Genomic DNA, 243793 nt, shown 5'->3' with positions numbered 1-243793 from the left:
ATGTAGTGCCAAAGGAAAGAGGACTATTCTTTTATCAATAGATCACCCTAGTTGTATGTGAAAGAATCGCTTGTAATAAAGGCACCTGTTGAGGATTATCCCCTGACTCTGCAGTTCCTTGAAGCTCTATGAAGCCTTTTAGCATCTTTCAGCTCATTGTTTCGGTTGTCCAGTCTGCAGTTTCAGGCGAATATCCGCACGGATTATTCTCGCGGAAAAATATAAAAGTTGATTTCATGGAAGTTAAAAAAGTTTCCGTCCAGACTTTGACCCCCACGGAATTTGCCAGCGGAACTACACAGCTGGGCCAATGAAATTGTTTGTTTAAAGTCGCGCAGACCCGGGAGAGTCCGAAATCCAGTCAGGCAGGACAGTATGGGAGAAAGGATGATAATTTCACAGCACCCTGTCCTTTTTGATAAAAGGCGGGATGATTTTATGAACAATGAATTAAAGGACAACGTCCGGCAGTCCATTGTCCAGCTTGGTGGCTGCGGTGAGAGTGGTAAGTGCTAAAGAAGGTTGATGTTGACACTTGTTAAACGTTAGCTTGCTAGCTCGCTGCTGCTGCTGCTGCTGCTGCTACTCTTGTCCATGTTCACCCACACCCATTCACGCAGCGCAGACTTGGGACACAACAACGCGAAATTCTGCACCAGATCCGTACCGTGCCTGTGTGTATGGTTTAAATGTGGAAAAGCGCTGCGCGAATATTACGCAAATCTGTCCCGCATTTCTGCATCGCGGCAGTGAGAATGAACACTGCTCTCTTCATCGTCAAAAGCTCTAAACCCACTGTAGTACTACTACTACTACTACTACTACTACTACTGTGCTACTTACCGAGCAACAAACAGCAGACAGACCTTCAGGAGTTGGAGGAGACCAAAAACAGAGCTAGAAGAGAGTGATTATTGGCCTTACATTGGTAAAGTGCATAGAAACACAACTTCAAATAAATCAAATTGTTGCTCCGTATCTGTAGAATATGTAGGAAACTATTTGGTCTTTCTTATAATAGATACTCCACTCAACTCAGAAACAATTTAGCTCCCTACCTGGCTGTTTTCCAACTTGATTAAATTTGGCTTTCAAAACACACACTACCAGCGGTAAGAGGGTCAGAGGTACAATGATCGTCTCTTCACCTTTTAAGTAGGATCATACGTCTTAGTGGATTGCCAGCTCAGTCCTTATGTCTACTCCTACATAAACACAACCTGAAAAAGTTTGTGGGAGCAGAACTATGAGCAGGGCTGCTCAGCAGTTTTACACCCAGAATCACCAACGTCAGCTATCCTGTAGACTCACTGACCAACAACAACCCACATCACTCAAGTTACCTCACACAACAATATGAAACTTGTAGCTACAGTTTGTTTTTTGTTTTTTTTTAATGGGAACAGTGGGTAGAGCCTGATGAAGGAATATCCTGTCGCGACATAACATCGCCCAGCCACACTGACCCTGACCAGCCAAAGGTTAGTCACTGCAACCCACCACTCATTATTAGTGTCATTATCAGCAACGTCGCCACAGTGAAGAAGTATTAGGACCTCCGCGGAGTCCGTTCCGCATACGTTCCGCCCGAGTATGTTCGGGCCTTGACAGACACACATCACATGTGTGGAGATACTTCACTTTCCTCTCCCGTGTCAATGTAATGACGTCATTAAATGACTTGTCGACTCGACTCGACTCGACTTTATTGACAGATAAGTCGACCTGAAAAAAATCAAAGTCGTTAATGCCCTACCAGGTAGTATGCAGCTGAACCAGGTAGAGCCATGACCTAACCCTTGCAGGGGTCAAAAGACAAGCATTAAACACCCTGCACACCAAATTTCCCAGGTCATTAAAGAGCAAGGGAATATGTCAGTGTATCATGCCCAGACAGGAGTCTGGTATAACACAACTGATACACACCCAACCCTTTTCACCAGTCTTCTCCTCAGACCCCATAAAGGAGCCCTGCTTTGCCACAGACTGAGGAAAGTAGATGCAATTTTGCATCACTGTCCTTCGCATGATGTGGAAGACAAAAAGCATCTCACTGTATAACTCTTAAGCCCAGTTCACACTAAAGATTCATGACGAGATGAAACCATTTAGGTATGTTGCACGGAGAAGTTGCAGTAGTGTGAACTGGCCCGTCTCAGCTTGACTCAAGTCGACTGATGGTGTCACCTCAGCTTGCCAAATCGCCAGTTATAGAATATAGGCCACGTCACCTGTTTCAACAGCCAATCAGCTTGTAGCAAAGTTAGCTGGCCAAGTCAGTTACAAACTGTCAGCAGATGGCATGTTCACTTGTTGAGCATTCTCTGACAATAGCCCTCTGTCCCCCCAGAGCCCAAGTCTCATTTACATCCCCATGGCTGTTGACACATGTTGGTCTCCATCCTCATGGTGTGTTGGTGTTGGACATTATTTCTGCTGCTGATCACTGTATGTGATGTCATACTAACACATACTCACTGACTGATTAATTAGCACTGGTATTGAAATTATTGTATGTTTATTTTGAAGCTCAGGTCATTTAGTGTTTTTGTCGTTTCATCACTGCTAGAAATGCAACTGTAGTAAGGATCTCACTAACACTATCCTCATTCATATTTTAGGGTGCCACAAATTACATTCAGACTGAAAATAAGCCTGAAAAGCTGGGAAATCAGAAAGGAAATACAGAGTTGTTATGTAGACGACACACCATTTTATCTAGTTAGACTGGTGCGAACTAGCAGGTTTTTGCAACATTGCAGACCAGCGCATTGCAAGTTCTATCTCATCTTGAATATTTGGTCTGAGCTGGACTTTACAGTCTAGTAGAGGGCTCTCTGCATGTGTTAATAAACCACATCACAATGTTTATTCGCAATAACTTCTGGGTAGAAAACCCCTGCATCACGTACATAACATCAAATGGTGCAGAGCACACCCTGTCTCAACTGATTCGTTTTTAGTCATCTAAAAAAGTTCCACCTAAAAATAATCAATAGTGGTTTAAGTGTACTCTTATTTAGAATATCTGCAGTAATTTTACTTAGCAGAACACTGGAGTTGCTGGTCTACCACAGCCTTGATTGAACAGTGTGTAAGATAAAGAAGACAAAATATTCAGACAAAGGTCACAAAGTACTTTACAAGATTAAACGACTACCCCGATCCACGTAGTTAAAAGTGCAAAACTGTTTGCGCAATACATAATGAAAGATTACAGTACACAACAAAAATATACAAAATAAAAAAAATACAGAGCTAGTGTGTACAAGTTACCAAAATGCCTGTCTAAACAGGCGCATATTTAGATGGCTTTTAAGCAGACCGTTAAGGGTGCAGGCAGAGCATCCCAGAATTTAGGCGCTGTTACTTCAAAAGCTCGATCACCACGGGTCTCGAGGTAATTGCGTGGGACATACAACAAATTTAATGCATTTGACCTAAGAGAGCGAGATGAGTAATACAGGTGAAGTAGTCCAGCCAGATAGGCAGGAGCCTGACCATGTAATGCTCTGTAAGTAAGAATGAGAATTTTGAACTGGATCGTATATGCAACAGGAAGCCAGTTAGGAGATTTTAGTATAGGGGTAATACGAGACCGTCTGTTTGACCGCTTAAGTAGTCTTGCAGCAGCATTCCGGATTGCTTGCAGACAATTAGGAGCAGAAATACTTAGTGAGGAGAAAAGTGCATTAAAGTTGTCAATGCAAGATGAGATGAAGTTGAAACTACAGCTCTCAGTTTAGGTGGCTAAAATATGTGTGTCCACAGCAGTAACAGTTATATTGCTTAGCTTAAATGCCGGTAGATTTGGTTAATCAAAGATGATAACAAAGCAACACATAACATAAAATAAGCACAGCAAAGACTTCAGATAGGTCGGACCAGAGTTTTTAACTATATAGTTACAGCTGAAAATGACAACAGAAATCAACAAGTGTGTCAATTTTACATATCTCCGCAGTTAAATCAGTTGCTAGTTGTCTACCTGGAATGATTGTTGTTGTTAGTGTGATGTTGAGGTGATTTGGTCCATAGAACTAGGGTTACAATATAATAACCTTCGATGCAGAATGTGTATGATGTTTCTGTAAAGAGAAAAGATGCCTTTTTCACATGAAATTGCTGCCATTTTATTTTTCATAATACATAAATAATGGCTGCATTTGCTATGTTTGCCCATTTGTCTTAGGTGAGAGGCACTGAGGCCACTGTCAATACCTGTGAGACCATCTTGTGTGTGTGTCCTTGTGCAGACAGGTTGACCTCCTTTATAGCTGCCAGCAGCCACGACACAGTGTGATCTACCTTTTCTCTCCAATTATCACTTCAAGCTTGAGTGATGTGACTGCTATGTCTAAATGGAGGGTGGATAATTTTAACTCGTGCTGTGAAAGCCAATGTCCATTCCAATCACCATCGCTGACCCCTGATTGCTGAATAAAGAAAAGAAGAAAATCAATAGTCTTTTAATAACCAGGGTAAAAAAAATCGTCTTCATTACTGCCTCTGAGGGGGTAATATAAAAACTGTTGACAAACTGGAGTGTGCATGGGCATTTCTTAAATGGAAACTTGGATATGCAACATTTAATAGTTTTTGCATTATGTTTACTGAGTCATTCATGCAATCAGCCACTTCATGAATTATTCCAATAATTGATTACAACCAAATAGAATTCTGAGTGAGATTCAGTTGTGTGAGTAATGCTTCTCTAGAAAACTACTTCTCAGCACCATGAATGGTTTCCTTCATCCCCATCTATTTCTTTTTCGTTCCTTTTTTCTTTTCCTTTCAAGGACAACTGTCTACAGTAGGTGTGAAGTGTTTGCCTTGGTTTCTAAGATACTGTGTGTGAACGTGTGTGAGTGTGTGTGTGTGTGTGTGCTTGTGTGCGCCGCTTGTGTGTGCTGCCAAGTTTCATTTTCAATTTTGCCGTGTTTATCCAGCAGATTCTCTGCAATCTGTTGACAAAGAGCCGGCCATGACAGCTAGGGCAAATGTGGCAGAATTACTAGAGAGGCTGAAACTGATGGCTGTCAACCCTGAACAACTCTTTATAAGCAGACAGATCTATAGAGACAGTATGGCTGAGTGCTGCTCTGCAAATGACAATGTTTCCGTTGACCCACCAGCTGAACCGCACCACGTGTCGTCTAGGTGTTCAGTTTCCTCCCATTACCCCACAGCAACTGTCTTAATCCAAAATATTATCCTGCATTGTTGAGGAAGTCACTCGAGGTTTTGGGAGAACTGGCACACTTTGGCCTCTTAAACAGGTACATGTAATCATTATGGCAACAGGATTTTCTACATAATGAGGTTTATTGGGGATGAGCAGGAGGTGCTGTTGCAGGAGAGAAGTCTGGAGGTGATGAGGACATTGATTAGCTTCACAGCAATGAAACAAACAGGTGGTGTCAGAGATAGGCAGCATTTCTCAGCCCTGAGAGGAAGTGTTTTTCCTGTGTCATTGACATACTTGGAGGCAGGGGGGTGAGGTGACACCGGTGTTGAGTAAGAAGTTATGAGCAGAGGGGGTGCAGGAGTAATGAAGTGCAAATTTATGATTTCGAAATTTATCGCAGTTGTGTTTGAGGGAGATTACTTTCTCTTAAAGCAGACAGTTGGTGAGGAATTAGGAGGTGTCGGAGATAATGAATCTGGTGGTGAGGTGGAGCTCGATCCAGCAGTGGTAAATTCAGATTTGTTTATGGAGATATATCACTGTCTGTCACCATAAAAGTTGACTGCGAACGCGGGGGGGGTCCTGCGACGCCAAGAGGGGACTTACTGCGGCAGATGAGAAGGGAATGCTAAGTTGTCAGAACCTGCACTCCAGGCTGAGAGGGTGATGACACGGCCTTATCTGGCAGCAGGAGAGTGGGTTAGTTAAACAATTTAGATATAAATATACATGTTCTAGCACAATGAGAGACAGAGGGCTGTAGACAGCAACATGAGCCCTTCACAAGTACATAATGCAACACAATGAAATATAAGATAGCTTAACAACATGTTTTAGGATTTGCAGAGAGTACTTTCCAACCACGCATTTTAAAAAGGGACAAAATGTGGATCATTTTACGAGTTGGAATACTGTGTCACATAAATACAACCAATAAAATCCACCATGCCTTCAATGTGTGGTTTGTCTGTAGACCTGTGTTTAAAGATCCCCTCCAGACATGTTTTGAAGACATATAAATATGACACGCTTCGAATAATAATGTATGTCTGATCGGCCAAATCCCTGAAAGCTTTAAACCCTGAACCCTCAGGGACTTAACTGGCATCACCTGGTAAATGTTTAAGTGCAAGAGGCTGCAAATGTTCACAATGGCATAAAAAGGAATAGGACAGCACATTATCTTGACGACAGTAAAACACATTACATGTGATAATTGTGGGTTTGGGATTTGTTATTGTATGTTTTCCACCTTCTTCACAGCCGAGGCACCTCAGGGGTTGGTCTGTGATTTGAATGTCTTCCAGGCTCTTACCTTACAGTGTGGATGAGAAGCTACCGTCAAATACTCAATTTGCTTGTTTTCGTCAAAACAGCATCATTAGGCAAAATCAAAAGAAGGGACTTATGTTTATACCAGGTGTGTAATGTAGCCTATGGTTGCAGTACTCAGATTTAATGTGTTTTATGGAACATCTGAAATCGTTTGTGTATTTTGTGTGTAAATTTAATATGCCAGGCCGAACACCCATGTGCCAGTCTGCCTTGTTTACTGTTTTTTTGTTTTTGAAAACACTTTTCTTGACAACCCTGTAATTTAAACAAGCGGCAACCTCAGAGGCTGAAAAATTAAGCCAGCAAACTGTAGTTTAGTGAATTACCACTTGAGTCTGGGTCCAAAACTGTCAATCCCCATAGACTCCCATGTTAAAATGTCCAACTTTAAAGCACAAATAAATATGTTTACAGCCTGGTACAAAAATGTTTTTGGCCTCAATAGCTAATTTCAACATTCATGACAACTGAACAGGTGGTGAATGTCTTTATAACTCAACCGTTTACATTTCCTAAGGCTTAAAGTTATACATATTTAAGGGCAGGGCCGCCTGATTGACAGCTGTCTGTGAGGTGTTGATGCACACTGTGAGTCAGATTGACACCTTGCTCCTCCACAATTCTACCCTCTAATACAAATGTGGTCACTTCCAAACAAATAAGATGGCAGTGGCAGAAATGCTAAAGTCGAGGCTTCAAAATGGCAGTGCAGAAATCAGTGGATGACATTATTTATACATCATCCACAGATGTATAAAGAGAACTGGACTGTTGTCCGTGGTATGAAATTACCCAGATTCTCCATATTGTGCGCTAGGACTTTAGGCAACCGAGTGGCTAATTCCGGTTTAGCTCTCTGTTAACTTGAATGGACCTAAAATAATTTAATTGTGCAGCTCTTCAAGACCTTCCAAATCTCATTGGACCAAATGGATCATATCCTGATCATGAAACTAGTCATTTTGCGGGGGCTGTGAAGCTCAAAAAAATGTATCCACTGATTTACAGACATCTCTTTCATAATGTAAGTCTATGGTAAAAAGTCTTTTGGGGCTCCGCAGCATTACTTGATGGATCTTAATATTGTAATTCCATGTTTGGCTACAATGCTATAAATTGTGGGTGGTTCCCTCAGGCAAAGTCTGCAGTAATGTGGCCTTACAGGAAGTATGCATAAATGACTCAAAAGGTCTGTAGAGGGCTGTCATGCACTTGACGATTTGACACTGGGACAGGTCTAAACCCTCACGCACTTTGTGGGAATTCGCCTCAAAGTCTGTGAGTCTGTAAATGTGGAGACAGGGATTGGGCCATGTGTTTTTTTCCACAAAAATGTTCCCCTACCTTGTAAAAAATTTCCCTAATTTCAAATCCAGAAATTATTTTCCATCTAAGAAAATGTAACTACTGTAGAAAAGATGTCTCTTTCTTCACTGAGAAGTCACCAGATAAGCAAATTACATTTTTGAGAGGAGGGGGACTCAAAGAAAAACATGGCTGGCAGGTGTTGTTGTCTCTAATTTGAATTAAGTGTGAGGTATTTTCGTAACCTAAAAACTGGATGGAAAATGCACTGACTGTTATTTTACTTTGAAATGTTTTCTGATCAACTTTAGAGATCTTGCCCTGGCTCAAGGAGAGTCCCATGACAACACTGGCAAACAAATTCTGAGTCAAGACTGTTGAAGTTAACTTTTTGGGCAATAGTGCAGAGACAATCTGTCCTAACCAGAAAGGCTAAACTACAAGCGTGTCACTTCAGTCTCCAGAGGAGCTTCCAGCAACTAGAGCTGGGTCTTGGTTCCAGGATTAAACAGCAGAGTGGGTCTCAGCTGAAATTTAAAGACTGTGTCTTGATCTGTGAGCCAGTGAGAGCAGGTTATAGAGAAAGATAAACATACTAATATCCTTTTTGTATTTACTTAAATGCCCTCTATCAGAGACCTCCAGGAAAGCCTCACTGCTTCATGTCAGCGGCACAATGTGAAGTGGCAACATAAAAGAAGCAGACGAACCATCAGGGTGAACAAGATGAAAATAAATTGGTCACTGAGGGAGCTAAAGGCCAGGAGACCACTGGCCTTTGGCTTACCCTCAGGGTAGCTGTGCCTCAGAGCGGGGCCTGCAGTCTCAGGTGGGGCGCATGTAAACCACCACACTGTTAGAATGATGCAATTAGCCAAATGTCATGGGTCACAAATCAGCCTTTCAAGGCGAAATTACATATACTCATACTGAAAAGGTTGCTCACCACATGGTGAAAGCATTACATGAAATGATGCAGCTCTCAAAAATGAAAGTGAGTAGTTCCCTTTATCTTCCCTTAAAGCAGCAATAATGAATATTTAAGTAAGATATTACAGCATCTAGCTTCCTGGATACTGGATATATAGTCTGGCTGTTATGTACAGAATTATAATGCAAAATACCAGTATAGTGAATGCAGTAGGGTCTCTTGTCTGAACATCATACTGGGAAATATAACAACCTACTCTGTGATTCATAATGTTGTTTCAAAACATACAGTGGAGCTGTACAAGCTCTGTAATCACACTGTCTACATTTCCTTTGAAAATGTATGATTCTGACATTTCTTGGGTCTAAAATTAGCTCTTCAGCGGGATGGTGGCATTACAGATATGAATATCCTGTGTGTAAATATGCTAATAATTGTTTTAGATCTTGAATAAATATGTCTACTGTCTGAACTGTGTGAAGCCGATTTTGTTCATGTAAACTACAGTCTGTCATTATTATTCATTTATGTTCACCTAGATAAGAGGGTGGTTTACCCAGAGGATTCTTTCTTTTGTTCCCATCCACCATCAGAGAGTCTCCCTTGCAGGGAACACTGACTGATTTTGTGTAAATTTCTTTAATTTTGATATCTTCATATGGCTATTTTGGGGTGGCAAATGCTCCGACATAATTACAAAAAACACAAGTTTGAAGTAGGTTATAATTTCTATAGATGTATTATGTCATTTTGTCAGTGTCAAAAATAAACAACTCTTAAATATAAACACATTGTATTTTTAGACAGTTGATTACTTACAGATGATAAAGGAAATTAAATATAGCCATTTATTCACACTTGTTTAAGTGTTCTTGCTGTCAAACCATCATCTTAATGCTAAAATTAATGCTCGTAATGTGCTGTATGAAATATTCTCCGTTAAATAGTAATCAAAAAATCACTAGTTAAATTAATATGACTGTCTGTGCTTTACTGCCATCATTACTACTAGTGCTTTCCAGAGAAAAAAAGGAGCCCCATTATAAATATTTCTTTGAAGCCATGTCCAAAGAAGTGGAGCAGTTTGAGGCCAAATTGTTCCCCTGAGTGCTGAAAAAAATAACACAGCAGTAAATAACAATTACAGTAAACTGCTTCTTTATCCAACCAAAACCACAACACCCCTAAAGTGACCGCACCAAAGCCAGTGTATTAAACTATGTCTTTATAGGATGGAGCCGTAACTCTGTGAATGCAGGTGGAGCCTTGTAATTGGGCCCTGTGGGCTCAGCTTGGGTAAATTAGGAGAAGCCTATGCAGGACTTGGTGGTGGGATTGTGTGGAGGGAGAGGTGTGTGTGTAGGGGGGCTGGTCCCTGTAATAGGGTGGCCAAATTGTGTCAAAGTAAGTATAGAATTGACTACACGATACCAATTCTTCTGTCCCCGCAGCACCTCTGGAAACCCAACCAGCTGGATTTAAAGCTTAAACGGTGGATTGCACGTGGTGCCCTGTCTGCACAGTATCTGCAGACAATCCTAATCCCTGTCTATCTGTCTCAAGATACAAATATTGACAGGCTGTCCCACACTGTGCATAGCACATATTGCACCATTGCCTGAAGCTATCCTCCCCTCTGCTGTCCGGAGGAGCTGTCATTCACAGATAACTGAATGACTTTCAGTCTCTCCTGCTTCTTCCATGATGGAGTAAAGTTGAATCTGAAACTTGTTCAAACTATGGCTAAGGCTAAATATGTTTTAAGACTTCACCATATATTTAAGCAGTGCACAGTATAGGAGTTCTCTGCTCTGCAGCGACATTGGTCAACCTTATGGATCACTATTTAAGTTTGACAGATTTCATAAACTGTCTTTATCAAATAGAGTAGGTTATGAATAGAGTAGAGTACACATAGATGGATTACTGAACAGGCCTATCTGGCGCAGGTCCAGGGGCTTTAAGTGTCAGAGCAACCCCTTGGCATAATCTGTAAAATTAATATGTAGTGATAAGAAAGAAACTCAAAATAACCACAAATGGATGCAAAGCAACTGCAAAGAGACACAGAATAACTACAAATCAAGCAAAACAACCACGAAGAGACACAAAGCAACCAAAATGCAACATAAAATGACTACAAAGATTAACAAAAATGACCATAAAAAGACACAAAATTACCCTTGAGAGACATAAGATGGCTTCATTGACACAAAATGATCTCAAAGAGAACCAAAATGACCACAGGGACACAAAGTTATCCTAATAGAGACACAAAACTGGCTCAAAAAGACACAAAACAACCCTAGGAGACACGAAATGACAACAATGAGACACAAAACAACCCCAACATTACCTCAAGAGGACACAAAATTACCTTTAAAAGACATTTAATGACCCAAAAGAGACACAAAATAATTACACAGAGACACACAAAATGACCAAAAAGAAGCAAAATTACCTCAGAAAGGCATTTCATGACCACAGGGACACAAAATTACCTGACAGAGACACAAAATGACGACAGGGACACAAAATTACCTGAAACAGATATAAAACTGGCTCAAAAAGACACAAAACAACCCAAGCAGACAGAGACACAAAACGACAGACAAAGAGACATTCAGTCACCTCAAGGAGACACAAACAAACTCAAAGAAACACAAAAGGGAACGGAAAAACAAAATGACATCAAAAAGACACAGCAGGAACACAAGTACACAAAATTATGTGACAGAGACACAAAATTGCCTGAGAGACACAAAGCCACAAAAAGATGCAGAACGACATCATGTCTTGCTCCTGTGTGGGAGAGGTGGTGGGGCGTCATGCCTATCTGTACCCAGGGGCCCATTGTCTCTTAATCCCCCGATGAGGATACACACCTCCAAAAAATATCCACAGGTGCTGAATCACAAAAAACAAACTGAGTGCAAGAGTCAGATGAATTTAATTCAGCAGAGCGACTTTGCAATCTAACAGAGATCTTCATCAGGTGTTGTCAAATAACCATGACAAAGCAGAACAAGCAACATGGACACAAACACATTCATCACTGAGGTGGTTGTGATCTACATGATTAAGGATCTACTGTCAGAATGGACCAATCAGAGCAGAGCTGGATAACACTGATACACAGGGGAAAAAGCAAAGAAAAAGAAAAAAATGTTTTATAAGAAAATACATAAAAAATGCTGTCAAGTGAACAGTAGTGCATGGAGCACATTAATCATTCAGAGCACCTCCTGAAAGGAGAGACATCCTTTATCTTTATCTTGTTCTGCTTTGTGATGGTTATTTGACAACATCTGATGAAGATCAGTGTTAGATCGAAATGTTTCTCTGTTAAATTACATTTACTGGGAGCTATGAGTACAGTGTGCAGATCTTTTATCTGACTTTTGCCATGAGCTGCGTTTGAGAAATAGAATCACATGAGATCAATAGAGTCAGAACAACCCAACAAAACAATCCATCATTTAACTGTGAAGCACCTGTGAGAGCAACTTAAACCAAAAATGCTCATGTTTTCTCAAAACCACAGATATCTGCTGTTAATAATAATAGTAGTATTTATAGAATCCCTGGAAAAACTGAATAAAAGGAGGGCACTGTTTAGATGCAGGTGACAATGGTATGGACTAGAGTATGATGCCCCCCCCCCCAGTAAGAAGCATGTACACCATCATCCCACACAATAGCTAGCAACATTTGCTAGTCAGTTTGAATCCCTTGCGATTATCTTCAGGTTTGATCATCTGTTTTCACTTGCATGCTTTTTTCTTTACTGTATTTGTTGTCAGTTATTTAAATATAACGTTAATAAAGGTTTGATTTCTTAAACAAATCTTTTCAATTGTGATTTGTCATTTAGGCCCATCAAGTTGAAATTAGAAACAAAAATAATGTCTGTATTTGTCATGTAAGATTTTTATGTTGCAATTTAAGTTAACCTTATGCAAAAACACTAGGTCTGTATAAATCAAAAGGACCCCTGAGGTACAGTAAGATACCCCCTGGGGGCTTCTTGCCCCAGTAGTGGTGGCATCATCCACAGGTCGTAGGGGAAGTTGCTCCTTTACAAGATTTTACATCTAGTTTTAGTTTTTAGTCCATTCTGATTTAATTACCCACTAAACATGTTTACTTCAGCAATCTTCTTGTGTACATATTCAATTGTTACTCAAATGATGTGTATTTTATAAAAAAAAAAAAGTAGTCATTCTTTTGGAGGGCGTCTTACCCTGGTTTAGCCTATTAGTTTTATATGTTCTGAAAAAAAGTAAACCTATTATATATATATTTACCTGTGTGTCTGTGTTCAAAGATACGATCTTACTATATCTTAACTTACTATATGACAGAAACTCTGTCTGTGGGTGTGTCTGTTCCACATTTTTCTCCTCACTGACTTGGTCAATCCATGTGAAATTTGGTACAGTGGTAGAGGGTGATGGGAGGACGCGAATGAAGCAATATTACATCAATTGGCCAAAGGGGGGGGCTATAGCAACCGATTGAAATTGCAAACTTTGAATGGGCATATCTCATGCCCCGTATGTCGTAGAGACATGAAACTTTGCACAGAGATGTGTCATGAGGAACACATTTTCCTCAAGAACCCATAACTTAGGGTTATATAGATTTTCTGGCATCCTAGGAAGTTTGACCCATCTGTATGAAACTCGGGTGAACATAATGTAGGGACCAATATCTAAAGTTCCCTCTTGGCAAAAGTTGGAAAACTCACAAAAACTGAGCTTCTATAAGGCAATGAATATTGCAGAGGGCGTGGCTCATCACATGACTGGTGACTGGAGAAATTTAACTCTAATTGGCAACTGGGTGGCCCTATAACAACAGAAAAATGCTTAAAAATGGCTAAAATGCGACCGATCGCTGTGGCTCCCCCTGTGGCCGAATGTTTGTTTTTTTTCTTAATTTTTGGTATGACTAAGTCATGGTATGGTATGCTGTACATAATCACAGAAAGTGTCAGTGTGTCATTCTGTCAGTCAGTCATTCTGTCTGTCCCACGTTTTTCTACACACTGTCATGGTCAATCTATGTGAAACTATACATAGGCATTGAGGATTGGCATAGGTAGGTGACAAAGCTACCAATGGGTATGGACTAGTTTTGTATATTATGAAGAAGGAAAAATAAGATGTTAAGCGACCTACATTGTCATGTCAGTGTTTGGTAAATGCAGTGTGTCAGACTCATTGCAAGGAGAAATCTGGTTCGTTGTCACATACACATTTTATTTTGCATCAAAGGATTGAAAAACGGCCCAACTGTATGTGGCTGCGTATTCCTGAGGGCAAACCAATCTGGCAGGTAAAGATTCTTCAAAGGGAGAGCCATTACCAGAACAATGATCAGAACAAAATCATCCAAACGAGTGGAAAGACATGGCGTCGTGAATCTCATTGGCAGAAAAAATGCTAATTGGCTGCATTTTCAAACTGGAAAAGGTTTTCAAAAGATCAAATTTGGCAGTTGGTCAAGTCTATACATCTTCGTACGGTGATTGTGTAAATCCATAAGCATTCAACAGTGTAATACATATGAACAAATCTAGTATAGTTTCTTTGATGTTTAACATCATATATCATACTGTCGTTTAAACTCTGCATCTCATTTGTTTTCAGGTGACATCAGGACATTTTGGCCTGAACATTTCCCTTCACTTTCATAGTCCTGTCAATATTGCACTGTCACTATGTCACTGTATGTAATTGGAAAAGTATTACCAAAGCAAATATATATATATATTTTTTATTAACATACTCTTTTGGGGAAATGGCAGGGAAGTGACACCTATTTTCCTACGTCTTTGCTTTGGATATCACAACTGATGTGTTGCTTTGTTACCATAAACAATGTTCTGGTAACCATTTTGCTGAGACCCATTGTTAGTATAATGCATAATAGGATTCCCAGCAAGTCGTGTGAAACACAGTTTGTTATATTGGCTTATTATTTCCAAGTATTTTCCTGTGTTTTTTCCTTGTAGATCTCAATATACGAGTGTTTCTCAAGACAATTATAACACAGCCAAGTATATATCTTCTGTTTAGGTTCTGTTTAACATAGACATCCCTCTTTGCCATTATGATTCTCCTCCTCAGCTCAGCTGACAATGGGTTTGTGCTTATTTTCACCAAAAACGCTCTGTGCAAAGTACATCGATACAGTAGCTTCATCAAAATAAGCTAACAGTTTGAGCATTAATGAAAAATCATTCACAGTAATAAATCACAAAAGAGACAACATTGGGTTTGGCTTGCATAGCAAAGCAAAAGGAAGAGAAAAACATTAAAAAATATATTTACAAATTATGCAAGTCCCTTTTTCACTTTAGTTGGTCATTTTGTTGTGATTTTTCTTCTTCGTCTTCACCGTGTGAATCTTTGTACACCATGTGACAGAAAAAAGAAGCAGACATATAACATACTGTTTACTCTTTTGAAGAGGGGGGGATGAAAATAACACTGTGAGACTGGTGCCTGTGTCTGTACATGACATTTACAGCTCTGCATTTTTATCGTGCACACTGTTCCTTTGTCTTCGTTCTGTCTCCTCTCCGTCTTCCGAACATCATTCTGTGTCACTCGCAGAGAGAAAAATCTCATAGCGCTTACAAACAAGGTGTCCTGGGACAGGCAGCAACTGCAGGGAATGATGCTTCACAAAGACTCTGGAAGAGCAGACACACCAAAAAACAGCCATGTAAAATCTGGGTGACATCGAATACTTGACTCTCAATATCTACATCTCCATTTCCCAATCCCATGATGTATCTCAGTCTGCATGCAAGATAAAAACTGGTGGGATTCAACAACTTTCCTGCTTATTGAAAATGGTGGAGCACAGTTCTTTCAAATCTACAATTTCCTGATCATTGTATTTATCTCTATCTAGATATATACATTATATAACTGTATTGTGAGGCTGTCACAGCTGACTAGAAGAGGCACATCTGTGTTGTCTGCCTCTCTTTACAAATTGTTAAAGAAGTGACAGCCACGATTTACAGTTTGCTCTGTAATTATTAAATTGCATGGCTTCTCTGGTATTCTTTGTCAATCAGCGTAAGGCAAAATTAAACTACAAAATGTCAAGTGTAAAACCTGCATGTTATTTCTCTCTGCAGATTGAAGTGATATCGGCTTGCTTTGGATTACACCACTATGTGTAATGAGCACACAAATACGTCCTTATGAGGATTAACACCTACAGTGTTCCCTTTTCTCTGTGCTGTTTGTTGCAGGATGCCCGTTGTGGGAGGGATCTGTGCCAGGTCTCTTGTGGGAACCCCTACTCAGGGTGGCCCTGTTGGATGTTGTTGTGCCGCTCCAGGAAGCCATATGCTGCCGCTCCAGCGTCGACACGGTCACCATGCACTCCTCAGAGGGGTCTGAGGCCGCAGCTGCCCACGAGCTGTGCATGCGGGAACCCACGCTGTGCAGGGACTTCATGGCCGGTGTGTGGGCTGTTGAGTGGATGGTAGATGAGAGTATTTGGCAAAGGATACAAATGAGACATCATGATAGAGACACTCCTGGCTGAATTTACTATAATAGAGGATTCTCTGGCAAATAAAAGCAGGCTGAGAGCGTAAAAGACTTAACTCACCGTCTGTGTTGGTGTCTCTTCGTCTGGGCAGAGTCCCGACCTTGCCCGTCTGTGGTTTGAGGCCAGTCAGTGGTGCCCTCTTGTGGCCGAGGCTATGTGAGCCCTGTTCACCATGGTCTGCTGAGCCAGAGCTGTCTGAGCGGCACTGCTGTGAGCTCTTACCTACAGAGAGAGAGATTGAGGAAGATAAAGATTTGGCTAAGTGTGTTGGAACAAGTAGGGGAGACATTGATGACTTTTAGACTGCTGTGTTAGCCCACACATGGCACCTGTGTTGATCCTCCTTCTCTGAGGTTTTGAAATTTCTTGCAGTGTCTGCTAAATGGCATGTGGCAGATTCTTTGGGGACTGACCTAACTGGGACCTTACTGACCTTTACCTGCTGGTTTTAACAGGCATGCAAGCAAACCCCTATCAGTTTTTCACACCAGCTGTCTTGGAACGCTGAAAAAAGGGAGTAGGATAGATAATGATGTGTTGAGTTGTCACTGCTGGTTACAGCTGATGTGGAGTTGTGCGTAGGCTCTATGCAGAGCCTGGTGGTGTGTCAATGTTGCTCTAAAATTACACTGCCAAAAAGCTAGTGAGCAGTAGGACCTCTATACCACTGTGCCAAATTTCTGTAAAGTGCTGTCATGTTTGATTGATTAAAAACACACATAAAACATGCTAATAGGGACAATACTAAACATAAGTACAAAATTTGGCTCAGTTAGTCTATAGCTTCCAAAGTTCACAGACAAAACACCTCAGTAACATGCTAACATTCTTAGCATCAGCTTAGGACATTTTACATAAATTAGCCTAGCAACTAGCGGACTTTTCTCCTACCAATATGAAGCTGAGAATAGCAACATTTAACAAAGATAATGTTACAACATTTGGCTCCAGTACAACTCACAAGGTTCACAGACAAAAAAAGTCTTATATTAGGTACATCCCCACATATACAACAAGCTATTACTGTTACCATGAGCCTATGACATTTAACATGGCGTAAATTAGCCTAAGGGCTAGCAGACTTTCTGCTACTCATATGAAGCCAGGATGAATCACACACAACACTTGCAAAATGCAATTTTGTGCACAAGTTCTTATTTGTCATATAAAAGTGAATGAAAGCCTTGTTTCCACTGAGGGAAATAGTTTTCATTTTACAAAAATAAGCAGGAGATCTGCATCACCACCATAGTTACGATTCTGGGGAGGTGCACGTCAGACTATAGTGTAGGGTACATGTCTACACAGAGCCTATGTAGTGTTACAACCATCCCTACATCCTACCCCTGTCAGCCATTGTTTAGCTAGCTGTAACAACATGTTTGTTTGAAATGAGGAAAGATGAAATGCCTCACATTTTACCAAAGAGATTACTCTAATCTAACACAAGTTACATAATTCTAACCTCAGCAGTATTAGTACTAATCAAAACTTGTTTTACTTCTAAAACTTAACATTTTGGCCGTAAAATCTGCACGATTCTTCACATAGGTATTAAACTTCACATGCAAGGTCAGGAAGGAAGTGGTCATACAGTAGCTAAATGTACTACATGACTTGTAGGTCATTCCTTCTTGAAGTGGTGCTGTTACAACCATCCAATTGTTACAACCATACCCGGTCTCCCCTGTTTTGCTTACACGCAATGGATTGAGCTAAACACTGAAACCAGTAGAAACTGTGTCAAAAGTAAAATCCACAAAACTAAAGAAATCAGATTCATAACCTGATAACGTGTCAAAGTTGTGTTACACATACAAGTCTGTGGCATCTTGAAAAGGAAATTAAAGTTGATTTACACACTGTTTCCATCATGAAGGATATTTGTGGAACAACTAACACCTTCATACTGCTTAGTGGACATCCTTTGAGAATAGCATTACTGAATGCTTTATCTACATAAGAAATCATCAAAATTTGTATCAACAAACAAGCCATTTATAAATCTACAAGTGCAATATGGCACCCCCTGTGGAAATACTACCACCACACTGCCTTTGTTCATGATTTGTTTCACTGAAGATATTTTCTCAGTGTGCCCATAAGCACTTCCAATACAACTTACAATATGTGACAGCTAAACGTGACACGATAAAATGTTTGCATTGCTAATGTTTGCAAATATTTTTAGTCTTGCTGACCTGTATTTTGCCCTGCAATGGGTTATTAAAAGTGCTGAAAACACATATTCTCAATGCACAAGTCAATCTCTTAACTTATCAAACAATGTGAGTCTAAAAATGGTACAGTTCTGTCCCTGTGGGAGAAGCCTTCAAGTTTCTCTCTAAAGAAATGCCTTCAGACAGAACCCTATTTATAAATGCATCAAATCTTAAATGTAAGACGTGTGACTTTTCAAAAGAGCACTACTAAAGTTTTAAGATATTCTATGTTATGGTTTTGATGTCTGTGCAAGAGTGGCTTCAAGTAACTTTACACAGACGTTCTGAATATGTCTTTGACAAAGAATACTTGGAGAGAAAAAAGGGTTCCTATGACAAGGATGTCTGAATAATTTTGAGCCTATACATCAACTGTGGCTTCTACATTACCTTTGAGGGTCAGTCACTGGTCCTGCCTGGTAAATAAACATGTTCCTGGTCTACTATGTAATATCCTGAGTGTGTGTGGGGGCTTGTGTGTGTGTGTGATTAAACGAGCTATTGTATGCCTCGGTCTTTGTTTTATGCAGTGTGTTCGTAGGTGATAGTTCAGCCAGCCAACAGACTGCACAGTGTTTGCTGCCTCAGTTGTCCAAACCCTAATGACAGACAGAATGTTGACATTGGACAATTCTGCAAAGCCCTGGATTATGTTAAAAGATGACGTTATTGAACAATCAGTACCTTTTTTTTTTTTTCTTTTTTTTTTTACATTAATTTACTCCTGCAATGCACCACCTAAAAGGCTTTGTGAGAGAAGGCTTGTAGTTAAAAAAGCCAACATTTTTGGTCAGACACATGCAACCACCACCCTGACCTCCACACATGTACTTTGCCTTGCTACATTAAGAACACATTTCTTTCTGCACTGGCACTGAACATTGTCATGGGAGATAACTTGTGCACCGCAAAATCCTCTAATTTTAATTCAATTTCTTAGGCCAAGTGGCTGCAGCCTCTTCAGCTACTTGTGGGGAAAAAATTGTCTGTGCTTCTAAAATGATTTGACTACACCTGATTTACAGCTGCATAATAACACATTTTTAGATACGAACATGGTTTAATTGTGTTGCATTATTTCATCTGTATTTTTGGACGTAGGTTATTAATGTATACTCAATTTATAAGTGATTAATTATAAGATAAGGTGCAAAGGAATAAATGATGGCTTCCATTATCATTTTCAGTCACACTGACCCTGACACATATTTTGAGTTAAATACACTGTTGGAAAGAGAGGATTCTAAGCTTCCTAATGATATCAGTATTGTTTTTGTATACGCTTTTGTACATCACATGACATCACAACTGTGACATGCCCTAATAGTTGGCAGCACTGTGGTCGTAAAGATACATGACAGAGCCTACTGGCCTCCCGAAGTGGGAGTGCATGCTGTACTTGGGTCCCCGGGTGAAAAATACACAGGAAAGCTTCGAGACACTTTTTTTGTGGCTAGCAAGGTAACGAAAAGAAGCATTGCCAACAAAACTGTGCAGGAAGACGAGAAAATATTGTTTATATTGGAAGAACAATGTCAACAACAAGTCAATGGATTGTCATAGACTGGCTCATATGATATCCCACAAAAAATGCATGCACAACAGTTTGTATGATATCCTACTTATGGACTTAAGCTCACTTGGTTCCGAACATATGTCTCCAGGAGAAAGTCCTGGGTGAAAGTCCTGTTTTTGTGACCCATCCACCACCCCAGCCTGCCTACTTACAAGCGCCTGTGACAGCTTTTTTATTTACTGCCAACAGCGCATTGGTCACATGATCGCAGGCTTTCAATATACGTGGGATATGTACGAATTTGGGTGCATTGCTTTCCCACGAAAACATACGAATAATTTGTGAGAACAAACTTCTGACAAAGTTAGCATACAGGCAGCAATGGACTTCACATGACAATATTCACGACTGGATTCATTTTATGAAAACCCTTTTCATTTTTTTGATCAGTGGACCATTATGGACTAAAGAGGTAGAAAGTCAGCACTTTTTTCCCCATCTCTCGTGTTTAACATGCTGTAAAACTGGAATGAATTATTTTTGGTGCTCACTGTTTCCTTAAATTGAACTTACTGATTGAATTGTGGAGAATCTAACCGGGCTAACGATGTGCAACATGTCCGTATAAACAAAAGTTTAAAAACTGAACCTTGTATTTTGATGCACGATGCTAAGGCTAGCAAAGACTTGACTTATTTGAAATCAAACGAAAACCCACTGTTCTGGACCCTGCTTTGTTACTAAAACGTTATGCCTTTTTATTCAGAATTTCTGGAATACAGAGGGAGAGCAGTGCTGAATAGGACCAGAATGCGGTTTGCAAAGTGTTTGCTGCTAGCGTCCTGGGGACTGCTGGTCCTGCTGCCTCTCTCCATGGGGTTTTTGTTGTGTTGTTTGCTTGTTTTAATTCTAATAAATCCCATGGATTTGAGTGTTTTAAAAGTGTTTATGTGGTTATTATTGGGTCGGTGATAGAGTTTTGTTCGCCCCATAGGGCCGCCTAAGGGTGGGGCGTAACATTCTCGTCATGCCTTGACCAACTACAAAATTGTATCTCTCGTCTGAGTTGGCGATATTTGGCGATGCAGTATCCTTTTAATAATAATGATTCAAACAGCTGTTACTTGGAAATATCATATTTTACATAAAATGTACTTCTGTCACCAAAAACATTTTCTATACTTTTATATACTTAAAATGTATATATTCTATTGTTGAAATGTATGTATTGGCATATTTTTGAACATAATATGTACAATTGCTTATATCTGGTATGTTTGCTCCATCATGTCATATTTGGACCTATTACTGTATGTATCTACCTGCAGCTGCATTGGCCACATTTCTAAAGGTTTCATCATATTTTGTGCAGCAGAAATGATGTGATGAAGCCAGTCAATTGTGAGCCTGCCTTTCCTACCCTCAATGCCCCAGTGGTCTACTTATTTAAAAGCAATGACTTCAGTCAAATTCGTTTTACCACATTTAAAACATACCTGAGCCCTCAAGGTTATCCATGCTGTGACCAGGAGTGTATTCAAAGCCACACAAATTCTTTGACACCACAGCGTATCTCTCCTCCTCCTCCACATCCTCGTCTTCTTCAGAAAGGAGAGTTGCTCCCAAATCAGAGCCCAGTGTACTGGACATGAAGTCCATTGGAGGGATGGGGGTGCTGGACACGTTTGGACTGCCCTTCATGTGCCTAATTAATTGTGGGGGAAATACTGTATATTAATGAACAAAATATGTAAAAATAAAGCACAGGAGGTCAGATAATGAGCGAAAATACAGCATAACAAGTTCCAGAATGCAGAATTAGTACATATTCATAAAGGTAGAGATGCAATGTGCAGAGACTATGAATGCCTGCAGTGATTTCACTGATTACTTTCTCAGTACTGGTGTGTGTTGTGCTAACACAATGGAGTTGTAATTGGGCTGGATAAAGGATATCTGGATGGGCAGGGCTGTCACCAACATGCCTGTTATCTCCCCCACAGCTGTCCTCCATGATGGCTCACATCCCGCCATAGAGGAGATGCATGCATAATTACCAACTCTATTTACTGATGTCAGAACAGCATGTTAGACTAAACCCAGTCATTACCCTCCAACACGTGTCGCCCCTGACTTGTCAAGTTTTCCAGAGCTCCATCAAAGGTGCAATCAATGCAGAGCTGTTTTTATCGCTCGCAAGAAACACGGACTGTGGGTTTGGGCTGACACATGTAAATACCAGTATTATAAGATGCTCAGACATCGGCCATTGATATGCAAAACCCAAACTTTCAGCAGAATAAAATGAATAAAATTACAGGTATTGCTCCTGCTGTGCAAAGCAAATGTATTTGAACAAAACTGCGATGCATGCACACAGTATAAAGCTTTCAAATGATCTAACAGTCACATGGGTCTTTTTTTATACCAAAAAAATGAAATAAATACAAATTATAGAAGGAAGGTAGTCTCAGAATGTAGTTGACTTGAGCTTTACAAAGAACCTTACCACGCCTGCTTGGCCACCTCGTATTGGTAGGCTCTGGTCAACTCATCCAAGTGCGCCTGCAAAATGGACTGCATCTCCTCGTGGTGGGCTGAGCTGAGAGAGGAAGATGAGGGCTGGCTGAAGGAAGCTGTTGCCGGCGAGGAGGATCTTCCTCTCAGGGGAGGAGTAGGACCTCTCTCCTCCTCTACCTCATTGTCCAAATTCTGGTGGCGGTAGGTCTGGACAGAGATGGGTGGGGCCCAGCTGTTGTTGTCATATCTAGCATGTGGACAAAATGTTTTATGTAGTCATCATCACAGTGACTTTGCTGAACAGCTGACTGCATATAGTTGAAGAAGATGGGAAATATGAAAACTTTTATTCAAACCAGATTTTGTGTGTTTGCATGTTTCATGTGAATCATATCGTAACGTAATAAGCTGACTTTGTCATCCGGAGGTACAGGAGAAGGTGGATGGTGTGACACCTAAGGTAGCAAGCTGCAGACCACAGTCGAGACCAACAATCAGCAAAATCGGTTGTTAATATAGCAAGTCATTCCTGTGTTTCCAGCAGCTTTTACGGCACTAAATATGGGTGGTTTAGTAGCTACCCATTACTATGTTTCCAGCAGCTTTTAAGGTATTAAATGTGTGTTTTCTCGTGTACTGTCACCTTCCTTTCCAGCGGCCTCGTAGGCACTAAACATAGGTGTTTTGCAGTGACCCAACACTGTTTCTAGTGGCTTTTTAGGCACTTAATGTGAGTGTTTTCTAGCAACACTTTGCTGTTTTTCTAGCAGCTTTTTAGGCAACAAATGTGGGTGTTTTGTAACAACCCAACTGTCTTTCCAGCAACTGTTAGGCATCAAACATGGGTTTTGTAGTGACATGTCACAAGTTTTTTTTTAGGCACCAAACTTGTTCTGTATGGGACACGATGCAATGTGTACAGCAGCTGTTTAGGCACCAAATCTAAGTCTTTTGTGTTGACCTGATGCTATGTTTCCCACAGTGTATTACGCACCAGATGTAGGAGTTTTTAGTGACCTGTGGCTATTTATCAGGTGGGTATGGTGCCACAAAAGGCTTTTTTTTTTTAAACTGAGACATGAGTGCTTTTCTCGCTGAGGCTGTGCCTGAAAAAGAAGATATTTTCTGCTAAAAATATCCTCTTTTTTTCAACCAAAAACAAGTGATTTTTGTATCCATACCAAACCACACGTTATCCACAGCATTGTTAAAACCCACAGTTTCAGTGTGTCCGCTACAGCATTAAAATGCAAGTATCTGTGGTATGCATAAACGCACAATGCCAACATTTTCTGCTGGCAAATGGGTTGTAACAATGTAAAGCTCTTGTCCAAGATCACACACACGCACACACACATTCTGGGCACAGGTGCAGGATATTGTGACCTCTGTCTTTGCATGCGTTTCTTCTGTCGGCGTGTGTTTTTGTGTTTGTGTGCATCTGTTCCAGGGCAGAGATTGATGAGATATGAATGTAACTTTACCCTCCTCCGTGGTTTTCCTGGGGGTAACGGTCAAGGTCAACCTCGGTACCAGGGAGAGGGTGCATGGGTGGTGGAGGCAGGGGCATGTTAGCCCAGCACGTCCCATTTGATTTAGAGGCCTTTGTTCCACCCTTCACCTTCTTTTTCTTCCCAACCTTTGCACCTGGAGGGAGACGAAGAGGGTAGGAAGTTTTGTCTTCTCCACACAATGCTAAGAAATCCCTGTACACTCTACTCATTATTCTACACTGATTTCACACACATACAGCTCCACCTTCAAAGCTATGTTCTATCTTTCTCTTCTTTTTCAAACCTGTCTCCCACCTGGTGTTCATTGTTTCTCTTATTTCGTGTGTGCCGACAGCACATTAGGACTTTTTCTAAGTGTTGACATTTCTTAAAGAGGCACCGAAACCTGCGGCAAACCACTTTATGTTGCTTTTATACAGCTTCCCCACTCGCTCTACATTATCTCTGGTAAGCCTGACATTTAGCTGAGCACACAGGCTATTGTGCAAAGCTACAAAAGTACAGACAAAAAAAATGCCTCCATGACTTGACTAAATGTATATACACTGCATAAATAACTCAGAACACTGAGGGATTTTCCGCCATCGCTAATCAAGTTAACCCAAAGAAATGCGTCATGATTGGGTGACATTTCTGGGCTAGATGAGCTCCCGGGGTAGAATTGTGATGAAGACAGAAGAGTAATTAAGAACATTATCCTAGGGGTCCATTTTCAGTGAATATGTAAATAAATTCCCTCCTCTTCATTTTGCTCTTTCCCTGGTTTAGTTTGCCAATTCCCTTGTAGTAACTTCACAGAAAAAAATCTACTACCTGTCATTTTATTACAAAATGTTGCTTTAATTGGGCGCCCAAACACTGCTGCAGTCTACAGAGACCCAAGATACATACACAAGAGGGCAAACAACACACCACATAAAAAAACAGTTTATCTTCAACGTGGCTCATACCGCTGCCAGGGCGTCTGTCAGTTAGCGAGTAGCCCAGGTTTGCGATTTCCTGCTGGGCTTGGAGAGACGCCTTCCAGCGGGGATCTGGCCTGTCCACAGCCAGCTCGTGGAAGCTGCTGGACTGGAGAATCTGAGTGGTGGCGTAGGGGGTGGGCTGACTGCCTCGCGCCGGGCTGCTGTAGCCTGCTTTCCCCATGAAGTCAATACTGCTGTAGATGGCACCATCAGACAGCATGGTGCCCGTCTTTTCCACCGCTGCGGACGGTAAAACATCTGAGACAAAAGAGGAGCGTGACAGAGTGAGGAGGAAAGGGGGAAAGGGATCATGGAGAGATAAGTTGACATGAAGTTAACGATCTTTAAGGTCATTAACACTCCCTGCTGTGCTGGCACTCTGTATTAGTTAAATACAGGTCTCGAATGGACTTGATATAAATGAAAGTGATTATCTACTACCACAATTAGCATGCAACACGCTGTGGGAGCCCGGTGGAGTGTTCACAAGAGGGATATTCAAACAGTGCTAACCTTCAGATCTACAGTCTCGCACATATAAAGCCTGCAGCTCACCAGGGCTCCAATGAGCTGATGCAAACACACGAACACACGAATACACAAAAAACACGCATACTTGAACTATCAATCTCACACAACCTAGAAAAATACACAGTGGCATGGCATTAGAAAGAACGTCAGGCAAAAAGTAGATGCCAACTAAAGCCAAATATCAGGCTTGTCAAATCAAATTAGTAAAGTATAGCCCTCAAAGGCTCTTTTAATTTGTGTGTGCATGTTTGTTTGTGTGTGCATGCTTATGTGTGACGCTCTGTCACTGCACTTCCCAATGGATGAGCATCAAAATTGTCTGACCAGGCATTGCTAAAACTGTATTTTTCCAACACCCCAGCCTGTTTATGTTTCTTACCTCCTCGGCCAAAGTTGCTGCCTCCCTTCGGACTCCCCAAGCCTCCATTAGCTGGGAGGCTCGTTGAGGGCCAGGAGTCAGCTAACCAGGGGAGGCCAGGGTCACCAGCTTTCAACAGCCCTGGACGGCTATAAGAGGATGTTTGTAGAGAGAGAGACAAAGAGAGGAGGCAGAGAACCAGTGACATGGTTAAATATCCAGCCTACACCGTAACACTATTGCTCATTTTCTTCCTGCTGCATCAACAACAAATTGATGTGAAAACTCATTCAGCATATTCTCGCCTGTGGAGCAGCCCGCCGCACAGGCGACAATAAACAACAGAGAGACATAAAATGGCAAGTCTATAAATCAGACTTCTTTCTCCCCTTAACTCCACCGCCCCTAACTCTCCCCGGAGAAACAAGGCAGGCCTAAATACACACTAAATCCACTTTAGAGCCTTAGCACAACAGAAATTTACATTTTAAATTGAGAATCATGGACAGCCCCTGGCAGATCGGCTACACTGGTGCACCGTCTCCATAGCAACAGAGACAGCAAAAGCCCATTAGGTGGTTTAGGAAAGCTACCGTGTCATTTTGTTTTAGTGAAATACAACGGTCATGAATACAGGCTTTGACTTCAAGGTAGGAAAGTTGTGGGCGGCAATTCAGGGAGAAAAAAAAAAGACAATTTACAACCACTTCGTATCAGCTGCTGTAAAAAAGGCAAAACATTCACATGCCTCGTGCATCCTGCTCACATATGTTTGCTTAATGTGCAGCTACACAGTGAATTTTCCACTGAGGCTGATTCACCAAGTGCCAAGGGAATTGTTCACAGCTGACTTGGTTGATGGCTCAAAGGTGTTCAAACAATTACATCAATAATTTCCATTTTAGAATACACAACCATACATACATTTACATACATTTGCCTCGAAACGCATGCCAACACCAACACATACGTAATGTGGAGAAGCACACATGCACACAAAAGGCAAGAAACTGTTTATTTTTAGTCCATTATTTGCAACATTTGCTCTAGCTCTGGGCTTATCTGCTTGCTTAGGTGTGACAAAATGGAAAGAGGGAACAGGGAGGAATGAAAAAAGACAAGGACCTTCATTCTTTCTCTTCCTGCAAAGCAAATTTGCCCCCTTCTCTCGCACAATTTGATATTCAGTGGATGCAAAGGTAAGCTCCACTTTGGGCATTCTGAGCTGGCAGGAAATTTTCATGGCTGCCGAGTGGAGTCTCAAGGTCCAACACTTTGTTGTTCCATCCCCACATACGACCCATCGCAGTGTACTGTACGCCAAGTTTTTTCAAACAGCACATTCATCACCTCTCGCCTCCTCCTGCGACCTCTCGCTCTGCCAACAACCTCAGATGAACTGAGAGAGAGCCAGCGAATAAACCCCTCACCTGCATTAATTGGTAGCACTCACTTCAAAGGAGTGATTAATGATTTCATCAAGTGTACATCAGTGCAAATCATACAGTGAAATGAGTAAGCAGCTGGAATATTGGAACATGTATGCAAATTCCCTTCAGCGTGAAAGAACTCTTCATTACAGGTGTTACAATGGGCTCTTGTCAATGAGAAAGCAGACCGAGCATTACACTGCATGGTACTGAAATGTCAGTGGGAGCTCAAGCTCTAGGTGAGAGGTTTCTTGGTCTTTATAAGTTCATTTAGATTCTTACCTTCCATTTCCGATCAGGCCTCTGTCTCTTTGGAATGTAACTTGCAGAGAAAAGAGGGAGGGCAGAGAAAAGTAATTGCAATAATTTTGTCTAAAATATGCACGACCTTCATTAATTTGAATGACTGATACATTATTGTTGTCAAGAAATTGGGCAGCTAAATTACTGTGATATTTTAATATATAATTCACAATGTAAAGACGTACCTGCACGAGTAAAAGTGAAGGACTGAACTGCAATTCAAACAAAAGATAAAGCATCATGAATCATACACATTGATATCAGAAAGATGCAGCTATATCTCATGCATGCAAACATTGATGAAAGCAGGTGCAGCCCTTTCATCTTTGGTTTGCTTCTCCATTTATCACTGATGGTATGTCAGCGCTGATCACATTTTGATGACACTTGGGGAGCTAATGCATCTAACCACTGCATAATCCAATCGTCAGAAATAATGTTGGCATTGTATGTTTCTTACATTTGCACTTTATTATGTAGCAGATAAGTTGAAACTTTAAAGTTTAGACAACGCTGTGTTTAATGTGTGGTTAGGTTTAGGCACAAAAAGCACTGGTCATATTTTGGCTTAAAATTCCTGGTATTCGGGGGCACAAACCTCGCTAGAAACACAGTGTTATCTCAGTAAGAAACAAATACTTTTCATGTCACCTTCCCTGCTAGAGAAACAGTGACCGGTCGCTAAAAAACACCCACATTCGGTGCCTAAAAAGCTGCTGGAAACAAAGCAATGACTCACTAAATCACAACCAGTTTTGTTGTTTGTTCATCCTTAACAGTGGTCTGCAGCTTGGCAGGGGTCTCCCCTAGGTGACACACCATCCATCATCCCCTGCACCCTCTGATGACACAGGCTCAATCTCAATACACCCCTTGCCCCCACCACTTAGCCCTTACCCCTCTGTTTTGCCTGTTCATGTCTAGGGGTAGGGTGTCTTGGTTCATATTGGGATAGAGGGGTATGGTGAAGTGTTAGATCTGGAAATGTGTTTTCTATTGATAACAACTGAAAATTTTGATAGTTTAATGTTTCAGTGTATTTGGATCCTTTTCTTTTTTACAAGCATAACAAATAACCGCTAGTATTATGCTGATGTCTCTGTGGCTAATTAGCTAGCTAGCTAAAGTAACATTGTTATTGCTGATTTGAAGATGACAATCCCACATTTTGACATATTTCTATGTTGCATTAACCCCCCTTTGATGGCATATGACGCCTGAAATTTAATTAAAGTCTAAAGAACTCTTCCAGTATCAGTGCAGACTGTCAGGGTAGGAGCACAGGTTACTAACATTAGCCTACAGAGCACTGGTAATGGCCTATTTTGGCTTATTTAATGACTTGTTTGATCGAGAGATAGTGTGAAACTTAAGGTGTGAACGAACTGTGAGTGTCCATGCTATTCTATCTCCGTAAGATAAATGGCAAATGTCTGTCATGATATCATTATTACCACAGTTGCATCTGTTAACTTAATGCCAAGACGACTATTGATCATGTATCAGGATCATGAAGGGCCTTCCCATTTCATAGGAAAGATAGAAACAATATCCCCCTGTAACTCTGTTCCAAGGGGCAAAGGGTTACTCAAAAACAAGGAGTAGGAGTAAAAATAAGAAATAGGACTGGGCCAAAGTCAGCTCATATACTATGTCACTTTAGAAATGTTGATATGATACATATGAAACGTGCAAATGTAATGCATTTGTGGTTTGCAGAATCGTACAATGCCAGCATTTTCTGCTGGTGGCTGGGCTGTGCATTCAGGCATTTGAATGACACTGATTGTCCCGAGGGACAAAGTTCAGATGAAGGTGACACATTTGACCCCCTCTGTTCAGGGACATCTGCATCATCGTTATTTTTTTTTTTTATTCCAAAATAGAAACTGGAGCAGGGATGTAGTCTGCTACATTTAAGTATCTAATACCAATATGACTGATGTTGGTTAACAAATATTTAAACATACAACATATACATGTGTATTTAACATTTCAATAAATCATAGAATATTTTTTATCTTAACCATCCCTGTAAAAAACGCCATATTTCGTCTAAAATGAAAATGTGGTGTTTGGAATTAAACCCCTCAATTTGTTTTGAGAGAAGGGATCAGAGATGCAGCACTCAATCATGTAAATCCCTGCTGAATTAGGAAATCACGGCGCTCTCTCCCCAAGTCACTACAATAAAAGCTGCAATACACATTATGGTAATGGCACACAGCTATATATGCTTGACTCACGGAGGGATAAAGGAATATTTCATACGTAAACCTAGACGCGCCTCGTGTTAATGTGCAAACAACACCAGCCATGGTCTGATAATGGAAGGGGATGTTAAATTACTTATCTTGCATGAATGTATTAGACTGTTGAGGTGCGGTGCTGATGGAACTCAGCACAGTTGATGCACATCAGTGCACAGTGAATTAAAGTAAATAGGGCCTATTTCCATCTGTGCCGCATATATTTCCTTTGTTCTGCATTTTAGCCAGCTCAAATGGAGTCACATCTGTGATGACATCAGCTTTCGTTGGAGAGAGAGACCCCGGTGTGCTTTGAGATTCTGTGTTGGTGCAGAACCATTTAAATTGATTTTTTTTTACCTGCATAGTTGCTGAGTCCCTTCCTCTTTTTTCTCCTCCAGTACAGCCAGGCACTGAAGCCCATGAGGACAATCCAGCAGGCCCCTCCCAAACCGGCGATGAAGGCCGGCTGCTTCACCACGTCTGAGATGCTATTGTTGCCCTCTGATCCCGTCATCACGTCCCTCAGTTCTGCACCTGCACCCACGCAGAGAAGAGACAAATGAACAAATAATTGTATTTTGGTAGTTGCTGTGCGTGGAAATCATTTGGGATAAAAATGAAATCAATTTCGTTTTCACTGTGCTCCGACACAACACCTACAAAAACAACAACAACAACAACAACAACAACAACAAATGTAAACAAAAATGAATAAATATCTGACAGAAGAGGACAATGTGAATGAAAGACAAACTAACAATAACAAGTACCTTTATTATTTGTGTAATTGTGTATATGGGTTCTTTTTCTTTTTTTTTTGGCTCACTAGGAAACTCAATTACAGAAAAAACAAATTTTCAATAAAAGCCAGAGATCCATTGTTCAGGTCATATTATGCACTTTAGAAAGAAAATCAAGAGAGCGTGTATTAAAGACACATGGAGCACAGGAACAGCTAAAAGATGAGACCATGAATAAATGACAAAAAAAAAATAAAAATACACAGGGGGCAAGTGTGGAAAAAGCAAAAAACAAAAAAACAAAACAAAAACAAAAACACAGCATCAGTGCATCCAATATGTAGGCAGAGTAAATCAATTCAGCAGAGCACTTATCAACTTGAGCTGCAAGACACGAGATTGACAGAGCAGCTCTGACAGAGTTTGATTTTCTGTTGCAGCTACTGTGCTGTGAAATTAGATTCACAGTCTCCAGCAGGAAACTCCCCCCTCCCCATCATTAAGCTTCAGTCCACAGGCCTGTGTTTCCCTTTCTCTGTGTGTTAAGGGTGTTATTATATATCAGTCAAAAGTCACAGATGAAGAGCATCTGGCCTGGGCTGCGATATTGATTCTGGGCTTATATACTCTGGGCATCCTTTAGCCATTTGATAAGATGTGATAGGCTGATAAGCTCCTACAAAAACACTGTCTACTTTGTTAGCGCCAGCTGCCCACATATTGAAGAGGATTATTGATATGGCTAACAGTACTTGGCACAGTGTTACCAGACACTACTCTTAATGAATCGCAATTGATTTCTCAGTAGACGTCTGTGTTGTAAAGCGCAATCTTCTTTCTTCAAGTGCAATAAATTGACAAATCATTTCTTCAGACCCCCAGTCTGTGATGGAGACCTCGGTGCCCCCATTATGAGGTCATTTTATTTGACTCCAGGTTTGGTGTGAGTGTGTGTGAGTGGATTACCCAAGATGATGAGCTGGGGTTTGCTCTTGACCCCCACCCCTGCGCTTGTGCCTGCAGCCACCTCCACATGGTACTGCACTCCGGTCTGCAGCCCCCCAACGACCACTGAACGGATGGTTGCATCCACAGATTTATTGACGTGAAAGCGGGTTTCGTTGGCCAGACACCAGATCTGACAAAGACAGACACGCCAGACAGACTTTATTGTAAGGTGCAGTGCATTACTAAAATATTCCATTTGCGACAGTGTATCCGGCGCACAGTTTGATCCCACCTTGTACTCCTGAATGATACCATTCTGTTGGTCAGAGGGAGGAGGGTCCCATGATACGCTGATGGATGTGCTGTTGTGGCTCCCCACTGTCAACACTGTGACTTGCTGCGGAGGTGCCCCAGGTGCTGATGGGTAAGAGAAAAAAATGATTTAGCATATTGTTTTTTAAGAGAAAAGTCAAAGAAGGATTTGTCTCACCCACTACCTCAACTCATATTCATACAGCAAGTCACACAACAAGGTATTCTCTAAGCCAGCATGGCAGATGGCTACCAGAGCACTTTATCTCAATTTCATTTCCTAATGATAGTTTTTTTTTCTTTTCGGGATGCACTGGGACCTTTAAAATGCACCATTCTTTCATTATACTGAGTTTAAGATTCTATTATCTTACTGGCATCAGAAGTTTTACACACCAAGCATTTAAGGTCCAAATTGCACTTTACTAATTGCACATTTGATAACCATTCCAAGCAGAGCAGCAACTTTAAAAATGAGTGGAATTTCAGCAGCCAAGAAAAAATGGCTGAGCCCATAGCTAACATCATTCCCATAATGGATTAGAACCATTATGACCACATGTAAATGCATTCAAAGTCGCTGTATTCAATTTTGCATATCTTATCTGACTGGAAATGGTCAGTCTCCATGTCCTGTAATGAGGATTCTGAGATGGCTTGTCAACAGAAATGTGGCATTATGCCTCACGGTGCCAAATTCAAACTTCCTCTTTAATGGGCCATTTTTAAAAAATGTACCAAACTGGCCTGATAACCTGCTTGGACAGATTGGCAATTTAAAGAGACTGCAGGCAGCAGGAGGCAAACACCATGTCTATGCAACTGTGCAAATCATCATCTCTCACTGAACGGACTCCACAACCGCTCTCGGCACACAGTTTCTCATGATTCCCATTAAAACTATCATTATGTTCTGACTGAGTGGATGAAATAACTACTCTGCACCCAATTAAGGAGCTGCAAAAAAGAATGCTATCTGCAGTGGATCCATGTAAGCAAGCCACTGAATGCCACGGAAGCACAGAGAAGCCAAAGCAGGTGGGCCATGACGGGACTGTCTTGTTTGCCACCTGGCCAGAGAGCAACATGGTTACTGTGACTTCTCCAGATGGGATTGGTATTGTAAATGAATGAATTGAAAAATACAATGAATATGTGCACAGTGTCTCAGCAAGGAAACAGGGAAGAGTGATTCTATTGCTAGACCAGAGTGTTAAAACCAGGCCATATTAGAAGTACAAAGATTGTCTGCATCAGTGTTGAGACTGACCTCTGCAAGTCTTTTTACATCTGGAAAGCTCTCTGGCTCAGTTAACTTATAAAGTAAATAATGGCTAAACAATAGATTTTTTTTAAGCTGAAAAGATGAAACAAATCTCCCTGAATGCGCTTAAAAGAGAGGCTCTAAACAGATATGGCATGTCGGCAAAATATTTGACAGCCTGGCAGTACAAAGGAATTAAATCTGCCATATGAAAGGCACTTTATTTCTATTACGTTTAACAAATTGACTCAGCCCAGTTTGAGGATATCTATATTCAGCCATTTGGACTGTATTGACTTTCTAAAGCAATTACTGTTAAACCAACTCGCACAGATCTGCACTGTCACAATATAGTGATGATTCCACTGCTCAGAAAGCAAAATGGCTGTAAATTTAAAACTCTGACATTATGATATAGTATTTATGCTGGGATACCATCTGGCATGGACACAAATAATCTTGCTTAAGATTAAACAGTCATTACCCAGTATAAATGCAGGTAGACTGTATGGAAGGAATGCCTACCGGCATTCTGAAAAAAATAAATAAATAAATAAAAATAAAAATCAATACTTTCTCTGTGGCTCTCCAGCTCCTAATTTCTAAAGCAATTCATCATCTTTGTCGGCCAAATTTCACAAAATCAAATCACAATCATAAATCTATTGAGGGAAAAACAAGCAATCAAAAGCTTCCAATGGAGCGCAATATGCCACCAGTATTGGAACATTGTTGAGTTTGCAACACTTCAGCCAGGAACTGTTAGCATATTATTTCTCTTTTGGATCTGATTTTCTGGAGGAAAAAAAAAAAAAAAAAACATATTATACAAAGCTGCTCAGTAGCCAGAGGTTGGACTTTTACACTACCACATGAGCACAAAATAATAGCTATAACCACTGGCTAAAATATGCACCCAGTTTCACATAGTTATTTGCGCTACGATCATGTCAAAGATTTGACTGTCAGAGATTTAACTTAAAGCTACAGTTGGTCATTTCTGTAAAAAATAACTTTCCATCATATTTGCTCAAACTGTCACTATATCTGCACAAAAGTACATATGACAGATAGTCATCATCCTCCCACTTCCTGTGCTTCTAATTGCATTAGCGAGAATCCACTCTGCCTGAAGGAAAACATCCAATCAGAGCCGAGGAGTCTCTAACGCAGCTGTCAATCATGTCAATCACTGCTTGCGAATTGCAGTCAAACTGTCAAACTAGGCAGCGCTGATCAAATATGAATATGTGCAGTCAGCAGCGTAAGGATGTTATCATGAGCCCCAGTGCCTGCTATTATGAGAGAACCTAGTGCCAGGTTTGTGCCAAAACTAGCTACCATGTATCATCTCGTCTTGTCACATGATCAAAAAGAGACTTAAAACTGGACGACATCAACATACATGTTACCCAGTGATCATGACTTCATATCTGTATATGACAAAAATACCACAGACAATAATATTTTTTTAATGTTACCAACTACAGCTTTAACTTAAAACTATGTATGTATATGCATTTTGAGTAAATTAATGTGAGTGCACCATCAAGCAAGTAAGCTCCAGTTTTCCAAATGTCATTCCAGTCGTGCTGTTTCAGCAAACTGATGGAGCTTGCCCGCTCAGTCAAAGGTTTACATTAAGAGAAGACAGGAACCATTAAGTGTAGTTCTGCAATTTCCGTACGTACGAGAACAATCCCTGAGGATGAATTATGGCTACACTACCAGTAATGACTCAGGATAACATTACAATAAATGGTCACAACAGCGGAAAAGGTCAAAGAGTATGCTCTTAATAATGTGACTAATACTGATATTAAGACTGATGAACACAGCAGCTAGAGAGTAATTTCAAGCAATTAAGGCTTCCAATGTCTGAGGGAACATTTCAGTTTTTATTCACAGCTGTGCAATTGAACAAAAGGCACTTAAGCTGCTTAATGTTCTGCTATACAGGGTATAAAGTGGTAAACATAACCTGGTATGCAAATGAGTGCATCAATTAAGCTAATTAGTTCATGAATTAGCAAACATTTCTTTGTCAACATACCTGTCCACATATAACTTGCAATGTAAAATAAACTCTATCAAGCAGGATCAGGGAGATCTCCACATAGGATGACCTCTTTTCTCTTCACTGCCCCTCTTGTCATGGTCTCATAGTATCAGTACATCTTCTTCTGAACAGCTATATCTGCCTTGGACTTAAGCACACCATAGCATTTTCTGTTGTTTGCCATTGGCTTTGGTGGAAAGTCTGAGGATGGCAATGATGACGGTGACGTCACAGAGCCTTCTGCCTTTGGCCACATTGCTCTCACCAACAACTCATCGAAAGGATGTGAGGATCATTAATCTTCGTTCACAATTTCCCCTGCATGCAGTGGGAGACACCAGCTGTTTTGACCTCAGAGACCCTTAAGATGCCCTCTGCTACGGTTTCTTAAAGGCAGCAGCACATTCCCAGTCTGCCTTTGATGGATAGAGACTGTTTTTTCCCCCATAATTCTGCAGAGCAGCACATTTCATGGCTCTAGAGTATCAGTAGATCAAGCCAATTTTTCTTCTACCATGATGCCTCATAATATCCAGGATCCTAAGTAACTAGAGCTTATGCCCCAGTCCACAAAGACCTCTATTGAGCCTTTGTGGCCATTTTAATTGGGCTACAGTGAGGTGAATTTCTCTTTGTATGCCCGACTGTGGGGAAGATGCATTAATGGCCTCATCATGATTTGCTCTCACGGCAAGCCATGTTCCACACAGTCCAGCTGGTGCAGCACCTGAACACAATAAAGTACATGAAGAGGTCCCCATGCCCAGCCAGTGGGCACAACACAGTGTGAGCTTCTAACCTTATGACATGACTGCCATGTGTGAACAGAGTTTGCTCAGTTGATATAGAGTTGGTTCTGTTGTCATGAAAGTTGTTACGATGTCCAAAGCTGGACTTTAAGGAAAAAGCTATCGAGGGAATCTTTTGTCCTATGTTTATCTAAAGGCAAATTTGTGCCCCTTTTGTTTTTGTTTTTTTCAAACAATATTTGTTTACATTTTGGCAAACCTGTGCCAAAACAGGTATGCTGAAATAACATTTACCAGTTTCTCTTTCTAATGTACCTGTGATCCTCAGGCAAGTTCTGGAGTTAGAAGGAGCATCTTTTTTCTATGACATTTAAGTGAATTTCTGGGCATTTGTTTGTCAAGGGTATCAGAGATACTGATATCCTTGGAAAGTCTAAGTCCCCCTAAATGTAAAAAATTACATATCATGTATGTATGTTGAGATTTGTTTCAACAATTTAAAGGAGTGCAATGTCTTTAAGAAAAACTACATCCCTCTGTGACAAGGGATTGGGACTATAATTGATTAACTGAATAATACTGCAAATTTCAATTTTATAAATAAATTATGCAACATGTTTTGTTACACTCAACTGTGCTACAAATAGTAAAATGTACAATATGTAATTTTCTGCAGCTAGGCGTCTCTGAATCAAACAGCAACAAAAGATGAACCATCATTGTTCAAGAGGTTTTTCAAGGGAGCAGCATTATCCACACAAGTCTTTTCCTGAAACAAATGGACCAGGTGATTTGAACAACTAAAAACACTGCATAGAGCAGTTTCTTGTTAAAAATCTGTGTTTCTGCAAAGCTGTTTGGCTCATAGTGGAGGGGTTGCTAGTCCAGCTCGTGCTAATGTGTGCTCACATTTTTTCTCTAATAATTTAAGATCCAGAAGTTAAGGAGGTTTTTACTGGGGGCTGAATATCAACTGAGGTCTCCTCTTCCCACAAAACAAATGGAGCCACTGCTTTAAACCAGTAAAAACACTAAATTTAGTGTATATACACTTTCTCCAATGCTGTTTGGCACAGCAGGGACTGTAGCCCAGTTTTCTCTGATTACTTGAGATCCTTCATCCTGTTAAAGCATGTAGTTAAAAACAACCAAAATCTAAAAAAAGTACCATAAAAATGTAGCTTAAAACTGTATAAAAATTCAAAGTATGACAGCTTCAGGTGACATACATGGTCTGCGTCTTTCATTAAAATTACAGATTTCTCTGGTTTTGAAAACTATTGCAAAAATTTGCGTAATATTATAAATACTATACACAACTCAACAAAATATACAACATTGGTCTAGTCTTTTTTGACATTTTAATGGGGGAAAAGTTACAAATTATATTTTTAACCTAAGAAGAATCAGTAGCTAATTGTTTGACCTGCATAATAGGAGGGCAAGAACAACACCAAGAAGTGTTAACTCCAATAAATTGGAGATTGGAACTGTGTGTGTGCGTGTTGGTAGATGGGTGGTCATATCACGCAGATCTGGTTGGTGTGTGACGAACACATGGCAGCAGGGGTCCACAGAGGAGTAGAGAGAGAGTTGAGCTTATGCCAAAGGAGACAGTTTCTGCCCCCCCCCTCTGCCCACCAACCCACTGAGGCCCAGGCTTGTCACAGACCCCCACTGCGCTGTCTGGGAAACCTGTTTTTGCACACAGGGGACATGGCACTGCAGCAGCATGCATGTGTGGGCGGGTGTACTTGAAATGCCATTATCCGTTACTATCTAGCCATGAAGCCATTACTAGCAGCAACTAAACATAAATGTAGGTAGAACCATTTACACAAGAGCATTTCTCTCATGCGTAAGTAACTAAATCTTACATTCCTTGCAACATAAAGTTAGCAGAGAAATTGACTTTTGTCAGAAATGTGAATTAATTTGTCGCTTACCTTCTTCCATGGTGCGTGCTGTCATGGATTCACTGTCTGCACCCTGGAACTCATTGAAGTATGGCCGCACTTTAATCTCATAGACTATGCCTTTCTTCAGACCGGCGAGAGTTATGTCCCTCTCCGAGGCGACCTTCAAGTCCTCTATCTGCCATGGCCCTGGGGAGGGCAGCCCTGACGTCTGCCGGTACAGAACGCGGTAGCCTTGAATAAACTGGGATGGATTCTCCACCTGCAAGGAGAGGAGAAGGAGAGAGAGTGGGATGAAGACATGCTGTACGGTAATGATGTGGGAGGTGGCGTACATCTGTGTGTAAACTGCTTTGGAGCTGTGGATCAGCATTCACTTTGTGTCCTCTGTCAGTGACAATGCACGCTTAGTTAATCATACAGTTTAATTAGCAGCAGAGAGGCAAGAAACCACATGAAGAGAGCTGTAGTGTATTTGCCAAAGCTGAACAGCACCCCCGAGTCAGACCTTCAGCACAATTTGGACTCAAAACACTGGATCAAAATAGCCAGATTTTTTTTTCTTCTTTGCTGGTGCATTTCAGGGGAAGAGTAAAATATGTAACACATACAAGTCATAGTAATGGCTTGTTAACAAGCGCAGAAGCAAGAGAAGGCTTTTACAAGTGATATAAAGCAGCTGTTTATCATCACACCAGTCAAAATAGGTTGAATCTCTTTCCTTCCCCTACACTCCTCTCTCTCTTTGTGTCCTCACTCCAACTTTATTAACAAAATGATTTTTGACTCTAAAAGCCCTATAAACACACAACGTAGAGCCACTCATGTTTTTGTTTTCCTATGTTACTTGAACATAGAATTTGAATTTACATGGTTGAGGCCATGGATCAAAACAAATTACCCTTGTCTGTGTCCACTTTCCTATTGTCTTCGAAGACAGTCCCAGAACTGATAAAGGGGACAATAATAATGAATCTGAACTGTACTGGACCTTGGGAACACAGGCCCTCAGGAACATAGGACCTTGGGAATATATGACCTTAGGAACATAGGTTCTTGGAGACATAGAACCCTTGGAACATAGAGCCTTGGGTACACAGGACCCTGGGAACATAGGACTTGGAAATATAGGAACTTAGGAACATAGGACCATGGAAATATACGACCCTGAGAATACAGAACCTTGGGATTATAGAAATTTAGGAAAATATGACAGTGGAAAGACTGAACCCTGGAATCCCAGGACCTGGGAAACATAAGACCTTCGGAACATGGGATCCTGGTAGCAAAGCACAGTGGGAACATAGGACCCTGGAAACACAGGACCCTGGTAACATAGAACCTTGGAAACATAGGACCCTGGGAACATAGGACCTTGGAAACATAGGACCCTGGGAACATAGGACCTTGGGAACATAAAGCTTTGGCAACATAGAACCCTGGGAACATACTAGGCTCCTGTTAGAACTAAGTGAGGGACACTTTGTTGAGTAACTCTGTTTGGACACCTGACATTTAGCAAAGTAGCAGATTGTCCAATTAAACTTTACTGAGATATGAAACTCCAAACTGGAAATAGACATACGTGCAGCTGTTCCCATGGGACATGAACAGGGCAACAAAGACTTCAGACAAAATCCAATAGTGCACACAAACCACTTTAATACAGACACTTTTGCTTGACATTGGGTAATGAATGAGTGTTTTTCGCACAAATGGAGCCTGGTGAAATAACGTCCATGTAGCCATTCAGATCGTCCACAAACATAGGTTTATCCTGTCACTGTGTCAGGCTGCAAGCAGCATTACAGTATATGGTTGTCGTACAGACGAGCATGAAATAGCAGACTAGAGTATGCCCATCCTAGGTGTGTCATTAACCTACAGCAGCAGGCAATGGGGACACCTTGCCAACAGACAGGACATTTCCCAGATAAAGGACTGACTGTAAACTGCCTCCAGAAGTGACACATGTAGCACTTAATGGTGATGTATTTGTCCTGAATAGAAACATTAGTCTTGATTCCTGCATCACCTCAAACCATTCGAAATTGATGGAGCACCAGCTGCTCAGACTATGAATGTGTAGCCATCCGTCAATGTTTACTCCGTCTGTGCGCCAGCTAATCCAAAACATAGTGACATGCCAAGTATAAAGTTCCCAAACAAGCTTAGGAAAGATCTGCTTTTCTGCTCTGATGGTAAAACTACTATAAATCACCATACATTATAAAATGTTATATAAGCACTCACAGTCCATGTGACCTGCACTGAAGTGGAGCTGAGGACCACAGGGTTATGCATGCTGACCACCACATCCCCCAGCTCCTTCTGCACGCGACGATGGTCTACTCCCTGTGCTGTGGGACTAATGTCTGGAAGAGGGAGAGAGAGAGAGAGAGAGAGAGAGAGAGAGAGAGAAATGTAGACATGTGACATGGAATATTGATACCTATCACAAAAAAATCATTATAATACATTCTTATTTCTGTACCTTGGGTCCTGACAGGCTCAGACATAGGGCTGGGGTCCCCAAGCCCTTGAGCATTGACTGCCCTGATGATGAACAGGTAGACAGTATTGGGTCGTAGGTCCTTGACTGTGAACTCTGTGGACTTCACATGGTCTGCCACTGTCTGCCAGCTGTTACTCACCGACTGACTGTAGAGAGAGGATGATTAAATCGAATTAATTAGGATAATCTTTTCATTTCTATAGAGGTAATTTAGACAGTTTATTTGGGGCAACACTAGTAGACCGAGCTGTAAAAGACTGGAAGCAAAATCACGCAGCAATGACATGCCATACACACTTATGAAATCTTTAGAAATACTTCCTGTCATCGTCAAAAAGACTAATCAGGGTAACAGTCACTCTACGCCTTTGTAGTCCTTTCTTTTAGTCTATTTGGTGAGAAAAGAAAAAAAGCTAATTCTCACATGCCAGTCATTTCCTGCATGAAGTGGGCTTTTACTTGCCAAATAATTAGCATTCAAATTTAAATACTAAAATGGTTTTCACTCTTGTAAAATGAAATGTATAACTATAAGAGATGGGCCATCCAGAATATTCAGCATGAAACTGCCCTGAGTTGATTCAATGCCCACAGAATCACCCACAACTGCCATGAAAGTTTGGGGTCACTAAATGTAGCTGGAAGCCATAGGTCACAGACATACCCAAAAGCCTCGATGACATAGGAGGACACTGGAGAGCCTGCCTCTGGCCCTGGTTCCCATGACAACGAGATACTGCTCTTGGTAACATCAGTGACCTCTGGCTTGGAGGGGGGCCCTGGGAGAGCTGTGGCGTTGTGAGACATGAAGTCTACGAGGTCAGTGGAGTCTGACAAAGGAGGAAACGTAGAGAGACAAAATGAATACCTGCAAACACGAAAAATTGCAAACAATGTTGTGCTTAATATGCATGAAATTATATTAATGTTTCATATTAATTATTTCTACTGAGGCAGACCTCTAACATCCAAGTAGGCACTCCATGACGTTTCTCCACTGGAGCTGGTGGCAACACAGGTGTACAACCCCACATCAGACATCTGAGGAGGACAGATCATTGTAATTTCATTAAAGGGATACTTTACCATTGTTCAACCAGCTTTGTACTGTAACAATGTGGGTTGTATATGTAAATGAACTATGGTAAAACTCTGTTTATCTTACCAGCACCCATATCCCCCTGCTACTTTCTTTTTTGCATTTTTTTTGAAAAAAATCTCCCTCCTCATCTTGAAGCTCAAATCCTCCAGATGACATATTTCAAGCAGATTTTCACTGGGTTTTTGGGCTGTTGCTCAAACTACAGAGTGTGTAACCCCATTTTCCTGTGCCCCCCACTACGGAGGAACATTATACAAGCGGATTAAGCGAGTGAGCCACCCTGATCTGTCCTTCTCTCAAAATCAGACCAAACATAATTCGAGACATATGTCACCAGCCGGCTGCCATACTGTTTCCTGTGTAAAGCAAAGGCATAACCTGGAAATCCAGATGCCCCGCCCCTAGCAAATTCGAATTTGCTCTGCATGGGGATCTGGCCCCGACGAGCAGAGCTCGTTGAATGGCCATCGGACCAATCAGATCAGTCTATCTGACAGAGTCGGGCTCTGGGCGGGTGTAACATGATGAGGAAAGCACTACGCTGTAGAAAAGAGTCGAAAAAAGTAAACAGCCAAGATGGCAGCTGCCAAAGGACCGCATCCATTCAATTTAGCTTTGGAAGAAACGCTAAGCCAACTACACTTATCTTTTTCCTTGAGAGAGGAAGAGAAGACTGCCCTAGAAGCCTTCACTTCCACGTTTTTGCCGTTTTGCTGACAGGATATGGCAAAATCATAATATATCAGTTAGTCCCACTATTCGGCAAACCAATGGGGCTTACTGCAATGAATACATCACCTTATGTTTTGCTCTGATTGGCTATCATGCTATCCAATTGTGTGCGGTGGCTTTTAATATGCCTCAGTTAGTGCCGCCCTTTGGGTACGTAGGGTGTATCAGTGAGGGCCAGACTCAAAATCTTTCTAGATTTGAGTCTGGATTTCCAGGCTAGCGAAGGCATGTATAGTTACGGCCACATTCCATTTGAAGGCTACATGACACACCCATAAAAAATGTGCCCACCACCATTACAAGACAAAAGCACCTAAACCATGGACCGCGGAACACATCTGAACAAGGGGGGGCTATAATTTCAAGTCACGCGGAGGGGGTCGGGGGGGGGGCATATGCATTGAAACAATATATTACTGATGTATTAAATAACATTGCGGAGCACTTTTTTTATTCCAACGCCACACAGTCACATCTACAGTACACACATGAACACGAACACAGGCTTGCTTAGATTAACCCCTCTGATCCCACTCTAACATTCACACACAACAGGCCAAGCCTATTTACACATAAACGCACAGATGAAACTATAGCAAACAACAAAGTACATCCAGTCCACAACCACAACTCATCTTTCTGCCTTGAATCTAAATCAACATCATATTCATTATCATCACAAGTCAGCACTCATATCAGACTGATGTGCAGAGCCGCACACACACACACACACACACACACACCCAACAACAAAACAAATGCAGCTGCGCAGTTACTGAAAAGTAACCAGAACGCTGAATTTCTGACCATTACCGCCCGCAATGTGTATGTCCACTCCCGCCCGCTCCCGCAAAACTCTGAGAATTTATGCCCGCACAATAATAGAGATGCATTGATTTTGTGTCTTCTCCCATCCCGCAGGAGAAAAAACATCATTTTATAGGCTATTAATAAAGAGATTCATGGGGTTGTTTGTTTCGTTTCCCCGGCCTGCATGTCTTTTGATGCACTGGTCAGGAATAGCGCTCCTATTTCGTTGTTTTCATTTAGTTTTTAATGAAATAAAGGCTGTTTCATATTCTATTCTCCTCCTCTGTATTTATTTATTTTTCTACCTTTATATAATCACACAGTGATTGAGGTTAAGCCAAGCCCGGCGCCAGGATGAAGTTACTGAGGGAGCGGTTAAAAATTACGAGGGGGCAAATCTTTATTATGCAACATAGGTTCACACAGTGAGTTATAAAGAGCGTGCAGATGTGCGTAATAGTCGCTCGTAATGACAGCTCGTCGCCGCTGAAACACAATAAACTGCATGTTTCATGTTTGCCTCATGACAGATGGAGCTGACAGACAGACAGACAGACTCACACACAGACACACAGACAGACAGACAGACAGACAGACAGACAGGTGGAGCAAGCGGCAAATTGGTATGAAAGCTGGTTCAGGGCATATTCGTCCATTTATGAATAAATATGGAGTGGAAACGCTCATGCATGTGCACCAAGTTCCTGTGTTGACATCCTGTCGCTAGGCTACATCTTCTTCTTCTTCTTCTTCTTTTTCTTCTTCTTCTACTGTTTAATGGGGACCCGCGGGACCCAATCCCAATGCAGCCCTCTATGTCAGAGTACAAAAGTTACCCGGGCCATGGCCTCCCTGGCCCCCCTGGTTCCGCGGTCTATGACTTACACAATGGTTAATCAAACCCTGCTTCAACATGACATTGAGGCCAAATGTAGCCATTATCCACTGTATTCATTTAATTTATTAATCATAAGTAAAAACGTGATCCACCTTATAGGTGGCTAAATGAAACCCTTACTCTTACCCTAGCTGTCTTTCTTTTAAGCTAACAGTTCATAGCTAGCTATGTGCTAACTTAGCATTTTCTTCAGGGCTTCTGCATCTGGACCAAGGAGTGAAGGGGGCTGATCAGGGGGCGAAAAAATGTATCCACTAATTTACAGGTGACTCTTTTCCAATATAAGTCTATGGGCAGAGGGCATCACGTGACAGACTCCAGAGTTGTGATTTCACTATTTGGTCGCTTCGAATATTGTCTCTGAAGCCTGGTGCACTTCATGGGGGCCTGCTCCAGCCACAGCTATACCTACATGGTGAAAATAGCCATGCTTGCATTATGTCACCCACCAGTTGGAGCATTTATTGGTCCAGTGCATTCTGGTACTTGTAGGTTTTTTTCACCTTTTGAGAGAAAGTAAATGGCACAGTCCTTTTCATCTGTTTTATCTGGTCATGTAGCACCAGCTTCAAAACTATTTGTGACTTTCTACTGCATAGACAGCTTGGGTTTTATGAAAAGACCATCTTTCCAGCAGTTAAAGACTTCTTTAAGGCTCAAACAAGCTCCCATTTAATCTGCAGCATGACAACTTTAACAGGCTGGTTAGAGTTAGGTGAAGCTGTCTGTATGAAACTGACCCATAAAGATTTTCTCTGTAATACAGATAATACAGTTTTCAGGCTGTGCTCTGATGCTGTGTTCGACTGAATCTAGTAGTCTTTGTAACTCTGATCCCAGATGGTTTCTACAAGCTCTTACGTCACTCTGGGCTTTAGAAGGAGGTTCACAGCTAGTAGTACAGTAAAAATGCATTAACCTCCACTGGCCTGCATTTGGCTGGAGAAAAGCCGGAGAGTGGATGAGGAAACTTTAACACCAGCCAGTGAAAAAAAAGATCCCAGTAAGAGCTTACATTCATTTTCTTAATTGATTTGCTCCAATAATAGTCACCCCCTCTTTCCAGAGCCATCAACATTATCATCATCAGTGCTGACACAGGGAATAAGAGATATGACAATCTATTTTATATTGGCAATGCCTTTGGAGCCGCTCACAACTATGCTATCTCTCAAGAGAGAGTAGAAGAAAGTGACACAGGAAAAGCACTTTGACACTGTGACAGGACACTGTATATTGCACTTCCTCCATTATATTACCCCTTTTAGACTCCTCTCACTTGTCCCTGTCCTTGAAACCTTGAGTCTAACTGCTGCCTCAGAGATTCAGACTAAATAGCAGCGTTTAACAGCTCATAAAAATCAATACTCGCCATTCATCTTTTAAAAGCAACCCGACTGCATTTGTCCATTTGAATTACATTCAGCTGAAATCAGCTGGCAGATGAGAGAATTTCTCTTTCCTCTTTCACATGCAATGGAGAAGTACAAACACAAAAACATTACTAGACATGTGGGTTTTAAGGTTCTGCGTTTCATGTGGATGAATGAATGTGCGATACATGTAGATTCAATCAAAAATAATAAAATACAGACAAATAGGATCCTTTCCCACTGAAGAGAAACACCACATTGCACTGTATAGACTACATGTAAGTAGAATGCAAAATGTGTGCATAGTGTGATTTTTTGCAGGCACCCATCATAGGGAGATTCAACTGATTTGGTGCTGCAGAAAATGACTATTTTCATTTTGGGGTAAAACATTCTCTCAAAGACTAATTAACAATCCTTTGTTTTTATTAATTAATCCTCAGGTCCTGATAGAACCATCGCCAGTAAAACTTGATTGCTACGAGTTCCATTTCAGGTACAGAAAATAGGAAGAGAAATTTGGTAAAAGCTTTAACTCCCCCTCCAGACATGATTTAAAGTACGTAAAAACACAAATTCATTTATTAATATTTTGTTCAACACAGCTTTCCAACATAATAGTTTTAAAAAATATCTGAAAAGGGACTGGTAGCAGATCTTCTCCGTCATTAAGTAATTCTGAATCTGGCCTCCGCCACTTTCTCACGGTGCTAGTAGGGCTAGATTGATGACCGCTTGACCCATGACTAGTGTTAGCGCTAGAGGAAACATCAGAGAGATTCAGCCATACATGTTTGAGCCTCTGTCAGACCCACACTCAGATGAGGAATGTGTTGTGCACCAAAAACAGCAACCAGCAGACACAGGCCTAGCAGAAGTTGGTCGTGCTTATTGTAGTAAAAAAGGTTGCAATGGTACGAGATTTTCACAGTAACACAACCGTCTCAGAAAATATAGTGGTTGCATGGTATCTCATATAACAGAATTATTATTATCAGTCAGACTGATGCTTAAGAGACTGAAAACAGCAGGGTTATTTTTGGTTGAACAAATGTTTTATTACTACAACTGAAACTGGAAACAATTTTTTTTCTTTTAAAATGGAAGTATGTGTAAAAGTCTCTCTTTTGAAAATAAGTGAAAGAAAGGTGAGCTTCTCCATCCAGTTGCATTTTTTGGCCAATATCCTAGATAAGAAAATGTATGCTGTGGGATAACCATCAATTTTCATATCATGGTATACCTTGAAAGCGGTATACTGCTGCAACCCTAGTAGTAAACATCCTTTATTCGTTTATGATGTTTGTTAGATTGCAACTGGCAGAGACTGACTGAGCTTTAGTGGTTGTCAAAACACACAATATTATCTGCTATGATGGGTTTTTGGTAGATAGTTGAAGGAAGCTCTAGAGTCCAATGTACACCTACCCCATGTTTGCTGTCAAAACTAACGCTAACTCTTGCTCTCTGTACTGATAAGTCCCTTCTGCGCTTATGTCTTATGTAAATGTTAAACATCTAAGTCTGTTCCCTTATCCATATGTGCTTTTTTGTATTAATAAGTGATTAGCTTTCGTATTTTTGGCGTACCTAATCTAAGCTTGTCCGGGGACGTTTGAATCTCAGATTTTAGGGAAGTGCAACAATATTGGCCAAGGCCCCACAGAAGGCAGTTCAGCCTTGCTTCTAATCTTTTCTAGTGTCCACTTCCAGTACTGCACTGAAAAAAATCCCTTGCTACCCAAAAAGGATTCTCCCCATCAACCTAGCCTGGTTCCAGACCGTAGACCCTGCCCACTCAACTGAGTAGGCTTGCATCTCTGGTCTGGCATACTGCAATGAATTTGCGATTTATCTCGTCCAAACGATGGAAGGACCAATGAACGCCGGGGGTGGGGGCGCGTCTAGCAATTAACCAATCAGCGCCACGCTAATGGCGACCGCTACAGATCCTACAGACCACATTAACGATGCTATCGAGGTATTTTCGCCACTACTCGCGTTAATGGAGGACCAAATTAAGGAAGCTGCTAAACTGGATTTAACAGCGATGCACGAAGACAGAGACATTTTAAACGGGCAATGCTCGCTTGTTTTCGGCACCCCAGAGGCATGGATACTAATGACGTCAGATTCTGGGTGAGTCGTTGATCTCTACTAATTGGTTAGGGAAAAATCAAATTCCCTCCCCCTTGTAAATCGCCTTCAATGGAGGCGATGTCAGACTGAAGGTTCTGCAAGCTTCAGTCTGACACTCAGGCTACCATCGACCACCACTGTTAGGCTGTGCGCAGTTACTTTAGTGAGCACAATGTAGAGTTGATGGCCAAATTTATAAAAGTAAGACCCAAGTTGCAAAAGAAAAAAAAAATCCTTTAATTCTATACAGTACATAACCAGTAGGTCATTGTGCCATCTAATGCTACATGTGCAATTCTACATTCTAACTCACATGTGCATCTCTCTCTAATCAACTTTAACCCACCTTGGTATTCTGGATTTGAAGGCTGCCATGCTCCAGCAGGGAAAATCGCGGGTCCTTTCCAAGCAGACTGGCCCCATTCTTTCGCCAGGTGACTGTAGGCTCTGGGTCCCCTGATGCCTGACACCTAAGTAGGGACACACCTCCCAGTGCCTGCGTTTGGTTGGAAGGGCCCTGCCGGATAATGGGTGGAGGGCGGTCCTTCAGGGCTAGAGATAAGAATCAAGGAATAGGTGTTATTTTTGAACATATGTTTTTAGCACTGTAATTTTGATGTCATCATCTTGGCATGTAGCAATGACTCTCTCTTTAACTGGTTAGATTTTGCCTGATTTAGAAAGAAAAAACACATGACCTTATCACAAGGTGTTAATTTGTGATTGCAGTAATTGCATTAGTGACTGCAGGCCCAAGATGTTAGGGTTCAATCTGATGGATTTGTTGTGAGAGAAAGTGACTGTTTTGTGAGCTTTCTCCACAGTCAGGCAGTGTGCTCATGGCACTGCATCACACCTTTGAGCTTTAATTACTAGGTGAGGATTAACGATGCTTCACCCGTGGTGCTAATTACCATACCTTCTTTGTAACACCTCTCAACACATTCATGCCCGTCTTTTCTCTTCCTACTCTGACTCATGGCCGTACCTCCTCCTTCTGCCCCCCCCCCACCCCAAAACACCTACCCATCCCCGCACACACACACAAAACTAAATTCTGAATTAGCATGCCAAGCAGAACAACAATACATCTCTTTTAAAGCTTTTTAAAGCATGTTATATCACCCAGAAAACAGCCTCTGCACTCCGCAACAGTAATTTCTGGAGTGTTGAAGCTCTCTAGGCCATGTAACTAGCCCCCGCTTCCAATTTCCTCACTGCTGCTCTCCACTGTTATCAGGTCTGTCTCCATTTGTACAAGTGTTTACAGCAGGTTTCCCCTGCCTTATCTTCCATCGTACCTCCTTCAGCACAATGAGGAACATGGCAACTCAAGCAGAATAGCGGAGAAATCGAGTACAACTAGGGTGCAGGTAAAGAAAGCAGAACCATGTGTGATATATGCCAGTGATTACAGAGGCTGAACGGTTTGCATTTATGCTGCAATATAAATGTCATCTACACTATGTTGCTGACATGCCTTTACGAGGATTTCACTATTGTATGTGAAACTGTTATGAACATGAAATAAAAGCTTCAGTAATCAGTCTTTTTTGGGGAACCTCAGTTGTACATATAATGTCTTCATATTGGCTAAAGACATACAGTACTGCATTTTCAGGAAAGCACTACATCCACTGTATAGCAAGCTAGCATTACCCCAGGCGATTAGAGAGTCAACGACAACATCATATTGCTGTTCCTAATTTAGCTGTAGTCCTGCAAGGAATGCAATACAGCTTTAGTGACAAGGGTAATAATAAATGTTGCTTTTCGAGACTGTTTATCACATATCACTGCCACTGGCTGCTGAGGCTGCAAAATAAACGGAATTATTTTACAGTAGGTTTGCGCATAAAGTGATGTTGGGAGACCTAAATACTAGTTGTATGCCTGTTACTGAGCGTATGTTGATTACTGAAACATTGATTCAATCAGCGTATCTAATCTAAGCATCTATCTCTGCAAATACCACTACAAGACTTGAGTTAAAAGGTAACTCTTGAGGTTCTGGTTTGTACACTTTAATCCAGCATCACGCCGGTATCCACTTAAGCCTCCAGGCCTCCTCAGTGTCCGTAGAAAGTCTGTTGAAGCGATAGTACACACAAAATCTATCTAGTATCAAACCCCCTGCAGGCTTGAAATATGGCTTTGAAAAGAGTCTATCTTGCTTCAGCTTGGAGTCCCAGCAGTTACGATGGATTCTAATGGTGACCCAGTTTCAAATCCACTGAAGATTGTCAAACCACAATCTGCTGCATCTTACTGTAAGTGTCTATCAGTATGTTTGGGTTACAAATAACCTTCAGCTAAAACTGGCTAAATACAATACCTCTGTTTCAATCCTCACAATCAACCTTTCTCAGCTTGCAAGACTAATGCGCACACACAGTAGTGTGTGTGCATTAGAGTGCAATACCCGTGTTCTTACAGTGGTCAGGAGAACTGCCCTGTGCTCTCTAATTCTGCCCAAGAATCACTAGCTTCATCTTTAAGTTGGAGCACGTACCATTCTCTCAAGTCTAACTGGATAATTAAAAAGCCTGTCAGTCATACATCTGATGCAACACCCAGGCTGAAGCAATGGTCCATATGTGGGCTTTCAGAAAGTTCAGTGCAGGATCCTCTTGGTCCCCCCTAATCTGAAGTAATGGCACAAACATCATGCCAAGCTTCCAAAACTTCACTTGGTATCACAACAACTCTTCATTTACAGTCATCAATCAACTGCATTTCTGCCATCCCTCCTGCTCTGCACCATACATTTTGATATTGATCCATCTCTTCTGAGTGACAGAACAGGAGTCATTTCCTCTCCAGAAACACTTCAACAGATGTTAATTTAATAATGTGTGGGAGAAAAAGCTAAGAAACAAATGGAGAGAAGGGCATAAACAGCTCCCAGCTGGCAGCGGCTCAGCACTTAATGTTGACATTAAAGCTTCGTCAAAAAAAAAAGAAAAAAGAAAAAAGTTTAAGTGTCTATCCATCTTGGAGACAGTTTTATTTTACACAGTTTCAGTCTTTTCAGACCATTCAAATGTAACACAGTGAGGTGATAATGAAACGGATGATTGCGGGTGACTGGCTTTTAAAACATACAGATGCATCTTTGCAACTATAATTGTGGGTAGATGAAAAGCCTCTGATGTACCAATATTCACTGTTTTACTGGGCAATGCTACAAGCTTATGTGTGTGTTTAAAGCCCAGTATGCATCAAAATAAAAATGCATCAAATACAAACACAGAAAGCTATGACAAGGCTATCAAAATCTAATGCATGTTATTAGTATGCTACCCTGACAACACTGCTTAAACAAACCTGTGGCTTCAGGAAGCTAAGTGAAATACATTTGACGGTTTCAGAGCCTAAGGTCTGAAAAATGTCATGACAGGAGCATGAAGAAGAAACTGGCTGTTGAAAGCAGTTGTTGGTGCAAACTGCTGTCACTGCAATAGTATACTTTGTCTATAATTCTAGGAAATCAATATATAAAGCAGTGGAGCTTCTGCTACAAGCAGCTATTTGGAGAAATCCCTCCAGATAATACATGTGAGGAAAAGTAATGGTTTCATTCTGGTGAAATTACCTGTGTATTGAGCCATGCAATCATGCAATAATGTTTTGTATTAACTAATACTGTGCATGTGCTTCTTTGAGGCATACAGTAATTAACCTAACAGGACATAACAATAGAATGTAGTTTTAAAATGCTTAAAGATAATTACCATTAGTGCATGGTGGTGCTGGTGAATCACATACTGTAACAAAACAACACCAACAACAAAAAGCATAGGTCTCATATTCTAGTATGTGTGTGTCCAGCCTTACCGTCTGCTACCTCCAGCTGAGCCTTGGCCATGATGCTGCCTGCAACAGTGAGGGCTTGGCAGATATAATACCCAGCATCAGAGCGCTGCACAGATAAAATGGTCAACTCCCCATTCACAGACACAGAAACGCGGCTATCTCCCTGCGTTGGCTGGTTGGGAAACAGAAGATCCTACAGGGAGCGAAAGTGGGAAGTAATGTTAATAAAATGGGATAGCATACTTGCTTGGTAGCCCGAAGGTATAAAATCTCGGCACTGGAACCTCCTGTATAGAAGATATTGATTTTTGTCTTTTCTTTCATGTTTCAGGCTTATCTTCCATCTGAATATGAGAAATTTCTGTAAAAATTCAGTATTGAATTGTTTTGAGCAGATACTGTATTTTGACAAACTCTCATAAGCTTGATATTATATCCAACATTAATTTCTCCAGTGCGTTAATAGGTTAATGGGACTATTGTTGCACATATTCTTCACTCTCTTAGTAGAACTAATATGCACTTTACCAACCCAAGTCCCAAACCCCTTAGTTACCTCTTGCTAGGTCAGGCAAGCATGACAAAATGAAACATGCCATTTCCATTTAAGCTTGGTGCTCCAGCATGTATTAGATATCTGGGCTTCAGGCTTCAAGAAGCCGAAAGCAAGGACCACAGTGTGTGATGGAAGTAAATATTTAAAATAATGTTGTGTATATCCAAATAAATAACACCAAAATGACTTGTGGGTGGCATGTAGCCTTACAGCAATAGGCTAATATAAAGAAAAGAAGTTAGCCTTTATCTTTTATGGGCTAGCGACAGTTCATAATCTTAAACATGTCAGCAACCAATCTGTCCTTTTCTATATCACAGAAATAAGGAGGAAGCTAACCTGACGTTGATAATCTGGCATTAGGCTGACTCCTTTCAATGTAGCTATACATTAGTTAGCTAGCATTTTGCAAACATTAGCTAACTTAAGGTGTGATTATTTACAATGTAATGTGTCCATGAAGCTGTGACAATGTATGAGGCTAAGCCTCGCTTTTACAAGTCCCTCAACCACATCTGTCTGCCGTCTTCATAATTTGTTTTCGATGAGGAGCTGAGCACATAAATAGAACAAAAAAAGAAACTTCTGTTGGGCACCAAGCTTGCTCAATTGTTATTGGAGCACAGAACGGAAAGGGGTGGGACATAGGAAGGCTAATTGGTTGGCTCTTGAGTAGCTTAAATCACATCTTTCTGACGGGGCTCTACTTAACTTGTCAGCCTTTGACTCTTGGAATTTTGAGACCCATGTTTGTCTTTAATTATATGCTCACCCTGGGTCACATAATAAAAAAGGACATTTCCATTATTAATTTTATGCAGATGATACTCTCTTATTTCGTCCTGCCACTAATGGTGACTTAAACTATACTACTGAATTAATTAACCAAATGAAGTGTTGATTGTCTTAAACTGTTTCGATAGGGAAAGAGTTAATTTATTGTATTTTTTTATTGTACTTTACAAATTTGGCCATGACAGCTGACTTTAAAGGAATTACTGCTTTGTTCAAGACATGTCTTATATTTACAAACACATTCCAACAATTATATACAATTCCGTTACAAAAGTGGGTCATTGTCTCTTTCCTACTAGGTCTCAATGGCAGTTTACCCCCAGAGTTATAATCCTGCTGTAATAACCTGTAATCACGGTCATGAAATTGAGGAATCAGCAATGTCCGTTTCTGCACCCCAAGCAGACAAGCTGATGGGCAGGAAAGGACATTAGCCTGCTTTCATTATGTCTAATGACTCTAATGCTGCACATGACATTGTTTCTTGCTAAGTGAATTGTCCGGTCAGACTGGTGTAGATGGGTGATAAATGAGCACTTCATTATCTGCCTTTGAAACAGAACCACATTGTGCTGTCCCCTGGTTTGATACTATTAGTCAAATTTTAAGCTTTTTTTTTTTTTTTTTTTTAATATTTTAGATAATCTACTCATGACGCTGCCGCAGACTTTTATTTGTAGAGCAAGATGGGCCTTAAGAGAAATTCCCCATAGTGCACAGATACATACATTACATACATCCTCAAAAGCGCTTTATAAATCCAATGTATTATTATTATTATTACATTACATAAATTTTGTCAAAATCAGTGTCCTCACCTGGCTACCCTCTCTTTGCCAGAAGACAGTGGGCTGAGGCTTGCCCCTGGTCTCGCAAGGAAAGGTAGCTGTTCGTCCTTGTGCCACAATCTGATCACGGGGTCGCACCACAAACTGGGGCGCCTCTGAGGTTAAAGGGTAAAATAAATAAAAACAAAATGGCAACACATTTGCACAGACTTCCAAAGTGTGTACTACAAAAAGCCTAGTATACCTGGACTTAAAGTCCAGCTGCAAGCTAAAAGGTTCATGCATTGTTGCTACTTCTTTAAGAACTATTCCTTGACTATGCCAATCACACAAGCCATTCATCCGGCTGCAAGAACATCAGAATGAATGATATTAAATTTTCAATTTTGGCTACTCAGTTTAGGTTTCTGAACTATGGCGTATCAACCATATAGTACCTGTACCCCCATTTTGAAAAGAAAGTGAGGTGGTAAATTCAAACTGCCAGGGGAAGTCAGGGGTTGATAGTAACGATGTAGATATGCATGTCCAAAATTAGTTAGATGAATGTGTTTGTGAAATGCCACAACAGTACATGCATGCATGTGTGTGATCAAAAAAAGAAAGAGAGCAACGCATGCACAATGGGATCAGCTCTTACTTACCAACGGGGCGAGCTGGTGACACAACAATGGTGTGGGTGAGATTAACACAGAGAGAAGGAGAGCAGAGGAGTAGAACAGAGGGACAGAAAAAAAGAATGAAAATCAGAAATGAATGAGATGGAGTTGGGTTTCCATCCATGAAGTTAAGGGGGGAAGGAGGGTGGAGCTCAGTCACCAAAAGCAGGTGATGGCATGGGCCTCAAGGAAATAGCACCTTGGCAACATTAGGGGGATGGGTAAGCATTGCCAACATCCTCTTTTTGTATGTCAAGAATAACACATTCACACTGTCACCAGATGTGTTTGTATATCAGCTGTCTTGTGTAAATGAATCACACCTTTGACAAGGGCAGGCTCAGAATAAATTAATTAAATTGATTAAATAGCAAATTACAATTACATAATGTCATCATTGACATTTGACTGACTGTCATGTATTACTTTTGTAGTACCTATCTTGTCTCACCATCAGGCCAATAAGAACTTCAATCAATGAAAATACAACATAAACACCTCAAAGGAAACATTCAGTTATTGTTCTTGTTAACATTCTCATGTCTTTTTGAAAAATTGTGCACTGTTTGCTGCCTTAGTGCAGCTACATTCTTATGATCTGTGCTAACTCACTGCACGTCTTTATAATATTTTACCCAAGCACACACACAAATGTGTCTTTAAGTAAGAGATACATCACTTAGTATGTCCTATTTGACTGCAGCACAAATCTAAAAAGATAAGTTAGGTATTTTTTGACTGGACCCTATTTTCCCATGACTTTGTGTCTAAGTGACCAATGGGAGCAACAATTTCTGAAATGAGGCCAGTATTGAAGGATACTGCTGCAGAAGGCAGTGGTGAAACAGGCTGCAATTTAGCCGTTTTAATCATGTTCATACCATCAATTTACATTAACTTTAAGTGATAACTGAAATGTCCAGATCATTATTTCAAGTGTCTGGTAACTTTTGGAAAGTAACCCTACAGGGACAGACCTTTTAGTTCAAGAGTAAGATCCTTTTTTTTTTAACCAGAAACAGCCTTGAAATTGCTATCGCCAAACCAACCAGACTCCATTAAAATTAACAGTAATTTAATCACCACAACATACACTTCATTTAAAGTCAACTGAAACAAAATTAAACCTGCAAAAATGTCTTAATTTGTCTCTCCACTGTTCCAACAATAATCAACTGTGGTTTGGTTTAAATAAACCCTTAATTTACCCAGTTAGGGTAAACCAAAACCAAAAGCATCTTACTCTTTCACAAGAAGGTCTATCTCTGTGTGGATCCTTTCCATAGTTGCCAGATACTTATAATAATCTGAACATGTCAGTGGCAAAAACAAGCACTTGTAGTGGTTATAAATTGACGGTGCATATTGCCTTGAGTGGTTATATTGCAACCTGTTGTGCCACTGCTGGCTGCGGTGCTCTCGCTCAATACTAGACCAATTTAAAAAATTGTTGTTCCCATTAGCCACTTACACAAAAAACATGAGGAAATAGGGTAAAGGTTGAAAAATATCAAACTTAGCCTTTCAGCTTGGGTTAGGACATCTTTTCAGGGTATAAACAAGTCATGCATGAGTAATTGGAACAGGAATCCAATTTAGAAAGCACAAAGTAATACACGAGGAATAAAATGTTAATGTTATGAGATTTGTGATGTACAGTATGTATGATGATGTATGATATACTTATTCAGGTGTTAAGAATGTGTTATGAATAGATTGTAAGCCAGGTTTTACTTATATTAAATTGTAAGAACAATATTTTCCAACTCTCCAGTTTGAAAGCAGAGGGGATCTGATTTGCAAATAACAATATATGTATTTTTTGTTTATACAACCTTTACTATGAAATAACTTCCTCATTTGATATGGTGTTAATATGGAGTGAGTGGGCTGGATGGAGAATGAGCCCCCACGGAGAAGTCATAACAGTTCACTTAAAGCTGGTTAGATTGTTCATATGTGGAGCCTGGCTGGAGATCTGGAACAATCAAGTGCATCAGCCCTGCTATATGAAAGAAAAGCTGAGGCTGGGCCCAGCCTTTCAGCAGGGGGGCAATAACGCTCGTAAAGTGGGCAATAAAGGACTGATTGTCCTGTGGCCTGCTTTGGGAGATATAAAAAAAATATCAGGGATGGGTTATGAGCTTTGCCATGACTGAGTCCACAAGCAGTTACCCACCTCTGATAGTCAGGTAGGCAGAGGCCTCCAGTTTACCCACACGGTTCTCTGCGACGCAGGTGAAGGTTCCCTGATCACTGAGTGATGCTTTCTTTATCCTCAGCAGGAAGTCTTCTTTTTCATATCTGATGTCATACCTGAAGACGAAGAAGAACAGTGACATCAAGTCGAATGATGTCTGGTTTGATTTCATAAAACGGGGAGATCAATAACAATTACGGATATCAAAATGCTTATTTTAATAAAGAAAATACAATCAACAAACACTGAAATTGATTCAAGGGTTGCGTAAACTTGTGTGATGTTTTCCATGGAAGCTTTTATAAAGGTTGTGTCATTTTTGATAGAATAAAGACAGACTTTCGAAGACAATTAAGACTCCCTGCTGCACACACTCTGCCACAGAGGCAGAAAAAGGGGAGCAATTATGCTGAGATGAAGGCATGGCAAAATGAAAGGTGCTTTCAGCTGGAACCCTGACTGTTCCACTATTTCAATATTTATAAAGACGAGCCACCCACTGTGGTATGGGCTGTGCAGTATGATATACTATATGTGTGTGAGTGTATCTGTGTGGGAGAGGGCATGCAAAAGAGAGAGAGATGGAGACAGAGGGGGGAGATAGACAAACAGTCTGAGAGTAAGGGAGTGGCACAGTCTGAAAAACTGAATTTGATGAATGAGCCTAGCAGTGAGAAATGACTAATTCATAGACATGTTCCATGCATCAGTGTGCATCCACCAGTGCAGCGTTCTGTACTGTACGGCAGCAGTGGCGCAGTCAGAGTGAGAGAAACATCTCAGCTACCAGAGTTTAGATAAGCGCCTCAGAGGGGCTACAGACAGAAAGAGTCGAAGAGCAAGAAGTCAGACTCTCGCTCTCTGGGGTCCCTTTTGGCGTGAGAGATCTTGTGAAATTGTCTAGCCAGCCATACTGATTCAGAGATGGAAGGCAAGTCAGGCAGAGAAATGGCACAAGGGGTGAGAAAAAGTCACATTTGAAAATAGATGTTCCAAAGGGTGTGGGCAGAATATCGATGGGGGGTTGTGGGGTCTGTCCAGAGTCTGCTGAGGACTCCATTCACAGCACATCTCTGACCCAGATACAGCCTTCCCAGGAGGCTGGCGGGTTTACGGAAAGAATGAAACAAGTGGAAGGGGGAAGTGAGGCGAGGCAGGTCTGAAAGTAGGACATGTTTCTGGAGTCAAGGGGTACCAAGGTAGAGGGCACAGCACAGGTGGGCAGACAGACTGGCAGACAGAGAGACAGACAATTATTATAGTTTACCTCACAATATATTCTGACACGCCAGAGAGGGTACTATTCTGTGTCCACATAGCAGTCATGACTTGTAACAGGTGTTTGTTAACTTGTAGCACAAGTAAATGTACCTCTGTTTTAGGGGATGACATTTTTATGATCTTTTTGAAACTAAATAATCAATTTAACACATCTGACTAGGTCAACTGGGTTTTGAGCATCACAGGCCTCACGTTTACTCATATTCTATCTGTTGATGCCTAACTTTAATTGTGATTCTAGTAGTAATTGAATACATACCTCAGAACATACTCGTTTTTAATCATCAATACATCATTACATAATTATGTGTATATTGTATGTACTTAGTTTTAGCTGAAAAATGTCCATTTATCAAAAGCAGGAGAAAAGTTCAAAGCTACAAGGAAATGCAATGCTACAGTGCAGTACCAAGTAGTGTACGAATAACCCTATGCAAGTCATGTATCTTAAAGGGGAACAATGGCCATTTTCTTTTTTTTAAGATATTTTTTGGGGCATTTTAGCCTTTAATTGACAGGACAGACAAGTGTGAAAGGGGGAGAGAGAGGGGGAGTGACATGCAGGAAATGGCCACAGGCTGGAGTCGAACCCAGGCCCCTGCGGCAGCAGCCTTGTACATGGGGCGCCTGCTCTACCACTAAGCCACCAACGCCCCAGTGCCCATTTTCAATTCATTCAAATTCATACATGTTACTCCTGTGGTCTGAGACAGTCAAAAAATATTGGTAAACTTGAACAATTCTCTCCCAAAGCCAAAAGCTACAGTGCTAAAACTCAAATTAATGATGTCATATGGTATACAGTCTGGAGCTGGTCCACAAACAATGAGTCAGGGAAGATGTTAGATGATAGTCCTTTTTACACAGACACTGCACTATAGGGCTGCTGCCAAGTCCCGTCTTTATGCGACCTTAGATAGGGTTGGATATCGTTTGGGTTTTTTCCGCTACCAGTGCCCAAATGATTCTTTTAAAATGGTACCAGTGCCTAAACGATTCCTAAACCAATATTTTTTTCCAAAAATAAAGTAAAAAACAATGGTCAACGACATGAAAGAATGTTTTTTTTTGTATTGCAAAGGCAAATTTGAACTTGAAATTCAATATATTACCACTTCAGAGTTTAAAAGACACCTACATATATACATATGAATTCACTATTAACAAATTCACATAACACATTTAAATTTGGGTAATCAATAAAACCTAACCCAACACTAGTAATTTAACATGATATAACAGTTACAGTAATAATAACAGCAGACATATTTTGAGTTGGGATCAATACCTGTCTCTCTAAGTTAGGAGAGACTCAACAGCCAGACGTTTCTCCATTATGTGTTTAGAAGTGGCCGAGATTGTCACTACAATGAGAATAACTGGCCCACCTTAACAGTCCACCTTAAATGAGTCTGGTCAGGTTCCAGTGTGAGGCTAACTTCACCCCTCAACTCCACAGCTAACCCCCTTCACTTTTATCTGTCTATCGGTGTTCTATCAGTCTTGAGGAGTTGTAGCATTTATTCAGTGACAAAAAGCCTATACTGTTCACAAATTGCACCACTGTGTTTAACTTCATTCTCTCTGCTCCTGTCGCTTCAGCCTTACTTTCACTGTCACACACGCACAATGTGTCTTTGTCTCTTGGCCGCACACTCGCTACGCACACAATCTGGCACTGAAATTAGGCACTTAAATCTGTGTCATGATTCCGTTTGGTAAATACCGCTAATGTAGGAACCAGTTCCATATTGGCACCTGGTTTCGGTACCCAACACTTGCCTTAGATATCATGCCGACATCACGGAAACAAAAGAGGCATGACAGGCATGATAATGTAACACACCAGTGTTGGCCTCCAGTGTGACATATGACATAGGCATCAGGAGCGCTTTCTAAACAATAGCTATGGCATTAGCATGGCAAAAACAATTATTTACCATCCCTGTAATACTGCGGCTCATCTTGTCCTCTGCTTGGAGGGTAAAGAGCTCCCAGACCTCATTGTTTTCCCAATTGGTGGACATTTTTGGCTGCTGTTCTTCTTTGAGTTAGCTGCTAACTGCCATCAGCTGCTCTTTAAATCTCACATGGTGGGTCTCACGCATAGCATGTCATCAATGCCATCTTAAAAGCAAGACAACTCTGTCCCCCCATTACGCGACTGTACCTTTTATACAGAATGGTGAGCCAGCATAACAGTGGGAATGTACTGAGTATACTGGTATATTTTTTGTTTTAGAACTGAGAACACTACAACAGAATACAGCTCATTTGGGTATAAAAAAGGAAGACAAACATTCTGTGGGTCCACAAAATCAGGCTCCAGTTAATTGTCTCTTTAGCTCTAGACTTTTTACCCCATGGTATCCCAAGTTTAAGACTTCCTTGGTTCATGTCTGTTTTTTGAGAGAGTAGTTCATGTTCACAATTATTCACAGAACTCTCCTAGGCCATGGAAATAACATTCTTAATTTAGGTGAAGTTTAGAAAGTTTCCCACAGTTAGACACATTAGATGAGAAGGTGGGTTCTGAGGGTGCTGCAGGTCCCCCTATTGGCATGGAGTGTAACAACACAGCCTGTTGCCTCTGAACAGGATATGATAAGATTCCTGTCAGAATATATATGTAAAAAAAAAAAGTTTAAAATGTGCAAATGTATTAATTCCTTCAATCTGATGTGACAACAACGTCACTTCAGGTCAAAATGCAAGGGTCAGGGTAAGCTCACGGGTCAGCTAAACTTGGGGAAAGTTTTGCAGTAGCAGGAGCTAATCAATAGCACAAACAGGCTGGAAAAAAAGGAAATTGCCGGGACAGTTTTAGAGCTGCACTGGTCAATTGGTCAGCCAATTTTGGAGCATCAGACAAGCAGATATAATGATATGATGGGCTCAGGGGACGTGAGAAGCTTCAGCAAATAGACAACTGGATGTGTGACATCATTCAAAAGAAAATATTAGAACATGCAGTCCAAAGAAAAAAAAAATCTTTGTACTGTATTTCTTTGTACTGAAAGAAAAGAAAACATTTCTTTGGACTGTCGGCTGATGGAACCATCAATGTAGCTATGTCTGAGCAATTGTCCTGTAGCTTCTCAGCCCAGTCGCTTCAAAAAATGTTTGACCTGTACATTTCTGTTGAAACTGGATATGTTGAAACTCTGTTCAGTGGTGTAGTGAAGGCTATAATCAGGTATACAGGGTATACACACATCTGTTTCTGGCCATTTATATATCTTTTATCCCACAAAAAAGCCATTGGAATATATAGGAGAGCTAACACACTTCCTCCCTGGTAACCTACCAATCTACTGAGATGTACACCTATGTCATCAACTACCAGAACACTGCTAATTCTGATCGGCAAAAGATCATGTTTTGACTTAAAATATACACTTTTGGAGGCACGGTCACAGCCAGAAATACAGATATCTTGTTAAAAACAAAACAAGCAAAAAAAAAAAAAAAAACGAAACAGTTTTGTTGTTTGCTGGTCTTGATCAGTGGTCTACAGATGGCAGCCCTCTTGCCTAGTGCGAGCACAAACTTGCATGCACACTTATGTGAGCATATGCAGCATGTCTCCGCAAGAATACGTTCCTAGGTGCATGATAAAAAATGATCATCAACATCATTTAGTTTAAACAATTTATCTTGTTTTCATGAATCACCTACAAGCAGTTTACATAAGCTACCAAGTGAATGACAGAGATTGCTGTTTACATTCTTTTGTTTTTGTATTTTCTCATGACGTGTCTGACATTGCCATGGAAATAGTCAATAAATTAAGAAAGAGTGCTTGCCTGTGTTTTGTGATTAAATTAAAGTGTTTGTTACAAAGTGGTATTTATTACATTAATTGGAATTATTGCTCATTTTAGTTGTAAAAACATTTAAAGTCCAACTAAAATCACATCAAAGTATTGTTAATTGCGGTTAAACCTATACTCAAACCCAAAGTGAAGGAATTAAAAGGCTTTGATGGATGGCCAGATTGCATAATGAGACATACTGTAATTAAAAGTAGAAAGCGCTGAGCAGTAACTACTAAGCCCACATGACAGGCCGATAATGACTTAAAAAATAAGTACCCTAATGGGACTGCAAGGCAATTAACATGTACTTATGATGTGGGTACACAGGGTGGCTCAAACCACAGAGACACCTTACAATATGATGCAATTCAATACAACTGCATCAGAAACTATCAAAGAAATTACCACAGAAATGAATCAACACTGACTGGACTTTATAAAGTTCACACAGGTACTATTGCTTGCAGGGCTACTGTATTGGATTGCTTTATATTACACATATGCTTTTGCTATGTGTCCTTATCTGGACTTTTTAGTGTCTTGTGCACACATATAAAGTTATGTGAAAGTGAGAATTACTCAAAAGCAACCAATGACAGACTTTGATCTGTTGTTATTATAGTAGTTAAAACAGCAAATAATTAGATTCTCTGCAGCTAATAATTTTCTTTTCGACGCTGATGAAAGTCTTTTTTTCTTTAGATCCGTAGCTGTGCTAAATGTGTCAGCTTTTATCCTTTTTGTGTAAATATACACACACAAACACACATGCATACACAGACATATGCACGACACAAATTCAGGAGCATTCCTCACCTGCCACGGGGAATGTCCACGTCCTCCTTTTTCCAGCGCAGTGTGGGAGGTGGGTCACCATGAACCTGACACCTGAACTCTACAGTCTCGTCAACTAGGACCACCTGGTTCACAGGCCGTTGCACAAACACTGGTCTTTCTGGATGTGGGCAATACACATAGCACAGATGCTAAATATACTTTCAACAGAGTGGTAAATAGTGTATGTGCGAGTGCACAGTAAGTACCTGAGGGAAAAAAAGTCATGCTTTTATTGCCCTTTGAGCCAAGCAAAGAGAATATGTCAGACTTCTTACCAAACACTGAGAGCTGAGCTTTTTCACTCTCTCTTTCACCAACCATATTGGCCGCCACGCACACATATATCCCCACATCACTCTTCTTGGTATTTGAGATTGTCAGCTTTCCTCCACGAACCTGCCAACAAAAAGAAGCATGCACTTACAATGAATGACTTGAATACAAAGTGCTTTCCATTGTTAAAGCTCCAGGTAAATGTGAACAGGTGAATCTCTGAGTATGTGATTCAGAGTATATGGGTCATGTAAAAGGCAGCAGAGTGCTCCCTGGGGAGTAACCCACCGTGATCCTGTCATCTTTGAGGTCAAGACGAGCTTTATCTTTCCTCCAGAAGGTGGAAGGTTCAGGATGCCCGCGTGGAGGCTGACACTCAAGACTTGCAGTCTCTCCGACCGCCACCACCACATCCTGTGGGTTCTGCCTGAAGTCGTCACGTAACACTATGAGAAAAAATAAAGAAAGCAGGGGGCTTTTACTCTAACTGTAACAGTGGCTCATTCAGTCAATTAGTTTGAAGTTTCATTAAATTCCATCATGTGAACCAAGAAGTCGCTCTGAGACTGAGCTGTCTTGAGCCTTCTGACCTCTCCTACCTTTTTCTAACTTAAGATAATTATATCAAGTCGACTGCCTCACAGGACGCTCAGCAATCTCTCTGTCTTTAATAATACAGCTATCCCCCCGAGGGTCTAAGCATGTGCTCTTCTTTGATCTTGGCAGCTAAATGTAAGCGCGTGTAAAGCCAGGTAGGATTAACAGTACAATATACACAGGTAAGACACTAAGCAGGAGAGCCAGAAACATAAAGTAAAACTTAAGAGGCAACATAAGAAGGAACGGCCAAGAACAATAAGTCAAAGATCATGCAATAAAAATTCAAACATCACGAAACTCCTACAGCCCTATGACACCTTCCTAACACAAATCTCATTACATCCCTTAAAGGGAAAGTGTTAGATAGAGGAAATAAGCCACTGAGACTGCTCTGAAGTCCATAACACACATTAAAACACAATTTCTTATTATGTTTTGCTTTTATAAAGTCACACAGTTGTGGCAGCAAAGCACACACTGGAGCAATTTTATCTGAAGGTTGTGCTAAAGGAAACTTTATGGAGTCCATAATTGAACAGGTTAACCCTCTGGAGAGTATGAATGAGCTCAATCCATTAAAGTTTAAGTAGTTTCTTGTGCGCAAGGAAAATATTAGTCGTAAAGTAAACAACCACTGCCCTGATAATTGCGCTAGAAGGAAAGCCAGAGGCTCCCCAAATCATTAAAATTCATCCTCTGGGAACCTTGAGCCAGAATTTTGCAACATAATAAATGCAATAATCAATACAATCTACTCTATGCTATCAAAGTCTGCACTGTGGGCTCTAAAAGATCCAATTTTCAAGTTATTATTTTGACTATTAAAATACACTAGTTTAGCTGAGAAGGATATATTTTTTTCTGAAACTTTGGATGAAAACATCATTAAAGATGTGCCTGTACTTTGTAGCAGGCACAGGGTCAGACCTTGGTAACTTGAAAAGAAGCTGCGTCAGCGCATGTAAAAATTGGAGGGAAAAGCACCAGTGGCCAGGGATACTGACTGAATCACTCCTTTATAAAGCTTTATTACATGACGAGGGAACAGGTGCAAGGTCTCATTTAGGACCAGGGTTAAAATGGTTTTAAAATATCTCATTAACAGCAGCAAATGTTACTGAGATGCTCCCAGTAGAGGGTTACACTGTCTCCTTTGAAAAATAATGTTAATGTCCACAGTACTTTTCTGTAGAAGGATCGACACTTTAGCTAGAAGAGGTGCAACAACTTTGTACACTGAAATAAGAGAGCCTGGAAGTATCACAGCTACTTGGAAAACAGTTGAACGTGCACACCCGTAGTTGGTTATAATTCCATTTATGAAGTTATTTCTGCATTCTTTCTCTGCTGGACAAGCATTTAATTTATCTATGGCAGGGATGTCTGTACTTGAGTGTGTGCGTTCAAAGGATCGACATCAAAAATTGTCAAGCAGTGCCTGTATGAGCCATACTGATGCAGGTGTGAGCTATGCTGCTGCTAAGTTAAAAGGTTGCAGCTTCAAAACTTCCTAATTCTGTCACAACTGTTGTCTTAAATATCAATATGAAAGCTACTGCTTTAAGTAGCTACAGGAATGACTGCACTGTGAGCCATCACTGGAATTATGGTTAAAAATAGAGATCATGTTTTGGATCCTGCAATGAGTTGTGCCCACTTTGCATTAATACCTTATGACATGTTGTTTTTGTGAAAAGCCTTACTGTAGGCCAATTTTGAATAATAAAGTGCCTTGTGTGACATCAGTTAAAATACACTGTGAAAATAAAAGGAAACGGGTGTAAGGAATTAAAATATTTTTGTCAGCCTGTGAATAAATATTGGCTGCTACGTGTCATCTCTGATGTCAGATATAATGAATGTGATTATAATTCAAATTTGCTGGATGTAGAAGATATCAGTTACGTGAATATATTTTTCTTTCTAATTATTCCATTTATATACAAAATGGTAAAAATAAAAATGGTGATAAAATGGTAGTTAGTGTTGTAAAATTTCCAAAAGAAAGTCTAATGTAAATCAAATGCATGGTGCATCACTAAAACTAAAGGATAGTTAGTAAAACTCAGAGCAGCACAAACAGAAAACACTGACACAGTGTTTGGTTTGCTTTTCATCCTCATTACAGCCATAAGCTGTTCTGCTGATATACTGTAGCGTGAATTCCAAGTCCCAGAGGACACCTCTAGTGAAAAAGAAAATCAGGAAGGAGCCAAAGGCCCTTCGGCCCAGCTGTCAATCACATCCAGTATGTGCCGGAGTAAATGAGTCTCAGTTGCAGACACTACTTTGGCACCGACATATGCCTGGCTTGGCTGTCGCATGGTACGGTACACTTAGTGACCCATTCTATACAAAAAGAACACTCATCCAGTCACACGACTACCTACCCGTTTCTGTGTTGTCACATTAAAGATGCGTCTGTAACAGCAAAGCTTGTCTCCAGAGACTATGAAACCCAGACACACACAGGAAAAACTGCATGATCCAAGACAAGTGAAAACCCAATTATACAAATGTAAGGCAGGGAGTGGGTATTGTGTCATATTACATGCTGCTGATAGTTTAACTGAACAATAGAGTTTATGTGCAGTTACTGTGACACAAATCTAAAAACCCCTTGCTAACAAAAGAGACAAATAATATGTGTTCAAGGTCTCTGCCATTGGCCCCATACGGAGTGTCTTTTACATCTCGGTAGAAGAGTCACACTGCAGCTATTTGGCTCTTTACACCTATCCCTACGACATGTTATTATGAATCCCACTACATGCCTAAATTGGCTAGTACTCGTCACATTGACACGCCAAGGTGGGAGCTGGTTATGGTTAGGGCTAGAACTGGCCAATCTCTGATATTTCTCTGTGATATAAAGAGCAACAAAGTCCATGATGGGAGTAAGATGTGGTAGATGAATGGGTCAAGCGCAGGACTTTCACACAGTGTCTGTACCCATCAATAGTGTAATATAATATGACATAGGTGTGGACGCTTCCAGCCACCTCTCTGTCAGCTCCACATGATTAGTGCTAAATTTAGGCTCTTATGTCCATTTTGCAATCCTTGACAATGCTCTTTGTGTTTGGCGTTGGATGGTGGTGGTGTGTGACTGCAAGTTGAGATGAGGAAATCAGCTCACAAGTCTGTTAACTCTCCTCCTGCTGACTTCTAGCTAGCTAGCTGCTAGCTAGCTGTGCTAACTGTGGTTTTCAAACGTAAACATCAGTAAACACAGAGGAAAAGATAGCGAAGGTGGCCATTGTAAAAAGGCGCTGGAAATAGACAGGACATATGGTGTCCAGTATCCTTTGATTCACTGAAACTTAAATCATGGACACCACCATTTGACCAGCTAGCTCTTTTTCTGTATGCCAATCCAATGAGCCCAATGTAAGAGTCAAAAGATTCTGATTATAGGTTTCACTTCCTCTGTGGTTATCTCCTCAACTGTAGTTGACAGCTATAGAATTCTGGTCTTAACCATATCTAACAAACAAAATCTTTTCAGATGGAGATCCCTGAATCTTATCAAATGGGGGCCTGGGATCTAATGTGTATCAATTTAGAGATCGTTGACATGAAAATGGTTTAGAACCACTGGGTTATTCCACCCCGGGTGCAAAAAGCATCTGTCTTGCAATTATATCTAACTCTTCATTTCTCCTCCTGTATGTTTTACTTATTGTCTCAATTTCAGGGAAATTTCCAATTTGCAGATCATCCAAAATGACAAAAAAAAAGGGATTTCATCTGTTTTGTGATTGATGGTATACATAATAAATTATGTCTAAATAAATTGGAAGCGACTAACTAATTATATACAATCTATTGGTAAGAGGGAACTGCAGATTTTAAAATGTATGGGGGTGGGGTCTTTGTTCAAATACTGTCAGATCTGTGATTGTGATTCACTCAATCCCGAAAGTGTGCGTTATCCCACTGCATTGACAGCTACCCCACACCCCCAACACTGCTGTGGGTGTCTCCTGTCCTCACTGAGGCACCTCTGCAGGTTTTCTATAGGTGGTATTCATCAAGGCATGTGAGATGTAGGGTGGGGGTGGTGTTGTTCTAATCTATTGGTCTCAAACGTGGAGCCCCTGTGGAGGCAGCACCCATGTGTAGTCTGTTGTCGGATGGTAATTATTTCAGATGGCGGGGCCGCCACCACTGCCTAATGTTGTCTGATTGAGTACTGCTCAATTATTCAAACAAGCCATTCAGGGGGCTCACTCGTTCACCAGTTTCATTTATCAAATCAGAAGGAGAATGATTTGTAAATGGGCTTCATTTCATGGCACAATGGGTGGTAAAATAATGTGACAAGGTGGAAGGAACTGAATACAAATAACTATACAGGGACTCATTATATGATTAATAGGAGGAAGGGGGGGGGTTGTGTGTTGATGCACATTTTTAGATATTCCATCTCAGCATCCTGATTTCTTGAGACCCTCTTCAGCTACAGCAGCACTCTATAACTGAATTTCATTTCACCATTTCACCAGCAGATCTGTGAAGACCCCACTTGAGATTTTGATGCATGTTGCTCAGCTTGCAAGTTCCTCAGATGATTCAAATGTAGAGTACCATCTCCATTTGGTAACAAATACATGGATTTAGAGCAGCCTGATTATTCCTATACAGCGGGTGATGTTTCAAAGCCTTGTGGTACATTTATCAGACAACGCATTTATTATCTTGTCTGGTACACTTAATGTCTTGTGTATCCATTAAGCTTGCATCCATTGCAGTGTCTTTCTTTGAGCATGCAAGACAAAGTTGCTGAGTGTTATGACATCACACGGCTATAACAACAACAGTAAATACCGATGCTTTGTTTGTATTTTTGTCACCCTTTCATGTCTGATGGATGGTAGTGTCAGTTTGACTGTCAGTTGGTCTGTGGTTCCACCACTTTGGCCCAGAGTGTAATGAAATGCCACAAAAGTTGGACATTGATGGTCATGATGGGACCTCTACCCCTCCCTCAGTCCCTGTCATCCACAAAATCTTTGTTTTAAGCCAAGCTAGTTGCAAGGCCTTGGGGCTGTCAATGTCAGTCTGTCCACCGCTTTCGTCTGACCATTCAGCTTTTCCCCCTAGAGGAGAAATCCTACTGACTTTGGTGATCCTTGACTTTTCCCCTATTGCTACCACAAGGTTGCTTTTTTTCAAATTTTGTTTCAGTGACATGTCTTGGGTGTTTTTTGTATGACATTTGGCACAAACCTGCAGTTCCTCCTCTGGATGAATTGCAATTGTTTTTTATCTTTCCATCATTAGGTCAAAATTTAATTTTGTCCAATACTTTGGTTTATTACTAAATGACATTCCCATCATCCTCAGCTGCAGTTATTATTTAGTGCTACTTAGCATAAGTTAGCATACTAACATGCTAAACTAAGATGCCTTGCCTAAAAGTACCACTGTATGTGCAGCCTTGCAGAGCTGCTTGCATGGCTGCAGACTCCTAGACCCCATTAACACCTTGCATTAAAATGCATTTCGGGTTATTGGATTGCAATCAGACAGTGTTTGACCACATGAAAGCACAGGTGAACACGCAACCAAAATGCGAGCTGAGGATGGATTGTGATCTGATTGGCCCAGGGGACCCATCCTGGAGGACCCATTGTGACCTTTTTCAACCAGCATACAACTACATGGTTGGAAATACCAAACTGCACTTGACTGTTCCAAACCAGCCAGGTAGCAGCAGCTCTCCCTCACCTGATGCTAAAGCTGCAGAGTGCACGCTGGTCTCTCTTATCTGATGCCAATGCAACTGGAGTGTCTCCCTCATCTGTATTGCATTTTTCCTGTCGATCACTGTCTTAACAGTCAGGTAAGCCTGTTTCATTCTTGTCAAACTCACTGTTGCCCTCTGATTCTTTCTGACTGACTCCACTGTATATAACAAAGAAAACTATTGATCAGCAAGGTTTTTTTCTAAACATTTGTATTAAATATTTTCTAGTCAGGCGCCCAGTAGCTCACCTAGTAGAGCAGGTGCCCCAAGTACAAAGGCCATGTCCTTGCTGCATTGGCTGCAGGTTAGAACCTAACTCCAGCCCTTACTGGGGTTGTAGTTGCTCAGTCCATAGGGACTTGGCTTGAGAACTGGAGAGTCTCTAGCTCAAGTACCCGTATGGACCAAGTATGGAGTGTGCACTGGTAGCTGGAGAGGTGCCAGCTTGCCTCCTGGGCACTGCAGAGGTGCCCCTAAGCAAGGCACTGAACCCCAAACTGCCCTCTTGCTGTAACATTTCTACATTTAATGCATGTATGGGCCCTGTATGTGTATGACAGTGTAATGAAAAAAAAATTAAATTTCCCTTCTTATATAAATTAATTAATAAAGTATATCTTCTGCTACGTCCTCTATTTTCATACCAATATTGTCTCTGAAAATGCAGACAATATCACCTTTATTTATTCAGGGAGGGCCAATTGAGAGCGAGCTCTCATTTCCAATGGCGCCCTGATTACAGTACAATAAAATACAATTCAATACACATTACAATATGTATCAATAACAATAATATACACACCACAGAAGCATATAATGAAGCCAACAAGTACATGTACATTCAGAAAGCATGAGGTCAATAAGAATGCGTTTAAATAATTAAAAGGAATCAATGTATCCAACTGAAGCTGAGACAGCAGATTATTCCATTTAAGAGGAGCGAAATAACCAAAAGCAATTTTTCCTACCTCCGTTCTAACAGTTGGGATATTAAGAGCCAGTGAGTTTTGTGCACGAGTGGGGTCGAAAACTCAGTAAGCTCGATAAATAGAGAGGAAGTTTTTTAAGCAATGCCTTATAGATAAACAATATACAGTGTTGCTCCCTTCTCAGAGCCAGGAAAGTCCAGCCTACATTCTAATAGAGTTGGCAGTGATGGGTCATGAACCCATCGCCAGTAATAAATCTAATAGCAGAATGATAAATTGTGTCAAGTGGTTTAAGAATAGAGGGAGAAGCATGCATATAAATAATATCATCATAATCTAAAACCAATAAAAAGGTAGCAAGTACTAATTGCTTTCTACAGTGCTGAGGTAGACAGGATTTATTTCTATAAAAGAATGCCAATAAAGGCTTCAGCTTCTTTAAAAGTTCTGCAACATGTAAATTAAAAGACAATTTGTCATCACTTTGATACCCAAGTACTTATAACAGGAAACCCTTTCCAAGGGAGTCCCATCAGCAGTAGCAAGGCTGATCTTATTTAAGTCAGCAGTGCGTTTTTTTGTGAAAATCATGTACTTTGATTTTCCTGGATTTAAAACCAAGTTAAGATCAGTCAGAGTTCTTTGGATACAACAGAAGTCATCTTGTAAATTACTCAGGGCTATTTCAACAGAGGGAGCAAAAGAATATATGATTGAATCATCAGCATAAAGATGAATTGAGTTATTTTTGATACCACAATTAAAATCATTGATATAAATATAAAATAACAGAGGTCCTAAAACAGAACCCTGCGGAACCCCTTTGTATATATTCAAAAATTCCAATATGAAACCATCACTAATCACAGCTTGAGATCTACCAGATAAATAATTCTCAACCCATTTACATGACTTGTAATCAAGCCCAATATTATGCAGACACTCAAGAAGGATAGTGTGGTCAACCGAGTCAAAGGCCTTAGAAAGGTCAATAAAAAGGACAACACAATCAAGTTTACTGTCTAGTGCTTGAGCGATATTGTTCATAACCTTAGCAATTGCTGACACAGTGCTATGCCCAGGTCTAAAACCAGACTGATAGATGTTTAAAACTTCATGTTCAGATAAAAAAGATCTAATTTGGTTGCTTATCAGATGTTCTAATAGTTTCGCCAAGCAGGGTAGTTTTGAAATTGGGCAGTAATTATTCAGTTCATTTGAGGGGCCACCTTTGTGCAGAGGAGTTACAAATGCTGTTTTCCATATATTAGGAATACAATCAGTTAAGAGTCAGATTAAAAATGTGCTACAAGATGTCAACAATAAAAGGTGCAGCTAGTGTCAGAAGTCGAGGGTTCAAATTATCAGCCCCTGTAGACTGCCTAGGATCAAGACTATAAAGAGCACTGAGCACTTCAAATCTAGTAAAGGGCCTAAAGGAAAACCTATGGAGACTAGTATTTACAAGAGTAGGGTTTGTGTTACTGACCAGGCTAGAGGTATTAAAGATATGACCCATGATGCATACCCTATGTAATTCTAACCTTTTGAAAGTAACTAAAACATTTTTTTACTCTTATAATTTTTGTGGACAGGCCAGGGTGGAGCTCGTTTGGACTGCGTTTGTTTGTTTGAGCTGGACAGAGCAATCTGATCAGATGTCAATATGAACACTGGAGTAGGGCTGCCACGATTAGTCGACTAATTGATGACTAATCGACTATTAAAATAATCGGTGACTATTTTAGTAGTCGACTAATCGGTTTGAGTCATTTTTCATAGAATAGTACTATAAAAGTACCCCAAAATACTCTTACTGCAGCTTCTTACGTTCAGATATTGGCAGCTTTTCACATTCTCCCGTGACAGTGAACTAAAACCCTTTGGCGTGAGTATGAAACAAGACATAAGATGACGTAATTTTGGGGTTTGGGCGAGACAGGCCGACATTTTTCAACATTTTAACACATTTTTCGATGAAATGATTAGTCGACTAATCAAAGAAATAATCGACAGATTAATCGACAATGAAAATAATCGTTAGTGGCAGCCCTACACTGGAGACACATCTTAATTACAGGTGTAATCATAATCAAGTTAAATCCTACCTAGACACAATATTAATACAAGATGCATTTTCACGCAATGTGTAAAGGGGGTCCTACTCATGTTTTAATTATTGCAAGCAGCTCAAGTGTGACAGTTTGTGAATTCACTGACATCAAGGCAAAGCTTAACAACATCCAGGTTACTTACTATCCCTATTAGAATTTCCTCCTACTCCTTGTCTCGTGTATACATGTGTAACAACCTCACAGGAAAGAAAGGGGGCATTAAAATCTTTTGGGATTGTGTAAATGTGGGCCAATTTCACCTACAAGAGGTGTCACCAAAATACAAAATCAGACAAGCAGTCATTTTCCCCAGTGTACCCATGTATGTTCATGCATCTGTGAAAGAAGCAGGAGATGGTGAGATGCAAACTCTGATGCGATTAAGGAGTTGCATTTTTTTAATCATTTTTGACCTATTAATTTAGCACTAATTGAGTCAGTTCATTGCATAAATGAATTGAAAAAGACATTCATTCACATCATAATACAAAATGGTAAATAAACAAGGTGTGAGAGACAGATGGTGATGGGTGACAACATTACAACCCAATTAACTCATGCAGCATTTTGTTTATTTTGTAGTGATATGCTTGTTTGCTTATGCATACTTGTGTGTGTTTTTGTGTGTGTGTGTGCCAGTGCAAGCAGGCTGGTGTTCCGGCAGGGGAATATGTAACCCCACCCAAAAGAAAACTGTTGTGATGGTGCTGTAAAGCAACACTACAGAGGCAAAAAGAAACAGAATTGTATATGAGGAAAGATGAAGACACTCACACCTTGCAAGTTGTTGTGTGTAACAGATGGCTATATTTCCATTCGGGAATGGCAGATGCAATGAGGAAGGGATGTGCTGCATGTGGACAAAGCTCATCACGTTGCAGGTTCAAACAGGAATCAGGTGGGGTTTTTTATAAATATATCTATATATTCATCTGATATATGCAATGTGTCTGAGCCTTGTGATGCTAAACTAACCATAACACTGTTGTAAAGCTTGATGCGGTTAGTGATCCAGTATCCGAAAATGCATTACAACAGCTAAGTGATTTCTTATGACAGTGGTCTGCAAAATTGTGCTTTAGAGTTTGCTGAAGATTCTTTTTGAACACAATAGCCTGTAGGGGTGTGTCACTTTCTCAACGGCAGTCAAGGATGTCCCATATCTGTCACATGCACAAAACGCACACTGACACGTCTGCAAATACACACACATGCATAAACACAAAAAAACAGCTGCCCTGGTCTTATATCACAACTTTGCTGATGACCACAACATATCATTGCTACTCAAGAGACGAGACACAGAAAGCAAGACAGATATGCCGACACACAATCTGAGGGAGGGAAAATCTAGAGTGGAGAGGGCTATTTACATTGGGGAGTTTTTTTTGAATAAATAAACAACTTAACATGTCTGTGCCCTAAAAAAGTCATCAGCAATCAGTCAGGACTGTGATCAGCGGGGAGATGGGGAGCGTTTACATAGTGTCCCCCGAGGCTACAAGCCCAGCACAGACGTACATTACCTATTATAATCCTGCCTCCCCAACAGCAAGGCATGACATGAGTGAATCAAGGCCCATTTTCACAGAAAGAATATGGTACTCAGCATGTAGAAAGCATTTCAGTCGTTGGTCTGTATTTTCGGCATGATGTCCATTCCTACACTGATTAAAGTCTCATTTTAGTAACTTATTGGTTGTCGTACAATTACCAACTCCAATTATTAGCTACTGCTCGAGTGTGCGTATGGGTAAAAATGTTATTTTATTCAAACATATTTATAAAGGATTGGTACCGGTTAAGGAACAAATATGAGTTCATTTCCATTTTTAAAAACCCGACATGAAATCTAATCTCCAAGACAGCGTGAGTTCAGGAGTTCCATGGTAAGCAAAGCCAGCAGTCTCCAAAATTATAAGCAGGCAACTAGAAAACCTAGCACCGCTTCACTTTGCTTTTTTGGCATCATTAGTGTCGGGTCCAATTAGTGTCAATATGATGGTTGGAAATAGATGCACAGTGAAAAGTCGGCACGCCTCTGGCAGCACAAAATTTAGCAGAGTTTTAGATGCAATTTAGTTTCCATAAACCGGGGATGACTGTAGCTAACGGAGGCAGAATTTAATGGTTTGTGGTTTTTCCAGCTGTTTCCTTTTGGGCTTAAACATGTTCTTTTTTTTATTTTTCACCCAAATTTGTACTGCACACAACCATAAGGCCCATGTAATGCATATTTTAACTCAAAACCTCTATTTCCATGAGCAATTTAAATGTGAATTTACACTTTGGGGTAGACTAAAACATATTTGTTATTCATTCTTTGGCCTTTGAGTTAGGAGCCAGTCAACCACCATGAAGGGTTAACAATAAACGCCCTACCATTGTCATGTTTAATTAACCTCCATTCTCCTGTCATGTAATGTAAATTGAAATTGTGGACGGTATAGGAGGAGGGTTTTCCCTTCCCCCTGTTTCCACCACATTCCCATCCCCTCATCTCTCACTTGCCATGCCTCTAGTTACAGTAACAGCATTCCCTCAGACCACATTTCCACATCTATAATTAATTACTCCTGTCTCCATGCATTTCTTCACTAGAACACATTCCTCTATCTTTCAGACTAACCTTTGTTAATCTGCCTGCACCCCAGACCAACTCATCTACCTACAACTGTAAATCCAAATGCACATTTGTGTGCACAATATTATGCAAACATTTGTGCGTGACCTGAGTTCATGATTTTGCATTTAAAGATGTTGAATTCCTCATTAATTGTAATGTTACTGATCTCTTGAGTATTCAAAGAAACCTTTCCCAAATCTCATTGAGCTGGGAGGCACATATGACCTGTTCATACCCCTAGACACTGCTCTGGCTCCTATTGGATGAATATGAGGAGTATGGAGAGAAAAAAAAAAGGGAAAGCGAAACATAGAAAAAAGACAATCACATTATTTCTTCTCAAAGACCATGGATATCATAGACCCTTACAGCAATATTGCGGAGATGTACAACATGAGCTGGAAAATGAGTCAGGGATCAGAATCTAGCCTTTTATCCGCCTTGTTTCACTAAAGCTGCGGTCACCCAGAGAGAGGGAGCTTTCTTACAAGCACTCGTCGTCTCTAACTGAAATTATGCACGCTGCTGTGTTTCACAGTCATCCTCGTCATCATCACAATGGAATGAACTGGATAAAAAAAGCTAAATGCGTTCTCTTGCAGACCTTTAAAGGTTATAAAGGCTTCATCTGTTTTTCTACACCTTTGCTATAATTCCCTATACACTATGTCATATTTCCCTTTTGCCTTGACTTTTGTAGGATCTCGTGGAAGAAATTGATGTTGGAGGAAGCAAAAAATCGCCAGCAATGATCTGTGCATCTGCACCATCCTGCATAATCAAACACATCTCCTGATGGCCACCAGAGATGCTGCTACTAAGCTGTGTTTACCACAACATTCTGGTTATATCCTTCTATGCATGTGGGTACATACAGATGGGCCACAATATGTGCATGTTTGAATAGTATATAGATATGTGTGATTGCATTTGAATAAATGCTTGGAGCTATGAAGCAGGGCAGTGCAACCCCCACTTCTGTTGGCATTCAGCACAAAAGAAAACTAATTAATATGGTAATGTCATGCTACCACATTAACTGATAATATATGGTACCCTTTGTTTGCACTGATTTGACCTTTGATCTCTGAATGAGAAAATTAACTGCAATGATCAAATACAAGAGCAGTACACAAGGTTCATGTGACCTGTAGGTGACGCCATTCACTGGCAGGTAGACCACCCGCACTCATTCACTGCGTTACACACAGGACTGACATAGACTGGTGCCAGGAAGAGTCAGTACAAGATCTGACCGATACTGGGTTTCTTAGGCTATGAATGTCCATGGGGTGGCTATAGCTCAGTCCATAGGGACTTGGATTTGGGAACCGGAAGGTTGCCAGTTCAAGTCCCTGTCCGGACCAAATATGGAGCATGGACGGGTAGCTGGAGAGGTACTAGTTCACCTCCTGGGCGCTGCCGAGGTGCCCTTGAGCAAGGCACCGAACCCCCCAACCGACATCACTCTGACACCTCTCCACTTTGTGCATGTATAGGTCCTGTTTGTGTATGTGTGTGTATTTCGGACCTGTGTGTTAATGACAACAGACTGAAAAAAATTGAATTTCCCTTCAGGGGGATTAATAAATATACATATACATATATATATATACACATATATATATGTATATATATATATATATATATATATATATATATATATATATATATATATATATATATATGTATATATATATATATATATATATATATATATATATATATATATATATATAATAAATTTCTGCTTAAACAGTCTTACTCAATTAAAATAAAAAGTATAGTGCAGCTGGTCAGCTTTAAAGCCTGCTCAGATTCAGTTTTACTAGGAACTTACTTAGCTTTCCCACTTTGTTAAAGTGCAGTAAACAAAACATGCTTATATCTAAAGTGCAGCTTAAACAATTTTACTCAACTCCAATGGCATCGGTTATTTCTTTAGCGCGATGGTCAGGGAAACGCTCTTTCTTTTAAAACGACGACGATATTGTAGTTTGCACCAGATTGCTTTTTCTAGTCGTGCCGGTTAACGTTCAAACTCGGGTGGTGTCGCTTTAGATGCGTTAGCATGTTAGACGTGTTTCCAAGTACATACCCGACCGCTGTTCTGCAGTGTCAGCACACTGCTTTTGTCTTGTCAACTTGTTTATTTCCATCTTTGTATTTTACCCTGAAACCAAAGTGTTCCCGAACAGAGGACTTAAGGTTTGCGGGTGGGTCTTCAGGTTTGTCAGGCTCACTTGCCATGTTGTCAAAATGCGAGAATGCGCTGCACAAAGTGAAAGCGGAGATTTACCGGACTCGGTCCGTCACTCAATTATGTCCGTCGGGGAACTAGATATTTTAAATGGTTCTGCTCGCAAAAACGGAATTAAAATAAAACAAAATAAAATAAAATAATATCCTACGCCCAATAATTCGGTACAGGGTCGTGCCAAACCGAAAGTCGCGTACCGAACGGTTCAACACAAATACATGTACCGTTACGGCCCTAATATATATATAAATCTTATAATGAGCCTGTTTATACCTGGTACTATCATGCGTTTCACCATGAATGGATTATCGATCAAGCCCAAGGGCCCAGAGTGTCAGGGTCCCCCTGGTTTCCACTAGCAAGATGTCACTCAAATTAACACATATTAACCACAAAGAAACTCCAAATGATCATATAGACACACATTAAAGCCACAAAGAGATCAGGGTTCTTGCACCATTTTAAAAGTAAAAATTAATGCTTTTTAAGACCTTTTTAAGACCTCAAAGAACATAATTTAAGACCCAAAAACAATATATAAATATCAATTTACTGACTTAATGCAGATAGTAACAGTACTGGTTATGTGCTCTATTCAAGTCAGTCTGTGGTCACTGCGGTCTTTCTGTATGTTTCAGCTCATTAACCCCTATGTGAATGTTTACTGTTGCTGTGGCAACAAGTGACAGACTACTTTAGGCTGAAGAAGTTCCTGGTACTATTTGGGGAGCAGGAACTACTACAGGAACGTCCTCTCGCTCGGCCCTCTCAAACGCCATGTCTCCACTGAGAGAGCGGAGTAGGAGGAAGGTTCCTGTAAAGTTACGGGCTTTGGATGTGACGTAATCGTTGCGCGACCATTTTGACCGGGGCGGCGTAGGGACGCCGTTAGCTGTTAGCCGACAGCGGTGTCGGTAATAACTCACTAAATGGCCCGTGAAAAAAATAATTTTTTCCAGCGGATGTCTTAGTTACAACATGATTGAGCTAACTGGAGTAGTTTCATGTCGTATCCGACAACGGGAGGCTTTTAACAGATGACGTCCTGATGTTAGCTTTGCTGCTGCTGCGGCCACTGATGCTTTCAAGACATCGTGATTTCCCAAAACTGAATAAATACCACACATATCAACACAAAACTGCTTTGCTAGCTCAATCATGTTGTAACTAAGATATCCGCTGGAAAGAATATTATTTTCACGGGCCATTTAGTGAGTTTTTTTTACATGGTGGCGGAAGCTATATGAACGAGCTAACCCTCGTCTGCTGAGTTTTAAAAATGCCGGCTATTTTGTTGCTTTCTGTTGTCGTCACATCCCTCCTTGAGTATATCCAATCAGCACCAAGTAATCCCCAAGCCCCAGCCAGGAGTCTTTCGGGGCCATTTTGAATACCTACCCCGAGGCAGGGACTTGTTTAGCCCCTGTAAAAGTTCGGGAACTCTGTCCTTCGGGGGTGGTTCCTGCGGTGGAGACATGCACCGACGGCATCACGTTGTTGTGTTCCAAGTCCGCGCTGCGTGAACGGGTGTGGGTGAACATGGACGAGAGTAGCAGCAGCAGCAGCAGCAGCAGCAGCAGCGAGCTAGCAAGCTAACATTTAACAAGTGTCAACATCAACTTTCTTTAGCACTTACCACTCTCACAGCAGCCACCAAGCTGGACAATGGACTGCCAGACGTTGTCCTTTAATTCATTGTTCATAAAATCATCCTGTCTTTTATCAAAAATGACGGGGTGATGTGAAACGAGGTTTATCAACCTTTCTCCCATACTGTCCCGCCTGACTGGATTTCGGACTCGCCCGGCTCTGCGCAACTATAAACAAACAATGTCATTGGCCCAGCTGTGTCAAGCCCAGACGAATTCCGCTGGGGGTCAAAGTCTGGGCGGAAACTTTTTTCACCGCATGAAAGTTCCACCCCGGTGTGCAAACTTCCATAAGACCCCATGAAATCAACTTTTATATTTTTCCGCGAGAATAATCCGCACGGATATTCGCCCTCAGTGAGAATGGACTTTTAGTATGAATAATATATGTGATTTCAAACACAATCGTAACGTTACTTACACTGACATGACCCAAGATGTCCTCGGCTCTGGAGTGACCCATGAACTCCGACCCATAGTAACGGGAGATGACATGATGTGTGCCAGTCTCATCAGTAGTCCAGAACCGCAAATGAAGGTCCATTTGTTTGCTCATTGTCGTTTCATTCATGTTTTTGTCAAACATGACAACATATGGCTTCTAACCCACGCTGCGCGATAGCTCCTTTTTGATGAATGAAGCGATACCATATTTGGCGACATATGCAGTTTTATTTTCAATTTCAGTCATTTCAGGTGAATGACTTGGCAAGCTGGGAATCAGGGAACATGGCGGCAAAGATGTCTCATATGTCCTTGTTAGATCTGAACAAATTGTGCCTCACCACAGTATGCAGAACCCACAGAACCTCTGCCTTTTGGTCGAGCTGCAAACAATGCAGGTGTTGTATCGAGATGTGTTCCCTTGTCGAATAATGTTTCCCTTCAGTTAATGTGTAGCACCCCCCCCCCCCCCCCCCCCGGTGGTTAGGGTTAGCGCTAAGGGTTTGGGTAAGGTTTAGGTAGAGGGAAACGCATATTGATGTGAAACATACTTCGACACAACACAGGGATTAGCCTGGCTCCGCTATTGCTAACTGCTGCCATGTACCGCTGGTAATTTACTCCTTTCATGTGAGACTCGACGGCTTTGAGCCCCATGGTCCCTAAAGAAAAAGTCTTCCTACAAAATGTGCACATTGCCTCGTTGTTGTTTGCCGGTGCTGGTGGCAACCACCTCCTAAATACGTCCTCCTCCATCCACTTCTCGTTAAATTTACATTTCCCCATCTCTGCATCTTCAACCGCTCACCTCGATATCCACGAAATGGCGGGGCGCTGCCAGACGTCAGCGTCTGTAGCAGACATACCGTAAAACAGCTATTAATCACGGAGACTCATTTACGACACCGTACCATATAGGCACCATACTAAATTAATCACACAAATACACACTATTATATGTTTTATGGTGGGCCACTGTGCTTTCCCATCGGCATTAAATGCACCGGCTGAAAATTTAATACCTACAGCAAATTTATGGTAAATTTAAGACAATTTAAGACCTTAATTACCCTGATTTTAATTTAAGACATTTTAAGACTTTTTAAGGACCCGTGGGAACCCTGGAGATGCAAAGGAACTACATAGAGACACAAAACGACCAAAAAAGATGCATAATGGCTACACAGAGACACAAACAACAACTATAAAACAGGACAAAAGACCACAAGTCGATGTGTCTTGCTCCTCTGTAAGAGAAATGATGGGGCCTTTTGCATATCTGTGTCCAAGGGCCCATTGTCTCATAATCCACTCATGGGTTTCAGTGGTGCAAACACAAGTGGTCAAGACACATTGCTGTTTACACCTGTGTAATCATGAATCCCCAGCTGACTACTTGTGTTCAAATTTCTTTACTGCTTATGTCACTTATGGTCAAAGGGCCCTGTGCAGTTATTATGTCCACCTTCTTGCTAGCTGTACCGTTAGCAGTTGTGTCTGTAAAGCTGGAGATATCGCTGTCAGCAGAATTAAACATGTGTCCTTTCTTAGGGCAAAATGATGGACAGTCACCCAGCACTTGGTCTAACTTTTTGTAAAATGGAGAAGTCATTGAGTGTCAATAAAACAACCACCAAGTCCTGCACTGATAATGCAGTCCTTGTCAAGGACGCATCATGACGCAATAGCATTTACACTACAGATATGTGTTCAAATGTGTCTCAGACCATCACCTGAGTGATAAGATCAAGATGCATCTTGTTGGTCATTTATACTTGTATTAAGCGCTGTACACTTGTGATTGGATCACCCAAGATGCATGTTTGTACCAGGTATGAACAGGGCCAATGATATATTGGTGAAAATTTGTTTTTCTTAGCATAACCAAAGATCTTGATAGGTCTAGTTATGTAGTGAGTCAGACATTTTACAGTTGGAAAATAACCCTGTGAATGCTCCTTGGTGGACAAGCTAGGTAATGTCAGTGAACAAGACAAAGTTTGAATTTCTGCACTGTAAGTTCTTGGTTCCTCTAGGTTTCACTCCTTCCATGAGAGAGGATGGGATTCAAGATATATGTCTAAGTTACCCCAAGCTCCTCCCATTTCCACCCCGGCCCCCATCACCAATGCTCCACTGAGCAGCTTAGAAGATTATTCACCCCAAATCTATGTTAATCACATCAACAGTATGCACACCCCCTAGTAAAGCCAAGGCCACCCAGCACCTATCCTGTACATACACAGTGAGCAGCTGATGGTGGCTGCCACAGCTGACCTGCTGCTCTCCAGCACCTTCCCACGATCTCTTTCCACCTCTTCCATCACATACAGTAAAAGGTCTAAGCAAATTAAAATGCACTATCTATCAGAAGAAAGGCTGTGGTGCCACTTCAGGAAATGGCATACATTTTTTATATATGACATTTCCATAGACATCAGTCCAATCTTTCAGTGATCGCCCATCATGGGGTGATCAGTCTCCACTGAGAGAGCACGTCGTTCCCCGTGCGAACACACACATGCATATTCATGCACTTGCTGGTGACACATATGGAGGGAGGTACGTGTGCAAATACAATCGCACCCAACATCTCTCTCTCTCTGTCACACACACACACACAAAGATAAAACTGTTCAATCCATCAACATCTTTATGCTGCAGACATTCACGTTTCAAGTTAATCATCTATCTCTTCATCCTCTGTCAGTCCTCCTCCCTATTTTTTTCCACCCACACATCTCTTTTATAGTACATCTTACGAGACAAAGGAGGTGGCTTCTTCCATCTCTGTTTATCCACGTACCTCAGTATTAGTCCCAGCCATCATTCTCCTCCATAACAATCTACCCTGTCTATCTCCACCACTCTGAATCTCTCCATCCATCTCTCTCTAAAGAATAAAATGTATGCAATGCTTTTCAGGGGTCCAATTAAAAGAAAACAGGAATTCAAATACAACAGTTCTTTATTTGAGCAGAGTGTGCAGTGCAGTGGTTGACAAAATAACTGTAAATACTGACATGGCTAATCTCAGCACAGCTGTTAGTATTAGGTCCTTTAATCCTGGTCCAGATCGGTGATGTGCTCACACTGGCTTGGGGACAGATGAGCAATAGCCACCAGGCTGCCAAGTGGGCTAAAGGCAGCAGACTGGCCTGACGCTCACTTTTAGACATGATAAGCTGTGAATCTGTGGGTCCCGGAGAGCAGCTCTGAACACCACAGCCTTTGTGTTGCATCACACAGCAGTTTGACTAAATGTGACTGACTCTGCTGCAGTCTCACACCAAAACTCAGGAAGCCCAGCAATAAAGATAAATAGAGGTTGCTGACAAAAACACTGTGCACTCTTGTAAACAGAGGAGACGATTTCATTCATTAAAATAACAATAATAACACAATTTATTTTTTTTTGGAACCAGTGATGAAAGCTAATGACTTAGCAAAACTGCATATGTTATATGTAATATAACAACCCAATCACCAGAAATACTGTTGACACTTACTTTTTTGCAAACCATAGATATATTACTATATAACTTTATGTTGAAGCTTTACATTACAATGCTGTGGGTAATGTCTAAGGTTTAGACACAAAGACCACTTGGTTATTGTTAGGAAAAGACCATGTTTTGGCTGGTTCCCCTGTTACCTGGTTTGGGGGGCACAATCCCAGCAGGAAATGCAGCAATGTCTCTGTAAAAGACATTGGCTTCTCATGCCACTATACCGGCAGAAAAAGCAGCAACGTCTCAGTTTGTTGTTTGTTTGTCTCGAACAGTGGCCTGCACTGGTCTGCGGCTTGCCAGGTGTCTAGCCTAGGTGTCAGGACATCCATCATCCCCTCCACCCCCAGATGACAAAGTCAGCTCATACACTATGTCACTTTGGAAACCTTGATATGTATGAAATGTGCAAATGTAATGTATTCCTGGTTTAGATAAACATTCAATGCCAATATTTTCTTCTGCTGACTGAGCTGAATATAAAGTGTCATTGTGTTACACTAAGTATTAAGTCACACTATTTTTATAGTGTGTTAAGTTTTTTATTTTGCCCAACTGCCTTTAATTAGCTTTAAAGGGATAGTGCACCCAAAAATGAAAATTCAGCCATTGTCTACTCACCTATATACCAACGGAGGCCCTGGTGAAGTTTTAGAGTCCTCACATCCCTTGCGGAGATCGGCGGGTGGAGCGGCTAGCACACCTAATGGCAGACGGCGCCCCAGACTAACGTCCAAGAACACAAAATTGAAACCACAAAATATCTCCAACATGCTCATCTGTAGTGATCCAAGTGTGCTGCAGCCCTGACATAAAAAGTTGTTTCGAAAAACGTCATATGAACTCTGTTTTTAGCCTCACTGTAGCCTGTAGCTCTGACTGTTTCTCTGTGCTCCGCGCTCACGTGCGCGCGCTTGTGCGAGACCAGCGAAAGCATGAGCTTTGCTTACCCGTGTTTACATCATGTGACACGTGCACCACAGGGAGAGACAGCAGTAGCCACAGAGCTAAAAGATAATTTGCACTACGGTCTTTTAGCAAAGGACAGACCAACATGTCTGAAGACTTTGAAATTGAGGAGGAACAGCATTTCTTTGTTGAGCCGTTTTGTTTGAGCCCGAGTATACTGACGCGGAACTCAGGCTCCTGGATGAAGCAGCCGCTGCAGCTCATGAGCCTAACCCTCAGCCAGCCGCAGAATACCGGAGTCGAGCACTGGAAACCTGGTGGTGTAGTTGTTTCAAATGCAAAGCAATGCCAACGGATGAGGAAAGTCTTTGCTGCTCAGACTGGGAATTGGCAATGCCTGCACTTGAGAATCTGGACATCAGTACTGACGAGACTGCTGCTCTTCAGAGACCGTGCATCACCGATCACCCTGAGCGCGCACTAGGGACGTAACGATTACCGATATTACGATAAATTTTGGTTAATTTTTACACGGTAAGAATGACCGTTTATGTTTAAATTAATTGCATTATCCCGGTGGATTATCAGGATATGTAATAACAGCCTCATTCAAGTCTCGCGATGCAGGCGCTGCGTGAATACGTACCATGTGTAAATACAAAGAATGAAAACATGGCGGAAGCGGCACTCAGGACATTTTCCCCTCAACTAAACGCACAAAGTCTGAGGTCTGGGCGTACTTTGGGTTTCTGAAGAATGCTGAGGGATAGCTGGTGGAGGACAACTATCCTGTGTGCAGAACATGCAGAAAGAAAGTTGCTGCGAAGGGTAGCGATGCTACAAATCTGCCGCTCATCTCCGTGACCATCATCCACAGCTTTACAGCCAGCAAGTTATGCTATGCAAACGTCAGTTATTGTGTGAGGGACTTCGGTTTTACTAAGATTGTCATAATGTGTAACTCTCGACGTATACGGGACATTTGAGCCGTATCTGTCCTCCTAAACGGCAACTAGGTTTTCCGTTTTCATTTAAGACACATAGGAGCTAATACTAGCTGATTAGCTAATAGCCGTATTAGCAGCTATGTTGCTAACGTTAAGTGTTTCAAAACGAAACGGAGCTGAAAACACTGAGCGAAGCCGACAGAATATAAACCGACATAACGTAACGCTAATTGAGATCAACTGTGTTTGAATCACTGTGATTATGGTTATTGTATGGCGAGCTAGAATCGATACAGACGGCCAGTTATGCTTTCTCGACATAAACTCAAGGAAACAACATAAAACGCTGCCGTGTTAACCTTTGACCGAGAGCATGCACTCCTTTTCTCATACAGCTTCTGATGTGTGAATTATTCTGTGTAATGATGACCGTTGTCCTTAGGGTTTTTTGGTTTCTCCTGCACATTTGTGATTTCTATTCTATATATTGTATGTCTTTTGTCTTTTGTTCTACTCTTGCATTGTTTTGTTTTATAAATATTTTTCCTCTCGTACTAATAAATAAATAATTAATATATAAATTGTTTACATATTTTGCTGACTGTTAAAATGCACCAGACAAATAAGCTTTGCTCCTGTAATGTGTTTACATATTTTATTAATTTAAAATAAAATTTTCTGTTACCAATCCCTTGCCCCTTTAATGTGAAAATTTCATTTTAATTCAAGATTTTGGCTGTTAACATTTTAGTATGATAGTTATTTCGATGTATTTATTTTTTGGATATTTTACAGCGCTTAAAAAAATATCGCAATATTATCGTTTACTGTGATAATTTGGTCACTATAATCGAGATATCAAATTTTCCATATCATTACATCCCTAGCGCGCACGCATGAGCGCGGAGCACAGAGAAGCAGTCAGAGCTACAGGCTATAGTGAGGCTAAAAACAGAGTTCAAATGACGTTTTTCCAAACAACTTTTTATGTCGTGGCTGCAGCACACATGGATCACTACGGATGAGCAGTATGGAGATACTTTGTGGATTCAATTTTGTGTTCTTGGACATTAGTCTGAGGCGCCGTCTGCCATTAGGTGTGCTAGCCGCTGCCCCAGCCGATCTCCGCAAGGGATGTGAGGACTTTATCGGCATATGGGTGAGTAGATAATGGCTGAATTTTCATTTTTGGGTGCACTATCCCTTTAAATTAGTACACTACTTGGATGAAACTGAATCATGTATGATACATTTGAACCAGTGCACTTTCCTGCTATTTCCTTGGTAAACTATTGCTGTGATTAATCAGATGCTTTTCTTTGTCTATTTCTTTCTCTCTTTATATTGGTGTTATTTGAAAAAAAATGTTTTAAGACTGATAGGAACAGCCACCAGCTCTGCAAACAAGCGCACACATATTACATGTATCAACACTGTTTGCTCAGATGTTCTCTATATAAAGAAGGATGCGACCCATTTGATTTTCTAGCCCTGTGCTTTATCTGATTTTATCAGAATCAAATCATATTTGTTGATGCTTTCATAACCTGTCAATCAGAGTTCTAACTGACGTGCTATCACTCATCACTGAGAGCTCCCCCTGATGAAATACAGTGCACAACACTGGGATGTTTTTTTTTTTTTTCCTGCAGGCAATGTAATAACCCTTTAAATCATGGTAAAAATGACTGCTGAGAGAGGCTGACTCTGCAGTATGAAGTGCTGCACTTCTCTGCTGCTGACACACTGGAGCCAGTCTGCACTGACTTTACTGTCTGATCTGCATACGACGCCGTGTGCCAGACCCAATCGTCTGTGGTCAGATGGACGACAGAGAGAAAAAAAGAGACAAGAAAACATCTGTGTCACGTATCAGAAAGAAGAAAGGTCGGAAGTGTAAGACATGTAATAAATGACTGACAGATGCAAGCACACACGGATGCCAACGGGTATTCTCTAGGTACAGGGCGTAAGGAAACTGAAAATCCTGTCTTAATCTTCTGGATAAGGAAAATCAACCAACACTCCCACAGCATACAAACAGACAGTGCAAACAAAATATACCCAGTTGGCTTCCACAGCCTGTCCTCTTCCTACTCACCACTGAAACTCAAAGATTACTCATTAAAATGAAACTATTTAATAAATGCTCGAATCTTAAAACCTGCAGGTTGTCATATTTTTATCTTGATATAGTTTCATGCCACTGTGCAGGGACTATACTGACATTTAAATGTAATTTAGTGATTCTGAAATGGGATGACTTTGACTAACCCATTGCTGGCCTTAGACAGACTTACTTGGTATGCGTAGGCAGCAAAATGCCTAAATGATTTGGACCGTTTATTTCATAGGCTTTTAAAAAGCAGAAAGTTCTAGAAATGCCAAAACAAATTAACAGGTTGTTTTCCCTTCCCTGCTAATTATTAAATCTTCTAATCTTCTAGGGAAGCAGCCAGATGCTTTAAAATACATACTGAAGGGGACTAAAGTGTAAGGATATTTTCTACTCATTATAATGTCCTTCTAAGATGGTTGGCAGTGTTTGTCAGTGCAAAGAACAAAAACCGAGACGCTACGAGACGGGAAAGGAGGACGAAAAGAAGGAATGCAGAAGGGGTCAATCAATAAAAGTTGTCTTTTCATAGTTAATAAAGCTGTATTCAGCCTTTGCTCCCTCCACTACAAAGACTGCACTTATGATTGTTAAGTTGCTCCAATTACTGGCTGGCAGAGGCATTTGAGAAAAGCACCATTAACCCCGGCATCGGAAGAAACAGAAAACAGCCGGGTGTTTTCTCTCAGGGAATGTAATTGATGAGACACCGTGGAACAACACACCCACTGGAGCATCCAGTCCCACGGCAAATTATTACTTGGCTTACAGTACGTGTGGAGTCTACCTGGTTGCTGTTTTCATGATATTTGGCGCCTGGCTGTAGCATAACATACTGTGAATCAGAGATGTCAAATAAATCAGTGTCAAAAATCCACCTCTGCAAAATAAAACCTTTTAATTTTAGCAATAATTAACATTTCCAGGGTGAAGATTAACATATGAAAAATGTATGTGCATTTCAGCATTTAGCTTTTCCTGGCAGCAGTGATGTGCGTAAACACAGCTGCATTCAAAGTGTTTTCAGTAGACAGCCTAATCCACGCAGCAGCAGAGGAATCATCCTTCAGACTGACACACAGAGTCCTGAGCCCCCCCACATCACTAATGCGCCCCCCCCCCCCCCCCCCACCCCCAAAATCTCTGAATCCAAGGCTACATACAAATAAACTATTTCTGTATAAAAATATCTGTTTATTAAAGTTTGTGTTAGAATTAAATCCACAGGCAGAACGGTTTGAAAAGTAACCTATCAGGGCAGCAGCACAAACACTGAGTGGCACTGTCACCAAGCAGCATGTTGTCTCTGCATCTGTGTAGGTCTCCTCTGAGTGCTTTGGTTTTCTCCTACAGTCCAAAGTCATACAGGTTAAGTGAATTGGAAAGTGCCAGTAGGTGTGAATGTGTTTGTCAATCCATATGTGTGAAAGACTTAAGACCTGTCCAGAGTGAACCCTGCCTCTCACCCAGTGAGTGCTGGGAGAGCCTCCATCCTATTTAACCTATCCAGTGAAATATCTACTGGATGTATTGGCACTAATTTTGTACAGACATTCATGTTCCCCAGAGGATGAATCCTATTCATGTTCCTGACTGTTCCTATAGCACCACACTGAGACTGTCATTGCTGGATTTAAGCAGAATGTCTCAACCTCTGTTGGATGGATAAAATTTAGTGCAGATATTCACGTCTCCCTCAGGATGATCTGTCATAATTTGATGATCCCATTGCTTTTCATCTACTGCCATCAGCAGCTCAACTTTAAATTTGTCTAACACTTTGCTTCATACTTATATGTAGTATATAATACTTGCAAAACTAATCAAACTTCCATCAGCTTCAACTATATGTTGTGCTACACATTACCATGCAAATAAACTAATCCTGTTAATATGGTCAGAATACTGACATTAGCTCAAAGCACCACTATGCCAAAATAAAGCATCACGGAAATGCTAGCATGGTTACAGACTCTTTGTGTTATATCTCACCATGTAAAATATGCTTTTATTTTTTTTTTGTTTTTTTCTTGATGACCCAGGTAATAGCCATAGACCAAAACACACCAAACTGAAAAGCCAAGACAAAAAGTGGCTTTAACAGACCAAATGATTGATAATGTAATCTTTAGAGCCCCATATTGGACCAAGAACGTCATCAATAATTTACCCTCAGACAACTGCGCAAATGAATGTAAGTGTAAAAGGTTTGAGATAAAGGCTGGCAAGTCTTTTGTCAGTGTTAAATGTTTGGTTTATCTGACCTACATAGTCTTGAACCAATCATAGACTGTATTGAAATAATGGATGTAGCCACCGTGACGTCACCCATTGGTATATTGACATTGGTTTTGAAGCCTCGACTGCCATCTTGGATTTTTAGAGCCTGAAGTAAACATATTTGGACAAGTGGGTAGAGCTGTGGAGCAGCGAGGAGTGGATTTGACTCACAGAAAGTGGTGACGCCTCACAGACAGCTGTGTCACTCAAGGTGGCCTCACAATTAATTATGTGTAACCTTAAGGCTTCATAAAACTTAAATGGATGATATAATGTATAATTTTTATATTAAAACTTCACCCACAAATTCTCCGTTGTCATGAAAGAAGAAATAAGCTACAGAAACCAAAATCATTTTTTGTACCACACAGTAATCATGTTTATTTCTACCATAAAGTTGGGCATTTTAACATGGCGGTCTATGGTGACTGACTTGCTTTTGGAGCCAGCCTCAAATGGCCAATCAAGGAACTGCAGTTTTTGCCACTTTGCATTGGCTTCATTTTTCAGCCCCAGATCTTGCCACTTGTTTTAAACTGATACCTTTACTGCCAGCTGTCTGCAGAAACACACTCAGAACATCTAAACATGGATAAGTAAATTGCACACTTTCATGTAGCAAATTATACACGATGCGTTTACTGTATGTTTGTGCTAATCTGAAATGTGTCAGACTTGTTTTGTCATAATTCAACTGGTACTGGAATGAAGCTTCAGCTGTTGACACATAGACATCACGCTCTAATTGATAAGGTTGTAGTGTGTGAGGTGCTCTTTTTGGATATTGAGGACATTTTATCAGTAAAAGTCAGGTGCAAACTATTCATGGATAAACTGGGGTTTGGCGAGATAGAGCTTAAGAGTCTCCAATATCTGGAATCACATCTCTGCCCCCATTGGTTTAATGGACTGAATCCTATGGGAGCCCACACTCCTGTGTCACTCTGCTGCACCACTTCTGGCTCAACAAATGCTAAAAATATTACAGTGTAAAGGTGAGTGGACTCCACATTCCCTTCAGAAATTTCAAAGGCTATGATTTATCCTGTAAGTGTGAGAATCTTCTTTTCAGAGCGTGCTTAAGAGCTTGCGGAATCTCATCCACCTCGTCAGCCATTTGGTGTAGGTATTAAACCACCACCCCCCTCATAATCTCTATGCTGGGAGATAGGGGCAAAACATAATCAGCTCAGATAACTAGGCTATCACAGAGGTGTAGGCTTCCATATCCATCATTTTTGCGCTACATTTTTAAAAAAGGAACGCTTTTTTCATTAGAAAATTTTCACTTAGCTCATTTGTCTTCATCCTATGGAGGCTGTCAGAGTTATTGCCAAGCAAACAGGATTTCTTTGTTTCCTTATCATTTAATTGATCAGCAGAACGATCTGAAATAATGAATTGTTTCCGAGCAAATTCCTAAATTACAGAGCACAGCATGTAGTAACAACTTCATTAGCTGGGGCTTGAGGTTTTATCAGAATAACGTTCATTATAGTGTTAGCTTGCATGTTTCTATCTGTGATAGAAATATTAAAATTAGAGCAATATTTCATCAAAATCAACATTCCTTTACAAGCAATTACAGCTGGATAAATTCCACCCTAGACTGTTTTTACTCTTACTTCTTTGTTTGAGGACTATGTATGAATTAGTCATAAGACCAGTGATCCCCTTGCTGCTAAATAGGTTAGAGGAAAGAATATATAATTATGTATGAGGGAAGATGGGGGTTGTGAAAGACAGCTCTACAGATGAAAAAACAGAATGGCAGATAGCAAGATGTGCAGGGGGATACAATGTAGAGAGAGTGTTTATTCTGGATGGGTAGCTGTATAGTTTCAACCTTGGTGGGTGTGCTGTTGAGCACTGCATGGCTGAGCTGAGCTGCAGTGCAACTCGCTGTGGCTCACTCTCGAAACCCTCACCCACAGAGAGTTCCCCCAACTGTCACATGCCACTGAACCACAGTAAACAACACACACAAACACACACACGCATACACACACACAGCAGAGCCATTTTCATTAACAGAACCACTGGCACACTCAGCCCAGCTGGTCCCTGAGTCGACACTGGAACTGCACATCTGGTGTCATTGCTCTGTTAGAGGGAGGCCATCTGGTTGGATGGAGGGAGGGGGAGACAGGAACAGAGATGGGGAGTCAGAAGAGATTGGGGAGACAAGGAAAACAGGACTCTCATCGATACTGTGCCGTTCATGCATTCACATAAAAAATGGATCTGTTTGTCGGATGTACTGTATACTCTGCGTGCATTAGTCCTCTTCTGAGTAAGAGGATTAGATGTCAAAGTCAGGTTTGCACTCTGAGCATTTGGAACTAATGGCAATGAACAGATAGCATGTTTAATGGCTCTCAGCAAAACACCAGTCTTCTCAACATGAATAATGCTCCCCCTGTATTGTCCTTTGGCTTCCACGGGGAACTTAATATTACATAATACATAGAAACATTAATAATTCTTAAGTGTTTCAATGTGACGTCGCTGTACATTTTAACTTCCCTGTTCTTCGTGCTGTAACACATTATGTTATTCAGTGTTGCAGTGCCTACCAGTCTGTTTGTATTAGAACACTGGCTGTTAAAGGCATGCCCATATAGAATCCATGCAACGCTCCAATTAACTCTGTTGAGCTGCGTTTATACTTCACTGCAAAACTATAGAGGCAGAGTTGTGCAGCATTAGATTATGCATGGTGTTCGACAGTGTGGCAGACATGCTCCCATCTACAGCTGCAAGAATGAAGCCAATAGAAGCAAGATCCAGCCATGAAAAAATCATCTTAAGGCTGATGTAGACTCTACGTAGAGCCCATGCCGCAGCATACGAAAATGTCCAATGCCGTTGTGAGCATTTGTACTCAAGCGGTAATGTGTCTGCGTTGCTCTGTTTTTAGACCTCCAAAATGCTAGCTGGCGGTGGGGTTTCCATGTTGAGTTTTTGTGAAGTGAGGTCAAGTTTGATTGGTTTAACTAACACACCTAAAACACATATAACACATGCCAATAATACTAATTAATAGCACCAATATTACTGGCTCTATATATATGTACAACATGCTTATGTCATTAGCATAAGCCCATGACATTTTAGATGGCATTAAAAAACTAAGCAGCAAGTAGACTTTTCCTCTAGTCGTGTGTGCCGGGAACAAAAGCAACATTTAACAAAGACAACATAAAATTTGGCTCCAAAGTTCACAGACTAAACAGTTTCTTTTGCTAGCCAAGTTTTCCCCACAAATACAACATGCTAATGTTATTAGCATAAGCCTATGACATTTTACATGGCATAAATTAACCTAGCACATAGCAGACTTTTTCTCCACTCATATAAAGCTGGGAGCAATGGCAACATTTAACAAAGATAACATTGCAAAATTTGGCTCCATTATACTCAAGGTTCACCTGCAAAACAATTGTCTTATGCTAGACATGCTTTTCCCACACATATAACATGCTAACAATATCAGCATAAGCCTACGACATTTCCAGCGATGTGAATTAGTCTACTTGTGAGCGAACTTTTCCTGTACTCATATAAAGCCCAGAAAAATCACACAAAAGATTTAAAATGCTATTATTATTTTCACTACTTATTGTTCCTTATCTGTGAATTAAAGTAAGTAAAACTTTCATTTCCACTGACAGAAATAGTTTTCAGTTCACAAAAATAAACAGGAGGTCTACTATGCCCTTACATGAAGTTAAATTTACGGGGAGGTGCACATCAGTCTGTGGTGCATGCTATGGTGTAGGGTATGCGTCAAATTGTAACAGTTGGATTTAAAACAGAAATATCAACCCTGCTTCAGTCACCCATTAATGCATTGGCATAAGCCCAGAATGAAAAGTGAAGGGCGTTGCAGCGGTTTGTAACCACACAGAGGACAGGTGCATAAGCAGAAAACTACCTCTGCCCTCCTGCTTACATTATTAATGACTCATGATATCCTCTTGTTAATTTTTACTGACCACAGCTTGACCCCCAAGGCTTATAAAGACATGTGACGCACGTTTAAGTCTCACATTTCTGTCGTTGTGAGGCAAAAAGTCAGAAACCCTTGAATGCACCAGCAGTGATGCACTTATATTTTATATGACGGCACATGTAGCCTTCACATACACACATGCTTGCAAACTCACCCACACACACACGAAGTGCCTCCTGCCGCCAGTGGCCGACTGAATCATGCTCTTATTAAACCTTGATCGGAATTCGAGCTAGGGCATTATCCACTTACAGTTATTAATGCTGCAGCTCTCTTGGGAGGGCAGAGCAGGCAGTGAGCGAGGGACGTACACCACGCATACATATTCTGCCATAAAGGCTCAATGAGGCAGGATTGTTTACATTACGTGCATGGATTAGGTTAGCATTGTTTCAACGAGTAGAGAAATACTGCTCCTGTTAGGTAAAGAATGCACATTCATTATAAAAACAGATACAAAACGCACCCAGCAGAACGTAATCCTTTAACAGACGCATTATCATCAAACCAATCAGGAAAGTGGTGAGTACCCAGGTATGATAACCCTGCACTAGATGCTTGAAGAGACATAACAAAATTGCTCCTAAAATCCTAGCCTCAAGGGAGACAAAGAAATGGAGATTCTCATTTTACTTTTCCAGTATACTTAAACCTCAGCCCCTGTTAATTAGAAATCCAAAGACATTCCTTCTTTTGACAAAGTTAATTAAAAATGTTACCTCCGCTATGAAGAGGTATGTGGAAAGAAACATAAGAGTAAGAGGAGAGGGAATGAGAGGGAAAAGGGAAGGAAATTAATGGAGAGTTCATGTTGCACGTACATCAATGGCAGACAGGAAAGCAATTAGAAGATGTTAAGTGGTTAGCTGATTGAAGGTCTGGTAGTTCTGTGAAAGAAGATGGAGAGGTATAAAAAAAAAACCTAGATTTATGAAACATTCATATATGTTGCCATGTTACGGAACTGAGATGAATTTGCATTGCTTCGAGGCATATGAGCTAAGAGCTGTGTCAAAAAACATGCCAAAGTCACCTTGTACTCTAAATCTGAAACTCCTGCCTTGGCTATTAGAGAAGTTTTAAAGAAACACGCTTACTGTCGAAATCTTGAGATGTATTTTGGCCATATACCGGTTGAGATGACTCTTCTCTTTGTTGTCCTGCTTTGGATTTGTAGCTTTAATTAAACTTCCTCTAAACTGTATTGTTGTTTATGAGGGAATCTATTTACAATGGAAGACAAAGGGTGACTGGAAACCAATTTAAATGGCTGCCACCTACACAGATGCCTTTTAATTAGATAGGACTAATGATGGTGGTGTTTGTGTTGTGGTTTAAGGAAGAACACATTTCAAGAATACTGCAGTGCACACAAGGGTCATCAGTGTTCACACATTCACAATCATAAAATGGCTGAGTATAGATGAAACTTAGCGGGAACCCTGAGCCAATAGATAGAGGTAAAATGTTATTCTTCCAAGCTTAAGTGCTTCAGTCTCTGTAGGAGGTATTGCACATCAGATGACAGTGACTTTGTTAGCTAAAACACAGCAGCAACATCCAGGGCTGAAAAATAAAGGGCGACGTTGCCAAAAACTGCACTTCCTTAAATGGCCACTTGAGGCTGGCTCCAGGACCTTTAGGGCTGACCTGCATGCTTCAAAAGTTTCATCACTGCCATAGTAATCAACATCACAATCAGTATTCACATCGTCCTTTTTGAATATATACATGCATTACCCTAAATATCCAAAACCATTGATTAAATCTACGACAAACTTATTGCCTGTGAAAACCTGCATGATAACAAAGATGCATTGACTGATGTCCTTGTCTCTTATTTGTCTCTCTTCAAATACAAATGCTTTGTCATGCCACTTGTGCACAGAGCTTCCTTTACTGTGTCTATGTGACTAAAACACACTGTGATAAGTGATTAATACTGTGAAACGGTCACAGTTATGTTTAGGCAACAAAACCTTTTGGTAAGGTTTAGAGAAAAGATAATGTGTTAAAATAGGTATATTTCTCATGTAAGGCTGTATACGAAATGTCACGAGTATTGTGCGAAGATCATACGTAAATTGCGTAACATTACTTTAAAACAACACTTACTTTTGGTTTAACAAGGGACATAAGTGATGCACATTAGCGATGTAGCATTAGCTTTAAATAACACTGACTTTGGGTTTCACACAGGAACTGGCCACCTGGCTGAAAGTCCAGTTTGGTTTGATCCATCCACATCCCCTATCCAACCCAACAAGGACTTCCTTACTGTTATACTGTACCATATCAGTTGCTCAGCATGAAGTATTGCGGCAAATAGGTGTACATTATTGTTGGTTGAAAGCCTGGTTCATCTCATTGACATTGCTTAAAGGTGCTTTTGGCGTTGGTATCACACGCATGACAAAGCACCCTGGTAATGATAGCGGTTGTAAACCCAAGATTTACAGATCATAGGTGTAGCCGCAGCTGTCACTTGTTTAGTGTGTTTTCAGTTCAGGAAAGTGAGTTGTAATGTTTCGTTCACCTCAAAAGTCTTGTTCAGCATTTGGTTGTATTAAAATACCCTTTAAGAAGTTGGATAGTCAGTATTTTGCCAAAGTACGGCTTTAAGCTTGCTTTTTAAAGCAAAAATCAGTATTAACATTAATATTATCGCATTTAATCCAGCTGTAAATGCACTATGCTAACCAAGCTATCAGCTAGCATTAGAATTAGCTTCACCCTCTTATCCAAGGTTGGTCACTTCTGGCCTTAAAAATCCAAGATGTCAACAGTCACAATGCCAAAGTCAAGACTCCAAAACTGGAGACCACAAACCAATGGGTAATGTCATAGTGGCTATGTCCATTTTTTATACAATCTTTGGCTAAAACATCTGAATTGCACTTTTAAGTTGCATTCAAATGTCCTTCCCTCCTGTAGCCTACCAACTAACTTTAGGGTTTCTGCTTTTTAGTAGTTTGTGGTCCTTTCTAATCCTTAATAGTCCTTCCAAGAGACACAGCACCTGTATGTACATCCGCCAAGCTGCATGAATTTTCCACCCAGGGATGGTAATGACACCAGCAATGTCTTACTGCCTGGACAACACAGTGTGATACAAGGGGAGTGGTGGCTGTTGAACACGAGCCAGACCAGCTAGACAGGGGGAGGGGAATGCATGCTGGGAAAGGGAAGCGACAACTGTGGCTGGATCTGGCTTTGATGAGGAGGCATGAGAAGAGGGGAGGCTCAGTCTTCGAGGGAAGCAGGTGTGTGAGGAGGTGATAAGGACGCTGTGGCAGGCACCACACACACACACACACACACACACACAAGCATACACACATACATGCAAACAAACAAACATACTCCTGCAAATACCACTTGCTGAAACCGTTCATTCAACTTCAACACTAAATTTAAATGGCATCCCTTCAAATAACTGAGCTTTCACTGGTGCAGTGCCGAACGCTCTCTGTTCCCCGCATCATAAAAGACAGAGTATTATGGTGTAAGTAAAGAAAAAATAAAAAGTGGGATGAAGGAAAAATGGGCTGATTTAAGGAGCTAATATTGTGGTAAACATTGCTTTTCTGGGGGAGAGGACGTGTGTATTCATTGGTGTCTACTGTAAGTGCTTGCACACATATACTACACACATATACATTAATGTGCGAGAGTTAAAGCATCCCTGGGGAGTGCTTTGTGGCAACGTGTGGTACGGAACAGGAAAAAGTAATTTATGGATAAGATATTTTTTTTGGCTGGCTTATTTCAGAATCCATTAAGATTAATTAAGTGTTGCTAAATGTGGTGCTATAGAGTTCAGATTTCGCAGATGCATTCTAATCATTAGCTCACAGTTTATTCAGCAAGCTTAACAGCTGCTAATAGCCTGAGCGAAGCCAGACCAGAGTGTTCTAATGGTTGGAGAACAGCAAGTATGGCTATTGGACCGTTGGACAGTGAATTAGTGATTGAGAATGTCTATTGCAGCGTTAATGTATGAACCGTGGTGTGTGGATGTAAATCTAAAGCATACACACATCAACATGGCGTGCACCTGTCTATGCTTGTTAATCAAAGGCAGGGAGAGAGTAAGTGAGACAGAAAGGAGGCAATTAGACACTCTGTCATCAAATATTTGATTTGTTTGGCAGGAAGAGTGCATTAAACAGCGAAGGAAACACAGCCAAGCACGCTCAGCCTACTTCATACCCACTGTTGTTTCAGATAGACTTTCCACAAGCAATTAGCTCCAATCAGGGATTAATTGAGCTAACACAGAAGGAGAAGGGTGGTTTTGGAATTGTTCTGCTTTAGCATTCGCCCTAAGTCCAATTAAAACATCATTTCATTGATTGTCTGTCTGTTCACTATAGCTGTGCATGCATTTGTCAGCACATGTGTGTATATGTGTGTATGTTTGCATGAGTGCCTCTAATCTCTTTCATCACTCTACACTTTCATGGAAGCTGAAAGAACAGAACTGAGGACTGAGGACTGTGTAATATCGTGGAAAGCCTCTGAACAAGTGAGTAGGTGGACCTTGAGTTGAGATTGTGATGGCAACTCTCTTTTTCATGGTGAGGAATTTTAATAAGGTCATGTTTGCAGCTCTACACACAGTGGTTTGTCTTTTTTTTACTGTTAATTTAATTTATTATGTGTGGTGTCTGTACTGTACTGATTGATATCTGCTCTTGGGAGCAGCTGAAAGAACAAAAGTAACAGGCTAACAATTAAGGCTACACACAAAACAATAATAACAAAATGGATACAAGTGGGTTTAAGTAAGTAAAGTAACACTGGCATCAAAGTTTCCTCAGGCAAGGCATTTCTTGAGGGATGTTGATGGCAAATACCCAGGGTTGTAATCACCTATTTAACACTGTGGGGGACCATTTTCAGTCGAAAACTTCTGCGACTAAACCCTCCAAAGGAGTCTGGGAGGAACCTCCCCCAGGAGAAGAGCATTTTGAAACACAAACCTTAGATTAGGGTTTCTCAAAGTTTTGATTGCTGAGTGCTGTCTTACGTAAGAATACGACTGAGAGCCGCAAAGGAAAAGTGCACACACTCTGACTTTTTCATAACTTTTAAAAAAATGTCACATTATACTACATCTGGAAACGTTTACGTACACCTAATTTGAAACAGCAAATATGTTTTCAGGGAAACATCATGTCGAGCAAATTATGTGTTCTTTTCACATAATAATAAACACATCTTGCAAGTTGTAAAAAGGGTGATACTGAATGTTTCTGAAAACGTATTGCAGTTGTTTTCCGCCCAAATAGGCAATCTTGCAATACAGTATTTACTCCTAGTGACTACAGCATGATCTTGCCCTAAATTTAACCAAAGTGCTTTTGTTGCCTAAACCTTAAACAGGAGTCTAAACGCAACCCTGAGGTTCTGGTGTCACAATCCTGCGCTCTGTACACCCACCATCCTCATCCTCCCCATTCACCTCCATTCAAAGCCTAAGTGGTACAGGAATGATAGAAAAGATTTGTCTCTGAAGCAGCACATTTTCACTCTGACCTCAACACGTATTGATGTTTGGCCCTTCGCCGTTAAACTATAATGGCGACTGGGCACGTATCATGCCAACGTTCAAGGACCCCTTTCTTCGTCAGTGTCTGACACCAGAAGTCACTGCCCAAACACTGCATTTTGATGACTTCAGAGTGAGACCAGGCTGTCTGAACATAATCAAGGCAGCAATTATTTTGTCACAACAAGGTAATTAAGTAACTTGTTTAGTAACATACAAACATAATTTCTAGGAGACAGCATTGACTATACTTTGACTTTTTTTTATGACCTTTTTAATGACATACTAACATTTTACAAAAGCTATAACAATCGACAGTAATATAGCCTACATAACAGTCGCATTACATTCAAGTTTTCCACGTTTTAATACATTTGAAAGTAAAGAAATAGAAAGACAGTACAATGTTTGACATTGATTGTACCTACCCACAGCAGTCAGGCTTTTGCTGGGGTGCAGCAACACCACTTGCACAAACCACATGCAGAACTGCTGCGTCAGTACCAGTAATAATAATAATATGGCAATTTGTTCAGTTCTAAATGTTTGGGGGACATGTACCCCCCAATACATAATATACTGTAATTACTGCCTTACAGCAAAGACCCGATCACCTCTGATCTTTGAACCAGCCTTCAGAATGGATAAGAGAGTTGTGCCTGATGATAAGAGTCTGCTTTGATAAGATGTTCTAATCTGAGAGGTAGCTCCTACTCTGATCTAAAAAAGCCTTTAAAACTATTAATAAAACCAGGTCAGGCATTTCACCACACAATGAGCAAGGACATAAATTATCTTAACAGTCTAGTCTTCTGCATTGGAGATAATGAATTCAAACATGCCCACTCATAAGTTAAAGTAAATTTGTCGAGCGATAAGATTTTGGTTATTTATAATAGTCCCTTGTACTGAGCCTGGGCAAGATTATAAATGAATCCATTTTAAGCACAGAACTAAATATTTACAAACTTTTCTCTTTTCATCGAAGTTAAGTCTTGTGATGAAAAAAGCTAATATAGTAAATACTTAATGAAAACATGAATTAATTCCATAAAATATGCAGAACAGACACGATAAATGTCCATGTTTGATGATGAAAAACATCCTGTGTGGATGACTGCACAAGGATAGACTTGTGTGGCACAGAAGCTGGTTATCTGAGGTGATCTGATCCAAGCTGGGAGAGAGGTGCACTTGTACAAACTTTTACCCTGAACTGCAAATTATATGAAATTAGTACTGTGTGTGCCACTTAAGCCATCTTCTTTTGGACATTTTGAGGTTTTTAAACTAGTCATGTCAATTCATCAGTTGGCTATTAGTATGGCATGTTTTGTGTTTTAATGTAATATTTCTTTAATAATGGGGATCCGTGAGTCGTGATTGTCTGCTGGATCATCATTGTTTTGGACAGACGAGTGGGCGAAGTCAGTAATCAGGCTGGCTCGGGGATGTATTAAGCAGTAAACAAAGGACTTTAAATTGCCACTTTCAGTTGTGTCTTAAAAGAAAGTCAAAATTTAGTACGGAGGGTGACCATTATAAAGAATAGTCCCAACTTATCAGATGACGTCTGTGCTATCTGGAGCATGGATGGATTGTGACTGAAACTGAATCTATTTTTCCACATGAACAAAAGGTACAAAACATAACAGCATGCCTGCTGTGGCCACACAGACTCCTGTCTCCCTACATCACCATCCTATATAGAAACGGATATATCATTATGTATTACAAAGTCCTGTAATAATGCAGATATCTTCATGACTATTTTCTTCTATTAGACCAAAAGCTCATTTTTCCATTTCAACGTACAGTTAGGTAGCTGTGTTGGCTCAGAGTGATTTAACAATGATGGAATCCTGTGTGGATGGAATCCAGCAACTAAAAACTCTTGTATTTTGATGACCCACAGTAATGAAAATAAGGACTTTTTATTTTTCTATTTAAAGGGCTTCTATTTGCCTTGACGTATAGTGAGAGAACCACACACTTAGCAAGATTTGTCTATAATGTTGTTTTGGCTAGCAGAGGATTTCCCAATGACGCAAAAATACACTTTACTGTCTATACGTGGAAATGTTGCCTCAGACAAGTGACTGAACATAAAAGCTTCAAGATCCACAACCATTTTCTCACAGATAAAACAGAGATATTGTAGATTTGATTTACTTCGCAGTGCAAAAGCAGAAAAATCATCGTCATCTTCAGCCCATCTAGTTTCCTCTCCTCCCCTCCCTTTAACTATTGGCATTTTCACCACAAAATGAGCACTTCAATCCGCACAAACAGTGCTTTTTTGGCTTAGCAAATTACACGAATGGAGTCATTTTGATAATCTTCTCATCCATTTTCACTTAAGTGGCGCACCTAAAAATACAAATTAATTATGTTAAAAGCCCCCCAAAAATGGTGTGCGTGTGTGTTCTTTCTATGTAATAAACAAGAAAAAAAATAGATTCTTAATTTCAAAAATACTACAAAGCCTGACTGCTTACACGTCTTATATTAGTCAAGCAAGCTCAAGCGGACTGTCTCAAAGTTTAATAAGTATGATTGCAAATGCTTCAGCTGCTCCAGCAACAATCAAAAGAGGCATTTCATTCCAACTCAACAGAGATGGCAGGTCAAGTGTTAGCACCTTAATTGTCTTCGATTGAGAGAACACGTTTGATATCCAAAACACTTACATCTACTTTTTCCTACCAAATTGTCCTTGAGCAGCTTTCACACACAAGGATAAAGTCCACATTTTCAGAATCACCACAAAAGGGTCTATATATTTAATTCATTCTTTCATCCTTGGTTCATCACAATACATCAATTGGCACAATTTAAAGGAATCTGAAGTCTATTGTGTCAAGCAAGAACTGTATAACTGCCTCTTCTTAAGTCCTGCCCCTTTTCTCTCTGTGCTCCAGTAAAGGTGAGCAAGCTTGGAACCTTGTTTAACTTGCCCCTTAATTGTTACATTTAGATATGCTATGTGCTAGGCTCATCTATTTTGAAAAGAAAACCAAATTCTGAAGACGGTTAAACGATGTGTCTGTGTGACAGTCTTCAGAAACACACTACATTGTACATAGCTGCATCTAAAGTTAGCTAGTGCTAAGAAAACGCTAGCCAACTAGTTAACTAATGTATAGCTACATCAAGAGCAGTTAGCCCAATGTCACATCACCAGTGTCAGCCAGGTTTGCTCCTTCCTGGAAAAACAGATAGGCTGGATGCTGCCAGATTTTTAAGATAATATGAAAGGCCAATTGTTAGCCAGAAAAGATAAACATTTTTTTTTTTAATATTATCTCTTTTATATTATCTCTTTCTAAAAGCTTGAAGTGACTTAGCACGATTGCACCAGTCAATGGTTTTTTGAATAGGTTTTTGGTTACATTCCTAAAATAAGGTCTGTGGTAGTGTTGCACGGTATACCGGTACTAAAATAGTACCGCAGTACTAGAGTATTCCAAATGGTACTATACTGCATTTGGAAAATACCGGTACTTTGAAATTGATTCAGTTCATTAATTCAGTTAATTTATTTTACTCATTTACGCACACAAACGCCTTTCTTGTTCCTATTGGAGCACAGATTGCGCAAGTGGTGTGTATGACAACACCTGTATCAACATTCGCAGCTGGCCGAAGAGAAAGTCTGCCTCGCAAAGGGAGACAACACGAGACAACACCAACTTAGTGAAACATTTGAGTTACCAAACCGTGACGTCTGTACCGAGGTACTTACCAAACCATGAATGTTTTGGTACCGTTACACCCCTACTATTTATTGTTCTAAAGGTTTGTATCCAAAAGGACTTTTCTTTAAGAAAAGTACCGAAGAGTATCGAAAAGTATCGAAATTCATATTGGTATTGGTACCGAAACAAAGATTTTGGTACGTGACAACACTAGTCTGTGGTTAACACAAACTGAAGAGATTTTCACGTTTTGTGCCATGACATAATATATCACAAAATACCAGTAAATACCACATTCATGAATTTTTAAACTTTTATGAAAGGCGGTTGCTAAGAACTGGCTAAATAAGAGTACAGAACGGCCTCACACCAAACACAGCTTCACAGCCTTATTGTGGTAGAAATGTTAAATCATGTGACCATAGTGTATTTTGTTTATAGCCTAATGTTAACTTTTTACTCAGAGATTGCATTTTGGCTTCAGAACTCACAAAAGTGGTGTTTATTTGTGAAAATTATCTTGCTGAACCAAATGTGTAGGTCAAATGTTTGTTTGTCACAGAGCTTATTTTCTGCAATGATCCAAAATCCACTGGAAAAAATCCCACTGGCTTTTTGACGATGGAACCAGGGCAAAGCTAACTTCCGCGTCGGCCTACAGAAAAACATCATCCTTGAAGCCTCTAGCATCCCATTGTGAATATGCCCTTCAGTTGTTAACTGGAGTCCTTGCTGCTGGTTTCTTGAATGGCTACACAGCTAACTGAAACAGATGTGGTACACCATGTTTCTCTTTGACAAGCTTATCTGACCTAGCAACACTAATTAAGGGGGGCAACTTTGGAGTGAACAGTAATAAATGGTACATTTGAATTAAGTTACACCAAGTCTGGACAGTTACAATAATACCATCATATACTGTTTACCATGGTGAAATTTCAGGAAGGTAGGAAGGTATATAAAAAGTAGATACCGCCCAAGCCTAATCTGAATGTACATCAGCTCCAGCAGTAACAGTGAGTGAAAGAGGCAAAAAAAATGACTGTCACCCTTTTGTCATTGGTATTTGTGTAAGGTCTTGATCACAATTATAGCCTAGGGCAAGGCTAAAAGAACACCACCCACCATAAATTGCTTCATCTGTTACCTACGGAAGCGTCTGTTATCCAACAGGCAGAGGATGCGGGTAGGCAATACAAACCAACAACCTGATTGTTTCAGGGGCTTCATGACCCCTCATGACTACCGCTTCCCCACAAAACATCCATCACGGGAAATGATGAGGTGTATGTTTGTCTCTACTTTATATGCATTTCTGCACACTCTGACAGAAAGCTGTCAGCTGTGGCGTTGGAGTGATTTTCCACTGGCATCCATGGAGAAAATCCTGGTTGGATTCAGAGCTGCCTGGCTTTTCTGATGTGTAAGAGTGCTGGAGACAGGCCTAGCAGGTTTAAGCAGATTAATTAGGGTGTAGCAAAGACTGTGAAGAAATCTCTCTTCCATAGATGTTATATCCACTGACACAGCTTTGCATACCGACAAAGTCCCTGAAATGTGCACACTACCCCCTGCATCTCGCTCTAACTCTCTCACAGACACACGTACATATACTGCACACACACGGGAGACACTGTTGGAGGGCAAAAAGTCTGCCATGGCCCCCACTCATCCTCCCTCTCTCCAGGGTTAGTCCAATATCCATACCCCCTCCTTCTTTCCCTGAATGTGTTTTTCCTCCCTGTTTTCCTCTAACTCTGTTTTTGCTTAGAACACATTTCCCCTTGTTAGTGCACCTGCAAGGAAAATGCTATTCTATTAGGGATGATTTTCACTTCCTGTCTCTTCACTGGAAAACATGGTGTTCATGAAAACATGGTTGCCCATGAGGTGCACAAAACAAAAACATCCAATATGAGAAAGAAAACTGACAAACAAGGGATTAGCAGCTGTGAAAGTGGTGCGGTTTAAAATTCAAAACTGATGCACAGCACCAGTAACGATGGAAGTTGCTTCTTTAAGTAGCAGACTGGGCTTTGCTCGAGAGATATGCAAAGTGAAAATGAACCCATTCAAACTGAAACCAAAACTTGTTATTCCTTCTCCACTTTCTGTGAACACCCATTATCTTCCATCTTATCTCACCGCACTGATTGATATTGAAGAGAAGACAAGGGCAGAAAATAGAAGCAACCCCCCCACCCCCCACCCCTCCACTGCCCCACCCTGAATCCTCATCATCATCATCATTTTCATCATTACATGAAATATGACCGAGAGCATAATCCCACAATGCCGTGCAAATGTCGACGTGAGTTAGCATCAAGAAGACACAAGAGATATGCATGCATCATCTGGCCAGGAGAACATCACTTGTGGGGAGACAGCCAGAGGCCCTAAGGAGGAGAAGCGGGGAGGAGAGGAGGGAGGGGTGGGGGGAGTGAAGAGGGGAGAATGAAAGAGAATAGTAGAGGGAGAGGAGAGGAGAAGAGGGTGCAGAACAACAGAGGGGAATTGAGAGGGAAGTGAAAGGAAAATGAGGTTCAATATTAGGGAGGAAAAAGGATGAAATGAGTGGGATATTCACCACAGCACAGGCAGGGAAATAATACAGAGGCAATCAGAGAAAATGGAGGCATAATATCCCGGCGCTGCATAATCTCCACAGATTCAATCGTAATGCATAATCTCTACAGGTTCAACAATACACCATGTGCCCTAATTCCGAGCCAATTACAAAGTGTGTCGTTTGCTTGGTTTGCATGTGTACACTACTGTACGTGGGTATGGATTTGACTGGGAGGAGCTTGTATGTGGATTTTTGGAGGTGGGTGTCTTCTGAAGGTTTTGCAGACAGCTGGGGTCCCCATGCATGCAGCATCCCTCCCGTTTTGCCATCTATATTCTCTAATGCCCTTCACTGACCAGATTAAAGCCCAAATGACAAACGCACAAAGGCTGGAAACATCTGTTCTGGAACACACTGTCCATCCCTCCCCATGCTGAGCTCTGTTGGTCACTCTTCAGTTCCAGTCCCCATGCGGACAACATCTGCAGCAATGGACTAGTGCACATTAACTACTGGAGCATGAGACCAAGCTAACCCAGTAACCATGAGAGAATCATCCTTTAAACAGGAACACAAGTGCTTTATAAAACTGCCTTCCACACTGTTACCTTCTATAGGATTAAATGCATATTACCAGTATTCATTAAAATAAAATAGCTGCTGTGATAACACTTAAAGCATAGTCAAATTTTTTTACACTAGCAAGAGCAGTGTTTAGATCCTGCTCCTATGATATATATGAATTTGGGCTGAATATTGGAGTCGTCTTGTGCCATCTTTTCCTCCCCGTGTACTCAGCCTAGGGTATAAAGTGTTGCTGCAAGGAAAAGGTAAAAAGAGGAAAGTGTTGTGGCTCCTACAATCTACCAAATGCTGCTACTGGCAACATCCACTTACCCTCATTGTGTCTGCTTCACATTTACACTCATTTTCAGCCGACAGTAACCATTTTCCTGCAGTATATAGCAGCCACACCAGTCTCCTGTGAGACTAAAAACAAGCCTGTGAGTCTTGGGCAACAAATGCAATTACACGCTATGCCATCCTTTATTGTGAACTAGTGTAAAGTGTCTTCGAGTATGAAGTTAAGCCAGTATAGGCCCTGTAGCTCACAGCATGTGCTTCCTATCACTTTTAATTCTGATAAGGGATTTTTACAGCTGCGGTGAAGGCTTAAGAGTCCTCAAAGCATACGGAAAATGGAGCATAGAAGCAGTGCACAAAATACCATGAGGTGAAAGGCAACCTAGAAACTACACTGGTTGTAAATTCTACAAAAAAAAAACAAAAAACAAACAAACAGTAAATATCTAGGTCTGAGACCACTAGGTCTGTGGGTGGAGGGACTGAAGGACACCAAATGACATGAGGAAGGGGAGTGGTAAATGCGTATGTGCTTATTGAGAAGAATGTGAAATATGAAGAAGCTGACACATTTTTTATCCCAACATGTCAAAAAGGACCCCTTTGTCAGTGGACCTACTTGTCAAAATATGATGCGCTAGGTACCATCCTGTGTCAGTTTTGGATGTTCAGGGACACATGTCAATTGATCCTTGTAACATGTATCATGTCTTTACAAAATATGCATCAGTTTTTATGGAAAATGTGTAGTTTCTGCTCATTAAAAGCATACAAATAAACTTACATACAACACTGCTAAAACACTTCGTCTTTAGGTTAACTTCCTTAAGTACGTAATAAAAGTCAATGGTTAGGTTTAGAAAAAAAGATCATGGTTTGGCTTAAAAAAGTATGGCTGTTAATGCAACGTCACGTGATATATGTCTCGTGATATACTTCACTAGCGTAGCATGCTACATATAGTAGCGCACCACATTGCTTTCACAATAACTCGATTGACTTTTGGTTTCCCTCAGGACATGAACAGTGGGCTCCCGGGTGAAAGTCTTGGGTCTGATTGACCCATCCCCTTCCTCTCTCGCCCTCCGTATGCCGACTTGCCGACATTCTCACTCTGTATACTACAGTTATTGCCCGATACCCAGTGCATATCATACTGCTGCTGAGGAGTTGGGAGCAAGAACAGGCTGATAAGGCGTCTGATCTGAGATCCACTAACAAAATGGTAGTATTTCACGAATTGGGTTGTAGCCCACTGCATCAGAAACAGATGCCTCCCAGTGCATATCATGCCGCAGCAAAGGGTGCCTCTGTGCGTCGGTGTCCAAGTTGGGTATGAGAATGGGCTGAAAGGGCAGAACAACAGTATGCACATAAATAAAAGATGAAAACAGACCATTTGGTAGAGAAGAAAGCCATTGCAGGATGCAGTTCAGGATGGTTCGCAGCTCAGATGCAACACTTAGACCCTGGTACACTGGCTCTGAATCTGTTAGGCGCGCCACCTATCTGCCCTTGCAACACCAACAGTAACTTTTACTTCACACAAAAAGATGTAAGGTGTGGATGGGATCGTATTTGCTGCCTTGTTGCAATTACATCCCGTGCAACAGTGGAGAATGAATTGACACACATTGGGGTGCAGCACTCACTGGTATAAAAGGCAGTGACAAGCCAAAGAGTGGTGCTCACTTTGTCTTGTGTAGAGCTTTTTTTTTTTTCTTTTTTTTTTATAAACCAACCTAACCCAGGTAAAAAGCATGCAGAAACACACAAGTGTGTGGGGGGTTGCATAAAAGAAAGACACTACACTCAGTGAATTTCATAAATTAATCAAGCTTCCGGATATTCCCTTTCCTTTTTACTCACTGAGGTGCATACAGGGGAAGTCTGATGTCATCTTTTTTTTTTTTTTTTTTTTAAATGCTGCCCTGGCCCTGGCACTCTCCACTTCTTGTGAATCGCAGGATACGATGGATGGAGTTGTTGACAATTTCTGGGCAAACTGATGTGATGGAGGTGAATGAATGGGCGAGCGGAAGTCTGGAAGGTGACACTTAGCAGATATAACAGTGCTTTGGCCTAGATTGGTGGAATGTTGGGTAGACCCTATGAATAATGAACCAACTAGAGTCCCTCTTGCTGGCTGGTGATTTTCTTCACTCTCATCACCCCTGCCAGACTGAAGACCACTGAAGGGAGTGGATAAGCTTAGTCAAATTAGTGGCATTAAGCCATGAAAGGACAAGATATTTCAACACAATGACTAGCTTCCATGTGTAGTTAACAGACCAGAACAGAGTAAAGATATTACATTATAATACTACTGCTTGCGACTGTGCCAGTGTTTTGTTTATTTCCTTAGTAACAAATGTGCCTGAAGATGCCCTCTCACCCACGTACTAAGGCAAGCCTTTATGCAGAGATTGCACATCAATCACTGCACAGCAACAATTATAAACCATTATCATTTTGCTGAGAGACACATGACTTAGCTTTGTCACACTCAGATGCACACAATCACACACACAAGTAAAGGCACTCATGACACACGCATACATTTAGTAGCACATGGGCATGTTAGTTGTCAGTTTGAATATTAGTAATTTTATTTAACTTTTTTTTGTTGTTGTTTGTTTTACCATAATCCCCTTCTGTTCATCCTAATATTTAAGGCTGGGTATCTGTGAGCTGTAAGCTACTTGATACCCTTAAGGTGACAACTCAAGTAACTCAGTACTGAGTAATATCAGAATGTCTCCAGTCAAACAACAGTTGCTTCTGATCCTTTTTGCGCTGGTGGTCTGATCCCAGGCCACACTGACTACCCACCGGATCAAACTTTTTATTGCTGACATTGAAATGACATTGAAGACATTCATGAAGACAGCTAAGAATTCTCATTCTTTTTCAACAGGTTTCGTCACCTTGACAACATTCAACATTCAACTCAAAGTCGCCTATTAACAGGGTCACTCCTTAATCCGAAACACCGGTTAGCACGAGCTAACACAGTAGCAGCAGCTAACATACAACACCAAGCTCCAACAAACACACACCAACACCAAAAATGGTTAAACCCCTTAATAACTATTGGGTAACATTAGTGTGAGTGATGCTAGTTAGCCCTGTCATTGTGTGTGGCCAGGCAGACTCTCACAACTGTACCCATACAGTCTGTGGTGTGGTGAATTCGACCGTGGTGTACTGACAGAGTTGGCAGTTCAGCATCACGAGGGGCCACCCAACTGTTCAGAAGTATGGCTGCTAATGTTAAACACCACTCCATTCATATGATAGGGGTTAACTGAAGTACTCTCTTGTTATTGATATCACTTTAAGAGTGGTAGTATTGGTGCTGGTATGGTCATTTTTTAAACAATACCCTGTGCTACCAATATTGATAACTGACTTTATACAGTGGTGGTAAAACATGGCTGAATGTGGCAGAAAACAGAAAGCTACACCCAGCTGCAGCTTCAATAGGTGACAGCAGCAATAAGTTACAGCTGTATTTGTAATAGTGTGAAGGCCTCATTCAAGGTCTGCTAATGGAGTAGCTAAAGCCAGCGCCAACTCATCTAAAAGGAGATGTATAGCCATATTTCAAATTCAAATGTTGAAACACGACTGCATTAAATTATAGCCAATAATGTACTGTGTATGGCATCACAATATACTACCTTGAAAGGTAGACAGCAGCATGTAATGAATCATTTTGTGATCTGTCATATTGAAAATGGATCGTGTGGTATGGTCTTGCCAAGTCCCAGCCCAAACATGTACACACAAAATAAAATGATCCTATGTTTCTGTATAGCATGGGTGAATGTAAATCTATCAGGTATGCGTCTTACAGAGGGGATAACCTTAATTATTTTATTGGCTGTATTTATGAGAAATATCTTGATGCATTTTTACCACACAGTCTTCCCTAGGACTAGTGCAACTTAAACATTAAAACTTGAGGCTACTCTGACAGTAAACATATTTTTTTCCTCACTGTATGAGGAGCTTTGTCTGTCAGATAAGGATGGAGTAGCTGGCAGCTGCGCCCTTCCACACTGTTTTGCTGGAGGAATTTCAATCTGTGGGCAGGACACCTCAGGCAGACAGGAATATTTGGTTTATTCATAACAGGGATCCTCACTCACAGGCTATGACAGGTGCATGGGAGCAGCTTGACCCAATATGACCTTTACCAGAGTTTAGCCGATGACTTCCTGAACACAATCACTGTTATACTAATGGATGGCACTGACTGCTGCTTCACTAGATTGGACTCTACAGTGAATATAGCCTATGTCCCTTTAAAGGTTGCATATCGTAAAAAGTCAAATTTCATTGCCTTTTTTTTATCATAAAGCAGGTATAGGTGCCATATAAATACTGTAAAAATATCAATTTGCTCAATCCACAAAGAAATGCACACAATCTGTATTCAATAACTGTGCCTTTAAATGAGTTGTGATGTCACAACTATACTCCATAAAGGTAGAAACTACTGCTGCAGTGCCATTACAGTCATTCCCCAGCTGATGGTCCAGAGACGGCAAGACTTCAAATGTGGGAGACCCAAAAAACACTGTCCAATCAGAGCAGACTGGGCTTATCCTCAGGGGGTTCTTAAAGAGACAGGTGCTAAAATGGAGCGTTTGAGAAAAAAAAGGGGGAATACAGGTGTTTTCAAGCAGACAGTATGAGAAAATGTATTTATATTTTAACATTAAAGCATGTAAACATGTTCTAGCAGAAACCCAAAATACAAGTATGAATCTGAAAATGAGCAAAATATGGGGCCTTTAAGGAATTCCAATAATGGCCATAAACTTGATTATGCACTTAATAAAACAGCATATTCAGGATGTTAAACCATTTATATAAGGGCAAATGAAAAATCAAATCAACTGAGCACAACATTGATCCAAACGATAGAATTTAATCATAGTTTTTGCTTCAGTAGACTATTTTTTTTTAGTCAGCACTCTAGTTTTTTTACATGGAGAAATGCTGATTACCAAATATCTTTTGTTACAATTTCCCTTGACAAAATCATTACTGCCTCTTGATGGAGGAAGAGATGTAATGGTGAGTTGGTGTTTTATTGAAATTGAAATTCAATATGCACATTACTTGAGGGGGAGACGCTGATTAAGTAGAATTATTGAGATATGAGAAGTGGTAGTGCCAATTGGAGACGATTTAAATTAAAGCCAAATTCAAATTAACTGAAGCTGCCTATTGCCAAAGCATAACCACATATTTTAATTGAAGTCAGATAAGATTCAAGAGAATGACATGACCACCAAAAAGCATTTACCTGAGTACAATAGACACTCAGTTAGGGGCCACTTTATTAGGTACACCTGTCAGTCCAATGCAATACATCACAGCAGGCTTGCCATATTTACAAAGCTCATAATGTTTTTGCTGACAATGTAGAAATTATATTATTGAGGTCATAGTTGAAGGTGGTGGTGTACTGGACTAAATTCTAGTAAGATGGGTTTCTAATTTTTGATCTGTCCTATTCACACATAAATGCTATCACTGACTATGACCTTAAAGCTAACATACATAATGTAATTACCATCTTCATGACAATATGAACAAAAACTGAAGAAAACAGGCATTGCACAAATAGACTTTATGACAGGCGATGATTATATTGTATTGCACTGGACTGTACAGATGTACAAAATAAAGTGTTTATGTAAAACCATTTCGAAATACACATAATGAAAATAAATTCATTACAACAGCACTAACTGACTCTAAAATGTAATATGTTGAGTTGTATTCTGAAAGTATGCATACATACAGCTGCTTCTTAAGAGAATTAGAGAGCTACATTCAACACAGTAAATCCAGTTATTATGCCTCTTCACACCAGGCATATGTTTCTTCCAACCAACTGTAAGAAAGTGCACCAGAGCTCTTAAAGGTGTTTGCATGGTCCAATTAACACCAGATGCTAGCCCTTAGCTAACTTACCGAACCTCATAATGCACAGACCTCCAAGGAGTGAGCATGGTCCAGTTAGCACCAGATGCTAGCCCCTTATCTCACTGTCTTCAGCCAAAAAATATGCATAAATTAGTTCCACTTGCCTGCTCTGGCCACCTCTGCTCTAGATTTGCACTGTTATAAGCACAAGACCACCTTTAACAGAGCAAAATAAATCTCATCTATATTGTTCCAAAGCTATATGAAACCAACTGGTTTGTTTTATTATTGTTTTATACTGAAACAAAGACCAAATAACAACTGATGAGGCATGCTAAGCCATTCAAATGCTTGTATGGTCATTTCATCAGGCAGATTACAGGCAAATATGCTATTACAATCAACCACTACTCTGGACAGCAATTACAGCAAGTATGCACAAAATGCAAATAGTCCATTGGGGTTCTACTGAAGTACTCTAAATGGATTGAGAACACAGATGGTAATGAACTGTACATCATCACTGTATGTACATCTGACCTGATCAAACCATTGCACTAGGACCACAACTCCAACCTTCCTAACATTTTCAGCTTTTTCCAGCAAACAGCTTAATGAATAAGTGGATAAAGAAAGATAATAGAACAGTGAGAACAGTAAGATAAATTCAGCAAATTACCTCACTTTACTGTAAAACAGCCTTTTAAAACAGGGGGGAAAACACTTAAAATAGCAGGATATCCAAAAAAGATGATATCTAGTCTCATATCACAATATAATAAAGATAAATATTGATATATTGCCCAGCCCTACTGTGAATACAACATGCTAACGTGGAGAAAATGGAGGTCTTATAATTGTATTACTTTGTCAAATCATGGAGTCCCACTGTTCTCAGCACTGGACGGTACATTTTTTGATTAATTTTAAAGGGTTTATGGGCATTTTGTGCTTTTTTGAATGTGTTTGTGTGACTCTAAACGAGGGCTCTAAGGGCCCTGAGTTGGAAAAAGTTCAACTCTGCAGCTTTTTCTCTGCCGCCTAATTGAGAGAGCTCAGGGGGTGTCCTTCTCTACCACTGTCAACAGCAGAAAAGGAGAAAAAGGCTAGTAGTGCTTATTACTGACCACCCGGAGCTACAGTATCTGATTAAACGGACAAAACTTGCCACGACATAAACAACACACATCAAGCTAAGAGGAACATTAGTGAGGCACTTGAACCTTCGGGTAAATTTTTAGATTTGTGTTTCAGTTACTGCTGTGTTTCCGATTGCCTTAACATCGCTGCTGTAAACGGTTGTGTGTAGCTCGCTGGCACACAAGACACTGATAGCGGATTATGTGCTGCCCAGCAACAGCAAGATGCCACCACTGCAAAAAATGCCCACGGTGTGATAAGGATCGGAAACACAGGGTGGAAAATCATTTTTTCCAGTGTGATCATCGCCTTAGGCTTTTAAAGAATTATACTCCTGTATTGCACGTATATTGACAGCTTTACAAATCTTAGTTGTTGAATGATTTCTCTTTTACCCAAATCCAACTTGATACTCATTTGAAACATAAAAAATGACATTCATCCCAAATACACTTTCCATTTGTATTCTTCACCTAGTCAAGAATTCAAGCTTCTTTGGAGTATGTGAAGCTCACACTCTAGCAGATGGCACAATCATAAATCTTGAAAGAAAGATAGTAGTTTAATGACAACATCTCTAAGACTGCACTGTTTTGGCTTAACAGGTTAACTTTTGCACTACGTTGTGTCACACACGGTACCACCATTATTCAGCGTTCAGTAAAACAGCAAGGTTTTTTTTCCATAGAAACAGGATAAGAGTAGAGCTATCATTACCATTCAAATCAACATAGCAGTATGGTCAGAGCAGCAGCCATTTTGATGCGCAACGTTACCAATGCAACTGTTGTGGTGGGTTAACTTCTGTATAAACTTACGTAAAAAGAACTCGACTTGCGGCAAGTTGAGGTTAGGTTTTGCAGTCAACCAAAGCAGCAGCACAGAAGTAACAACATGGAGAGGCATATTTGTCCCCTGTCGTCGTTGCCTAGCTGCTAAAGAGGAATTTAGGTTTGCTGGATTCCTGTTACAGCATCACCTACAGAGAAGAGTAACTCGTCAGAGTACTTTCACATTACCACATGCCTGTAGCTTCAGCTGGAAGATGTATTTGAGCAGAGACTTCACTACCTTTGAAGATATATAATTAACAAAATAAACCCGCAAAAGGAAAGAAAATATTCTTACACCTTGTTCCTTATTAAGCCAAAAAAAAAAAAAAAAAAAAAAAAAAATACAACTGTAAACCAATCCCAGTTTCTTTCTCTCACCAAACTAACACTATCCTAATTGCAATAACTCACTGTAAAACACACTTTATTCAAATTTGTCAGATACAAAATAAAACTCACCAAAACTATCTTGGTTAACGTTAGACTTTCCATTTTTCCAACAATAACTAACTCTGGTTAGGTCAAAATAAACACGGTATGAGATCGCTGCTTGTTCTCGTGATATTTCGGCTGCGCTTTGGAGAGCAGAGCTAAATGGTAAACAAACATGGCAGCACACCGGTAAGGTAAGACAACACGTTTACATGTCGTTTTCTATATGTTCTCTGACATTTATCCTAACGATATGAGGCGGTCTTTGTGGAGAAAAAGCTTGTTTAGTGGACTAACTTTGCACTTGAAGGTTGCCCGTTCTCTTACATTTTAACAGGTCTGACGCTACTATGCGCCCCTGCTGTATCTAGGCTAATGGCCAACATGCTAACTATTATTTTTATGTCACTAGTCACTTGAAACAAATTTAGGACGATATAGTCTGAGTGGGCGGAAGTTCGCTGCATAGATCAGCCTCTCATTGGGCGGAATGAGCCACCCGCTGAAGTCCTGCCCTACCACCTCCGGTTGTGTAGCAGTTTTCAACCGTTTTCAACACATCCTTTACTAACTTTTGCGGTGTTTGATCTTGCAGGGATGTAGCCATTTTTCTGCCATGGTTCACATCCTGTAGGCGATATTTTTGTGGGCGCGTTACACCAAAACCTGTTTCCCCCCGGCAATATTTTTGCAAGCGCACCGTTGCTGTGGCACCGCCCAGAACGATTGTGATTGGTTGAAAGAAATACAAGCAGCCGGGGCATCGGTGGATTAGTGGTAGAGCAGGTGCCCCATGTACAAGGCTGTTGCCGCAGCGGCCCGGGCTCGAATCCAGCCTGTGGCACTTTGCTGCATGTCATCCCCTTTCATGCTAACTTGTCCTGTCCATTAAAGGCAAAATGGCCCAAAAAATATCTAAAAAAAAAAAAAAAAAAAGAAATACAAGCAGCCGGGGCGTTTTTTTCTCCAATCTTAAAGTGAGAGTGGGCCCAGCCAGACCTTTCTTTTCTTGAGAAAGGTCTGGTGAGCGAGACTAAGGACAATAAGAGACAGGTTGAAATAAACCAAAATTTCCCTTTAATTGGGCGAGTTAGTTTTGGAAATACACTGATCTACACGCTATTCACTCTGTCTCTCTCTTTTTACCTTTCAGCGGTTCACTGAGCAGCAGCTCTCACTGGTTCTTCTGAAGCAGCTACAGTAATGTTACAGTAACATCATGTTTAAACAAATGCAATTATTGGCAACAAAAGAAACAATGAAATATGATATTATTTGAAAGTAACGAGTTGATTATTTGAAAAGCAAACTAAATAACTGATTACTCTAATTGTACAACACATTACTCATAACAACAAAAAAGTCATCTGAGTACTCTGTAATGCAGTAATCCCAACATTGCCATTATAAATATATGTACTGTGCAAAGGTATTGATAACTTGTATGGCAGGAATAGGCCAAAATGTAGTACTCAAACTATTGAGTGTGACACACTGACACATTAGCCCCACTGATGTGTGTTGGCACAATAACAGCTAACAACAATTGTCATTTTCTTTTGTACTAGTCAAATGATCAGGGCAAACAGTTTATTCACTCTGTTTTGCTGGATTTGTTTCTCCCACAAACAACATGTAATTGGTTTTTTTTTTTTTGTTGCATTATAATTTTAAAATTATGAAGCAATGAAATTATTAAATTTAAGTCACTCATTTATATAACAGCCTATATTTTATTTTAATAATATAAAGATACGTGCTTAGTGTGAAGGTAGAGAGAAAATAATGAAAACACAAACTTATATCCAACACCTAAACAGCAGAGAAAGCTCAGTTCTGATCATCTCAGTTCACAAAACTCCGCACTGGCTTAACGAGAGCAAGGCAGAGGAAGGCAAACAGGGGATAAGTACACAGGAGGGCTGTTGGACTGGCAACAGATGGTGCAATGTGGCCAACCTATCTACTCACAGAAAACATTGACAATCTGCCTGGGAACACACTGGGCTGCCTGGCAGGCACTAACTTTGGATGTTGTCAATGGGTAAGAGTGAAATGCATGATTGATGGCAACTTGCCACTTTCCAAAACACCAGAGAGTGCCTCCCAATAAAAACCCTACTGAACCTTACTGTAAGTGGTGTGCTACATTTTCAGAATCTCACCACTAGTGCTAACTAGGTGCTTAACAATATTAATGGCTGACCACGCACAGCCTCATTTCTGGTATCACATTAAAAAACCCAACCAGAACCCAGGTCTGACCAAATACTTTCTAATCCATAAAGCATGTGGTGTTAGCCAGTTTTAAAGCACAAATACGGAGGTGGGACATGATTCCTTCCATGTGATGCACTTTGGGCGAGAACATTATTTTATGCCTGGAGAAAGCATGGCTTTGACTCTCAAATTATGCCAATTAGGCTAATGTTGTTTACTGCCTAGACTACAGTGCTGAATGGCTCAAAGGAATGCCCATCACTGAAGAGAACACAGTGACAAGGAAGCGGAGAATGAGGACACAGATGACTTATCAACAGGCAAGAGACACAACACAAGCTGAGGTTAAATTAAGATACTTTTCTGGCCAACTTTATGACCTATATTGAATAATGTTAATAATCTAATAACATTCAAAATGCACATTTCATGTTTTTTTGTATTTTCTGCATAGTGAGTGGTAACGTTGACCAGTTTTTATAGCAGTACACAAAATACATTCAATACATCTTGACTCAAGAGTTGATAAGTGAGAGGGGGAACTTATTAACATGAAGCAGATGGAATGGCATTCCCATCCCTCTCATATACAGTTTTCAAGCACAGATTATCCATAAGCGCAACACTTTTCCTCACACATTTCAAAAGATGGGGATTGGTGACTCTAAGATGGTGTGGGAATGAGTGATGTGTCATTTGTTCCCCAGCCCGTTTCCCAAAATGACTTTGCGAGCACAGCTTCCAAGAGATCGCAGTCTCACAAATTACAGATAAATTTGAGAGTGCTACAGGATTCTCGCATGCTCATGCATGGGTCATAATTATGCTGTTTGTTTTGATTAGTGAAACGTGTGAAAATGAGAGAGGGGAAACAATCTCATGTTGCCAATCACAGCTTGGTCTCTGGTCTTGCTAACTCGCTAACTAATCCAATTAGTTAACAAACTAATTCTCACAATTTGTACCTCTCCTTGCTCTTTTCTCATTAGCAGACATTTCTGCACAAAATATTCAGGTGGCAGACTTTCATTTTTAGCTGCATCTGACCTTCGAAAATTGAAGAGTGAAACATTGCTGTTAGCAGAATATATCAGTCATAGCTAAATAACATCCGTTTTGTTAGTAACTTGGCCAAAGGTCAAAAGGAAACTTGGCAAGCTCGCAAAAGATTGGTTGTTAGAAGAAAAAGCAACAAGAAGGTATGGGTGGTAGAAGTCAGTCTGGAAGAAGAGGACTGGATTTGTTCAATGTGTTGTTTGAATGATAGAGAATATGAGTTTCTTGTGTTTTCTGTTGCCCTACGGGGAATTGAGCAATACTTTGTTTAGTGAGATAAAAACAGTATTGATTTTGTAAATTTGGATGATGTACAAAGATCGAGTTGGCTGTTCACATATGAAACATTTTTATTTGCTAGCTATTTGAAAAAGCCTGGGCAATGAGGAAAATGGTTCTTTATCAGGATAAATTATGGGTTTGTAGCAGTTCTTTTCAGCGCATCATTTGAAACATATTATTCCAAATATATTACATGGAAAACTGTAGCAGTACTTTAGAATGTAATCATACACATGATCCCCTCCAGCAGGCAATAATGTGTTTCATCCTATGTGTGTGTGTGTGTGTGTGTGTGTGTGTGTGTGTGTGTGTGTGTGTGTCAGTTCCTCTGCAGCTAATCTCACAAACTACTGGACCAGCCAGGCTAATATTCTGTGTGCACATTTATGACTGAATGCTCAAGGATATCTCGTGGTTATGGTGATTCAAATTGTTGAAAAACCTGTTTTATTGACTGTTTTATACCATCATTGACTGCTATCTCCTTACCCCTTTTAACTGTACCAGAAGTGGCTTGGCTAAAAACAACACGCCGTACCTAGGCATCTTGGCCTTTGTCATGCATCTGTTGGGCATCTACAGATAAATTCTATACCTGATATGTTATGATGCACTAAAGTTAGGCACATTTCAAGATGAAAAAAAAATCCCCATCTTTGTTATCTTTGCCACTATCTTGACTATAAAGAAGCCAGGAGACTTCCAGCTGGGACCATTCCACAAAGCTCTCAGCGGTCCGGCTCAGACCTTGGCAAGGCCACCTGGCAGAGATGTGCACTCTACTGTAGATTTATCATTTTTGCTCTTTGGTTTTCTTTTTTTTGTGAATACATGTTATTGGAAGTAGTATGAAGAAGTAGAAGTTGTATGTTTTGTTAAATGGTGGCATCTTGGAATCTCATGTGAGATGGGCCGGATGATTTGCATGACACAGAAATAATAATATATTACCTAACAAACTAAAATGACAAAAGTTTCCATCAAAGAGCAAATAAAGTAAGCTACGCTAGTTTTATCAGAAGTTGGGGGTCAAGGCTATGCTATACACATAGCTGTAGTCTGCCAGAAAACAAAGTAAAGGTTGCAAACAACCTCCCTTGGACATCTAACCAATCTACAAGAGAAAAACAGAGAAAGGTCAGGAAATATGTCCAATATTTTGGTTTATAACCAAATACCTGCTAAAATGAATAGCTACAGCTACTTAATTTTTAGTACTGAGTAGCAACTGCGAACAGGCTAAACTGTGATTAACATGGTAAAATCTAGCTGCAAAACATAATCTTGTTAGCAGTGTGTTGTTAGCATTTAGCTCAAACACTGCTGTGCCTGAGTAGCCTGCAGACTCTCAGAGAAGCAAGCTTGGCTGCAGACTTTTAGTGTTGCTGGGTTTTATTTGGCCAGGTTTTAGAAATTTGTCTCTGAAATTTCTCCTGCCAATCCCAACACTTACATCTGCCTCATGCTGGGTTGGGCTCCAACACAGCACAATACAACACAACACAAAATTGTGTCAAAATTGTGTCAAATCTGTGACATTTCAAGTTATATTATTCATTACGAGCTCCTTTTTGCATTTGATCTCAGCTTAGACTCAAAGAATTGATCTTAAGCATTAATTAAACTCATTCTACTAAAACGTCAAATAAATGTCCAGTGTGTTTCTCATCAAAATCATCACCACAGTGCACTAAAAACACTATCCAGACACTAGATTTATCGAGCATTGTGGCTGCTTGGTTTGTTGGCTGCCTGTGACGGGGAGGATTTAATTGATGATTGTCTGGCTGAGTAACTATACTTCTAATTCACTTAGCACAGTCAAACAGAGGGGGGCTCATCTTGCTCTTGAGTTTTGTGCTAATGAACACCCTTGCATCCGCGCCCTTCCACCCACACCTCCCTTCAACACATCACTGTTAATGTCTTTCTGTCCCTTTTTAATAGTTTGCGGGAGCTGTTCTAATTCCATCAGCAGCCACTCACTCTGATGATTAATGCCAGTCCACTGGTGGCCTGGAGGTCGCACAGTTGTTTGTTGACGTCGCTCTGAAGTAGTGCTCAGCTGCAGCGTCTGAATAAACAGACTGAAGATGTGAAAAGCTGGCTCGGTGGTTGGCCGTGTGTGATTGTACACATTGACAGCAGGTGACTGTCGATTATTAAAATTACATACTTGGATGTGGGAAACAAGTGACATGCTGCAACAGCACAAGAAACACAGTGAGTCTTGTTTATCAAGCGAAAAATACAAAACCTTCTAATAATAAACAGACATGGCCTCATTTCTCTGTGAAATGGCTGATGTTATCAGTCGTGTCAAATATGCACACGAGATTGTACAGGAAATAGAATTTCAACAAGGGTGAGAATACTCCAGATTTGTTCCCGGTGATGGTCTATCAGCTGATGCAGTGTATGTTCTCTGACTGGACTATGATCAAATTCGTTACTTTCCAGAGTCTTCTTTTTGTCAGAGAAAAAGTATACTACAATAGCCAGCCAAGATGAAATAACCACACAGATGGAATAAAAGTATGTTCATAAATTTAAAATACTACAACATATGTTAATGGGTAATAAAGCAATAAACAAGGAAATAAAAACATGGGGAGAAAAACATCAATTATTACTTGAAATTCAAGAACATTTTTGGGTGTATTTTGCCTGATTTTTGTTGTATTCTGCTTTTTTTGCTGTTACCCACAGTCATATTACAAGATCAATACAGCAAAGGACATTCAATATGATTTTGCTCGTTTACAGTCTATTGATTATTTGTCATGAGCTCTACTGAGCAACAAGAATGGAAAAAACAACTGTGTAGAAATAAATGGGGGTTTTTTCCACTAAGGCTTGGTTAATTTCTAAGACAAACAACTGTTATGAGGTATATTATTTGTTTTTGCCAGGATGCCAGATGTAGATTTGTCTGGCATATCTACATAATTTACATATTTAAAGCTTTGCTACCATCTAAAACAGCTGAAGTGTTTTGCATCACATGGAATGAATAATGCCCCTTCAAATTCAAGTCAAACTGAAGCTCATAAAATGCACGACGAACCACCAAAATTGAGCTTGTACAGCAGAAATGTACCCAGGGGAGCAGCGCCCCTCAAGTTAGCTACATTTTCTAAGCCACTGGTTGAGACACAATGCTACAGCCCATTAGAAAAATTTGAGGATGTGTGCGGACTCTAAGGAAGCAGACCATTTTGAGCCAGGCTCACTGTCAGAGCATCCCCACAGCACTTTCATCTACCCGCTTGCTCCCACCCGCAGCATTGCATGACAACTTTGGCTGCAGCAATACTGGCAGGATCCTGCAGTCCCTGAAGGAGTCATGCGATTATGCATCCCTATAGCCATGTTGTTCTGAATTACACAAAGAAGACTAGAGGCTGCCTTGGACATACTGCTTTATGTAAGAGAAGCTCAACAAAAAACAACTTAGTGACATTGTCTGCACAAAACGGGACAACATAAAGCAACAAAGGTTAGGGCTGTTATTTCAACTGGCAAGCAAAACTGAAATAACTCCATTTGTGGGAAAAGTTGAGAGCAAAATATGTGGATGTAGCTTCTACAACTAGGAAGTGAACCTCAAAATATATGGGGCTAAAAAAAACCAATTGAAATATTATTTAAATGTTACTACTAAATCATAAAGCCTATATAGTCATTATGTTGCCATCCAGCTTTAAAGATTCCACAACAGTCAAAAAAGCAGGTACTATATGATATATATTTAGGTCCTATGTCTTGTCTGCATGGCCATTTACCAGCTAAGGAATACAGAGACCTATTAAAGTATGAGGTGCACTCCCCCAGAACGTCTTGAAGATGGTATTGCTTCCATATATATAGCAAAATACATACATCTATAAAGGGATCTAAACAAGGCTTAAAGAACATAATAATGGCTAGGGCAATATCAAGGTATTAAGGTATAGTGGGTTATTTAGACATCCCAAAGGTATAATTTTCAATACCCTCAAAAGTATAGATTCTCTTCTTTCTATTAAACTGATATGGAGATGCTGTATTAAGATAACGCATTGCACAGCATGCACCACTAGGTGGCAGTCTCTACTGGTGACACAGGCAGCCGATCTGAGAAAAATGGTGACTGCGAGTGGTGGGGATAATGTTACAGGACTAGTAAAAAAAGGAATAATGCCTCTGCCCCTGTTTGGAAGTATTGTCACATGTAACTTCTAAAGATCACTTCTCCCAAATAAAAAATTCAATTCAATTCAATTTTATTTATAAAGCCCAATATCACAAATCACAATTTGCCTCACAGGGCAAAGCAGTTTATTAGCCACATAATTTAATTCGAAAGATCTGCTCTGTTCAGCCCACTGATGTATTGGATCTGCTGCGGCAACAAACGTCATCAGGTCCAGCAAGAAGGGCTTTTATTTTCTATGTATTCATAATTATATGGTATATGAGATATATATATATATATATATATGAGATATATATATATATATATATATATATATATATATATACATATAGTGATTGTTATTTTACCAACCATATCTGTTGCTGATACATAAGTAGCTCATCTCTGTACCAACAATAGACAAAAAAATAAAAAATAAAAACAAGATTTGTCAATAATAATTGCAGCTCCTACACTTATAATGAACAGTGACAATTAATTCAGGAAATGAATTCAGAATGCCTGTTTGAGCTGCAAAATACAAATTAGCTTTATGGTATTTAAGGAGAAGCAGAAAATCCCCACAAAATCACTCTGACACAGTCATTGTGTTCATAAAGTCGGCCTCTATTCAGTCAAGGGAATCAGTGGAGCGGCTATAACATTTGTCTCTTGACACTATAACGACAGTTTTGGGTCTCTGGTTTCTTTATGAGAGAGACTTAGTCACTATCTTAAAATACAACTGCACTGTTCAAGATGTGCATGTAAATGTGACATACAGCACAGTGTAAATTCTGATTACAGGGACAAAGAGATACTGTTATAGTAGCTTTAGAATGAGATAGTATTTAACTAGAATATCAAACACCAAAATGTCTCATTTCATACATTAAAGCCATATTCTGTCTCCTGTAACATGACATACACACACACATACGCACACTCCTATTTACCCACATCTCCTTAAGCATTAGTATTTCCAGGACATTTCGCCACTATTGATTTGAGAGAAAAGAGAGGAAACAGCACCAGTAAAACAAGACAATAGAAATACAAGTGTCTAATGTGGAAAAGGCAATAAGACAAAGGGAGGATGTGGTGCACAAAACGACACAGAGATCTCAGATAATGTCTCGACTGAGTCGCTATTAGGTTCAGGGCTCTTATCTCAGTTTTTTCTCCCCCCCTCCCTGTTTCATGATTTGCCCATAAAGCCAAAGACAGAATCCAGAGTGGGTGACAAATCAGCACAAGCCACAATACCACCATGAAGACCATATTTTTTAGTGTCCCTTCCAATTCTTATTACAAAAAACACCATAAAGACTAAAGACTTTTTGATCACCACAGAGGACTTATTTTATCACATTTTACTCACAAATTTGTTAAAATCATTGTTAGTGAGCACTTCTCCTTTTCCAAAATAATCCATCCACCTGACAGGTGTGGCATATCAAGATGCTGTTTGAACTGTATCATTACTACACAGGTGTTCTTGGGATGGTCACAATGAAAATCCGCTGTAAAATGTGCAGCATTATCTTGAAATAAAAAGACATTTATTGGATTTTCATATGACCAGTGCTACAGAAATGCATTTTTTTTTGGTCACAGATGCCCCCAAGAATCAGTCAGTGTCTAGTGTGACCACTATTTGCCTCATGCAGTGTGACACATCTCCTTCACATAGAGTTGACCAGGTTGTTAGTTGTGGTCTGTGGAATGTTGGCCCACTGCTATTAATGGCTGTGCAGAGTTGCTATATATTGGCAGGAATTGGAACACGCTGTCATACGCGGCTCCAGAGCATCCCAAACATGCTCAGTGGGTGACATGTCTGGTGAGTATGCAGGCCATGCAAGAACTGGGATGTTTTCAGCTTCCAGGAATTGTGTAAAGATCCTTGCATCATGGGGCCATGCATTATCATGCTGAGGTGATGGCGGTGGATGAATGGCATGACAACAGCCTAAGAATCTTGTCATGGTTCTCTTTTTGTCAGTAGCTTATCCCAGCCTGTACCATAACCCCACTGCCACCATGGTATACTCTATTCACAACTCTGACATTAGCAAACTGCTCACCCACACACCACCATACATGTTGTCTGCCATTGGCCTGGTACAGTATAAACTGGGATTCATTGGTAAAGAGAACTTAAGTCGGACAACCGACTGCTATCAGGTCAAGACCCTGGTGAGTAAGGACAAGCATGCAGATGGACTTCCCTGAGACGGTTTCTGACAAATAGCGCTGAATTTCTGCTGTTTTGCAAACCAAGCAACAGCGATCAAGCTAGCTGGTCTGAAATGATCTTGCTGGATCATGGATGTAGAGGTCCTGAGCTGGTGTTGTTACATGTGGTCTATGGTTGTGATGTCAGTTGGATGTACTGCCAGATTCATGGAAACAACATTGGAGACCGCTAATAGTAGTGAAATGAACATTCAGTTCATATGAAAAAGCCCTGGAGAACATTCCTGTAGTCATCACGCCAATGGCACACTCTTTGAAAACTTGTTACATCCACGGTATTATGTTTGGTAACACAAATTTTAACAACTTTGCAACCAAAATTTGAGACAAATAAGTCATTTATGTCCATAGTAAAAGTCTGGTGTTGCATTTGTATTTTTGTTCAGTGTATGTAGAAATAACTGGGTGGGTAAATGTTTTGTAAATTTGCCTGGAATATTCTTTTTCATGCCTGTTTACTACATCTCTATGAGAGTGAGAAACAGAGAGCAGGGGAGACAGTGTGGGTGTTTGTGTGTGCATGCATGTATATCTGTGTGCGCGTCCGAGCGTGTGTGCATCTTGTTCATGGCAAGAAATCAGCTCAGTTTAGCACATAATGGAAATGTGAATAGCCCAGAGCGCCTCTCTCCCACACAGGGAGAGAACTGGCTGGGAGCAGGCTGCATCTTTCCAAATCCAAACAGCGAGAGGGAGAGTTAGCTAGGTTAAAATCATGCCCCCCTTTCCTCTCCCTCCCTGGAGCGATTCACAGCTCTGCCCATACATTACTCAAACAGGTCATCCAAACAGGTCTCACTAGCAGTCTGAAACCATATTCACACACATATGCGCACACATGTTATGCACACGGTTAAGCACACACTTGTAGGTGAAAAGGTGATGTTGCTCATATTATGACAGATGACATCTTATATACGGATCTCTCAGCACAACAGCCCCAAAATGTTATGCTTAATTTAACATAAACTCTACCTTTTTCAGATTCAGCATTAACACTTTTTACATTTTCATACACCCCACAAAAGGTTACCAACCTCAATACATACTGCATAACTATTTTTCCATTTCTCTGTCATGCAACACTGAGATTCCCTTGACCAGGGCATTATCTCTGTGCCCAGAGGGATATGAGGAAGACTTACATGCCACTTCGAGAGACGCGTTCCGGCTTACGGCCTCTCCCAGATAGTTTCGGGCCACACACACGTAGCTGCCATCATCGGGCTTGCTCCGTCGTCCGTGGATGATACGTAGGAAGAAGAGGGACCCGCTGGGCAGCAGCATACGGTGGGAACGGGGGTTGTCGCGGTCCGTCTCAACGCGCTCCCCATCTTTGTACCATTCCACCGTGGGGGCTGGACGGCCCTCTGCCTTACAGTTGAGAGTGGCTGGTTCCCCTTTGGACACAATGAGGTCAGAGGGGTGCTCGACAATGCGGGGAGGGAAGTCTTCCTGGCGAAGACGAGACCCTGAAGAGAAAATGACAGAGTAAAAATTCCATTAAAGAAATTATCATAGTAAATACAAACACATAAAAAATGCAGTTTAATTTTGCTGCAGCAGCAACAGCAGTATGTCTGGAATAAATTAACTGTTTAGTTAGCAAGGACAAACACCCGCTAACAAAGTACCTCCAAAATAGAAACAGTAGATGAAAGGGAGTTGTTGATTACCATACCACTTCTGATTAAAGGGATAGTTCGGATCTTTTAACGCAGTATTGTATGGGGTTCCTACCCATAGTCAGTGTATTACCTACAGTAGATGTCAGTTGGCACACCCCTGGTTTGAAAAAGCAGGCAGGAGTACTGATAAAGAAGCTGTGCAATGTAGTGCTGTGCAAGGGTCAACAACAAGATGTATTTCAGCCACCTAAAGACAGGACCACCTAAAGAAAAACAGTATCGTTTTAAATGTATGCCATATTGAGAGCATTTTCACTACTTTACCTTGCAGTCACAGAAATTTCTGACAGGAAACTGAAGCAGTCGCTCTCTTCAAAGCCAGACTCCATTGAGAAAAACAGTACTTTAACATCGGTGAACACAAGAGCTGCTGGTCTACCACTGCCTCGATCAGTTACTTTGGTAGGGTTATTGGGTGACTTTAGTGTTTAAAGGGTTAGTTCAGACTCACTAAAGTCACACAATATCACAAACTAACTAACTAATCGAGGCAGCGGTAGACCAGCAACTCCTGTGTTGTTCAGTAAGCCAAAATTACTGTTTTTGTTGGTGGAGTCTGGCGGCTTTGAAGAGGGCATAGATGGGGAACTGAAGCCGTCTACAGCTGCCCCGTCAGAACAGGCTGTCTGACAGAAAGGGAAAGTGGTCAAAATATTCTCAATATAGCTTACATTTAAACTGATATTGATTTTTTTGGTGGGACTTTTTTTAAGTGGCTGTAACAGTTTTTTTCGTGCGGCCCCCATCCACAGCAGTGCATTGCTTTGCTTAGGTGTCAACACTCATGCCGCTTTTCCAAACTGGGGACATGCTGAAACACATCTATTGTATGTAATACACTGGCTATGGATGAGTACCTTTTTCAACCTCACTTGAAAAAAATCCTAACTATCCCTTTAAAATAAGGTGTCAATCAGAAATTTTGAGTCATATCTCTGAAAATAAGAAAAACTTAAAGTAACTGGTCCATATATTGTAGTTCTCTACTCCCACTATGATATTTTTAATGATTTTCAAACAGGTAACATTAGATGTGCACACATTTGTATGTGATTGATAGAATAAAACTCAGTATAATTTCGTTCCAGTCCTTGGAAGGAAAGTTGATTAGTGTCAGGTTCTTACTGACTGCACTATATGCTGTGTTACTGCACTCAGGCTCCCATGTTTACTTACACAGACAGGAGCTGAGGAGTCATTACATCTCATTAGCTTTTTCATTAACACGTTCCATCAAACACTGACATCATCAAACATGTTGTCTCAGTGGGTGCAGAACAGCCATTTTTTTCCACTTTGTAATGTAACAGTGTGCATAATGCAAAATGCGCAGTTCTCTTTCCCCTTTAAAGGCTACATTACTACATTATTAGCATGTGTAACATTTAGATTTAAACCCAAGTATTTGATAGTCAATCCTCAGCAAATGTCATGAGAATAATCCTGACTATCCTGATAAGAATAACATCATCATTCGTGTAACAGCAACCCAGTTAACAACCCTTACTCTGCTCCTTCTTGCCATTTATTTGGCCGTGCGAACACCTCAATGCCGTTTCTTAACTTGCACCTCTAAATGTCACAGAGGAATGACCCAAATGTAGTGGCACTGTGTTTGTTTACAGACGTGACAGCATCACAACTCTCATCTGTTTCATGGTGTATGAGCACATTACAATATCTGTGTTAAAAGGTCTTCCTCTTCCGTTGTGTGCATGCAGACAAACCTAGAGAGTGATTTTTGAGTCATTAAAATAGAGTTTTTGAACCGTCATAAGGCAAAGAAATAAATCAGATATGAATAAATGACACGGTCTCTTGTCTTTTTGCCTCTGATGGTGACAAATCACACAAATTGCAAAGGCAACTATGATTATTGGCTGCTACACAGCAAAAGAAATAAAGCTGCGAATGTGAGTAAAATTGATGTGACTGTCTATAATGTTAAGGGCTTTGTTGACAGAACGCATTCCATTAGCTGGCGCCAACACACCAAACAGCGGTGATACATTATGTTTTTAACATGCTTTTAAAAAGCTATACATACATCTCTTGGGTAAGTAACATTCGTGTGGAACCACAAGGACTCACAAACAAAAATACAGTCCTTGGAATACTGACTTCCTCTAATTGGTTGTCCCATTACTCAGTCTCCACTGTGGCTAATGTACAGTTTGAATGTGCTGTCAGACACAGAATTGAAATTAGATGATTTAAGTTGTGGGTGGCACAGTGGTTGGTACTGTCATCTAACAGCGAGAAGGTCCTGCAGGGTCCTGTCAGTCTGTTTGCCCTGTGATGGACCGGCAAACCATCCAGCCTGCTTTCTGCTCAGCATACTCCAGCACCCCATGACCCTGAATATAAATAAGTGTGGATAGAAAATGAATAGATGGATGGATTTTTTTTCTGTCTATGTGACTCCTTGAATTAAATGTTGGCATTTTAAGAGCTGAACATGTAATGAATTCAGTGATGTCTTGAAATAAAGACACCTGGTATGGACACATTTAGAAAATTCTCAAACTGGGGCTGATCTTTTAGTCTCGGACTGCCTAAAGCTGTTAATCATCAAGCTTTGTGAGTCTTTTTATTTTTCTCTCCGCCATGTGGGCCTGTTTATGGGGTTCTGTCCATGGTGCTGAAGCTGAAACTCAAGGTCTTGCAGAAAAAGCTGGTCAGGAACACATTAGGACTTGTAAGCAGGCACCACTCTAATAAAAGTCACTTTGATGTGACATCTGTCCACCAGTCGAGTTCAGAGGAACTCAATTTCGGCTTACAACCAAGAGATTAATTTGATTGTCGAGCAAGGAGCACCTGTCTTCAGGTTCTTTATCATTTGAAATGAAGTTTGACATGTCACAACCACGATGTCAGTCCAAGTCCTGCAAATCTCAATTCAGTGATATTGATAAAAGACTGGTACACAGACTGCAAACTCTAAGCATTATTTTCTGCAATAGATCACAGATTACCTACAGTACTGCCACAGGCATAGTCAGTCAGACTTAAACAGTTGGGTTACTTGTGCTTCCTTCTACAGATGTTTAAATTTTAATTTAATCAAAGAGGCTGAAATGTTCACTGTGTTACGATTGTAACACATATGTGCAGAATCTATTACAAGCGGCAATAGCCCAGTGATTAACCCTGTTTTTGTTGCGACTGGGTCAAAAATGTGTTGATTATTCCCCCATGTGCGTAAAATAGAGTGGTCAAAATATTAGAAACACCTTTCAGCATCAGTCCAATACAAATTACAGCCTCCAAAATGACCCAAGAATTCAATCTACACTCTTTGATCAACAAATAAAAAAAAAAGATCCCTATAAGCTTCACAGAGATACTGTGGGATTATTGCGGTGTCATTGTATTGCTTTTGCTTTAGATTGCACAGATGTGCTGTACCAAATAAACTGGCAACACAGTAACTCCAGTGTCCTGGAACCACCCACACCTGCACTTCATTTACTCCACTGACACAGATTTATGTTATATGGGCTACAGGGGACAGAGTAGTAAAAAAGCACTTCATGATAAGGACAACACTTCCTGTCAGGAGGCTTAGATATGTGCAGTTTCACATATGCACAGAATGTCTGTGTTTTGTATGAGTAACCTGTAGACACAAACAGTCAGGGGTGAATCTCCAGAATATAGAGTATGAGTAAGCATCCTCTCTATGGCACATTAGCCACTTCAGCTATACATCATCTGCCTCAGCAACCTTTTTGCATTATAGGCCATGCAGAATATGACCTAAGATAAGTCCATTACAGCAAACTGTGAGCACATGCTGATAAATGATAGGTTTGCAACATCTCTGAAGGACTATATAAGTGTAAGACAACCAGCATATGAAGATTTAGGGAGTTGAATTGATTAAAACATCACCAATTAAGGACTTTTTTTCCCTCACAAAATGCAAAAGGTTTAGCGTGGACTCATTTTTTTAGTGCCTGCACATATTTCAAACCACAATACTTGCAGAAAAACAGGTGATTTTAAAGATGGCAGACTAGCCCTGTAACAAATGTGTTCAATTAAGGCAGACCTTATGAATAAATAAGCAACTTTAGTCTACCTAAGCCATTAAACAGTTGGCCTGGCTTTATATCTTAAAGCAAGACTGAATGAACCAACTGTGGTATGGCATATTAATTGCCATGGTGCGTTTATGATATTAAGCATGATATTAAAAGGAACAACACAATCACTATACATCATGTGAGATACCATACTCGGCATCTTCTTCATGCACTTGAACTGACAAGATCATGGGTCGAATAAACGCTTCAGGTCACAGCCCAGTGTGTTTCTGAGGCTCAATGTGAGGCAAGAAATCATTTCAAGCGTAATATTTACTCATAGGTTTATTCATGAACTTACCGTCGGTTTGGGTGTATAGAAGTCCACAGAGAAATAAATACTGTAGAGGACCCATTCTGGCATATTGGCCCCGTAAGCTATCGGCGCATGAATTCCTCCTCAAGCGAAAAAAAAACAATTAATCAAACAATCCTGTTTCCAGTTGCGCGACTTTGTGATAATTTACAGTCTCAAGTTAGTGAACTAAACACAACCGAATCAGTTATTTCAGCCGCTGAAAGAAAGCATTCACATGTCCATTCTTCCTCTCCAAGAGCGCACACACCAGTAAGCAGCGGTCTGTCGACTCGCCCGACACGTTTGGAAATTTCTGCAGTCGCCAATTGCAAACATCACCGACGCCCAAAGACACTCCGGTTACTCACGGTTTCCCCGTCCGACCGCATTCTTGTGACACTTTTACCGGGTCCGACCGCAGGGAAACGCGTCCATCCTCACGCGGGACAAGTTGAGGGTGATGAAAAGGTGGGAGACGGGATTCAGTCAGAGGTGAGTGGCTGGCACGGTGCAGCACAGCGCAGCCCCTCCTCTCCACTCCGCTGCCCTGGGAGAAACTAACCGGCGAATATTACACACACACACACACACACACACACACACACACACACACACACACAATAGATGTGGACGCCAAAACTCAGCAGCACTTTACACTCTGGACAATTAGATGCTGATAATGATGCTCATTAGTCCCCCCCTTTTTTCTTGGAGGCAATCTGACACAAACAGCTGATAAATCCACAAACACACAGTCTGATCAGTCAAACATGATCTCTATGTATTTAAATGCAAGTGTGCTGTTTTGGCCATTTTGTTGGTTAGGTTTTGTTTTCCTTCTTCCAATTCTCTCATGGACAGATTAGACGTATTAACGTTATCTTTGGTGGATATTTTTAATCACCATTTAATTGTACTTAATTGCATGGGTGTCTAAAAACTCATTAAATGTCCTTTTCTTCAACAGAAGTGTTTCTGCCTTTTGTTCCCTCTCATCTGTTTCTTACCAACATGCAGCATCAGGACACTGCTCTGTGCACACATAACGGACAGTCTGCCAGGTTTAATTTTACACATTCAGTAAATCAGGACAACCCAATTAAAAAAAAACAAATATCCCCAAGCTAATGCTCTGGTATGCAACATTGCAACTGCAACTTGATAATACTGTCACTGGAGCCATTTTGTTTGTCCAACAAACAAGCATGCCCCCTCTGTCTTGCAGATTTGAGACAGAGCTGATGCATTATTTCTGCTATATTATTTCTGTGCTTTTCCTTTAATCAACTCTTGTGTACAAGATCCTGCCAAAAACACAATGTGGCAAGTCAAAAGAATTTAAACAAAGCCTTCCAGTTTTACCAGGTGGCATTTTATTTTCACCTTCATGGTTGAAAAGCTTTTACAAAAGGCGTACAGATGTAAAGAAATGGCACTTCATTCCCGCCCACTGCCCGAGGTGCTTCTCCTGCCTTGTCGTCAATACTGCTCAATATTGTCAATAGCATTATAAATGCAGCGGCTCGCCGTGAGACGAGAATGAGATGGGCTGTATCAGGTGTTATTGATCCAGAGGGTGAAATTAAACCATTTTTGGCATTGTGTTCACAGCAGCAGATTGAATAGTAATTGTGGACGATGGCTAAATCGAGTCTGTATGAAGGGGGGAGTAAAGTGAACACAATCATTTTAATTGGAGAGATCTCATCCATCAGAGAATGATGTGTTCAATAGAATTTTTCTGTCAGATTGGTCTTATGGCAGCTCAGTTTAGTTCATGGTGTGAAGATGTCTTGCCTCTCGGTAGCTTTTTAGTTATGCTTCAGTAATGCAAGCCTTCAACAAAACTGACGGGCTGGAATATTTTTTAAAGAGGCATTTTTAAAGAAATGTCAAAAAGTACTGTATCTCTGTTACTGAATCAACCACAATGCAGTGGAGGATTTGAGTAACTTGTCTCAGACAGTTTTTCAGACTTTACACAGAGAGTGACCTTAACCCATTGAACGTCCTGTCTTTCAGAAGTACAAGGAGATAATAAATAGGCTTTTGGAGAAATTAATAACCTCAGAAAATCCATCAAGGTGAAGTTTAATGATCTGAGAAGGAAACTTGAAGAACACGTTAGTGCTAATTATACCAAATGACTTAATACACAGAGATGCTGCTATTCATCATAAGCACTTACTGCTGGAAAATAATGTTGGTCTCAATCTCATATTACTGTCCACGGAGAATTGAAAGAGTCAGTCATAGGAAAAGTGGAAAACTGTAATAGATCTAAAGCCAAAATGGTAATGTATGTGCCTAAATGGATATTAAAATATTTATTCTAGACGCTGGAAAATGTGCTGATTAATACGCATCATCCAGTAATACAGCTATAGATATAAAGACATACTTGAGACAGTATGAACACTACTGCATGGTGAAACACATGATATCACATGCAACCACTTAAAACTACTCACACTGTATATTGCTGCTAGTATTGCATGCATCACAGACTGCACCCACTGTAAATAGCACAAATAAGAGATTTTAGAGTAAAAAACTAACATGTCACAGGATTTGATTAAATCTGTCACGCCACTTCATTCTTAGTCTAGTGACAGCCTAGAGCTGATTATATAGCATCCTAAAAAGGGTTCACATTCAATTATTTTTATTTATTAGTTTGTTTGTTAGGGACAAGTACAGAGACACACTGAAGCTAATTTCAGCGTCAAGTGTTCAATGTCAAGCAGCAACCTTGAGGGCTGAAAAATGAAGTCCTTGGAAGTGCCAAAAACAGCAGTTCTTTCAGTGGCCACTTGGGGCTAACTCCAGAAGCGAGTCAATCGTCACAGACAGCTTTAAAGCAGAAATAAACATGTTGAAAGCAAAAAACGATGTTGGTCTCTATAGCTAATTCCCCCATTCATAACAACTGTCAACCTGTTCTCATTCCTAAGTTGTCCAATTCTACTGCTTTGTCAGTGATTTCCGTGACAGACACTAACGAAAAAAGCAGCCTTTTCTTGCAGGTGTGATACAGCACTGGGAGGCATCAGTGTATAACACTGCTGGACTGTGTCAGTTTGAAACACCACCAGATAACAATGTATTTTAAGGAGCTGGAAAGTCCCTAAAAGGTAGGGGATGGGGCTGTGGATGAGACAAGCAAAACCAGACTTTCACCCAGGAGCAAAACCATGACATTTTTTTCTAAACCTAACCACATGCTTTTGTTGCACAAGGAAATAAATGTGAATGTGAGGTGTTTTACTACTGTCGTAAATTTATTTTGAAAAAGACTGTATGCTTCTAGCGAGCAGAACTTGTATAGTTCATGTGAAAACAGAAGAGTATTATAAAGAGACACAATGCATGTAATGGAGTAATTAGACACAGCGTCCCAGACAGTCAACAGCTGATGCAACCAAGATACCTAGTGTCATATTTAGACGTAAAAGTGGTGATATTTGATGGGTTAGGAGTGAGTACATGTTGCAACTGCACAGGGGTGAATTTTTATATAACTCACCCGTTTACATTTTATTAAGGCTCAAAGTCACACATAATTAAGGGTGGGGCCGCTTTGATTGACAGGCTGTCTGCAAGGCGTCAATACAGTTTGTGTCTGATCTACCCCTCGCCCCTCCACAGCTCCACCCTCTCATCCATATCCAAACAGACTAATGAAACAAACAAGAAAAGAACACAAAAAATGTATATCAATGTGTGATTTAGCGACATCTAGTGGTGCAGTTGGAGATTGCAACAAACTGAAACTTGGCACACTACAGTGGCTAAATTAAAAACGGGAAAACACAAATGGCCCTATTTAGAGCTGGTGTTTGAGTTGTCCATTCTGGGCTACTAAAGAACAACATGGCGTTTGTAGATATAAATGGCTCACTGATGTCATGATTGCAGTTCTGGTCAAGTTTGACCAGGACTATACATGTATTGAACAAGTGACCATACATTCTGTTTAAAATCTGCATAACAGTGTGCTGTTGTATGTCTTAGGCTGAAATCTCCAGTCACCATGTTATGTGTAATTCTATATCTCTGTTTCAGTTTTTATGTCATCCTGCTGAGAAAGCCCTTAACAAAAGCAGAATGCTGTATCAAGTAAATAAAACACGAGACATAATTTCAAGCTTGCCTTACTTCTTGCTGCACTTGCATTGTATGCAATCAGACATCACTGCGATGCACCAAATTCACTTGTATTTTTTGTACACTATAATACTCTGAATAAAAAACATACATTACAGAACTTGAGTTACTGTATGCTCAGAGATGCCATTAACACACCCTCTGAAAATAGGTGTATCTGTAAAAGCGCCTTTCTATATGTATGGCTGGGAGATTGAAAATAGCATTAAAATGGAAACATCCAGGAGAAAATGGCATGCAGCCTAAGTAATTGCATAATGGCATTTTATGTCTGGCATAAGGTCAAAAAAGAGAGAATGCACGTTTATTGAATGAGGTGATTTGATGTTTATCTTTGAAGTTGAATAAGATAAGAGAGACAGAGAAAGACTCCATCTCTCATCACACACTGAGACAGACATGTTTCCAGGCAACGTGGGACTCTGCTGCCTTTTTCTCACACAAACCAAAATCAAAAGGGCTACTGCCTCTCATCAATCTACCTTTCTCTCTCCCTCTCCCTCTCTGTCTCTCTCTCCGTTGATCACACATAGAAGACAGCGTCAAGGTCACAAGTTTTGTCCGCACCATTACCTACTCATAACCGTGTTTGTCCAAGCCAGGAGTGTTGGAGGTAACAGATGGTGTGTGTGACAGTGTGTTCAACACCAGGCATGCTCAGCCTTAGTGAGAGTAGACAGAGTAGACATGTGTCCTGACCACAAAGCCCAAGCCTGTATACAAGTGACAAAGCTCTGCCTAACAGCTTAGGGTCTTCAGTCTGGTGGATGCCTCAAACAGCGCCTTCAAAATTTACACCTATGACTTGAGTATTTCCGCATCATGTACAACAAGAGGAATGTTTTTGTTTTTTTAAATTGCAGGATCAAAATGCAGTTGTTTTCATTGTTTCCAAATATAATGAATATGAATATATGCAGCTTTTTGCTGTAAAAGGTGCTAAACTAGTTTGAGTTTCAGTGACAAGCTGATGGCACTGTTTAGTTAATATATATTGTAATAAAAGTGTAATAGAAACATGCCATTTTCACCTTGCTATCCAGTTTTCCATGTTATGAAAAACACTATAAGATATCCAATAAAACATATATTTTTAAAGTACCCTGGCCTTTTCCCTTTCCGCCCAGAAAAAATGTCATTTTTATACTTTTTTAATATAACCGCCCCCCTACTTTTATTGTGCTCCAATATATTGTTTCAACAAAGAAAGGCATCAAATATAAGACAGGAGGAAAACTCTGTATATTGTTCCACTGTGACCATGAGCTCCACTGAGCAAACTTCTCACATAAACATTAAAACCAGTAAATCCAAGGATTTATGGAGCTACCAATCCTACTGAGGCTGCTGCTTTCAGCTCTTCATTTTGGATTGCAGATCACTGAGTCACTCTGGCTCTCATATTGCTCCATATGATAAATAAAGTTGTACTGTATTGAACTGTAAATTGCTCCACATGAGATCAATTATGTTGTAATGGATTGTACAATCCATCAGTTGCAGTGACTTGGGCCTTTGGTGGCTGTGGTTAGCTTCTGTCTTGTGCAGCTCCTCCCTGTTGTTGAGATTGGCTCAGCTCCATAAGTTATAAGGTGTTTTCATGACTGCTCTGTGCTTCCATACAAACGCAACATAAGGTAGTAAGGGGCTGGGGAAAGAGAGACAGTGCGAGCTGACTGTGGAAGTGGAGAAGGGTCCAGCTGACTGTTCAAGAAGCAAATCCCTTTAGGGGATTTTGTGCTTCAACAGTCGCAACCCAACACCCCACAGAAGACTTTGAACCAAGTCATGAAAATTGATGGTCACACAGCAGACTACTGCACTTGGACAGATCTCTCTGATACTGTAAAGCCTTAAAAAGTAAAGCCATTCGCTCCAATGGCTAGTCACCTGGTTCAAGAGAAGATGCTGGAGCAGCTGATGGACCAATTTTTTCACAATACCAAACTAATGCATCTAGGACAGGGATACTGAGCTTGCTTTGCCTGGGAGCCACTTTAACAAAATGACAGGAGGCCACCGGCCAGTTAGTTCACAAATAATATAAATATTCATCATTATATGTGACTAGTCCATACCCATTGGTAGCTTTGTCACCTTCTACCCATGCCATATGTGCAGTTTCACATGGATTGACCATGTCAGTGAGTAGAAAAATGTGGGACAGACAGAATGACTGACTGACAGTTTCCGTGATTATGTACAGCATACCATACCATGACTTAGTCATACCAAAAATTAGGAAAAAAAGAAAAAAAAAACCCAAACATTAAGCCACAGGGGGAGCCACAGCGATCGGCTGCATTTTAGCCATTTTTTAGCATTTTTCTGTTGTTATAGCGCCACCCAGTTGCCAATTAGAGTTAAATTTCTGCAGTCACCTTGAGGCGTACTGTTCTACATATCTACCAAGTTGAGTAAAAATCGATATGGCGGTTAGGCCTAGATAGGAAATTAGCTCTCTACACCCCCATTTTATTTGATGGGGTCAGTAATGGAGGGGTCCCCTCAGATTATGTGTGGTTATATGCCTACAAAGTTGCATGGTGATCGGTGAAACCCTTGAGATGTGATGAGCCACGCCCTCTGCAATATTCATTGCCTTATAGAAGCTCAGTTTTAGTAAGTTTTCCAACTTTTGCCAAGAGGGAACTTTAGATATTGGTCCCTAGATTATGTTTACCGAGTTTCATGCAGATCGGTCAAACTTCCTAGGAAGAGATCGATTTTAAGCGTTTTTCAAAAAATTCAAAATGGCGGAAAATCTATATAACCGGAAGTTATGGGTTCTTGAGGCAAATTTGTTCCTCATGAGGAGAGGCATCTCTGTACAAAGGTTCATGTCTCTACGACACACGGGGCATGAGATATGCCCATTCAAAGTTTGCAATTTCAATCGGTTGTTATAGCGCCCCCCTTTGGCCAATTGATGTAATATTGCTTCATTCGCATCCTCCCATGACCCTCTACCACTGTGCCAAATTTCACATGGATTGACCACGTTAGTGAGGAGAAAAACGTGGAACAGAGTCATTATATAGTAAGATAAATGAATTGGCTGTTTTTAACCTTCAGACATATCCTGTCCTCGCCCATCACATCAAAATTCAACATGCAAGGTACCCTACTGCATCGGTTTTGGATGTTCAGGCACAGCTAGTCAATAAATAAATAATTCGCTTGTTACACACATCTTCTCTTCTCTTTTTAGCCTTTAATGTATAGGACAGACAAGCGTGAAGGGGGGAGAGAGAGAGGGAGTGACATGCAGCCAGTGTTGGGTAAGGGTTACTTTAAAAGTAATCAAAGTATGTTACTGCATTACTTTCTAAAAAAGTAACCAGTTACTTTACTGTGTTACCCCCTGAGTAAAGTAACTCAATTACTTTAAAGGGCCAGTGTGTAATATTTGGCCTGGTTTATTATACACCGAATCCCATTCTGTGCAGCAAAATGTGAGCGGAGGATTCAGCCTCTCTTCTCGTCCGCTCAGTGTACTCCGACTGGCTCTGAGTCTGTGTCCGCTACAAGAAACTCTTCAAAATCGCGTTCAAAGTCATCCATTGCAGCTACTATAGTCTGGAGATATTGCTAGGCTAAATAAACAGCTGAGCTCTGTTTACAGCTCAGCTCAGCTGTTTAGTCCCTGAGAAAAGTAACTCAGGCACTTTTAAAGTACTTTTGAGTATTCTACATTTCCTATTGGGCAATGGACCACAGGGCACTAAGCCTACATTTTTTTGTCTCCAAAATTAAAGCCATGGACCACTTGCTCTTCACTGAGATCCAACTCTCCCATCACAGCCGTCACTTTGACCAGTAGAAACACACAATGATCTGCTGCCGTAGACAACTGTATGACAACAACACCCCAGTGTTTTTAATATTTCCTCTAGGGATGTTACCACACAGAGTAAAAGGGGGAAATGATGGTGTGAAACAGCAGAGGCACTTTGTCAACCCGCTGAGTTAACGTTACTGTCATTAGCATCAAGCTAGCAAACAATGGTACATCCTCACGGTCGGACATTAAGTAATAACATTAACAAATAGCGCGGGGCTTTTACTCACCACAACTGCAGAGGCTCCCAGCTTCATTTGAAACAGACTACATTATAGACGGTCCGTTATTTATTAATCCCTCTGTGTGTTTATATATTTACTTTTTATCCGCTCCGTTGTCTTTGTAAAGTTAACATATCACACCGTCATTTCAAACTCAACGCTTGTTTCAAATTAAAAGCCCCTTATAACATCAGCTAGAGAATCCCTCCTTTTTCTAAATAGGCTTTTATTCTGAAACATTTGTCAGAACTTCCTGTGGAAGATACCGTAGCTTGACAGTTTACGTATGACGCTTCAAATGTAGCTCCTGCCATCTGCTGACGCTTTTAGGTGACTGTAACAACATGTCGGCTGGCACATGAACAGACAGTTCTGGCAGTGACTCAAATAACAGCGAAAGTAATAAAAACAGGACAAGAATAACCCGATGACATCACACATGCCGTGAAAGACGTGAGTACCAGCGTGTAGCGTGCACCACGCATGATGCAAGTCCTGAGTCTGAAATATGTCTGTCAGTGAGTCCTCCTCCACCTATTTAGACTCCACCGTAGACAACGGCAGCATTTCTCCGACCACGTAGCGAGCCACAAGCTCCGTGGCTTCTTTCAGACTGACAGGTTTAACGTTATCTCCATTATTAGAACCAAACGACAGCCGTTGCTGTTTCGGAGCTGAAAGACCAGCGTTCAAAAAGACAGAACAGAATTAACTGGTGTCTTGTTTGAAAATGTACTTAAGTATTTGATTACTCAAACAGCAAACTAACGCGTTAGGTTACCCATTACTGCAAAAAGTAATCAAAGTACTGTAACGTTACTTTGTAACACGTTATACCCAACTCTGCATGCAGCAAAGGGCCACAGGCCAGAGTCGAGCCCGGGCCGCTGCAGCAACAGCCTTGTACATGGGGCGCCTGCTCTACCACTAAGCCACCAGCGTGTATACAGTCTTTTTTAAAATAAACTTAGAACGCTGGCAAAAGTCTTTGTTTTAGGGTTGACTTCCTGAGGTGGAAGACCATGGTTAGGTTTAGACAAAAGCATCAGGGTTTGGCTTAGAATAACTACGTTTGCTATAATGTTTTGTGACATACTTCACCAGTGTATGCTTCAAGCACTAGCAGACTACGTCATCATTAAAATAACTTGATTGACTTTTACTTTAAAGGCGCTGTATGTAAGAATGTGGCCGGTTACTGCACTCAAATTCAAAATACTGCCTCGAGTCGTGTCCGCCCCCCCCCCCCCCACAGCGGCATGCTGGAGACTGATTTGTTTGCCCACGGGCGGCTGCCGTGGCAGGGCTGTGTCGCCGCGTCCGTGATCTTCAGTTTTCCAGCAGACCATTTGAGCAAGTCTGGCTTCTCTGCTGCTAACACTGCTGCCGTGATACAGCTGAGGAGCCAGCTGCTTATGCGATGTACCGGGACACTGCTAATGCTGCTTGCCGTGCTGCTGTAGCTCAGTCGTAACTGTAACTGATGCTGAGACTCTACTGACTGAGTGACTGGTAGACGACGGTGGGTGGCGCAACAGGCCAAAACACAAATTCAAAACAAACATGATTTACGGACCGTAAAATATTTTTTAAAATGTGAATATTCTGGCCGTACTATTGTTGTCGGTGTGATCAGTATGTTATATGAACATTATTCCTTAGTCTCTGTGACATATTAGGAGGATTTTACGACTATAGCTCCTTTAACGCTGGACACAAAAAGCGGGCTCCCAGGTTAAAGTCCAGAGTCTGAGTGACCCTTTCACCTCCCTGCCTGCCTTATGTGGACTGCCTTGCTCTTTTTTACCACAGTAGTTGCCCAGAGTGCAAACAATTGCCGCTGCCTGGGTCGGCTCATACTACCACCACTAAAGGGTATGTATTGTTGTTTGACACTGACGGGCCACTGACCAAACATTGTTGTTTAGGGGTATTGTAGTGGAGGGAAAATTATCCAGGGCCTCAAAGGGGAGCAGGGGACTCAAAAGCCTGGAAAGAAAAGTTTGGTTTTGCTTGCAGTCAAGTAATTAGTACTGTAACTAATTTAAAATTGGCTGAATAAATTGGTTGAAATACTAAAATTTTTAACTCTGTAAGCTCCCTGAGGCCTTTTTAACCCCCTAAAGGCTCATTTATGTTCAACATTAAATACGGATCCGGATACGGATGGAGCCTTCTGTCCGTGCTCCGCGATCATTTCGTCTGTATTTCTGCACATTTCCATAAAGCTTACGGATACGGGCCAAATGGAGCAGTACCACCGGGAACCGTGGGGGCAATGTTGCTGTCACTACCCGATACGTAGCTCTAGTGAGACACGAAGAAGAAATAACAATTCAATTTCTCTCATCGGCAGTACTAGAGAAAGGAATTTTCCGTCCTCCAGTCGCGATGTATTTAACGGCCTCACCGACCACCGCCTCCTACAATGCTGCCTCTGTTTTTGTCTTTTATGCAAGAGGTACATTATCAATATCTCCTCCACAGTCGCCATGTTTGTTTTTGAGTTTGTTTTTGTCATACACTTTTGACACTGGGCTTCCTCCTGGTGGATATATTAGTTAACATCCATGCCAACGTAAAAGGCGCGTGGAAGTATGTGGGCAGTGTTGTTTCATTGTTTGAAACGGATGTATACATTTTCGTACGTAAAGGGAGCATAAATGGGCCTTAAAGGTGCAAAATGGTCTAGTTAGCCCCTGCACTAGATACAGTTAGAGCTAAGGGAGTGACTGATTATGCTGCTGAAGCACCACAGTACATGTCTTTCCCCAAGAAGGGGAAACTGGGCTTCTAAAAAAGAAAAGAAAGACAGAAAGAGAGCAAATGGAAAATTTAACAAACTCAGTTCATAAAACACAAAAAAATCAAACGGTGCCTGAGGGAGATATGGATCAAGACAGGAGGGGTTGGGGGCCCATAGAGACTGCTTAAGCATAAGGCCCAGAATTTGGTGCTACGCCCCGTCGGTATTTGAAGATTTGGGAATGAGACCGGGTTGGCTGACCCAGTTGCAGCAGCCCCACACAGGTCAGGTGTATGCAGGGGTGTTCCTTGGATTTAGGGACATTTGTGGTTCCCCTCGCACATTGTCGGGTGGTCTGGGGATCCTCCTCTGATACTTTTTTGAATAAACAAGCTCTATTTTGATGTGTCTTTTAATGCACTCTGGCAGGTTATTTACACTCAAAGTAAAAAATAATGATTTTATTTTCTGCATTAATTAGATAATGTTTGACAGGTCACCCAGTTACACAGTTTAAATGGTCACTTCATAAGTAACTGGATGAGTTTTCACCTTCATGCACCGATGGTCTGTTTCATAGAAATAAATATTTTGATACATTTAACACTCTTTATGTTTAGAGTCAAAGGTTCCCCATGCAGGAGACATTTTTGTTTCTCTAAGACCCACTTAGAGAGAGTTGGGAAGAGATCATCGGCACTGGCACCACATGCACTAACTAAACTCAGCTTTTGATCTTACACTTACATGATTTAGATGTCTTGGTTAGCCTACAGAGTTCTTATTGATAAGCAACACTGCTGAATTCAAATGATAAATCTGAGTTGTAACTATATTGTAGGAAGAAGTACTATGCTATGAAGTACCACACTTTTCTGCATCAAGTGTTCTTTAAAGCTCGACCTGTGCCATACCTCTGGGGACACTTCTGAAGTAATGTGCAGAGGACTCTTGAAATCAAAGCTAGACTTCACAAGATGTCTCCTTTCAAGAGATGCAGCTTTCTCTCTTGGAGACGAGTGGTGTTGTCAATGCATTACTATCACTTTATTCTCTTGCATTGGACACATTGCTTCCTGTGTATACCTTCATGCTCCACAAAACACAATTGAACTCCTGACACACCTTACTAGAGTGGAGGGAGAAGGGCCCAATCCTACCAACTCCATTTAAATGCTTTCAAGGTGAAAAAGGCCCCATTCAGCTTCTTGAAGTGGAAGCAGTACTTTGGGGGACACTAGTGAGGTTATCTCTCCGGTGATACAGACGTGTAGGAGAAAGAAAGGGCTTCTGTTTAATCAGGCGCAAAGACATTTACACCATTTGTTTTTCCTCTGGATGAGCACAGGAAAAACAATAAAAAAGGAAGAAAATGCTTAGAGCAATATAAGGGAAAGACCCAAGGAAGCACTGTGCTCTTAACATTTTCAAAATGGCAGATAATAGACTTCTCCCATGCGTGTAAACATTGCATTTCCATAGAAATGGCCTCTTTCTGTGCCTCAAACGGGTAGTCATGGGTGAGAGAGTTATGTAGCACTCACCTCTTAATCTCGTTAGATGTTTCTAAAACAGCACTGGATCTGTGGTTTCATAAAAAGAAATAGAAAAACATGCAGTAAAATGGAGTCTAAGAGAGAGCATGTGTCAGTGTTAGAGGTTTGAAGCAGTATGATACTTTAAATCAATGAGATTGATCTGAAAACAGGCTACAGGCCTGATGTCATTTTTAGATTATTTCCTTTTACTTCAATATATTTAGTGGTGTTCCATTTTAGAAATTGGTTTGAAGTCACTTGTATATTATTAATATGACACAAGAAGTTTGACCCTCAGTTTATATATAATCATGATTCAAATCTAACATTTTAGATACAAAGTTTATCTTTAGCATCTCCTCTGGGTGGCCACATTTTTATTGTTACTTCTTTATTGTTATTCTACCTCTGAGATTAGGAAACGAAACATGCTTGGGCGTCTTTAGGTTTTTAATTTATTCGAAAAATTGTCGAATAGTTGCCATGATTTTCGAATAGTGTTTTTGCTTGTGCTGCCCATCCCTACTGCAATCACATGATGAATGCGGTGACAGGAGTAAATAAGGAAGCGGTCCTGAGCGGTCTTCTAAGGAGACAAGTTGGGGTGGTGGATGGATCCCAAAACCACAGACTTTACGTAGGAGATGTGTGTTTGGAGTGAGTGAGTGAACTTTGAGTCATTTTAAGGTTCGTCCCCATCATGTTTCCTTTCCTGAACCTAACCAGGTAGTTTTGGTGCCTAGACTCAACTGTGTCACCACCATGCAATTTACGACATTACAAGCCACTACCAGGTAATGTTAAAAAGCAGGCTGTTCTCATGGCACGTATCCTCATAGAATAATTCAAATGATATCCTACGAAAATTCACACACAGTAGTCCATATGATATCCTTCGAATTAGCACCCCACGAATGACGTTATGTCCTTCATGTAAAGTTACCTTACCTTTGTGGGAGGTGTACGTTAGGTTACACCGGGGGCTACGGCGAGCCTCCTGCGTAGCCACGTACCCTATGACGTAGCTACGTCGTTGACTTAATGCAGGACGATAAATCAGGCTTTAACGTAAAGAGGTTAGGTTTAGGCAAGTAAAGTGACTGTGGTTAGGTTTAGAAATAGATTGTGTTTTTGGTTCAAATCATAAAGTGACATTAGTACGTAACGTAGCTACGTAAAGGACTCAAGGTACATAAAGTTAAAAGAACTCAACATTAAGTTTTGGTTTTACACTGCCCCAGTCTCCTCCCTATGCAGACCTTCTCGCTCTTTATGCTACTCATGGGGTTGTAACATTAACCACCGCCCACTGCATGACATCACTGAACCAGGGAATTCATATGTCCACCGTGACAAAAGATCCTAATTGACTTTCAGTTGCCAATAGGCTATTAGAAATTAGCCAGACCTGTGCAGAATCAACCACCCCTGATCACTGCACAATGCATTTATGTCCAACTTGATCCTGACCTGTTCTGATATCATGCACACGTGGGCAACGATAACCTCGTGAGATTGAGCAAACATAGTTTTTAGAGCCAGGTCCTTTGGTTGCTTTCCACCAACTGCAAGACCCAGAGCATGATGGGGCATGCCTGGCTGTCGCTGTTTTGTGGGTAATACTTAACACTAGATTGTAGGCCATTGCAATCTACAGGTAGTCTACAGATGGATCTAACAGGATGTAGATACTTCTGTGACTTCCTGTATATTCTTTGAAGGCAGTCCGACTTGAATGCTGCTTTGTTACCACCTCTGCTGCTGCCACCTGATCTTGTCTACTTTCCAGGTGAGGTGCAGTTCATCTTTTGTTGAGTCTATTGTTTTCATAGTGCCTGCACGAAACACATTACACATTATGTGCCACCACCACATAATACAGTCTCCAGAGGTCATGGTAATTCCATGTACATTTGTAAGACAAGGTTTAATTCAATAGATTCATAATTTTATAAACATGAACTAGGATATGTGCTCAGTAGAAGATTTTCCTACTTTTGAATGAACAATGAATGAATAGATAATTTATTTTAATGCTTCTCTCAGGTCAAGCATTTGGTTAATTTGTTGATGAAAGTAGCATTTTGAAATCAGATAATATCACATCAACCAAACCTAAAACTTAAAACTGAAGCTAATGGAGTATAAGTATATTTCACTCATCAAATTTTGATACTATTTGATCGCGTTCTGTTGTTAGAGTGATAAAGATACTTATTGGATTTCAATGAAGATTATCTATCAGCCATTTTCCACGATTAGACAAAACTAATTTCTCTGATGATAACTGAAGTGAGTGATAGCAATTATAATTTGTAGATTCTTATTCATACAAAGCCATTTCAAGATTGTGTTTTTCATGTAATCCTAGCAGTGCAGTTCGGATCATTGACAAGTTTTATTAATAAATAAAGCTCAGTGACTCCAGTTCATAAGAGAAACAGAGGAAAAAATCTACTGAAAGACTTGTCTCATTTTAGAGTGGCGTGGGGCTTTATGCCATCATCTTGGCATCTGTCTGTGTAGGCACAGTCTTGAGAACATAATAACTCAAGAACAATACATGTCAGAAACCTAATACGTACACCACAGGTTCCCCTAGAAACCTGTCATGCACTCCTCTACACTAGATGATCTGATTAGATTTTGGAGGACTTTTGCTGCATAAATTTGCATTTCTGTGAGTGAAAAACTGCATTCATTTTAGACTACTTTCAGACTGAGGCAGCACCTCCATTTCTGAAGACATGGTTTTCTCCTGAATAAATGTTGGGCTGCTCCATTAACGGGCTCCTATGATCCAAGCAGAGGAGTTCAGGTGTGTCAGGGAATGGGAGTAAGAGGGACAGTGAGTTTGACCACCGATTTTGCGCATCACTTCCAACTTTATGTTTTCTGGTCAGTCTTCCGTGTGTCCCTGACCTATGGTCATGAGGTTTCTGGGCAGTGACCGAAAGAATGAGATTGTGGATACAAGTGACCGAGGGTTTACGGCCTCACTCTGCGTGACCGGGTGAGGGATTTAGTGATCCAAAAGGACCCTGGTATCATTGCTGTTCCTTCACATTGGCAGAAACTGCTAAGGGAGTTCGTGGTGGACCCGGGGGCGTTGCCAAATTCAGAAGGGAATGTAGTGAAAACATTTTCTTTTTTTTTTTGGTAAGAAAAGGTTATTTCTTCATTGTCAAACCTTACTCTTATTCAAACTGATTTACTTCTGAAAAACATTTTGAGATGGGATACAGAATCAGAGCACCACTGTTGTTCACATTTCAGCTGTGATGATTCAAAACCTCAACAGTTGGGCTTAATAATCAAAGTTCTGCTTGACTTTTGAAGCCGTTTTGGATATATGAATAATATATAGGAAATCAAACCATAATCATTTATTTATAGGTTATTTTAAAGGCAAATGCACAGTACATAGCTATTTTTCCAGAAGCAGTAAGAAAGGGATCCTATCACCTGGTTGTCACCTTCACCCAGTGATGACAGGAACTTGGAAATATAAAAGAGCTTAGCATGCAGCTGACTTACACAAATTCAATACTCCTGACTCTCTACCTAGGAAAAAATGTGCACTACACAGCCAAGGACATTGTTGTACAGTGTTGCTGTCTGTGAGATAAATGGCAGCAGACCTGTACTCACATGAAGTCTACTACACTACCCTAACATTCTTCAGACACTTGCATCACCACAACATTGAACCCAGTGATTTCTGATCTCATCATCAGTCTTAACAGAATGGACTGATGTAGTTCCCACAGGTCGGGGGATGATATATGACTCATCATCACCTAGCTGTGCCATTGTTTTATTCACATAATGATTCATATCCCATGATACAGGCTGAGCAGTACAATTCATCTGCTGGTTATTGATATTTAAATTGGTTGAAAAAGCAGATGTAAGCGTTAGGAACAGAAAGTACAACACTGCAGCACTTGTTTGCCCATCTGATACCAAGCTTTTTCTTCCAGCATCTTTTAGCCAGCAAATGTGGGTGCTTTTAAGCGACCCATTGCTGTTTTTCCCTCGGGGATAGTGCCCCTAAAGTAATATGTTTTACTGAGTCATCTCTGTGTTTCCTACTGGAATAGCAGTTTTTTTTATTGAAACAGTGCCCCATTTCCCATTGGAATAGTGTGTAAAAAAGTGGTTACTTTTTACTGAGCCCTGATTGGTTTTTCTGTTGGGATAGTGCAACAAAAAGGTCCTATTTAGATGGTCTAAAGTGGACGGCGGAGGGCGCGTAATCCATGTCGAAAGTGTCATTGCTATTTAGATGCAGGCGCAGTTGTCATTTTCACGCCCTGCGCCCTCATCGTCTAACTAGCAAATGAACTTGCGCTTCTCATGGTGTGTTGGTCTAAAAATGAGGAGTGATCAGGCGCAGTCATGGCGCGTTGCTAGTTAGATGACGTAAAAAGCAAATGTGCCAGTGACCAACAAAAACTTGGTCTAAAGTCAACGGCGCAGTATTTCGCTGTTAAACAAGTTAGTAATATGCGTCTCTAAGCGGGTGCACAACGCGCGTGCACTCTGCTCAGACACACATGGAGCAGCCACACATATGCAAAAGATAACAAATAAAAATATGATTACAGTGTGAAAGGTTATTATTGTGCACATTAAAATATTTAGCAGAAACGTCTTAATGGTCAGTCATTAATCAGAATGATCTAATCGCAGTAATAATGATCATCATAATTTGTAATAATGACAAATGAAATTGTGAAATTATCTGACCAGTCAATCATTTTTTTGATTGAAAACCAAAGCTCACACATTACATTTAACATGTTATACTAGGCTACATTATATTATATTATTATCTTGTTATCTGAGTGTAGAGAGGACACACATGCAAATAAGAGGCAGAACACAGCTCTAGGAAACATGTGAAAACAATTAACAAATGTGGGTGGGGGAGAAAACGTTGAACAGGTCCTAGCTGCAGGATCAGCACCTTGGGGAGCTCCGCGGCAGTCCTGACAGCTGTGCTCTGTTATATGATGAAAACAGGTTTGAATAATATTCCACAGATATTTAGTAAGATCTTTCTTGTATTAGTGATCCCACGCCTGCTTTACCTCGGGGAGCTTGGGTGCCTGTCTGCTGTCCCCGTAGATCTGGTTCTGACGGGCCTTTACCTCCCGCACGAGGAGATCCGTCTCCTCAGCTGTAACATGCTCACTCTTTCCAGTTGGTAGGCCCGCCATTGAACTAGCTCTCTGCCATGCACTCCAATCATGCCTCCTTTAAAGGGAATGAGAGGTGACAATCTGATTGGCTTACTGAATGATACGCCCAAAACACACCCATGATGAATTCACAGAGTAAGTCCAACCCTTTTAGACTCTCCGCCATGGTGCACAGTCTAAAAACACGCTATCTACCTAGCAAGTGACTGGGACACGCCCATGTGCCACACGCCTGGCACTTCGCGTTTTAGACTATCTAAATAGGGCCCATAATCTTTTATAGAGCCATCGTTACGTTTTCTGCCCGGAAAAGCGGTTGTTTTATACTGAGTCATCACTCCTTTTGTGCAACAAAAAACAGTTTATTTTTTACTGCATCATTGCTGTGTTTTCTTAGCTAGTTAGTTAGTCAGTTAGTTAGTTAGTTATATCGTTTGATCAAAAGTGGTTGTTTTTACAGGGTCACTGTTGCATTTGCTGCCTGAATAGAGCCAAAAAAAGGTTGTTTTTTACTAAGACATTTTGAGCTAAAATATGATCTTTTCCTAACAATAACCAAGTGTTCTTTGTGCAAAAACCTGACCACATATTAACCACATAGCGGATACAGTGGATGAATTAAAATGTAAAGTTTTAATGTATCTGCTACATAATAACTTACAAATGTAGCGTATATATGGTTTGCAGAAACAAACATTGCCAACATTTTTTCTGTCGACTGGGTTGTGCAAACGTGACCCACAAGATTTAAAATTTTGCCATGGATTAAACTTCAAATGTTGATTTGGAGGCAGAGGATAAGTTTAAGTTTAAGTTTATTTCCTTTATTAATCCCCTGAGGGGAAATTCAATGTTTTCACTCTTGCTTGTCAATTACACACAGGTCTGAAAGACACACACATGCACAAACAGGACATATACATGCACAAAGTGGAGATATGTCAGAGTGAGGCGCCCTGAGTGGTTGGGGGGTTCGGTGCCTTGCTCAAGGCCCAGGAGGTGAACTGGCACCTCTCCAGCCACCAGTCCACGCTCCATATTTGGTCCAGACAGGGACTCGAACAGGCGACCTTCCGGTTCCCAACCCAAGTCCCTATGGACTGAGCTACTGCCGCCCCAAATATCAGGGGAGAGCGCGAACGCAGTCCCCCACTACCAGAAATTATGCAGTCAAGATTCCCACATTTGGGGAATTCGCAGAGGTCAGCTCAATCGGAGTGCAATGACCGAGCCTCGCCCTGGGTGAACCACCTTCTTGATCATGGTATCTCCCCTGCCAGGTAAGTATAGGCTAAAGGCATGTGATAGGGAGGAAGATGTCACCCTCATATTATTTCAGTGAAGCTTTCAATCTCACTGAAACCCTGGTGTCAGTCCTTTTTAGGTAATGTCATTATTGCTTAAAATACTATTAGAAAATTTTGAGTAGATTCACAAGTGTAAGAATGACAGTTCACTTACATACACACTACCAAATGAACATATTGAAGGAATGTATTACATCATGCTGTGACCACAGGATGTTTCTCTTACCTGCGCTTCTAAACCTATAAATTCTTCCTAACCCATTTATTCCTTATCATTTGCACCTGCTGAATGTCTGTAATAAACATCCGATTTATTTTGCAACACAAAATGTTCATGAAACAAATCACACCAGTTGGAAAACAATAAGAAGCATACCATTTGAATGGTTATTAATGGTAAATGAAAATGAAAAGCTCAAGCGTGCTTAATTGAGTCCACATTTTGGCTAATTTTGCCCAACTGTTAAACAGTGTGACCTTACCTTACAATGAGGTTTCATACCGGTCTCCTTTTGCCTCTCTATGGAATTCTTCCTGTGTGCTGGACCAAAAGAGCTCAACCTGGAAGGCTGTGATGCCGCCTGAGGATGGTGGAGGGTTTGAAAGAATTAGACAGGTCTTAGTAGATCTTCATTAAGGAGATCAATGTCCAAAGAGAAGCTCATTATTTGGGACTAAATCCCAAATGAGTGATTAGGTTTAGAAAGAAAGATACTTGTGAGGCTGCTTGACTGAGGACATGAAGGAGGGACACTTAAGAGAACAGCAATAAGCTATGCACTCCACTGCTGAAATGGGAAACTGAATTTGTGATGTGTATCTTTGTTCCTGAGCTTAGTTAATGTTATAACTTCATTTGTCATCTGTGATTGTAGGCTTAGCCACAGTGATGCCCCCAGGTGTCACTGCAGCCAAACTATAGTTGTTCCACTATCCGCTGATGTCAGGAGCATGAAGTGAAAGGCGCAGGCAGCCTCCATGGCTGGCTTTAGTGATAGAGAACGTTGTCAAGAGTTGTTAATGTAACATGCCATCCCTAATACTGCACACAAGATTAAATATTGGCTGAGTGAAGTCCTCTAGTAAATGAGAGCGCAAATGAGAGCGCATTACTTTTTTTTTCTTAACATAAGACTTGATTTCTATGATGAGTGATATTTTTGGAGGCTATGTTTGTGAGAGATGATGATAACATGAGCAGGCAGATAGATTATTTCTGTTGTTGTCATTAGGCCTCATTGTGTTTTGCTGTGCTAAATTCAGATAAGCAACCTGGGAAACAAAGCAATCTCAGTGCTCGGTATAAATGACAATGTTTAACTCTTTAAAACATGGGGATTACTCTTACATTTTTAATTAAATTCAAAACAGTGATGGATGACATACTTGGCAGCAAGTCATAGGTAGGCACATAAAGTAGACAATGTACAATATATTATGCTGTGTGTCAGTGTCTAATAAAATAATGTGTAAAATGATTGAAGAACACCCAGCCTCAGTTTGAAACATGGCCAGGAGTAAGCAATGAAAGTAACTTTTTACAACACTGCTATACATCCCAGATTTAGGATACTAGTTGCAAATGTGCCTCCCTATCTACACTATCTTTCCATCAAAATTATATATTTGTGTTGCCTATATTGTTATCATTATTAAGTCCTGATGACATGATTTGGGGGAATATCAATATCAATACAAGTTTAAAGAGCAATGGTAGTGTATCAAAAAGCTACAGGAGAGAAAATGTGCACCCTGCAAAAATACAGTGTTATGAAGACTGTTTTTATGTGTTGAAAATAGGCCTAATGCAGGTTTATGATGAGAGGTGATACTCATAAGATTCACAGAGAGATTTGTGGTACTGAGCAATTTATTAATTATCTCTTTTGTTATTGTTTTGCAACCCATAATGCCTGACCTCCATGACCTATACTGTACATACCAGCTCTCTGTAGTTCAATGTATACTGCATCATTATCTCCTGTTGTTGGATAATTCCCATTTTTGAAAGCAAAACAAGCAATCATCCAATTATCCAATCAAAACCTTTCTGGCAGCAGGCATGTGCAGATGCTCAAGCACCTTCCCCTTTGCCCCCGATGTCCAGAGTGCCCTTTTGTCAAGGTATATTTTAGATCTTGTTCTGTTTTGGCATCAAGGCCTGCCCGGGGCCCATATCAAGAAGAACATAGAATAGTAGTAACAATTATTTATAATTTAGCTATAAATAAAATAACCTGACTGCAGTCAGTCAGTTTACGTCTTGTAATCCTCCATGACGAGCCCCCTGTTGTGTTGTTCTCTTTGAACATCCATGGTTGCAACCTGTGGTGGTGCAGACAAGATTCAAGGTTCAAGGTCTCTTTTTTAGTACCCAAGGGAAAATTTGCTGTGCTGAAGGGGAACTCAGCTTTCCAAAACAAGACATCACAGCATTACAGATTTAAAGAACATTAAAATGAAATACAAGACAAGACAGTCAGCTGCGACTTTTAGATGGCGAGTTTCATTTGTGTGATTGATTATTAGGTGATATTTAAAATATTGGCAGTAGATGGTGTCATCTTCAAAATCAGTTATGCAACATAAATTTAACAGTAATCCTGACTGCTGGTTCTTAATGTAGCCAAGTGAGCCATCATTTGCAAAAACCTGTTCATGCCAGCCACCACTTGGATTTTGATGCTTGTCTGCTATAGCACATGTGCTTGGAGGAGCCAAAAAGGATGAAGACCCATTTTTCACGAATTTCTCAAATCTGATACAACATTATATAACACATTATATGAAATCCAATTATAATAAAATCATTACTTATCCTACTGTTTTTTTTAATAAAGGAGCTCTAAAACCTCTCCTTCATGACCCTGACTATGCTCACGTCAAACTAAGGTAATTTTCCTGAACAGTTTTTGAGAAATTTAAAGCAAGTGCCCCTTTTTAATTGTGGGCACTTGCCCCTCAAAGGTTTCTGCACGGCCCTGCCCTACATAGTTTGAAAGGACCTTCTTTCATACCTTGTGGTATCTTGATTTGTTGCAATCTTCATGGTCAGGGGCGCTGCCAGGAATTTTGGACCCCATGAAAAAAAAATCACATTGCCCCCCCCACCCCTGCGTTCATGTGTCTCTTTCCTTTTTTGAAAACCGGATTTTCTTTTAGTACTACAGTAGGTAGCATGATGATGACTGTAGTGTTCTAGCGCAACTGCTGACTGCTGCTAGGCACCGTCACCGTCAGTACGCTAAGGCAGGACCAAACCATTTCATGCAGATACAGGGGGATGGTCAGTCAATACATGACTTCAGTGGGACTACAACGAACTACAACGGGTTGCGCGCCGGTGATATCATTGGTGATAGAAACATGGGATTTTGACTGCCGGCAGAGTAAATTTTCACGCATTTCTGGTAGATTTTGATTCGTACATAAATACTTTAAAACTAACACAAAATAAGAAAAGTGACTATACGCTGCAATACCTTAGTGACTTGTCATTAATTAATCTCGAGTAAAAGGGAATTTACTGTGCCTTATACCCTTTACTTCTCTTTTCTTTGTTTTGTTTTTATTTTCATTTTGCAATAATCCTGACAAGACTTGATGTTAGGGATGGGCAAACGATCAAAATTCATTATTCGATCATCAAAAAAATTAATGATCATTTATCAATTAATTGATAAGCGAGTATTTCAAAAGAGAGAAAACAAAAGAGTGCAGTGCAGACTGTCGCCGCAAGAGAGCACAGCTGCCCCAGTTTTGAGCTTCAACCCCCCAGTCCAAAGAGGAAGAATGGCGCACATGCGCAGTTCACCCCTGGGTGTTTACAACCATTGCCAGCCAGAGTTACAGGCTTCAGTTTTCAGCAAAACCTCCGTCTTTCAATGGCGTAGTGTTTTCAGAGGCCTCAAGGGAAGCCGCCGAGGCTTTGGAGAGCGATGAGAGCTTCCGTCTGTTTCTGATTTTTTGCCTGGCATAGGTCCAGCGGGGGTCTCGTAGGCCCGTCGAGCCGCCGTGCTCACCGGGCGGAAGGGTCTCGTTGGCATGGCAACTCGCCGGACCTATGCCAGGCATTGTAGGGTAAACACTGTGACTATCGATCAAAATTATTTGTGATCGATCAAAAGCCTTAACAATCAATCATCGATAATCGAAAATTGATGCCCATCCCTACTTGATGTACCCTACATTATATTGATGTAATTATATGTTCTATTATGTGCCAAATGTCTGCATGTGCCGTATACATTGTTTGTATGACTTGAAATTTCAAATTAAAAAAAAAAAATTAAAAATTGACTGCCAGCAGAGCTCTTCACACACAAGCAGTATCAGCGGGCCCCTCCCCCTCCCTCTTTTTATCCATGTCTCTTTCATGCAACTTTTGATTTTTTTTTTTTTAACAACGTCAATGTGCATTCCTTCCCTGTCCTTTCTTGTTCTTTTCTCTTTTGGAAACCCAATTTCCCCTTTTTTTGGCGAAACTGGGGCAAACTAAACAATTATATTATGCTATTTTATTTATACAAAACAATGGAAGTCTTACACCCAATTCACCGATTATTATGGCAATCTCTGTAATAGAGGACCTGCTCCCTATTTCAGGTGATCATACACCAAAGAAAATATTATATTTATATAACATTTCTGCCAATACATTCCCCTAAATCCAACGCACTGGACCTTTAAGAAGAGAACTGCTAGCAAATAAAAATGGATCTTAACAAAATTAAAATACTTTCAAAAATCAGCTTTGCAATTTTTTTATGAGGAAGTAAATGTTTCCAATGGATGTGTTAGACCTCACAGAATGTGTTTTGGTGAGTAACACTGAATGTAAACTCCACAGAGCACCTTTAAAGTGATGGATAAACTTTCCCCCTTCAGCAGATTAATCTTAAGCAGCTGTCTAGTGTCAAACTCTGCACATACATCACCCTGCACGGTAAAGCTCCAACATCACAGTCAATGAACAAGCAGAAAAACACATAATTGAGTGGAGAGGCACTTAAAGTGACTGACAGCCCTTAAATATGACTGTTGAGCTGATACAAAAAATGTGATACCCCAGACCATATTCTCTGTAGCTGAAACAAGCAAACAAACAACACATTAATGCCACTTATTCCAACAAACTGCTGTAGTGGACTGTAATGGCACTGCTTGCCCACTACCTGCCTTGTCACAAGCCCTATGACCCTGTCTGCTCAGCCCATCATCCAACCACCACCACTTACTTCTCTTGTTGTCATGACTTCTGCACGGGAGAAAACTGTGGCATCAGCAAATCATGACTTGGAAGATGCATTGGAGCCTCAAATTTTATGGATGTGTTTTCTCAAGATCATTATCCCTGCACCAGAGTAGAATGATCGCCAAATACGATATCAGTACAGGATAAAGTGGATACCCGACCCGGGCTGAGTTCTGATAAATAATTTACAAATGATAATTGTGCTTGGGTCAGGTTTGGACATAAAAAACAATGCGTTTGGGGTTTGGATTGGGCTGGGTCACTACCCTCTTGGGCTTGGGTCGGGTTTGGACAGAACTGTGCAGCCAGAGCCACACTCAAACAAAAACCACATACTTTTTAATAGACATGAATTTGTGAGGAGACCAGATTATGCCAGTTGGGCGTCTTACCCCAGGAGTCACTACAGATTCACCACAGGAGACTCTGCCAAGTTGTAGGAAGTTTGCATCTTCTAAGATACTTGAAGACAAAGGGGGGAAAAGTAAATACCCCCACAGTGCCAGATGGCGTTCTCCTGAGCCGCAGTAGGAGACTAGCTTTCAGTAGCTTTTTCTTGAGCTTCCATCGTCACTATCGTCAGCATTGTTGCCAAAAATAAAGCTCCCAATCCTCAGGGAGACCATGCAGTAAAATTTGAAGTATTAGACCTTGTATTCAACAGCGTCATTCACCACAGAGGTGGAACTTACTGTATTGTTGCACTTCCCTACAAAACCTTGTGTCAACTCTACATACTTACCAAACAGTTTTAGAACTCAACATCGGGATCACTTATATCTAGCCCCCCCACTGGTATTTTGGGAGACACAATACCTGCCAGACACCTTTGAGCCAGGATTATCAGCCATACAAACCAGGAACAGGAAAGTGGATGATCCCTGGTGCACTGATGATGGATTTGACGGACCTATTCCTCAAGATCTTCAACTTTTGTTACAAAGGTGGAGGATATGTTAACCCTATAATGTATTCATCCAACCATGCTGCTGCAGCTAAATCCAAATTAGGCATGGTGGTGCTGAAGAAGCCTGATCAGCTCTGGAGGCAGCCTTGGAGTATGAAAGAACTGGGAGGGATATTCTTTTCCCCTTCAGGCTGGATTTATTATTCCCCAGTGAATTATAGTCTTTGGCAGTGCCAGCACTGACCCTGAAACCAAACTGATGAGCCAATGGCACAGTGAGCACTCTTTGTAAATACTCCTTCTAGTTAGACCTCTTGGGTTTTTGTTTTTGGTTGGAACTGCTGAAAATTTTGAATTGTGCATTTGATTTGGATGTACCGAACTAGATTTAACTCAGCTGCTGAACTATTGAACTCCTCGCATTGTACACACTGCATCTTATTCTTGTTTTTGATCTTGCTCTGTCTGCCAAGAACTTAGGAGAACTGGACTGTTATTCTGTTACATCGCTGTTGTATTGTATTTTGTTGTGGTTTGACTTGAGACTTACATATTATTTTGTCAGATTCTAACAATGCTTGGCACACTTTAAACAAAAGGCGAGCAAGAAGCAAGGTACAAACTGCTAAAAATAATGAAGCCTTTTTGTTTTGCATTTTCCATAGGATTATTCTGTTGGTTCGTCTGCTGGTTTAGGTGGTTTAGCAAACCTGTTAATAAATTTGAGACTACTGAGAGATCTCTGATAAAAGCTTTTTGTCACAAGTCATTTCAGCTGGTTGTTGGTATCTGGTGTAGGGATGCACCGATCCGATATCTGGATCGAATATCTGCCCCGATATCATCAAAATAGATGGATCGGGTATTGGAAAATGCAACCCATACTCAAGGTAATCCTTTCGCTTTAAATCTATTGCGACGCGAGCTACGTCATACGTCATGAAGCGAAGGAGAGAATCTGCTGTGTGGAGGTATTTCACACTATTTCAACTGCTGTTGCACAGTTGTTTATTTTTGTTAAAAATAAATAGTTCATCATTGCATTAATCTGTTTGATCTTGTTTCATTTTATCTTAGGAAAGAACTGTGTAGTCATCAATGCCTGATGCCTCTAGTATTTTCTGTTCTACATGTAAAGGTAAATAGCTTTTTTAGGTCAACCATGGTATCGGATCGGTATCGGGTATCGGCTGATACTCAAAGCCACAGCATTGGGATCATGATCGAAACTGAAAAAGCTGGATCATTGCATCTCTAATCTGGTGAAAATATGTGCTAAAGGTAGACACATTGGCTCTGCAAACTGACCTGGGCAGGTGCAACTTAGCCAACTTGATCATTAAAACCAGAGTAAAACTGTAGTTTTCAGCTGGGTGTATTAATAATATATGAAATGAAAGAAAAGCATCTTTTCTATATTTCTCTCTACATTTCTACATCTCCTTTCCAATTAATCCTCTTTTACTACATACTAAGTTTCATTTTAAGTTGTGGGTAGCAGAGGATGCATTTCAACAGCTGGATTTCCTCTTATTCTGTATGACATGGAATGTGAAGACATTACCAAACCCCACTGTATGTTTCTAGCACTGGAAGCATGTTTGACTGAAGCAGAGAGGATTTTAGGGGGTAATCAAGGAGAATGCGCCACAGCTGTGGGTGCTGAGCAGCTGTTGAAGTGCTTATTTTGAAAAATTTTGGTCACCATTGGCTCACTGTTTGTTTTTTACAGCTTTGTGTTCAGAGAAAATCATACTTCCCACCAGTTTGCATCTAGATTTCTGAAGTGGTATATATTTATAATCAATGCTCAACATTCCTTGTACGCCAGTTTTGAATATGACCATAAGTCAGTTAGTGTGGTTGCACATTTATGAAGTATTTACAGTTTCAGTTGCACAGAATAGCACACATTACAGTATATTTATCTAGCCTCTGCCACAAGCATCTGCCTTGTCTGCCACTGCTGTTTTCATCGGCCTTCCAATGTAGCAATTAACAACAGCAGCTAACTGTCTCTACTGCACTGCTGCCCCCTACTTATGGGCTGTGGTAAACAAACCATATATGGGAAATCTGCCAGCCTTGTGAATGCAATAGCTGAGAAAGACATCTGTTTCTCAAAAGCAACACATTTGCTGCATCTACCAGACCCAGTGTTCACTAAGTTGTACAAAATAGTTTGTACACTTTGTTTGCGTTTTTGTTTTTTTAATATGCAAGACTTCAGATATGTCTTTCCATTTCCATAAAAATCATCCATTCTATTCCAAACATTGTACAAAAGTAAGAATGACAGAAGCTGTCTCCAGCAGCCTCTAGACACTTGTTCACTCAGCGCTGTAGTTTTGTGTGTCAAACAGACAGGAGAAAAGCCGATACATAATATACAATAGATGGCACTCTCAAGACTGCAAAGATACAAAGGAATATATCCAACACATTTGCATTCATTCCCAGGAGAGGTGCTACTCACAGCACATCTAGCTGGAAAATCAGCCTATTCTTAGATTATTCACAAAAAGATGTGCCTTTCACATACATAAGATGTTGTGTTGTCCTCGGGAACATGCAGTACTCTCACCTAGTACTTTTCACCTCCAATGGTGAAATATTCTATGGACAAAAATCTGCAATTCTTCTTACCTGAGCAGGCACCTCAAATAGTTTTCATGTGGATAAAGCACACTGTGCTTGAATGTACCATCAGATAGACTTTGAGAGGGAAAACTGTTTTGAAGAGAATACATGCAGAACAATCAATAAGATGAATAAAACCACTACGCTCTGCTGTTAACATGCAAGTCGAAGACGAAGGGGAGAAAGCTTGAGGGGACTGCTGGCAATGATCAGTGCACATGGTTGCATCAAAGGTAAATAGATGGGTGGCAAATAAAGGGAAAGGGGTAGTCTGCTGAATCTACACGGCAGCCAATACTAATAAGGAAAAGCTAAGCCGTTAGTGAGGCTTAAAGCAGCTTACAGATGAAGAGAGTCTCAATTTGGCTGCGGTATTTTTTTTCCCTCCAAACTCTAAAATCTTGTGGGGCTTAGTAATTTCTTTGCATATACTGTATGTCAGACAGAATGAAAGGAAATCCAGCTCTGTTGAAATGCATCCTCTGCTGCCCGCAGCTTAAGTTGAGCACTTAATATGTAGTAACGGGAGCTTAATTGGAAAAGAGATGTCGACACTTTCATTCGCAGCTGATGTGATTTTAAACAATGTTAACATTAATGCAAGTATACCATCCATATCCAGCCATGTCTCGGTGAGATTTAATTTTCTCTAGGTGGTATATATTTGAATTCAGTTTGAAGTCGACTCATACAATTTAGCAGGCATCTGCAAATGAGCAATCCAATCACAGTGGCAGTAAATTAATTAAGGATGTGAAGTTATGTTGGTTCTTACATTTTGTTGTTTTTCTTTTCAAGTGGGTTTAATCAAAAGCTTCTCCCATCCTGTGCAGGATATCTAAGTGATGTCACTTTCATCGGTTTACTTTGTAGTCATTAGTTCTTTCAGTGCTACTAGTCATCATGTTGCATAGTTTTTAGCATCTAAAAACATCCTTACCCAAATTAAAAAAATAGGCCATGCATATTCAACTTAATCCTGTAATGGAATGACGCCATATAAACAAACTGTGCAGTCCAAAACACAAATAAGCACATTCGTAATCTCCTCATTCCAATCCAGAGCAACCACAAATAGTAATATTTATAGCCATGTTGTCAAAACTCACATTGCCCCAAAATGTGATATTTACAGGTAGTTTCAGTCTCATGTTTTCTAATGTTTGCATCACATCTGGCTGTGTCTTAATTGGCAGTGCTTTATCTAATACCAGCTGTTTACATCTTTCTTATCAGCTAGGTTTGCAGCATTTTGTCACATCCTCACAGCCAATGAATCTGCATATCTAAACAACAGCACAGACAGATTTCAGACCTGTTGGTATAACCAAGCTGCTCATCATTTTCTCTGAGCATCTCTGAGTAAACCAGGTGTCTCGCTCCTCTCCACTTCTTTTCCAGGATGCATCACCACAACACTTTAATTTCCTGCAGAATTAACTTTCTGTGCCATTTTTGATTTAATCTCCATCTCCCATATATTTATTTAATTTTATTTACAGTATATCTTTAGCTGTGTTATGATATGAACATGAGGATTTTAATTTCCATATCTTAATGAGCCCAGCCTGCACAGCCATGCACATTTTATGAAAATCAATGGTGAGCCATGTTAATCTGAGTTGTGACATTGTTTCACTCCTTCTTGCATTTATTTGCCCCATGCAAATGAATAATTTCAGGACTCTGAATGCAAAACTCACTCACTAGTTCACTGACTCATGGCTGGAATATATATTTTTAAGTCAAGTTAAGCTGAGGAAATAAAAATTCTCTCCCAAGTGGTTCACCGTACTCACACTGGGATTGTGAACATTTTTAGCCATTTTGCAGCATGCTTTTTCCCCTCACACCACCGTGAGGTTGACATTTTTTGGTTTTGAGTGAAACTGACAAATGTTGGATGGATTACTTTGACATTTGGTACATCTATTCATTGTCTTCACAGCAGGCTTGGACGATATCTATTTTTTCCTACCTTCCTGACACTTTACCGGGGTACCCGGTGTGATGGTATATATGAAAAACAAACAGCAATGGGAAATCTGTGCAATTGGTGATAGAAGTCATTGTGGCAATGTTTCTAATATGCAATTAGCCTACCTAGAGATGTTTTGCTGGGTTTAAATACTTACAGCCCATAGAATAATGAATAGATGGGAAATAAGCACCCTTCTTACATAGATTGTTTCTGGACGACACTTGTTGTACCAAGACATCAGTGGGCGAAAGGGAGATAATGAGTTGAATAAAATCATGTGGTAAATTCACTTTTGTAGGTGGAAGAAATCATCTCAAGATAAAGTTATATGTAGCAATAGTCCCAAACAAGGACAGAAGCCTTTTTCCTCTTTTAGTAGTCCTGTAATGTTATCCCTACCACTCACAGTTGCCATATTTTCTTTAGCTCAGCTGCCTGTTCCATTAGAAGAGTCTGACCTCTGGTGGCACATGCTGTGCACTACATTGCCTCAATACAGCATCCCTGTGTCAGTTTAATAAAGAGAGGTGCATCAGTATTTTTTAAAAATCATACTATCTGGGTTTCTAAATACTCTGATGAACTGCAATAACTTTATTGATCGCTGACTTTTCATCTAGTGCCACCGTCAGGAAAAAAATGTAATCTTTCTTTGGTTTATGACCAAATACCAGCAAACTAATCACATTCCCATCAGCCGAAGCTGTACTTTGTGGTAAGTGCTAATAGCAAATGTTAGCACGCTAATGTGTGAGCATGGTAACATTTCAGTGTAAAATCGGTGTAATATGAGTGTTTTCAATAATACTGCAAATAGCAAATGCTGGTTATAGTGGAAGTAAGTGTAGTGCAAACGGTAGGGGTAAGGTAAGTTGCAAAACAAGCATTATAGAAATTCCCAGGTGGAGTTGAGGAGAGACTTTGGTGTAGTAAGAATGAAGGCAGTGCAAAAAGTACGAAACATCAGCTTGTTATCATTGCCGCTGTGTGAGCTCAAAGCATCGCTGTGCCTAAGTACAGCTTCACAGAGCTGCTAGCATGGCTGTGGATCCAGTGCTGTTTGGACACCTTTTACTTTGGATATCTCAAAGGCAAATTTATGTCTTGAAAAACCATTAAGGATTTTTGGGTACTCCTCAAAATCTTTGATTTGATGGCAGCTCAGTTGGGGTTTTTAGCACACACTGTTCTTAAAAGTACAAATACTATATATCAGGGAAAAGGGGGCTTCCAAAAGGCCTGGGGAGAAATGACAAAGAACGCTGGAAGGACTTTGCTTGGAAAAAGGAAACCTTTTGAAGCTTGTGATGAGCAGAAATCACACAGAGAAAAGGCAAACACAAGTGGCTGTAATACACATGCAGATCGGCAAAGCATTTAACTAAGCGCTGTGTCCCAGGCAGCATTACAGGGACCTGGGAATAAGAAAAGTAGGGATAACAGGGGAAATGACTTTTGTTAACCTGGGACAGACCGCATAATATCAAAATTCTATAGAGAGAATTCTCAACATAATAAAAATTAATTATAAAAGGGAAAAAATGAGGAGGACTGTACTATTAATAAAAACCAGCAGTCACCAACCTCCTCCAGAGTTCTTCCCTTGTTCCAGACCCTGCCAATTTGACTCTCCCATCAAGCGTGACAAGCTGCTGGATATATGTTATCAAAGAATTGAACTCATGTGACCTATTATCCCTAAGGACGAAGTAGCACCCTCACAAGCTCACTTAGAAGCACGAGATAAAGCATACCACGCACCCTTCACGGCAGGACACACCGCAGCGCTCGCGCTTCCCACAGCAACAGCCCCACTGCTTAATCTAATCAGTTTGAATTAACCTTAATACACACTGTGCCCCGGGCTTTTGACTCTGCTGTATCTCGCTGACACACCTTGTACAACTTCACCACGTTCCCCCCACTGAATGACTGCCACACAGCCTAACTTAGGCTGACACATGGGGCTTGAGAAAAGTTAATTTGCAGATAACTTTGGCAAAACTATAATCAGGGGATCACAAGGAGTCACTGGAGTATATAATGATGTATTTTGATTTGTAAAAGTATCAAATAACCATTTGGGGAGGATCGTTTATGCTTAGCTCTCTAATTGTTATTTTTATTCCTCCTGAAAATTGCTGGCACGCAAAAATAAAGCTAAAATTACATTTATCCTGGCACAGAGCGGGGACACAGCTAAGAGAAGCACAATTTACTCACAAGGAGAAAAGTTAGTGGCCTCAAAATGCCCACGGGTAGCCCACTTAAAGGTATCAATGGCTAAACACATTTACTAGGCAGTATATTAGGTACATAATTACATTATATTACACTCATCTTGCACCAGACTGGACACCCCTCTGACCTCAGAACAGCCTGACATCTTCAGGGCAGAGATTCATCTAATTATCCCTGCCAAAGCACCGCACAGATAGTAGCAGGATGCTGGTCACTTAATACAGTGCTGGGGTCATCTCACTGCATGCTGATGACATCCATAATGAAATATTCATCTTAGCATAGTACACAGTGCTCTGTTTAACATTAAAACTTGGCCAGCAGGCTGCCTCTGGTCTTCATAACACTGATGGTGACTGTCTCACAGAATGCTGTTTACCATTTCAAACAGCGCTGTCGGCTGGACTTCTCTTGCTCTACTGAATAAGGAAGGCACTTAAACTGAATGCAGCACTCCGAGTGCTTGAAAAGAGACACCAGGATACACCAGATTCTCTTTTGGTTTGATATTGATTTGCCACTGGGCGTGCACACACTCAGTGACAAAATAGGGAAAAATCTAGATAGTATGTTGTTTGTCTTGTTAATTTTCTTTTTTTCCCCAATCCAGTGAAAAGCAGATACAGGCCTCCTGAGGTGCTCTATTATCCATCTGTCTTTGTCACCCCACTCTCATGAGATAATATTTGTTGCAGTATCTCATCTGTACAGTGCGTGCAGTGTATGTGCGTTCCTCCGTTATATATTTTTCAAATAAATAACCGGTTGCCTTCATGCAACATGGGTGACATTTTCCACAGCAAAGCAGATTTGCTTTTATTGTTTGGGGCCACTTCAAATGTCCACAGTTACACTGCCATCAAGTGGTGTACACCAGGAATTTAGGATGAGTGTCACGCCACGTGACTGAGTACATGTCTAGTTCTTTGCTGCATATTTGTCTTCAAGTAGACACAGCTGGCAAATCATTTCAGGCTTTTAGCATGAACCTGCAGTAAAGTTTTCAGGAAACTGCGGAAATATTTCACCAGGGCAGAGATATACTACTTTATTTGTATCTGTAGTAAATATATTTGCTACAAATAGAAATTTCATGAAGGTACTGACATAAATTGGCATACACCGCAGAAGGGCAGGAAAATTCTAAGAAGCTGAGGCATTCTGTGTTTACTGTTGTTAAAAATTAAAAATGTGTAAATATAAATATGTCTGTATTTACATGATATCAATGTGGCCTCAACCCAGCAAGCTGTGTGTTTGTGTGTACTGTCTAAGACTCTGACTTGTGACATCCTAATTAAAATATACAGTGAAAGGATAAACAATGGGGGACTAATCTGCCATCACACACCCACACCAGTCAGAAAAAGCTGGAAGGGGAAATGATTTTGTCACTGAAACCAAGCTTTGCTGCCATCTTCTGGTGACATGGATTCATTACATTATATTAAACATATTTGCCACATTAAATCTGCTTTGAGGAATAACTTAAGTTGTAGCAAACATCCAAATCCATACTCTTTTGATCTGCTTTTGGAATTAAATTAATTTATTCAGCATGTCACAATCTATTTGGATAGTTCAACACACAAGTGGATGCACAAACAACCTCAGCTGAACATCTCCGCTCTTTCACCTGTCCCTTGTCAGCACTTGAATAATTCAGATTCCATTTAAGGCTTTCCTTTCTCATCCTCACCGCAAAGCACACTACAGATTAAAACCTAATATTTTCTGTGCCACTAACAGTGAGGCTCTAAGGCAGTCTGCTCTACACAGGATCAGTAGTAGGCTCAAGCCATTGTTTAACTCTGAAGAGCACTATGATGCCAAACCTTGCAGCAATGCTGCATTGAGCTTTGCACACATCTTGGATTTTACACTTCTGCTGCCCACAGAATTCAAATCATTTGAACTTTCACCCTTCTCGCTGTGCACTGACCTTGCAAAGCGTGTCCAGTGAGATTAAAGCTGACCAAGAAGCTTTAACATGAAGAGGATATCCAAGTTTCCGGAGATATATTCGCTGCATTTAAAAGTTAGTGTATATTGTATATCTTGAGCATATATGTAACCATACACTGCAGCTAAATGGATGTTAAATATGAGTGTTGATACTGACTCTGTGCCCACAGCAGCTGCCAGCAAGTTCACACCCTTTCATCATCTGCAGATGCTTTAGGAACGTATCAAAAAATATGTTGTTGGTTGTATTCAAATATCTGGATGTAATGAATATTGCAGCGTCTACAGACTTGTGGATTTGTATTCTTATTAGACTCTGTCATATAGCCTTGACCTTTTGCCTCAGATCTTTTCATATCGTTTATTGCTGTGTCACTGCAGGAGACGAGTTTGGTAAAGGCTGATGACAAAATCCAGGACGAAATGCAGGGGGAGTTCACTTCAGGGCAACATTCATAAGTGGGAGGTTGATTGTTGTTTTGTGTACATTTGTTGACGTTTAATTGCCTTTAAACCCAAGTGGGACACAGAAGGTAATTGGTTTGGATGTAAGGACGAGGGGATGGGGGAAGAAAGCAATCGGAACTGGCAAGTGAAAATACTGCCCTATTAAAAATGTTAGACCGATAATATAGAGAGTTAGACAAAATAACGTAAATACTTCATGAGAGCATTACAGGTGGAGCGATACTGCTGCAGCTGGCTGCAGATGACTTGGGCTTTTTGGAGTTCCTTATGTTGTAACGTGTAAGTCCAAGTGCTGTTTGGCTGTCCTCTTCTGTTGTTGACAAATGTCTCCAATTTGCAGTAAACTTAATAAAATCCATATTTTGCTGCAGTGTCTAATTGTTGATGATTGTGACTGTTAAGCTACAATTAAACTTTTTGTCCCTTGTGATGTGCAATCCATGCATATAATTCAGAATCTGCAATGAAACAATTCTTCATCCTAGATTATTTTTTAATTAAATCAAAAACTATTAAAACATACTAATAGTACTAATAATCATAATAACATGCTTCAAAGTAAGCAAACCGTCATCTAAACAATCAGCTATTAAAACTGAAGATATGCACAGCTGGCTCCCATTAAGTCCCACAGCCCACTCAGCAAGATTCATTTACCATATTGGATCACAACAAGCAAATTAAGAAATGTAACAGAACACTGATGACACCAACTTGAAGTTATCAGTTAAATGGAAGTTTCCTTGATAATGGGTTTTTACAGTCTGTCAAAATTAAGATTAGTAATCATGACACATTATCTTTTTTTGTAATTGTTCTCTGTGTACATTTTGTTCCCTTTTCCCTTCATGCAAAAACTACTCTAACCGATATCTCTGTCTCAAAGGATGCTTTCTTTCCTTCTTGCAGTAAAGACTCTGAACTCTGCTTGTAATTAGCAGTTCCAGACATATACATCTGCACCTATATGCAATGCACAGGCAGTTTGAGATTCTGTGTGTGAACCGTGTTGAATGTGCTATTATGCTATGTAGGTGTCTGGCTATGTGCAATTTTGCTGACATTTAGCTAAACCTAATTAACATGCTGTTGAAAACACACAAATTCCATTGACTCTAGTCCAAGAAAAGGAAAGTGGTCATAAGGTCTTTGTTAAGGAGGAAAGAAAAGCATTAAAGGCACATTCATATGACGGTTAGGCAACTGACTGGAAAGATGCTTTGTTTAGACCACAGTCAAATACTACCACCTGTGGACACATCAAAACCTATAAGTAATGTCACAATTTTGATTATTTGTAATGTATTACATTTGATAGCATTTTGATACCAAAAAAAGAGGCTTCCTGCATGGCAAAAAGATGCAGAGTTTTTATCAGGAAGAATACGTGTACATTCAGATGTACCCCTTTGTAATCACCAACATTTTGATTATTGTTGATTATTATTATTATCATTTTGATTATTCTGCACACAATTTGGCCAATGTTTAATTAAAGTAGCCCGTAAGAGTGAATAAATAGACCTAAAAAAATGTTTCACTCCTGATTTGACCTTGCAGTAATTTCCTAAATCAGTGTTTGATTTTACTTTTACTTCTCTAATCATTCATTGGAGGGTATTTTTGTGGCTCAGGACACACATGTGACTAACTCTGCTTTTCAACAGAAGAAAACAAGGACTTAACAGTGGATACAAGTACAAGTAGATACAAAATACATGTGGAAATATGATTCATTGGATGATATATCACGGGATACATAAAAATGTATAGGGATCTCGTCCATGGGTATGGATAAAGGGCTACTTTTGTGGCCCTGTCGCACAATACTGTAATTACTGCCTTGCAGTGTACACTAACATTCACAAAACCCTTTACATGCCCTGTTTTTCAGGTGCCTTTGGCAGCAAAAAAATATCAATTAATAGCTATTTATCTTAGTTCAGTTTTCATCTCATTGTTTTTTATGTCGTTGCTGTAAACAGTTAAATTAATGGATGACTATCTACATACACCCAATCCTGGTAATTGGCATGGAGGAAATTATCCACATGTCAAGTAGTAAATGTGACTGTTCACATGGCTACGATGCAGTTGACTAAATGTTCATGTTTTCATGCAGAAATATTCCATGTTTATATTTACTTGTCATTAGGTTAGAGAGGTTGCAAAGGCAGGCTGAAGTGCAGATGGTTGGTGATTATCTTATCTTCATCTACCAAGCAGATCTATCTACATTCTAAATTATAACAACTTCAAAGCGTATGGACAAGATAGACAAACATTTACTTTGCTCGTGTGAGCTTTCAAGATGTGTTTAAGCACGTTCAGATACGGGGGTAATCATTAGTCATGGTCATGCATGTTACAGCGTACACTGCACAGCCTCACACTGGCTGGTAAACAGTGCTCTTTTTATCCAGGTCACGAGCCATTTGACAAACTGTGACATTTTCATGTCTTTGTGCTCGTTCGTATCACAACTGCCTATAAATCCCAAACTCTGTTACCCAGCCTACTGTAAACACTCAGCATTAGAGGGGAAGAGATGCCGTCTCAGCATTTACCAAAGGACAGTGCTACCCTTAGGTCTTATACTTTAATGTCATACTGTAAGTTACTGTCTCGGGAGTGGAGACAAATGCTCCTACTGTTATCTCCATGACAAAATGATAACAACCTTTATCTTTTATGTCATGATGGTTTCATTGTTTTTGGAAATTTTCCCTGTCACAATTTGCTTAATTGTATTTTACCATATTTGCATGGATGGCATAGTGAAATTTAGGAATATGTTCAAAACCCAGGTTTGCATAGGCTTTTAAATTAAACTTATACTATGTGATGATTATCAAAGCACAGTCCCTATTGAGGATTGTTTCTTTAAAAATCCAAGTGTTGCCCAGTACTGCTGATAAACACGTCTCATTAATTTATGGTGCGGCTGTCAAATGGCTTTTAAGGGTTGTAAATATCAGGCTGGTATCATTTTGGAGACAGCTTCATAGAGCAGGTGAAGAGAAGGGTCAAGAAGACAGGAAGGCACCATTTGTTGGCAGGGGCGTAGCACAGAATTCTGGATCCCGTAATTAGCAGTCTCTAAGGGCCCCTCGCCTTCCAGAATAAATTTCTGTTTCTTTTTTTTTTTTAAATTACATAATCATCGTTCTATTGAACCATATAAAATCAAACAATTTTGATTATCCATAGTAAGCACATTGAAAGGTGACATGGAAAAATAGAATTACAGCTTAATGCTAAAGGGACAGTTCAGCCAAAAATCAAAAATACAAATTTTCTGTTTTTACTTGTCGTGCTATTTACCAGTGTCAATTGTTTAGTGTGATTTGCCAAGTGTTTTAAATATTATCTGTAGAAATGTCAGCATTATCTCCAGTATAATGGAACTAGATGGCACTTGGCTTGTGATGCTCAAAGCGCCAAATAAATAAATTAAATTAAATATTAATTAATTTGAAAACTCAACAGCAATGTCTTTTTCCAGAAACCATGACCTGGTTGCTCAAGATAATCCACAGACTTTGTTGTGAGCAGTTTTTATGTAGGAACTACTTTCTTTATACTGAACTACACCTGCCAGCAGTATCACTACACAGAGGGAAATGTGCATCTACTGCTAGCTCTCTGCGCACTAATGAGCTAGCTAATGTTACAGCTCAGTAGAGGAGAATTCCTGCCTGTTGTCCATAATGTAGATGCACGCTTCCCTCTGCACTGTGATATGGTTGGCAGATGTAGTTTGGTAGAATGAAAGAAAATCCATAAAACTGCTCACAACGAGGTCAGTGGATTATTTTGAGTAACCACGTCATGATTTATGAAAAGAGACACTGCTGATGAATTTTCAAATGTATTTTTTGGGTGCCTTGAGCACCTCAAACCACCTAATGCCATTTAGTTCCATTATATTAGAGAGAAGGCAGACATTTCTACGGCCAGTGTCTCCAACATTCTTGAGAAATAGCACTACAGGTAAGAGTGAAAATATGCATTTTGGATTGTTGGGAGAACTGTCCTTCTAAGGTATTTGTTATTCTCCAGGCATGACATAAAGTGACGATATGGGCATCTTATTTCTTAAACCCTAATATAGACAGAGGCTCACTATACCACAACTAAACAAGACTGGAATAAAATTGTATTATTTAATTTGTAGCCTAATGTGTTATCATTTCAGTCCTTTAAACAATAACATAATAACATGCTCTCATTGGGTTGTGACACAACATCAGTGCCTGGATTAAAGTATAGCCACATATGGAATATGTCATATTAAGGCTAATTTGCAGTCTAGCCCCAGTTTCTACTAGCCTGGAAATCCAGACCCAAATCTAGAAAGATTTAGGATCTGGCCATGAGTAATTAAAATGGCCCAACTCGAGGAGGGGCGGCACCCAGCATGCATTTGTAAATATCACTGCACGCAATTGGATAACACTTTGACCAATCACAACAATACACAGGGTGACGTATCCAGAGCGCTACCGGTGGAGCTAACTGGTAGATTAGACTCTTGCCGTATCCGCTTGGCAAAACAGCAAAAAGGTCTTTCTTGCAAAGGAAAGACTTGTGCGCCGTCTTCTGTTCCTCTTTTAGAGAAAAAGCCAAGTCTAACTCATTCATTGTAGTGGCCAAAGCTGTTTCAAACAACTGGTGTTCATCCGTAGCCATTTTCCAATGTTTACTGACTGATTCCGGACATTGTCGTCGCAGCGCTGTCGTCATCTGTTTAGCTCGCCTCTGGCCCGCCTATATCAGATACACCGATGTGATTGGTGCAGCTCGGCTCCAACGGCATGGGTAATGAGCATCATTACTGATTGCCAGAGTGACTCGCTGAGCAAATTCAAATTGTGCTCTCGCGAGAACTCTGGATTTCCAGGGTAACTTTCTCCTTCTTCCTACTCCACTTCTTCATCGTCACTACCTTCAAAGCTCTCTTCACCTCCATCATCCTCTACACTGCTTTCAGCCCCTAATTCAGCCTCTTTCTGTGGTGCAAGTACAGACCCATTCAGTATGATCCATCCAAGTATGATACAGGATTAATGCTAGAATGTCAAAGTGTAGCCGCATTTGGCACATTAAGGTTAAGTTGCACAGTCTAGCCTACATGATAAGTTGGTAAAGTGTATATTATTAATGTTTTGCTAGATGGAAGTACTTTTCCCATGATTAGAACCTCTTCAGAAATAAATATTGCAAGTAGCTGACTGTTCCACGGGGGGAATTATGCAATGTAAATGCCACAGCATAGAAACAGAATAAGAGTAGAACAGACATTCCCATTCAAATAAATATAGCAGGACAGTCATAGGCTGTGGTGACACATTACAGACAGCTAGTCAGTCATAGAGGCCCTGCCCTTAAATATATGTAACTTTAAGCCTTAATAAAAGTAAATGGGTAATTTATCTCCATACAGTTGTCATGAAGGGGGAAATTAGCTAGAGAGACCAAAACCTTTTCTGTGTACGAGGCTGTAAACATGGTTATTTCTGCTGTTTCAGTCATGGATGTATTAGGATAACTGGATGCAGCATTGGCAGCAGGGCCCCATTCATTCCTATGAAAGCTGCTCAGTGGTGCATGAAGCCAAAATGGTTCATTTTTTGTGTATTAAAGTACCCGGATGATCAGCACTGCCTCCACATTGTGCTGTCCAAACAGCAGGTACACTAGATGCTTACTGTGGCCGAGCGCGGCTGATTGCTGCTGATTGTCTAACTTCGGCTGGCTGAACAGCTAACTTAGTGTTCCACTAACTTAAATAAAATAATGATCTTGCGGCTTTTCTAGATTTTCCAAATGTTATCAGACCGAATGGATCAAATCCTGATAGTGAAATGAATCATTTCATGGGGGTTGTGTGGCTCAGACATCTCTATTTACAGACATCTCTTCCCCAATGTAGGTCAATGAAAAAAGTATTTTTGGCTGGCATGGAATCACCCCAGACATTGCAGTACCACTGTTTAGCCACAACCAAAATAACCTTCAAAGCCAGGTGCACCTCCTGGGAACCTGGTTTCTGTCACTGGTAACTGACTCGCTGTTGGAGCAAGCCTAAAACTGTCATTTGAGGAACTGCAGGATTTGTCATTCCCATGTTAGCTTAATTTTTCGGCCCTGGAGGTTGCCACCATGCAAAATGGCCTATATGAAATCCTCTCATTTGTAATTAAAAAAAACAAACTGTGTGGCAAGGTGGCCTCACAGCAAGAAGGTTCCTATTCCGAACCCAGGGTGGAGTAAACCCTTCTGTGGGGAGTTTGCAAATGAATTCGGGCGAAAAACTTGACGGCCGGAGGTTCCGGGGATAAGCATAACAATGACCACTCACAGCAGCCGACATCTCCCCCATAACATGTTCTGCTGACTCTGGTTGGCTTACAGTGCTGTCAATCTCATTTTGGTGGATATAGCGTCATTCTATTGGCTCTAGTGTTCATGTCAATAATGCATCTCGCGTACACGTCACGCTACCTCGCAGCAAAGTGTGCGGTCTACACACCAAATGACCGCAAAATATGCGTGGCTTTAGCCATTAATGTTCACATATTGTACTATGATTTGATAGAGGTTTAGAGCTGCAGCTGCAACATTCCAAAGGGATACTCATCCTGAAAATGCTTCTTTTTTTAGGCAAACCTCAAAATATTTCATTTGTCCTGTGTGCCATCTTCATGTAACACATATACTGATCTTTACACATCTTAACAAATCTCACAAGTGTTCCCTTTACCATGACACCAAAAGTATTCAAATAGACCTTGTGGTTGCAGAAATATATTCATTTCATTATGGATATGCAATTTTCGAGCAGAGGCCTATAAAATAGGCTTAGGGTTTAATTTAACCAGAGCATCAGCCTTAACAACCTTTAAAGTAGTTAAGCTAGCTGTGGGGTGCTATAGGGAGGATATTGAACGCAATTTGAGAGATAGGTATAGATTTTATGTTATTGCCAGTTTCACAAATTGTTGTTATTTTTGCAGCCTACACATTGCTATATCAATCAAAGGTGCATTTCTAAGCCTAATTTGAGATATTTTATGATTGATGAACTTCATCATTGAATTCATTTATATTCAAGTCATCTTTTCCTTGTTAATGACTTTATCCTGAATTGTGGAGCTCTTTGTAAAGTTGGTTTGAGCATGAGAGTCATAAATGAATCAATGATCATCTTTGTGATCTAAGGTTTCACACAACAACTAACGAGGGGACAGTGGAGGAGGTCATAATATTGGATATTAAAATGAAGGCAGCGTTGTAGACGGGGGTGTTCTGTGCAATTATTATATACATCCAGACATGTGGACAGAGAATTCTTTTCACTATTTTCACTATATATTAGTATATATTATTATGTTTTACAGCTTCGTTCCATTCTGCAATTATTTAGATTTCTTTGTCTTCTCCTACGGTTGTATCTTGCTTGAACTACACTACACTGCCTCCATGTTCTATGGTGGTATTGCTCCATTTTGTCCATATCAGTAAATAACACAGAGTACAGACAGATGCTCCCTCCATCTCCATCTCTGTATTTAATGTTAAACATAAATGAGCTCTTAGTGCAGACACACAGTTTTAATTGTAAGTTTGCACAAAGTTTTATGCATCTGAACCTGGTTTGTCAGAAGTGCTTGCCACTCCGCTTTCTGTTGCTGTTTTGGTAATTGAGGTTCATATTTTTCTTGTTTTAGCAGATTTACCAATGAGCCATGTTAAGAGTCTATGTTGACCATTCATCTATGAAACACATTTCAAACGTTTCCCTTTGCTTGTGCGTTTCCTTTGTTTGTTTGCTAATATTTTCTCAGATGTGGATAACTGTCACCGGGCAATAAGCTGGATGACGTTACTGTCTGTTCCAGCTAAATCTAACAGCTGCTCACCTGTCTTCTGAAAGAACTCGATGAAGAGCTGTTCTACTTTGTCTCTTTTGGAAAGCTGATTTCCTCTCCTGCAAAGGCATGGCTAATCAGAAGCTTCATCAGGACCAGGACGGCACTTTCGAAAAGGAAAAAAGGACTGAAGTGGACCGATCCATTAGGGTCACAGAACGGTTTTGGGTGGAGGGGCATTGGCAACACATTCTCACTCCTACCTCGTCACAACTTGACTTTTGGTCATGGATTTTCCACGTCTAGATATGACTTGCAAGGAACCCTAGGTGCATTGGCTGTTGATGATTTGGGATGCCTCAGTTACATGCATTGTCTGTTTTCAAAATACACCTCGGTTTTCACAGGAAATGTACAGTCTGCAAACAGTCTCTTTCAAAATGAAAGCACTATGTAGGTATAACACCGTGAACTGACATTTTTTTTTCCTTCAACAACAAACGCACATGGTTTTGTTTAGCCAACACGTGCTTTCGTTTAGCCAACACATGCACGTGGTTAGGTAAAGCAACAAAAACACATAATTTGGGTTTAGGAAAAAAGAACAGGGTTTGGTTTTACAATCACATGGGAACTGAACACCATAATCCCAGGTGAAAATCAGTGGTTGTTGGACACATCCACCACTGCTCCTGCCCACTCACTCTCCCTCCCTACTCGAACTTTTGCTGCCTAAACTTCTGCTGTTGTTCCGCCACGTTTCCCCCAACGTCACCCTGCACCGCTAAACAATAACAGCAACAGGCCGCGTATCATGCCAACGTGAAAGGATGGCTTTTTTCATTGGTGTCAAACGCCAGAAGTCTCTGAACAAGTGCCAGTTTTAAAGGATTTCAGAGTAAGACCAGGTTTGCATTGGAGCACCTACAAAAAGCTGTCTTCTTTAACTACAGGAAGCTTGGTTTCAGCCTGTTTATTCAACCCTCACTATTTGCAGAATTCCTGTTTAATTTGTTGTGTACTGATTTATAAATTTTCTTTAGAAACAATTTTTGTGGGCCCCTCCACAATTCTGTGCCTTGTAATTTAGTCCCACCCATCCTACACCCCTGTTTGTTGAGATGGATATTTCAAAGTTAGCCCAGGCATCAGGGTCAGATTTCTGGCTATGATTGCCTTAGTAACTGAGCTCATATTTTGTGCCTGGAAGTCTAGACTGGAAAATATTCTATTAATATCCAACCACGCTAAAGACAAAGTGAGATAACACAACCAGCCACACCATTATTTTACTTGTGAGCACACCCCTGTGATAGTGTTGTAGGAGCAGCATTTTATTTATTTTTTTTGCCTCATGTGGTTAAAATGTATATTTTCCAAAAAAAGAAAATCCAAAACCATGTATGCATCTTTACACAAATGCTGAAAACATCAAAATCCTTAAGCCAAATACAAAAAAAAAGGATTCTTTCTGAACACAGGTGTCTCAAAATCTTAGTTTCTAATTGGCTGTTGCCACATTAGCTGCAAAAAACCCCACAGTGCATTTTATCTCCAAGCTAAGTTACACGGAAGAAGGAAAAGACATAGCTAGGGGTTTTATTATTTTTGTTTATGGAGGAACCCCAGCAACACTAAATGACTGATGTGTCATAAAAGCCCATTACTGGTCAGCCCCTGGTATAAACATACCTGCAGACAGTAGAGTAGCCCTTAATGAGGGGCAACAAAGCATAAATTCCTTTCACGGTCAAGCAAGCGCTGAAATCCTTTGTTGAAAAACTTAAGCAAAGTGTCACCGGGAGAGGACTAAAACTGCACACCCAGTGATAGGAAGACACACATGACTACAAATGATAGCAAGAGCTTAACCAAAGCACCTTTTATGGCCCACTCCCTTACTGGTATACACTTGAGTTAACAGAGGATACAGTACTGCCCTGCTGGGGTCTCATTCCAGGCAGCATAAGCAAAACAGAAGCTTCTTCAGGTTTGCTCCAATATCTCCGCTCTCCCAGGCTCCAGCTTCTTTCTCTTCCAATTGTCTTGCGTACAATTGTCTTGTATGAGCTTGTGTGCTGAGAGCGACTGCCCACTATCAGCTCTGAATTAATTTTTAGAGAAAGCCTGTGGGGGGTTTGACACCTAGAAAGGAAATATTCTAATATTGTACGGTAAATATTTTCATAATGAGATTGGAAATGTTAAAAAAATAAGAGTGACTCATAGTATTATTAATAGTGTTAGTACAGTATGTTTTAATGGTAACAGGCAGAAGGTGGACACACTTTCAGATTGTCAAAATTAATGCATCAATATATGAGTAGCATTTTACTTTTGTAGCTGGTACGGCTAATTTGAACAACTTTGTATACAGATTTCGTTTAGTCTTGTGGTTCCAAAACAAGGGGTTGTGCCCCTCCAAATGGTCACAAGACAAATCTGAGGGGTCGTGAGATGATTAATAACAGAGAAAATAGGAAAAGTCCTGCTACACTAATTAGTATTCATTTTTTAACAATCTCTTATCTGAGATGGTTATGCCTCTTTGAGCCTCTGACAGTTATTTAAATGAATCCATCTGAAAAGGGGACTCTTTGGTGAAACTGCCAACAGCCCACTGACATCTAAAACCTGTGACGAGAGACCCCAATTACACACTGCTTTTTGTAAGGGGTCGCAAGTCAAAAAGATTTATAAACCACTGCCTTAATCTTTAACAATGTCTTGTATTTTACATGTATTTTACATGCTCATGTTTCTTTTTAAAAGTGAAAATCTTAATCAGAAAAGCAACTAGTCACTACAGCTGTCAGATGGGTACAGCAGTATGGGGTGCCGTTTGTAAAGTGGCTCATGTTGAAAATAACATCAACATTTTGCCACATTTAGCTTCAAACAATGTTTAAAAAAGTGTTGTGATTTTTTTAATGTCACCTTTTACCACATATACAGCAATATTTGTTAACTTAGAAATATATTAAATAGTTAAATCTAAATATGAAATGTGGCACCTAAATGTTAAATGTTGAAACTAAATCTAAATCTAAATGTCAAATCTAAATGCTAAATCTAAATCTAAATATTAAAGAAGCAACAGGCAGCATTTTTACCTACATATACAGTACAGGCCAAAAGTTTAGACACACCTTCTCATTCAATGCGTTTTCTTTATTTTCATGACTATTTACATTGTAGATTCTCACTGAAGGCATCAAAACTATGAATGAACACATGTGGAGTTATGTACTTAACAAAAAAAGGTGAAATAACTGAAAACATGTTTTATATTCTAGTTTCTTCAAAATAGCCACCGTTTGCTCTGATTACTGCTTTGCACACTCTTGGCATTCTCTCGATGAAAATAAAGAAAACGTATTGAATGAGAAGGTGTGTCCAAACTTTTGGCCTGTACTGTATATCATTATGAAAATATTTGGGTTGCACAGGGCAGTATACACAGTAAAATCAGACTATCAGCATTTACATAGGTTACTTAGTGACTTTGCAATAAGCTTCTGCCACCGGGGACGAATTTTCGCGGAAGAAATCTGCTTTACGGCAGGAAATGTGTCATGTATTGCGAAACTGGTCGGTCAGCCAATCAGGGACTGGAGCTGGTCCTTATGAGGAACTGGGCATGAGATAGTTGAGTCACGAGCGCAATGGCAGACAGACAAAGTTTGGAGACAAGTGAAAAATGGCCTCCCAAAAGAAAACGAGTTCCTCTGTGTGAGGAGGCAAAGAAGGGCAAAAAGAGAGTGATAAAAGACGAGGAAAAACAAGAGTAAACCTCAGTCAGGCGTTCAAGAGATGGAGGGAGCTCCGTGACCAAAGAGGCTTCAAAACCGATGTCCAGTTAGCTTTCTTTCTAATGGATCAGTAAGTAACACGGCTAAATGTTAGCTAGACGAGAGAGGACTGTAAAAAGTTACTGTACTGGCTGCTAGTTAATTCCTAGCTGACCAGCATCACAAATCACCGCAACCAGGGACCAGGTAGCGAGCGTTGGTCGGCTGACATCCTCGTTGCCATTCTACGACAGCCCCCGGACAGTGATAACTCCTCCGCTCCCATTTGTCCGGTGAACGCCTCTCCTCTGTCAATACACTCTGCCAGCAATTTAATAATACTGATGCCAGTTGTAACATTTAAATGTTTTAGTAGTAAGTTATGTTCTAAGCGGGATAATGTATAGTGAGCCGGTGACTGTTGAAAAAACTCTGTTGCGTGTCGGGGTTCCATTCCCCTGTCAGGAGTTATTTTTCAACAGTCACCGGCTCACTATACATTATCCCTTACGTGTCCACTGTTGTTTGTACCGATACTGTACATATTGGTATAATTTACTGTGAGCTGTTTGTACTGGTCCTGTGCATTCTGGTATAATTATTTGCATTACTATTTGTTTTTTCTTCAGATAAATCTGATAATTGTTGCTCGGTCTCTTTAGTGATTTATTTAGTAGAGTGTCCACACACCTTCTCATTCTACATATACATACTGTAGGGGTATACTGGTGGCTTTACAGCCTACATTTTATTGATTATCTCTGATCCCCACAGTCAATTTGGTCTTTGCGACAGTGCGAGCAACACTGCTGATGCTAGGTGGCGCCAAGCTAAAAAAAAAAAAAACTCCGAATCCTATCTGTTGCCTCTTTAAATCTAAATCTAAATGTTAAATCTAAATCTAAATCTAAATGTCAAATCTAAATCTAAATCTAAATGTCAAATCTAAATCTAAATCTAAATGTTAAATCTAAATGTTAAATGTTAAATCTAAATGTTCAGGGTTTAACTAAATATTTCGCTAATATGCAAATTCACACTGCCGGTCACTGGAAGTACCAAAATAAAAGCTTGAGATGGTCAGACTGTGTTTATAGAATCAAATAACAAATTAAAACCAACTTATGGGGGGAAATGGACACTTGAACATACATTAGCGTGATAATAACTACCTAAAATAACAAAAAACATGTTTGGAGAAATTTTATATGACATGTACTTTGAATTGTTAGTGTCCCTTTGGAGGGAATGGCCTTGTTGTTAACAAATACTTCCGGGTAGAAAACCAGCAGAGTTTAGCTACACATATATATATGAATATCTCACATTTTTCACGTCACTATATCACTGTTTAGACTAATCTGATGTTTATAAAGTCTATAAACACAATGATTGAACAAACATTACTATTTCTGTGTGCACGTTTTGTAAATAATAACATGGTTATCGTAGATTAGCAGGGCTAACTGTTAGCTGTTAGCCTAGTTAGTGGTGTCTGTAAAAAAAAAATTTTTCAGCAGATGTCTTAGTTACACGGAAGGAAGATCAGGAAGTGTTAGCGCCCTGTGGTCCATTGCCCAATAGGAAATGTAGAATACTCAAAAATACTTTAAAAGTACTTGAGTTACTTTTCTCAGGGAGTAACGTTGGAAGTACTTTAACACCATCACTTTTACTCTGTGTGGTAACATCAGAGGAAATATTAAAGTAACTGGCTACTTTTTAAAAAGTAACGCAGTAAAGTACTTTGATTACTTTTAAAGTAACCCTTACCCAACACTGGATCTTAGCATTTCCCCGACTGTTCCCTAACCAAATTATTGTAACTATGATGCCAAAGCTCCCCTAACCTTAATAAAAATACTTATTTTAAAGGTGAAGTGTGTAAGATTTAGAGGGATATGGTGGTGAATTGCAGATTGCAACTAGCTAAGACTTCTCCAGGCTAGAATTCCTTCAGTGTTCAATGCTTAGAAGGTTTTTATTGGGAGCTGAATTATCAGCAGAGGTCTCTTCCTCTCCAAAACAATAGGACAAGCTGATTAAAACCACTAAAAATACAGAATAAAGCAGTTTCACATTACAAATCAGTGCATCTCCAATGCTGTTTGGTGTCTTGGAGAAGGCAGGCTCCCCCACTACATGCTTTTGTGTGCTCACCTCTTTTCACTCAAGTTCATGTGTTTTAATTATTTGTGTTTATGTGCTTTATTTGTATTTATTTTTAACTTTTTTCTTTTAAAAAATGCTGTTGTTAGAGGTGTCAGATCAGAAAACACTTCAATGTGCAGGGAAGCATGGCCAGATGATGTATTTTCTTGTTTAATTTGGAGGGCTTTTTAGGCTGTTAATTTGGTGCCAAAATACCTGTTATCATGACAGTTTTTGAGCAAAGTCTTGATGGTGACTAATTAAAACAGCATTCTCTCCTGTCTAAAACAATCTGATTTTATGCTACAGTACTAGACACTACAAAACTAAAAGAATGTGTTCCCAGAAACCATGTACAATTTAAGCAATGAGCTCTTTATCCAACCCAATCGGCAGTATAAATGTTGGCATTTATAAATTTGTATGCTTTGTATGCAGCAGATATTTTGAAACTTAATGTATCTTCATGTTTCAATTTTATGTTGTGAAAGCACTGTGGTTAAGGTGTGATTAGGTTAAGACACAAAACACAATTGGCAGGGTCAGAAAAAAATCATGTTTTGGCTTAAAATACCGAGTTTGGTTGCCACAGATGTGGCTGGAAATGTCCTGAAATACTGTTAACAAATTACTGCTTTTGTAATTAAAAGCACTGCTGGAGATGACCCTAACTCTTGTTTAAAAAAAAAAAAATGTTCGTCTTGAACAGTTGTCTGCTGCTGTATGTCACTTGGCAGCCATCTTGTGCTGTCACAGCATCCACCACCCCCTTCTCCTCCTGATGAGAAACTCAGCTCATATACATGTAATCTGAACTACATTATATGTACAGTATGAAACATACAGATGTAACATAACTGTGGTTTACAGAAACATACAACTACAACGTTTATTCTGCTGATTGGGCTGCTTTGTCACAAAGCACAGTGTAATTAGTCATTACTTATCAATTTACCATTAGTGTTTTAATGCTGTGTGAGGATTTCCAGCTTATTTCAACAATTAAGGAAATAATACATAATGAGAAGTTTGGCTATTATTTTATGACATTTTGCCAACATACAAATTTTTGATATCGTCACATGCTTAGACCCTAAGGCTATTTGCAGCAGTCATAAGGATTTATAAATATTGCAGTCACACAGAATGATGACTGCCTGGAGGACAAGAGGAAAATACCGCCACCTCAGTAAGCCCCAAGAGTTTGCACTGTTGAAGGGAATCATTTCATTGTGCATCCACTGCAAAAGTTGATCCCTCATAATAATACGGGTATTTGATGTCTTTTATCATGAGTACTTATGTCTGTATAAAGCAATTTGTTCAAGTTATTTGTTTACACTGTCATGCCACTTCTTTTCCTTGGTTAAGGCATCTTTCACATTCTTGATGAACACTGAGCAAACAGAACATCAAAAAATTACAGAGCGGCATTAACACTGACTAACACAGCATGGCGAAAAATGGGAGAAAGAATTGCCTCTCAGCACTTTCACAGCCCTAGGAGATTTAAATAATAAAAAGCACTGGGCCTCTGAACAAACAGGATAATTATGGCCTACAGTCTTCCTGTCGCTCGTCTGGCACGGCCAAGCGGAAAGAAACATGTTATTACCACTCAAAGGTTCTGCAAGGAGAATTAGGAGGAATAAATGTTTCATGTAGAAGGATGGCTTCACGGTGAATCCCTCTGACCAAATCAACAGCTACATTTTATTGCTTTCATGTATTCTATAGTACAGCAGTGACAAAATAGCACTGTATGGAACACACTCGCCCACATTAAAACATTTAATTGTTAAATATTTAAATAAAATCATATGCTAAGTTTGTTTTATCACATCGTTATAGTGGCACAAATATTAACGCTCCAGTATTATTCATGTCTGCCTTTGTTACCTCACCTTAGTCAATTAAATTCAAAAGTATCAACACACTGTGCATCAGGAAACACATCAAGCAGAGAATTCAAAGGACTTCCACTGATCAGTTTAGCTAATTAGATCTTTGTTATAAAATAACTGGCTCTGTCAGGTCTTCTCAGAGCACAGGGACTCGGACCTTTCTGTCTGCTTTCTAGGTCTCGCTCCAACATGTGTGCAGCTGCCAGCAGTACTGTTCAGTGGAACAGATGGTGTTGTAATGGAAAGAGCTTGTCTCCATTAGCTGCCCTGCCTCTCTGTAACGTAGTCGTTTGAGGCAGCCATCGCTTTCAGATTGCCACTCTTTTCAAAACCTAACGATGGCAGCGCAACATTACATGACCTTTATGTCAGATGCTACACCACTTGCCGCATATAAAATGCAGCACTTCGCCACTGATCCATTCCTTCCTCCTTCCCTCATTCTTTACAATTTTCAAAGATGCTGACCTCGAGCTCAGGGGAGAAAAAAATCTTGGTGTTGTTGTGTTTATTATTCCAGCATTTTAAACCTAAACATTTGCAATGTAAATTGACTATTATTCTAGTTTGTGTAGTTATGGTATTAAAGGTCTAGTGTGTAGGATTTAGGGGGATATATTGGCAGAAATGGAGTATAACTATGTTTTCTTTGGTGTTTTCATTACCTTAGACAGATCCGTTTATATCTACATCGGGAGCGGGTCCTCATCCATGGAGTCCACCATAGCCCCATTTCCAACAAGCAGTATGGTATGGTACAGTTCAGTCTGGTATGTTTTTTCTGTGTCCACTGTGAAAAGCTGTGGATGGTACCAATGTAAACCATTCGGTCATCCTGCTTGGGGCTGAGTTGCCACTGGTTTTGGGGCTCATGTAACCATTGTTCAAACTCTGAGAGTTTTATTAGTAAACTGTAACTATAAAATGGTAGGGTTTGTTGCTGCCTCTTGCAGCAGCTGGAGTCTGAAGAAAAAATCACTTAATTCACTTTTAAGGTGGAACATTTGCTTGTAATGATACTCACTGCATGAGTTGACGACATGAATCCATCAGTATGCCTTAAATATTCAGTATTTCAGCTGGTTGCAATCCTCACTGCTAGATACCATTAAATCCTACACACTGGACCTTTAAAAGATGTAAATGAGTTAGCCACCCTAGTTCATTTATTTCTCAGCAATAGGTTAAAATCAGCGTTTAGGTTTAGAGTGATTTGTAATGAGAGATGCATAACCACAGATTCTTGGGAGAGACCTCATGTTTGTGATGAGGTTTTATGATCATCTAAATGGCTTTCAGTCCTTTACATTTAGTGACAAGGCTGCGCACAGCGAAATCACGTCTAGCCTCTATACTGTAAATTTAATGAGAGCTGCATGCTCTTAATTCAAATGTCATATTCTTGCATGCCAAGTTTACATCTTCTTTTCATATTTAGCTGGGGTAATGCGGGAAGACCTTTCAGTCAAAAAAAAGCCACCTTCCACCACACTTTGTGTATTAATTATGAATATGCTTTCAGGGCAAGGCCATCCAGATGTCTTGTGGCAATTGGAAAACCTTTTTGCTTCTTCCCTTATTTTTGAATTCAGATTGTGGAAATCCCCAATGAAACTTGGGAGGCTGTTTCCACAGTCCAATTAGCATCTTAAGCAATTAGAGTGGAGAAGAAGCCCATGGTAATTTCCAGTACAGGCAGTTTGAACTTAGGGTTAGAGCATACTGTGCAGTGGAATGCCTGCATCAAGAGAGCAAACATGGGGCCAAATACACTGCAATTTTATTTGCGCTGAAGAAGAGAACCACTGAAAAATAATATTTATGCTTGCACTCTGAGTGTCCTTAAAACCAAATATAGGAGATGAAGCAAATGGCATTCAGCAGTGTGACAAAAATCCTGTATTAACCACGCAGTTCTGCACCATACTTTTGATTTTAGTGCTCATTGTGTATTAACAGCTTTGTCATTTTATTTGACATTGTTTTCAAAGTGTAGTGTACCTCGCCTTCCTTCAAATTACACCCTGCAAATAAGACTATATTAAATTGTGTGTGCTATATGTAGTGTGCACTTAAAAGCACACAGCAGAAAATAAAAGAAATACAACAAAACCAACCTACACATTTCATGTCAACTCTCCAGCAGTACAGTGCTGAACCACAACTACATGAGGCTGGATAACAATGTAAATGTACTTAAGTAAAAATAAAGAGGGCATTTTTAATTATAAAAAATGTTTATGCATTCAGTGTCACTGTATAATGCAAACATTCATTTCAGCCATGGGTAGAGTGCGTAATGAGATATACAATCAAGCACCCACACAACTTCTAATGCCTTCATAGAAACTCCACATTCATAAGAGGGATAGATTTCAGTAATGATGATCTCTAAATAATTATAACTTTCTTCATGGCATCCTACACTGCAATCTAAAAAATTCATGTTGTTTCATGATAATTACTTTTTTTTGATAGCCTTCCAGCAGCACACAAAAACTCCATAGCAAAGCAAACTGAAGAAATGTTGCAACTAAATTAGTTCTTTTTTTGTTTTGATTCAACAAGAAACAGCATGACAGAAACACAGATTTCACAAAACCCAGATAGGTACATGTGAATCCCAGCTCTTTTCTCTAACGGAGCAGATAACACTTGATAAATGACCAAGCTGCTACATGAGCGCTATGTTTTCTTAACCAGCTTCAGAACCCTTGTTAAAATGCTGGTACAGCACCTCACGTGTGTCTTGAGCCTAAAGTCATTCGCCACCTAAAGTCAACAGGGTACATTGTCTCTACTGTATGTGTCCCAGTTAATGCCAAAAGTGTCTTGGACCATTCTGTGGCAAGACAGCATACTACCATCAAATGCAGTAGGGGTGCTCCATGTGGCACAAAGGTGTTTCACATCTCTACACCTAGTTATAAGGATACCTGAATGCAAGACGAGGAATGTTCAGCTTGGTCCCTTGTCACTACATAAGCCTTTGTTTTTGCCAGATGATGCTCGTTATGCAGAGTCCTGCACAACCTCATGCAAACACAAGAGAGACAGCCACAGCGGACATAACAGTGGGAAGCAACTTAATCAGTGTTTTTACTTGTAATGGTCCACAGGGTGATAGCTGTGAGGTCTTTTTATCGGTTAAAACCTTTGCCCACCAAGTCCATATTTTTTATCTGAAATTTTTAGAGGTTTAAAAATACATGCAACTTTATGTGCAAATCATGTTTACATATCAGCTCCAAAACCTTCATCCATCATTAAAGTTTTTGGAGCAGGTTTGATTTTCTGCATTTCATTGCATTCGTCCAAAGACTTCAGAGAGCATGTATGACCATGAAACAGTGAAGAAAATGAGACCTTCAGGACACATACATCTGCAACAAGAGAGAGGAACAGGGTGGAGGTGAACTGGGGGCGAGCAAGATAAAAAGAAGTGTAAATATATGGAAGCAATGTTCTTCTTGAAATCTTCCACAACAAAGAGAAGGTAATGTAAACAGATCCGGAAATGCGCAACAGCAATGATGATGCTTACAGCACAATGCAATTTCAGCCCAGTCATCAGAAGAAAATGCTAAAATTGTATGTTTCTGCAACCATGGCATTCTTAAATGTGCATGTTTCATACCTATCATTACAAAGTTTCTTAAATGATGTAGTATATAAGTTGACGTTGCCCTCAGGGGGTTGAGGGGATGGTAGGCGAGATGACTACCAAGCTGCAGACTGCTGTTCGAGACCTACAACAAAACCAGCTGTTTTTAGCAAGTCTAATTTACAGCTGTTTTTTGGCCACCAATCATGGGTGCTTTTTAGTGACCAGTAGCTGTGAGACCATCGGGGTTAGTGCCACAAAAAGGGCTTGTTTTTTAATGAGACATCCCTGCATTTCCAGCTGGGATTGTGCCACCAAAATCACATATTTTAAGTAAAAAAAAAAATCTCATCTTAACCATACCCAAGTGGTTTTTGCACCTAAACCTAAACATATATTAACATTAGCATATTTTTTATTAAAATGTAAAGTTTATGTGCTAGATAATAGCGCACAAATATCTTATCTATGGTTTGCAGAAACATACAATGCAAACAGTCATTCTGGTAGTTGGGTTTTGCAATTCAATACTCGTACTCATTTCATCACTCAGGTAGCCATGGTAGCACGGTGGTTCAGTGGTTAGCATTGTTACCTCATAGGGGTGTAAATCACCAGTCTCATCACAACATGGTCGATACGATATATGCTAATAGTCTGTCAGGATACGATTTCAGTGCGATTTAGGGGCCTGCGATCAATATGAGATGATATTATCTGCCTTTTTAGCACAATCAGTTAGAAAAGAAGCTGCCTTGCCTTTCATTCCTGCTTTTGGCCAGAAAAGATGAAAACAACACATAAATAAGTAACTGTAACTGCTTAAGTGCAGTCAAAATTACTTTGAACTGACTCCATTAACACTCATAAAAAGGCACATGGGATAAGTTTACCTTCAGGACTTTGTGCCAAAGAGACCTTTCTCAAAGAGATCTTTTCATTTTAACCCAAACCATCATCTTTTTCCTAAAATGTCAGGTCTATCTGGCTGAAAACCCTAGGGACAAACTTCTCCCAAACAGCCACAAAACATTAACAACATCATTTAACATAAGTATCAAATTCAGCTCAGTAATAACTGTCAAGGTCCATAGATGAACAATTGTTTTTTGCTAGTCACACATTATTAGCTTTAGCATGTTTACATTGCACACATTAGCCTAAGGCTATTGGACATTTTTCTCTACTTATAGCTTAACAAATTCGATTTTAGGGGTCGATGTGGAACACTCATAATCGATTTTAATTTTATTTTTATATTTATTTTTCAAATTACCGTAACTCCTCAACCATTCACGCAATCCACGTAATTCCAACAGATTCTGAAAGCTGAGAAGCAGAGCTTTCCAGTGATATACATTACGGTAGTGACATCATGGGGGAAGTGAGCACAGCAGGAGGAGAGTGACAGCTGATGAGGAGAGTACAAGTTGGAGTGATTTAGCGATGTTTTAGCAGAGTTTTGGTGAGTTTCAGTGGAGTTTGGGTGACGTTTTCTTTGTAAGTAATATTTAGTTTTGTACATAATATTATTTGTGTTTTCTTTTAGAGCTTTTGAGTTCTTTTTTAGTCGTGTTTTCACCATAGTTCGTAGTTTTGCCATCGTTCATTTTTTTTTTTTTTTGCAATAGTTCATGATTTTATAGTTCATAGATAGTTATAGTCAGTTATAGTTTTGTAAATACTGGAGGAGAAATGTCGTGGAAGGTCGACGAGAGACAGGACAGTCCTGATGAGATTTGTGGATGAGGAGGATGGACCGGAGGACACTGGTGGAATGTAGTCATCTCAACCACAGTAAGTAATACAGTTTGTATGCAATGGATATGTATTCCCAACTTTATTACAATAATGTAATGTAATGTAATGTAATCTAGTGTAAATGTACTTATTGGCTCGTTTTAGAAACGAGAATCATTTTATAATCAAAATCGTTGCCCTCAGAATCGGAATTGGATCGAATCCTAGGGTGCCTAGAGATTCCCACCCCTACAGGTAACGCTGCGTCATGTTTTATCTCATGAGGGCATTGTCTACATGGGCCATGTGCTTTGTCTGTTTACCCCTTTTTTTCTGCCTGCCGCTGTTTGACAGTCACATAGACTTTCAAAATAAAAGTGTATCCTGACAATGTAGATCAATGTTTTCACTTTGCATCGATGACATTGGATTGTTGATCATTGAATCAATATATCGATCTAGATTGACGGATAGTTACGACCCATTGCCTCACAACAAGAGGGTTTCTAGTTTGAACCCAGGGTGGGAGGATCGAACCCTGTGTGAGGGAGCCCTTTAGCGTGGGTTTTATTCGGATACTCTGGCTTACTCACACAGTCCAAAGACATGCAGGTTAGGTAAATTGGTGACTCTAAATTGTCCGTAGGTGTGAATGTGAGCATGAATGGTTGTCTGTCTCTATGTGTCAGCCCTACAATAGTCTGGTGACTTGTCCAGGGTGTACCTTGCCTCCGGCCCAATGTCAGCCGGGATAGGCTCCAGCCCCTCCGTGACCCCTAATAGGATAAACGGTTACGGAAAATGAATGAATAATGAGGTAGCCAAGGTGTAAATGCACCATGTCAGGTGACAGCCTAGGAAGAGACTCCAGTGGAGACAAGCAAGGGAGCAAATATGTCTTTCAATTTTGTCTCATATTGCAATTTTTTGTAATAAATAGAACAATAAAATGCATCGGAACCAGTGCAATGTTTCTGCATGTAATTATTTTTATCAGGTGACATATGAAAAATACAGATTTGGTGTGCAGAGGCCCTCAGCTTCTTAAAATCTGGATCAATGGACATGCACTGGAAATGTATGCTATATCATAACCAGGAGCTCTGGGGAAAGAGTTAGACACTGTTTGAAAAACAGAACTACAGCACAGGTTGAAATGCACATAGTTGGAACGTCCTTCCAAGAATTCTTAAGAGACAGACTAATCCTTAACAGAAACATTTGTGCAATTAAATATTTGGCTCACACACTCTGCTTTCCCTTGCCACTTTGCACTCACTGAGTGTTTTCAAAGGTAGGACTTACTCATGGAAAACAATCTCTGCACCTTTTAGATGACTTAGCATACTTACTCAAATCTAAGGATTACAAATTGTAAGTTCTAATATGTCTTACAAAAGTATATAGCTGCACTGCGATGCACTGCATTGGTCAGTCTTTGTATGGAAAATGTCTCCATCCCAATGTAATAAAAAAAAAAGCCTGCCACATATTAGATTAGTGGATGCAGTGTATGATTGGCTGTGTTTGGCCCTGCTAAAAATAGGTAGGGTGTGCGCGATGTGAATGTTTCATCAGATAAAAACAGTTAAATTAAGACTGAGTGCTGAAATGATGGATGTAAGATGAGTGGCTCAGATGGAGAATGCGGATGGCATACTCCTACCCACCTCAGTCCCTCATCCTCCGTCCGTCCCGCACTATGTTGCTCTCACACTACATTTCCTGCCACTGTCCCCCTAAAACAGGCTGTACTATTCAGAGAAAGAAGCTTTTAATTGCATTTCCATGTAGGTGTTTTCTGAGGGTGTCGTTCCCTAGGCAGAGGGAAGAGTGCTCTGAGACCAGCTTTACATGCTCGCCAGTGCAGTCAAGCCCCACCAGGGGAAGTGCGTCAGAGTGGAGAGGTGCTGGAAGTGCAGACAGCCCTGTAGGGACACTTGAAAAAGCCATAACAGCCAGCGTATAAATAAATGCATGGGGAGAGCATTTTTCCTCATGGATGAAAAGCCTTTAACCTTTTGGTCCACATAAGAGCAGAAATCGTTCTGTGACATTTAACTTGCATATTCCTCTTTTCTTTCCACATATATAATTTCTAAGCTTTTATAGGTAAATCAGCACAGCCTTATTGGATTCCAGCAGCCTATTAAACATTCTCAATCTAGCTCCATGCCAGTGAATTTGAATAAATTTGGATGTTCCAGGTGAGCACCTGTGAATTTTGAGATTCAGTCCCTTTGCCCTTGGACAGTTTATTCAGTATTGGTGAACAGTCACCTCTGTCTCCTCCTTTGTAGACGAAAAAAGAGACAGAAAAGAGTTTGTTTTAGCCCGAAATCTGTGATGCCACACTGATGCATAATTGATTTGGAAAAGGACAGAAAAGGAAACGGTGACATAAGCAGAACAGGGTTTGATGTTTAAGGGTAGGCTTGCTGGTTTGAACAGATTTCACAAAGATAATACTGAAAGGAAGCTCGTAAGAATAGTGTAAAAAATCTGCCTTAATGGGCTACAGTTGAAAAAGCAGACAAGTGACTGCAAAATTGGCAGTTTGAATCCTAAAACTTGATGAAAATGCTGAAAAAGATACATGATAAATGCTCTCTCCCAGTGATACTGCCTTCATCCACACTGTCAAACAGTACTTGATGGACTGACATGTTTGAGTTAAGGACACAGATGACTGTGTTCAGTATTGCATGGCAAAAAGACACAAAAGGGACACAATCATTTATTTTCAGTGTATTTTCACATGCTAGTTTACCACTATAAAGTCTGTTTTCTGCAACACCATTACTGATGCAAACAATCCCCCCATGCTATCACTGCCTACCATTAGGCATTAATAATTTAGATGCAGTTGTAGTCTAGTGTTGGTATTAAAAGACCTGCCAATCAATCTGACAACGATATCAGGTTCTGAGGTTTTGACATTTAGCAGCAGGTCAATCCTTTTGCTAACATCTGAAACACAAATTGTCCCTTCAAAACACCAAAGCGATAAAGTGCAGAGGTTGACTGATCAATAGCATCACGCTATGGTTGCACTAGACAGCTGTGGGAATCGAGTACAATGGCGCTGAGCAGTAGCATGTGTGCTTATCCAGGTTTCACTGGATAAATAATGGTTAAAAAATCCACCCAGTCAGTTTCCCATCCATTGAAGTAGAAGAACAGCTTCGGGCTGTACATCAATGTGACATCACAGATCATAGACGCGGATCTCTGAGGGCTCATTTATAAAGCTTGTATACACTGAAGATACACCCTAAAAACTGTGCACCGCAGCTTCCAATCTCTGGCAGAGATTAAGAGAACAGGAATGTGCCCTTTTATATATCTGCGGAGAGGGAATAACACTTAAATACTGAATACAAAGAAGAAGCAATCTGTAAAAATTATGGAAATTAGGTTAACACTTATTTGCACCATTTAAACTTGTACTTGCTAGAGTGTATTATGATCTACCACATGACTTGCTTGGATGGCATATAAGGCACATTTAATTACTAATGAGTCTGATGAAATGGTCTCTCGGTATAGTGCGGAAGACTATCAGAGACCACAACAACCCTAATGCAGTGTTTGAATGCTTAAGTCTATTATAATAGTCTGCACATTTTTCATTTATGATATGCAAGGCAATATATAAAAGGCTGCAGTTATCGCCCTTAACATTTATTTCATATTATAATCTGAACTAGTCAGTCTTGCTTTCTGCCTTTTTATTGGACAGTTTTATAGTATAGAGAGGGACAGGAAATGAGGGTAGATACATAGTGTGCGCCCCAACCTTTCTTCCACCGGGATGCCCCCAATTTCATTTTCAACACGAAGTATCATTTTTAAACTAATTTAAATGAAATTAGTGGTATGCTGAATAGTGAGTGAATATGAATATATAAGGAGTAATAATGTTCTCATAGTGTATGTAAAGGGTGTGCACAGCTGCAGTCCTAAGACGTGGGTAGAAAATGTGGTTATTATAGCTGAGCTACTCTACTGCAAATGTAAGCTCTAGCATAATATTTGTCTGAATGGCACATTATACAGTGTGTCCAACAACGTTTAATTGAGACTGTGCCTGTTCCTACTGTACACTCTTTCCTGTGTAATTGGTCAGTCTCAGTCTACTATTTAAAGGTTCTGTATGCTACATTCAGAGCATCAAATCACTATTTGCTTTGCGAAGATATAATGGAGTAATGGTGTCCTGCGCATTGAATGAAGTCACACTACATCTGTGTGAAATGGATGACCACCTATATGTGTTATTGCACATGCTCATCACCACGGCATTGCACTGTGCTCATACTGTACGGTTGTTAGTGCTGATATCGAGACTGCAATGTCGCGGAAATGTAGCGCCCACCCTCCGGTTCCCCCACTAGTTAAAACCATTAGCTCTGTGAGCACTACTGTCATGTTTAGCACTGTTTATGGGGTTAGCACTTTCAGCTGCTTGCCGCTGGCTCCACCACCATCATGGTGAGAGCTGTGTTTAAACAAATGATATGCTCTGAGTTTCACATAGAGCCCCTTTAGCTGATTCATGTATTAATGGTGCTGACATGCACACAGTTTATGAACACTTATTTTGATTATAGGCCTACTTTCAAAATAAAAACTAAGTGGCACCCTCTGGGGCTGAAAATGAAGCCAACAAAGAAGTGCCAAAAACTGCGGGTCCTTGAATGGCCATTTGAGGCTGGCTCCAGAATCAAGTCAGTCCTCATACACACTCAGTAAAATGTCCGACTTGACAGCAAAAGTAAATATGTTTACAGCGTGGCACAAAAAATGTTTTTGGTCTCTAAAAGCTAATTCCAACATTCATGACAACTGTACTGGGGCTGAAATATTTCATAACATGTTAACATTTTATTAAAACTTTAAGCTACACATATTTAAGGGTGGGGCCACTTGAGTGACAAGCCAACACTCTTACTCAGACCTCATCACATATTGACATTTGGTCATGGACTTTTCACGCTGAGATATGACATGCAGGGTACGGTGGATGCGTTGATTGTTGGTGTTCTGGGAAGCCATGTAAACTTTAGCATATTGCACGCATTGTCTGTTTTCAAAATACACCAGTTTTCACAGGAAATGAGCAGTTTGCATACAGTCTCTTTTTCCTTATCTGCTGTGAGGGTCCAGAGGACAGAGGGATGTCATATGCTGTAAAGCCCTCTGAGGCAAATTGTGATTTGGGCTTTATAAATAAAACTGAACTGAACTGAATTTAAAAATAATCACACTACTTCGTTACAACACTGCCAATTGACATTTTATTCCTTCAACAACAAACGCACATGGTTACATTTAGCCAACACATGCAACAAAAGCACATGGTTGGGTTTAAGAAAAAAGAATACAGTTTGACTTTACATTCATATGGGAAGTGAATAGTGGCCTCCTGGGTGAAAGTAGGTGGTTGCTGAAGCCACCCACCACCCCTCCTGCTTACCTTACTTGGACTTTCACCCTTTAAAGGGATAGTGAAATGAAAATTCAGCCATTATCTACTCACCTATATGCCGATGGAGGCCCTGGTGAAGTTTTAGAGTGCTCACACAGATCGGCAGGTGGAGTGGATAGCGGGTGAAGCGGATAGCACACCTAATGGCAGACGGCGCCCCAGACTAACATCTAAGAACACAAAATTGAAACCACAAAGTATCTCCATACTGCTCATCCATAGTGATCCAAGTGTGCTGCAGCCGCGACATAAAAAGTTGTTTCGAAAAACGTCATTTGAACTCTGTTTTTAGCCTCACTGTAGCCTGTAGCTCTGACTGCTTCCCTGTGCTCCGCATTCACGTGCGCGCGCCTGTGCGAGACCAGCGAAAGCATGAGCTTTGCTAACCCGTGTTTACATCACATGACACGTGCACCGCAGGTAGCCACAGTCGTTAAAAGATGATTTGCACTACGGTCTTTTAGCAAAGGACAGCCCAACATGTCTGAAGACTTTAAAATTGAGGAGGAACAGCATTTCTTTGTTGAGCCGTATTTGTTTGAGCCCGAGAGACACGGAACTCAGGCTACTGGACGAAGCAGCCGCCGCAGCTCATGAGCCTAACCCTCAGCCAGCCGCAGAATACCAGAGTCGAGCACTGGAAACCTGGTGGTGTAGTTGTTTCAAGCGATGCCAACAGATGAGGAAAGTCTTTGCTGCTCAGACTGGGAATTGGCAATGCCTGCACTTGAGAATCTGGACATCAGTACTGACGAGACTGCTGCTCTTCAGAGACCGTGCATCACCGGTTCATATGACGTTTTTCGAAACAACTTTTTATGTCGCGGCTGCAGCACACTTGGATCACTACGGATCAACAGAATGGAGATACTTTGTGGATTCAATTTTGTGTTCTTGGACGTTAGTCTGGGGCGGCGTCTACTATTAGGTGTGCTGCACGCTCCCCCCGCCGATCTCCGCAAGGGATGTGAGGACTCTAAAACTTCACCAGGGCCTCCGTCAGCATATAGGTGAGTAGATAATGGCTGAATTTTCATTTTTGGGTGCACTATCCCTTTAACTTATGTTGTCATCTGGCCGCATTCCCCCCCTGACGCCACCGTGCGCTGTCACAGAATAACAGCCACCAACCACCAGACGTGTACCATGCCGACATGAAAGGGCAGCTTTTTCTGTCAGCGTCTGACGTCAGAAGTCACTGACCAAGCGTCTCTCTAATCCACAGCTCCACCCTCTCATCCAAATATCTTCACTTCTAGTTCCAAAAAAAACCCCAATATGGCAACGGCCAAAATGCTGAACTTGAGGCTTCAAAACAGGAGTCCTCAAAACCAATGGGTGATGTCACAGTAGATATGTAAATTATTTTACACAGTTTGTGATAAAAATGCAATAAAAATGAATGCTTAATTTGACTGTGAATTGAAGACTTTTCAACTTTTCATCTAAACTTGCTTTTTTATTGTTTGTTTGGTGGAAAAAAAAACATTTTATCTTTCCCATTTTGTCTTCTAATGCATCTTATTTTTGTCAGTGTAATAATAACACTGCGATTGTGGATTTTTTTGAAGTCTTCCCGGGGTGGTGATGAATTAAAGGGTAATTAACATTGAATTATTTTATAAATTGTTGTCCATCTAATTTAAAGCTTCCAACGGGCTTCAATGAAAAGTGAAAACTAAATCAAAAATGAACACATAAATGCTGAAATTAGTCCTTTATGACAAATTGACCAATACCTCTGGACACCATTGGACAAATCAGCAAATACAGGGCAGAAGAGTCATCCAAATATGGCCAGTGTTGCATACTGCACATGATCAACAGAGGTTTCACTTTGGATATTATAATATAAGATGGTGATATTTCATATACAATACACACTATGACATCTTCTATCAACATAAAATGACAAATTTACATTAAAAACAACATGGAGGTGCTGACTTACAAAGACTACCTCCAGAAGAAACATTACATGTAGTAGCGTGTATTCATTATAATGGATTAAGATATGGGGGCATTAAACGAGGAGCATAAAATATGAATATGTTAACAGGAGGAATGTAGGAGTATGGCTTATGTTCAAGTAGGGCTGGGGTAAAAATATGTGTAGGAATGTGTCAGCATGTGTAAGAATGCGTGTTACAAAAACACAGTGCAATTAGAGTAGATAGCTCTGTATACAGGAGGTAGAAAATAAAACAGAAAAACATCTTACTCACTGCCGCAGCCTTTCTAGTTTCAGCAAAGTCAAACAGTGGAACTTCAGTTCTGATTTTTGCAAGGTTTGAAATCTTGACCTTGACATATTTTGTCCCTGCCAGACACAAAAGTGTACATTATTGCCAGAGCACAGAGCCAAAAATCATCATCCCTTCTGCTTTAATCAAAATCACAAGAGTAGTGTCTGAGTGATTGGATACAAGTTTTGAACCAGTTTTGCCTCAAAGTGTTTTTTAAGACATAACAATATCAGCACTGCACTGCATTTTCTTCTCACACACTCTTTCATGTACTATATGTCTCGATTTATATTTATCTGCTTTGATTCTAGTGTATATCCAGCTTGATTGCTGTAATAACAGTGCAACGTGAGGGTTGGATTTGTGGTGGTTGGGTTATATTTATTGAGAAGAAACAGCAAGATGGAGACTTTCTTGAAGGTCTAGTATGTAGCATCATCTAGCAGTGAGGTTACAGATTGCAATCAATTTAAACTCTAAAAGAACGGTGGCATACACAAAAATGCAAAAGGCCCTACCTAAACCCATGTTTAGTTTGTCAGTTCTGGGCTACTGTAGGAAACAAAATGGTGGACTCAGTGGACAAAGACCCTTTCTGTATGTAGATATAAATGACTTCTTTCTTCATTCTAAGGTAAAGAAAAGACAATGATTCTTAGTTCCAGGTGATTATACACTGAAGAAAATATAGGGTAGCACTTTATAATACAGCCCGTGTTTTACGACGTAACTCCCCGTGTCTTACGGCGTAACTTCCCGTGTCTGACGGCGTAACTCCCCGTGTCTTATGGCATAACTTCCCGTGTCTTACGGCATAACTTCCCGTGTCTTACGGCGTAACTCCCCGTGTCTTACGGCGTAACTTCCCGTGTCTTACCATATACTTATTGGGACTTTCATGGTAACTCTCTGACATCTACATGGCATTTTAGAGGAACCTGTTGTGTAGTTTCGCTTGTCTTACAGTAGACCTACCGGGGTCTTACAGTGGAACTGCTACTGTCTTATGCTGTCACTCCCAGTGTCTTATAATGGAACTTCATGCGTCTTACCTTGCACTTACTGGGACTTCCTGGGTGACTCTCTGACATCTACCATGACGTTTTGGGGGAGCCTATATGGTTTAGTTTCACTTATGACTTACAGTGTAACTCGCTATGTCTTACAGTAAAACGTCTTACAGTCCAACTCCTGATGTCTTACCATGTAGGCCTACTTATTAAAATTTATAACTATAAAATCAGATATGATTTACAGTTTTAATATCACGAAAATCATACTGCAATATGTAACCTGTTTAATCACACAATGACAACTTCAGAGTTATAAAATATCTTTATTCTTTACCACGCAGACACCTGGTACTTACATGCTAAGTGCCCAAGACTTCCCCTGTAAGTACCAGGGACCGGGCTGTATTGTAAAGTGCACACTGTTCACCCTTCCTTACCATGCAGGTACCTAGTACTTACACTCTAAGCTGCCTAGAAGTCTGATGTACATACCGGGTCATTTGCCTGTAATTACAAAAGACCAAAAATGTACTTATCAGGGAGCGGGCTGTATTATAAATTGCACACTGTTCACCCTTCCTTACCATGCAGGTACCTGGTACCAGGCAAAGTGCATACTGGTAAATAAACAGTCTCGGGTGCTTAGAGTGTAAGTACCAGGTACCTGCATGGTAAGGAAGGGCGAACAGTGTGCACTTTACAATACAGCCTGGTCCCTGATAAGTACAGTGTAGGTCTCTGGTAATTACAGGGAATGTCCCTGGTAGGTACAGCAGAAGTCTCGGGTGCTTAGAGTGTAAGTACTAGGTACCTGCATGGTAAGGAAGGGTGAACAGTGTGCACTTTACAATACAGCCCGGTCCCTGGTACTTACAGGGGAAGTCTTGGGCACTTAGCATGTAAGTACCAGGTGTCTGCGTGGTAAAGAATAAAGATATTTTATAACTCTGAAGTTGTCATTGTGTGATTAAACAGGTTACATATTGCAGTATGATTTTCGTGTATTTTAAAACTGTAAATCATATCTGATTTTATAGTTATAAGTTTTAATAAGTAGGCCTACATGGTAAGACAAAAGGAGTTGGACTGTAAGACGTTTTACTGTAAGACATAGTGAGTTACACTGTAAGTCATAAGTGAAACTAAACCATATAGGCTCCCCCAAAATGTCATGGTAGATGTCAGAGAGTCACCCGGGAAGTCCCAGTAAGTGCAAGGTAAGACGCATGAAGTTCCATTATAAGACACTGGGAGTGACAGCATAAGACAGTAGCAGTTCCACTGTAAGACCCCGGCAGGTCTTAGAGGAGTTACGCCGTAAGACACGGGAAGTTACGCCGTAAGACACGGGGAGTTACGTCGTAAAACACGGGCTGTATTATAAAGTGCTACCAAATATAGTTATTCATGTTATCTTCCATTTCTGCCAATATAATGCCCTAAATCCTTTAACCTCCAGCCTTTAAGATGCATTTTTCCATTCTCCACATCAGCTTCACAACACTTCCTTGTTCCTGACTCACATGACAAAAAATTAACCAAGCAGAAGCTAGGAGGACTAAGGGCTCATTTGAGCTCAGCATTAGATGTGGAGATGGACGGAGCCTTCTGTCTGTACTTTGTGTTCATTTTATTTGCAATTTTGCACATTTCCTGAAAGCTTGCAGATGAAAAGAAACAGTACCACTGGAGATCATGGAGGCAGTGTAGCATAGTTCAAGCAAGATGTGATTGTAGGAGATGACAAAAAATTAAAATATTGGCACAATAAACTATGGGAATGAATCTGTAATATAGTGAAATGTAACCGGGATGTAACCTTATATGGCTGTGCAGACCACCACCTTCTCCAATGCTGCCTCTGTTCTAAATGTCCACTGACAAAGTGGGGGTATTTCACATGTATTTGATGAGTTGGGTTGTTGCCCACTGCATCCAAAAACTGCTGCCCCCTGGTGCGTATCATATTACTGCCGAGATCACTGACAAAACTGTGGTATTTGATGAGTCGAGAGTGAGGACGGGCTGGACTATCATTTATTCCAACTCCAAGCATTAACATCTCTGGAACATTGAATAATAAATGAAATTGGATAGCTCAGCTCAACTGAGCTGAAACTACAAATAGATCAATGTCCAGTGGTTGTGCTATAGCCTACCCTATACAGACCTGAGTGTGCAGACAAGTTTGCTAACACAAAACGAGTGTTCAGGACAAACACAATTATTTTCTACCCACCTTTGGGAATGACTTCAATTCTGGCTGGCTGCTCTCCACAAAATGTAGTTGATCAGCCACATTCACAGGAATTAATCATGAATCAAATGAACCGGCCCTGAGTGTATTCACTGCAGTTGGACAGCTTGCAAGAATTAAAAGAATCATCTTCCCACTCTAATTCCAGTCACTGGGGTTTCAAAGAGCAAGCAACTTTCATCACCATCATCAATCAATACACAAAGTAAAGAGAGTACATTCGGCAGACTTGTGTCTAATTCTTCAGATGGGCCATTGTTAAATTAAAGCAAAAGTACACTGAGTACCTCATTTCCACACTTGGCCAGTGAGATATACAAGGTTTTTAAATCTATGCAACTTCTCTTTAAATCTATATATCATACTCAGCATGAGTGCAGGCTGGGTGTTGACATAAACTCATTTTATATCTTGATTTCTAAAACTTGGACTCTTTAAATTCTAAGAAAGCAGGTTTTCATTATAACCTCAGTGTACAACTACAACCCAATTCTACTGATTTGAAAGAATTTCAGTGAGAGCTGCAATGTGCAGACATTTGGAAATTGACGGTCACTACACTTTGTTATTAAATATACTTTTTGTTTTCCATATATGAATTATTTGAAAGTGATACATTTTGTCATGAGACTGCATCACTAACAACATTTTCTGTCACTCAGAATAGATTGCCTTGGGGATGAAGTTGCAGGAAATAATGTTTAAACACCAATGACATGCCCTATTTGATCATATGAGCTACCTGGTCATTTACCTTCTCTGTAATGCTCTCTGTTTTTCCTCTCTCTGTATCTTCCTCTGCCTCCCCTGGGATGCCTGTATTGACAAACTCAATATGATTCCCTGACAATTTATTTTATTGTTTTGATCCTGTGCTTGCTATGAATTACCCATGTATGTTGCTGAAAAATGTCACGGGAGTGTGCCGTATGAAATACCAATGCGGTTCACACAGTGTGCAGTGTGCAGTCTTGGCTGTTCTTTCCTCTCGTCGCCTGGCTCACGTCGTGTCTGCTTCTCTCTTTGATGCCTGCATTGAAAAACACTAAGACATAAATTTGTTCTGTTTTCGTGCTTAGAAGGAAAGGATTTTTTTTTTCACAGAATGCTCCGGAATACTTATTTTCCCCTCCGTGTTGGAAAGAACAGTTGCTATGTGTCAAACAAATGGTAATAAATTTGTGCCTTATTACTGGGTATTGTAAACAAGTCACAGTGCAACAGTAACATCGGGCTTTTTCCAGTCTTTCTCCTGCTTTACCGCTGCACACCAGGAAGATTTTTTTTTTTCTGCAAATGGTTAATGGTAACAGGAGGCCATGTTGGGAAAGGCAAACATTCCTTGCAAAGCCTGTATAGCCAGGAGGCAAATTTGTGTAAAACAATCCTCAAATACTAATGACGTGGTCTATGTGATAATGCTTTATTATGGCCCTGACTGGTATTCCTCACCTGGTCTTCTCTCCTTCCTCCCTGCCTTGCCTGCGGCCTCTCTCATTCTTTCTAACACTGTTTTACCCACAGCCAGAAGGGAAAGCAAACAAGTCTTTATTTGTTATGAATTCAGCATTAAAACTGAACATAAATATTACTTATTAAAGTATGCTAATGGTCTGCTGTGTGCACACAAGGACACAATGGGCTGTTTATATGTAGAGCAAAAGTAGGCTCTTCGGCTGACATATAGGATACCTTTTAAGGTAGGTGGGTGGTGGGTTCCATTAGCAACCACAGACATAGCTGAAACACTGCAGCAGTGTTCATAAACTTTCTTATTATCTGCTCTCAACACAACAAGTCTACTTTACTTTTAAATGTGACATTTCCATTCAAGGATATTCATAAAGTGCAGACTGCACAATGAGAAAGAAATGATAAAATATACTCAATAAATTCAGCAGGAGGCATGTAACAGATATTGTCATGTTTGACAGCATCCAGAAGTGCTACTTCATAACATAAACATTTTATGATCAGATGGCAAAAAATCACCTACAAAAGATAAGTGCATATATAGCCTTCGGTAAATCACAACAAATGGTACTTTTTGCACACAGCTGTACTGTGCATTTTGAAAACTGTCCTTGGCTTCCACTGCATGCTTGCATCCAGCTATAGACTGTAGTCAAACCAGCAATGTCCTGACATGACAACAAAATGTCGTCTTTTATACAAACTTCACTGACTTGAAAAATGACAGGCAGTTACACGATAGCTGTATTTTTTTTTCTTGTCCATCATAAACTGTTAAATAACCTGGAAATGAGGGATAACTTAGAGTGAATAAAGGAAATTGATATAAAAATATCAACCACTGACGATGTTGCACTGAACCCTACCACCCGCCAAGCCAGTTGCCAGAATAAACGTTGGCATTGGCAACACATTTCATAAATAGTGGAGATGTAGAAACTTTTGATTTCTTTAAGCTTCAGTTTCCAAGTTCATGTTGTGTAAATGCTGTGGTTAACATGTTATGTTTAGGCACAAAAGCCACTTGTATAAGGTTAGGAAACCATTAAGTTTTGGCTTAAAATATCCGGTTTGGTTGTTACAGACACAGCTGGAAATGTCTTGACCCCTTACAAAAAAAAAAAATGTTTCTTAAGTTGCTACAGACATGGCTGGAAATGTCCTAATGTCTCTTTGAAGAATATCTGCTTTTGTCATTACAAACCCAGCTGGAAATGTCCCGACCTTGTGTTAAAAGAATACCAGCTTTTGTCACTGCAGAAATAGTCACCACAAACAGGCCTGGAAATGTCGCATCCACTCATTAAAAAAATACCAGCTTTTGTCACAATAAACACAGCTGGAAATGTCCCAACCTCTCCTTAAAAAATACCAGCTTTTGTCACAATAAACAGCTGGAAATGTCCCAACCTCTTGTTGAAACATTCCTGCTTATGTCGCTACAAACACGGCTGGAAATATCCCAAACTCTCTTGTAAAATACACACTTTTGTCACTACAAACAGGCCTGGAAATGTTGCATCCACTCATTAAAAAATACCAGCTTTTGTCACAATAAACACAGCTGGAAATGTCCCAACCTCTCGTTAAAAAATACCAGCTTTTGTAACTACAAACACATTTGGAAATGTCCTAAACTTTTGTCAAAACATTCCTGCTTATGTCGCTACAAACACGGCTGGAAATATCCCAAACTCTCTTGTAAAATATACACTTTTGTCACTACAAACAGGCCTGGAAATGTCCCAACCACTCATTCAAAAATACTAGCTTTAGTCACTATAAACACAGCTGGAAATGTCCCGAACTATAGTTAAAAAATTCCCACTTATGTTGTAACAAATATGAATTGAAATGTTTTGAACTCTTGAACAAAGTCACTACAAACACAGCTGAAAATGTCCCAAACTCACGTTTAAAAACACTTGCTTTTGTTGGTCTCAAAAAGGGGTGTGCTGTCTGTTGTCTCACCTAGGTGTCACGCCATTCACCCTCCCCTCCTCCTGATGAGAAACTCAGTTCATATGCATGTAATCCAAACAACATTATACAAATGAAACATATAAATGTAACATATGTGTAATTTGCAGAAATGTACAATGCCAACATTTTATTCCGGCAACTGGGATGCATCTATGATTATAAGTGTATTGTAATATGGTATAAATTTTTTGTGGGTGTAATTTAGAGCTGGATATATGCCTGGAGCAAGGATACATTTACACCTCAACACTTCAGTTGTCAGAGAAAACAACATGGAATAACCCAGGATTGACCCAGGTGGTTTGCACTCATTGCACCACACAACAAACGATGTTGTTTTGTGACTTGTAACAGTTTATAGGCTTTCACAGCCCCCTTTCACAGTCTTGACGAATGTGGGAATGTGCAACATCCCTTTACAAACACATGCAGTGTGAAGGCAAAATCCAATTATTCTATTAATTCTTGTTTTTTAACAGAGGAACCTTTTGCCACTGCCTCTATAACAGCTGACCAGGTATTTTCACTCTTCTAACAAAGTGAATGTGCTGGCAGCTTGAGTTAGCAGCTGTTTCTGCACTCCAGTCAGATCAGTTAGTCAGATTTCAGCTATGAAACATTTACTCAAACTTACTTAAAATTGCTTTGTACAATTACATGGAAGCACCTCCAGTAAAGCTACCTGGAAGACAATGAGCACAGTCAATAATAAACATCTTCATTAGGAATTACCTTATGCTGCGCACAGCTCAATTTGTCTTAAGTAGTAATCAAAATAATTACACTCTTCAGTGTCTGTGGCTTCCTTCTGCATTGTGACTGTGTAAGTGACAAATTGACTATGGAGCACAAACAAACCCTGCCTCCAAACGGGTTCAAGTGAAAAGTCAAGTCCCTTTGAGTGCAGTGCTTTGCCACTATAATTTTTAGTATATGATTGACATAGCTGAAAGAAAACACATCTCAGAACCCCTCTTGTTGGTAATATCATTGTTCAGTGTTTTATACTGTACATTTTATTTTATTCACACTTTGGGAATCACTGGAAACAAGTGATGAGCAGTATGAGTCATTGGATGAGGTGCACAACAATGCAGAGATTTGTGCCAGATAGGTCATCTGTTATTTTTCTGAAGGTATTATCCAAATAGTTACCTAAATGCACATTGTGGAAAAAAAAAGATTCTCATATGAAGTGATTATTATTTAATTATAATATTATTGCTCATAGTTACCCCCTACCTGATGTTCTTTCCCATTATTAGCTTTCTCTATTATCATGTTTTTGCCCCATTATAACTGTATTACACAATTAATTTGAATTTCAATTTCCAATTCATTTACATTATTACTATTATCATCATATAACATATAATCACCACTTTATCACCCCAGTACTGCATTATTAATGAGCCATAATGTAAAAAGCCATTAATTATTTACCTTGATATTTCCTTCTTTATATAACCATTTCTCAAACTGCTGTCTGTTTATGCTCCTCTTCATATTTATTCAACAGTAAAGACAGCTGAGAAAAAAAAAATGTGTTTTTAGAATGTCCCGGGAAAGGGTATTTATGTAAACCGAAGTGTACCAAATATTCCTGGGTTCACTGTAGTTCACTTAACTTACTCGGTAAAAGGAAAAACGAATTAAATATTTGTACCTTTTTATTTTTTTCAAAAGATTCAAATGTGGTTTTCCAGCTAGATGAATATTTCAAGCAGAAAGGCTTTGATAGAGTGCATTTGAGAGTTGGTGCATGTTGTGTCACTGTACAATGGGTTTGGTGGGCTCCATGCTTGGAGCACTTTGGCTGCAGAGTGGCAGAGAGAGAATGGCTGCCGTCCAGCTGAGATAATGGAATTGGTGTGTTCTCCCTGAGCTGTGCTCCTGGCTGGAGTTAATTCTGTTAATAGCAGGAGCTTCTACAGTCAGACCCTTTCCTTGGCTTGGGCAGTGCTCAGAGAGCAAAAAGAGGTGGCTTCTGTAAGACGGGTGATGGATGTATAATGGATTAACTGGAAAGTGGCACATACAGCTTACAATTGTTCTTGAAGCTGCTAATGTGTAATCATAAAAGAACTTGGCGCTCCGTATTTAAATCCAAGTGCCATTCATGCAAAGCCAAAAGCACCATGCATTTCTGCATTGTGACCATCTCTCACAGCCCAGCACCATTAACATCAGAAGCTTTTTGACAAGTAAAGATTATTTGTATACCACATACAATGTCTCCACAGGTTTTATAGGCACACATAAGGAACAGTTACCCACCCAGCTCATGCTCTCAAAGAAAACAGGGACAACTCCCCAAAACCCTGAACGGATGAAGACAATGAGAAAGTAAGCAATTAAAGAGACTCCCTTCCACACATGGCTGAGGATGCAATCAGTGCTGTAGTTAACCCTTTCAGGAGCCCCTATTGATGTCTGTTCACCCTGACAATATAACAACATTGATTTTTGACTTTTAACTTGAGCCAGTTCAAAATATGGAAGTTAATTAAGTTCATCACAAATATGGTTTATTTATGGCAGCAAATGGATGAAAAATGTTCACCTGTAATATATCTGTGTACCTAGTATATTCCAATGTTGTCATTTGAAGTCATTTGAAAACATCTTCAGTTAATTAAAGAAAACGTGAACAACTCATGCCATGATATTTTAAAGTGCGAATGATAATTTTAAAGATTTTTTCATAGGATTTTAGATCGATGCCCAACTGAGCAAAAAACAATAGATTAGCAGCTTCAACCTTCATAATATCCATGAATCTGTAAATTAACACTTCCAAACCTCCTCTTGGCTCTATCTAGCCCGTTACGGTAGACTTTGACCAATCATAGGTCATTTCTGAAAGACGGCGTTCCTATAGGCTGTGCAGCTGTGCATGTACATCTCTTTAGATGGTGAAAGTTTTATTCAATGGCATAGAATCCTGCAGAGAAAAGTTGCTGTTCCAACACTGGCAACTACTGCCTACACTGTAGGAACAAAAATAAAGTCTAAGAGAGAGAGTCTGACAATAACTGAAAGATAACATGTTGATACTGACAAAAGTGTTTCAGAAATGCACAGACAAGATTGCCAAAATTTTCTCGGAGCTGAAGGCTCATAGCTTTGGCTTCAAGTTCAGATTTATGAAGCTAACATTAGCTAGAGCTAATGAACCATAAACAGAGTTTCCTTTGCCTCATGCCCCTGCTGCCGCAGACCAGCTCACCAGGAAAAGAGCGGGCAGCAGGTCTGAAGACAGGCCCGCAGTCACTGGCCACAGCAATCTGGCTCCAGCCAGCGCAAACCCCAGCTCTGGGGACTCCCAGCCGGATCAGAAAACTTTCTGTTGCTGCTGTTACACAAGTTACACCTGGCACTGTAGATACATTTTTGAATTATTCAAATGACTTTTTTGGCTGTGGTTAAAATGTATTTTTTTCACCTTCATTTATACAATAGTAGTGGTAATCAATAGTCATTCAAACCATATAAAGACAAAGCAAAACATTCTTCAGCTGAGCCAACATACAGACACACATCTGTGTGAGGAACCGACAGCCATGACACCCTGACAAAGTATGATTGCCTGAATATTGGCAGTTAATATCATGGACTTTTTCTGTCAACCTGCCTCTCACAGTAACGTTGCAAATCTCTCCTTTTGTTCTTGTGCCTATAATGTAAAAGTGCATTAAAATGCATGGTGCAGCTGCCATAAATACATATCAATGACAAATGCCAGCCCGGTAGATTAGTGTGCAGTTTTGATCGCTGTCAAACCCATTCTCTATCAGCTGGAGCAGAAGCTATAAATGAGGCTCATTGTTTTGGGCTTAGGTCAGAATATGAATTCTGCATAATGTGTACACACTAGAGAAGAAATCTCCCATAATCTTCACCTCGAGTTAATTACTGCAGACAAACATTATGGATCGCCAGAGACTCTTATCACTGACTGCTTGAATACAGAGGAGATTTGCCCCACATCTGATATGATTTTAAACTCTAAGTAATCTTTGCAACAAAACAATCTGTTTGCCCTATTGTCAAATTTATCCCTTTTTCCATGAGCCCATCTGAAGGAGATGGATGTACATTCTCACTAATTACAGCAATTATTACTCAGTGATGATATAACAAGCTCTCAAACAATTACCCCTTTTCCCCTTCCTCTCTCCGTCTCTTCCTCCCACACAGTCTCAGCAGAAGTATTTCACTGCGCAAATATATGTTTGCCATTTATTCCAGCTCATAAGGAAAAACTACAAGCATATCATTCATTATAGTGCACGCCAACATAGAAACTAAACAAGACCAGCGCCAGGGAGCCAACTTACATCCTGCTGAGCACAAGATGTTGGGATGGTGACACTCTCTATTATGCCAAATTTACAAGACTGCTGACTAAACCTCTGCTTGTGCCTTACATACACAGAAAAAAAATAATATACTGCCTGAAGTGCAGAGAGGCATCCACCTCTAACACACTGTAGGACTCTACTGTCACTGCAGAGGCAGCATTCAATAAACTAGTATTCGTATTCCTGATTTAACAAGGCATGTTTACTAAAAATACATCCCTATTCACAGCAATAGCTATGGGGGAAGTTATAGGCTATGTGTACCCACACTCACAGCTGGAAGCTACAGAGTACAAACACTACAGCCTTGTCTTGTTGGCCTCAGAGCAGATCTACTGCTGCAGTTTCTCCATGCCTTGTTTAATGCCCTGCTCAGGGGCATTTCAGCTATGGTGGATGACAGAGGTGAGATCACTCCTCTATCAGCTTCCTGACCAGATTTCTTAGCACAAGCTTGTTCTTTACCGCTGACCACTGCTGCGCCATGCGTGGCTGAACACAGCTTGTTCCTACTGATAGATACTTTGACTTTTTCACACAACTTGTTCTAAATATGCAGTATCATCCATTACATTTGGACCGAAAAGAGATGTTTGGAAAACAATATTCAAGAAGTGATTCCTCTCTAGGAATATTTGGACTCTCATCAAAGTGCTCTCCTTCAGTTAGTTTCTGTTTCCAGCCAGCATTCTGTGTGCCACATGGCAGAGGCTGCTGAGGGCCTGTGGGGGAGTGAAAAGTGAGTACAATGGACAAAGGCATGTGTGGCACCTCACATCCATTTCTTCTCTTCCTCGCAGCTATTATTGTATGAAAGTGCTGTCGACAGCTTTTGCACTGCACCATGCATTCTCAAACAATAGGAAACTTACCTGCCTTTTGCACATGGAAACGATGCTTGCAACATAAAATAAAAGATCCATATTCGTGGAGATAAGGGATATAGCAAGGATAAGGAAAGAAAGACTTTAAACTCACTTTTATATTTCAAAAATTTGGTATACAATGTGTTATTATGACCTATTGATGTCTTCAAGCACTTTGTTTTGGGAGATATTTTCAGAAACAGACGTAATTTTTGACCTCATTGTACAGTAGTGCTGGGACCCTGCATTACAATTAGCAGGTCTAGTCTTGTGATTGGTAATTACATCCTCATGAGAGGTGCATCATTGTCATAGATGAACTTGCTAACATATTAAAAAGGGATCATTTTTCCTTGACAGGGTTGGGGGTCTGATACTTATCTCAGACATCATGTGGGCTATCTGACATAATAGAGACATTAATATTAGTTAAATACAACCGTGAACCTCTTTGTTGGTTAGTGGGTGAATGTGTGGCTAATTAACTGCAGTTAACTATGATAGTTAACATTAGTGATGGTCGATTGATAAGCACTCCTAAAGCAGCCTGTTTCCACCAAAAAGGTTTGTTTCTACTTCATGCAGTTACCGATACTTTTTAGCTAAACATTATTTATGTACACAATTACAGTTCCAGCACAAAATTACATTAACATTACCTTTTCATGCACGTCCTGACTGGAATTAAATGTTTGTATAAGGCCCCCAGGAAGTGCACTGGGCTTTGAAGCCAATTTTTGTAGTGGCCAAACAGTACTGCAATGCCCAGGCTCCGTCATGTGATGCCCTATGGCCCAAAAATACTTTTTCCATCGACTTGCTTTGGGAAAGACTCTTCTGTAAATCAGTGGATACAATTTTTTGAGCGTCACAACCCCCACAAAGTGACTCATTTCACTGTCAGGATTCGATCCATTTGGTCACAACATTTTGAAAGTCTATGCAGCTCATGTGATTGAATATTTCATCCCCATTCAAGTTAGCAAAGTGCTAAACTGGAAGTTATTTGTTCAGATGACCACACTCAGCAGCATTAAGTGTCTTGTGCGCATGCTCCACAGGCTGCGCATGGCAGAAATGGTGCCAATTATCTCCAGATCATCCAGGTAATCTTATTCGCAGCAGTTGAACCATTTTGGCTTCATGTGCCACTGAGTAACTCTCATAGGAATGAATGGGGCCCTGCATTCAATGCTGTATCTAGTTCTCTTAATACATCCATGGTTTGTATTGGTACGATGTTACCATTAGAAGATTTCCACCAATAACTGATGGTAACACTGAATGGTTCCTAAACTTTGGCAAGCTAATGAGTGTAATATGCTCAGAATGTGTGGGTTATTAACTAGCTAATCCATGAAATGTATGTAAACTAGCTAGCATTCTAGCGTTAGATTAGCATAACATTGCGACAAAAATTAACATCTTTATAACACTTTCTATCACTCAAACTCACAATCAACAGTAATATAGCCTATGCAATAATCCAGTTACATTCTTATACATTTGAAAGTAATGAAATAGAGAAACAGTACAGTGTTTGACATTGATTGTACCTATATATTAGGTATTATACACTATAATACTAAAACCAGCAGCAATAATAATGTCAATTTTTAAGTTCATTTATGGTATTTTTTAAGTATTGGGTAGGGTGTGACCCTACCCCACCCCCAATATATATGCCTATTATTATTCATGCGTTGTTTGGCAGTTTTGTTTGGTAGATGTCTGAAATGACAAGTGATTGAATAAATGTTGATCGTATACACATTCTGACAGATTCCTTAAGTATTTGAAATGTGTTTGGGAATAACATCAAACTGAAATGGACTAAAACTGAGGGCATTGGAGTTCACTGAGAACTCCAATGCCCTACACATGAACTACACAGGTTATTCACTTGTTAATGAGGACATACTCGCCAGTATCCTCTATTCTGACCTGGGGTGTAACTGCCAAATAGCTGAATCAGTACAATAAAGCTATATTGTGGTACCTCCTCTAGTTACACTGAAAGACAAGACAAGATCATTTTCCTAAACTAACATCATAAAATAAAATAGTTTTCTTTATTTCTTGTCATAATTCTCTCATTCCACTTTCCTAATATAAAGCACAAGGTGTGGATTTAGTGGGTACAGCTGTACTGGGTCTTTGAACCCAGATGGATGGACACAGCTTTACTCATCCTCTTGTCCCTGGTTTACATTGCAGCTGAGATTGTAAAGGATTAAAAGATTTGCCATGTGGCCTTCTTTCTACTTTCAAGGTTTGTGTATCGTGTTGCAAACACTCCTGAGTTTCTAGTGTTGGCACGAAGATAATGTAATTTCCAGCATCTTCATTTAATTAAATAATAACTTGCCACCGGTATGTTAAACTAATATAGCGTAATAGTAAACTGGATGCTATAATGCATTTTATATGGTCATTGGATGCCAAGATGTAAACTGCTGTCTGAGGCCTTGAGATTCACCTCCAGCCTAATCACACCATCAGTGTTTTCCCCCCTGTGCAAATGTGCCTGTTGATGGGCTGTCTAATGTGAGAGCTGTGGCCAGGCCTGGAAGAAGTCATCCACTCGCCTCATTTGGTCGCTTCATTGCACTCTGGGAAATATTTCATGAGGTCTAAGTGACTAAAACACACAGTGAGCATTTTTTATCAGATCTTTACATTTTAATATGGTTGAGATATTTAAAAGTTTAAAGTTGGGGGAGAAGAAACTTGCTTTCTTGCTTGGAGCCTTATTTTGTGTCCAGTATAGATTCTGAAAGACAAAATCATGATCAAACACTAATGAGGTCAATGATAATGATTTTAATAACCAGACCTTATTAACCTTTTGTTTGTGCATAATCTGTTTTATTTTATGGGAAAAAAACAAGGCAATAACTGCAACTGAGCTCTGCAACAAAATAGCTGATTATTACAAATGACAGACTTTTTACTGTTATTGTATTTTTTGTTATTAAGAAGGTTGCCAATTCACAGGCAATTAAAAAAAATTACAGCACAACATATACTGTGTTACAGTCTTACTCACATCGTTCTCAGCTTTCTGCGGTTTAAATTGATCATTTTGGTTTAGTACAAGTTGGATATTATCTTCTTAGGTTTGGCCATCATTTCTTTTGGCCATGATAACGATGTATTTACCAAAGTAATTGCTGTGTTGCATGAACATGGCTACATCACTAAAACAAAGTGTGATGGGGCAACTTGTCATTCAGACAATCCGCCAGATTCTTTACAAGCCAATAGTTAAGCCACATTATCTAAACCACTTGATTTGGAGGTAAAATCAAAAATGAGTGACTAATTTTTTTGGCAATTTAAGGAAAACTATGCAGACACAACTCAGAGAATCATCCAAGTACAATTTCATGCACTCTTGATCTTGACACATGGGTAAATTATCCAGCTACTGACTTTGTCATGAAAACACATTTGTGACTTTCTCTTTCATTTCAGTCACATTGACCCTGAAACACATTTTGAGTTTTGTACACTGTTTGAAAGAGAAGATGCTACGATTTCTTATGATAACTGTAGTGTTGATGTGCTCAAAAATATTAAGGAAAATACATCACATTACATAGTCACTGTACCAGACCATGATTTTGAGATAAAACACCTTCAGAGTTTGTAGTGTGGTGGCTGCAAAGATACATGACAGAGCCCACTGGCCTTTCAAAGCTGGAGTGCATGCTGTACCCTCAGGTGAAAAATACATAGAAAAGCTTGGGGGCACTGTTATTTTGTAGCCAGCAAGGTAGCGATAACAAGCATACCCAACAACACAGCGCATAAAGATGAGAAAATGTGGTCCATTTGACAAACAAAGTTAGCATACAATTAGCAATGGACTTCGTATGACAATGTTAACAACTTGGCTACATCTTATGAAAACCCTTTTGTTTTCTTTTGATCAATGGACCATCACAAACTGAGGAAATACATAGTTAACTGAATGGTTACATAGCAAGACTTTATGACCACTTCAAAGGGAGGGAGTTGCCTTTTATTTTTTCATCTCTCTTGTTTATCACAGGGGTAAATCTGAATGTTGCTCATGGTTTCTATAAATTGAAGTGAGCAATTAAATCGTGGCTCATCTCACAGCTAACAATGTGTAGCATGTCCCAGGAAAAAAGTTTGAACATTTAACATTGTATTTTGATGCCAAAGCTAAGCTGCTTAGAACTAGCTCAAGCAGGTTGTAGAAGGTTTTAATTTTCTGAAAGCCAAGACTTTCTTAATTTGAAATCAGATGAAAACGTACTGTGCCAGACCCTGCCTTGTTAGAACAATGTTGAGCCTTTCATCTATAATTTCAGGGGGACATAGAAAGAGGGAGGTTTAGGAGTGCAGTTACCAAGTGTTCTCTGCTAGCTTGTCACCAGGCTTTTACAAGCTTCAAAATTACATTTATCACATTTGGTAAAAAGATTTTCATATTCAGAAAGTCAAGTCTTCATTTAAAATTGACCAAAAATCAAGATGTAGACATAGATCCACATTTATCTACATTGTTACAGCACCCCACATTTGTCTAAGGTCATATTTTAATTTGAATCATGTAACACAAATAAAGTGTATATTTACTGTAAAAGTGACCATGCAGCCATTTTGCTAATGTCAAAAAACATGAACAAACTATGACCCATCCCCCCAATTGAGGGAGAGGGCAGGAAATGGTCAGGCCAATCAGACGCCTCCCTTCAGTCTGCATGACATGAGTCTGGTGCATGCTCCAGGATAAGACTGTTTATGTCACATATGACATCAGTGAATTCACTGAGTCTGTGTTGGATTTAGTTTGTAAGACAGAAGCAACTTAATCATTCCACAACCAGAAACCATGGATTACCAGAACCATCTGAGCTGCCATAAACACACACACTGCAGCCAGTCTGGAAACACCGACAATTCTAAAGCAGCAGCCTACAATGTAAGAAGAGGGAAATGGGACTAAATTGCAGTGCACAAGTTGAAGGAGCTGACAGGATCGCATTTCACTGGAGGTGTACCTTGTATGATTAAATGTATAGGGGTGTCACTATATATCCATATTGATCATATAACCATGATATTTAAAAGTGAAATATTGATAAAGTGTTAATAACACACATATGATGATATCAAATAAATAATCCAACACCTCTAAATCATTTCCGTTTCTTTCTGTTCTCACTTTGTCTCCCTCCCTCAACACCATCTGGTTGCCTTTTCATTATCCATAAAGTGTATTTGCTCTTTTTATACACTTTTGTACAGTTATGGTTACAGACCTGGGGCCTCATTTATAAAGCTTGCAAAGGTTGTGATTTATAAAAATAAACTTGGCGGGAGAATGTGTGCACCTGTAAGCAAACTCTGAGTCATGCGTGCGCACATTTTGGAGACACTGGGAAGTGGCGACGCAGACAGCGAGGTGGAGAAGTGGAGTCAGATTTTTATTGATGTCTCACACAAATTTAATGTCATGCTATATCCACCTTAGATCCATGTTATCATTGAAATTAAATCCAGCAGCCTTATTTTACGCTTGGAGTGAGTGATAATTGTTTCATAAAAACATTGTAAAATCCAACTCAAATCCTGAATTGAAATTCTTTCTAAATACGTATTTAATCCACACTGCCTCTAACGTCTCATTGTCCACTCTGAGCACAGGAGGGGGAGAGGATGGCGCAACTGCATGGAATATATTTATTTAGCTAAATATTTCCAGTGCATTTATCATGTCTCGAAATACAGCCATTAAGCACAACTGTTACACTCCTTTCATCAGCCCTACTTAGACATGTGTTGTTCATGACAAAACCGGCATGAAGAAACGTGTTCACCTATTACACTTTCATCTTTGAATTGTATTTCAAATTACACGTTGTATTTTGGGACAGGGATACCACTGGTTTATGCTGTAATTCAGGCCGGGTGTCTGATCAAACTAATTGCCATGAACATATAAATACTGCAGTGACCCTCATGCGTAATTGCGCAAGATGGCACTGGCACATACTCCTTTTTGCCTCCACCTTTAATAAATGTGATTCTTTATGTCGCACATCAATGTCAAACATCCTCAAATTTAAAAGCAACACATTAACTACATGTAAAGGAGTAGAAATATTTGGTGTACCTTTAGATCAGGTTTTATAAGTCAGATTATTTTTTGGCACACGCCATTTTCAGCTTTTGGGCAGACGTCAACTTTTAGTATGAATCCTAAGCACTCTTTTATAAATGAGGCCCCTGCTCTCTCCCTCCTACATTTTAAGTGTAATTTATTTTCCAAAAAGAGACAAGACGCATAATACACAAAGATGATTTTGACTGATAGCATTATTATTATTATTATTTTAAATTTTCCCTACCTATCGCAGTAATATCGCAACCATGTACTACTTGAACCACGATAAGCACATGGTGAATTAATTATATGTGACAAATAACCCTCTACGGTACGTGTTGCCTTAGGTAACATACCCACTTCTGACTGTTTACAGCCACACAATACATCCTCAATTAATTTGCAATACAAAAAAAACAAAAAAGAGCCAGGGCTTTAAGGAAACCAATAGTACTGCTTTTGTGTAACATGACTTTCTGGAGGACATGGTGAGTCCCTATTTAGGGCCTTCCTCACATCTCTCGCCACAAAAATGGTCTGAAAACATAATTTTCTGTCATTTTAAAACCTCAAAAATAAAAAAATGGATTCACAATTACAATAGATGAGTAAAGTTTAATTTTTAATTGTTTTATGAAGTTTATTCAATAACTAATGAACAGAAAATTAGTAAAATGCAAATGTTAACGCAACATGGTCTCAGACTAATGCACTGTAGTCTACTACAATGGTGTACTTTGTGAGTCCTCTCTGCAGGGCATACTGTATGCTTGTGTTCTACACACATTTTTCTTCCATCTACAAAATGAATTAGTGCTGCACGGTTTGATAAAAATGTGCGATTGCGATTATGGTGGACAATATCGCGATTTGCGATTGCCATTTCAGTATAATTTTTTTTAAAAAATGGTATCATGAGTCTTCTTGCTTGATTCAGTGTTTCCCCTACATTATATTAGGGGGGCACTGACCTGACCTGACAGAGTTACTGTTAATGGACAGACATTGTGTAACAGACTGAGCACAGTCAAACATGCTGCTCACACAGCAGTGCAGCACCACACTGTACCTGCAGCGGAGCGAGCCTGTGTTGCATTCAGGTGTTGTCACGTAAATGACAAATTCCAGCATGCCATAGCACAACACAGCAGCATGTCAAGTGGGCCAAAACCGAGCAAAATTTTCATTTGTTATTATAGGCCTATAGTTTGTTATGGAGTCCGTGATTTCCCCATGACACATACAAATGTTTGCGTAACTGTGCTTGGATGTTGTTTTGTGAGGCTTTCAGTTGTCTCTTTGTCTTTAAAGTTACACGGCTTGGCTTTCTCTCGCATGCATGCTTCGTACTTTTCTCTGTGCTGTCTCAAGTGCTGATGTAGTCTCGCCACCAGACAATCAGAGATCTCCGCCTTCTGATAGTCTGGGGACACTCCTTTCTAAAGTGTGTACACACCAGAGAAAATGGCCAGCAACAAAGCAACGCCTCTTGCATTTTTTAAAAGGACACGCCCTTCCAGAAATGTGCACTCCCCTTTTCTCTTCCTCAAGGACACAAACACACAGAGAGCTTGGGTACGTCCCAAGTCCCTTAAAATTACTGCTAACCACCTAAACTAGCCACCTTACCTAAGTGTTTAGTTCCTCCCACTTAGGAAAACATGCAAGGAGTCAGGAGTTTGGAGTGAGAAGCGAGGACTGCTGATTAAGAGACATGAGACAGCCTTACTCTGAAGTCGTCCTTTTCTGATGACGGCAACACAGTTGGATCTGCTGCATAACGGAGCCAGCGTTTGGCGTACATCCCAAGTCACCTTATATTCGCTGATCAAAGCTGTAACCCCCACCGCCCGCTGTCATGACTTTGGTCACACACTTTGCATGTATTACCATTGTTACTGAGTCATTTGCCGAAGGTTGTCGCAATTAAAGAATGGTCTGTAGCCCTGCCACTGTCACTGTGATGAGCATCATTATCGTTATTATTATCATCATCATCATTATTATCACTATTATTAAATCCACTCGCCATCATTCAACAAGTCAGCTGCTGCGTGAATAAGATATATCAGACCTGTCAGTCTACCGCAATCAATTCAATTTTATTTATAAAGCCCAATATCACAAACCACAATATGCCTCACAGGGCTTTACAGCATACGACATCTCTCTGTCCTTATGACCCTGACAGCTGATCAGGAAAAACTCCCCAAAAAAACCTTTAAAGGGGAAAAAAAACGGTAGAAACCTCAGGAAGAGCAACTGAGGAGGGATCCCTCTTCCAGGACGGACAGATGTGCAATAGATGTCGTACAGAACAGATCAACATGATAAATTAACAGTAATCCGTATGACACAATGAAACAGAAAGAGAGAGAGAGAGAGAGAGAGAGAGAGAGAGAGAGAGAGAGAGAGAGATGCAGGACAGATGGTAATGACAGTAGCTTACAACAACGTTAATGAAAGTAATAATATTAATTAATATTAATGTTAATAATTCAAGGCGCTGTATGTAAGAATGTGGCCAAAATGGTTACTGCACTCAAATTCAAAATACTGCCGCGAGTCGTGTCCGCCCCCCCTCCCCTACAGATTCGAGGTTGCTGGACAGCGGCACGCTAGAGAATGATTTGTTTGCCCACGGGCGGCTGCCGTGGCAGGGCCGCATTGCCGCGTCCTTGATCTTTGGTTTTCCAGCGGACCATTTGAGCAAGTCCAGCTTCTCTGCTGCTAACGCTGCTGCCAGGATACAGTGGAGGAGGAGCCGGCTGCTAATGCTATGTACCGGGACACTGCTAATGCTGCTTGCCGTGCTGCTGTAGCTCAGTCGTAACTGTAACTGATGCTGAGACTCTACTGACTGCGTGACTGGTAGACGGCGGTGGGTGGCGCAACAGGCCAAAACACAAATTCAAAACATAAACATGATTTGCGGACTGTAAAAATGTTTTTTAAATGCAAATATTCTGGCTGTACTAGTGTTGTCCGTAAGATCAGTATGTTATATGAACATTATTCCTTAGTTTCTGTGACATATTAGGAGGATTTTACAACCATTTGCTTTAGATTTCTTACATATAGCTCCTTTAAAATTACCTACAGGCTATTAAACATTATTCCACTCACATGGCATGCAGCACAATTAATGATGGGCAAATGTGTTTGTGTGTTTGTGTGTGTGTGTGTGTGTGTGTGTGTGTGTGTGTTTGTCTTTAGCTCTGTAGCTCTCAAAAACAGAGATTGGTTAGCCATAAAGTTCTATATTAAGAATCGAATCACAGCTCTCAAGAGCAAAGTTTAAAATGATCATTTAATGTCAGCAACACGTTCAATTGTTTCCTTCATATATTGCTTTGTTTGCAATGCAACAACATTTGGATACTGTTCAGTGTTCTGCTAGATGGATTATTGTTGTGCAACAATAGGATGCTCTGTTTTTTTGTGAAGGCCGTAGGGCTTGGTATTGTTTGAAAGTTTTGAAACTAGCACTAATATATCTCTCTTACCTCACCCAGTCTCCTGTTCTGGAGATATCTTTCAACTTATATAGTTTCACCTCATCTTGTCCTGCCTCATGTTATCTCCTGTAACCTCACAAGGGGTCTGGCAGAACAGTCAACGATCAAAATCACTACTTGACTCTGTGAGTCCTTGCACTGGTTGTTCATTTGTGGTTTTAACAAAATTTATTCTGTTATCCCTTCAAAAAGCAGCCACATTATCTCCAGCTCAGATAAGCTTGCTGGAGGTTTAGTCCAGTCAGATCACAACTCATTTAAGACTCTAGCCTATCAAGGACACCATTACCTACCTGCAGGTTGGTCCTGCAGTTTATCATTGTTATTGGGTGAAAAAGGTCATGTTGGCTAAAAGGTGTTGGCTAGTCAATTACTTTTTTGGAGTAGTCCGTGACTACAAAAAACTGTACTGTATGAATGCCCTAAACCGTACTATATCTACTTTTATCTCCTCTCTTCTTATTTGATCATCACTGTCTCCGCTCTCATCTCTTCATTTATTTTATCTAATTTCACTTCATCTTCTCTCCTCATCTCTCATTTCATCTAATTTTTTAAGCCATCTTATTTCATCTCATCTTGCACCTCAATGTCTTTAATTTTCCTCTCGTATCTTATTTCATAGTATCACAACTATTCTCTCCTTGTCTTATCTCCTCAATTTAATGACTGAAAGGTAAGAGAGTCCAGTATAACTTATTTAATTTGTGTTGGGTTTTTTGCTTGTGGTTTTTTTTGTTTGTTTGTTTGTTTGTCTTTTTGTCCAACCTACAGTGTGGTATTTTTGTTTGATTCTTTTGATAACTGAATAATTGCACAAAAAAGTTTTGTACATTTAACATTTTAATAAATGTTAAAAATTCATCCAACAACCTAAGTCTCTCATGTGGAGCAACATCTGTTATATTCAGCCAACAAAATGAAAATACAGGATGGCACTGGTAATAGTTGACAAGAGAACTCTAATCTATAATGAGAAGTTTTTATTGCTCAAGTCATAATGACAAGACAGTGAAACTTGACAGTCAAAGGTGTTTAACCTGAATGTGTGTTAAATGGTACCCAGGAATGAAGAAAAACCAGACAGTCAATACTTTTACATGGACAGTTTAATTCCACTTTTAATCAGAATGAAAGACCATTCCAATTAAAAGTGGTCATGTAAACGGTCATTCCGATTGAAAATTAAATCCGATTAAAGGACGTGGTTTATTCCGTTTGTCATTCCGAATGAAAGAATTTTGTGTGCACGTATACACTCATTCCTCTTTAAGTTCATTCTGGTCTTTCTGGGCATGCTCGTTTCCTTGCCCTTCTGGTGCGATGATGTATATAGCACGCATAGCAACGGGCTGCATAGCAACGGGCTGAGCTAGAGCAGTCGGACTCATTGCACTCACCGGTTTCCATTCACCACAGCACAGTCTTCTGCCTCCTGACTCCTGCTCAAAAGATGAAGCATTAGCAGAACAAGGTTGTTGTTGTAGTGCTGCTTTAAGAATATAAGCAAAACATGCCCAAAAAAGGCACTAAGAACCGTGTCGTCGAGCATCTTGTTATCTGGAGCGAGTACTACAGTGTTTTCTTCCGGTAAACGCAAACACGTAACATCCGCCCCGCCCCCTATCCAATCAGAAACAGACAGACAGACAGACAGTCCACCGAACAACGCAACGGGTTGTGAATGAAATAAACTTAATTAAAACATGACAGAAACATAACATAACGAAATATCATTAACGTTACTCTTTGTAGTCACATAGGCATGTGAATTACAGCTTTCATTGGAAAGAATGCATGTAACGGGTACACTTGCGCTGTTTCTCCGCCATCTCGCCAGGGCCTCAAGCTGAAAAAGACTTCCTGTTAGGAACCTCTTGTGTTACCTTAGTCATCGCACCTAACAGATCCCTCCTAACTCCTAACGCTAACTCTTTACTGGCAGGAATAAGAGACATGAGACGGCCTTAAAGATGGCGGACCTCGAACGACTTCCGGTTCAAGTGAGGAGTTAGGAGTTAGCAGTATAAAATTAAGAGACCTGGGACGTACCCCTTGAAAATGGATGCCGAGAGATTTAACTCCGTTTTATCAAACGTGTGCTCAGTCCACAAGATTGTGGAAATGAAGGACTTACAGCGACTTTGCAGTCGGACTATGTTTACAAGAGTTCAGCGAGCCACTGAAGGACTGCCCTGCGGATTTACTATTGGTTCTGCAACGTAGGGAGTTTTTTTAAACTCTGAAATTGTATCCGCCCATCTAAACACAAAATCGGGGAGAAAGACATCAGTCTTTAGTCAAGCAAAGCATCTATGGACTGACTTGTGAGTCTATGCTGATGTAGACTGGTCGTGTTGCCAAGTGAAGTGGCAACTTTAACTTTTAAAGTTTTACACAACATGTCTTTCTGTTCAACGTCAGCGTACCTGAATCCAAAGTATCGCCATATAATAGATGTGCTTTTTTCGCCACCAACTCAGCCTGTTCATGGTCGTGCTCATGCTCTTCTTCAGCGTCTGTGCTGGTCACTGCTGCACGCCAGGTGGTTACCTGACCATACGTGCTGTACACACCAGGATAGCTTGTGGGCGTGATGTCAACAAACTCCACACACTACAGGAGAGGTAGTCACATTCACAGGCACACACCTTAACATTTATTTACATTAAATTGCAAATGGCAGCCCTTTATGCAGTTGTGTAATCGCACAGCCTGACATCGCGATTGCGATTAGATTAACCGTGCAGCACTAAAATGAATGTAATATTATTCTACGACTCTTCAAAGAAGAAGAGGGTAAAATTAACACTCTCAGTTGACGTTAGTGATGATGAATTAGAATTTAGTTTTGAAGACAACAAGCTGCTAGCAATCCAGCAGCAACACAAGAAATGGTGGCAACATACAGTATGTCAAGAGAGACAAACACCAGTACACTGAAACACTAAATTGTTTTGAAGAGGGTTATGATAGTTTGGTTTGATAAATTGTTTATGTAAAGTTAAGCTTAGAGTGCAAACATCCTTTAAAGCGTTCACTTCTATGGGCTGTTCCACGGTGGTACAATGTTGTCTGAGGGAAAAGTTCAGGCAAATAAACTCATGAAAAGAGTTGATTTGTAAGGTTTTTCAATTTCACATTTTTCAGAATTTTAAACTTAAAGGTTTTTGAATATTTTAGTTTTGTATTCAATTGTATTAACATATTAAACTCATGCTTAAGGCTCATTTATGCTCCCTTTACGTACGAAAATGTATACGTCCGTTTCAAACGATGTTACTGTCACTGCCCACATACTTCCATGTGCTCTTTATGTTGGCATGGATGTTACCAATATATCCACCAGGAGGCAGCCCAGCGTCAAAAGTTTATGACAAAAACAAACTCAAAAACAAACATGGCGACTGTGGAGGAGATATTGATAATGTACCTCTTGCATAAAAGACAAAAACAGAGGCAGTGTTGTAGGAGGTGGTGGTCGGTGAGGCCATTAAATACATCGCGACTGGAGGACGGAGAATTCTTTTCTCTAGTAGCCTACTGCCGATGAGAGAAATTGAATTGTTATTTCTTCTTCGTGTCTCACTAGAGCTACGTATCGGGTAGTGACAGCAACACTGCCCCCACGGTTCCCGGTGGTACTGCTCCGTTTGGCCCGTATCTGTAAGCTTTATGGAAACGTGTAGAAATACGGACGAAATGAACGCAGAGCACTGACAGAAGGCTCCGTCCCTATCCGGATCCGTATTTAACGCTGAGCATAAATGAGCCCTTATTTGTCCTATGTGGCTGCTTTCAGGAAATATACCCTAAAGTGTACCCACAAAAAACATTTTTTGACTTTTGTTTTCCATGTCTACTGTCTCATGTCTATTTTATGACAAAACAACAACAACAAAAACATTTCAGACATTTTTTTTTTTTTTACCAACTGACATCATACTGTGATTGACTGATTGACAAGACACAGTAATCTACTCAAAGATAAATACATTTTTAACTAGTTTATTACTAGAGCATTTTTCCTCTTTTTTGTAGATTTTCAGGATTCATCCTCTGGCAAATATCTGTGTTGATACCTTCACCACATTAAATAAAACTCAACTTGTTTAAACTCCTGCCATTTCAATTGATTTAGCACCTTAAAGGTCCACCTTAGCCTAATGAATCCTTCAGTTTGCTGCTCTGTATGCAACCCCTTCTCCTAACACCTGAATTTCCCCTCTTGGGATCAATAAAGGCTTATCTTATTTTACAAATAACTTTTTTGTCATACTGTATCAAATTGTAATTGCCTGGATTGAGTTAAGTGGCAATGTTTTTTGTTTGTTTGTTTTTTGTTTTTGGGTGAAGAAAGTGCAAAGTTTGTGTGCCACACTCACAGTGTGGGAAGGAGGTCGGAGATGTGGGCATACAAAACACATGACTTATGTACTAGAGACAGGGGTTTGCATCCTGACTCCTACATGGGGCTGGGGTAAGGAGCATCACCTTTGACTTCAGTATCACAATCTTCGCGTAGCCTTTACTAAGTGCTGTTAGTGCTTCAATATAACCTGAAAACATCATGCTTTAGTTGTTAAAAGTAAATATTTTATTCAATTTGTAATTCATCATTATCTTTCTCTGTTCCATGTATAGTATAACGGCCTAAATTCTGTGGATGCTATTTGCAGCCTCTTAGGGAATAAGGCTCAATGACAGACCTCTTGTTGGTAAGCATAAGGTTTGACATTTAGTAACTCCAAACCTGTGTGCTGTCAGCGTTACATCACATTAATTCCATCTTGAGGTGACAGGGGTTACTCACTTAAGCTCTGGCTTGATGACCCAATCCGCCAACCTTGTCACCTTGGGAGCTGCCCTTTGGCAAAAAAAAAAAAAAAAAAAAAAAAAGCATGGATGTGCCCTATCATAGACTGCAGCAATGGCTGAAAGCAGCGCCTGGACTCAGTGTAAGGCAAGAAGTCTGCAAAATATAATACGATGCATTGTACTGCACAATATAGCATTGGCACTCTCCACAGTGGGACCCACATGCCAATTTACGCAGCAAATATGGATGAATTCATGTGCATCAGCAGCTCATCATGCATTGCTAAATACGGTTCTGTATATGAGATGAAAAAGTCAGTAAAGCTTTTTTTTTTTTTTTGCGTCGGTACCAGAATAAAGAGGAGGACCCATGGGCCCTTCACATTTAAGTGGCAATCAGGCAGCTTGGGTGAAGCGTTAAAGCAAACCACTGATCACCGGCTGATCTCACCCTTGATCTTACCAAAATGACTCTTAGTCCTATTATGGATCTGCTGCCAGGATCGCAGGCTGTGCCTGAATGGAAATGACAGGGACATAAAATCAGGCTATAATCTGTTTATTGCTGAAGGAACAGCTATGAGGACAGCTGCTCTCTACATGTTTTAACTAAAGACTATATGCTAATTCGTGATTCGTGAGGAAGTCAAGCTCAGATATTGAGATACACAGAACAATTATACATAAAGTTTAACAGACTAGAAAAGTGAACAAAAGTTAGCTCTAGGAGACTAAAGGAAAAGAACATTTTTTTGCAAGAGAGTGGAGCCATGTGAGAGCAACTTGGCTGTTAGATGTCTGTCAGCTGATTTATATTTATTAGTTTCTCTTTTTGTCTCTCTCAATTAACTCCCAAGCTGAAAAGGTCGCCGTGTTCAAGGAGCTAGTGCATTTATCCACAGCTGTCATTAGGTTTTTTCGTCTCAGACTTCCACGCAACATCACTTGAGCATTTGTTTCTTGTCACATTTTAGCGACTTGACTCCAGGCCTCTGTTAAAATCACTAAGATCTCTCCCCTAGGCCTTCGTAGCCAAAATAATGTACTAATTGCCCCACATTATGACCCTTTTGGCAGCTTAATTTTCTCAAGGCAACATCTGTGCTGGAGAGCATGTACTGTCTCCAACTCCCTTCACTTGTTTCCAGTATTTTGGCAGTGGGCTGGTATGTGGCATTATCATTATTCTGGTCAATTCTCATATGTCTTCACCAATAACCATCTGTGTCACTGCACTCTCTCTGTCTGCCTCAATGTCCTGTTGCATTACGGCTTTTTACTTTTTAGGCTGAACATAACAAGTATTATAAATGACTCAGTTTTAACAAGTTTTTAAAAGTGCAGCAGCTGACTCTTCAGCCTTCTGTATTTTTAAACACCCCTCCAAATTGGTTGGTTATATGGGTATCATCACATTTTGTAATGTTTCATTCAGATGGATAACATTCAGTACCAGGAACAGCAAATTATTAAACACTGGCTAGCTAGATCTCTGCTCAAATCACCTCTGTCAGATGTATGAACTTTGACTGTTATCTTTTTATTCTTGGAAATCTTAAATATTTAACATTTTACAATATGCAAATAGTGTTAACTTGAATGATTTGAAAAGATTTCATGGATACAAGTTGCTGCCATCATCACCTGAAGTTCAGTCTTAGTTTACTGTGTGAACATCACACTTCTATAAGTTGCACACCATGGTGATTGGCTTCCAAAGTAGTTGTGATGTCACATAATCATCTTGTATGTGAACGTGTTAACTTAAATTAAAGGTGAGCACAGGAACATTTTCCCTTTAACAGCTGAATTTGAAAATAGCCTTCTCGTGTCAGACTCAACACATACATCTGCACTGTGCACAGTGAAGCTCCAAAACCAAAAGTGTAACCAAAAGAAATACACATTTTGAATGGAGGGAGACATTTAAAGATAAGGCTGACATTTATTTATACATTTAATGTCAAGAAATCCCATTAAAAGACCAAAAACAATGTGTTTGTCCATCTGTTCTCAGCTCCACTTCCCTGTCTGTTGCTCTCAGCCCCAAGCCCATTGGTTTCCATATATACACAGAGTTACATAAAAAAAGAAGAGGCTAAATGATTTCCAAAAACAGCTGGGCACTGTAGTTTTTAGCAAACATCACTCAAGCCGGAATAAATACTGCATTAGTTTGGGACTATTTTCAGCTATGAATTAATACACACTTTGGGCGCTAGTAATAAAAAGAGTGGCGCACTCAGCTTTGAAGGTAGCACAAAGGTAGTGGTATCTTGTGAAACTAGAGAAGCTAAGGCATCCATTGCAACCAACTGTGTAAGCATAGCCTATTGTGAAAGGGGGTGAAATAATGCTCCGATGCTAATTTTTTTTTTTTTTTGGTGAGGGAACAACTGGCATGGCCATTTTCAAAAGGGTCCCTTGAACTCTTACCTCAAGATATCTTTAAAGTTTCCCCTAAACTTGGTGTGTTCCCAGTACATGTTTTGTTCCTTACCATTAATATACTCCTTTAAATTAAAGCTGTATATTTGTCTTTTTAAAGAAAAGGACAACCAGCTTGTTGGAAGGAGAATAAATCACCTATCACATGCAGGTACATAACCCTCAAAAACTCAACTCAAAATGTTAAATGTACCTGTGTTGTTATCAGCCTCTGCACATCGGATAATTATTAGTAACATTAACTGTAAAACATGAAACTGACGCAATCTATTAACCCTCCATATATTTTAACGACATAAGTGAAATCCTGAAATTCAGTTAAACTGCTTTTGGTTTGCCAAGATTTTCAATGGTCCCAACTGGCCACCCCTATCAAAAAATTCTGGAGGTGCAACTAAATAGTCTATGTTTTTAATTGTTTTTAGACAAACTTGAATTCTGTGGCACAGAGGGAAAAAAATCAGATAGCTTTTGGAGGGTTTTGGTCTTTGCATTAGCTTTGTTGACAGTAGGCAAAAACATTGAATATGACCAGCCTTTTTCTAACAGTAAGGCTAAATTGCATGTATCTATTCCTGCTGTTTGGGTTGAGAGCATATATTTGTACTAACAGAAATGTTACATATTGAAAAAAATGAAATTAAAGCAGGAGGATATAAATGCTTTAAAATAGTTTAACTTTAAACAGATATTAAAATATGAAACAAAAACTCAAGCTGAGTTGAATGACAGAAAAACAAAACTGAAAAGAAAAACAAAAGAGCTGGACATCAAAAGTAAGGAGTGGTAGTGACGAGAAAAGGACCATGAGCATTCCTAAGTAAAAAGATAGAAGGCGCTGAGTATTTCACAAACACGAAATCCATCTTTCGCTGTCAGACGTACCACCATCATTATTTTTTCTTATATTTAGGCTACCTGCTTTGCTCTTATTTCTGTCTCATGAAAAATAATTGTCACTGTGTTGCAGTCCTTACCTAATTTGAAATGATCATGTCTTATACATCTTTGTCTTCACGTAAGAAAGAACCACCGAATACAAACAAACAGACAAATTAGTAGTAATATTAGTAATTGCAATACAACCTTAATACTGGTGTACACTATCGTTACAATCTCTGGCATTACAATATCATAATCTTAAATTATCAGGAAACAGATGGAATTAGAACATGAGGAGAAACTTGTGGAAAAAGAAAAAAACTTCAATAGGACATCATCAAATTTAAGCAGCAGAAATGTGGGGCATTCATTACTGCAGTGCACTGCTGGCATATGACTTTGAAGTGCATATGATGTGCAAGTAGAAAGGGAAAGAAGAAGTGACACTGGAACGGTAACTAGTCTGATAACAGAGCTGAAATCCTGTTGAAAGAGCCATCGCTTTTCATACACTCCAATTACATGACTCTCCTGCATGGCCATCATGAATCATAGAACAGATCATGATCCTTTAATGGAGACATTGAATCACTGACGAGTTGGGCTTGGTTGTTTCCTGATCCTGTTATTCTGTGCTCAGCCGCGTAAGGAATGGACTGAAACCATTTTTACTTTTCACAAATGTGGTATGCAAAGCGAAGTGAAGCACACGAAATTACATCTTGACTGAGGACATAATTGAGGGGACAATGAAGGATGATGATGGCAAAATTCTGCTGCTAATGACCTGGGGAAAAAAACGGGAGGGCATATCAGTATTGTCAAAGGGTCAACAGTGAAATGTGAGCGGTTTGTAAATTCCTTTATGTATGACATACTGATTTTCTGTTGCCTAGTCACTGTATATGTTGATTTACTGTTTTGTTTATGTGAAACAGAGTTTTTCAGTAGTTAGAGACTTAATATGTGTGTGAATATGCTGATTTGGAGTCTTATGCTGTTTTTGATTACACTGGGGATATGGCATTTACATCAAAAAATGCAAAAAGCATGAAAACCCTGATTATACATATCCCTGTATAAATTATCATACAGTATCCAGTTTTCTGATCTTCTGCTGTCAGATGTGTCTTAATTTATCACCATCTCTGTCTCTGTATTGTGTGCCAACAAAACTCGGAGACTGGAAAGTGTGCACAGGTGTGAATATGACTGTCAATATGATTGTCTTAAGCTATGTGTTTTCTCTCTGATAGATTTGTGATATGTGTTGAGTGCTGAAAAGTACAGATCTTTACTTCAGCGTCGATGGGTTTGATCCATACGTCTTCTTTCGACTATAAATATCAATACGTAAATATCAATAAGTATTATTTTAAAAACTCATTTTTGTGAAGCTGAATGCACATCTCTGATGCTGTAGACGAAACAGAAAACACACTGCATGGATGGCAACAAGACAGTGAGGAGTGTCTGCCAAGCTGCAGACTACTGTTTAAGACCAGCAAACAACAAAACCATTTTGTTTTTAGTGAGTCACTGCTGTTCTTCCTGCAGCTTTGTAGCCCCTAAATGTGGGTGTTATGTTCTTTTTTTTTCCAGTGGCTTTTTTAACCCCCAAACGTGGTTGTTTTTTAACGACCCTTTGCTTTTTTCCAGTGGGGATAGTGGCACAAAAAGCAATTATTTTTGAGTGAGACATCACTGCTTTTCTAACACATTCTCACTCCGACCTCGTCACATATAGACGTTTGGTCATGGGCTTTCCACGTCCAGATCCAACATCCAACAAGGTAATCTGGGTGCCTTTGTTGTTGACGTTCTGGGGCACTGTGTCAAGTTCTGCCAATCACATGCATTGTTTTCTTTAAAAACACACTTACCGTTGTCACAGGAAATTTAACATTTACATACAGTCCGTTTCAAAATAAACGCACCACGTCAATACTGCAAATTCATGTTTGTTTTTTTTTCCTTCAACAACTAATGCACGTGGGTGGGTTTAGGCAAAAAGAAATTCATTGGCTTTATAATATTACGGGAATGCGAACACAGCTCTCCTGGGTGGAAGTGAGTGTTTGTTGGACCCATCCACCACCACTTCCGCCCACCGTACTCAGACTTTCGCCGCCTTAACTTTCATTCTTGTCCCGCCATGTTTCCTCCTGATGCTGCCAGCCACCTTTAAACTATTATGATGACTGGTCACATATCCTGCCAACATTAAAGACGCTTTTTTCATCAGTGTATGTGTAAGTCACTGCCCAAATGCTGGATTTTGACAACTTCGGAGTAAGACCCGGTTGACTTTTCCAGTGGAGCTCGTGTCCGCAAAACTAGGTATTTTAAACCAAAACGTGACCTTTATCCAACAATAACCAGGTGGTTTTTGTGCCAAAACTTAATCACACATTAACCACAACACTGCTGAAACATAATCAATCTATCTGTAGATTGCAGAAATGGACATTGCGAACATTTTTTCTGGCAGTTGTGTTGAGAAATACTCAGTGCGCCAACTGCTTATATTAGTCCTTTTCTTTTCTTCAGAGAGGCATATATATTCAATCAGAAAGCACAACAGTGTGTTGCTGTGAAGCCTTAATTTAATAAAAGCTCATTTTTACTGACCATTTCACCTGCTATTGTGTGATCCAATTTTCCACCCACCTACACTGCTCTTTTTCACCGTGGCAGTCCAAAACCAAGCTCACCTAGTTTTCAAAATTTTCTCAACATGAAAATAAAATGTAAATAAAAAGCATTGTGTCTTCAAACCTTTTGGTAAAGGTCACATTTTCCTTATCTAAGCTGCCTAGAACTCCTTTAGACTATCCTTATCTTCAGCTAAAAGAACATCCTTATATCATGGTAGTTCTGTTTTTGTGTTAGATTCACTGCCTGCAGGTAATCCTTAGCCTTAACTGTAGCCTGTGTGGTCTGTCGTTTGACTGAGTGATGTGCTTTCATGAATCATGTGGTCGGATTTCCAAACTGACGCACTATGTCATCCTGACATCTCCATCCAAGCATACAAATGCCATGCTATAGAAAGTTTGCCCTTAGAGTGAAAATTGGAATTCACAGAGAAAAAGACTTGGTAGAGCATTGGTTTGAGTTTGTAATGGATGAAAACTAAATAGTGCTCCAAAAATCATTTCTATGGAGAGAAGTGTCCAATTTCCTTAATTTGCAAATTGACTTGTGTTCATTTCAGTTGGATGTGAAACAGATGTCTAAGCTTATTCCACTATTTTTTTTCCCTCTGTGTTGTTGCTCGAGGGCTTTCACATTTTGAGGTCCTTCCAGTGTTGCTTGGCTGCCCTGTTGGAAGAGTCACCCAAATTAAAAATGCACTGTGTTCTTTCAGATAAATCAACTCATATATGCTGCCTTCCTTTTTTGTTTAGCACCCCATATATTTGGCCATACACTATTTTTGATCTCTCAAAGTGATCAATAGTGTTCAGGTTACTGGCATATATTCAAAAATTCAGGTACTGAAATAGGCTAAGGTTATTCCATTATTTGAAGCTGATAATCCATCATTCATTTCAAGTTTTCACTGAATGGTTCTGTGTTACGTGGTGTGGAAATGGGGTACCTGCTCCGACCCGTCCACCGTGTTTATGTCCAGTCTGAACTAATCACCGGTTATTTCCCCGTGTCTGTCTGTCTGGAGTTGCCTATCGGAGGTATTGGTTTCCTGATGGGTAATGACATAGCGGGAGGAAAAGTGACCCCCCTCGCTGGAGGTGTTAAACTCACCCCAGCGCACCGAGCCTGGTCAGGTAAATCACAAAGCACAGGTCAGTATCCTGCTTGTGTGATAACTCGCACACAGGCATTAAAAAAAGCACAAAAAAATGCGCTCGGAAATGATGTGTCTTTGTCTGATACTGTGCTCATGTCAGTCTTTTCAGATCAAGCTGGGAAGGGTGCTGCGGCTGTCACCTGTAGTGACAGTGCCACTGAGCCTGTGCGCAACGGTCCTGACGCACCTGTCGGTGACCGCCCGTCTCTCCCAGTGAGTCGGGCTCGGCTATGTGATGCACAGAGGGCTGATCCGACGTTAACAGAATGTTTCTCTAAGGTGGTGAGCAATGCAACTGATGAACGAATAGCCTACTACATTGATGATAATCTCCTCATGCGTAGATGGTCCCCCTCTGTAGCCGCTGGTGCAGATTGGAGTGTTGTTTGTCAGGTAGTTGTGCCTGCTGAGTATCGAACGCACGTATTATCGGTGGCGCACGAAAGTGACTGGTCCGGACATTTGGGCATCACCAAAACGTACCAGCTTATATTAAAGCATTTCTTTTGGCCCGGACTTAAGACTGACGTAGCGCAGTATTGCCGCAGTTGCCACGTGTGCCAACTCGCTGGAAAACCGAACCAAGTTGTTCCGCCGGCTCCTCTGCACCCAATCCCGGTGATAGGTGAGCCGTTCGAGCGCGTAATAGTGGACTGTGTTGGTCCGTTGCCAAGGACAAAAAGCGGTAACGAGTACCTGTTAACTATAATGTGTGCTGCTACCCGGTTTCCTGAAGCAATCCCGCTGCGTAAAATCACCGCCAGCTCGGTGGCGAAGGCTCTCACAAAGTTCTTCTCCACCTTCGGACTCCCTCACACAGTTCAAACTGACCAAGGGGCTAATTTTCAGTCCAAACTGTTTAAGCAAGTGCTCCAAACGTTAAACGTGAAACACGCTGTCTCTAGTGCGTACCACCCAGAGTCGCAAGGCGCACTTGAACGGTGGCATCAAACGTTAAAGTCCATGCTTCGTAAATACTGCATGGAAAAACAAAAAAACTGGGATGACGGTGTCCCTTTCGTGTTGTTTGCGGCCCGTGAAGCTAATCAGGAATCTTTAGGGTTCAGCCCTGCGCAGCTTGTCTTCGCCCACACCCCGCGTGGCCCGTTGCAAGCTCTGCAGGAGAAGTTTTTATCCACCGGGACCGCGTCTGGCACAAACGTGTTAGACTATGTTAGTGAATTTCGTGAGCGTTTGCACGGTGCTAACACCATTGCCCGGCAAACGTTGTCTGCCTCACAACGTGCGATGAAGCGGAACTTTGATCGGCGCGCTGTGCAGCGAGATTTCCATATAGGAGATAAAGTTCTGGCGTTATTACCAGTGCCCGGTTCGGCATTGTCTGCCAAATTCTCGGGCCCGTACGAGGTCCGTGACCGCCTCAGTGAAACTGACTACGTAATCAGTACCCCGGAGCGGCGTAAGAAAACGCGCGTGTGTCATGTGAATATGCTTAAGGCTTATTTCACTTGCGAACCCGTTACGCCGGGCACAGCCTTAGTGGTGACCTCTTCTGCTGAATCCTCTCCCGGGGATGATTGTGTTCCCCGTTCCTTCGATCCACAAACTGCTCGCCTGTCAAATTCTGAGATGCTGCGGGTCCTGCCGTATCGCCTGGAGCATCTCTCACTCGATCAGCAACATGACTTACTCTCCTTAGTGGCTCGTTTCCCCGAGCTCTTTGGTGATGTTCCGTCCCAAACCTCGGTTCTGTCACACGATATTGATGTTAAGAACGCACGGCCCATTAAACACCATGCGTACCGTGTCAACTCTGTCAAGCGCGCACTCTTGAAACAAGAGGCAGAGTATTTATTGCGACACAGTTTCGCCTGGCCCAGTTCTAGTCCGTGGAGTTCCCCGTGTCTGGTTGGCGCTAAACCAGATGGTTCCCCGCGGTTCCTCACCGATTACCGCAAGGTGAACAATGTCACTGTCCCTGACTCCTACCCGCTGCCACGGATGGAAGATTGTATCGATAACTTGGGCACCGCCAAGTTTGTCAGTAAACTTGACCTATTAAAAGGATACTGGCAAGTGCCATTGACGGAGAGAGCGTCCAAAATATCCGCCTTTGTCACCCCCGATCACTTCCTCGAGTACACAGTCATGGCTTTTGGCATGTGTAATGCGCCCACAACGTTTCAGCATCTCGTGAACACTGTGTTGTCAGGTCTGCCAAACTGTAACGCGTACTTAGATGACCTCATTGTGTACACTCACTCCTGGGAGGAACATGTACTGGTCCTCGAGCAGGTGTTCACCCGTCTCGCCGGCGCCAATCTCACCCTCAACCTGGCCAAATGTGACTTTGGCAAGGCCACTGTCACTTACCTGGGTCGACAGGTGGGACAGGGGCAGGTGCGCCCTGTCGAAGCCAAGATCTCTGCCATTTCAATGTGTTCCGTTCCCACTAACAGGAAAGCCCTGCGTAGTTTCCTCGGCATGGCCGGTTATTACCGTAGCTTCTGCCGAAACTTCTCCTCCGTGGTCCATCCCTTAACCAATCTGCTCAGTCCAAAGGTTGAGTTTGTCTGGACCTCAGAGTGCCAGCACGCGTTCGAGAGTGTAAAATCTCTCCTCACTCATGCCCCTGTGCTCGCCGCACCTGACTTCACTAAACCGTTTAAACTTGAGGTGGATGCCAGTGCAGTGGGCGCCGGAGCTGTCCTTCTGCAGGAGGATGCAGGGGGGGTTGACCATCTGGTGTGTTATTTCTCAAAAAAGTTTAACAGCCATCAGGCCAACTATTCCACCATTGAGAAGGAAACACTTGCCTTGCTGTTAGCTCTCCAACATTTCGAAGTGTATGTCGGGTCTAGTGTTTTACCTGTGGTCGTTTCTCATGCGCATGTATAATCAGAACCAGCGCCTCATGCGCTGGGCGCTGGCCATGCAGGATTACCGTCTTGAGATTCGGCACAAAAAGGGGAGTGAGAATGTTATCGCCGATGCCCTTTCCAGGTTGTAGAAGGTTGAAAAAACAAAGTAATGTATTGTTGATGTTTGTGAATTTGAACTTGTATTTTGATATGCAGTAGCCTGCATTTTAAGTGGGGGGGTGTTACGGCCTTGAGCCGTGGGCATTGTTTCTCCACTCTGGTGTGTGTTCTGTCCCGCTGTGCTGCAGCAGAGTGTCTCCAGCGGGCGTGTCCTACCAGCACCTAGATGGATTCCCTGGCGACTGATTGGTGCGGCGGGTTGGTGTGCCCTGCAGCCGCTGGCAGACACCTTAGAAGCTCTATTTGTGTGGTTCAGTTTTCTGTATAGTGTGAGCGTTAGCTCTTGATTTGTGTATTACCAGGGGTAAGTTCATCACTGATTTCGATCATCTGCACTCACAGTTAGGTTTTTGTCACATTGTTTAGTCACACTAGGTTTAGGGGTGCTGGTCATTTGTATTTTTGGTTTCACCATTTCACTAGAGCAGTTAGTCAGGTTTTGTTTTAAGATTGCCTGATTTGTTGTTATTCCCGATTTATGTTAAACATTAGACACATAGCTCCATTTTATTTTAAGGAGTCCTCTTTTGGTTATATTCATTTGTTGATTTGACAGCACCTGGCGGCCCTTTCTGCTGACTTCATTATTAATTTCCATTTGTCTTTATAAATAAATACACTCTAATTTGCAATCCTTCCATCGGGTTGTGTGTGTGTTACTTCCCTTTTCCCGTAACAAGCTGGGTTTGTAACACCACTCATCATATTTTGGGCTCTACCGCGACGCCACGTTATGCAAAACACACACCATTCATCTCAAATGAAAGCAGAGACACTGCTCTTTCCACACATATGCGCCAAAGCATCAGAGAGATAGAGGCCAAAGAACAACAACAACAGAAATTGCCGAACCATAGTTGTAAAATTTCTCTTACCATTGTTGTTTTGCCGTCAAATGTTAATTTGGCCACACCTTACGTTCCGGTAGACCGACATGTTGTGCTGTATTCAACAGCAGAACATGATGGGCTTTAGGACCCGGGGGGAGCATAACAATGACCGCATTCAGCAGCCAGCACCTCCCCCAAAACGGCATTTTGCTGACTCTGATTGGCTTACAGTGCTGTCAATCTCGTGTTGGTGGGTATTAGAGTTCTCAATTTCAACCCAAGCCTGAGTCCAACCCGAATAAGCCCGACGGGTAGGGTCAGGTCGGGTCGGTTTGGTCCGACTAATTAAGTTAATTGGGGCGGGCTGAGTCGGGCTCGGACAGGGGAGAGAGAGGGGAAAAAAAAAAAAAAGGTGTGTCTGTTGGAGAAGCACACTGTGTTAGGGTGTGACAGCAGCACTAACACACAATGCTGCTGTCCATGGTTCTCACTTCTAAGCAGCCTGTGAGGAAGAAAATATGCATGTTTGTTAAGATTATTCCAGATCCATTCATTATTCAATGTTATGTTGTTGATGTTTGAAGGTTATAGTTACCGTCTTTAATAAAGTGTTTGAGTTGAAGTATCGTCTGCTGTGTGTGTGTGTGTGTGTGTGTGTAAAGGGGATGATAATAGGGCTATAATAATTAAGCAAGAAGAATATGCGAATTATAAAAATAAAGAATGCTGAATTCCGTTCTGACGAAAATAATAATAATACTAAAACAAGAGATATGCTGCTGTGAAGTGTGAGCGAAGTTCAGTCAGTCAGTCAGCATTCAGGTGCAGGAAAAGTGTTGAGAGCGGCTGCAGCTCATTAAATGCAGCGGCGCAGCGCTACGTGATGTGCAATGGTTGCTCTCCCCCACGGTGACGTTGAAGCCTGTCTGTCTGGTAATATTATTTTGGGACATGAATGATTGGTTGACTTTAAGTGATTAAAGATACTGTATTTGAGCCAGGGAAGCCAGACCGCTGAGGCGCACAGGGGGAGCATCATTTTTTCCCACTTCCATTTAAAAAAAAAAAAAACTCAGTTCAGTCGGGCTCGGACCCAGTGATGTATGTGATGGTGTTGGGCCGAGCCGGTTTCGGACTTCAAGTCCCTCGGTTGAATTTTTGGGCCCATTGAGGACTCTAGTGGGTATAGCGTCATTCTGTTGGCTCTAACAAATTGAACTAACTGTCAGTCACTCAAATCAACCAATCCGTTGCGGAGATACGAGCCTCCAAAGCACAGAAGAGTAAATTTGCTTCGAACACGGCACTCTTAAATACTTGATTCTGACTGGTCAATCAACAAAATTCTGCGGTGTTTATTTCTTGAGGTATCGCCGCTGCTCTGCTGCTCTGTTGCTAGGGACGCCATAGCAACGGCTTTAGACTGAGGAGCATCAAAATCAGTTGATTCCCCCTCAGGGGAATGGAACCCCTCCGCGCATTCCCCTGTAGGGAGTTATCACCGCTAGGTTTGCTGTTGTGCACTGCGTGTAGACCAAAACAAAAAAAAAGTGTGTCATGAGCCACACCTCCCTCTACCTCTGCTCTCCACCCCGACCCCCCCCCCACCTCGTTACCTATCTGTGTTACACCCCTGTAAAGGGGGATAATAAAAAGAAAAACACAAAGTTTAGCAGTTAGCAATGTCTTTCACTCACTCTCGGTCTATGTTGTGTTTAGCTATTCCCCTGCCTTCTTCAATGATGATGGTACCTGTAATAAATGTAATATATTTGCTGAGATGGAGGCGAGGCTCAGTGACTAGAAGAGCTGGTAGAAGCGCTCCATAGCTGTAAGTTAACGTTACTCCAGTAGCCGGTGGCAGCCGACTAGTGCTAACTGCTAACGCTCCCGGGAGCTAACGCTAACGTTACTACTCCTCTACGTGAGCCCGCCAGGCCTGTGAGCCAGCTCACGGGCTCACGGAGAAGAGTAAGAACATTAGCGTTAGCTCCCGGGACCGTTAGCAGTTAGCATTAGTCGGCTGCCACGCTAACGTTCCTACTCTTCTGCGTGCTCACAGAGAAGAGTTAGCGTTAGCTCCTGGAGTTAGCACTAGTCGGCTGGCACTGGCTACTGGAGTAACCTACAGCTACGGAGAGCTTCTACCAGCTCTTCTAGTCACTGAGCCTCGCCTCCATCTCAGCAAGTATATTACATTTATTACAGGTACCATCATGCCATCTGCCATTGCTCACTGGCTGTAGCCTTTTATAGGGAGGGAGGGCCAAGGGCTCCGAGAGGAGGAGGAGGAGGAGGAGGCGGCGATTCACATGAACGTACATGAACACGCAGCTGGACCGGCTTGTAAACAATGGGCTGGAGATCAACACAGAGAGAGGGTGTGTGAGGTCATGCTATACTCCAGATGAAATTAAACCTCTAGTTCTTCACATAGCAATTTTTTAATTCCTTCAATCTAGAAATGATGAATTTCACTTATTGCCCCTTTTAAGTTGGAAACAAGGTGTTTTATTAGTAAAATAACGACAAAACAAACAAAAACGGAGACTTAAAGATCCGGGGCTGAGCCCAAAAGATCAGGGGCTATAGCCAGGAATGCCCAGGTCTAACGATGTCCATGCTCATAATAACTGGCTCCAAATGTTAGACAGCATCACAACTACTTGCAATTTCATTGCAAAAAAATGCCTGAAAATATTGCAACATGCGTTGCAATTTTTTAGAAAAACTGCCATGAAAATGACATTTTAGGCCAAAACAATCACAAAAACAGCCAGCAAAATCTTAGTGGGACTTAATATTATGTTTGAATGTGTTTCCAATGCTAACTTCATAAGTGCAATTGTTGATGATAAGCTTAACTGGTAAAACACATCTCTAATATGTCCATCAAAGTTGGAAAAAAATATAGGTAGAGGAAGAAGTAAAAGTGAAGTAAAAAATATGTGGATCAATTCATCCTTTTATGTCATATGACAATATAGTATGTGTAAGCACATATAAGACTAAACTCTTTTCCATCTCTTTATAACAAAAAAAAAAATCGAATAGTCACTGACTTTAGCTGAAATGCTCACACTGCCCCATTATTTTAAACCCTGGAGTTCTTTAAAATGTTTGACATCATTAAACTTCAGATAGATACTCCTTCAGTTTCTTAACAGTTGACCTCCCATTTCCTTTCACAGTTTCTTTGTAACTCAGTCTCAGATCCGCTGTTATCACTCCAAATCTGTTGATCTTCTATACAGTCAGTTCTACAGAACTAACCTTGGCCAGTTTTCAATCAGGTGCGGAGGTCGAGTTGTATTGAACAGCTTCTCTGCTTCACTTTGCAGTCACTTCTCATTTTTTTTTTTTTTTTTTTTTTAAAAGATCTTAAACAACTTTTCTAAATGCAGTACAGCACCACTGAGTTATGATGCAGTGTATGTAGGCAGGGCAAATAACTGTTATTGGAATCCTTGGTCTTTTTAACTTGAATATTTGTTTTTTTTTTTATTTTCTTTCTTTTAGATATTTGAAAAAAATGTATGTCTTTTTATAAGGTGGGGACAAACACATACAGCTGTCTTTAATTTCAGTGTAAGGTGGGTTTCTTTTACAAGACCTCAGGGGATTTTTTGATTTTTTTTTTTTTTGTCCTGCCTGCGTATTTTCTTATGTTACTTTATAATTTTTTTGTCTTTTGTTTTATTTTATTAAATGAAGAGCTTAAAAGCCATGATTGTGTTCATTTAGTTTTTAATCAATCACAAGTTAGGTCTTTTTTTTAATTACTTTCAAAGAAAGATAAAGAAATTGGTTTTATTTTCCATTTGCCACAGTTTGAAGCAGATGCACACTGCTCTCTGTGACTGTGGATACACAACAGCTAAATATTCTTGTTACTCCTCTTAGGAGTACTTCAGTCCTGTAAAGTTCACCCACAGTTCGCTTTTTAAGGAGATGAGGGACTCCTTTGACAGGGAGTCACTCCACTTTACAACCGCCCTCACCACTTTAAAAACATCAGCCACTGAAAAGTGAATTTGACTGTGGATGTGATATGACCTGCATACCATGCATCCAAGCTGTAGCTGCAGTGAGAGCATAAAATAAATGATAAAACCATTGCTAATGGAGATGCAACAGAATCATCAAACAAGCTTGCCTTAATAAACATTAATGGTTTGATTTTAGGAGTATATTTGATATACACATGTACCTTTGGCTCAAAATGTGATTGAGACCAAAACTTCAGTTGTACAGTATTTCCATCTGCAAAAGACACTTCATAAATCAGGGCTATTTACTGTTTTAGTAAGGCTGAGATAACTATTTATCTTGTTGCCTTGATTACTGTGATGGCTTGTTTAACAATAGAGGCAAACAGAGCATATTTCACATTTCACCTCAAACTGCTGTTGCTGCTGTTGTTGTTAGTCAATAACAGTTAAGGGCAAAAGCACCAAATCAAAGTGTCTACCAATTATCAGTATAATACTAAAAGCAACCAGGAATGAACTGCACTGACGCATCTTAAAAACATGTTTCAGCAAAAAGCATATCTCCAAAAGAGTTTTCATTTGTTTGACAACTGTGTTCTGTATTATTTAGTTACCTGGAGAGCAATGGCAGAACACCACAGTGGCAAAAAAGACACACTCATAGCCATGTCAGGAGACATAAATCAATCAGAAACTATGCCTGTATTCCTGCGATGAAGCCCAACCTGATTCAACACAAACATGTTTGTCCTGGTGTCATTCCTGCAACCAAACACTCGTTTCTTGAGCTTGTTTTTCCCTCATGCTGTGCTAGAGGAATGTGTGTAGAGACAGTATATATTAGCAGTTTTGAATGGGGAAATCGGTTATGCACCACTGACAGTGCAAGACATGCAGTCAGCAAAACTGGCAAATCTTTTAGTGAGTGTCATAAAATCTCCCAGACATACTTTCAGGGTCACACAGCCACAGAAATACTGTGTATGTATTTTTGGGACAACTCATGCAAGTAAGGGGGGGGGGGGGGTAGTGCCACTGTGGATTTGATGGATGCAAGACTTGTGTTTGTCACACAATCTAAATGTTTTTTTCAAACGTGTATTACTGCCATAAACCACGCTTGTCCTGAAAGTAATCCTAGCCTTTCAAATAGCACTGAGTGATGCATGTGTAAAAGCTCCACTGGGAGGAAACAAGATGTTTTTCAGTGACGACACTGTTGTCTGGCAGAAATGTGTAGTTGCAGGCACATCTCTACGCACCATGTTGAAAATCAATATGTGGTTTTATATTTCTGAGAAATTAGACTCCATCTTGAACTAATTCATAACATTTTGAACCAAAAAACTCTGGATGGAAATGTTGTTTGATCAAATAGTTGAATAAAATTGTTTGTTGGAGTCAGAGTGCAGAATTGAGTGTGTGTTAGTCAACCTTAGAAATCATGGTGTGTATTTCCTCCTCATTCCTTAATGTTTCTTAATATGAAAAGCAAATATGATCCTCACTCCCTCTGATGCCTGTCTTAAAGACCTTTTGTGTTTACTGAGGAAACTACACTTGAGTTCACCAGTAGTGGAGAGTGGAGGTGGGTATAAGCTGTTTGACAGAAGCATGTAATATTTGGCAATTTACCTGTCAGTTGTCAGGGCTTTAGTAGACATCAGGAGCTTCCTGTATACATGCATGTGCCACTTTTCCACCAGAAACTGGATGACACTGTACTCAGAGGCTTAATCTTTTTGGCGCTGTTAGTTTCCATCAGTGTTTTCATATATAAATATACGTTTGCATGTCTTTAGATCCTCATATTGACACTAACGCTGTACACTTAATGTGGGGAAAACGCATTTGAAATACGAGATTGTGTATCATCGATCAGTGAGGCTGTTACGGCTCAAATTACTGTGTGTAATGGCTGTGAATACCAACACTAAAGCTGCTAAATGGCAGTGTTACAGGAAATATCCAGTGTCAGACCAATGTCCAGACCCAGGACATTATTATAACACCATATGCTGACTTCTGTTTATGGCAAATTGTGTTAATATGCAATAGGTTTTTGCATGTGTGCAAAAGTTTTACAGCGACTGATATGTATAACTGCTGCTGTAAAATGCTGCGACTGCATATTCTGCTTTTGTGCGTGCACTCAGTTGTTTAGCCTTGAAACGACAGCATTATGCATCTTTCTCCTGAGGTCTATTGAGGAAGGTAAGAAAATGGTATCCTGTTTAGTGGAAATAAAGTAAAGAAGAGAAACAGGCTGTTAGTCACATGAATTGTGTTTACAGGTCACTGAAACTGTTTTCATAACAACTAATCAACATTTACCCATCAGCAAGGTTGTGTACAGAGAATTTGTCTTCAGCTCAGATTAACTGATATGAATTGATATTATACAATTCACTTGACTTTAACTGTAAGTGATTTATAAACATAATTGTTTGCTTGGTTTTAGTATCATCTATGAAGTACTGAATGATCAAAATTCAAAGGAGCTGTAAACAACACTCAGAGCATATCTATGATTCAGAGTGTGTGCTGGGATTGTCTGCACACAGTTCTCAACATAAAGGTGGTTGAGGGAACAGCTAGCAGCTAGTGGTGCTAACAGCTCAAACAGTTCTGACAGAATGGTGGGGGGACCAGAGGGTGGGCGTTTGGCAGAAGCCTTTTGCAGCCTTGCGTTGTATGTTGACACATGGGTTGGCGGTTAGTTTTAGTCTATAAAACTACAGTACCTGGTTAGGGTTAGGAAAACATTGTGGTTGATGTTAGTCGCATCTAGTGTTGGGGGTAACACGTTACAGTAATATATTGCGTTTTAGCAGTAATGAAGTAATATAACGTGTTACCAAGAGAATTTTGGGTAACATTATTACATTTACAATGTCACATAATGCGTTACCGCCCACATCATTTTTCATTTGTCCTCACTGCTCCACTTCCTAGTGCGTCAAGAGAAAAAAAATTCCGAAGGTTGTTGTGTCTTGTCATGTCATGTCACTACAGACTGCATTATAGAAAGGTGTGGCTGGTGATTGGCACATCTGGGTCATACCGCGCTGTGCGTTATCATGTTCAATGTGTTCTACATAACAACACAGAAGGTATCCCATTCTGCTTTTGTGTCCTAAGACTGCGTGAGAGCAGGGGGCATAAGGAGCTAACCACATCTGGCCGGGGTGATGTTATTACATGCTGGATGTGTTTTCATTCACATCCCCTACAACTGTAGAGCAACACCAGTACCTGTCTCGCTCTTATGCATAACTCATTCTCTAGTGGTGCTGTAACTGACCGGTACACCTGGAACCTGCATGTGGGTCTTCCAGCTTTGGTGTTTTAATATGCGCTGGTCATAGTAACTGACTTTCAAGTCAATCTGTTTGTTTTGCTAATCTCAATTTTTGTGAGAGAGAGTAATATTGTTAAGTAACTTATTACTTTGAAATAGTGCTGCACGATTAATCTAATCGCAATCGCAATGTCAGGCTGTGCGATTACATAACTGCATAAAAGGCTGCGATTTGCGATTTAATGTAGGCTAAATAATAGGGATGCACCGAAATGAAAATCTGTGGCCGAAGCTGAATAATATTAAACACTTGGCCGAATACCGAGTACCGAATATTGTTGTTTAGTTTTTCATTAGTTTTTGCAGATGAACCCCCTCCAGATTAGTGTTCTCAGGGTACCAAAATTGGGACCCACTGTACAAGACCAATGAAAATATCATGGTTCTAAGTAGTATCACGATACCATAGCGAAAATGAGGCAGATGTGCCTTTTGTCATTTATAAAAAGATAAATCACTTTTCTATAATACATCAATGATATTTCAATGGAATAAATTACTTATTGACTTATTCATACTTCAAAAACAGCATCAATCAGTGATTGACATGGGGGGGATCAAAATAAAATAAATAAATAAAATAAGAATCAACCAGCCACCCTCCTCCCCTGACAGTCCCTTCATAAGTAACGAACAGTCCCTAAAGTGCAGTGAGGTTTGTGGGCTGTGAACGGCTCGTTTCTCCTCTGACACATCACGTACGGTCTGTGTTCGGATGGCTCGGCTGTTCAGGTACTTCTGAGCAGTCATGACGCCAAGAAGAGGATATTATTGGAGCCGACTTATCCGTCACCGGTAAGACGATGACCGCCGTATTTGACAGGAATACATTAACGTTACTGTCTGTGTCTGTGACCCCCGTTCAACCCACAACCGATGGGATTTGCCTTTCGTTTCTGCTGCTGGTTGAAATCTGTAGGCTGCTTGCACAGCGTGCTGAATGATTTAAGCCTATTTTGCTCGCTCAAAACTATTTTTAGTCGCAAATGCGAGTGTCGTGACAGGCAGATCGCCACACTGCCGACATTTTATTCCGCCCGTCACGGCACGCTGTTTGATTGCGTTATCAAAACACGCCACTATTATTCGGCCTTGCTTTTAACTTATTCCACTGAATACCGAATGTGTGTTTTTTTGCAATATTCCGGCCGAATACATTCAGTTACCGAATATTCGGTGCATCCCTACTAAATAAATGTTAACGTGTGTGCCTGTGAACGTGACTGCCTCTCCTGTAGTGTGTGGAGTTTGTTGACTTCACGCCCACAAGCTATCCTGGTGCATGCAGCCGGCGTGCAACAGTGACCAACACAGACGCTGAAGAAGAGCATGAGCACGACCATGACCATACATGGCGATACTTTGGATTCTGGTACGGCGACGTTGAACAGAAAGACGTGCTGTGTAAGTGTAAAAGTTAAAGTCACCATGTCCCGCAGCAACTCGACCAATCCATATCAGCACTTGAGACGGGACATGGCGACTTTAACTTTTAAACTTTTACACAGTCACATTTACGTGACAACGCCTGAACCATCACAGGCTCGCTCCGTTGTGTGTACAGTTTATGTTTATGTTTATTTTATTTAAGAGGGAGCAGTGCACATTAATGAACATAGCCATACAGGCTAATTTTCATCTGCAGATGTGCTGCGCTGCTGTGTGAGTAGCGTGTTTGACTGTGCTCAGTCTGTTGATGGTCATTGACACACTGTCTGTCCATAACAATAACTATGTCAGGTCAGTGCCCCCCTAATATAATGTAGGGGAAACACTGAATCAAGCAAAAAGACCCATGATACCATTTATTTATTATATTGTATTGTAATTATATTGTAATCGCAATCGCACATTTTTATGAAATCGCGCAGCACTACTTTCAAATGACAGTAACTAGTAATGTGTAAAATATTGCATTTTGAGAGCAAGTTGCCCAACACTGGTCATGTCAGTTGATTCACGTGATGAAAAAAACCTCAGTGTTGAGTATTAGTTTCACATGGGACACGAACACCTGTCTCATGGGTCAAAGTCCTGTGCTTGCTGGACCCATCCACCTCTACCTTCCACCCATCCTAAGCAGGCTTTCTTACTCTTTATACTATATCTGTTGCTCTGACCATGTAATATTGATGCAGGTGAGTTTACTTTGGAGTTTGTGTGTGTCTCATACAGACGCTACAGGGTGTATTGTGCATACGTATCTGATGCAGGGGCCCAAGAACCGAGCAGTGTTTTTTGACACCCTGGGAGTGAGACCAGTTTGGCTTTTGTACCCCATAACCACTGTATGAGTGCAGTGCAGATCAGTGGCAATTAGTTCCACACAAAGGGACTCACATGCACTAACATGCACGTGTGGCCAGACTGGCCACCGAAACAAAGAAGAGAGAAGATCGGATGACAACACACACAGAGGGAGCGTGACTTCATTCTCTGATTAGTACACCATTGCTCCACTATATCTTTACATAGCAAACAGCTGTTTGCTGCTATATTAGTGCTCTGAATGTGTGTACACAACCTTTAAATCAACTGCCCGTCAATATTAGAAAACAATGGGGGGTGATTTTAGTGCCACCCTCAAAGAGCATGCATTTGTTTATATGCATACTTTTCAGTTCTAGCTGTTAATGTGTCATCCAACTGCATTCTGCATTTTCAACAACGCTATATGGATCTAAGTCTTTGTATATAAAATACCTAATTGCTTGAGCTACTGCATTTAATTGGGAGAATTTATGGGCCAGTATTCACTCCCTTTCTTGCCAGCTTGCCTCAGGTTGACTGCTCATGCAGGTAACATTAACATCAACCCTCAGTTATACTGTAGCATGATGCCTTTTATCCCCCACAGTAACATGCATTTAGATATATCCAGTATCCAATACAATCCAATACAAGCTATACATGAACACAGTAATAGTTTGTGGTTTTAATTTGACATACTACTTGTTGTCAATTATTCAGCCCCTTAGAATAGCTTCAAGCTTCACTCAGGAATGTTGTTGATTGGAATTGTTCACATGAAAAAAAAAATAGAGAGCAAAAATAGAGGCACAAAAATAGTGCCGAAAGTCACTCAAAGAGACGTATTAAAGCACAATGTTTCAAGAATTTGTTTTAGAACATCCACAAATTGAACACTTTGAAACACCTGTCAGCGATTCAGAACTTCTGCCTCAGGGAATCAAACTCTCAGTCTCGAGCTGAGTTTCTGACATTAGAGGCATAGTGTTCAACATTGTACACCAGCAGCAGAGGCAGACTAGTGAAGGCAAGGAATAGTTTGAGCAACAAACAGCTTGATTTTTAAAAAAAACAGCTTGTTGACACATGTACAGCCTCAACCTTAGGCATGTTTATCAACAGGAAAAAGTGAGTTGTCACGACACAATAAATTAGCATTTTTTTGCCGAATGTCATGTTCTGAACTTTAGCATAAAAAGCTGACACCCCAACCCATCGCAAACTGTAAACCGATCTCCACAGGTGAAGCAGGTACCGTTAAGAAGATTATTTTCAGGTGTTATGAACGAGTTATTAACTATGTTTCGAGTGATGCCTCTCTATATGATTGAGTTTCTCCAGCCCTGTGCATTCTGTGGGGAGCAGAGCATCATGGGGCCGCCTTGACAAGCTCATCCATCAGCACAGCATGTTCAAGTCCCCATCAAATGCCTGCACCGCTCCATAAAGTGGAGGAGGAGAGGTGTCACTCCCTAAACAGGATATATGGTCTCTCACTGAGACACAAATTAGACAGTAAATACATTACAGTGGAAGTAGCCTCTTCTGCAGCAACATGTTTGTACTGCCGCTGTGCCAAAATCAACACTGCAGGGCTATTAGAGGAGGCTGCTCGCCTGCCAACAAGACATACACATTTGCATTAGATTACCTCAGCATCTCACTCACATCAGACTGTAGCATTAACATGGTGACAAGCTTGATCTTTTGAAGGGGAGTATAGATAGATAGATACAATATAGATTAGTGATTCAATTCATAAAAATTTCATACTCAAAGACAGTACACACCCACGGATTACAGGCTATTTTTAATTGTATTATTATCACCTTGACATTCAAACTGAATTAGTTTGGTAGCATAATTATAATCACTTTCATTCTCAACTTACCATTATTCAAAGCATGTTATACTGGAGGCACAGGTGGAATCCAGGCCATCACAAATTTTGATTTGGCACGCGTAGAGCATGAGTCTGTGTTGTCCGTTCATTCTGGCCTATCTTGTTGGAATAGTCTTCTCACACATAGTACATAACTGCACAGTGCACACAAAACAGACAGAGCTGTCACACCGGCCAACACACTTAATAAATCCCCCCCCCCCCCCCCCCCTTTTTTTTCTTCCCAGTTTGGTATGGGCAATTCCCAGCAGTGCTCATCTGTGCTCACTCCACTGTTGGCCTGGAGAGGGTGTAGACGGTCACATAATCTCTGATACGCATGGTGTCACCAACCAGTGAGCAGCAATAACATGTGATATGATATTAATATGATCACCCCAGATTACTCTAGCTCATGACCAACAGGAAGGAGTCCATCTTTGAAACAACAAAGGCAGGATACCTCCTTGCTTTCCCAACATTGAGCATGGCTGTGTTTGTTGTATTCACACGGCTAAGCCAGACTGGATTGGGTCTGGGTTTCTGCAGTGGTGTTAAGTGTTTTTTTTTTTTTTTTCCTCTGTGACACCTGTGCACCCCAACAGATTTTCATATCCTTGGTAGCAGACCATTAAGTAAAAAATCTAGCAATAAATTTCATGTAAAGTAAAAAGATACTTGGTGCTGAAGATTGATAATTGGAAAGGCGCATGGGAAAGGAGAGCATGGAGAAGTCTTATTTGCTATGACAAGCAGAACCCCGATTCTGCGAAATGTGTGAGGAAATTACTAGTTTCATGGGCAGCAAGAGGAATGTTGTTGTGGAGCTCGAGGATGAAAACTGAGGTGACTTGTCTTCTCTGTGTGATGTAACGGAGTATTTTAGTGCCCCGAATGCCTGAATGTGAAACTGGAAGGACACAAACCAGACATTCATGAATATGCATGCTGCAGTAAAAGGCAATTCGAACAAAACTGCATTCACTGGGAGAGCCAAACTGCAACAGGGAAAGTACAAATTTAGGACGAGGTTTACGAACCTTGATTCACATAAACAGAGTTTTGAAAGTTTTACAAATCCATTTGCAGTTGATGCGGAGAGTTTTCCAAAATACTGACACATATAGCTGAATTAATTACAGTGGAACAGCCCACTGAGGGCCAAGTTTGAATCTCTTGAGGCAAAAGAGTTTGCCCCTTTCATCTCAGACACAATGCCACAACTCCGCCTTGAGGCTGCCTGTGCGCCAGAGTATGTTTGGAAGCATTTATTTGTGTAAACAAATGCTCTCCGTGATGAGGTTCAACAATCATCTCGCAGGCCCACCTGACAGACAAGAAGAGGTATCTGTTTTTCAAAGGTGTCTGCTGTCTGACTACAATGTATTATTTCAGTAACAGCTTTCACATTTTTGCTGCTTTTGTTTTAAAATGAGTGATCACAGTCTTGTCTACGCAATCAAACCAGAGGGGCAGCTGCACAATGAGTAGTATCACACACAAACATAGTCAAAAATCACCACAAAAAGCAGTCAGTTTCATTGAATTGATACAGATAGGATAATACAGTGCAGCGAGAGAGGCTTTGTGTGGTTTAATTTGAAGAGAAAGATACCCAAATTAAACTAAATATTGACAGTATGAGGCTCCAACTGTCAGAATGTCTGAAATGATGGAAAGGTCAAAAACATGATTTGGGTGTACATGTTCGACAAAAGGTTAGTGACTGTATCAGAATAGTTACTGGCTGCCAGTCTATAACAAAATAACTGGCCCGTTTGGAAATGTCACAAACAAGCTGAGATTGAAAATGTGCGCTCTGT

General features: G+C 40.4%; 1 protein-coding gene and 1 non-coding gene across 4 annotated transcripts; both read right to left on the bottom strand.

The window, feature by feature from the left end:
- Positions 1–14010: 14010 nt before the first annotated feature.
- On the bottom strand, positions 14011–138109 carry LOC125897748 (roundabout homolog 2-like). Of its 3 annotated transcripts, XM_049591087.1 has the most exons (28): positions 129792–130334; positions 124857–125183; positions 62820–62977; positions 62534–62654; positions 62238–62376; positions 56302–56438; positions 54108–54119; positions 53494–53618; positions 51346–51517; positions 47855–48060; positions 41414–41495; positions 41119–41284; positions 40434–40600; positions 40193–40314; positions 37970–38201; positions 31932–32056; positions 31658–31829; positions 30309–30485; positions 27885–27911; positions 27679–27718; positions 25988–26115; positions 25063–25335; positions 24083–24245; positions 22588–22845; positions 21575–21783; positions 16401–16562; positions 16003–16257; positions 14011–15462 (listed from the first exon to the last, which is right to left on the bottom strand). In XM_049591087.1, coding segments are annotated over exons 1-28 (4212 nt in total). In that variant the 5' UTR covers positions 129847–130334; the 3' UTR covers positions 14011–15460. The 3 variants fall into 3 exon arrangements, with proteins under 3 accessions (XP_049447044.1, XP_049447046.1, XP_049447045.1); XM_049591089.1 differs by lacking the exons at positions 54108–54119; positions 129792–130334 and adding an exon at positions 138027–138109; XM_049591088.1 differs by lacking the exon at positions 54108–54119.
- A 10526-nt stretch (positions 138110–148635) lies between these two features.
- Positions 148636–148799, bottom strand: LOC125899054 (U1 spliceosomal RNA). The gene has a single exon (XR_007450702.1). It is a non-coding gene; the product is annotated as a U1 spliceosomal RNA (small nuclear RNA).
- Between the last annotated feature and the right edge of the window lie 94994 nt (positions 148800–243793).

This window comes from Epinephelus fuscoguttatus, linkage group LG12, assembly GCF_011397635.1.
Source record: "Epinephelus fuscoguttatus linkage group LG12, E.fuscoguttatus.final_Chr_v1".
In the NCBI taxonomy this organism is placed as follows: domain Eukaryota; kingdom Metazoa; phylum Chordata; class Actinopteri; order Perciformes; family Serranidae; genus Epinephelus; species Epinephelus fuscoguttatus.
The sequence above is the reverse complement of the archived record's forward strand: the minus strand, read 5'-3'. Positions and strand labels throughout refer to the sequence as shown.

What these genes read in the sequence shown, in the direction of transcription:
- LOC125897748 (XM_049591087.1), bottom strand. Translation starts at nt 129,846, where the DNA reads ATGGGTCCTCTACAGTATTTATTTCTCTGTGGACTTCTATACACCCAA. An exon ending in CGCGTCTCTCGAAGTGGCAT is followed by an intron (nt 62,978 to 124,856) that starts GTAAGTCTTCCT and finishes TTTTTCTCATAG; the next exon opens with TGTTACGTGACGACTTCAGG. An exon ending in AGCACGCACCATGGAAGAAG is followed by an intron (nt 32,057 to 37,969) that starts GTAAGCGACAAA and finishes CTTACCCATCAG; the next exon opens with CACCTGGGGCACCTCCGCAG.